Here is a 288,358-nt window from a genome sequence, read left to right on the forward strand (position 1 = left end):
TCACATGAGCACTTTAGATCTGTCTGTGTTGATATATATTAATTATACCTCATGGAGCGTGTGGCTCACACACACACACACACACACACACACACACACACATGCACACACGGTCAGGTGACTCAGCCCCTGCCCACAAAAGGTTTGCAGCTGGTTGAGGACGAAAGGTAAGGTTCCATTGGGTTATCAGAGAAATTAAATTACATGTATAAAGTATCCGTGACATCTAAGTCATTCAAACAGCGCGGGGCCCAGCACACACATGTTCCCGCAGAGCCGTCACCCGTGGGGTGTGAGCGAAGCTTTAACGCAGAAAGAGCCCCTGTGCTTGACTGACAGGAGCGGCATTTGGCTCCTTTGGCGCGAAAGCCCTCGGCTGCGTCCTCCTCTGCTGCTCACCCGCACCGTATTGTTCTGTCCGGCTCAGGTGCGGCTGCGCCCAGGCTGGCCCTGTCCTCTGCGAGCTCCCCGCGGGGTCAGGCCCCGCCCAACGCTGCCCGTCTTCACTGCTGATCTCGAGTGGCCACGGGATGACTGTAAACCAGCACCTCCCCAGCTCACCGCGTCATCCTGGGGCCAGAAAGCGGAAGTCCGGACACTCTGCCCTCGGTTTATTCGTAGGACAGCTCTCTGGGTTCGCTGCCGAGGGCACTCCTGCTTTTCCATTTGTGGTTTCGATTGATAGTGACATTGGCTGGAGCTTAAAAACCACTGACAGAAAGCGTTCCTGGCTGCCTGGGTGGGTGCATGAGGGAGGTGTCCTGACACGGTTGGAAGCAATGCTGGGGTGGAAGAGGGGGGGACCGCAAGAGCAGTCCCATATTTGGGGCATTGTTTCCGGTTCTAACCATTCCAGCCAGCAGCCCCAGAGGGGAGAGGCGAGGGGCGAGGGCGAGCCTGCAGGGAAAGGGGTATACAAATGGCTCACGTATGAGTGTGATGCACGGATGCGAGAGTGGGGAGAAGGTCGGTGCGGGGCTGACCCCCTCATTGGGCTGATTAAACCCACTGAGACGGTGTGCAATGGAAGAGCCAGCACTGGGTCTCCCCAATACCCTCTGCTGTGTGCCCCCCGTTCAGCGAAATCACCTCCTTCGTGGGAGTAAAGGTAGAACACACCTGATTGATAACCCCCCGGAAACACCCTGTTCCGTGATGTCGCCACTCCTCCCCAAATCCTTACAGCCAATGGGGCCTTCCCTCCAGGAGAGCACATTTTCTTCTCGCCTCCTGTGGTCCAGTCTGTTAGGGATGGAATCCTTCAAGCTCTTCCGCCTTCTGACTTCCAAACATCCACATCCGAGCCAGGTTTCAGGATTCCAGACCAAGTACCAGCTAGTTCAAGAATTCCTGGACCAGCCCTTTGTCTCCACTCCTTGTAAGTCCTCCTGATTTCTTCTATCACTGTATCTGTGCTTGACTCTCCTGCGGGAGTCAGAATCATCAACCGTATCCATCTCCTCTCTCCCCCCCCAGCTCTGCTGCTGGACTGGCTCTGAGTGAAGCATTATCTCTCTCCCGGGCAGATAGCCATGACCTGGTCACACATTTATTAGCTCCTCTGTCTCAGGGCTCCAGGAGGAAAGAGATATAGTCTCTGTCCCACGGTCACCCAACACAATCCCTTACACGTCATACACACAGCCACGTGCTCACGGACTGTTTGGAGGCCACTGTGCCTTCAGTTTCGCTGTGCTCTCATTAAAGCAGAGAAGTCACATACAATATAGCAACGAGGATATGAGCAGCAGGTGTAGAGAAAGCAATGGTAAGAGTGGGCAACTCTTTTGAGGAATCCTATATAATAAAGATGTAATATGCAAATGGTCGTTACGCTGTGAAGCATAATGACCAACCACGTAACAAACAGATCACGGATCAGCAGGAGGGTGGGGCAGCGAGCTACAAGCAGTAAGCAGGGAGCTACAGGAGGGGACAGGGCAGCAAGCTATGACGGGGGCGGGGGGAAGGGGTCAGAGGGATTGGGGGCGGGGGAGCTACAGGAGGGCGGCAGCAAGCTACTGGCAAGCTACTGGCACACAGATTTGTGCGTAGGGCTACTAGTTTGATTATAAAAACAGAAGTAGAGATGGAAGAGTAAATGGAGGTGAAATGGAATCATGATACAAGTGAAGGCTTGAGGGGTTTGAGAATAGCGTGTGTGTAGGCAGTAAGGGGACCAGCAGAGAGGGGGAACCTAAAGATAAAAAGAGAGGTCAAAATAAAGAGACCAGGGGCTCGAGGAAAACAGGAGGAGTGGGGTTGAAAGGGCAGATGGAAGGCAGATTTGAGAAAAGAATAAAACGCCGCCTATCCCAAGAGTCTAGGATGAAGGGGAGGATGAAATAGAGAGGAAGAAAGAAGAGAAAACTAATGAAAACAACCAAAAGGAAATAAGGAAGTTAGAGCTTTGTCTTGACACACCTTCTTTTTTCTTTATTTTTTAAAGAGTTTTAATAGTTTATTTTAATTTTTCTTTATTGTTGAAAGTATTACAGATGTTCCCTCCCCGCCCCACTCCACTGACCGCCTCCACCTCGCTCCCACCCCTTCCCCAGGCTGTCCTTGTACTTGGCCTATCCATCAGCTAAGCATATATGCATATAAGTTCATTGATTAATATCTTCCTGCCCCTCCCTCTTCCCGCTGAAATACATCAGTCTGCTGTATGCTTCAATGTCTCTGAAACTATTTTGCTCATCACTTGTCTTTCTCTGGCTTATTTTGCTTAGCATAATACTCTCCAGGTCCTTCCATGTTGTCTCAAAGGGTAAGAGATTCTTCTTTTTTATTACTGCATAGTATTCAATTCTGTAAATGTACCACAGTTTTTTAATCCATTCATCTACAGGTGGGCACTTGGACTGTTTTCAGACCTTAGCTATTGTAAATAAAGCTGCTATGAACATAGGGATGAGTACATTCTTTCTGATTGGTGTTTCTGGCTTCTTATAATATATTAGAGGCCCAGTGCACAAAATTCATGCATGGGTAGAGTTCCTAGGCCTGGCCGGCGATCAGGTACAATTGGGGCCTTCAGGCTGCCTGCCAGGGCATTCCTCTGTTCCGCACTGCCCCCTGGTGGTTAGCACATGTCATAGCGAGTGGTCGAACTCCCGGTCAGTTGAACTCCTGGTCAGTTGAACTCCTGAGGGGACAATTAGCCTTTTATTATATAGGATTCCTAGAAGTGGGTCAAATGGCAGTTCCATTTTTTAATTTTTTAAGGAAACTCTACACTGTTTTTCATAGTGGTAGCACCAGTCCACACTCCTGCCAGCAGAGCCCTAGGGCACTTTTTCTCCACATCCTTGCCAACACTTGTTTGTTGATTTATTGATGGTAGCCATTCTAACAGGTGTGAAGTGATACCTCTGTCATTTTAAGTTGCATCTCTCTGATAATTAGTGACATTGAGCATTTTTTCATACGTCTCTTGTATGTCCTCGTTGGAGAAATGTCTATTCAGGTCCTCTGCCCATATTTTAATTGGGTTGTTTGTCTTCCTTTTGTTGAGTTGTTAGAGTATTTTATATATTTTGGAAATTAACCCCTTATCAGATGTATCATTGCCCAATATGTTCTCCCAAAGAGTGGGTTCCCTTTTCATTTTGATGGTGGTTTCTTTTGCTGTGCAGAAGCTTTTTACTTTGATGTAATCTCATTTGCTTTTTTCCCTTTGTTTCTCTTGCCCTAAGCATTTGTATTAGCGAAAATTTTGCTATGAGACATGTCTGATATATTGCTGCCTATGTTTTCTTCTAGGATTTTTATGCTTTTATGACTTACAGTTAAGCCTTTATCCATTTTGAATTTATTTTTCTGTATGGTATAAGTTAGTGGCCTAATTTCATTTTTTTTTTTTGGCATGTACCTGTCCAATATCCTAACACCATTTATTGAAATGACTGTCTTGACTCATTGTATTTTCTTGCCTCCTTTGTCAAATATTAATCAAGCATAATGGCTTGGGTCAATTCTAGGTTCTCTGTTCTGATCCATTGATCTATATGCCTGTTCTTGTGCCAGTACCAGGCTGTTTTGATTGCAGTAGCTTTGCAGTATAGTTTGATATCCAGTATTGTGGTCTCTCCAACTTTGTTCTTCTTTCTCAAGATTGCTGCAGCTATTCAGGGTCGTTTTTGTTCCAATATGAATTTTTGGAGTATTTGTTTTAGATTTGTGAAATATGCCATTTGTATTTTGATATGGATTGCATTGAATCTATAGATTGCCTTGGGTAATATGGACATTTTAATGATGTTAATTCTACCAACCCATGGGCATGGTATATTCTTCCACTTGTTTATATCTTCCTCTATCTCTTTTTTCAATGTCCTGTAGTTTTCTGAGTACAGGTCTTTTACCTCCTTGGTTAAGTTTATTCCTAATTATCTTAATTTTTTTGTTACAATGGTAAATGGTATTTTTTTTTTTTTTTTTTTTTTTTAGTTTCTCTTTCTGAGAGATCACTTTTGGTGTATAGAAATGCCATTGATTTCTGGGTGTTAATTTTGTATACTGCTACATTGCTGAATTCCTTTATTAAATCTAGAGTTTTGCTGTAACCTTTAGGGTTTTCCATGTACAATATCATGTCGTCTGTGAATAATAACAGTTTTACTTCCTCCTTTGCAATTTGGATGCCTTTTGTGTTTTCTTCCAGTCTGATCGCTGTGGCTAGCACTTCCAGTGCTATGCTGAATACGAGTGGTGAAAGCAGACATCCCTGTCTTGCTCCTGTTCTTAGGGGAAATGGTTTTCGTTTTTGCCCATTGAGTATGGTGCTGGCTGTAGGCTTGTCATATATGGCCTTTATCATGTTGAGGTCTGATCCCTCTAGTCCCATTTTGCTGAGAGTTTGTGTTTTGTTTTTATCAAAAAAGGGTGTTGGATTTTGTCGAATGCTTTTCTGCCATGAGGGACAGACCCCCGGGAGGAGGACCAGCCACTCAGCCAGGGGGGAGAGGCGCGGTGTGAACATCCCCAGCAGCGCCAGGCGCTCACAGCACAGCCGGCTTGGGCCGGTCCGCACTCCACAGCAGCCAAGACCGGCGGCTCTGCTGACACGTGCGCCCTTTGCTGCCGGACAGCGTCTGTCCTTCCTTCCTTCTTCCCTGGCTCATGCTCAGGCTGACAACGGGAACAAACAGAACACTGTGATATGACTTTTAAGACTTTTCCCAGCAGCCCTTTTACATAACCTTCAACAATAACTGGTCTCGGTCCAGCGCCGGCTGTCCCTGGACTCGGAGACGCTTATCTTCCACCCTGAGATGAGGAGATAGTGCCCCTTCCGCCTGCAGACAGGGCACTGGGCACCGCTTCCCCTTCTGCGTTTTCTCCACCACTGACGGTGCCTGACCCGCCTGAGCGTTTTAATCCCGCCTCCCCTGCCTGGGGATGGCTGGACGCCTAACACAGCAGGAGCAGGCCTCGGGCGGCTTCTGTTCTCTTTGCTTTAAAAGGAAAAGGCAGGGACTTGGCATTAAAAGGGATTCTCCCCCGAAGGGGGGCGTCTTCCTGCAGCAGAGTCCGAGCGATGGCAGGACTGGACCGGGAAGAGGGTACAGAAGGCGCGGGGTTGACATTTCGAGTCAAGGTGATCGCAGCCGGAATCTCTGAGAAATGAACAGGTGAGGCAGGAAGGTGCAAGGCTCAGGGTGTCTACACTGGCAAAGGCTGAGGGGGGTGGGAAATCACTCCGGGCAGTGGGACCTGTGAGTGCAAAGGCCCTGAGGGCAGTGGCCTTGGCAAGTGTAAGGGACCACTAGGTCAGTGTGGCAAGGTGGGGCTGATGGAGAAAACAGTGGGAGTGAGAGAGGGGCCCGGGGGGTGCACAGGGCAGCGTGCAGGGCTCATAGGCCTGTCTAGGGGCGTGAGCCTCTACTCTGAACGCGATGGCGCATTTTCAACAGGAACGACAGGATTTGGCTGGTTGTTGATGCTCACTCTGGCTTCTATGACTAGAAATGTCTGTAAAGGGACAGAGGTAGAGGCAGGAAAGCCACGTGGGGATGAATCTACTGCCCTGATTCTAACTCAGGCGGGAGATGCTGGGCCGGGCTGGGAAGCAGAGAGGAGGTGGTGAGAAGGAGTGGATTCTGGAGGTTTGGAAGGTGGAGCCAAGGATTTACTGTGAAATCAGAAATGGGATGTACATGAAAGAGAAGGGTCAAGGGTGACTCTAAGACCTTTGACCTGAGCAAGTAGCCAAATAAATTGGGGACAGAGACTGGGAGACTGGAGGTAAGGGGTAGCAGGAGGTTTTGCAATGCTGACCAGACATCCTGGAATAGAGGTTGAGAAAACGCTGATACATGTCAGCCTGGTGTTCTGGAAGGGTTCAGACCACACATCCAAATGTGGGGTTACAGCCATGAGACCCCATGAGGTCATCTGGGCAGTGAGTGTAGATAAGACAACAGGGGTGAAGACAGAGCCTGGCCCTCGGCTTCAAGATGGGGAGGGGAATAAGTGACAGCAAGCTGTGTGTTTTGAATCTGCTTCTAAAGCATATTCTCCAACTCCGACATTCAGAGACTCCTCTAGAGTAAACCTGGGGCTCCTTCCACACCAGGCCAGCAGCTCCTCAGCTACCACATCCCAGAAAGGCACCTCAGATGTGGCTACCAAAATTCAGCTGCTGGGCTCATGGGCGCCATATTCTGAGCCCACCTTCTCACACTGCCTTTGAAGAGAAACGTGGGGGGAATGGAGAAAGACATAGCTTGATTCCCTTCTGCAGTATTTCTCAGGAGAAGCCATCTGGAATGCTCAACTCCAAGATGCACATGTATTTGAACATGGAGCCATGAAGTTATCCTGTTAATGGAGACACTGTTCACTGCCATTTAGAAAGGTGGAAACAGAGGACACACAGACATACGAAAACATGCTCCACATCACTGATCACCCGAGAGATGCAAATTAAAACTACACCGAGGTGCCACCTCACACCTGTCGGATTGGCTATCATCAACAAATCAACAAATATGTTTAGCGAAGTGGAGAAAAGGGAACCCTAGTCCACTGGTGGGAATGCAGATTGCTGCAGCCACTGTGGAAAACAGTATGGAGTTTCCTCAAAAAATAAAAAATGGAACTGCTTTATGACCCAGTGATTTCACTTCTGGGTAGATATCCAAAGAAACCAGAAACACTCATTCAAAAGAACATATGCACCCTATGTTCACTGCAGCGCTAGTTACAGTCGCCAAGATTTGGAAGCAGCCCAGGAGATGAGTGGATAAAAAGGCCGCGGCACATTTACACATGGAATACTAGTGGGTCATAGAAAAGAAGCAAATCTTACCATTTGTGACAGCCTGGATGGACCCAAAGGGCTTTATGCTAAATGAAGTAAGTCAGTTAGAGAAAGGCAATTACCATATGATTTCACTTATATGTAGAATATAAAAACAATATAAATGAACAAACAAACTAGATGCAGACTCATAAATACAGAGAACAGACTGATGGTTACCGAAGGGGAGGGAGCTGGAGAGCTGGGTGAGAAAGGGGAAGGGACTGGGAAGTGCAGATTGGTCATTACAAACAGGCCCGGATGTAAGTACAGCCTAGTGCAGTGGTCGGCAAACTCATTAGTCAACAGAGCCAAATAGCAACAGTACAACGATTGAAATTTCTTTTGAGAGCCAAATTTTCAAAACTATATAGGTAGGTACATTGTTATTAACTTAATTAGGGTACTCCTAAGGCTTAGGAAGAGCCACACCCAAGGGGCCCAAGAGCCGCATGTGGCTCGCGAGCCGCAGTTTGCCGACCACGGGCCTAGAGGAACGTAGTCAGGACTGCTGTGATGTACGGGGCCAGGTGAGTGATGGAACTATCAGGGGACACTGTGTAAAGTGTATGATTCTCTAACCATTGTGCTGTACACCTGAAACCAGTGAACTAATATTGAATGTAAACTGTAATTGAAAAAATAAACAATTAAAAAGATGGGAACAGGACCAATCCCTGTGGCTAGAGTCTGTGCAGAACTTGGGGACCGTGAGCCTGAATCCAACCCATCCAGAAATTCTCTTGCGTCAAAGGAAGTCTTTTAAAACTGACTTATGTGTGTTTGATGCCTGACTGCTGAGGTTTTAACATTGTGAAAATTTTAAAAATATAAAATAAAACTTTTCGGCAATTTTCTATCCCCCTCTTCTCCCACCACACACTGGAGGTGGTGGGGGGAGAGAATGGTACGCCTGCTTATTTTTGAAGTATGAATAGTTAGAATGTTAGTGCATGGAGGACCACACAGTGTTATCTGGAAAGAAATCATAGGGAAACGTGATGTTTTATTTTGCTTTTTTTAAAAAAGGAAATTTGATGCCATGGGTTAAGTGCTTCCTATTCACAAACCTAAACTTTGTCTTCCTACCTTATTGTACCCCTGAGAATTCCTCAAATGCCTGCACAAAGGTGTCGGAACCACACAAGTACAGAGGCTCCGTTCCTCTCCGTCAGACTCAGGGGAACCGGCCCCTCACGTGGCGGGTCGTCTTCTCTTCCAGGCGCAGAAAGCACCGTCGTGTTCTTCTCTTGCACTTATATTTACCAGCAACTCCAACTGCATTTCAGCACCTTAGCAATAATAAATGCGACGCAGGCGGCCGTGTGGCTCAGTGGTTGAGCGATGACCTGTGAACCAGGAGGTCACGGTTTGATTCCCCATCAGGGCACATGGACAGGTTGCAGACTTGATCCCCAGTGGGGGGCGTGCAGGAGGCAGCCAATCAGTGATTCTCTCTCATCCTTGATGTTCCTGTCTCTGTTAAAAAGGGGAAAGAGAGAACTGCAAGTTTCCAGCACTTCGCTGATACTCAGTCTCAGACGTACCCCACGCATTTATAGGTGCCAGAGACTGTGCGCACCCAGACCTCGGTATGAACAAGCCATGTTCGTTCAGGAAGCAGAGAGAGGGCGCCGGGCTTAGAAAACAGACCCAGCTTTGAAGACTCTCTCCATCGCTTTTGCTACCCATGTGTATGAGGGCAAACGCCTTACCTCTCTAAGCTCTAGCTTCCTCATCTAAAAAGAAGATAATAAATACCTTTCTCAGTGGATTATTGTGAGAACCAACCAAGAAAACTTAGGTGAACACCTATAACGAGGCTGGTGCTCAACGAATGTCATACACACACACACACACACACACACACACACCGCCCCCAGCAATGGAGAGAAATAAACTCACCTGAAGTCACTGGAGAAAGGAAGGTATGGAGTGTGTTTGGGGAATAGACATCCTCTACTAGAGGGAAAGCATTAAATTCTTTTTCAAATATTTATCTATTATGATTTGCATCATCTTTTCTTAAAGCAAAGAAGCCGTGGGTATTACCAAATCCATGAGTGTAGCTTTGTGGTCACTGCTCTGGGGCAAGCATGAGCCTTTCTCCTTTTAAAACTGATGTCAGATGAGACATTTTCCAAATTCAAACATTAGAATCAAGTTTGGAAACCTTGATCCGTTATTCTTGAAACTGATCTAAGCCCGACGAAATCTTAATCTCAGAATTTCATTTCTGAAGCTGTTTCCATTCTCATAAATTCTGTTCCGCTCTGCATGGCTCAAGAACAACCAGGCTCCCAGACCCGGTGTGCTTCTCTGCGTGTTCTCCTGAGAAACTGCGATGTTCTCTTTCCATGTTTGTTGGATCCTGACCACTAGTGATCCACGTGCTCTGGGCCCCTCTGGTGGAACTTTCCATGCAATTCTTGTTTGGGGCCTTAAACACTCCTTCAGGTTTTAGCTGCAGTCAATGGCCATCTTCCCCATCCTAATTGTCCCCTGTGGGCGGGCAATCAAAAGCGAGGGCTGTCAGGACCACGCCTCAGGGGAGAGCAGAGGCCCTGAGTGGAAGTCAGGGAGGTGGGGGGGCGGGAGGGGGACAGATCTCTTAATAATAAGATATACATGGAACCTTCAGTGCTTCGTTCCTGGGGCTTCTTTGAAAGCTTTCTGATTTGCTATTTTGTGTGAGAGTGAGGGCTGGAGGCGGGTATGAATGTACCAGAGCACTTCCTTCTGAAAGAGCAAAGCACAGTCCTCAGCCCCACCCCGGCCTCAGGACAGCTCCTGCTTTCCTGCATTTACTGGCGGGAAGAGAGCTGTGCAGGGACATATGCACACAGCAACACATGCACACAGCGAGGTATGCACACAGCGAGGTATGCACACAGCGAGGTATGCACACAGCGAGGTACGCACACAGTGAGGTACGCACACAGCGAGGTACTCACACAGCGAGGTATGCACACAGCGAGGTACGCACACAGGGAGGTACGCACACAGTGAGGTATGCACACAGCGAGGTATGCACACAGTGAGGTATGCACACAGCGAGGTATGCACACAGCGAGGTATGCACACAGTGACGTATGCACACAGCGAGGTATGCACACAGCGAGGTACGCACACAGCGACATATGCACACAGTGAGGTATGCACACAACGAGGTACGCACACAGTGAGGTATGCACACAGTGAGGTACGCACCCAGTGAGGTACGCACACAGTGAGGTACGCACACAGTGAGGTACGCACACAGTGAGGTACGCACACAGTGAGGTACGCACCCAGTGAGGTATGCACACAGCGAGGCATGCACACAGCGAGGTATGCACACAGCGACATATGCACACAGTGAGGTATGCACACAGCGAGGTATGCACACAGTGACATATGCACACAGTGAGGTACGCACACAGTGAGGTATGCAAGGCCAGCAAAGCAGGGCAGAACCAGAGGCAGAAGCTGTATCCTTGGCCCTTCCTGCTCCACTCTGTGAGCTGGAAATGCATTTTAGTAATTTCTGTAGATCAGATGCTATGGACAGAGTGGCACCTGCTCATGACGATGGTGGTTTTCCTAGAGACTCGGCTCGTGAGCAGGAGGGCTGAGGGAGGCCTTCCCGGGAGAGGAGAGCTTGAGTCCTCGAGTTCATGGATTCGATGCCCAGGGTGCCTGTGTCTGCCCTTGGGACTCAGGGATCTGAACCTGATTTAGACTTTTTTAAAAAAATGAAAGTTACTGCCTATCATGTGGTCCCTCGAGATACCTGTAATAAAAGTAAAAGGGGGCAGGAGCTTCTGGCCGGGCGTCTGTCATTCCACCTGAGAGGCAGAGGGCATCAGTGGCCTCCTTTGATTTTAGGAGGTAAAATCCTGCCCACAAACCCACAGCCCCTCATACCACACAGTCCCTTTTACCAGACGTTAAGCAGTGTGCGCGGCTGACAGACTGGTCAGGCTGCATTAAAAAAAAAAAAAAAAAAAAAAAAAAAAAAAAAAAAAAAAAAGGTGCAAGCGCCAGCCTTCCAGGCACCGCAGGAAAACACTCAGTACATTATCAGCCTGGGCCCCCTTCCCCGGCCTGCGGGGTGCGGGTGCGGGTGCGGGTGCGGGCAGTGGAGGACGCTGAGCGCAGGCCACTGCTGACCGCCCTGCCGACTCCGCAGGCCGCGGTCCCTGCCTGGATAAGAGGGTGTCGGTGTCAGTGTCACCACCCGGCCCTGAACTCGGCCCCGACAGAGCCGGCGAGCTGTGTCCACATCAGCAGCCAGGGCCCCATGGCCAGCCTCGCTCAGTGCGGGACCCGCTTTCACAGAAACCTGCCCGAGTCCCTCCCAGTGTTTGAAACACAAGCCTGTCCTTGTATAAGGCAAGGAAGCAAAAAGGAAAAAAGGAAACGCAAATGTCATTGTGATGCCCTTGACCAGCCAGAGAAGGCTCCTGACACCCAATGCGCGGAGGCCAGGGACGCGGCCCACGTGGGGGCGGGTCTCTGGGAGCCAGGACGCTGCTCTGCCGTGACGCGGTCGCGGTCTGGGGTTGGTCTGGCTTCGGGAGTTTTTTTTGGGGGGGTGGGGGGGGTGGCTTTGATTCTGAGCCCAAGCGCCACCCGGGTCCCCGGACACACATGCGCGCAGACACAGGCGCGCCCGGGTTATGTAATGCAGCCACGGACAGGGAGGCGGAGATGCGGGAGGAGGGCGGCGGGATTAGAACCAGCGGCGCGTGGTGCTGACAGCCCGGCCCCCAGCGCCGGCTCCGCCCGGACGGGATCGCTAATCCCCGTGGCGCTGGGCACGGCCGGGAGGCGGGTCAGTGGGTGACGAGGCTGGAAACCGAGCCCTGGGCCCCGACTCGGGCCACTGCGCGCCGCCCGCCGCGGCGCCTCCCCGCCGGTGTGTAACCGGCTCCGCGGCGGCCGCTCCCGCCCCGGCGCACCGGCAGGTGGAGGGCGGCCCGGCCGGCGGCGGGGGTGCGAGCGCAGCCAGGGGAGGGGTTCCCGCGCCCTCCGCTGGAGACGGCGGCCGTCCGCACACGCTGGGCGCCCGCTGCACCCGGAGATCGCCGCGCGCCCGGGCCCCGCCCCGCCTCTGGGGACACTCGGCGACAAGCACCGGACCCAGCGGCCAGCGAGGGAGGACCCAGGCCGCGGGCTGTCATTATCATTATTATCATTATTATTATTAATTAGTATTTTGTATCTCAAATGCCACTGGCTCACTCCTTTAAAAAGGGAAAGGGAAGGGCCCTGGGAAGTGATCGGCGGCCGACGCGTGTCCTTTAACCCGGGCCTGGGGGGGGGGGGGCGGGGGCGGCCCAGACATCAAGTTGGACAAGCTGAGGGTGCGGCTCAGCTGCGGCTGGTTTCAGAGGAGCCGGCTCCCCACAGCGCCCTGGCTGCCTCCCGCCCCCCGCTCCCCCCCCCCCCCCTGCCACCCAGGGCCCCACTCGGCTGCCACCATGTCCAGCACTGGCTTCTAAATGGATCCCGTCTGGGCGCGGGGGCGCAGGGCGGCTTTCACAGCCCCAGGCCCAAGGGCGCCTGGCGCCTCTATTCCCCCACCACCACCCCCACTGCCCCGATGTGCGCCCAGGGTGCGGGGCGCCCCATTTCCTCGTGTTGCATTCCCCGCCCCCCCCCGCCCCCCCCCTCGCTCCCGCGCCCGTGTTGCATTCCCCAGGCCTGTCCCCTCCTGGCACCCAGAGCCTGCCCACACCAGAGGCCCTTGCAGCCTCATGCCCTGGTGCAACTTGTCTGAAAGCCAGAGGCCACAGTGGGACCCTGGAGAGAGAACTTGCAGGAAAACCCAGACTAGTGGAGCCGCCCAGGCCAGACCTGGAGAGGTAACTGCATTCGTCCCGGCTCCTTACTCGTCTCCCTGTTATGCAAGGGGTCGCAAACGGGGACTTCACCCAATTCAGTTAGACACCGGCCCTTCCTCTGAAGTAATTTCATCTGAACTGGACAGCAGCAGGCTGGTCGGCCTGGCCAGGCCTGGCCTAGACTACTCGGCTCCCAGGTCAGGATCCCCAGTTCCCAAACCCTCCCCACTCATCCCCTCCACATCACCTTTCTTCTGCTTCGGGGTGTGGGAGCTTGAGCTCTTGGGATACCCAGGAGGCTGTGGCCCTCTCAGCATCACATGCTCTGCAGCCTCTGGGGTCACCGCTAGTGGCCGTGTGACATCTGGACTCCCCAACCTGTGTGAGCTCAGGGACAGGCGCAGCTGGGGGCTGAGTGAGGCCCCTGCTCTGCACCAGGTAGCAGGCACGGGGCAACGCCAGCCACTTGGCACCCACCGCGTGCATTTACTGTTCTTTAGTTTACCGTCAGAGCAATCGGTTTCCGATGTAGAACCAGCTTCTGGAGGTTTGGAAAGGGGCCCACGCTGCCCAGTTAGGTGTCGGTCTGTGACTCCGTGCTCAGCGCACACGCTCCACTGTCTGGGAGGGGAAAGAGGAGGCTCGATCGTGTGCGGTGAAGCTGCAGAAAGGACAGCAGCGAAGGGTGAGCTGTCGGTTAATGCACTGATGCGAATGGCAGCGGGGTGGGACGAGAAGGAAAGAACTTAAGTGATGCCTGTTGCTGCCATGGAAGGGTTTAAATCTCAGCATCCCTGACGTGATAGCCATTGTTTTGCAAATTCCATAAAGTGACGCTGACTGCTGTGTGCAGGCTCTGATGCCCTGAGACTGTCTTCAGGATGGAATCCTGTCACACTGCCTCCTGACGCTTCAGAAATCAGACTTCCTTCGGGAGAGTCAAGTGGAGTCCACTGTGTAGAGAGCTGTGTTTAAGGAAGATCCTCTCATGTAAACTGGTGCGGCCTCCATGGAAAACGGTATGGAGGCTCCTCAAAAAGAATAGAACCACCGTTTGACCCAGCAATCCCTCTCTGGGTATCTACCTGAAAACACCCCTATGTTCACTGCAGCATTATTCACAACAGCCAAGAGTGGGAACTACCCAAGTGTCCTTTGACCAATGATTGGATAAGGATATGGTACATATATACAGTGGAATACTATTCAACCATTAAAAAGACGAAATACTGCCATTTGTGACAACATGGATGGATCTGGAGAATATCATGCTAAGTGAAAGAAGTCAGATGAAAAAGGACTAGAACCATATGATTTCACTCATGTGGGATATAAAACAAGTAGCAGCAAACATGCTCATAGATACAGACAATAGTATGATGGTTACCTGAGGGAAAAGGGCGGGGGGAGGATTAAAAGGATAAAGGGGTCAAGTATGTGGTGACAGAAGGAGACTAGACTTTGGGTGGTGGCCATGCAATGCAATATATAGATGATATATCATAGAATTGGACCCTTGGAACATAGTATTATTAACCAATATCACCCCCAATAAGTTTAATTTAAAAAGATTTTTTCATAACTAAAAGAAGCTTATACAAATATTTTTATAAAGCTAGAATCATTTCTTTAATAGAGCAATTTTGGTTCAAGCCAATGAGCCTGTGGAATGCCATTTGGTACAACTTTCATTTATCTGAAAAGCAAGTCCAGGAAAGCCAGAGTGATCCCAAACCTGGTTACATCTGGCCACATGTGAAAAAGAATAATCCTTCTGAGAAGGCTCATCTTGGTCAAGCATATGGACAGCAGACACAATGGTTTCCTGTTCGCTTTTTCATGGCATTTCTGTAGGTTTGGTTGATTGTGGTCAAGAGCTCGGAACTGAGAACTCACAAGTTCTAATAAAATTCCTCTCGGGCCTCAATGCGTAGGAAAGAAAAATGGTGCACTGGCCCCGAGTGGCGAAGCACAACAAGAAATGGCATCTATAGTACTGGCCACAAGAACTGCCTCCTTCTGCCAGGACTCGTTCAGTCATTCACATCTTGGTGTGAATTTGTTTTCCTTATAAGTGATGGATAGAATCAAGACACTTTCCCCATAGTGTAATCTTACACACCACTATAAGTTTTATGGTAGACAGTGTTTCTTTCCATGACCAAAGCCCCTCTAGCATGGGATTACTGGAAGGCTTGATGGCTTAGAGCAGGAGGTGAAGCAGGGATAATTCTGATCGATGGTGCATGGATGGCAAACCTGAAGCTGCAATGGGCAATTGATGGCAAGCGGTTTAGGGCTTCCATACGAAGGCACTCACTGGCCAGTGAGAGGGGACGTAAGTTTTCAGCCGCTGGCTAAGGAGCAGAGAGGGGGAGCTGGGAGCCAGACTGAATTTGCTTGACGGTTTAACTAGGGTAGGTCCTGCGCATGGGCGGCAAGGTGTGCGCAGCCCTGGGACATGGCCCACTCTTCGAGGACGGCCGGGCGGGCATCGCAGCTCTGTTGCCTCAGAGACAGAGGTTACTAACCCGCTCTTCCTGTTTCTGACTGAGACAACCACAGCTCAGGAACAATTAGGACAATTCAACTTGCGTGGCTCCTGGCTCTCTGTACCCTCGGTTTACACATTTATCTTTTCCTCAGGAGATTTACTGGAAAATTTAGGCTCTGTTTCTTGACCAAGAGCTAGAGAGTAATTACTTAAATGTTTCTATTGTGGTGAACTATCCGTAGCATCCTGCTATTGGGCGGCTTACCCATTAGTTGGTGTAAGCTCCGTGCAGGCTCACTCACGTGTGCAGCCACCGCCACCAACCTCCGATGCAGCTCCCAGCGGACGGACGCTGCCCAGTAACCAGCGCGCTGCTCCTCGCGCCTCCTCCTCTGGCGCCGCGGCCTTACTCTCCGTCTCTCTGTTTGACTCTTCTGCTCGCCTCCCGTAAGTGGGAGCGTCAGTATCTGCCTTTGCGCTCAGCTGATTTCACTGAGCACGGCGACCTTGAGGCTCACCCACGCTGCAGCGCGTCAGATTCCATTCCTTGAGAAGGCTGACCACATTCCGTGTAGGAACACACCACGTCTCGTCTATCCATTCACCATCCAGGTGGAAGTCGTCGCCGTGGAACATCGCACCAGTACTTCCCTGTAAAGAGGATGCGGTCCTTCCGATCGAAGCACGCGGAGACTCACACACTTACTCGGCAAGGACAGGCTGTGGGCTCCAGGGTGAGGCCCCGCGTTCATATGCTGAGGCCCCAGGACCTCGGCATGTGACGCATGTGAGGACAGGGGGATTTAGTTAAAAGGAGGCGTGAAGGGTGGTCCCTACCCCACTATGACCAAGGACACTGGTAAAAACAAGAAATGTGGACACACAACGAGAGGGTGCATGTGCCAGAAAAGACTATGTGACACAGCGAGAAGACGGGGCACCCACCCTGCCAGCACCTCCAGCTCGGCCTTCAGCCTCCAGCCTCCAGCACCAGGAGAAGATACATGTCTGTCCCGTGAGCCCCGAGTCTGACAACTTGTTACAAAAGAACCTTGGGGTGCTTCTGTGGCTTTGCCTCCGGATCGGCTTAAGCCCAGCTTTACTCCTCACATTTAAACCCCAAACCAACCACTGTGCTTTCTGGTCACAAACAGTGACACTCAGCGTGATCACTAGATTTCTTCCATCCTATTGGCTTTCAATGGCTTTTGACTTAAACGTGTGTTTTTTCAATTACAGTTTACATCCGATATGAGTTTGTATTAGTCTCAGGTTTGCAGCAGAGAGGTTAGACAACCTCACACTTTACTGAGTGATCCTCCTGAAATTTCTAGTACCCCCCGGCACCATACGTAACTATCGCAATATTACTGACTGTAGGCTTTCGACTCTTTAACGAAAAATTAAATTCTCTCTTGCAGGATAAAATGCCATCTACTGAGGCTATTCAAGAGAATACTGTGCCACGTCGAAGGCAACTCCGAACGGAAACTGCTTTGAGCAAGAGCGATACCCTGGAAATGAGGACTTTGTCTGCCATGGCAACTTGCACCGGAGGCTGGAGCTCGCATTACCGTCTGTGCTGTGATGTTTGCTGAAGAACCCGCTGCTTTTCCTCACACCCCTGCCTCTGCTCTCTAAACACTAGTATAATGCGAGCGCATTCCGGACTTGCCTCGCCCTTTTTCCTCCCAGAGCCCCAGCTCTCCAAACAGCTCCGCGGCCCGACGTAACCCAAAGCTTCCGAGCCTCTGGGGCCCAGTCCGCAGCGGGCGCCTCGACACTTTGGTCAGAGGCTCAGCTCCCCTGGGGCTCGGCTGTCCCTGCCCTCGGGAGGAACAGTCACCGTGGGGTCACGATGGACACACGGAGTGAGCTGGAGGTGGAGCCAGACCTAGGAAACTAGGCTTTTGTGTCTCGAGGGAAACGAACTGAGTTACCTGTGCTTGGCTGGGTGGAGAGAACATTTATTGGGCACTTTCCAAAAGTGTCCAATTGTCTTGCAAAGTTATATATATTTTTTATTGTTGACAGGATTTCAGATGTCTCCCATTTTCTCCCTTTTGCCCTCCTCCACCCAACCTCCACGCCACCCCAGGCCTTCCTCATACTATTGTCTGTGTCCATGGGTTTTACATACTAGTATAGGCATATATGTTCTTTGGTTAATCTCTCCCCCCGCACACACTGCGGTCTGTTATTCTGTTCCATGGATCCATGTCTCTGGTCCTATTTCGTTCATCAGTTTATTTTGTTCATTAGATGCCACATATGAGTGAGATCATGTGATATTTGTCTTTTTCCAACTGGCTTATTTCACTTAGCATAATAGTCTCCAGCTCCCTCCGTGCTGTCTCAAAGGTAAGAGTCTTTTTTTTTTTTTAGCAGCTGCATAGTATTCCCTGGTATAAATGTACCACAGCTTTTTTATCCACTCATCTAATGATGGGCACTTGGGCTGTTTCCAGATCTTAGCTATGGTGAATTGTGCTGCTATGAACATAGGGGTGCATATATCCTTCCTGATTGGTGTTTCTAGTTTCTTGGGATATATTCCCAGAAGTGGGATCACTGGGTCAAATGGCAGTTCCATATTTAATTTTTTGAGGAAACGCCACACTTTTTCCCATAGTGGCTGCACCAGTCTGCATTCCCACCAGCAGTGTACTAGGGTTACCTTTTCTCCACATCCTCCTCAGCACTGTTGTTTGTTGATTTATTGATGGCAGCCATTGGTAGTTATTTCACCAGGAAAGGGGACTTTGGAATAGGAATCACGCACCCATCATCATTATCGCACCATGTCTGGCTTTACTGAGCATCCTTGCCTATAAATATCCCGTTGGAAAGTTTCAAAAATGACACCAACTAAAAATCTCGTTATTTTCCTAAAAAATAAAGTCTATTTCTCACGGGCTGGGCTCCTTGAGGATGGGGTCGGTGCCTTCATCACTTCCCATCTGCAGCCGTGCCGGCACCTGGCGCACCCTCTACATGATGAGCGAATGACCTAAAGCCCTTGGGATCCTCATGTTTAAATCCAAATTTACAGAAAAGTTTTGCCCGTGGACAGAATAGCGTGGAGCATCAACACAGCCCTGAGTTTGCACCTGACAGGCCAGTGGGGGCTATGAAAAGTAAGTGGCTCTGAAGATCCTGGGTCAGTGGGACTTGGGCCTGGACTGACACTAGCACGTAAAGATGGCGGCAGAGCCAAAGGAGAGCAGCCTTGATTTTTGCAGTCAAATGGCTTTAAGGTGCCAGGCCTCCGACGGTGAGTACAATGAGGTGAATTCAAGAGCACTGCCAGGGAAGAGAAAGAAATCCGAGTGCACGAGGGCCATTCTTTTCATCAAAAAAAGACCAAAGGACTAAACGTGTTGAAAGACCAACCTTCGCCTCCCACTGGCTTGGGCTCCACGTCTGGTGTGGAATTGAAAGAACTCGCCCACTGTTACCCTAAACCAGGCCACATCCAAGCTGATGTGAACAGAAACCCAAAAGCGATACCTCCACACCGTGAAAGAAGCTTGAACTCATCCTTAGAAAAACACGTTTGCAACGCGCCTCCTCCCCCAGCGGACCCCGTGCAGGCTGAGGGGAGGGGAGGGGGAGGGCAGAGGGCACCAGTGCCCCGAGGAGCTTCTTCGGAGCCTGAACTTGGCAGTCATGCCTACTGAGACGGAGCTTGCTTTTCTGAGGACCAAGGAATGCAATACGTACATTTACCTTTTCCCTCGGGAGCTATTTTATTCCTCACTAATGCCGAGAGAACGGGTTTATAAAGGTCCTTGGCATGTACATGTCTAATTAGGAGACTTTCCAAGCTGACACCTAAAAACTGCTCACATGTCCTTTTAAAGAGGAGAAAAAAGAAAAGAAAAAGCTTCGCACGGCTAAAGATGCCCTCCAGGAGAAACCAAGATGGCGGCATAGGTTAACGCCGGAGTTTGCTGCCTTGAACTACTTCAAAAGTGAAACTAAAAAACAGAACGGACATCACCCAGAACCACAGGAACACTGGCTGAGTGGAAGTCCTACAAATAGTAGGAAAGAGAAACGCATACGGACACTCAGAGGAGGCGCAGTGCTGAAGTCAAATTCTGAGGTGCGGAGTGCGCAGAGCAGGCTGGTGGCGGAGGGCGCGGTTGGCATTTTCAATTGGGAGGGAGTCGTGGACTCTGAGCTCCAGATACGGGCAAGTCTTTAGGGACCCAGACTCAAACAGGAGAAGCGGGACTGTCTGGCTTTGGTCAGAGCGAGTGCAGCTTTCTCTCCGAGGTTTGCAGCGGGTGCTGGGACTCAGAGAGGCAGAGCCCCTGGGGACAGGACTGAGAGCCGCCATAACTGCTCTCTCCAGCCCACCCTGTTGATCCTGTGCGACCCACCCTGCCCAAGCCCTGCACAGAGGCATTTGCCGGATAGCCTCAGGCAAAGGCTAGATTAGCACCTCCCTAGAGGACAGAAGTTCTCTCACTGCAGACACAGCTGATTCTCATAGCCACTTGGCCTGGAGGTCAAACCCTCCCTGGTATTAGCTACAACAATCAAGGTTTAACTATAAGACTGCGCACAAAGACCACTAGGGGGTGCACCAAGGAAGCATAACAAAATGCGGAGACAAAGAAACAGGACAAAATTGTCAATGGAAGATATAGAGTTCAGAACCACACTTTTAAGGTCTCTCAAGAACTGTTTAGAAGCCGCCAATAAACTTAATGAGATCTACAAGAAAACTAATGAGACCCTCGATGTTATGATGGGGAACCAACTAGAAATTAAGCATACACGAACTGAAATAACGAATATTATACAGACTCCCGACAGCAGACCAGAGGAGCGCAAGAATCAAGTCAATGATTTGAAATGTGAGGAAGCAAAAAACACCCAACCGGAAAAGCAAAATGAAAAAAGAATCCAAAAATGCGAGGATAGTGTAAGGAGCCTTTGGGACAGCTTCAAGCGTACCAACATCAGAATTATAGGGGTGCCAGAAGATGAGAGAGAGCAAGATATTGAAAACCTATTTGAAGAAATAATGACAGAAAACCAAGACACATCATAATTAAAATGCCAAGAGCAAAAGATAAAGAGAGAATCTTAAAAACAGCAAGAGAAAGAAACTCAGTTACCTACAAGGGAATACCCATACGACTGTCAGCTGATTTCTCAACAGAAACTTTGCAGGCCAGAAGGGAGTGGCAAGAAATATTCAAAGTGATGAATACCAAGAACCTACAACCAAGATTACTTTATCCAGCAAAGCTATCATTCAGAATTGAAGGTCAGATAAAGAGCTTCACAGATAAGGAAAAGCTAAAGGAGTTCATCACCACCAAACCAGGATTATATGAAATGCTGAAAGGTATCCTTTAAGAAGAGGAAGAGGAAGAAAAAGGTAAAGATACAAATTATGAACAACAAATATGCATCTATCAACAAGTGAATCTAAGAATCAAGTGAATAAATAACCTGATGAACAGAATGAACTGGTGATTATAATAGAATCAGGGACATAGAAAGGGAATGGACTGACTATTCTTGGGGGGGAAAGGGGTGTGGGAGATGCGGGAAGAGACTGGACAAAAGTCGTGCACCTATGGATGAGGACAGTGGGTGGGGAGTGAGGGCAGAGGGTGGGGCAGGAACTGGGAGGAGGGGAGTTATGGGGGGGGGGCGGGGAAGAGGAACAAATGTAATAATCTGAACAATAAAGATTTAATTAAAAAAAAAAAAAAGATGCCCTCCAATAAAGTGAGCAGGTTGGCGCATTCTCACCCGTGAAGTCAGCCTGCACGTTCTCATTCCGAACAGCCTGGGGCATTGACTTCGCTCGGGACTCCCGGGAGGAGGAGCCTGGCCTCAGCTCCTGTGAAGACAGGTCATCTGGGGCTTGATCTGAGGGCGGAGGAGCGAGAGAGAGGAGGGTCAGACAGCAAAGGAGGGAAACACTGCTCTGGGAGACGAGGCTTGATTCTTCGCAGGGACCACCGGCAAGGCCCCGGCCAGCACTGTCCTCGAAGAAGGGAGGAAGCAGGTCCCTCCGTCCAGCAGGTCCCATCCCATGAGTCAAAGGTCATTCTCAGGGTGTTAACTTCCTGATCTGTCCATGTGCTTGGGCCAAGACAACACACATCAGTATCATGGTGCCCCCGAGTAGAAAGCAAAAATATGTGACATACTATCTGTCGCTGCTTTCTAGTGGCTGAAGTCACAAGTAATGATGACCTCCGTTTCCGTGTCAGGAATACAGAAGCAGCGGGGTAATTCTAGGTCGCGGTCACTCATGGGGTTGCAGTCAAGTTGTCGACTGGGCTTCTGTCATCTGAAGGCTTAACCGAGGCTGGGGTGTCTGTTTCCAAGACGGCTCACTCCCATGGCTGACGACAGATCTCGGCTGCTCGCTGGCTTCGGGCAGTAGGCTTTATCTCCTTGTCACATGGCCTCTCCAGAGGGGCGCTTGAGAGTCCTTCTAGCATGGCAGCCAGCTTCTCCCAGAACAAGTGATCCGAGAGAGAGCAAGGCCGAAGCCACGATATCTCTTACGACTGCTGTGGGCCACACAGGCCAACCCTGACACAGTGTGGGGAGGGACTATACCAGAATGGGAACACGAGAAGGGAGAGATGATTGGGGCCACCATATAGACTGGCAACCACATTGTAGGCATGTGCTTCAGGGGCACTGTCTGCACAAAATGTGCCCATGACTGTCTGTCATGTCTGGAAAAGCACCTGAGGCCATGAGTATGCAAGTTGTGGTCGTCCACGTGGCTTCTCGAGCTGTGCCTCCTTGTGCCTTCCACGGGGCAGACCCATCGTTTCCTTGGCTCCTCAAGGAGAATGTTCGATGAAACAAAGATCTCAGAAAACACTGATGGGCAAAGCTGATCTCGAGTTCTGAAATGCAACAGATGATCTGAAAGGGCATACATCTTGGATCGATTAAATCATTTAGAAAGTCCATTTGTTGGCTTTCTTTCACCCCCAAACTGCAGCAGACAAGCTACAGAAGCCACAGGGGAGCAGGAGAACAGATGCCCTGGTTTTATGGAACAGGACAAGACACGCCCTTGAAGTAAACAAACCTCGGTCAAACACAATGTTCACGCAATGACTCATCGCAAGGAGATTCCTTTGGTTTCATCCTGTTAATATTACAACAGACTCCTCCAGACTTTCAGGGTCATAGAGGATGACGAACATATGCCCCAAAGTCAGGGTTTATTGAAAGCATGTAACAACAGTCACTTGGACAGGTGTAGGAAAAAAGCATTTCCACCTATTGAGGAGGCTGAACAACCCCAGGTTGCCCATTCAACAACCATCCTTCCCTTTTTCCTGGTTAACAGAACCCAATTTTTATGCCCAGTTGAAAAATACTTCCCATCTTGTCTGGCAACTTGGAATGAGCATATGACACTGTTCTGACCAAGAAAATTTACATGAAATCCACTGACAAGTTCCAAGGTTGTGCTTTCCTGATACTCACATTACTCTTGTCCCAACCTGGAAAGTCAAGATAGTGACTGGAGCTGGAGCCCAAGTAGCCGTCTTGTAGGCATGAGGGAGAGGCCAAGAGACCGAAAGCCACCAGCCAGCCAGCCCCTGGCTAGCTCCGTACTAGTGTGAGAATAGGAAACCTCTCCATGGCTTTAGCCACTGTGGTCTATTTTCCTCTTACACTAAGAGGCACTCAATCGCTAATGAATATAGTTCATGTGAACATTTTTAGATCACCCCTAACTGACATTTTAGACCATGGATTGTTCAATTTTTAAACTCTTCATTTTCCTCAACAAAGCAGTTTCAAAGTTGTCAGGTTTGTAAAACTATTGTTGACCCTGAGAAAGAAGACATCGACCAATAAGGTTTTCTGTGGCTAATTGGCCTCAAATTTAAAAGCAGAGCCTAGCAACCATCTCTAAATAGCAGCCTCTCATGCAACTGCACCTGGGGCAGCCGGCACTGAGCTGCACTGCGTCCTGACAGCTGAGCCAGCCCTTACATAGGAGTTCCTGGAGTCCTGTTTCAACCAGCAGGACTGAGACTTTTCCTGTCCAACTGGAGCTGCACAGCTACATCCCTGTGAGATCTTCACTGACCAATCAGAATAGCTCCATCATGACCAATCTGGACAGTGCTTTATGGACCAATCAGACTGCAGGGATTTAGAGTCCTCATTTGCATGAGGACAGACCAGTCAGGAACCAGGGATGGGGACTTCTCTCTATATAAGTCAGCTCCCCTCTGGCTCAGGGAGGATCAATCCCTTGCCATCCTAGACTGAGGGCTGTGTCTCCCCGGCTGGAGCTGAAACCCTGAAAACATCCACCCACTGGACCAGCACAGAGGGGGGCAACTGGGGGCAGGCAGATCAGACCGGAGTGGAGCAGACTACCCTCCCAGGGCACTACCCTCCCAGCCATGGAACAGCTGCTGCTGCTTCCTAATTGAGCTGTAACACTACTGAGCTGTTTTCACTGATTAAAGAAGTTTCCTTCTTCATCGCGCCTTAAATTGGGGGTTTCTATTGGTGTTGAATTAGTTCCAGCGACCATCAGTTGACACCATCATCAATTTTCTTCTGAAATAATATTTTTCCCATGGTGATCCTGACACGTCTGCGTGTTGGTCTTTATTTGTTTGTTTGTTTAGTTTGAGCAACTAAGCTCTCACATACCCTTGGGTCTTCATATCTGCCAGTCATTCTATGTAGATGCGTGCCTCTCTCCCTACCCCACTCCCAACTCCCCCCACCCCCTTTCTTTACAGAGGCATTCCCGTGCAAACGTAACTTATTCATTCTGGAACCTACCAAATTTACACCTTTATATATTTGTTCTTGAGAGGATGTGTGTAGTGGCATTTCCACACTGCGGTGGAAGCTCGGGAGGCCAGGGCTGCACTGCGGTGCTCACGCCTGTACCCCTGGTCCCAGGGCTGCACTGCGGTGCTCACGCCTGTACCCCTGGTCCCAGGGCTGCACTGCAGTGCTCACGCCTGTACCCCTGGTCCCAGGGCTGCACTGCTGTGCTCACGCCTGTACCCCTGGTCCCAGGGCTGCACTGCAGTGCTCACGCCTGTACCCCTGGTCCCAGGGCTGCACTGCGGTGCTCACGCCTGTACCCCTGGTCCCAGGGCTGCACTGCGGTGCTCACGCCTGTACCCCTGGTCCCAGGGCTGCACTGCTGTGCTCACGCCTGTACCTCTGGTCCCAGGGCTGCAGAGGCTGGGCTCACACCTGTACCCTGGTCCCAGGGCTGCAGAGGCTGGGCTCACACCTGTACCCTGGTCCCAGGGCTGCAGAGGCTGTGCTCACACCTGTAGCCTGGTCCCAGGGCTGCAGAGGCTGTGCTCACGCCTGTACCCCTGGTCTCAGGGCTGCACTGCTGTGCTCACGCCTGTACCCCTGGTCCCAGGGCTGCACTGCTGTGCTCACGCCTGTACCCCTGGTCCCAGGGCTGCACTGCTGTGCTCACGCCTGTACCCCTGGTCCCAGGGCTGCACTGCTGTGCTCACGCCTGTACCTCTGGTCCCAGGGCTGCAGAGGCTGTGCTCACACCTGTACCCTGGTCCCAGGGCTGCAGAGGCTGTGCTCACACCTGTACCCTGGTCCCAGGGCTGCACTGCTGTGCTCACACCTGTAGCCTGGTCCCAGGGCTGCAGAGGCTGTGCTCACGCCTGTACCCCTGGTCTCAGGGAAGCACTGCTGTGCTCACGCCTGTACCCCTGGTCCCAGGGCTGCACTGCTGTGCTCACGCCTGTACCCCTGGTCCCAGGGCTGCACTGCTGTGCTCACGCCTGTACCCCTGGTCCCAGGGCTGCACTGCTGTGCTCACGCCTGTACCTCTGGTCCCAGGGCTGCACTGCGGTGCTCACGCCTGTACCCCTGGTCCCAGGGCTGCACTGCTGTGCTCGCCTGCACCCCTGGTCCCAAGGCTGCACTGCGGTGCTCACGCCTGCACCCCTGGTCCCAGGGCTGCAGAGGCGGTGCTCACGCCAGTACCCCTGGTCCCAGGGCTGCACTGCTGTGCTCACGCCTGTACCCCTGGTCCCAGGGCTGCACTGCTGTGCTCACACCTGTACCTCTGGTCGCAGGGCTGCAGAGGCTGTGCTCACACCTGTACCTCTGGTCGCAGGGCTGCACTGCTGTGCTCACGCCTGTACCCCTGGTCGCAGGGCTGCACTGCTGTGCTCACACATGTACCCCTGGTCCCAGGGCTGCACTGCTGTGCTCACACCTGTACCCCTGGTCCCAGGGCTGCACTGCTGTGCTCACGCCTGTACCCCTGGTCCCAGGGCTGCACTGCTGTGCTCACGCCTGTACCCCTGGTCCCAGGGCTGCACTGCTGTGCTCACGCCTGTACCCCTGGTCCCAGGGCTGCACTGCAGTGCTCACGCCTGTATCCCTGGTCCCAGGGCTGCACTGCTGTGCTCACGCCTGTACCCTGGTCGCAGGGCTGCACTGCTGTGCTCACGCCTGTACCCCTGGTCCCAGGGCTGCACTGCTGTGCTCACACCTGTACCCTGGTCCCAGGGCTGCACTGCTGTGCTCACACCTGTACCCCTGGTCGCAGGGCTGCACTGCTGTGCTCACGCCTGTACCCCTGGTCGCAGGGCTGCACTGCTGTGCTCACACCTGTACCCCTGGTCCCAGGGCTGCAGAGGCTGTGCTCACGCCTGTACCCCTTGTCCCAGGGCTGCACTGCTGTGCTCACACCTGTACCTCTGGTCCCAGGGCTGCACTGCTGTGCTCACACCTGTACCCCTGGTCCCAGGGCTGCACTGCTGTGCTCACACCTGTACTCCTGGTCCCAGGGCTGCACTGCTGTGCTCACACCTGTACCCCTGGTCCCAGGGCTGCACTGCTGTGCTCATGCCTGTACCCCTGGTCGCAGGGCTGCACTGCTGTGCTCACACATGTACCCCTGGTCCCAGGGCTGCACTCAGGTGCTCACACCTGTACCCCTGGTCCCAGGGCTGCAGAGGCTGTGCTCACACCTGTACCCTGGTCCCAGGGCTGCAGAGGCTGTGCTCACACCTGTACCCCTGGTCCCAGGGCTGCACTGCTGTGCTCACACCTGTACCCTGGTCCCAGGGCTGCACTGCTGTGCTCACACCTGTACCCCTGGTCCCAGGGCTGCAGTGCTGTGCTCACACCTGTACCCCTGGTCCCAGGGCTGCACTGCTGTGCTCACACCTGTACCCCTGGTCCCAGGGCTGCACTGCTGTGCTCACACCTGTACCCTGGTCCCAGGGCTGCACTGCTGTGCTCACGCCTGTACCCCTGGTCCCAGGGCTGCACTGCGGTGCTCACGCCTGTACCCCTGGTCCCAGGGCTGCAGTGCTGTGCTCACACCTGTATCCCTGGTCTTAGGGCTGCACTGCTGTGCTCACGCCTGTACCCCTGGTCCCAGGGCTGCACTGTGGTGCTCACACCTGTATCCCTGGTCCCAGGGCTGCACTGCTGTGCTCACGCCTGTACCCCTGGTCCCAGGGCTGCACTGCTGTGCTCACACCTGTACCCTGGTCCCAGGGCTGCACTGCTGTGCTCACGCCTGTACCCCTGGTCCCAGGGCTGCACTGCTGTGCTCACGCCTGTACCCCTGGTCCCAGGGCTGCAGTGCTGTGCTCACGCCTGTACCCCGGTCCCAGGGCTGCAGTGGCTGTGCTCACACTCATCCTTCTGGTCCCCAGAAGAGTGTCAGGGCGAACACTTCATGTCCACGCTGCCTTTTGAGGAGCCCTGGGAAGCCAGGTGGGGTGCTCTTGCTCCAAGGACTTAGAGAATTTAAATACCAGACAGGATCCTCAGACTGCATCCCGCTCTCCCAGGTGCTTATGCTTTTCTATTTCCCCTCATTTTTTATTGTTCCTCACTGAGAACCTCCAGGGAGCAGAAAGGCGGCCAGGGGCTGAGGCTGCCCCCTCCAGGCAGTCCCCGGAGCTTTCCTGCTGCTCAAGCCACAGATAGTTTCCCGGGCGACAGCAGGTGCCAATCCCTATATGGAGGTAAAAGGCTACTTGTCCATGGTCAGAGGTGAGACCTCTCCGCGCTTTCCTGCCCTCCTCTCCTTTAAGGCTTTTTAAAGAGGCAAATGCAGGCTGCGAGGCTGTTCCTCTCTGGCAGAGCGGGCACCTGGGCAGCCGGGGCTGTGCCGGGCTGTGCTCCCGAGAGAGGCATGCTTGTTCCACTACAACACAAAGGTATGTGGCGTTCCGCAAGGCGCCATTCTCCAGGGTTCTGTACAGAACCAAAGGCGAGATTGCGAGATAAGCTATTTTGAGAATATCAAGACATGTGCAACCCAAATGAAAAGACCAGGAGAAACCGGAAAGGAATCCAGGTCATGAGAAAACGTGAAAATATAATGCCTGCTGAACATATATTACTGTTGGCTGCTTATTCGGTTTCCTTTAAGCACCGACCACCATGGAAATGCTCATCTGAGCCTCCCTACGCTGGAGGGGGAGCTGAGCCAGGCTGTCTGTGGCCTGAGGTGGGGAGCTGCACACGTGTGTGCTGTGGAGTTAGGGGCCTGAGGTGGGGAGCTGCACACGTGTGTGCTATGGAGTTAGGGGCCTGAGGTGGGGAGCTGCACACGTGTGTGCTGTGGAGTTAGGGGCCTGAGGTGGGGAGCTGCACACGTGTGTGCTGTGGAGTTAGGGGCCTGAGGTGGGGAGCTGCACACGTGTGTACTATGGAGTTAGGGGCCTGAGGTGGGGAGCTGCACACGTGTGTGCTGTGGAGTTAGGGGGCCTGAGGTGGGGAGCTGCACACGTGTGTGCTGTGGAGTTAGGGGGCCTGAGGTGGGGAACTGCACATGTGTGTACCATTCTTCACTCTCACTTTAACAAGGGCCACAGATTTAGATCTAGAAAGATGTTGCTTTTGCCAGATACAGTGTCTTTGAACATGATTCCTTTGGAAAAGAAACATTTAAATACCTGATGTGGCCAGAATACCCATCAGGAAGTGATGAGCTCCTATTTAAGGTAACTCCCAGGCCCCCAAAGGCAGGGGGACGTGGAATCAGAGTGGGAATCAGACTTAGAACCTGAACCCGAGATCAGGAAAACGAGTAGCTCCGACGCAGAGCCGGGATGTGTGCTGATAAAAGTGTGCATGACGCTGCGAAACGGCTGTTCCTTGTGCTGCTGGCTTTTTCGTTTTCACTACAGCCTGGGAGGGCCCGTGCAGAGCCGCTCTGGCATCCGCTCTGAGGGCCTGCGAGGTGACCAGGAGTCGGACCGGTGAGGAGCTGTCCGTCACAGGGTCCATCCGGCAGCTCTGCTGCTGGTGCGGCCCCTCTGGGTGCAGAGACCTGCCTCCCGGCGTGTCACCGTCTCACCTGCGGGGCTGCGGCCCCAGGAAGCAGCGGAGCTGGGGGAGCTCCACACGGCGACATGGGGCCACTTGTGGGATGAACCAGCACCGCTCAGTGTGAGAATGCGGGCATTGAGGGGGCGCCAAGCGGAGCAGAGGGGGTGCCAAGCAGGACAGATGTGGCTGAGGCGCCCTGGTCCACTCTCTGTGCTACTGAATGAGCTGCCAAATGCTGAGCGTCTACGTGGCCTCCTTCCGGCACCTTGGGAAGCGCTGCCTGTCAGCACAGGGGTGATCCGTGACTGGAGGCAGGAACGCGCTGGGACCGGATCCCTGAGATAGTGGGAGAGCCAGCACTCGCCATGGGAGAGCCAGCACACTGACTGCTCACCGTGGGAGAGCCAGCACACTGACTGCTCACCGTGGGAGAGCCAGCACACTGACTGCTCACCGTGGGAGAGCCAGCACTCGCCGTGGGAGAGCCAGCACCCTCACCGTGGGAGAGCCAGCACCCTCACCGTGGGAGAGCCAGCACTCGCTGTGGGAGAGCCAGCACTCGCCGCGGGAGAGCCAGCACCCTCACCGTGGGAGAGCCAGCACCCTCACCGTGGGAGAGCCAGCACTCGCCATGGGAGAGCCAGCACCCTCACTGTGGGAGAGCCAGCACCCTCACCGTGGGAGAACCAGCACCCTCGCCGTGGGAGAGCCAGCACTTGCCGTGGGAGAGCCAGCACTCGCCGCGGGAGAGCCAGCACCCTCACCGTGGGAGAGCCAGCACTCGCCGCGGGAGAGCCAGCACCCTCACCGTGGGAGAGCCAGCACTTGCCGCGGGAGAGCCAGCACCCTCACCGTGGGAGAGCCAGCACTCGCCGCGGGAGAGCCAGCACCCTCACCGTGGGAGAGCCAGCACCCTCACCGTGGGAGAGCCAGCACCCTCACCGTGGGAGAGCCAGCACTCGCCATGGGAGAGCCAGCACCCTCACCGTGGGAGAGCCAGCGCTCGCCGTGGGAGAGCCAGCACCCTCACCGTGGGAGAGCCAGCACCCTCACCGTGGGAGAGCCAGCACTCGCCGTGGGAGAGCCAGCACTCGCCGTGGGAGAGCCAGCACACTGACTGCTCACCGTGGGAGAGCCAGCACTCACCGTGGGAGAGCCAGCGCTCGCCGTGGGAGAGCCAGCACTCGCCGTGGGAGAGCCAGCACCCTCACCGCGGGAGAGCCAGCACTCGCCGTGGGAGAGCCAGCACTCGCCGTGGGAGAGCCAGCGCTCGCCGTGGGAGAGCCGGCACTCGCCGTGGGAGAGCCAGCACCCTCACCGCGGGAGAGCCAGCACTCGCCGTGGGAGAGCCAGCACTCGCCGTGGGAGAGCCAGCACTCGCCGTGGGAGAGCCAGCACTCGCCGTGGGAGAGCCAGCACCCTCACCGCGGGAGAGCCAGCACTCGCCGCGGGAGAGCCAGCGCTCGCCGTGGGAGAGCCAGCACTCGCCGTGGGAGAGCCAGCACTCGCCGTGGGAGAGCCAGCGCTCGCCGTGGGAGAGCCAGCGCTCGCCGTGGGAGAGCCAGCACTCGCCGGGGGAGAGCCAGCGCTCGCCGTGGGAGAGCCAGCGCTCGCCGTGGGAGAGCCAGCACTCGCCGTGGGAGAGCCGGCACACTCACCAAGAGCCAGTGCTGTCCTCCCCTCGCAGCCTCCTCCGCGTCCCACACCCAGCACTCCCGGGAGCCCGCCCTGGCTGCAGTGAATACAGTGACAATCCAACGTCTGTGCCCACAGAGAAGTAAAAGCAGAGTCAACAGGAAGCAGTGGACATCCTCTCATGTCACTCACACAGTCCCCTCCTCCGTCCACCGGGAGGCCAGGACACCGCTACCGGAGAGCCGCCGCCCAGCACCCGCTGCTCGCTGTAGAATCGCCAGCAGATACAAACCAGGCTCGAATGGGACCTGAAATCTGTGCCGAGATTTGTCCACGGCCCATGAACTAATTTCTGCCAAAGCTGTTAGACCAAGGGAAACCGTTGGCTCAGAAAGCAGGGTGACAGTGGGGTGGCGGCGAAGGCTGGGGGCGGTGGGGGGCCCTGGAGAGTGTCCACCCTCTTGTTGCTCAAGTGCCTGCTTCCTTGGGGAGCAGAGTTCGCAGAGCATCTACTCCTTCTCTGTCAGTGGAGACTCTTATACACAAATGGCCACTAAAGTCACTAAATTACAGGCAACAGAGAGAGATCAATCCTTTCTAAGTGCATGACCCTCTGCTGGGCACAGAAGATACAAAAAGGAGAACAGCTCAGTCCCTACCTTGGAGATATTTATAATTTATAACGAAAGTATCAATGCCACTCTAAGACATGAAGCCACTCCAAGTACTAATTGGCTTCAAAGCAGAAATAATTAACCCAACCATTCTTCCTCGGAAATTATATCAGGGCACTCTTAACATTTAATTTTAAAATAATCCGTTATTTTCTTATTTGTTTTCTCCTTTTTCCTAAAACCTTTCATTTGTCAGTGATAGACTGATCACAACTTGTAAAGCCGGAAACAACGCGGTGCTTCTGGGAAGAATGGACACAAAGCTTTGAAACAGCAAAGACATCCGAGGCGGACGCGCCTTTGTACAGTCCACTCTGCCCTCAGCCCTGCCAGCCTGCCGTGCAGCAAGCTTCCGAACCAGAGGGGGACGCTGGCACCAGGGAAAGGGACAGCGGAGAAGGGAGGTGGCGACAATGCTGACAGCAAACAAGCACTGCAGGCCAGTTATGGAGTGGGTGTGGTAAGCAGAGGTCCCCGCAGTGGAAGAGCAGCACTGTGGGCATTGCTGGAAGCAGCAGCGACAACGACGTGAGTCAGCGGAGCAGCTGACAGCGGGCGGCAACGGGCCACACGTTAAATACAACACGTGAGGAGCGCGCGTCCGGGGCAGGACCGCCAGGAGCGAGCAGCTCCCCATCCACCCCTGGGCGATCGCCTCTGTGACGTGTCCCTGACAGTGGGCCCGACACCCCAGCCTGCGCAGTGTTCCCCATTCCCAAAGCAGGAGATGTTTGGGGGCAGGAGACGGACTAACTCACTTGCAAGTGTCAGAGGCAAGATTGGGTCGCGCACACAGGTACATATTCCCTAGCAACTGAATCTGACCAAGCGGGAGTTTACAATGCTTTTCTGATCAATAAAATGTCAAAGAACCGTCTTTATTAGCTAGCAACCGTGTTCACATAGCATTAGAAATGGGTAGAGAAACAGATTGTCCTCCATATGTCCCTGGAATGATTTGTCATGTCACGCCCAGCCCCGAGGGAGATGCAGGCTGAGGGAGAGCCTGAGGGGGTTGGGAGGGGGGGTTTGCGGGCCACGGGCACGCGGAAGGGGCATGAAGGCTCTGCTGGCGCCCACAGGGACTGACTGTGTGAGGCCAGAAGTTTGGAGAGCATGACGAAGGCCTGTACATGCCTGCAATCGAGGCGAAGCGGAGTGTTTTGTCCCAACACGGACATCCTGCCCGGGCCCGGGCAGGGCTCACGCTGTGCCAGGCCCTTCACTGGAGGAAGCCGCATCGGGATAGGAAAGAAACCTGAGGGAGGCCCTGACTCAGGAGGAAACAGCCCCCTCTAGGCTCCCTTCCCGGGCTGCCGCGGAGCTGTCCTCCATGATGGGTGCATGTGAGGGAGCTGTGCTCCATGATGGGTGCATGTGAGGGAGCTGCCCCCCGTGATGGGTGCATGTGAGGGAGCTGTGCTCCGTGATGGGTGCATGTGAGGGAGCTGCCCCCCGTGATGGGTGCATGTGAGGGAGCTGCCCCCCGTGATGGGTGCATGTGAGGGAGCTGTCCCCCGTGATGGGTGCATGTGAGGGAGCTGTCCCCCTTGATGGGTGCATGTGAGGGAGCTGTCCCCCATGATGGGTGCATGTGAGGGAGCTGCCCCCCGTGATGGGTGCATGTGAGGGAGCTGTCCCCCGTGATGGGTGCATGTGAGGGAGCTGCCCCCCGTGATGGGTGCATGTGAGGGAGCTGTCCCCCGTGATGGGTGCATGTGAGGGAGCTGCCCCCCGTGATGGGTGCATGTGAGGGAGCTGTCCCCCGTGATGGGTGCATGTGAGGGAGCTGCCCCCCGTGATGGGTGCATGTGAGGGAGCTGTGCTCCATCATGGGTGCAGGTGGGCACACGGGGAGCCACAGGGCTGGCCTTGGCCTCGGCAGGAAGCCGCTGAGCACAGGGGCCTCTGAGGAGGTGGGGCCTCATCTCATCAGCTCCCGTTCCTCTCTGGAGGGACTTCTGTGCTGCCCCAACTAGCCTGGGAGCTCTGTGGTCCTCCCTGCCCATCACGGCCTTTCTCACGTGAGCAAGCGGTCCACACGGTGAACACTCACCACAGAGGACGGCCTACCACCCCCACCGGCGGGCTTGGAGATTACTGAGAAGATAACCATTGTGAAGTGACCTCATGTGAGTAAGACTTTAAGTTCTGGTTTACCAGGGGGGGCCAACTTTATAATCACTCTTTCTTGTTCTTTGTGGTCTTTTCTGCTTTTTCTAGCTCTTACTCCACACCTACAAGGTAACACTGAAGTTAGATTATAATACCCTCTGGGTAGATTCGCCAGGACTTTTTCTGGTCCGTCAGTCATGTCGCATTTTGTTAACGCCTACAGCAGAGCGTATGTGGGAAAGGGGAAGGTGTTATCAAATGACTAACGCACTGGATTTTTTTTTTTTTTAAATCACAGGCATGGGATTACCTAAATTGTCATCCATTCTGTGGTTCTATTTTGGGAATTTAGTAGTACACTGGGCGTCACTAAAAGATAGCTATGCAGCAACATAACTGAGACATGCCATTATTTCTGACCAATAAGCTTGCAGCATTTACCCACAATCCTTGTCTCAGTTGCCTGCTTGAGCGGAATTCCCACTCCTCTTAGTATGGTTTGGGGAGTTGGGACATCATCTTTCTCTACTGGCTTCTGTGGTATTTACTGCATCTAAAATGAAAGCTGCATTTAAGCGTTGCCTGGAAAAGACACAGGATCTTGCTTGCTTTTATTCATTCATTTGCAATAATTATTGCTATCACAGCCTCATGTGCATTTTTCCCAGACCATAATGAGTTGAGACTACGAGTAGGGCAGAAGCGTGGGGGTTGCTTTTTCAAGTAGGCAATTTTGTGAAGCAAATGGTAGTAATCTGAGCCATTTTTTGGTTTCTAAAGATTTCATCTGTCCACAGGATGACTTCAGGGTCCACATAATTCCTTACCTGGAGGCTAAGATGCTACATTCCAAACGCTGGTTCCATTTCCACATGTAGAAGGCAGGTATGGGAGGTAAAAGATGGCATTTGCTCATTGAGTTTCCTGAATCCTTTGGCTCAGAACATCTGAGTTCTTTGTAATTAGTTTAAGAGAAACATAGGGGAAAGCCTATGGTCTTTTCAAATAAACTACATGTTCCCCTTAGGAATTCATACTAAAATGTGTATTTATTTTTAAAAACCAAATGATATGAATATAGGTAATGCAATACTGGGCCGGCCCCGTGGTCTGACCAGCCTGTGGTGTCAGTCTCGTGGTATTCATTCATGTTGGCCTCAGAAGTTTGGGGATTTGCTTCAAACCCCTGGTCTACTTTTTAAAAAAATATATTTTTATTGATTTTAGAGAGGAAGGGAGAGGGAGAGAGATAGAAACATCAGTGAGAGAGAATCATTGATCGGCTGCCTCCTGCACGCTCCCTACTAGGGACAGAGCTCGCAACACAGGCCTGTGCCCTTGACTGGAATTGAACCTGGGACCCTTCAGTCTGCAGGCCGATGCTCTATCCACTGAGCCAAACCAGCCAGGGCCCCTGTTCTCCTTTAATACCCAAATCTGGATTTACCATTCAGTCAACTAACTCTTTCCTGAACTTATGTCTTTGGCTTAAACCAAATACAGAAACGAGTTCCTCAATGACACGGGTTCCACCCCATCCATCATGAGACCGTAGCACGGGTTCCACCCTTGGGACTGAAGGACTGGGAGGAACATTCACTCTGTCACAGTTGTCCTCTTGGTTACAACTGCCCACATCCCTCCAGAGTGCGTAACTAACTCACCTCCATGGCCCTCGCCCCCAAGCCTCACCCAATCCCAGCCCTGTCCAGAGACCCGATCTCGTGATCTACCAGGTCCAAATGCTGCCACTCCTGACCCAGAGACTATAAACTGGACAGAGAGTTATCTGCCTTCTACATACATCGGCAGGCACCCTACGGGTGACCCGTGTCCCCACCTCTTGGCATTCATAGCCTTGTGTTAATCCTCTCTATTCTTAACTTGTTACCAACAGAATATAGCGGCACTGAGGGAATGCCACTTTTGTGATTAAGTCACGGACAATGGTGACTTCCATCTTGCTAGCAGCCTATCTCTCTTTCAAAAAACCTCCTTAAGTAAAGGGTTGGGGGGAGGAGCAGGAGGAGACACTGGGTGGTGATGGAGATGCCTTTGGCCTTGATGTGGTGATGGCTTCATGGCTGTGCACTTACCTTCAAATTCCTTGAGTTATACACGTTATGTTCAGCATTTTCATGTCAGAGGAGGGAGACAGTGGATTGGCGGAGTTGGCTGGGAGACAGCCTCCGCCACTGTGTGCGGGCCGAGCAGCACTCCCTGGCGTCTCCAGGGACTGAGCTCAGTGGGACCACCAGCAACGGGCTATTCCTCACTAACAGGGGACTCTCCTGGTGGCGACCTTTGCACTGGGCTCCCGGCCTACCTAAGTGGCGCATGATAAAATGTCTGTGGTTTGCAAGGTTCTACCTTCTCTAAAAACCTCTCCCATGAACTCCAGACCCACATGTCCCACTGCCTTCAGAACGCCTCCACTTAGATGGCTAAGAGGCATCTCGGATTAAACACGGCCAAACTGACTCTTCATAGGCCGCCCAGCCCCGCCCTTCCCGATGCCAGTTACGGGCAACTCAACGCTTCCGTTGTGCAGGCCAAACACCTTGCTGTCATCACTCCTCTCTGGATCACATACTCCATATCCAGTGTAGGAAGTGCCCTTGCCTCCACCTTCAAAATACACCCAGAGAGCCTTCCCACTCCCACCGCCACCACTGGTCCCAGCCGCCATCCCCTCACCTGGGTCACTGCAAGTCTCCCGCAGGTCTTGCTGCTGCCCCAGTTCCTGATCAGCCTACTCAGCTGGTCTACTCCAGGGATCCTGCTAACCTGTCCAAGTGCATCCCTCCTCTGCTCAGTTCTGCCAGTGGTCCTCCATCTCAGAGTAAATAAAGGCCCAAGTCCACACTCGGACCTGCAAGGCCTCCCACTCCTCCAGGCTCACGTACTCCTCCTCTTCCGCTCAGATGCTCGGCTTCCTCCGTTCCCTAAACTGGAAAGGCACGGTCCTGCCTCAGGGCCTTTGCACTGGCCGTCCCTCTGTTAGAATACTCCTCCCAGAGGCTCACTCTGTTTCCTCCAGATATTATTCAAAAGTGAATTCCCGGTGACTATGAATGGTGGCAAATGTTAAGTAGGTTTACTGTGATAATTTCACACGATGTACAAATATCAAGTCATTATGGTGTAGACCTGAAACCAGTATAATGTCATAAATCAATTAATTTCAATAACAGGAAAAAGCTCATAGAACAGTGGAAAAATAAAATCTTTTCCATAAAAAAAGTGAATCTGTGAGGCCTTCCATTGACACCACTAAAGTTCAATCTCAGTCTGTCAGTCTAACGACATAACCCCATTCCCTGCGTTATTTATTTATTTATTGTTGTTAATCCTCACCTGAGGGTTTTTTCCACTGATTTTTAGAGAGTGGGAGAGGGGATACAGAGAGAGAAAGACATCGATGTGAGACACATCGATTGGTTCCCCCCACACATGCCCTTCCTGGGGCCTGGGATCGAGCCTGCAACTGAGGTACATGCTCTAGACCAGAATCAAACCCCAGAACCTTCAGTCTGGCTCTATCCACTGAGCCAAACAGGCTAGGGCCCCTCCTTTATTTTTTTCTATAATTGACATATAACACTATATTAGTTTCAGATGTACATGATTCTATATTTTTACATATTTCAAAATGATCACAGTATGTCTAGTTAACATCAATCACCATACATAATCACAAATTTTTCTAGTAAAAGTAATTTTTAAGATCTTCTCTCTTGCCCCCTAGCTGGTTTGGCTCAGTGGATAGAGCATCAGCCTGCGGACTGAAATGTCCCGGGTTTGATTCCAGTCAAGGGCACCTGCCCGAGTTGTGGGCTCAAGGTGTGTAGGAGGCAGCTGATCAATGATTCTCTCTCATCATTGATGCATTTTTCTCTCTCTCTCTTTTCCTCTCTGAAATCAATAACATATATTAAGAAATTTTTTTTAAAAAAAAGATCTACTCTTAGCAACTGGCAAATTACAATACAGTATTAACTGTAGTCACCATGCTGTACATTACATCCTCTGACTTATTTATTTTATAGTTGGAAATTTATACCTTTTAATCCCCTTCACCCATTTCATCCTCCTTCCCCCCCCCCCCCCCCATCAATCTATTCTCTAGTCTATATCCATGGGCTTTTTTCCCTTTTTGTTAAATTCTACATATAAGTGAGATCATACGGTATATAGCTTTCTCTAACTTATTTCACTTAGCATAATGCCCTCAAAGCCCATCCATGTTGTCACAATGGCAAGATTTCCTTCTTTTTATGGCCAAGTAATATTCTAATTTATATATTTAGCATTATCTTCTTTATTCATCCAGCAACCTAGGTTGTTTCCATTACTCGGGTAGTGTAACTAATGCTGCAATGAACATGGGGTGCATACCTCTTATTGAGTTAGTGTTTTAGTTTTATTCTGATAAATACCATGAGGGGAATACTGGTAGCTCTATTTTAACTTTTTGAGCAATCTCCTACTGTTTTCTACAGTGGCTGTACCAGCTGACACCCCACCAACTGTGTACGAAGGTTCCCTTTTCTCCGTGTCCTCACAAACACTGATTTCTTGTCCTTTTGGTAACAGCCGTTCTAGCAGGTGTGAGGTGGTACCTCGCTGGGGTCGGATGTGCATTTCCAGGATGCTGAGCACCTTCCCACGGACCTCCCATCTGTCCTCTTTGGAAACATGTCTGTGCAGATCCTCAGCCCTCCCTTCTTATTTTTGTCCTTAGCACATGTCACTCTCTAACACACTATGTTTCTCACTTACTTGTCGTTACTTCCCCTAGTCGAGGGTAGGCTCCAAGATGCGAGCAACTGTCTAACTTGCTTGCTGCTGCTCTTGGGGTTAGAACAGGGCCGGCACACAGCTCTCACAGGGTGTTTATTCTATCACAGCACTGCCCAGTACAGGTTCCCGCGGTTCTCAACCTGTGGGTCGCGACCCCTTTGGGGGTCGAACAACCCTTTCACAGGGGTCGCCTAAGACCATCAGAAAACATATATATAATTACATATTGTTTTTGTGATAAATCACTATGCTTTAATTATGTTCAATTTGTAACAATGAAATTGGGGATCACCACAACATGAAGAACTGCATTAGGAAGGTTGAGAACCACTGGGTTACACTATCCCAAACAAAGGGGAAAATGGTACAAAAAGGGGAAGGGAGGTACAGCTAAGGAAATTCTAACGAACAAGAGCTACAATTATAGCTTTCACTGTCTTCCTTCAGTCACTTATTCAGTTTTCTAACTGCATCCCCGGTGACCGTCGGCTGTACCAGGAGGGAAGGCACTAAGCGAAGTCCGTTCATTGCTCACGAGGCTCCTCCCTTGCTCTGGGGTCTCTGCTCTCCTGGAGCCCCAGGAGCACCGCATCCGCCTCCAGTAACGTCGTGTCTGTGGTCGCTCCCAGGAACCTGGACGTAAGTTCAAGGTCCAGCAGCCGCAGACGGACTCTGGTTCCTATCTGGTATTTCCTAAATAGAAAAAAAAATCCATTAATTCTGTATAAAATGAGCAACTAGTTTATAATACAATTTCTAATTCTCATTTGTATTGGCTCAAGATAAAAAAATGAACACCAGTATCTAATAATTTTTGACATAAAAGTAATTTAGTTATGTCAGAATTTTCATCTTAAAGCTGCTTTTAAAGATTCTTATAACCAAAATAAAAATGTTTTCCAAACTGAAATTCAAACAAGTTGGTTCTTGAAATTGACATTTCTTTTAATATGTCATCACTCATTTATAAAGTTGGAGAGTATCAAGGGGACAAAAAAGGTTTTCAGATACAATTTTCTTCTAAAATTAAAATCTTCTTCTAAAGAAAATTTTATAAAAGCAAAATTGAAAACAGAATCTAAATGCAAAGTACTTAATACGGGGACTGATTGTAATTAAAGAGTAATCGGTGATAACATGCATGATGGCTCAGTTTGAGCAGTAACATGGCCAAGTAATACAACACCAAATAAAAACTGACACTCATTTACCTTTCTTCCTTGATCAACCATTTTAAGAGTTTAACATCAGCATTACAGAGAGGTATGGGAGAGTGAAAATATCCCTACCGATTAAAAAACACAAATCGTTAAAAATAAAAATATCTACTTCAAATAGTTTAAGTTAATTTTAAAATTAAAATAAGTCCACATATGCAGAACATAAAGAAACAAAGTTCTCCCCAAAGCCACTGGAAAACGATTTTGGCGGAAATATGAACACAATGTCTGGCGAGGTATTCTGAAGGAATTTATGAATGGTCCATGAAATAAACACTTAGGCTATTTGACTTAAGTTATTTTTCTGATTCTAGAAGTTATGTCCATTTGTAAAGTTTGGAGAACAGTAATGTTGGTCGCATTTCCTAGTCCCTCCACAGGGTGTATGTGTGTGCACGCGCACACACACGTCTGACAGCAGAGATCACATTTTCTGTATATTTTTAAAAATGAAAGAGAAGACAGAGATATTGCTCTATTCTTAGAAAATGACAATTACAGGGTGCACTCCATAGGACGCAGCCCCTGGGGAAGTGAGGTGAGTTCCAGCAAGGTGAAGCCGACGCCATTTCCCACATCACTGGCTCACGGGGTGCTTTCGCTTGTCTTCACAGCACAGGGGTTCGGTTAACCAGCGCTCATTCATGTGGACCTGCCTTCCCTCCTCCCTGCAACACCCAACGAGTTAGCTAGTTTTATTCATTTCTGGAGACGGATATTTCTGCAACTTAGCCCCTCAAGTCCCACATGCCTGGCGAAAGCTGAGGTATGACAAGGCCTCCCCAGGCCGCCCTGAATGCTGAGGTGGAAACGGCCGAGCCACGCATCTCCTCCTCTGCCCCTTGGCTCTTGTTGCCGGCACTGCTGGGCCTGCCGTCTCTCTGCGTCCTACTGGCTCTTAAACACCAGGCCCACGGCCTCAGACGCCCTCCCGAGAGCCGTGGCGCCACGACACGCCTTGTCAGTTGAAGGGTCGGCCCCGATGCCCAGGACGACAGAGCTCTGCCGTCCTGGACTTGGACGCCAGCCCGAGCCCCACAGCGAGCGTCCTGGCCGGAACCTCGGTCCGCTGCTTTCTCTAAAGCACAGCTTCCTCAGGCTCCGGGAGGCTCGGGCCTCCGCAGGCTGCGGTGGGACCGAACGGGATAGCAGCCGGGAACGCAGCCCGTCAGCCCAAACGCCAGTGGGGCCTCACTGCCTGGACCGGTGGCCTGTGCGCCTCTGGTCTCCCGTTAGACGGCGCGCCCCACGATCCGGCTGTACTGATCCGTGTCCGAGATGCCGAAGCGGCAGGTACTCAGATGTCAAATGAACAAGACGCTCGCTGATAAGAGCTGGCAGCGGGCGATGGTCTGGAAAGTGTAGTTTCCTGGCTTCGGCAGCTGTGTGGACGGTGTATTCACTCAACCTCTCTGAAACTGCCGGGCAGAGTGACGGTAAATGCTAGTTCTCTTCTCCTTCTATTGTTCGTAACTGGTCTATTTCTTTTTCCTTACTTTCAGGGGCATTACTCACAGATGGATTACAACCAGCCGTGGGGAGGCACAGTGACTGTTAAGCAGAGACGACCGGGTCCCGATCACTGGGAAGACCTCTGCGCACAGGAAGCCCTCCGTGCAGATGGGTCTGTCATACAAACGCTGCAGTCCAGCTCAACAATGACACAGCAACACCACGAGGGCCAGTGTATTGGTAACTACAACAGACAAAACTGTCCCATTTTTTGATGCAGCAGCGATCATAATGCGATAGCTTTACCTTCATCTCTAAAAATTATGGAAATTCCGCGACCTGCTCAGTGAGCCGGTAACGAAGATGAAAAGCCAAGTGCAGGCCTGCACGTGTGCTGAACGAAGGAAGAGTCACCCAATGGACAGGAAGCAAAACGAAAGAGTCTACAAGGTCCTCTGACTTCTGCTACTGGAGTACAGCAGTCCGCCTTTATCTGCAGGGACATGTTCTAAGACCCCCTGGAACCATGGAGGGTGTGAACCTGAAACGTGCTATGTTTCTCTCTAACCCTTACCTACGATGCTGCTGACTTTATACATTAGGCACAGTAAGAGGTGAACAATAACTAATAATAAAGTACAATATAGCAATACACTGCGATGCAGGTTAGCTGAGTAGCGTTGGGCCATTAGGACGTCAATAAGGGCTACTGAACACCAGGACTGCGATCCCTGGGCAGGGATCTGACCCCGGTCTATGCAGCTGGCGGGAGCGTCCACAGTGCGAAGGCGCTGGGCACAGGGACAAGCCATGTGCCAGGCGGGATGGAGGGGCGGCAGGGGATTTCATGATGCTACTCAGAACAGTGAGCGACTAAAAACCTAGGAATTGTTTATTTCTGCAATTTTCAGTTTAATGTTTTTGGACCAAGGTTGAGTGTGGGTACCGGGGTGGGGGGCGGGGGGTGGTTGTTACTGTAGCTGATTTACTGTTATGGTGCCAGATTTTTACCTGTGTCACAGTTACTCCTATGTAAGCATTACCTTCCCTCTCAGCCTGCGAGCCGGTGAGGCAGGGAAGTGGTCACGGCTGTCTCCCACAGGAGGCCATGCACACATTTCACCTCATGGAGCCCTCTGAACAGTGGTGGCCACACTTCCCATCACATCGGAGGCACCTGGGGTGCTTGCTGGGGGGGGGGGGGACGGGGACCTGGGAATCCCAGCCCCCCATGATTCCGATGCCGTCTGCTCTGTCACCCGGAGACGCCGAGAATGACCTTCCCTGTGACAGTCCTGCAGGAGGGCAGACAGCCCACCCAAAGGGCCAGCAAGACGAGGACCGCGGACAGAACTCTGTGGCCCATTAACCACCTTCCAGGTTAACAGATGTTCTCCCTAAGTCAGCGGTTCTCAACCTTCTGGCCCTTTAAATACAGTTCCTCATGTTGTGACCCAACCATAAAATTATTTTTGTTGCTACTTCATAACTGTAATGCTGCTACTGTTATGAATCGTAATGTAAATATCTGATATGCAGGAGGGTCTTAGGCGACCCCTGTGAAAGGGTCGTTTGACCACCAAAGGGGTTGCGACCCACAGGTTGAGAACCGCTGCCCTAAGTGATGACAGAGTCTTGGAGGGTCAGTAATTTAGACAAAAACAGTCAGGCAATGACCACACGAATTGGAGGAGTGCACCTGGAGTCCCTTCCAGAAAGGCCTGGCAGCCTGTCGCTCTGGGAAATGTTCTCCCTCAAAGGAACGGCAGCCATTCAGAGGAATTTACCGTCTTTCACTGCGAAACTCTTTATTAAAGGGAAAGAAGTCATGTATTTCTGAGAACTCCATTTCTGCCCATGTAATTCAAAAATTTTTTTCTGATTGACTTTTAGAGAGAACGAGGAAGGGGGAGAGGGAGAGGGAGGGGGAGGGGGAGGGGGAGGGGGAGGGAGAGAAACATCCATCTGTGGTTCCACTGATTTATGACTCACTGGTTGCTTCTGGCCTGGGATGGAACCCGCACCCTGTGTACTGGGTTGGCGCTCTAACCACTGGCCAGGCCCTGCCATTGCAATCCGAGGTGAGCTTCCAGGACTGCAGTCTGAACCCCGATACTACACAGTCTCCCCAGCTGGGCTTCCACTGTTCCACAGACGAGATTAAAGTGCAGATGCCAGGACACTTCCCAGATTGCTTGCGCAGTCTGTACACGGTCACTTTATTCAAAGATGTTGGCCGGAGTATGAACAGCGGAAGAGGCCGGGCAGAGCTTAAAAACAAGGGCTCTGGACCCAGCGGACGAGGCACGCCCAGGCCTTTCACTTACCAACATGTGGCTCTGGGCTAGTTCCTCTGTCCCTGCTCCGCTCCCCCGTCTGTAACACAGCTACTCATTATGCCTACCCCCCAGCTCCTGTGAGCACGAAATGAGTGACTACATGCGAAACCCTTATACATGCTCAATAAATGTCAGCTATCATCACCAACGCCACCAGCACCATCCTCATCACCGTCCCCACCATGGAAACAAGCACAGGGACCCTGGCACCGAGGCGGAGTGAGGGAGGAAACAGGGCACTCCCAGCTAGAATTCCAATTAAATCAGTAAAGAATCCTAGGAGAGAAATGTAGAGGTGGGTTTCCTTCCAATATCTGCTTGGGTTTAAACCCTACTTTAATTGTATAAGCCTAAACATCTGATTTTTTTTTTAAATCCTCACCCGAGGATATTTTCCCAATGATTTTCAGAGAGAGTGGGAGAGAGGGAAAGACAGAGAGAAATATCGACAGAGAAGAACATCAATTGTTTGTCCCCTGCATGTTCCCCAACCAGGGCCTGGGCCAGGGAGGAGCCTGCAACCAGGGTATGTGCCCTTGACCGTAATTGAACCGGTACCCTGCGGTCCGCAGGCCAACACTCTATCAGCTGAGCCAAATGAATGATGTTCCTACCTTTCAATGGAATGCACTGAAACTTAATTACAATATCAATAAACCAAAACACTGCGACCCTACATAACTTTCTGTGATAATGGAAACACTCTATATATAATGTGATTATCGAGCAGTTGAAATAGGGCTAGTCTGACTGAGGAATTAAACTTTTAAATTACATTTAATTTTATTTTATTTTGATTTAAATAGCCATGTGACTATGCAGCTCTAGACAGTTTCAAAGTGACAATAAAAATAGTAAGATATTTTCCTACAACATATCAATGTGTACTGTGGCAGAAAGGCTAGTTTTACAGGAAAAATAGCACTTTGAAACAGTTTGTTATAGTAAGTAACTACTAATTAGAATCAGCAATAATAAACAACCAGATTCACATTTGCCATTACTACCGCCCCCACCCGCAAACATTTCTTTCCTTTCTGTTGATTTTTGTATTCTTCCTCAGATCTGCATGTGACATTGTACTAGACACACAGCAACAGTACTGTCTTATTAGCTACAGAGGTTAAATGAAATTCTCCAGAAAGACACTTCCCCATGCGGCAGACATAAAGTTAAGCTACATGGATGTCAAGTCCTTGCTTAAGGCCACCAACTGGTCTGAGAGGATCCACAGACTCTTTCCTCTTCCTTTTCTTAAGTTCTCAATTACCTGAGACTCCTTGCAAGAACTGTAAACTTAATCCCTTTGGGGCTGTAAGAATTTACTACTTCATATAGTCTTATAATGTCTTTCCTTTGAAATAAAATGTAAGCAATGTTGCTGCCATCCAACCCATTATTTTAATTGCTCCCCATTAGAAAAATGATTACTTTCTGGGATAGCAAATACCATTGAATTAAAAATTATTGGGAAAAAATCTCCACAGCTTCATGCAATGTTTTCTGTTGTTTGTTTCTTACATCTTTTTTTTTAATTAGGAAAAACACCCAGATATTTATTTTTCAGAAATCTTGTATTTCATATTAACACCACTGAACGCTGATGTCTTGAAAGGCAAATAGATGTGTCCAGTGAGCACATCAAAGTGAAGCGAGCCTTGGTGTGTTCCTTCTTTACCTTCATGTGCTTGCTGTGGCCGATGGCTGTGAACGCCAGCCTGAATGGACTCACGCCGGCCTTCCGGGACTGCCGTCTTCCCGGGCACTTTTCAGACCGTATGCCATGTAAATGAGCTTGCGTATCTGAGCGCGTTTGGAAAGGGGCAATGAAATCTGGTTTTGCGTTTTTGTGTTAGAAACATGGTCTAAGACTTTCCTTTGGAGAGGCTTTTGGCGTCCCTTCCACAGACTCTTCAGCATCTGCCAGTGCCGCTGGGGGGCTCTCATACTAGTTAGTAGATGGAAACGCAGAGAGTCTCTGACTAGTTCTTTCAAACAAATACATCAAATAACACAAAGCTGACAGTTACAAGGCCCGGACTGAACCTCCGTAGCCAAAGAGAATATTGGGAGGAATCCTGACTTTGCTAGTCAATTTAGCTGTCTTGCTGTAATCGTTAACTCTTAGAGGTTGTAAAAAATAGTTCTTTTGAAATTATTAACCATCTATGTTCTCATCCAATTAAGTTAAAATAGTTTAGAACTTTTTCTGATTTCCTTACAATTTCTACTTAAAATTTTAAGACTTAAAAAAATAAAGTTTTTTCTTTTTTGAAGAGAAAAAATGATAATGTTACTAATGGCTTAATTAACACCAGTTTGTTTTTTCTAATTCTGACAAATGTTTACTGTAGTGTTGACCTACATGTGAAGCCAGCAACTGACCTGTGTGTGTGTGTGTGTGTGTGAGTGTGAGAAAGACAGAGAGAGAAAGAGAGAGAGAGAGAGAGAGAGAGAGAGAGAGAGAGAGAGAGAGAGAATATGTGTGTATCTTGTGTGTACTTTGTTTTTTAAATGAACGGTCTAGGCATTTCTCATCATTAAATAGCAGTGTTAGAATAGACCTAAGGGCTTTTGCGGTTCTATGACTTTATTCTACTTTTATCCAATTTAAGTGTTTGAAAACTGATAGAGTGTAGAGTGATATTATGTGTAAAACTGATTAAATATATATACAAAATACAAACATTTAAGACTTTTAATTGGCTACATCAAATATTGTCATAGCCTTAAACACTCAATTAACAATTAACCTTTATATGGGACCACTTGGCGTGTTTGGTTTGGTCTCACTTTTCAGAGCACGAACTGCCGTGTCTCCTTGACCGTCCAACCTGCTGCTTCCTTCTGCGCGATCTGTGGCTGCCTGTCCAGACCCTCTCTCACTGCACGCTCCGCGCTGTACCCGCAAGCGCTGCAGCCACAGTTACCAAAACAAAGACAGAGAGCTCCTAAAGTTCTACAGCTCTTCAGATTTCCACTCATTAAAATTTAAAATACAGCACAAACCTTAAGTCCTCATTTATTATCCCAGTCATTAGAAGACGTAAGTAGGAAACAAAAGTTACTATAATCATAACTTCTGCTACCTGAATTATTACAAAAGCCCCTTGAAAAAACTATTGCTTATCCCTTTAAAAACAATACAGAGGGTGTGACTATCAAGTAGGTGAAAATAAACACACACAGCAACCTGCAGCTAGAAACCTACACGCCCTCAGGTAACAAGCAAGGGATAGTGCTCATCCTTAACTGCAATCACCCTAGATAAGGATTTTAATCTGCAACTCTAATCTAAATGTGTGATTCTGTTTTCTTTTAAACCAAGTTCCTGCTAATCGGTATTTTGTGCCACAACAAACAGGAAAGTTCTGTTTAAGCATTCATTTATTTAATGAAATGTGAAAATGAAACATTTTAACATGTCCAACCATAAGTGCCCTTTCTAATAATGTGGGCTATACAGATAATTACATACGACATCAATGACGACAGTTACACTCTTTTCTCAGAGTTAAAAAATCAGGTGTGCTAAGGAATTTGGGAAAGGACAATCCTATCAGCTAATAACCATATTGCCTATTTTTAGAAAAAAAAGTGTTGCTGATCAGAATATGGATATATATATTTATACTGGAAAACAACTTCGCTTGTCTCATATTTGATATTTAAAACCTGCAATTCTAGCTTTGCCTGTCTATGTAACGTCTAGTCTGTACACTTGTTAGGGAAATTAAAGATATACTAGTATAACAAAACAATCCCCAAAAGTCCAGAGGGAACCAAGGAAGCAATGCTTTCCGACACCTGAGATATGCTGAGAACTAAAACTGAGACTCAAGTTGGAGCTATTATTTTGTCATCTAAGCAAAAGGGCTTGTATTTTGTGGTGTATAATTTTTATTTTATGAGAGAAGAAAATACATACATTTACTGCCAGAGACAAGTTTTGTTGGTACAGAACAGAGGAAGAGTTAGAGAAAGATCAAGTTTTGACTGTGGCTGAGTCTTCCTTTTAATCTGTTTCTTGGCTGTCGGACTTACCAAATAAGTATTGTTGCATTTTCAACAAACACCTCCCAACATCTACACGAGGCAAGGAGAAACCAAAGGAAAGAGAGGCTCTCTCACCCCCCAACCCACAGAGGCAGCCTGAGGGAGAAGCAGGCCACTGGCCATTTCCGGGGGGGACACAGAGTTCTCAGCAGGTGGGTCCCCACACCTGTGCCCTCTCAACCAGAGGGCAGACTTCCTCAGGTGCCTTTGGGAAGCCAAACACTTAAGAGTGCTTGGCTTGTGTGGGCTGCAGGGGTCAGAGCAAAAACTCTTTCCTTCAAGAATCAGACCCAGGCTGCCATCCAGAGGTCTCAACAGCCTGCTTTGCAGGACAAGACCCAAAGTCATGGGGTCGGTGGGGGGTGGGGGACCGCAGAAACTGCCCAGTGCTGACAGGGCTGATGCCAGGTTGGCTGTAGAAGGACCCCTAGGGCTTGAAATACAGGCCCTGGTTAATATCTGCCCTTTGTACCCCAAACTGGGTACATTTATTAAACACTCCAGTTCATGCCCCTTATTGAAAACCAGAGGCCCAGTGCACGAGATTCGTGCACTCAGGGGGGTCGTCAGCCCGGCCTGCACCCTATCGCAGTCCAGGAGCCCTTGGGGGGTGTCCGGAGCGGGCCTAAGCCGTCAGTCGGACATCCTTAGCGCTGTAGAGGAGGCGGGAGAGGCTCCTGCCACCACCGCTGCACCCACCAGCTATGAGCCCGGCTTCTGGCTGAGCGGCACTCCCCCTGTGAGAGCGCACTGACCACCAGGGGGCAGCTCCTGCATTAAGCATCTGTGCTCTGGTAGTCAATGCATGTCATAGCAACCGGTCATTCTACGGTTCAATTTGCATATTAGCCTTTTATTGTATAGGACTGAGGGCACTGAAGCCCTAGAAGTTCTGTGAAATTAACAAGAAAAAAGACAACCGACTACATAGTCTAGGAAGTATGTCATTTAAAGGCACTTAGGTGACACAGTGGTTTTGGATCATTGCAAAGTCAGTAACAGTCAACAATGTGGCTTTGCTCCCTAATCAGTTACCTTGGGATTAGGCGGAATTAGCACCAGTATATATCCTGCATCAAACCCCGTCTCCCTCCTCTGCACTGTGCTGCACGCGGGGCAGCGCGGCCCAGGGCCACGGATGGCGGCCTGTCCTGAGGACAACAGTGAAAGAACTGGTCTTATGCTGCATGAAGAACTTAAGGGAGGAAGGGCATTCAGCACACTGGGGGAGAGGGGAAGGAAAAGAGGTATTTACTGCGTGTGTCTGCCTTGTGTGCCTCAAGAAAGCAGAAATGAAAAATGGGTAGAAGTCCAAGGAGGCCGACTTAGCAGGTTTCGGTCAATCTGAGGAAGAACATCGGCCGGTCTGGCTGAAAGGGAATTGCTTGTTTGTGTGTTAATGGAGGAAATCGCAGGGAATTTCCAGATGGATGATCGCAGTGGCAAAGGAGTTTCAATTTAGTCAGGGCTGATTAGATGCATCAACTCCTTCCATTTCCAGCATTCTGACCGACTCAGAGTGCCAGGTAGGTCTTCCAGCCTCAGAGAGCAGAGAGCTGGACGGCCAATCAGAAAAGAACAGCCAAACAGTCAGAGGGAGGCCGGGTGTGCAGCAAACACTCTCAATCGGGGACACCTTTCCGCACTGTCTTGCAGACCAGAGCAGGCACGCGTTAATGACCCCACATGCAGAGGCCGCCTCAGTTCCAGGGAGCAGCAGCTGCTACACGTGACTAGCTGGTCCATCTGGCTCACACCGAAAGCTAAAGATGACTCTTGTCATGACTGCTGGTGAGGTGGCCTGCTAAATTCCATTCCAGAGAGAACACACACTTCACTGACCAGGAAAAAGAGCTATTGGACCCCTCCCTAGGCAGGCAATTTCTAAATCATCCTCTTAGTATGTAAATGAGAAGAGACTTGAAAAGGCCAAACACAGCTATCTTTTTCTATGACCTGTTACTATCTTTAAGAAATCTGTGTTCATGTGGACTTTTGAATTCCTACTTCCCAGTGTTGCACTACACCATACACAGCAGGCACTGAACAGGCTGTTGGAAAAAACCTGAGTAAATATATATTCTCGATGCTACTGAACTTCTGCAACTGGCTCTGTAAGCTGGGGTCTGCACTGGACGTCTTGCTACCCCACCATCGGTCGTCACACCTGCTCTTGAACTTGGCGTCCCACCTCACAGCAGCACCCACGTACTTTAGTCCTGAGAGCAGCCCCGGCGTTGAGCAGCTGAGTGTGTGACTCAGGCTGTGGGAATTCCCTGTTCTCCGGGTCATTCCCATCAGAACCGGAGCGTGGCTACACAGAGACCCGGGGCTCGTGCTGGCAAGTTGATGGACTCGCTGCTTCCCATCTGAGAAATGGAAGTGTTTCCGAGCAGACTGGCATCTGCAGGGTGAGTTGGTGCTACCTGCTAGTAAAATATTGTGAAGAGGAAAATATCCCTGGAATATAATTCTGCAAAAAAAGTAATATCACACACAGCAGAGGTTTACAGTTGTGAGTACGCAAAAACAGTTTATTCTTGTATTATTACTTATTAACACCTTAAGCGCCATGTCAGTCACCGGTGAAAATCGGATATCGGTGAAATCGGATATTGCGGGCTAAACGGAAAGGAAGACAAAACAGGCTTGGCACTTACTGTGTTAATTATTGGATTATTTTCCACACAAACAATTGTAAACTACTTTTGCCCCATCCTGTATTTGTTACTTAAAAGAGTAAATAAAAGTTGTTTTGTTTGTTTTTGTTTAGGATATGGTTCTGATTACTTGTGATAATTATATTATCTTAAAGCTTTTACTTCCCAAAACAAATATTCAAAAAGTACTAAAATTCCAAAAGAACAGTGTTAGGTTAGCATATGACTAATATAAGTATCTCTGAATAAATTCTTATGCGTTTAAAGTAAGACAGGGTAGAAGAGTGAATTAAAATTTTCCTTCACAACAGAAAGGGATTAGTGGTCCCTAATAGGAAACTTAACTCTGATGAGCGTTCACTCCCCGGCTCCCCGCCCCCAACACTATAGGGTGTCTCTGATTCCAGCTTTCCCAACCCGTAAACGGAGGACGTCCAAAGTCAGTGCCTACAAAATGAGGGGAGGGGTGGGAGGGAGTCTCAAGATCCCAGAGCTGTTTAGTTTGCCAAGAAAAGGTGCATGGCCCCAGCCATTCTGGCTCAGTGGATAGAAAGTCGGCCCGAGGACTGAAGGGCCCCAGGTTTGATTCTGGTCAAAGGCACGTACCTTGGTTGTAGGCTCGATCCCCGCCCAGTCGGGGCACGTACAGGAGGCAATCAGTCGATGTGTGTCTACATCGATGTTTCTCTCTCTGTGTCTCTCTCTCCATTCCACTCTAAAAATCAATGGGGGGGAGAGGGAGGGGATAAAATGAAAGGTGCATGGGAGCAGAGTTCTGTTCCGAGAGCACATATCCTGTCACACTGACAGCTAGACAGAGCCACAGTTGATCGGTTTACTTGTCAGAGAGAACTAAAACGTTGGATAACAAACCAACGGACAGTGTTTAAGAACAAGTCTGTCCCCTAATTCACCTTGGGCAAGGTTGTCCCGCTAGGACTGCGGGGAAACTGTCTGAGAGAAGGCACAGAGAGGCCTTGGTAAATGCTCAGCAGAAGTCTAGCCAGGACCGGCCTGGATTTACACAGAACACCTGAGGTCTATCTAGCCACTTTCTGTCACTAGTAGTGCAGGTCTGGCTGTCAGGCTTTCTGGGCCCAAACTGACGCCACAGGACAGCAGTTGACAGCAGTCTTCAAAGATGTCCCGTTCAAAGAAGCTGAGTTTAACTTTCCATGGCCGTCAACAGCGGGTCTGCCGGGTGAGCAACAGCAGCGGGACTTCTGGGAAGCGTTTCTAGGCCTTTCTGCGGGAAGCAGGGTCCTTAGGACGAGGGACATGGGAACAGACTGGGAGCCCCGAGGGAGAAGGGCTGGCATGAGTGCGTGCCCTGGGCCTGGGCTCCAACCTGCCATTCCTTCAACCAATATTGACGCCCGCCCACGGCAGGTGCTGCTCTAGGTACAGGGCGACCAGTGCAGAGACAGGGCTCAGGACTCAGCACATACGCTGTGGAAGGGAGAAAGGACGACCGACAAACAAAGCAGCCAGTCCCAGAGGAGCAGGTCTGTGCAGAGTGCTAAAGGGAGGCGACAGGGAGGAACCTCTGGAGAACTGGCATTTGAGGGGAGCCCTGAGCAACAGGAAAGAGCCAGCTGGGAAAAGAGGGGCGCACAGTCGTCCAGGTAGGGACAGTCAGTTCAAAGACAGGAGAGAGGGGGAAGATCTAAACAATAAGGAAGGCCGATGTGGATCGAGAGCACGTGACACAGAGACTAGAGGGAGTCGGGGGCGCGAGGAAGGCAGGAGCAGGCCATGGGTGCTCCACACCCCTGTTTACTGCAGGCGCCCATGGGAAGCCAACAGAAGGGAAGGCCGGTCTGGCTGCTCTGTGGAAAGGGAATTGTGGGGCAAGGATGAGAGGACACAGGGAGTGGGGGTACGTGAGGAGGGGGTAACCCAGGAAGGGGAACATAGGGCGAGGAAGATGCGGAGAGGGGGGACACGGGGAGGGGATGAGGCGAGAGGAGAGGGGACGCAGAGAGGTGGGATGCAGGGTGGGGAGGATGCGGGTAGGGGGGACACAGGGAGGGAGGATGCAGGGAGGGGAGGATGCAGGGAGGGGGAAGGCGGGGAGAGGGGACACGGGTAGGGGAGGATGCAGGGAGGACTGAGGTGGAACAGGAAGTGGATGGGTGGGCATGAGCACGGCAGTGAGGGGGGCTGTGCGGGTGAATCCATTCCTGGCCGCAGCCGCCACATGGAGCCTGTGGCCAGCACTCCTGTCTTGGCTCTAACTCACTCAGGAATCAGAGTTGAGCTGATTCCTTTAATACACTCCTTGCACTCTGTTGGTTTAACAAAGAACTTACGCAGGTGTACGTACTTCCACCTACTTCCTGTCCTAACTAGTGCCGACCTGGCTGAGAGGTTCTCTGGGGCGGGCAGGTGACTTGGCAAAGGAGCTGGATCGTTAGATTGAAGTTGACAAAGACGTGGTGGTATCTGGGGAGGCAGAGCTTCCATTGCTAAAGCAATGTCTACTCCTACAGCTGCTTATATGTACACATGTGATTATCGCTTCTCGGCCTTTAGCTAAGAGTGTACATACATGTGCATTACTCTGCTTGGGCTGCTACAGCAAAATACCACCGACTGGGTTCTTAAACATCAGAATTTTACTCCTCACAGTACTGCCGGCTGGAAGTCCCCGATGGCGGTTCCGCCTGACTCAGCTTCTGGTGGGGCCTCTCTGCCTGCTTGCACAGCCAGAGAGTGCTCTCGTGTCTCCTTTTATTAGGACACTAACCCTGGCTTAGGGGCCCCACTTATGACCTCACCTCCCTTATCTCCAATACAATCAATCACATTGGGGGTCAGGGCTTCATTCAACACACAGACTTTGGCGGTACGTAATTCTGTCCATAACAATGCTATCTATATATATAAAAGCCTAAGTCACTGTTACCACCAGACGACTGGCCGGTAGCTATGACAAGCACTGATGCTCAACACATGAGCTGCCCCCTGGTGGTCAGTGTGCTCCCACAGCCAACTTCCCGTGGCCGGCCAACCTCCCACAGCGCCCCCCCCCCACCCCCCCGGCCAGCTGGGTGGTCAGTGCGCTCCCATAGCCAACCTCCCATAGCCAGTCAACCGCCCGCAGTCCCTCCCCCAGCCAGCCCCGATCAGCCCAGATCGGGACTGGGCGAGACGGCCCCGATTGTGCCCGATTGGCCCTGATTGCTGGCCAGGCCGAGGGACCCTATCAGTGCACGAATTTGTGCACCCGGCCTCTAGTTGTCATATAAATTCCTATTTTGTGCAAGTACATGCAAGTGTTCCATTTATTTGAAATGTACTTGTCACCATTATGTACCAAGCAGATACTCAGTATATGAAGATAAGTCTGGGTATTAAAGAGTTCAGAGTCTAGTGGGGGAGATAAACAACTATAATGAAATGTGGAATACTAATACTAGAAGCACAGGTAAATGCAAAGAGCCCTACTAGTAAAGAAAGGTCAGGACCCGTGGGAGAAAAGCTGACTTTTATGTGAATTTTATAAAAGGAGCAGGAAATTCAGCAGTGAGGCCAAGAAAATCCAGCCCTACCTCAAACCAACGTCTGTGTGGAAGGTCTTCCTCTGACCACCCCAGCCTGAAGATGTATATCCTTTTACTGGGTTTCAAGAATAATTGGTTTGCAAGTTCACTTGCCATTAAGGAAGTAGCGCTCTGAGGTCTGGCTCCGACTACTGTCTTGAACTGCTACTTAAATCTCTCATAGCCAACAACTTTTAATGAGAGCCTGGCTTGTTTTCTAACGAGAATATGGGTTTCCTCAAGGTAAGATGCAGATCTGAGGAATCCTTCACTGGAGGAGAAGCTTAGGACATAAATGCTGCTTTAATTGGCTGTCAAGACTAAAGGATGTAGAAGAGGTTAAATATGCGAATTAGGAGCTTTATAATCGGGTTCACACTCCTCTCTAATTTTTCTGGGTCTCACATTTTTCTATCAAAAGACAGAGTTGACTAGATCTCAATGGTTCTTAAAAGCTCTAAACCTCCACGAACATTCAACAACCCATCCAATTAGGGGTGATCTTACAGATTCCAGGTTCTACTAATTTTATAGTCTTCTTTCCCTTCTTGTTCAGATTTTATGTAAGTAATTAAAAGGCCATTGAAATTATTCATTCCAGACCCTTAACTACCGGGAGCCACAAGAACAAAGAAGGCGGCCTGGGCAATCACAGAGGTTTCCAAGATACCTGACGGTGGTGAGGATGTGGAGAAAACAGAACCTCGTACATTGTTGATGACAATGGTCCTGGCACAGCCACTAAGGCATCCATCAGTCGAAGATGGGTAAAGAGCATGTGGTGTCTGCACACACTGAAATGGTATTCAGTCATGAGAAAGGGGACACGCCTCCCATTTGGCACAACATGGGTGGACTTTCAGGGCAGTATCTGGGTGAAGTCGACGTAGGAAGACAAATACTACATGATATCACTTATTTGTGAAATCTGAAAAAAGTCAAACTCATAGAAACAGAGTAGGAAAGTGGTTACTAAGGACTAGGAGTAGGGCGGAGGGGATAGGGAGAGATTGGTAACAGGGTACAAACTTTCAACTGTGAGAAAAATAAGGTCTAAGGATCTAAGGCAGCGGTTCTCAACCTGTGGGTCGCGACCCCTTTGGCGGTCGAACGACCCTTTCACAGGGGTCGCCTAAGACCATCCTGCATCTCAGATATTTACATTATGATTCATAACAGTAGCAACATTACAGTTATGAAGTAGCAACGAAAATAATTTTATGGGGGGGAGGGAGAAAAAAAAAAAGAAAATAATTTTATGGTTGGGTCACAACATGAGGAACTGTATTTAAAGGGCCAGAAGGTTGAGAACCACTGATCTAATGTATCACATGGTGACTATAGCTGATAACACTATATTGTATAACTAAAATTTGCTAAGAGTAGAACTTATACATTCTCATAAAAAAATAAATAAGGTGATGGAAGTGAAAAAATTCATTCTATATTATATTTAACACTAGAGGCCTGGTGCATGATTTCATGCATGGGTGGGGTCCCTTGGTCTGGCCAGCGATTGGGGCTGATGGGGGCCATTCGGGGCTGCCTTGCCCAGTCCCTATTGGGGCCGATTTGGGCTGGTTGGCCGGGGGGAGGAACCGTGAGAGGTTGGCTGGCCACAGAAGGTTGGCTGTGGGAGCACACTGACCACCAGGGGGCAGCTCCTGCATTGAGCATCTGTCCCCTGGTGGTCAGTGCACATCATAGCAACCGGTCGACCAGTCATTTGGTTGCTTAGGCTTTTATATATATATAGATAAAAGGGGGGAAGAGATGGGCAACTAAAAAATTCAATCAATTCTTAAAGTGTAAAATTTAACCTTAATCTCTGTTGACATCTAGCACAGTAGAGCTAACTGTTCTACCTCAAGTCAAGTATACGGAAGACCAAAACAGCTAACATTAGCAAGCAAATGACAGAATACTCACCTTTGCTCTCCAGTGATTACATGTCAACACATGGTTTACACATCAGACAAAAAACATTCAGTATACACAAAGAGATCGCTAAAATGTAAAACATGTATATTTTGCACTTTCTTTTTTGCAACAAAACCTTATCCTAAACAAACACTGTGGGCTGAGAAGAACTCAATTAAAAAGATATTTTCTTTAACAATTCTGAATTAGACTAGTTCAGTGATTACCAAAAAAGAAAGTTCCATTTGAAAAATGGTCACAGTTCTAACTTTACAGTCACAAACTCTTTTGCTGGGTGACAGTACATGAATTGGTTGTTAAAAACCAGTGCTCACAAGTCACTCCGATGCCCAAGTTACAGGACAGGCTCCATGACCCAGAACTCTGCCAGCTCTATCTTTTAAAGGAACTTTGCCGAGAGGAGTGTGTGATTAGCCAGGCCTGGCTGAGACAATCCACTACCCACAAAGCTACTTGAATGTACTGTCTCCACTGAAAATTACAGCAACCCAACAATACATCACTGCTCAATTCCCACCACAGACAGCACTCTGTCCCCAACAAAGAAGGCTCACATTCTACGTCTGCAGAAACCCAGTCCTGCCTAAGACTGCAGAGCTGCCAAGAGGAACATCTGTGTGCTCGGCAGGACACAAAACTGGCTCTCTTCTTGCTCCTTTCTTTCTTGTCCTTTCTGCTTTCTCCTTTTTCATTTCCTAGACAATAAACTGGATGATTGCTTGGTAAGGAAACGGTCTTTCATTCCCCTCCTCTTCCCTTTTGTTTGTTTCACCTGACAGTCATACAACTACATCTGCCATCTACATCAAGTTCAAATCCTGAAAACACAGTAGAGTATATTTTCTGATTTCATCTGAGCTTAGACTTGTGATCACTGGAAGAATGCTGACTTTAAAGGTGAAGACCCCTAGCAGTAAATTAATAAAAAGAAGCTATCCAATTCTGCAAATATTCTAAAACTTCATTTATATTTATAAAGTGATAAAGCCAAATAAAATACTAAAAAATGGTAACATACCATTAAGAATAAAAACTTGTAAACTGCATGTTCCTTGCAGAAAAATTACAACATAAGCTACTATTTCCATAAGAATATTACATTTTGGTACTTTATGCCAAGAAAGACTTCTGCTATGCCTGTCTTCACCTCACATCAATATTTGGGCTTAAAGAAGTTAAAGAAATTAAGGCATACCAAGAGACAAATGGTCAAAGATTATGACTAAGAATTCTCCAGAGAAAAATTACAAATTACAGGCCCACAACTTTTATCTGCTCCCCAAACAAAAGAAAAACAATGTTCAATTTGATTAATGTCAAATAAATTCAAATTAAATCTAGATACTTGTTATCAATATGCTTAATATTTAAAAACAGAGTGCCCACGTGTGCCACGGAGGAGACTAGTTGGGATTTTACATGAGTGCTACCTTTCTAGAGATCAAGTCAGCAGCATGAGTGTTCATGCCAGTGGACCCAGCAATTTTCCTTCCGGGATTTTATCCCATACAAGTGAGGAGAGATTGAGTAGGAGGATGTTTACTGTAGCTTCATTTAAAATACAAACAATTTAGAACTAGCCAAATATTCAACTACAAAGGATGTGTTAAAGAAATGATACATTTCTACAAGGAGTACTATATAACCAAGAAAAGGGACGTTTAAGAGAATAAGTGGTAAAAAGAAAATGTTCACTGTATATATAGTTAACATATAAAAATAGGTTATAAAATACTAGAGACCCGGTGCACGAAATTCATGCACTTGGGGGTCCCTCAACCCGTCCTGTGCCCTCTTGCAGTCCAGGAGCCCTCAGGGCCCCTCCAACTGATAGGCCCGCTCCATCAGTTGGACATCCTTAGTGCTGCCGCGGAAGCAGGAGAGGTTCCCACCACCGCTGCTGCGCTTGACAGCCGTGAGCCTGGCTCAGGGCTTCTGGCTGAGCAGCGCTGTGGGAGCACACTGACCACCAGGGGGCAGCTCCTGCATTGAGCATCTGCCCCCTGGTGGTCAGTGCACGTCATAGCTACCGGTCATTTGGCCATTTGGTTGATTCGAATATTAGCTTTTTATTATATAGGATGATATATGATGGCAACCCACCTATTAAAAAAATGTATGCTTGCTTAGAAGAAATAAAAGTGTTAGTAATAGTATTATTTTATGGTGGTGTGGTAATAAATTATCTCTATATATCTATACATAGAAAAGGCTAAGTGACCGGCTGTCCGTCCGTCCGACCGGAGTAAAGGAGCAACTGGCATAAAGGATGGCATACTTTATGCTACAGATGTGAAAGAGAGGTTACTATAGAAACGTCACCTGTCTGTCAACACATCGGATGTTTTTGTTTACAATTTTCGGCAATCTGATCAAAAAGATAAATACTATTCCATAATAATATGCTCACTAATAGGGCGGGGCAACACTGTCACATTATTAAACATTAAATTGTGATACTTCAAATAAAACAAATTAAAAGTGTACAGAGCTAACGAATGACAAGCATCTTAACAACACAAAACATGGCCAAAAACGTTTATAATTCAATTGAAACAGTCAATGTTAATATTCAATAATATTTCTAAATAAATTATATAACATTTTAATTTTACATTTTATTTTTAAATATTTACAAAAGTTGTTAAATTAAAAAAAATGAACGTTTATTTATGTATGCGTGGTACATATGATGTATACTGGCAACTTAAAAATAAACGTTTACTTGCGCATGCCTGATACATATTAAGCTCTCGCTGGTGCCAATCGCATGCGTGTGTTTCCATCTGTCATTGTCGATCATGAATTTAGTTGTTTTTGTTGACATTCAACATGAACCACATTGCGATTTATTCATCGGTCTTCAATAGCAGACACATTTCTTCATTTAATTTTTTATTGTTCTCTTATTATTTTTTAATATCTATACATATAAAGAGGTAATATGCTAATTGCCATTATGGTGTCCCCATAACGACCAATTTGCATATTGATGTGCACGCAGGAGGGGGCAGGCGGCCAGAGCCAAGTTCCCAGGGTTCTGAGGAAAGCGCCTGACAGGAGTCCGGACTGCAAAGAAGGAAGAGGAAGCGGCCATGGGGAGCTCTTCCAATCCCCCTGCACGGACACCCTACCCCAGCCCCTGCACCCCCAGGGGGACAGACGGATACCTTATCCCAGCCCCAGCAACCCCGGGGGGACAGCTGGACACCCTACCCCAGCCCCTGCACTGCTGGGGGGACGGGGAGGCTGACTGGATGGGGAGAAGACCCAGCCTTGGGGGTAGCCGCAGCCGGCACCTCTGACTGATCTCTTCTACTGCCATCCCTGCCAAGGGCGCCCACAATAGCACGCTGGTGACCACCCGTCAGCGCCCCCGAGGCACCTAGGGCCCACGGCCTGCTGCTGCTGGGCCTCCTCCGCTGGGGCCGGGCATGCCTCTCCCTACAACTCCAGACCCAGGTGGAGGCAGGCCTGAGCGGCCCAGACCCTTCTCCCCCCTCCCCACCCTCCCAACAGCAGCAGCGCCATCTCCGCAGCTGAAGCGTGCAGAACCTTGCTGGGGGCAAGGCTAAACCTGCCCTCCTAGCCTGCCTGGCTCCGCCCTAGCCCAACCCACACCCCGCTCCAGGAGATGGGAGCCCCGCCCTGAGCAGGTACAGCTGCAAAACAGACACACACAATTTAAAGAATGGCGCCAAGCAGGAAGGTTTGACAGTTACTACCCCTTCAGCCTCGCTGCCCCCCTAGCACCCTCCTAACTCCCTGTCCCCCACCAGCACCTCCTGGGATGACCACTGATACAGGGCTGCTGGCCAGAGCCCACCCATCCGAGGCCTGCGGAACCATCTACAAAGCTTCCATAACTACAGTCCCAGGAAACAATCATGCCCTCCTCCCCTAATTAGCACCTGTTACCTGCAAGGGTGCCCGTGGGCAGTTGGGGGCGATCAGGCCAGCCGGGGGGGACAGTTGGGGGTGACCAGGTTGGCAGGGGGGGGTAGTTGGGGGCAAGCAGACTGGCAGGGGGCAGGTGGGGGCGAGCAGGCTGGTGGGGGGACAGTTGGGGGCGAACAGGCTGGCAGGGGGGCAGTTGGGGGTGAGCAGGCCAGTAGTGGGGGCAGTTGGGGGTGAGCAGGCTGGAAGGGGGGGGCAGTTGAGGGCGATCAGGCCAGCAGGCAGAGCGGTTAGGGGCGATCAGGCAGGTGAGCAGTCAGGAGCCAGCGGTCCCCACACGGATCGGGCCTAAACCAGTGGTTGGACATCTCCCGAGGAGTCCCAGACTGGTGAGGGTGCAGGCCAGGCTGAGGGATACCCCCCCATGCATGAATTTTGTGCACCGGGCCACTAATTAATAATAATAGTAGTAGTAGCATTTTATTAAAATTTGATTTGTTTTAAATATATGTATATGATTTAGTAAGGAATAATATTTTGTATTTTAATTTTATAATACTATATTATTTTGACATGTAATTTTTTGCAGCAACGTAATTACCGCATGAATCTTTCTTCTAATTAATTTCCTTTCAATGTGCATGAACCTATGCACCGGGCCACTAGTTCTATAATAGTTTCAGAACTATTAGTTTTAGAACCAGAAAATAGTCTCTGAATTATTGCCTCTTAGAATTGATGCCACATTAACATTCTCCAGGGTTTTCCGAAACTGTTCCACTGAAATCTGTCCAATTCCATGGGAAAGCTGCAGCAAGAGATATAAAGGAAAAGGGAGTCGGTACAATAATTTAAGGGACTGGGAGCAGAATACAGTAGGTCCTCGGGTTACAGTGGAGATTTGTTCCTACGGTGCAATGTAATGTGATTTTCACTGTAAGTTGGAACCCACCTACGTCACTCACATGGAGCACATACACAGCAGTAATTAAGTGAAACAGTGAAAAAATTTTAAAAGAAAAACAACAGTTCCTGACTTTTACTTGTGGTAAATAAATAATAAGAACCATAAAGGACGTATGTACATATGTCAAAATGACGAAATTCTTTTTTTTTAAATAAATAAATGGGAGATGGCAATGTAACCACAAAACAATATACTTCGAGTCCGATGTAACCCGAGGACTGCCCATACTCTGCTAGGTTGCTAGGTTTATCATCTCCTATCTAATAAAAGACAAAAGGGTAATTAACCGTACCTCCGCTACGCTTCCCATGGGCTAATCAGCGAGATATGCAAATTAACTGCCAACAAAGACGGCGGCTGGCAGCCATGCAGCTGAAGCAAGCAGGAGGTTTGCTTGCTCCAGTGATGGAGAAAGCCAAGGTTCCCCGCCTGCCGTGGCCGGCTCTAAGCTACACTCAAAGCAACAACTCCAAAAGCAACAAAGTTTCAATATAGAAGCTAAACAAATCCCAGATACCTACTTTCAGCCATCCGCAGCCTCAGAGCTGGAGTGAGCAGGACAGCAACAAAGTTTCAATTATAGAAGCCAAACAAACCCCAGATACCTGCTTTCAGCCAGCCACGGCCTCAGAGCTGGGAGCGCCAGTGAAGGCAATAGAGTTTCAATTATAGAAGGTAAATAAATCCCAGAATTAAAAAAAAAAAGAAAAAAAGGAGAGGCTGAGCGCTTCAGTACCCTGAAGGGGGTGTGGCCTGCCTGCAAACAGCCATCAGCACCTCACCCAGGCTGGCCAGGCACCCAAGTGGGACCCCCAACCTGATCCAGGACACCCTTCAGGGAAAACCAGCCAGCCCCCACCCGTGCACCAGGCCTCTATCCTATATAATAAAAGGGTAATATGCAAACTGACCCTAACAGCAGAACGACTGGGAATGACTGGTCACTATGACACACACTGATCACCAGGGGGCAGACGCTCAGTGCAGGAGCTGCCCTCTGGTGGTCAGAGCGCTCCCACAGGGGGAGTTCTGCTCAGCCACAAGCCAGGCTGACAGCTGCCAGTACAGCAGTGGTGGTGGGAGCCTCTCCTGCCTCCTCAGCAGCGCTAAGGATGTCCAACTGCAACTTAGGTCTGCTCCCCGCTGGCAAGTGGACATCCCCCGAGGGCTGCTGGGCTGCCAGAGGGATGTCTGACTGCCAGCTTAGGCCCAATCCCCCGGGGAGCAGGCCTAAGCCAGCAGGTGGTCATCTCCCGAGGGGTCCCAGACTGCGAGAGGGCACAGGCCGGGCTGAGGGACGGCCCCCCTGCCCCCCGCCGAATGCACAAATTTTTGTGCACCGGGCCTCTAGTTAAATAATAAGAGGCAATAACAAAATCATCTCAAAAAGTTTAATGAAGACCAAGAGGACAGTGATTTTCATTTCTGAAAGACCTGTCCATGTGAAATGTATCTCTAATGTTTAGTAAACTAAAACAACATAAACAACAAATAACTAAGATGTGTATGTATGATTATTGGTAGGAATAAAATAAATGGAAAATAGTGACGATTTTTATTCTTTAAATAAAAAACAACTCAAAGTATATTTTTATCTCCCATAATTGGCTACAAAACTGGATCACAAAGGAAATCCCCTTTTGACTTTGTTTTAAAAGGACAAAGGTATTCTCTAATGCTTTACATTTACACGTTTGCCTCCTCTGATGGGCACAGAAGCCGAGAAGCCATGAGCAGCAGCTCAGCGAGTGCTGGAATCCTGTGAAGTGTGGGCTCAGGCCTCCAGTTACATCATCGCCTTTCCATGTCACACTTAGTAAACTAGCTTTAAACCGCATAGCTTACTCGTCATTCTGATACACTAATCATTGTATTTTAAAAAATTGAAAATGGAGCTCCCATTTACCCAGTAATCCCACTTCTAAGAATATATCCCAAGAAATCAGAAAAGATATATGCATCCCTATGTTCACAGCAGCACAATTCACCATAGCTAAGATTTGGAAACTGCCTAAGTACCCATCAGCAGATGAGTGGATTAAAAAACTGGTACATCTACACAATGGAATACTACGTTGCTGTAAAAAAAGAAGGAACTCTTACCATTTTCAATAGCTTGGATGGACCTGGAGAGCTTTATGCTAAGCAAAATAGCCAGTCAGAGAAATATAACTACCACATGATCTCACTCATTTGTGGAAAATAATGAATAACATAAACCGATGAACAAAAATAGATCCAGAGACAGAGACACATCGAACAGACTGTCCAAGCTCAGAGGGAAGGCAGGGGAGGGGGTGGGGGTAAGAGATCAACCAAAGGACTTGTATGCACGCATATAAGCATAACCAATGGACATAGACACTAGGGGGGCGAGGGCATATGCTGGGGGGTGGGAGTGGCTGAGGAGAGGTCAATGGGGAAAAAAGGAGACATATGTAATACTTTAAACAATAATTAAAAAATAAAATAAAATAATTTGCTTAAAATGGCCATTAAAAAGAGAGAAAGAAAAGAATGTTTGCACAGCAGCTGTTAAATGAGAGAGACAATCTATTAAGTAACATCAGTTTATTACATGGCATTTAAAACCCATCACTGGAAAAGCGATATAGTTTCCTGGTGTGTGATCTGGATTTCTCTGTACACAAGCAGTTCATGTTATGGTTTGACAGTATTCTTGTCCTAGAAGCTAATGAATTCAACTCTTGTGTTCACTAGTATACGACCAAATCATGTTCATACACAAAAGTAAAGAGCGAATAGCAAACTAGATAAGTGAGTGCCTGCCAACAAGCAGTACACCTTTGCAAGGACGCAGACTCCTTCCGATGGAATGCCTGGGTAAGCGTCCTGCGGGGATGTTTGTCCACCCGGGAAACGTGGGCGCCATGGCAGCAAACACAGGGGGGACGCCGCAGACGCACACATGCCCTCCTGAGCACTGGGCTTGATCGCACTCCTACATCTGCCTCCGGTGGTGCCTTGCACTTTCCTTGTGATTTCTTTGACTCTCACAATAACAACTTCAGAAGTAGATGCTCCTAGCCAAGTTTCCCAGAGCCACACGCTGGTACACAGCAGAGCGGGACCGAGCCCTGCCCTCTCACCCAGGCTGCACTCTTTTCATTGCTGTTGGGTCAGAAGGAGTAAACCGACTGGTGAAATCACAGGGCCCTTGGTTGAATTTTAGCACCGAGCGCCACCAGATCAACATCTCCTTGCTCGCTGCCAGTTTCCTGGGCCTCAGAGACACGGACAGCGTCCACATGTTTACCCGAGTTGGGTCCAGACTAAGTGTGTGACGGGAATTCACAGGTAACTGGACAGTTTTTTGAAAATCTATCAGAATGGTACTCTGACCATCAATAAGGACCTCACAGGTCTTTAGAGATGCTGGACTGTAAGTTCAGTGAAATAAATGGGTATTCTGTTCAGGGAACTCTGATTTGATCCCATAAGCAAGTTTAAAAAAAACACCGCTTTATGCATTTACAAGTATCTATGAAGTAAGTGAAATGGAGCATTTACCACGAAACCTTCTCTGAGTGGAGGAGTCTTTGGATGAGCTGAGCTGGCTGGGGGGGGCGGTGTGTGTGTGTGTGTGTGTGTGTGTGTGTGTGTGTGCTGTGGTGACACCGCTTCCGGTTTCTACCGACAGCACCAGCGACCACAGGTTCAGAGACACTTATTCAAAGACGAGGGCAGAGTTTCTCTATAGGATCCTTGAGACTGGACTCAGTGACCTCACCCAGCTCTCACTCAGGATCGCCATCCTTCCCTTCACTCTAAAAAGCATCCTTGGTGGGGGGCCTCCTTCTCACCCATCAGAGCGCAGGACATCAGTCTCCCGACAAAGTTGCTGCTCAGGGCACAGTGATTCCTTAGGTGTCATCCTGACGCAGCCATGCAATCACACATTTTCTATGTCATCAATCAGCCCATTATATCTCTTTAACACGTCGCCTGCACAGTAGTTTTAAAGCAGAAAGCATTCCTAGACAGAGTGCCTATAATACATGTATTTCCTTAACATTTTAAAGTCACTGTGGACATAACTGCATTTAAAAATGTATTGCACAAGCAATAAATTACTAGGTCTCAGTCATTATTAAGAAAATCTGTACCCTCAGCTAATATTACACCCAATGGTGAAAAACTGAAAGCTTTTCCTCTAAGATCAGAAACAGGACAAGGAAGTCCAATCTACCACTGTTATTCTACATAGTCCCGGAAGTCCTAGCCAGAGAAATCAGGCAAGAGAAAGAAATAAAAGGCATCCAAATAAGGAAGGAAGATGTAAAAGTGTCACCTTTTACAGACGGACATGATTCTATAAATAGAAAACCCTGAAGACTCCACCAAAAAATTATTAGAAACCATAAACAAATACAGTAAAGTAGCCAGGCGCAAAGTCAATTTACAAAAATCCACTGCATCCCTATATACTAACAATGAAATTAAAAAAATACAATTCCTTTTGCAATTGCAACAAATAAAATACCTACAAATAAACTTAACAAAGGAGTGCAGGACCACCTATATATTGAAAATTGCAAAGCACTATTAAAAGAGATTGAAAAAGACACAATGAAGTGGAAAGATATTCCGTGTTCATGGGTTGGAAGAATCAACACAGTTAAAATGTCCATATTACCCAAAGCAATACACAGATTTAATGCAATCCCCATCAAAATCCCAATGTCATTTTTGAAAGAAATAGAACAAAAAATCATCAGATTTGTTTAGAACCACAAAACACCCTGAATACCCAAAGCAATCCTGAGAAAAAAAGAACCAAGCTAGAGGTATCATGCTACCTGACTTCAAATTATACAAAGAGCTACAATAATCAAAACAGCATGGTATTGGCAAAAAAAGAGACATACATACAAATGGAACAGAAATGAGAGCCCAGAAATAAACCCACATGTAGATGGGCAAGTTATTTTTGACAAAGAAGCCAAAACACAAGGGAGAAAAGAAAGCTTCTTCAGTAAATGGTGCTGGGAAAACTGGAAAGCCACATGAAAAAGAATGAAATTAGATACAGTTTGTCCCATGTACAAATGGATCAAAGACCTAAATATAAGATCTAAACCAATAAATTACATAGGAGAAAATTCAGGTTCTAAAACCAAGGTTTTAGAGAAGATTTTATGAAGTTGACCCCAAAGACAAGGGAAGTAAAGACAAAAATAAACTAATGGGACTGTATCAAACTAAAAAGCTTCTGTGCAGCAAAAGAACTTGCCAAAAATAATTTTTTAAAAAGGCAGATGATATTTGCAAACAACAGTTCAAGTAAGGGGTTAATATCCAAAATATATAAAGAAACTCATATAACTCAACACCAAACAAATAATACCATTAAAAAATGGGCAGAGGACTTAAATAGGCACCTCTCTCAAGAAGACATACAAATGGCCAACAGATATATGAAAAGTTGCTGAACTTCACTAGCTACTAGGGAAATGCAAATCAAAACTATAATGAGACACACCTCACACCTGTGAGAATGGCTATTATCAACAAGACAAGTACTTGGAGAGTTGTGGAAAAAGAGAACCCTCATTCACTGCTGGTGGGAATGCAAACTGGTATAGCCACTATGGATAACAGTATGGTGGTTCCTCAAAAAATTAAGACTAGAGTTACCATATGACCCAGCAATCCCTCTCCTAGGTAGCTACCTGAAAAATTTTAAAACATTTATTCACAAAGACATATGCACCCCTATGTTCCCTGCAGCATTACTCATGGTGGCTAAGACAAGGAAACAACCAAAGTGTCCTTCGATAGATGACTGGATAAAGAAGATGTGATACATATAGACAATGGAATACTACTCAGAAAGAAGAAAATATGAAATACTGCCATTTGTGACATCATGGATGGGCCTTGAGAAAACCATGCTAAGTGAAATAAGTCAGACAGAAAAAGCTAAGAACCACATGATTTCACTCACATGTGGGATATAAAACGGAAAGTAATAAATGAACAAACAAGGAAAACAAACAATAATTCATAGACAGACCATAGTATGGTGGTTACCAGAAGGAAGGGGGTGTGGGGTAGCAAAGGGTAAAGGGGGCCAAATATATGTCACAGAAGATGCTCTGACTTTGGGTGGTGGGCACACAATGCAGTATACAGGTCATGCATCAAAGAATCATACACTTGAAACTTATATAATCTCATTAACCAATGTCATGCAATCCTATCTAATAAAAGAGAAACATGGTAATTAGCCGTACCTCCACTATCCTTCCCATTGGCTAATCAGGGTGATATGCAAATTAACTGCCAGCCAAGATGGCGGCCAGCAGCCAGGCAGCTTAAAGCAAGCATGAGGCTTGCTTGCTTCAGTGACGGAGGACTCCAACGTTCCTCGCCTGCCGCTGCTGGCTTCTGAGCTTGCAGTTTGAAACATTGTTACAAATATAGAAGCTAAACAAAACCCCAGACACCTGCTTTCAGCCAGCCAGGATCTCAGAGCTGGAGTTGAAACAGTGTTTCGATTATAGACCCAAACAAACCAGATACCTGCTTTCAACAGCCCTGAAAGCTGAGGCCTAAGAGCGGGAGCCAAGCCTCAGAGCTAAAGCTGGCCCAGAATAAAAAAAAAGAAAAAGAAAAAAAGGAGCAGTTGGGAGCTTCAGTCACCTGCCAGCCTGAAAACAACCCTCAGCCCCTCACCCAGGCTGGCCAGGCACCCCAGTGGGGACCCCCAACCTGATCCAGGACACCCTTTAGGGCAAACCAGCCAGCCCCACCCGTGCACCAGGCCTCTATCCTATATAGTAAAAGGGTAATATGCCTCCCAGCACCGGGATCAGCGTAGCTGAGAGGCCTCCCGGCACCGGGATCAGCGTGACAGGGGGCAGCGCCCAAACCCCCTGATTGCCCTGCGGCTCTGTGTGTGACGGGGGCGGGGCCACAACCTCCCTATCCGCCCTGCTCTGTTTGTGACGGGAAGGCGCCCGAACCCCCTGATCAGCCCTGCTCTGTGCCTGATAAGGGGGAGCTCCCCAACCCCCTGATCGCCCTGGGGCTGTGTGTTACAGGGTGCGATGCCCCAACCCCTCACCCCCACAGGCCCTGCTCTGTGTGTGACGGGGTAGAGCCATAACCTCCCCATCAGCCCTGCCCTGAGTGTGACAGGGTGCGGCACCCCAAGCCCCTGATCCGCCCTGCTCTGTGTGTGACAGCGGGGAGCTCCTCAACCCCCTGATCGGCCCTGCTCTGTATGTGATGGGGGAGCTCCCCAACCCCCTGATGGGCCCTGCTCTGTGTGTGACCGGGTACGGAGCCCCAACCTCCCTGATGGGCCCTGCTCTGTGAGTGACAGGGGGCAGCGCCCAAACCCCCTGATCGCCCTGCGGCTCTGTGTGTGATGGGGGCGGGGCCACAACCTCCCTATCCGCCCTTCTCTGTTCGTGACAGGGAAGGCACCCCAACCCCCTGATCAGCCCTGCTCTGTGCCTGATAGGGGGGAGTTCCCAAACCCCCTGATCGGCCCTGCTCTGTGTGTGACGGGGTAGAGCCATAACCTCCCCATCGGCCCTGCCCTGAGTGTGACAGTGGCGGTGCCCCAACCCCCTGATCGCCCTGCGGCTCTGTGTGTGACAGGGTTGGCGCCCCAACCCTCTGATCCGCCCTGCTCTGTGGGTGACAGGGGGCAGTGCCCCAACTCCCCTATCGGCCCTACTCTGTGAGTGACGGGGGGAGCTCCTCAACCCCCTGATGGGCCCTGCTCTGTGCGTGACAGGGGGAAGCTCCCCAACGCCCTGATGGGCCCTGCTCTGTGCGTGACGGGGGGTAGCTCCCCAACCCCCTGATCGACCCTGCTCTGTGCGTGACAGGGTACGGAGCCCCAACCTCCCTAATGGGCCCTGCTCTGTGAGTGACAGGGACAGCGCCCCAACCCCCTGATTGGCCCTGCTCTGTGCGTGACAGGGGGTGCGCCAACCCCCAATAGGCCCTACCCTGAGTGTGACTGAGGGTGGCATCGCAACCTCCCTATCCACCCTGCTCTGTGCATGACAGGGGGCAGCGCCCCAACTCCCCAATCAGCCCTGCTCTGAGCCCGACCAGGGGCTGCACCTAGGGATTGGGCCTGCCCTCTGCCACCCGGGAGCAGGCCTAAGCCAGCAGGTCGTTATCTCCCGAGGGGTCCCAGACTGCGAGAGGGCACAGGGCAGGCTGAGGGACCCTCCTCCCTGCCGAGAGCACAAATTTTTGTGCACTGGGCCTCTAGTCCTATATAATAAAAGCCTAACCCTAACGGGTTTGGCTTAATGGATAGAGCATTGGCCTGCGGACTCAAGGGTCCCTGGTTCGATTCTGGTCAAGGGCATGTACCATGGTTGCGGGCACATACCCAGTAGGGAGTGTGCTGGAGGCAGCTGATCAATGTTTCTCTCTCATCAATGTTTCTAACTCTCTATCCCTCTCCCTTCCTCTCTGTAAAAAATCAATAAAATATATATTTTAAAACAAAGCCTAATATGTTTAGTGTCCAGTTGTCCAGTTGTCCATTCAACTAATCAAAGCGTAATATGCCGATGATATGCTAAGACTGCTCAACCGCTCGCTATGACGTGCACTGACCACCAGGGGGCAGAGAGTCGAATGGTCGACCAGTCACTATGATGTGCACTGAACACCAGGGGACAGACGCTCCAACTGGTAGGTTAGCTTGCTGCTGGGGTCTGGCTGATTGGGACTGAGCGAGACAGGCTGGACACGCCCTGGAGCCCTCCCACGGTCCCTCCCTAGCTGGCCAACCTCCTGCATCCCTCCCTGGCCCCGATCGTGCACCAGTGGGGTCCCTCGGCCTGGCCTGTGCCCTCTTGCAATCCAGGCTGAGGGAGCTCCTCCTACCCAGTGCATGAATTTCGTGCACCAGGCTTCTAGTAATTTAATAAAAATAAAATAAAGTAAATATTCCACTGTAGAGAATATTTGAAGGAGAATCTCTTGTTTTTCGGGTCTCTGTCCATGATGTTATCATTACCCTCCTGACCCCTGGCCTTGCCTCCATTCCCTAGAGGGTTTTTAAAAGTAAACCATGTCTAATCCAAGAAACCACATCATCTTATTCAGATATACATGTTAGTGAGGGTTGATGAAGCTCTCTTTCTGGGCCAAAAGCACTGCTACTCATTCCAGTAAAACTTGAGATTGCTGGGGCAGGGGAGGCGGGGGGGGGGGGGGTGCCGAAGGTTCTGGGCCTCATCCCCAAGTACTCTGATTTTTTACACGCGGGTGAGATGAATGGGCTACACACACAGCAGAAACGTCTGGTAAGAGGACACCAGCTTTTCACAGAGGGTCTGTGGCCACTGTTTTTAGCACTCCACATTCTTTACCTACAGGTTCTCTGCTCTGTTCGGAGGCTGTCATTACAGCAATCTTACCCGAGACAAATGATGCTGAAAGTTTCTCTTCTAAACTTTGCTGTTGACATCAGTCTTGCAGGGTGGCGTGTATACCACAGATTTGGAAAGAACATCAGACAAATGATGAAGAAGCCCTGCTTTTATTCACAGCAAAAGAAACTATAGAGCAGAATCTTTCTTTTCCACCCTCTCCAAAGGTGGCATGTAGCTTTCCCACAGTATCGGGTTGCTGGTCTAGGTACACACACAACCTAGGTGATAATTCACTTAGGTTTAAACTACTTTTTTCAAAGCCAACTTTTCCAAACAATGAATCATCTACATTTGAAATGCAAGGTGAAATCCTAACCCAACTCTCAAAAAAGGGACAGGGAGGCGTATTGTACTGGACAAAGAGAAGGGAGAAAAGTATTGACAGGACAGCAACCTACAGTACCCCTGGGGTAGAGAGAATTGTTGAGATCTCCTTTCTCACACATAAAAAAGAAGGAAGAGCATAACACTGATTAAATTTCATTATTTTTTGGATGTAGGTATTGGAATACCTAAAAAGAAGCCATCATTTGTAAATATAATAGACAAACCAGTGATATAAACCTATGCTTAAAAAAATAAAATTAAAATTTTAAATCAGGTTAGTGGAAGGCGAGCCTCAATCCTAGAAAAAGATGTGTCTTTAAAAAAAAGTGAGACATACAATCTTTGGTAGCTACTTTATAAATTTAATCATTTGGAGAAATATGGGTGGGGCAAAAGTAGTTTTACAGTTGTGAATATGCAAAACAGAGTGTATCGTGTATTGTTATTTATTGATTATTGTGTTATGTTCCATGTTAAGGTAAACCTACTTTGTCCACCCTGTGTGTTGAAGAGATTAAAAAACAAAGAAGTAAGCACGTCAGACAGACCTGAGATCAACTGAGAGCCCCCAATGCACAGCTTCCTGCTGAGGTGATGAGAGACCCGAGCGTGCACTTAAGGCTGCAGGGGAGCATTTCTGATTTGCTCAGGAGGTTCCGGGCCTGTAGTTAATCCCACAGGAAAGGGATAAATCGATGCCACAGAGACTATACTGAGCCCCGCTGGTCCAGGCTGCACTGAGGAAGTAATGCCTTTGGAAGAAGGGGAAACGAAGTCACAATTTCAAAAGCCTCACACACCGTCATGGCAGGAGCAAGCTTTACAGCTACCTCCGGAGGCTCATCTCAAGGACTGACTCTCCCAGTGAAGGCACAAGACCTCTGGGATTCTGAATGTCTCCAAATCCCCAAATTACCCCCAATTTCTGGCTAAATGACTGTTCCGGGCAATGTTTGCATCCTCTGGTTTCTACAACACTAGTTTCTTTCATGAAATTTCTCAAAACAAAGCCGAGAGGACCAGTACTAGGAGCCTGGAGTCAGTGCTGCTGTGGGGTCAGTCCCTGAGAACTCCAGCGTCCACTCTGGGCCAGCATCTGCAAACTTTCATCGTCTACAGTTAGTTAAACTGTTGTTGAGATTGCTTGTAAAATACTAAAAACTTAACACATATTTAAAAATTTCTAACACGCTATTATAACTATAGTTAACATAAGAAAACGACCTCATATGCTGCCCACAAATGAAGGAATTTTGAATACGTGGCCCACTTCTGAATAAAACCGAAAGCCCACAATAGTGTGTTCCTGTCCTAAGTCATTCAGGAAGGAGAGATTCCGGGAAGGGTGTGCGGGGCTGGCAGGAAACTCAACTGAAACTTCAATATCCTTCTATTAATTACCTGTATTTTGGGAGGAATCAATAGCCCCATTTCATTCAATCTGGGCGAGATCTTAGATTAACAGACCTCCGCTCACCCTCCCACCCCCACCAATGATCTTGTTCACACTTGTGTTAAATTTGGTTGTTAATACCAACTGCTATTTCCCCAGCTGTGAAGTCAGGCTAGCAGCTGCCTGGGCAACCAGGCCCCGCTGCACCAGCAGAGCGACAGTGGCGCAGTCTGCCCAGGAAGGGAGTGTGGAAGGCTGAGGCTCTCTGCTGGCCTGTCACACTGTGTGCAGTATGCTAAGTGACAACAGTGACAGAGGCAAAGGAAAGAAAGAACACAACCAATTTCTACCCATAACACATTCTGCTTCCAAATCGTTTTATTTATGGGATACTATGTTGAGTTTGATCATTTTAATTTTAGATTTTTCAGCATTCTATGCACAGAAGCGAAACCTTATGATTATATAAACATTCCTGATTTCTACTTTAATATGTAAATATTCCTGGTTTCTGCTTTAATTTTAATAAACTTAAAATTTCCGTAATCTCAGAAACAGTGTGCTGTGCTGAAGATGGTAGAACCATAAAATGGAAGGAGTCTGGGTTTTCTTTCCTTTTTAAAATTTTATTAAAGTACTAGAGGCCCAGTGCACAAAAATTTGTGCACTCAGGGGGGTCCCTCAGCCTGGCCTGCACCCTCTCACAGCTTTGGACCCCCTTGGGGGATGTCCACCTGAAAACAAAGCCGAGAGGACCTAAGCTGGGATTGGGCCTAAGCTGGCAGTCAGACATCTCTCTGGCAGCTCAGGAGCCCTTGGGGGATGTCTAACTGTCAGCTTAGGCCCGCTCCCTGGGGGGCTTGGGCCTAAGCTGGCAGTCAGACATCCCTCTGGCAGCTCAGGAGCCCTTGGGGGATGTCCGACAGCAGCTTAGTCCTGCTCCCTGCAGTCGGACATCCTTAGTACTGCTGAGGAGGCGGGAGAGGCTCCCACCACCATCACTGCACTCACAGCCGTCAGCTGGGCTTGTGCCTGAGCGGAGCTCCCACTGTGGGAGTGCACTGACCACCAGAGAGCAGCTCCAGCATTGAGTGTCTGCCCCCTGGAGGTCAGGGCGCATCATAGTGACTGGTCATTCTGGTCATTCTGCTGTTAAGGTCAATTTGCATATTACCCTTTTATTATATAGGATAGTTGACACACAACATTATATTAGTTTCAGGTGTGCAACACAGTGATTCTACATTTATGTACCTTACGACATGAATGCCATGATAAGTCTAATAACCCTGAAGTTTGGGTCTTTATGTCACCACGTGGAATGCCAGCCACCACCCAAAGAAAAGTAGCATGGCAGTGTGACAGGACTAGAACGAGGGCAGCCACTCGAATTCTGCAGTTTCCTCAGCTGTCTTCACCCAAATACACAAAATGGGGCTTCATGTTTTTTTAACGATTGGTTTCTGCTTCTTTGATTAAAAAGGAGTCTTTAGTAAAACCTCTACCACTGTGGCAATGTCAGCGTTTGTTAATTCTAGGTGATGGGCATTCTAGTGGCTGCCATTCTATTTCCTACTAGAAGCCCAGTGCATCAATTCATGCACTGGTTGGGTCTGGCTGGCTGGCCCCGCCCCCTGGTTGAACAGAGTTGGCTATTCCTCTCCTGTTTTACAGGAATGCGATATTCTCACTACAATGCGCATTACCATTGTGGCATGCTCCTGAAGCTACATTCTCCTCCACTGTGCCACCCCCTGTTCCCAGCGCCACTACTGCTTATCGCCTCGGATTTGGCTCAGGCGCATGTGCAGCTCCAGACTCTCCTCCTTGACCTCCACGTGCATCTCAATAAAGTATTAAGTATTATAATAATAATACCTCATGAAGTATTAAAGTCATGACTTCAAATTTTTCAAAACTATAGGGGAAGAGATTATCTAAATGGTCTAAAAAGGTGTGAGAGTAAAGGAAAGAGCGTAATTCTGTGCAAATTAAAATAAAAATAGCTAACACTTTCTGAGCACTCATGTGCCAAGTACTATCATGAGTCAGTATTCCTATTAACTCAGGACGTCCTTGAAACTACCCAATAAGGTACATACTATAAGCCCAACTTTACAACCAAGGTGAGAGAGAGTGCTGAGAAACACTCCTAAAACAAAAGCTAATTTATGTTAGTGACCAATCAAAAAAGGTCTAACACAATTTCAAGACCAAATTTTGCTTATTCAACGTTCTTAAGATGGAAATCTAACACTCTTCTTAATTCTAATGCTCTATTTTACACACCAATTCCATTGCTTACTATTTTCTAAATACTACATGAAGCCATTCTTTGGTTCACATCCCAATGTCACTGCCCAAAGTTACATCATCAAAATGTCACCCCTTGACAATGGCAATCATCTGTGACCTCTCCTCTGGGCACTCCACGCTTCCCTGCACCTGAAGACTGTCAACTCCATGTGCTGCTCGAATTGGCTGTAGAAAACAACCCCCCATGGGATCTAACCAGATCATACCCCGACTTCTCAGGCTTGTTTTGAGGATTAAGTCTACTCCTGCATGTAGCACAGTGCTTGGCACATTGTAGAAACTTAAGAAATTTTAGAAATGCCTCTGAAAAGCAAGATGTATCAACCCCCTTTTACAGAAGAGCTCAGCCATCTCAGAGAAGTGAAATCCTTTAACTGGAGCCCCTCGGTAAGTGGTGGAACCAGGCTGGAACCAGGTTGGTCTGGCTCCAGCCCCAGCAGACCTGACAAGTCTGGTCAGTCCTGGTGGTCTCCGCCTGGCAGTGCTGCTGCAGCTCGGCATGTGATGAATTCTGGCCAATGGCACGTGGAGGAATGTCTGCAGGGGAACTCCAGGGAAAGGTTTCTTACTCAGAAAAGAGACACAAGAGCCCTGGCCAGTGGTTCTCAATGGTTAGAGCATGGGCCCTGTACACTGAAGGGCCCAGGGTTTGATTCCCGGTTCAAAAGCATGTACCTCAGCTGCAGGTTCGATCCCCCACCAAGGTAAGAGCATGTTGGGGAGGCAACAATCAATGTCTCTCTCTCACATTGATGTTTCTCTCTGTCTCTCCCCCGCGCTCTCCTGCTTTTTCTAAAAATCAATGTCCTCAGGTGAGAATTAAAACAACAACAACAAAAACCCCAAAAGAGACACAGGAAAGCCCCTTTCTACACATGTGAACTGTCCAGTCTGGACGCGACACACGCTGTTTCTGTAAAGGATCAGGCCTGAGTGCAAACCCTCATGGAGAGGAGGCCGGTCTGAAGGAGAACTACCAAAAGGAGGGAGTCAGGCTCCTACACAACCGAGTAACTGCCCGACCCTGGGTTCCTGGTTCTGTTTGTTATTGAAACAAAATTCCCTTATCGTTTAGGACCCAAAAGCTGACAGGATCTTGACACATATGATATGCACCGTGGACAGTAACACAGATCTCATGGAACCTATTGTAGCAACTTCGGAAATCAACTGCCCATTCCTTGGAGATGTTCCCAACTCTCCTTTTCTCACATAAATTTTATTTATTCCCAAGCCCATATTTAAGTGAAACCACTTAAAAACACCCTATTCCAAAACTTGTTAGAATATTTTCAATGGTTTCTATGATCACAAATAGATACAAACAATTTTAGTCATATAGATGGAGATGCATAATCATGATGGACTTAACACAGGATATTAGGAAGAAAACTAAGTTTCTAATGAGCCTGCTTCCTTCCTCTCCCCACCCCAGCCTTCCAAACTCAGGCTCCTCATCAGTGAGCTGCATGCCATACTCAGGGAACAGGAACAAACATTTCCCCTGGGAACAGAAATTCCAACACAGTCTACTTGGCGAGAGCAATATGAGGTAGTTTTCATGGACAGGCAGACATACTGTTCCTATGGAACATTCTGGTACCAAGATCCAAATGGGCTGGAACCTCAGCTCAGCATGGCAAAACATGCAGCACAGGAAGTGCAGCAGCAGCCGCGGCCTGGTCTCCGCACTGAGTGCAGCCTCCTCAGCAGGCCCCGGTCCAGGGCAGCCCTGCACCCACAGCAGCGCTCCTCCCTGCCCTGGACAGCTTCTCTGGGCCTCTCTGAGAGCTGCCTAGATCTGCGAAGCAAGTGACCTATTCCTGGGTAGGGAAGGCTGGGTAGTAACATTTACAATCAGATATATTTAATAAATTTGTATTAGGTAAAGCATCCAAAAACAGGCCTGGGCCCCAGCCAGTTCGGCTCAGTGGATAGAGCAGCCGTGGGCAAACTACGGCCCGCGGGCCGAAATGAACAAAACTAAAAAAAAAAAAAAAAAGACTGTACCCTTTTATGTAATGATGTTTACTTTGAATTTATATTAGTTCACACAAACACTCCATCCATGCTTTTGTTCCGGCCCTCCGGTCCAGTTTAAGAACCCATTGTGGCCCTCGAGTCAAAAAGTTTGCCCACCCCTGGGATAGAGCATCGACCTGCGGACTGAAGGGTCCCAGGTTCAATTCCGGCAAGGGCACATTCACTCTCATCATTGATGTTTCAATCTCTCTCTCCCTCTCCCTTCCTCTCTGAAATCTATCTATCTATCTATCTATCTATCTATCTATTTAAAGAAACATTAAAAAACAGGCCCGGGACAACAATTTCATCTGACTTGGGAAACATGATCTCTCACAAAAGTCCAGTTTGAACCCACGCTGAAGCTTTCTCCGAGGTCCCCTCTGGCAGTGCGGACACTAACTGCGCTTGCTTCAGGAGCCCCGGGGCTGAGGTCAGCGCCCTGCCCGCAGAACAGCCCTGCCCAGGAGCAGCCCTGCCCGCAGAGCAGCTGTCAGTGCGGAGCAGCTGTCAGCGTGAGTGGGTTCCTGTCCTAATCCCGCTCTGACCTCAGACTCGAGCCTGAGAACCTGTCAGAAAGGTGCTCTCACAGTGGGAGACATTGAGCAGCAGCTGCTGTGCTCCCCAGGCTGCGGCCGTCATTTGGGCTTTTAAGGACTCCAGTGCCACTCTGGCTGCATGTCATGATGCCCGGGGACAGGGTGCACAGTCTCCTCGCTGCCACAAAGGACAGGGAGCCCCGGTTCCCTCAGCGCACTGCGGTCGAGGGCAGGGGTCTACCAGAGTCTCCTCACCATTTGCAGCTGCATCGTGTGTGTGGTTGACCCAGTGCAGTCGTAGTGCTAGAACTATGCATACTACAGACATAATATAACTGGCCTTCTTCCAGAAAATTAAGAATGAGTCATCATCAATTTCATTCATGAAACAAAAATGATGTAAAACTCCTTCTAGAACAACTGAGAAAATAAATAATTGAAGGATAAAAGAAGGTTGAGGGAGAGAAGGCAAACCCTGCACAAAGAGAAAGCTAGACAGACGGTGGATAGCCACAGAGATAAAGGTAGACACAGGCCATCAGGGCAGAGAAGCAGAGGCCTGCTAACATCCGGCTGCAGAGCTGGCTGCTGGTGGCAGTGCTATCCTGGTGACAGCTCTCGGGGCAACGCTTCTCATGGTTTCTCTCTTCACATTTGAACTTGGGGGGACAGAGATGGGAACGTCATGGTGAAGAATGGAATCAGGGTGCTCGTGAATTCTTCCTGATACAATCTTACAACTCCCAACAATGCTGGGCCTGCAGTGGCTGCTCCAGGGGCCTTGTGCCTGGGTTTGGCTGCTGTGTCCCACAAGCAGTCATTGCACTTATCTCGTAGGCAGCACTGCCAAGAAAAACATCCCTGTGCTTCGCTTCTACACTGATTGATGTTACACATCTGTGATGGTTAGTTTGTGTCAACTTGGCCAGGCTGCAGGACCCAGATATTTTTTTAATCCTCACCCCAAGATATTTTTTCATTTATTTTAACAGAGAGTGGAAGGGAAGGAGAGAAGAAGAGAGAGTAACATCACTATGAGAGAGATACATCGATTAGTTGCCTCCTGTGCATGCTCCAACAGGAGTCGGAGATCAAACCTATAAACCAGGTATGTGCCCTTGACCAGGAATCCACCACCCTTCAGTGCACAGGCCAATGCTCCAACCACTGAGCACACTGGCCAGGGCAAGACCCAGTTATTTAATCAAGCACAAACCTAGGTGATGCTGTGAAAGCAATTTAGAGACTGGATTAGCCTACAATCCGTAGTTGCCCTCCATGTGAGTGGGCCTCATCCAGTCAGTGGAAGATCTTACAAGCAATAACTGAGGTTTCCTGGAGGAGAAAGTCTCCTGAGCCTGCAGCCTGCCCGCCTGCTCTGCATGCTTCAGACTTGCCAGTCCCACATCTGTGTATGCCAATTCCTTAAAGTAAGTCCCTGCTGTATCTGTACTTCCTATTGGCTCCATTTCTCTGAACCAATGGTGACATCGGCCTTTCTATTTTCAACCATCTACACTGAGTATCCCATCAGGTTGAGACTCTGATCCCAGGGGCTACGGTGGGCTCAGGAGCGCTAAGTTTACTCCCTAAACTTGGATCAAGGTTTGATTGGCAGCAGATTTCCCTGTCTGCAGAGCTGCTCCATCACCTTTGCTACATTTGATTCTAATACATAATGCACAAAATAATTATGTATTTAGATCCCTATATTTCTAATGTTATACATTATATGTAAAAACATACATTTAGTTATATATAAAATTATATACAAATACAAGGTGGAGCAAAAGTAAGTTTATACCTATGAGTACATTAAAGTTTATTCTTGCATTATTTATTAATTATTGTATTATTTATTTGTATTACAACTGTAAATCTACTTTTGCCCCACCTTGTATATCCTTACCTAATAATAGACAAACATGCAAATTGACTGTACTTTTGCTACACCTTAAGCCATGCCCACCAGCCAATCAGAGCGAATATATGCAAATTAACCCAACTAAGATGGCGGCCGGCAACCACGGAGCTGGAGCGAGCAGGAGACTTGCTTGCTCTAGTGATGGAGGAAGCCAGCCTGCCGCTGGCTCTGAGCTCCACTCAAAAGCAACAAAGTTTCAATTATAGAAGGTAAACAAACCCCAGATACCTGCTTTCAGCAGGCTGTGGCCACGGAGTTGGAGCAAGCAGGAGGCTTGCTTACTCCAGTGATGGAGGAAGCCAGCCTGCTGCCGGCTCTGAGCTCCACTCAAAAGCAACAAAGTTTTAATTATAAAAGGCAAATAAACCCCAGATACCTGCTTTCAGCCGGCCGTGGCCACGGAGCTGGAGCGAGCAGGAGGCTTGCTTGCCCCTGCGATGGAAAAAGCCAAGCTTCCCGGCAGCTGCTGCCTCCTCTCAAGATAACAAAGTTTCAATTATAGAAAGTAAATAAACACCAGATACCTGCTTCCAGTCGCCATGGCCACAGAGCTGGAGCGAATAAAAAAAACAACAACAAAAGGAAAGGCTGGGAGCTTCAGTCGCCAGGGAGCTTGATCAGTCTGAAAACAGCCATCAGCCCCTCACCTAGGCTGGCCAGGCACCCCAGTGGGGACCCCCACCCTGAAGGGGATGTGGGCAGCCTGAAAATGGCCCTCAGCCCCTCACCCAGGCTGGCCAGGCACCCCACTGGGGACCCCCACCCTGAAGGGGGTTTGGGCAGTCTGAAAACAGCCATCAGCCCCTCACCCAGGCTGGCCAGCCACCCCAGCAAGACCCCCACCCTGAATTGGGTTGGGGCAGCCTGCAAACAGCCATCAGCACCTCACCCATGCTGGCCAGGCACCCCAGCAGGACCCCCACCCTGATCCAGGACACCCTTCAGGGCAAACCAGCCGGCCCCCACCCATGCACCAGGCCTCTATCCTATATAGTAAAAGGGTAATATGCAAATTGACCCTAACATCAGAACGACTGGGAATGACTGGTCACTATGACACACACTGACCACCAGGGGGCAGACGCTCAATGCAGGAGCTGCCCTCTGGTGGCCAGTGTGCTCCCACAGGGGTAGCTCTGCTCAGCCACAAGCCAGGCTGATGGCTGCCAGTACAGCGGTGGTGGTGGGAGCCTCTCCCGCCTCCTCAGCAGCAGTAAGGATGTTCAACTGCAGCTTACGCCTGCTCCCCACTGGCAAGTGGACATCCCCCGAGGGCTGCTGGGCTGCCAGAGGGATGTCTGACTGCCAGCTTAGGCCCAATCCCCCGGAGAGCAGGCCTAAGCCAGCAGGTGGACATCCTCCAAGGGGTCCCAGGCTGCAAGAGAGCATAGGCCAGGCTGAGGGGACCCCCCGAGTGCACAAATTTTTGTGCACCGTGCCTCTAGTACTTATACATAAATATACAATATAATTTATAATTATATACTTTATATTATACTTTAACTTATATTAAAACTTTACAAATTATAAATAAGTTATAAATAAATATAATACACATAAATACAAGTTATAAATAAATAAAAATTTACAGCTCTAATTTATATCATAAATAGAGGCCTGGTGCATGGATTCCTGCACAGGTGGGGTCACTCAGCCTGGCCTGCACCCTCTAGCAATCTGGGACCCCTTGGGGGATGTCGGAGAGCCGGTTTCGGCCCAATCCCCGCAGACCAGGCCGAGAGATCCCACCGGTACATGAATCCGTGCACCAAGCCTCTAGTATGCATAAGATCTTTGGTTAATCTCTTCCCACCCTCCCCCTCCCCCCTTTCCTCTGAGATTCATCAGTCTGTTCCATGTTTCCATGCCTGTGGTTTCTGCTCCTGTGTTGAGGTCTGCCCCTGGTGGTCAGTGCACATCATAGCTACCGGTCGGCCGGTCGCTTAGGCTTTTATATAGACTAGAGGCTCAGTACACAAAATTCATGCATGGAGGGGCGGGTCCCTCAGCCCAGCCTGCACCCACTCCAATCGGGGACCCCTCGGGGGATGTCTGACTGCCGGTTTAGGCCCACAGGGATCGGGCCTAAACCGGCAGTCAGACACCCCTCTCACAATCTGGGACCGCTGGCTCCTAACCACTCACCTGCCTGCCTGATCACCCCTAACCTCTCTGCCTGCCTGCCTGATCACCCCTAACTGCCTCTGCCTGCCTGATCGCCCCTAACTGCCCTCCCCTACAGGCCTGATCTGCCCCCAACTGCCCTACTCTGCCGGCCAATTTGGTTCTGATTGGTCAGTTTCTATGCCAGTCAGCGTCAAAAGCTCCGCCTCCTAGGCAGCCGTTGGTTCCTCACAGTTGACCCAGATTTGGTTCTGATTGGTCAGTTTCTATGCCAATCAGTGTCTCTGGGCCTATCAACAGGGCCTGATCAGAAAGGTGGGGCTGATCAGCAGCCCCACTAAGGCCTAGAGAGAAATGGAGGCATGGCTGTTGGCCAGGCCAGGAGAGGAAGAGATGAAAGTTCTGATCAACGGATGCCACAGATGCTACAGATCAGACCCTGTCTCTCGCTCTGCAGGCCTCTCTCCGGGCCTGATCCACAGCCCCCTAGACAGTCAGTGCTGGGTCCAGGCACCAGCAGCGGCCCCAGTCAGTGCTGGGTCACCACGGCAACCCAGCACTGATTTCGGGTCTGGTCGAACCTTCCCTCGTACAACCCTGGCTCTTTATTATATAGATCAGTGATTCCCAAAGTGGGCTCTACCGCCCCCTGGTGGGCGCTGCAGCGATCCAGGGGGGCGGTGATGGCCACAGGTGCATTTGTTTTAACTTTTTTTGTATTACCTTTCTATTCTGAGTTCAATAAATAGTTTCATAATTTCAAACTTCAATGTTTCTAATTTACACCTTTCTTTACTATATTTTACAAAAAAGGTAGGAACATTAATACATATATCTTTCTGTTTAATTGCTATTAAAATTTTAAAAAAATTAATTTCCAGGGGGCGCTGAGTAATATTTTTTCTGAAAAGGGGGCGGTAGGCCAAATAAGTTTGGGAACCACTGATATAGATTATAATTTTTAAGTATATAATATGTTAATTACATATAGTTATACATAAATATGTTTATACTTTAACTAAATTATATGTGTGTGTATATATATAGTGTGTGAGTGTACGTGTGAAAATACAGTAGAAAGACACATGTAGAAAACACTGATTATATCAAAACCTTGGAGATTGGGTCCTCTGGATAACCGAATTTCTTTGGTTGTTGGAAATTTGTCTCCTTTCTTTGTTGAACACAATTAAAAACAGAAGGGGGGGGGCACAAATAGTAAGGTGTTAATTTAAACAGAAAAATATCAGTAATTACATGAATGTAAAAAGTCTAAATATTCCCATTAAAAGTTAAGGACTGCAGACTGGATAGATAAACAAAACCCAAGTAAATGCTGCTTACAAGAGTCCTACTTTGAACAAATGTAAGACACAGAGAGGCTGGAAGGACCAGGATGGAGAAAGAGACACCACACAAACACTAAACGAGAGCTGGTGCGGCAGTATTTACAGGAGACGAAGCAGACGCCAAGGCACGCAGCTTGGTAGATAAAAAGAAACATTTCATAATGACAAATGGAATTCCACCAGGAAGATAAAATCATTCTCAATCTCTAGGACCCTAATGATGCAGCCTCACAAGACACACACACTGCCTTGGGCACAGACCTGGAGTTACGAGCTGGTCTGGAGGGTTAAGGGCTAACACAGCGTGTCCTCGGTGAGCACAGAGTACATGTGTGGGCACAGACACCAGCACATGCCCTGTCACAGCTGGAGCCACAGACTTTAAAATGAACTTCTTTCCTGTTTTCACATGTGAGCTTATAAAACATTAAAGTGTACAGGAATATGTTACTTTAACTGCAGCAAAGATTACTGAGCTAATGGCATTCTATTGTTAATCTGACTTTAACTGTAGCAGTAAATCAACTCCAAAGTACGGTTATTAATTTTCTCCTGGTATGAAGAGCACGTATTATTAAGTAATGCTTCAAAGAGCAGGCCACAGGCTGTGCTCAGATCTGTTGCACAGAGGCTGTAAAACAGGAAGAAAACAGAGCTGTCATTTCCAGGGCTGCTATTCTCCTATTTGTAAGAGTCACAGGACAAATGGCTTTTCTAAATAAAAGGACACAATGAAGCTTTTCCAAGAACTACCAGATTTTAAGTTATATGTTGTTGCCTACACATCGTGTTTTTTTTTTTTAAGTTGGATTTCATCCTGAAAGATTAAACAGTACAACTCTAAATAAATGGGACAAAAGGAGTTTCCTTCCAAATGAAATGCAAATGTGTCCGCTATGTGAAATACTGTACCTAGAAAGGCTTTCCAGCAGACAGAAACTCACGCACACTCATAATACAGATTTTTTGTATAAAATAAAGATTCCCACAGAAGCTTTAGTCCTAAAACCTTCAGTTATGAACCATCCAAATAGCAAATCAATTCATTTTAGCTAATTAAGGCAAGCAGAAAATATTGAATTAAAATCCTTGGTCTTTTAGATTTGTACACTTCACAAAACTATGTTTGTTTTACAAAATAATCCATTTATAATGTTTTACTTCCAAGGCTCATAGTCTTGTGATCAATACTCATTTTATCAATAAGGACAACACAACTAAAGCACTTTCCTTTCTTGGAAAAGCAGGGAGGCTGAATACTGACTGACAGCCTGCTCAGCACTGCCCAGCCTCCCCACGCTCCTCCCAAACCTCCAGTCCTGACCGCACCCTTTCACAGGGACAGGGATTCCCACACATGCAGGCTGTCCTTCCCTGAATGGACAGAGCGTTGCGGCCACCACCTGCTGAGGACAGGTACTCTGGCCTGCTCTTAAAGAGACAGATACAATAAGAAAGCGATGGGAAAATCCTGGGCAGCCTCTCACTCCCCACAATAGGTGGGCACTGCACAGCCTGCTGCTGAACAGTCCAGACCTGGCCAAGATGCTGAGACCCCATGGTTTCTGTGGTTGTCCCACTTCCTACCGATCCTGGCTCTTCCCTGGCTCTTCGCCAGAGCCTAACGACGCCACTGGAAATGCCGATGTGAAACCCCGCTGCGCTGTACCCACGAGTACTTGCAAAGCACTGGATATGCTTCCACGCTTCCCAACGACACAGACGTGGGCAGACAGCCCACTGCACTGCAGGTGCACGTGCCAGGGACCGACCGCCCAGCACCGGCTGCTGGCACGTATTGCAAGGAAGGAGGGACTCAGCTAAGGCTGGGGGCTCAGGAAACCACTCCCAAATATATGTAGAGTTTGGTTTTATTTGTTAAGGTTTGGAGAAAAGAACGAGAGAATTCCACATTTTAGTCATGTTTAACCACAGGGAAAAAACTTTCCATTAAGAAAGAAGCACTGTTGTGAATCCTTTTAACCGCAGGAATCAAACATTACAGAGCTTTGGAAACTCCCAGAGCTGCTGCTGTTCATTAAAAAAGAAAGTGCCCTTTTCAGAGCTAGCGCTTTCTCTTTCACAAAATTAAAAGGTGAAACACGCAGCCCACCTGTAAGAAAGCAGCAGTGCCTGGGTCTCCCCGAGACCAGCAGGACGAGGTGAGTGAGGGAAGGGCCGCGACGGTGGAGGCTGTGGAGGCAGCCTCCCATGGCCTCTGTGGGCCTGGGTAACTGCTCACGCTGCCTCCTGAACAAAGGTAACTACTGCTCATGAGAGCGAGGCCGCAGGACCAGGAACACCGAGTGCTCTAACGGAGCCCAGACCATCTGATACCGGAGAAGATCTGCATTTAGGTAAGAAGAAAATCTAAACTGGATTCAGGAGAAACGCAGGAAACTGATTACCAGGCTAATTATTTTCTCTCTGACAACAGAGTATCCCACTTTATACACGGAGGAAGTAACTAATCTTTTCTTCTTCCACATTCTCCAGCAACACACACCTGCTGCAATGTTCTCATTACCACGCGGCCATCGCAAACGGACCAAGGGGCCGGGGGTCGCTGTGCGGCTGGCCCGTGCACCACGCCCGCTCTTCTTGCGCTTCGACTTGCACTTACTAGTACAACTCATGTTACTGCGGAGGAGAAGAGCCTCCTGTTGTCTCCCTTCCTCATGACCATGTGGGCCCACAGGGGTACCCTGAGGGGGAAGCCAGAACCTCTCCCAACTGTCCACGCCCTGCGGCCCCAACCCAAAGCTGGCTCAACCACTGCTGGCCATGAGCCATGCTCTTCCCACATCAAGGCTCCAGCCGGCATGTGGTATGTCATTTCTTACAAATATGAAAAGTCTTTCAAAGTGATTCCACTTGGTATCTGTTTAAACCATTCTGTATGTGAAACAGTCACCCGAAAAAAAAGAAAAAAATATTATTTGTAAAAAAATATTTCATTATAACAATTTGAAAATTGTTTCCACTTCTGGGGGTTAAGACGGTGCACAACATGATGTAGTAAATATTTTAATTCTACATGGTGCTCCAAGTAGGAGAGGTCAGCTTTACTGAGGAACATTAATAGGAAATATATTATTTTTGAAGCGGAAGGAATATGTCTTCATTACTGGCCCACATTTTCAAAGGTAGAACATATTTAGTCTTTGGTTTTTCTGTATTATTTATTCTACTTATATTCAATCACTATGCCGTTTTTTTCAAAACTGTGCTTGCGGCGAGGAAGGTTATTAAGAAAAGACGGCATTTTACTCAGTCCCGGAGGGTAAGAGTTACCCTTACTGTCACTGCCTCTCCAGTACCTGCGATGCAGGGCACTGCGCCCAGGCAGCCCAGCACTGACGTGCGCGGCAGGAAGGCAGGAGCTGGCCGGGTGTGCGGGACTCGGCTCCAAAGCTGGCCCACTCCACGCTCAGGCATCCCACCCAGGCCCAATGCGGTCGGCACCTACCCACTTGGAGTGTCTCCTGGAGGTTTTCAGGCAGGGTCCGAGTGTCAAAACCTTAGGGAAAAAACTTAGAAAAACCCTGAAGTTATAGGTCTTAAAAGTGTTCTTGTGCCCTAGCTGGTTTGGCTCAGTGAATAGAGCGTCGGCCTGCGGACTCAAGGGTCCCAGGTTCGATTCCGGTCAAGGGCAGTACCTGGGTTGTGGGCACATCCCCAGTAGGGGGCGTGCAAGAGGCAGCTGAATCGATGTTTCTCTCTCATCGATGTTTCTAACGCGCTATCCCTCTCTCTCTCCCTTCCTCTCTGTAAAAAAATCAATAAAATATATTTTTGTAATAAAGTGTTCTTGTACTTCCTGTGTCATTCCACTCCTGCCACACTTCACGGCGCCACCTGTCACAGCGTGAACCAGAAGCTAACAGACTGTACTTTCAAACTGCACCCCATACCCCGCACTGAGCCCATCACCCCTAGGCTTTTAACCAATATTGTGAAAGAATGAACAGTGGAGGGAGTGAGAATGCGCTCAGTGCTCCGGGGCTAACTGGATTTGCATGGTGATGAGAACACATTCCTAAAGTCCTTTTCTTCTAAGTTAGGAGTGGCTCTTCTGCAGGACAGATGAATTCATACCTTCTGCTCTTTAGCAGAGAAACCAGAAAGGACAGACTTTATTAACATAATTAACAGCCACCAGCCCCGCTCACCCCAGTGTACTTGTCACGGTGGGGAGCGTGGACCTCTTGCAAACACATCATCCGGGAGGAGCAGGGCCAGGAAGCAGCGCACAGAGCCTCGGGCAACAAGCAACAACGCTGCAAGAGGCAGACCTCTCAGAGTGACGATGGCACAGGATGGCAACATGAACACCACCTCTACCTCACACTCCTTGAAAACGAAAACTGAACCAAGGTGACTCCCTCTGAATCATGGGAAAACACTGGATTACCACAGGGCAAGGCATGCCAGCAGCTGTGGCAGAGGCTGTTTTAAAGAATGCACCTTGTTGGTCTTCTAGTCCTCCTGACCCATTGTCATTTTAGTTACAAATCATTCATGTGCAGCACATGAGGCTCCAGACACAGGACAAAAACACATTTTCCCCCGGGGGGGTGGGGGGCGGTAACTGATGTCAATAGCTGCAGCTGTGACTGTGTAATTACCTGTTTGCACTGACGTGGCCCACAGTTTAGATTTAATAGGTCAGATGACAATGCACAAAATGCACTTAGCCTATGATTACCCCTTTTCAAACATTCTCTCACTCACAACTTCGACCCTGGGAACATAGCAGGCACAGACTTAGGTCAATAAGAAACACTGGCCAACACAATAGGCCTTGCCTCAAACAGCGCTGTTGACAGACACCAGCACAAAGGAGATGAATGGAGGCCCCCTCAGTCTCACCCAGGGGGAAGAATGAGTCAGTGTACTGCCGCTTTGGGGCTGTTTGTACAGTGGATGCCGCTTTTGTCCTCGGCCACTGTTCACAGCTCAATGGGGCGACACAGCCGAGGAAGTGCGGGCGGAAGGACCTCCACCTCTTCCCTGCGGCCAGCAGTGGGGCCACATGCACGTGACAGGCCAAGCGAGAGCGGGGAAGTCTACAGCTACAGCTCCTCTCACCCCACCTCACCGGAGGAGAGTGATTTTGAGTTAAAGTACAAAGAATGTATTACTTAGGGTGCCTAGAAAAGTCACTATTAGCGTGATATTAATACAGTTGTTGACTGAATTATTGTTCACTTGGCTTCTGTCATATATCTCCTACTTCTTTTTCAAATGCTTGTGTTACATGCAAAGAGAAATCAGGACTGACTCAAAGTAGGAACCAAAGGGATGCAGCCAGGACTCAGCAGACACGGCTGGATCCGGGCCAGCAAGCAGGTGAGGAGGCAGGATCTGGGCAGGGCCGCAGCCGCCGGGCTCGCAGTGGCATTTCACCCGCGTGTGTCACTGCTGCACTGTCCCAAGTATATGCACACCTCTCTTCGTGCCTCCTTCCCACAGTAAAGGGGTGCAACAATAAGGAGCCCCACCCAGGGGTAAATGGAATCCAAGATAACTCAGGGAGGGTGGACAGACAGCTCAAAGCGGAAGACGGTGTGCTTCACACTGGCCAAGGAAACAGCGAGAGCGAGGGACGCACGCCAGTGCTGAACGAAATGTCACTGCCCAAAGCCACAGACATCTCGCAGGACTGCATCTGCATTTAACGTGCATATGCTTTGGAATTAGACTGTGTGCAAGTTCTGGTTCTACTAACTACTAGCTGTGTATCGGTCCTCCAGATCTTAATTTCGGCATCTGTAAAATGGAACGTCTATCCATTCCTTTATTCAAAAAATAACTGGCGCGGTTGGTTGGAGCATCATCCCATACACCAAAAGGCTGCAGGCTTGAGTCCCCGTCAGAGCACACACCTAGGCTGCGGGTTCGATCCAAGACAGGGAGTGTACAAAAGGCGACCTATTGCTGTTTCTCACCTTGATATTTCTCTGACTGTCTGGCTCTCTCTAAAATCAGTGAAAACATCCTCGAGTGAGTATCAATCAATCAATCAATCAATAAACATTGAGGCAATACTAGTACCTACTTCATTGGTTGCCGTGACAATAAAATAAATTAATACATGTGAGGTGCCAAGAGGAGGACCTGGCACTGTAAGGTGCCTATACTGAGCGCCAGCACTCTGAGTCCATGAGGACTTCTCTCTGACCAGAGGCTGTTTTTGTTTTTTTTAAAATATATTTTATTGATTTTTTACAGAGAGGAAGGGAGAGAGACAGAGAGCCAGAAACATCGATGAGAGAGAAACATCGATCAGCTGCCTCCTGCACACCTCCTCCTGGGGATGTGCCCGCAACCAAGTTACATGACCTTGACCGGAATCGAACCCGGGACCCCTCAGTCCGCAGGCCGCTCTATCCACTGAGCCAAACCGGTTACAGCGAAGCTGTTTTTAATGGTCTCTCGTAAATAGATGAAGTCAAGCTTTGTGGGTGCCACACATGTGACACAGCTACATATAGAATACACATGTCTATTAATATTAAAACTTTAAAAAAAGTATATGATTTGAATTTTCTCCTAAATCTACATCAATGTACACCTAACAATTCCCCCTAAGGAAGAAAACAAAAATGAATATTAATTAAGCGCTTGCTATTCTAGGGGCCAGATAGTCTTCTAAGTGAGTTATCTAAAATACTATTATTTTTGCAGTGAAGAAAATGAAAAATCGAGCATTAAGTAACTTGCTTATGATTACACTGTTAAGTAAGCAAACCCAGGCAATCTGACTTCTGACCGATACACTGCTCAAAGCACGACATGATACTGTCTCATTAATATTCCTGTGAGAGCATCTATACCGACTGGCTAAGTTGTACTATCCTTATTCTTGGACTTAGCAAAGACAAGAAGTCACTTTCTTAGAAGCTTCTGATGTAGAATAAAACCATAGATCCACAGCAGCCTCAGAAACGATGATTTACTATGAAATAAAATACGCGTAAGGTATGTCCTTTTATCCTTTTGAAGAACAGGCAGTTGCTGACCACATCTCACCTAGCAGGAGTTCAAAAAGTAAAATTTTTTTAAATGCCTTCATAAAGCCTCATCACCACACAACCTTAATTAGTTTCATGCATATGAATTCAATCTTTCTTACATGTTAATATATCTGTAATGATTCTGACAATGCAAAAAAGTTAATTAGTGAAAAATAACTGCTTTGAGAATAGATACTTTAACCATATAAGTGATTACTTAAAAGTAAAAAAGTCCCCCATTTCAGCAACCATCAGAGTGCCTCTGCATGTTTAAATCTCTCTGTGGTGCTTATTCTCAGCTGGTCTGCCCAAGGCCCCTGAGCATCAGCCCTGGTCCCCCTCTCGGCCCCATTTTCTCTCCAACAAGACGGAAGAAACTATCTGAGCCAAGAGAAACTTGCCAAACTGCAGGCACAAGTGCGCATGGGTGGGGAAGGAACTGTTTGTAGAAAGAAGGAGGTAGTTCACAGACCAGCCAAAGCAGGTGATAAAAAACTTCAGTTCCCCCTGAAGAAGTCAGGGAGACAATATCCCTGGTGCTGAAGGGGTATTATGTTCACAAACCATGACAGGCCATGCTGAGACAGAGCAGCCCACAGAAGTGCTACCTCGCATCTTAAACCGGCCCAGCAGGCAATCTGACTGGTGTATGGAGACTGGCTGAAGCTCTGCCCAATCTGTGGGTGGGAAAGCACCGCTCCCTACTGGAGAGGATGATGATGACGACGTTCCAGATCATGTGAGGATTTTGATGAGGCTTCCAAGAATGAAGCAAACTGAACTGAGTCAACTCTGAAGAAGATAAACTTGAAGAAGTTTCTGAGAGCTGCTATTTTACATTATGACTGCTTTTTCAAATTTTGTTTATGGATCTGATAAAATCTAGAGCTCTGATATTTTTTGGCCCAACGCCCCTGGAAACTGCAGCTCTTTTCAGTTTTTGCTCGTATATAAACTAGAGGCCCGGTGCACAACATTCGTGCACTGGGGGGTGTAGGGGTCCCTCAGCCCGACTTGCACCCTCTCCAATCTGGGAGCCCTCAGGGGAGCCCTCTCCAATCTGGGAGTTTCTGTCTGTCTTTGCAATCATATGAGTGAATCGCCTGAGACCCCAACCCAGTTTGGTTTGTTGCTCACAGAATAATAGAGGCTTTTTTTTTTCTTTGCTTCATTGGTGGAGATTTCCTGGAAGTTTTAGGATATCTTCCCTTTAATTTTTCCTACACACTCACTCTGATTTTACTTATGTCTCTCACCTTTGCTTTCCCTCCATCCCCACCGCAACAGTAACTTGCTCCAGGCTCACTTTGCTCTAGTGTCTAGGACAGTGGTCAGCAAACTGCGGCCCCCTGAGTATGGCTCTTCCACAAAATACCACATGAGGGCGCACACGTACAGTGCGATTGAAAACTTCGTGGCCACACTCAAGGGGCCAAAGAGCCGCATGTGGCTCGTGAGCCGCAGTTTGCCGACCACTGGTCTAGGAGATCCGTCTGCCACCAGAACTACGATTCCCAGCATTCCTGGTGCTCCCTGCACTCTGGGCTTCCGCTTCCAGTCCTGGGGCTGCCACCAGAACTACTATTCCCAGAATTCCTGGGCTCCCCGCGCTCCTGGTTTTCCCTTCCTGCTCTGCCTTCGTCCCACGGCCTCCCACTCAGCCAAGTCCTCCAAGCCGCCAGCTCTCCCTCTCTGCTCTCTGTCTGGCGGCTTGGGGAGCCAAGTTCCCCAAGCCGCTCCACTCTCTGCCGGCTCTCCCGCTCTGCTCTCCACACGGCGCCTGTGTATGCAAATTAACCCATCATCTTTGTTGGGTTAATTTGAATACTCACTCCTGATTGGCTGGTGAGGGTAGCAGAGGGATGGTCAATTTACATGTTTCTCTTTTATTATATAGGATCATTCTTTGCACCTAAGTGAGCTGAACAGGCTTGGGAATAAGGTTTGAAACAAGTTGATAAAGTTCTTTGCCTAGGAGTAAATAAGTAAATAAGTCTATCTATCTCTCTGGTACATGTATTTGTTGGTCAACAGAACAGCAATACCAACCAAGAACCATGTGAGAAGTTAAGTAAAAATCTGCACTAATTTAAAAGTTAATTCCATATGACTGATTTCAGTTATTCGTCAAAATCTTAACTTGTAAATTATATACAAATAGAGCATAAAAATCACATGAAAATTGGCAAAGTTGTTCAAGGGCACTATCCCATCTAATAAAGAGGGAATATGCAAATTGACCATCCCACCATCACAAAGATGGCGGCACCCAGGCCCCTCAGCCCCGCCAGAGTCCCCAAGGGGGCTGCAGGAGCATGATATGGCCAGATCCACCCTCAGCCCCCCATCCGCCCAGAGCCAGCCCAAAGCACAGGCAAGCCTTGGATGTCGGCTGCCCAGCCGCCCAGGGCCGGCCAAGGTCTCTAGTATAACATCCTATCTAATAAAAGAGAAACATGGTAATTAGCTGTACCCCCGCTACCCTTCCCATTGGCTAATCAGGGCGATATGCAAATTAACTGCCAGCCAAGATGGCAGCCGGCAGCCAGGCTTGCTTGCTTCAGTGACAGAGGATTTCAACGTTCCCCGCCTGCTGCTGCCAGCCTCTGAGCTTGCAGTTTGAAACATTGTTACAAATATAGAAGCTAAACAAAACCCCAGAAACCTGATTTCAGCCAGCCGGGATCTCAGAGCTGGAGTTGAAACAGTGTTTCGATTATAGAACCCAAACAAACCAGGTACCTGCTTTCAGCAGCCGAGGCCTAAGAGCTGGAGCCAAGCCTCAGAACTAAAGCTGTCCCAGAATAAAAAAAGAAAAAGAAAAACAGGAGTGGTTGGGAGCTTCAGTTACCCGCCAGCCTGAAAACAGCCCTCAGCCCCTCACCCAGACTGGCCAGTGGGGAACCCCACCCTGAAGGGTGTGTGACCAGCTGCAAATAGCCATCATCCCCTCATCCAGGCTGGCCAGGCACCCCAGTGGGGACCCCAACCCTGATCCAGGACACCCTTCAGGGCAAACCAGCTGGCACCCACCCATGCACCAGGCCTCTATCCTATATAGTAAAAGGGTAATATGGCTCCCAGCACCGGGATCAGCGTAGCTGAGAGGCCTCACGGCACCAGGATCAGCGTGACAGGGGGCAGCGCCCAAACCCCCTGATCGCCCTGCGGCTCTGTGTGTGACAGGGGGCAGGGCCACAACCTCCCTATGCGCCCTGCACTGTTCGTGACAGGGGAAGGTGCCCCAACCCCCTGATCAGCCCTGCTCTGTGCCTGATAGGGGGGAGCTCCCCAACCCCCTGATCGCCCTGCAGCTCTGTGTGTGACAGGGTGCGGCGCCCCAATCCCCTGATCGGCCCTGCTCTGTGTGTGACAGGGTGTGGCGCCCCAACTCCTCCCCCCTCCATGGGCCCTGCTCTCTGTGTGATGGGGTAGAGCCATAACCTCCCCATTGGCCTTGCCCTGAGTGACAGTGGCGGCGCCCCAACCCCCTGATCGGCCCTGCTCTGTGGGTGATAGAGGGCGGCGCCCCAACCGCCCCCCACGGGCCCTGCTCTGTGTGTGACAGGGTAGAGCCATAACCTCCCCATTGGCCCTGCCCTGAGTGTGACAGGGTGCGGCACCCCAACTCCCCTATCGGCCCTACTCTGTGAGTGACAGGGGGGAGCTCCTCAACCCCCTGATGGGCCCTGCTCTGTGCGTGACAGGGGGAAGCTCCCCAACGCCCTGATGGGCCCTGCTCTGTGAGTGACAGGGGGCAGAGCCCCAACCCCCTGATTGTCCCTGCTCTGTGCGTGATAGGGGGTGGCGCCGCAATCTCCCCATCGACCCTGCCTTGAGTGTGACAGGGGGCGGTGCCCCAACCCCCCTATCGGCCCTATCCTGAGCGTGACTGAGGGTGGCATCGCAACCTCCCAATCCGCCCTGCTCTGTGCATGACAGTGGGCGGTGCCCCAACTCCCTAATCGGCCCTGCTCTGAGCCCGACCAGGGGCTGCACCTAGGGACTGGGCCTGCCCTCTGCCACCCGGGAGCAGGCCTAAGCCAGCAGGTCGTTATCTCCCGAGGAGTCCCAGACTGCGAGAGTGCACAAGCCGGGCTGAGGGACCCCCTCTCCCCACTTTTTGCACAAATTTTTGTGCACCGGGCCTCTAGTAATATATATTAGTATATCACTTTACCTCTTAAAACTAATTTTTTTAATAGCCTGCAGTTTTCCTGGCTTTAGTTCTTTCATCATTCATAAAAAGAATATTTGATTAGCACAGTATAATCTGTATACTATGTAAAAATGTGACTAATATTTCATTACTAGAGGCCCAGTGCACCAGTGGGGTCCCTCGGCCTGGCCTGCAGGATCAGGCTGAAACTGGCTCTCTGACATCCCCCAAGAGGTCCTGGATTGCGAGAGGGTGCAGGCCAGGTCAAGAGACCCCACCAGTGCACAATCAGGGCTGGGGAGGGATGTTGGAGGTTGGCCAGCCGGGAAGGGACCACGGGAGGGCTCCAGAGCATGTCCAGCCCATCTAGCTCAGTCCTGATCGGCCGGATCCTAGCAGCAAGCTAATCTACTAGTCGGAGCGTCTGCCCCCCGGTGGTCAGTGCAGGTCGTAGTGAGCAGTTGAGCGGCCTTAGCATATCATTAGCATATTATGCTTTGATTGGTTGGACAACCAGATGACCACACACTTAGCATACTAGGCTTTTATTATATAGGACTAGAAGCCCAGTGCACAAAATTCGTGCGGGGGAGGGGGGCCCCTCAGCCCGGCCTGCACCCTCTCCAATCTGTGATCCCTTTCACAATCCAGGACCACTGGCTCCTAACCATTCACCTGCCTGCCTGCCTGACTGCCTTATTGTCCCTAACCGCCTCTGCCTGCTGGCCTGATGCCCCTAACTGCTCCCCTGCCAGCCTGATCGCCCCTATCCACCTCTGCCTGCCAGCCTGATTGCTCCTAACTGCCCTCCCCTGCGAGCTGGATCGCCCCTAACTGCCTCTGCCTTGGCCCCCGCCACTGTGGCTTTGTCCGGAAGGACGTCCGGAAGACGTCCGGTCTAATTAGCATATTACCCTTTTATTAGCATAGATAATAAACTTTCTATCTTACTTTGTATTGATTAGGACCCTTCTTTAACTAGGCTATCCCAAGGTATAGTTTTTCATCTTGGAAGGTATTCATTTTGATTCTTTGACTCCAATGTACACATCCTTTTCTAAAAATTGCTGAGCAATTGCATATATGCATTTAAGAGCAATCTTGATTCCCAAATGCTATGGACTGAACTTTTCTTCTCCCTCTCCCTCCAAATTCATATAGTAAATCCTAACACCCAAAGTGCTAGTATTAGGAGGTGGGCCTTTGGGGTGATTATATTACAAGGGAGGAGCCCTTATACATGGGATTAGTGACCTTATAAAAGAGGACCCAGAGAGCTCCCTCCTCCCTTCTGCCTCGTGAGAACATGGTGTGAAATCAGCAGACCATGAACCAGGAAATGGGTCCTTACCAGACATGGAATTGGCTAGTGCCTAGATGGTGGGGCTTCCTTGCCAGCAGAACTGTGAAATAAATGCTTGGTGTTTAAGGCATCTCATTTTAAGGTATTCTAAGAGCCCAAACAGGGCAAGACACTGAATAAGTTCCATTTTCTCTATATTCATAAACTGGCTACAAAACTTGGCAAGAATCAAAGAATCATTTGAAAAGGAAGGAAAAGAACATAAAAACCAGAGCCCTAAATTAAATGCATAGAGATATACTGGATATGTACTTGTACATGTAGTGGATATGTACTACTGTGTTTCCCACCCGGAAGTGCTCATTCTGGTAACGCTCAATCCAAATGCCTACACTGGAAGAAAAAGGCAAAGGCCCAGCCTGTAATCCTACTACGCTGTCTGAGGCCAAGTCCTTTTCAATACTGGTAGGCCTGGGGAGCCTGATAGCGGCTCCTGGAACGTATCTGCTGACCACAGCCAAGAAAGAATGAGAGCAGGAAGCACCAGTGTGCGGATACAGGCTGTTGGCTCCCAGAACCAGAGATTAACTTAAACTAGCTTAGGAAGAAAGAGAGGAAACACGGATTTATTACAGGATACATGGGGGCCTTAGGAAACCCCAGAGCAGATTCTAGAAGGGCTGCGCCCAGACACTGAGAGCCATGAGACGCGGGCAGTGATGTGTATCTTCCCTTCCCCGTCCCCTCTTCACTCTCATGTCTGCATAATCCTCCCGCTTCCTCTGAACCAGCTTTCTCTGTTCTCCAGTCAGCATAGTATATAAGGCTGCTCAAGGCCTTTGACTTTACAAGTTAAAGCCCCAGACATGTGAATAGACTAATAGTTTCTCTTTCTTTTGTTCCCATTCCCAAATCAAAGGGGCAGAACTTGAATTGGTCCCAGCTCATTTCAAGTACCTGCTCTGGTCTATCAGGTGGAAAGGGCCTCCCGGTTTGGACACGGCCGCGCACAGACCACAGTTGGGGTGGTCAGGGCAGCTGGAGGTGTTGTGTGTGCTGGAAACTGGGAAAGGCCCTCAGCATAAAGAGGAAACAAGTGCGACGCTTGGACTGCCTTCTGAAGGGACGCTCACAGCGGCCTGTGCACTGCAGCAGGGGTCAAGTTGCATCATGGAGGTTGAAGGCACTGACCGAGGCCTTGGTCTGGGGATGGGATGCCATTGGGCCTCAGTCAAGGACACGGAGTTGCAGGAGAGTGTGCAGCAGAGAGCAGAGTGCCAGCACGGCCATAGGAAGCTGGCAGGTCACAGCTGACAGGTGTCCACTCTCTCTGCACGTGGCCAGCAAGGAGACTCCTCTGACAGACTGCTCAGCCCTTTCTCCCTGGAGCCCACCCTAAAAATCTTGAGTTTTTGTTTCCTATAGTAAACCCTCGGCCTGACCTCAAGTCAGCTATCTGAGATAACGTACAGTGGGGCCTTGACTTACGAGTGTCCCAACTAACAAGTTTTTCGAGATACAAGCCGTCTCTCGGCCGATTTTTTGCTTTGAGTTGTGAGCTAAAATTCGGGTTACGAGCCAGCTTCAGATACCCCACCGCTAGTTGGCACAGCAAACGTCACAGTGAACGCCACAACATCAGCCCAGCATCACATGTCTCACTCGTTCACTGTTGATTTGACATACGAGTAATTTGAGTTACGAGCTCTGTCACAGAACAAATTAAACTCGTAAGTCAAGGCCCCACTGTATTAGTATTATCCTGACTGCACAGACTTAAGTATGGTAGTATGGCCATTACTTAGGTAAAGCATGACTATCCACCTGTTTGCTCAGCCAATATTCCTAACACATCCTTTATCTTGATCTCCTTCCTACTTATTTATCTATTAGAGGCCCAATGCATGAAGATTCGTGCAAGAATGGGCCTTCCTTCCCCTGGCTGCCGGCACTGCCTTCGCTCTGGCTTAGAGCCGCCTTTCTGCCTTCGTTCTGGCCCGGAGCCACCTTTCTACCTTCCCACGTTGCCCAGAGGCCTGTCCCGCCCGCTCAGTGCCTGTGTATGCAAATTAACCCGCCATTTTGTTGGGTTAATGTGCATAGCCACTCCTGATTGGCTGGTGGGCGTCATGAACGTATGGTCAATTTGCATCTTTCTCTTTTATTAGTGTAGATTAGTCTTACTCTAAAATATATTTTTAATCAGTCCCCCACCCCATTCCAGCAACAAAGCCATGGTATTCATTCAAGATCGTATCTCTTCTGAATTTTTAGAATAGCTTCCTAATTGATCTTCCTGCCTCCAAATCTCCAATATTTTTTGTACTAGCTTCAATAATTTCCATTTTAAAGAAAAGTACTGTCCTTGTCATACCCCATGCTTAAAATTCTCTCCTAGCTCCTCACAGCAGAGGGCCCCACTGTGCCTTCCTATCCACCAGAAACACCTAGACTCCTGGCCTTCACCTTGACTTTCAGAATCAGAATCTCCTAGAGCAGGGCTTAGGAATGTAGCTTTTTAATGAGCTCCCCGCTTGATTCTGAGGGAACCAGTCCTGCATCCGTCTTTGGATCTGTGTCTTGGGACTGCTCTATAACAAAAAGTCAGCCCCGACTCAATTCACAATCTGATTCCAACCTACTGCCCAGTCTCATTCCCTCCTACTCTCCCTGCCCAGCTCTTCCTTTCATACTGCTGGGCATCCAAGCATCTGCCGTCAGCTCCTCTCTACTTAGGAAGATTCTTCTCATTTTTTAGGAGTCAGCTCAGATGTTACTTCCTCTGAGAAGCCTTCCTTGACTGCCTTTAGCATTTATTCATGACTTAGAATTTAAGAAGCAGTCTGTGTGGTGGTTAACAATACCAACCCTGCAAGGTTGGAAACTAATGAGTGAGGAACACATGGCCTTGAACAAGTCACTTAGCCTCTCTGTGGCCTTAGTTGCCTGCACTGTAAAACAGGAATATTAACAGTGTGTGCCCAATATAATTGTGCACTAGTGAGCTAATGCATGCAAAATATTTGCCTGGATTATAGCAATTTGTCATTATGTTAGCTTCCGATCAATTTAAAAATTCCCTTTCTTACTTGTGGTACTAAACTTTAAAAAAAGTAATTTAACAATATAACTTACTGTCATTTACTTCTCAAAAGGTGACTGAGGATGATCTACTAAATCTATTTAAGGAAAAAAGTCATTTCTATGGAAAAGATTTAGATTGTCTTTTGAAGTCATTCACTAGACAGGCAGAAACAATTTGGAAATCTGAGCTATCAATTTGATTTTCAAAGAAGTAGGAAATATTGGTTCTAGCTTTGGGTCATTATTTTCTAAATAAATAAAGAAAGAATGAAAAAATCTGGAATGAAATCTCAGAGCAAAATTTTCATCACTTATAACACCAAAATTTTAGCCAAATATATATTTCAAAAAATCTTATAGGTTTTCAAAATAACTAGAAAAATACAAAACCTTTTTATGAACCTGCCCTTTCTCTAATTTCTAAAGTAATACCTGAAATGGACAAGGCAGAGCAATAGGTAAACCTGGCCATCTGAAACAAGAGGAAAGCATGATTGTGCAAGGAGAGAAGTAAACAGGAAAACTCAGTTGGTGCTCGGATCTAAAGCGAACAGCTGGGATATCACTAGGTGGAATCTTATTTTTTCTTATTTTGCTTCTCAAATATCAGCTATTCAGGCGGAAAGGATAGAAACAAGATACAGCAAGATGTGGAAACAAGAGTCAGCTCTTCCAAAGACCACCCTCTCCTTGGATCTCCTCATTTACTCGGCAAATACTGACAGAGCACCTACTACTGTACATTCTTGGACACAGCAGTAAAAATTAAAAAAATTTAAAAAAAGAGCCAGGCACCTTATCATGGGGACAACCTCTATCTTCCACCAAGGTCAGCATCCTTACGCAATGTCATCAGGACCACATGGCTCCAACTCCAAATTGCCACTAGAAGATTCCAATAGATAAAACCTATCTTGTTCCCATTTCTCTAGATCAGCGGTTCTCAACCTGTGGGTCACAACCCCTTTGGGGGTCGAACGACCCTTTCACAGGGGTCGCCTAAGACCATCGGAAAACACATATATAATTACATATTGTTTTCGTGATTAATCACTATGCTTTAATTATGTTCAATTTGTAACGATGAAATTGGGGGTCACCACAACATGAGGAACTGTATTAAAGGGTCACAGCAACAGGAAGGTTGAGAACCACTGCTCTAGATCATGGTTTCTTAGGTCCAGGGGTGTGTTAGGAGAGTCTGTGAACCCCCTAATATTGCATGCAAATGTGTGCATAAATATACATGCATAAGTTTGCCTACGTAGACAAGGTGCTTTCACTTATTCTCAAGTGGGCCATGACCCCAAAAATCTAAATAGTCCCTGCTCTAGGGGTAGGGAAATTCCTACAACTCTGTCCTATTAAAAGGACGGCTGCCATATTCCAACCAGAGAACATTTGGTAAATTCCTTATCTGCCATTTTATAGCAAGATGATCAACAATTTTATGACCAACAAATTATGTTCTGTGCATCTAAATTCTGTCCTCTAATGTTTTCAGCACCTACAATCTAGTTGGTCTGCTATACAAAGACTTCTTCCAAAAAAAACTGTTTATAGAACCTGGGCTCTGTCAACTCTTGCAATAAAATCCTTGTGTATGACTGAACCACAGAAAAATAACTCCTTAATTTGTGGTTAGAAAGAGCACTGCACAACAGCCTACAGTGGGTGGCATGAAACTATCACAATTATAAAGCAACCAAGCAAATAACACACTATGTCTACAATAGATAAAATGTTGTAAATCCAAAACACACATGCTATAAATAAAGTCAGCGGTTACTTGCTGAGGCCCTCTGACTAGCATCGCAGTGACCAGGGCTGCTCTTAGCATGCTTCGTAACGGAGTAACTGACGCTATGTGACAGCAGAGTAGACTCTGTGGCACCACATGCATTGTTTGGGCTAAGAAATGAGGTGAACTGCACTGTACAGTAACTTTGGGAAAATGCTCTTTAATACAAACAAACAATGAACTTCCCTTTAGAAGCCACCAGAGGGGAGAAGAGGGCCACAGGCTGAAGCAGCAGGCCTGCAACGTGGGAACCGTTGAATAAGAGCAATCAGTGTGCCTAAATGCATATTTGTTGACAGCTATAATCAGATCATTCCCCAAAATTAAAATCATAGATTTCAGAACTGGGAAGGCTCTAAAAAAATCAACAAGACAATGGTACTGAGGATCTAAGAGGATGTGTGAATTGCTCAAGTTGACAAAACTAGAACAGAAAAAAAATTGAGTCTCTTGACACACTTATGTTGCCATTCTTACACAGAAAAGTTTTTTTTATTAATATATAACTCATATATCATACAATTCACCCATTTAAAGTTTCACCTATTACCACAATCAATTTTTTAAGACGTTTATTACTCCAAAAAGAAACTCTGTACTCTTTAACCATCACCCCTCAAGGCCCTAACCCAGCTGTGGGCAAACCACGGCCCTCAGGCCAGATCCGGCCCATTTGAAATGAATAAAACTAAAAAAAAAAAAAAAAAAAAAGACCGTACCCTTTTATGTAATGATGTTTACTTTGAATTTATATTAGTTCACACAAACACTCCATCCATGCTTTTGTTCCGGCCCTGCGGTCCAGTTTAAGAACCCATTGTGGACCTCGAGTCAAAAAGTTTGCCCACCCCTGCCCTAACCCTTCATTCCTGGCAACCACTAATCCACTTTCTACTTCTAAATATCGGCCTATTCTGGACACTTCTCAGACATGAAATCATACAGCATGCAGCCCTTTGTGACTGGCTCCTCTCACTGGCATGCATGATGCTTTCAAGGTGGTCATGCTGTGTCATGTATCAGTACTTCACTCCCTTTTAGGACTGAATACTATTCCATTGTATGGACTACATACACAAACACACATGTTTTGTTTACCAATTCATCAGTTGGTGGATATTTGAGTGTTTCCACCTTTTGGTCATTATGAATAATACAGATATGAACACTGGTGAACAAGTTTGTTTTTTTATTTTTAAAATTGATTTTAAAGAGGACGAAAGAGACAGAGAAAAACATCGAAGTGAAAGGGAAACAGATTGGTTGCTCCAACTGGGGATCGAACCTACAACCTGTTATGTGCCCTGACTGGGAAATGAACCCAGAACCTTCTGGTTCACTCAACCAACTGAGCCACACTGGCCAGGGCTGTGTACAAGTTTTTGAATGAACATGTTTTCATTTCTTTTGGGCACATACCTAGGAGTGGAATTGCTGGGTCATACAGTAACTCTGTTTAAGTATTTAAGGAACTGCCAAAGTATTTTTCAAAACGGCTGCACCATTTTACATCCCCACCCATCAGCAAGTTCTTGATTTTAAAATCACAACTAATCAGATCATGAATACAAACTCCTTATTTTCTGCTAATAGATAACTGAAGAAAACAACCTAAGTATTGATAAATATATTTTTTTTAAACCACACATTATTTTTACATGAAATTCAGATGCAGAGTTTAGAACACAGAGAGCTTTAAAATGCTATTTTAAAAAGGGTTGCCATGTAGTAAATATCCTCTTCATTACTTAAACCATATGAAAGTATTATACATGGGCTACAGATACATGTCAAACATTCTACAATACTGGGAAATCTTAAACATAAATAAAAAAAGGACAAATCAAATATTCTCAAAAACTAAATTAGAATTTATCTAGTCAGGTGATATCTACATACTTTCACTCATTAGAAAAAAATCTTTAAGATAAAAAGCTGATGAGTAGGGTATTCAACGGCTACATAAATGCAGTATGCTGATTTGGAAAATAAAATAAAAGCTAGCATCTACAACAATATAAAAACATTAAAGAGCTATTGTCTAATGTTTTGGTAAGCAATTTGGGGACAACAACTTTATAAACTATGCAGAAAACTATATTCTGAACAAGGGTCTTTGCTTTCTTTTATCAGGCGTGCTTCCTGGGTAGCAAAGAAATCAACTAAACCATAAACAAACACAAATTTGAGTCTAGATGAAAAAACTAGAAAGACATTCACCAAAATGATTGGTAGATGTTTGAAGGTTGTGGGTTTTTTCGGTGTGTGTGTGTTTTTTTAGTTTTAGCAGTATATTTTTAAATTGAGATATAACTGACATAGAACATTAATTTCAGGTGTACTATATAATGACCTGAGATATGTATATACTGTGAAATGACTACCACAATTAGTCTAGCTCACATTCATCACTAACAGAGCACATGCATTTGATGATATTTACAATGACAGATGTATATATACTTTTTCTACTTTCTTTTCTATTATAAAAATGCAACTAGAGCCCGGCTGATGTGACTCAGTTCTTGAGCACAGACCTATGAACCAGGAGGTCACGGTTCGATTCCTAGTCAGGGCACATGCCCAGGGTTGCAGGCTTGATCCCCAGTGTAGGGTATGCAGGAGGCAGCTGATCAATTATTCTCTCTCATCATAGATATTTCTCTCTCACTCCCTTTCTTTTCCTTTCTGAAATCAATATATATTTTAAATGCAACTAGAAATATTTTGCTTGGTTAATTATCTAATTCAAAAAAATGAACCTGAAAATAGAGCTGTCCTATATAATAAAAGCTTAATGTGCAAATTGTCCCCTCGACTGGGAATTCGACCACGAGTTCGACCAGGGGGAGGGCTGGCAGCGGCAGTAATTAAAATTACTTGATAATATCTCTGATAAGTGATTTGGTAAAACAGAAATCAGAGTGTGGCCTAAGATCAACTATGGCTTATACTTAACTAGGGGCCCAATGCACAATATTCGTGCAAGGGGCTCAGCCCTTGCAGCAGCGGCAGCTACCTTGGCCCTTGCAGCCCCAGCTTCATCCAGAAGGTTGTCCGGAAGGTTGTTCAGCTGTCTGGTCTAATTAGGATATTACACCTTTATCATTATAGACTAGAGGCCCGGTGCACAAAATTGTGCACTCGGGGGAGGGGGGGGTTTCCCCTCAGCCGGGCCTGCGCCCTCTCACAGTCTGAGAGCCCTCAGGGGATGTCTGACTGACGGCTTAGGCCTGCTCCCCGTGGGAAGTGGGCCTAAAACGTCAGTCAGACATCCTTAGTGCTTTTGCGGAGGCAGGAGAAACTCCTGCCACTGCTGCTACGCTTGCCAGTTTTGAGCCCAGCTTCTGACTGAGCGGTGCTCCCCCTGTGGGAGCGCACTGACCACCAGGGGGCAGCTCCTGCGTTGAGCGTCTGCCCCCTGGTGGTCAGTGCGTGTCATAGCAACCAGTCATTTGCTATTTGGTCTATTTGCATATTAGCCTTTTATTATATAGGACTAGAGGCCTGTTGCATGAAGAGATTCGTGCAATAGGCCTTCCCTTCCCTTGGCTGCTGGCACCGGTTTGCCTCTGGCACCCAGGACCCAGGCCTTCGCTCTGGCCAGGCTCCGGCCAGAGCTCGCCCTGGAGCCATCAGGCTTCACTCCACGGCTTGGAGCCTATGTATGCAAATTAACTGCCATCTTTGTTGGGTTAATTTGCATACTCTCCTGATTGGCTGGTTAGCATAGCGAAGATACAGTCAATTTACATGTTTGTCTATTATTAGGTAAGATAATATTTCTTTATTATTTTACAGACGGTTAGTACAACAAAAAGTTGTTGAAATGTAAAAAGAGATAGTAGAGATGTGTTTGATTTGGTAAACATGTCATTTGTATTTTAAAAGAAAGAGAAAGCTGTCCTCAGTGGACAGAGTGCTCGGGACTGCATCCCCACAGTACACTGTGGGGCAAGCTGGCTCCAACCCCCGCTCCACGGTACGCTGGGTTACTGAGTCTGCACGGCTTTCCTAACTCCTCCAGCCTCTATCTCCGTGCCTACAAGAGTAAATAATGTTCCTGGCTCACAAGCCTATTGGAGCTTACCCTTTCTCGATAAAAGTCAATGTAATTTACATCAACTATAGAAAGGACAGAATAAAAGAATAAGCTAGGGTTACGTGTTTGAGAACTGAATAGAGAATTTGGATTATGACCTAATTTCACCCATTCTTCACCCTACCCCCATCTCCAGAAAAAAAACTACGAATAAATAAAACCGCCAAAACAATAAATAAATAAATAAATAAATAAGCAAGCAGCTTCCAAGAATTGTGACATAATCTTCCAGAAAACAAAATCAGTGGATAGCCACCCTTAGGAAATGAGCAAAGAACAAACTCATGTACTCATGAGTTAAATCATAATAATTAGAACAGAAAGAGGAAAAACTCATTACTTTAATTATGTATTATGTTTTCTTTACTATAGAAAGTTGAAAAACGTTATCAGAAATTATCTAAAACAAACATATCTTAGTCATTTCTAATATGAAAAGCATTCAGTTACTAATTTTTGCTTTGTTTTATATTTTTATTTGACTATAGGGTGGAACACACAACTTTACCTTTCAAATTCAGCCACCCTAAAAAGGTAAGTAATTTTTATTCTGAAAAATGCAAAATACTGTTTATTCCTAACATCTGCAGCGCCTTCCCCGGAGCCTGGGAGGGGCGTCTTGCACAGGGCTAATCAAGGACAGGGAGGCTGAAATCTGGAAGAGGTTTCTAGAGTCTGTTTTCCAGATGAAGAGACAGAAGCTAACTGTCCCTCCCACTGTCTTCCTGCGGGGAATGCAGACATGCTGCCCCAGAGACTCCGACACCTTGCTGCACCCAGAGCACAAGGTGCAGGGAGCCAGCCGGGTGCTGCCAAGTTGCTGAAGAGACCCCAGAAGCCACCAACGTCCAGAATTTGTATGCCAGGAAAATAAGTCTCCACATGTTGAAGCCACAGTCATCAAGCTTTCTGCCATGTGCAGGGAAACGAGGCTAAGTCATCTGGAAAGCCTCAGGTCCTCTGAAGCTCTCTCCTCACCTGTGAAGTAGGCATGTCAATGAGGCACGGTGTACAGTGTCTGCCTGACATGTAGAAAAGGGTAAAAATGTCAGCCCTTCACGGTAACGAAGACCATGGTGACCTCATTTAATTCCCACACCAATCATATAAAGTAAGTACTATTATTTCATTCATCCATTTTATTTTGTTTTCATTCATCCATTTTAAAGACAAGGTAAGTGAGGCTCCCATGAAGTTAAGCAACTTGCCCAAGATCACACAATTAATATGTAGTAGAACCAGGATTCAAATTCAGAAATTCTCACTTCAGGGCCAATGATGCTTAGAAAAGCAACTCAAAATAGTAAGAGCTACCAGAAATGTGGGGTGTTCAAGCTGGTGGGGAAGGCATGCGCTGTGGGGACAGAATATGGAGACAGAAGAGTTTCCTGTAGGCCGTGTCAGACAAGGGTGCATTTGTCCCCTTATTTGTTCAATCTCTGGCAGAACATATACAAAAAACTGGGCTGAACTCAGAGAAAGGAGTGGAAATTGGTAGAACTATCAATAGCTTAAGAGATGCAGATGACCCCATCTTACTTGCAGAAAGTGCAGTGATTTGAAATAACTTCTGATGAAAGTAAAAGAAAAAAGTGCCAAAGCAGGACTGCATTTGAACACCAAGAAGACAAAAATCTACCCTGGCTGTGCATAGAAGGGCTGCGGTTCAATTCCCGGTCAGGGCACATTCCCAGATTCTGGGTTCAGTCCAGGCTCGTGCAGGAGGCAATTGGATGTTTCTCTCTCATCTCTCTCTCTCTCTCTCTCTCTCTCTCTCTCTCTCTCTCTCTCTCTCTCTCTCTCTCTTCCTCCCTCCCTCCCTCCCCTCTTCCTCCCTCCCTCCCTCCCTCTTCCTCTCTCCCCTTTCTACAATCAATGAAAATCATACCCTCAGGTGAGGATTAAAAAAAGATGACAAAATGTGACTACAGAAGAAATACACAACTTTAACATGGACAGTGAACACATTGAAATTATTAAAGATTGCTTACCTTGGTTCACTCATGAATTCAAATGGAGATAGCAGCCAAGAAATCACAAGAAGGCTGAGAATCGGAAAGGCAGTAATGGAAGAATTAGAAAAGAAAACCTAATGTATCATGAGAGACCAAGCCAAAACCATCTACACCCTCATATTCCCAATTACTATGTATGGATGTGAAAGTTGGACAGTAAAGACTGATAAGAAAAAAATTCATTCATCTGAAATATGACATTGGAGGAGGGCTCTATGGATACACAGGACTGCTAGAAAGATGAAGAAAAGGGTCTTAGAGCAAATTAAGCCTGAAACATTACTGAAGGCAAAAATGAAAAATGAAGTTGTCTTACTTCGGGCACATCATGAGAAGGCAGGGTTCTTTGGAAAAGACAACAATGCTGGGGAAAAGAGAAGGCAGCAGGAAAAGGTGACCAAATATGAGATGGATTGACCCCTAAAAGAAGCCGTAGGCATGAGTCTACAGGAGCTGAGCAGAGCTTTGAGGTCAGGACATTGTGGATGTCACTTACTCATTGGGTCACCAGAAGTCTGAGCCAAGTCAACAGCACATACCACACATAATGATTATGATACTACTAGAGGCCCGGTGCACGAATTCGTACATGGGTGGGGTACCTTGGCCTGGCAGGCGATCGGGGCCAATAGGGGCCGTCTCAACCAGTCCCGATTGGGCCGATCAGGGCTGGCCGGCCAGGGGGAGGGACTGCAGGAGGTTGGCTGGCCACAGGAGGTTGGCTGTGGGAGCACACTGACCACCAGGGGGCAGCTCCTGCATTGAGCATCTTCCCCCTGGTGGTCAGTGCGTGTCATAGTGACCGATCAACTGGTCATCCGGTCAACTGGTCGTAACAGTCACTTAGGCTTTTATATATATACTAGAGGTCCGGTGCACAAAAATTTGTGCACTCGGCGGGGAGGGGGGGTCCCTCAGCCCAGTCTGTGCCCTCTCGCAGTCTGGGACCCCTCGGGAGATAACGACCTGCTGGCTTAGGCCTGCTCCAAGGTGGCAGAGGGCAGGCCCAACCCCTAGGTGCAGCCCCTGGTCGGGCTCAAAGCAGGGCCGATTGGGGAGTTGGGGCACCACCCCCTGTCATGCACAGAGCAGGGCGGATTAGGAGGTTGCGATGCCACCCTCAGTCACGCTCAGGGTAGGGCCAATTGGGGGGTTGGGGCACCGCCCCGTTACACTCAAGGCAGGGTCGATGGGGAGGTTGGGGCTCTACCCGTCATGCACACAGCAGGGCCAATCAGGGGGTTGAGGAGCTCCCCCCTGTCACTCACAGAGCAGGGCCCATCAGGGGGGTTGGGGCTCCATACCCTGTCAACCACAGAGCAGGGTGGATCAGGGGTTGGGGCACCGCACCCTGTCACACTCAGGGCAGGGCCAATGGGGAGGTTATGGCTCTACCCCGTCACACACAGAGCAGGGCCAGTGGCGGGGGGGTGGGGGGGGGGACGGAGTTGGGGCGCCGCACCCTGTCACAAACAGAGCCGCAGGGCGATCAGGGGGTTGGGGAGCTCCCCCTATCAGGCACAGAGCAGGGCTGATCAGGGGGTTGGGGCGCCTTCCCGTCACAAACAGAGCAGGGCGGATAGGGAGGTTGTGGCCCCGCCCCCGTCACACACAGAGCCGCAGGGCAATCAGGGGGTTTGGGCGCTGCCTCCTGTCACGCTGATCCCGGTGCCGGGAGGCATATTACCCTTTTACTATATAGGATAGAGGCCTGGTGCACGGGTGGGGCTGGCTGGTTTGCCCTGAAGGGTGTCCTCGATCAGGGTGGGGGTCCCCACTGGGGTGCCTGGCCAGTCTCGGTGAGGGGCTGAGGGCTGTTTTCAGGCTGGGACTGAAGCTCCCAACTGCTCCTTTTTTTCTTTCTTTTTTTTTTTATTCTGGGCCAGCTTTACCTCTGAGGCTTGGCTCCAGCTCTGAGGCCTCCGCTGCTGAAAGAAGGTATCTGGTTTGTTTCAGTTCTATTATCGAAACTCTGTATCAACTCCAGCTCTGAGATCCCAGGCTTTCTGAAAGCTGGTTTCTGGGGTTTTGTTTAGCTTCTATATTTGTTACAATGTTTCTTAAACTGCAGGCTCAGAGGCCGGCAAGGCAGGCGGGGAATGTTGGTTTCCTCTGTCACTGAAGCAAGCAAGCTTCATGTTAGTTTCAAGCTGCCTGGCTGCCGGCCGCCATCTTGGCTGGCAGTTAATTTGCATATCTCGCTGATTAGCCAATGGGAAGGGTAGCGGTAGTACGCCATTTACCATGTTTCTCTTTTATTAGATAGGACTAGAGGCCCAGTGCACAAAAATTTGTGCACTCGGGTGTAGGGGGTCCCTCAGCCCAGCCTGTGCCCTCTCACAGTCTGGGACCCCTCGGGGGTGACCATTTGCTGGCTTAGGCCTGCTCCCCGGGGGATTGGGCCTAAGATGGCAATCAGACATCCCTCTGGCAGCCCAGCAGCCCTTGGGGGATGCCCACTTGCCAGCAGGGAGCAGACCTAAGTTGCAGTCAAACATCCTTAGCGCTGCTGAGGAGGCAAGAGAGGTTCCCACCACCGCCGCTGTGCTGGCAGCCATCAGCCTGGCTTGTGGCTGAGGAGGGCTCCCCATGTGGGAGTGCCCTGACCACCAGAGGGCAGCTCCTGCATTGAGCGTCTGCCCCCTGGTGGTCAGTGTGTGTCATAGTGACCAGTCATTCCCAGTCTTTCTGCTGTTAGGGTCAGTTTGCATATTACCCTTTTACTATATAGGATAGAGGCCTGGTGCATGGGTGGGGGCCGGCTGGTTTGCCCTGAAGGGTGTCCCGGATCAGGGTGGGAGTCCCGCTTGGGTGCCTAGCCAGCCTCGGTGAGGGGCTGATGGCTGTTTGCAGCTGGTCATACCCCCTTCAGAGTGGGGGTCCCCACTGGGGTGCCTGGCCAGTCTGGGTGAGGAGCTGAGGGCCGTTTTCAGGCTGGCAGGCGATTGAAGCTCCCAACATCTCCTCTTTTTCTTTTTTCTTTTATTCTGGGATTTATTTACCTTCTATGGCTGTCAGTGGAGCTGAGAGCCGGCTTTAGCTCTGAGGCCAGCTCCAGCTTAAGGCCTTGGCTGCTGAAAGCAGGAATCTAGGGTTTGTTTGGCTTCTATAATTGCAACATTGTTTCGGTCCTGCTCGCTCCAGCTCTGATGGCTGAAAGCAGGTATCTGGGTTTTGTTTAGCTTCTATAATTGCAACATTGTTTCTTAGAGTGCAGCTCAGAGGCGGGCAAGGCAGGCGGGGAACCTTGGCTTCCTCCATCACTGGAGCAAGCAAGCCTCCTGTTCGCTTCAGCTGCCTGGCTGCCGGCCGCCATCTTGGTTGGCAGTTAATTTGCATATCGCCCTGATTAGCCTATGGGAAGCGTGTTGGAGGTATGGTTAATTACCATGTTTATCTATCATTAGATAGGATATATAGACTAGAGGTCCAGTGCATAAAATTCATGCACGGGGAGGGGATCCCCTCAGCCCAGCCAGCACCCTCTCCAAACTGGACCCCTTGGGGGATGTCCCTGGGGATCGGGCAATTGGCCATCCCTCTCACAATCCTGGACCGCTGGCTCCTAATCGCTGATCTGCCTGCCTGCCTGGTCACTCCTAACTGCCCCCCCGTCCCCCACCAGCCTGATTGCCCCTCACTGCCTCTTCATGCCAGCCACATCATCCCTAACTGCCCCCCCCTGCCAGCCTAATCACTCCCAACTGTGCCCCCTGCCTGCCTGTTCGCCCCCATCTGCCCCCCCTCTGCCAACCTGGTCACCCCTAACTGCCCTCCCCTGCCAGCCTGGTCACCCCAACTCCCCCCCTGTGACCGGCCTAGTCACCCCTCACTGCCCCCCCTGCCAGACTAATCACCCCCAACTGTGGCCCCTGCCAGACTGGTCACCCCCAACTGCACCCCCTCCACTGGTCTGGTCACCCCTAACTGCCCCCCCCTCTGTCGGACAGGTTGCCCCCAACTGCCCCCCCTGCTGACCTGGCCGCCCCCAATTGCCTCCCCTGCCAGCCTGGCCACCCCTCATGGCCCCTCCACTGGCCTGGTCGCCCCACACAGCTGCTGTTCAGTCGTTTGGTCATCACTCACTAACCTCCCTGCTGGCCTCGTCACCCCATGCAGCCTGCTTGTTCAGTCGTTTGGTCGTCCCTCACTAACCCCCCTGCTGGCCTGGTCGTAGGCAGCCATCTTGTGAGGGTGTGAGGGTTAATTTGCATATTACCTCATTATATAGGATTAGATAACTATGAAGATAAGAACATGTATGCAGGGAGCCGGTCCATCCTTGCTGTTTCAAAGGACCTGGCATATATGGCATACTGTTCTTAATATGTTTGCTCACCTTCTTGGCACTATGTGTTTTAACCAAGGTCTCTGAGAAAGGTTGTTTCCCCAGGTAGGGATTTTCCCCTGAAGTTAGGGAGGGAATAAAATCTCTTAACTAAGTGCCAGGTGGGAAATTAATCACTTTAACTACGAACAATCATGCTTAAGCTACATAATCTTTACTCCCTGGAATGGAGATAAGAAATGCCCTAACCTTTGGAATAGAGATTGATAGGATTGGAATCAACTGGTTTAAATACAGATGTAACGACACAGAACTAAGAGAGACAGAACCAAGGCACAGAACCTACACAGAACGTTCTCTAGAGACAGAAGAACTTCGCTGGAGAGAACATGGCAAAAGATCCTGGACAGAAACTGACCTCAGAACCTAGAGACAGAACCTAGCGAGAGAACATGGCAAAAGATCCTGGACTGAACCTGACTACAGAAATTGGCAAGAGAACCTGACTAGAACCTGGTGACTGAACCTGGCTGGAGAACCTGGACAGAACCTGGCTGGAGAACCTAGCGAGGGAACATGGCTACAGAACCTGGCTGGAGAACCTGGAGAACCTAGCAAGAGAACATGGACACAGAACCTGGCTGGAGATCCGAACCAGAACTTCGCTGGAGATCCAGACCAGAACTTGGCTGGAGATCCTGGCTAGGCTGCTGATCAACTGAACGCTGTCTCCGTGTCATTCCTTCTTCGCCAACTATGTCTACGCCTTTGGGAAACCCTGGACCCGCTGGGGTTGGACCCCAGCACATGTAGCTCCTAATTTTCAATTCTAGAAAATAATAAATTTTCACTGAAGTCAACATTAATTTTATTTTTCTTCTTAAAACTGAGATGGCTCTCAATTCTTGACTGAAACAGGAAAACTCAATCCTCTTTAACAAAGGTGATTTTATTCCTTTATAACACCAATAAAAAACTAAGACAGTATATCTCAAACAATAATTGCAACACCCTACAGTTGTTAGCTAAATGCTTTTGTGATTCCTGTCTATCAAAAAAGTAAGCAATGAATATTTATGGGGAACTTATAATCTGCAAGGCACTATGCCACACATTAAAGTTATTTTTGAAAAAAAGACATAGCATATGTTTATTTTCTTAAAGTGATTTCAGATTATCTTAAAGGGAGAATTTCATAACAGTCCTAAAATTTAGGAAGTGGCTGCTGCTACTATCAGTCATGAACATCATCACCATCGTGACCATTACTAACACAGAGATCTTATATCACAAACTAGCATATGCTCTGAGCTTTACTTTTGGAACAAGTTCCTTCAAACTTCATGTTTCCTTCAGTGAAATAAATGAAATAAAGAATTTAAAAAATTCATGGTGAAGGCATTATATTTGAAAGACAGGCTAAATTCAGAATTAAAGTTTCTAAATGAATTACATCCAGGAAACAGGCAGGCTAAAATATTTACAATGGCAATTAGAAAAAAGATATTTCATTTCTGGAATAGAGTTTCAGACTTAAAGAGTTTATGTTTAGCTATTAACTTTCAAAAATAGTTTGGCATGTATCTTTATAATAAATACAAAATAAATTAATATAACCAAAAAAAAATGGATGGTGAGTAAAATAGAACTTTTGAAGTAAGGTTAACTCTAATAAAAATACTAAGTCTCAAAATATGTGCATTCATAGCAATAGAGTTTAGAAGCCAAATAATTTCAAATCATATATTCCACACTAAAAGAAGTATGGCTCTCTCCATTATATATCACAGCAAATAGTTGCTAACCTCATTTTGAAAAAGAACTGTATATAAAAGAAAATGCTTTCAAGAAAAACACATCAAGAAAAGATTTGCTTAAAAAATTAAAGAAATGACATGGGCAACAGCATAAAATCCATATGAACAGTTATAATATGTTCAATCAGTACTAATTAAGGACCCAATTATACCTATTTAACAGCTAATTTGCATTTTAAAAAGGAACACAAAGTATTTTATTTTAGGTCCAAATTAAGGTTCTGAATTCAAACTTTAAAAGAAACCTAGCTGTAATATACTTATGGAAAAATCTTTCCTTAAAAATTAAAACAAGCTAAAAACAGAGTCACATTTTTAAGTATAGGGCTACATTGATTCCTAACTTACCAAATAAAAGAAAAAGGGATACATATGAATGACATTTATAAGTGTCATTTATCGGCATACAAAGTGTTTTTCAATTATGATAATGCTGTGGCTTTTAAAATAGAGGCACTCCAAAACACTGCTTTCTAAAAAAAATAAATTTTTACTGATTTCAGGGAGGAAGGGAGAGAGGATAGAAACATCAATGATGAGAGAGAATCATTGATTGGCTGCCTTTTGCATGCCCCACACTGGGAATGGAGCCCACAACCCGAGCATGTGCCCGGATGGAGAATCGAACCGTGACCTCCTGGTTCATAGGCTGACTCTCAACCACTGAACCATGCTGGCCAGGCCAAAACACAGCTCTTTGAACAATTCTCTTGGCTCAATTAGCCCAGGGTTAGAACCCAGCCTCTTGTCATCCACTCCCATTTCTTCCTGGTACTTCCCTTCCTGGCACATGCAAAAACTACTGTATCTCCTCCCTACCATTTTTATCCTCTAAATTCTGTAAAGCACTTTTAGAGGGATGTTAAAAAGAACAGGGAAGTAGAAGGAGAACCGAGATAATGACATTTTATGACAATTTCAGAAAAGAGAACAGGCAAGGCACAGTGTTGCCTACTACAGAGCGTGAGGTGGCTGTGGGAAGGAAGGGGGCCAGAAGGTTCCTGGCAATTGCACAATGGCAAGATAGGGCCAGGCGGGCTGAACTGAGGAACAAATGGAAATTTAGAAACCTGGGCAATCTGGGGGACAGAGGAATAGAACAATAGTTTGAAGGAGAAACAGGTAAAATGTTTCCCAATTTTATCAAACTCTTTAGAAAAGGTGATCAAAGAAAATTAAGGTAGAGAATAGGAAATCTAGGGAGTATCAGGTTGAATCTGATAAAATTTCAGTTATTCAACTACGTTTTTTTTAACCAGCAATTTCATGCAGATGAAATGTAATGGAGGAACTTGATGAACCTGCTAAGGAGGTGGAAAAGAGGAGCAAGAGGCCTGGGAGTAAAAAAGGCAAAGAGAAGTCAGGAAATGAGTGAAAGCCTTGAGAGCTCTGGCTGAGGCTGGACACTGAGAACACACCCTGACCGCACCGGGCAAGGCCCCTGGACCCCCATGTGCTATTTTCATACCTGACTTCACTTTGCGAAATAAAGCTGCTCAGCTCTGACAGGCTGCTTCGACCTGAACATGGCAAGATTTCTTCCAACCAGTCCCTCCCGCTCCACGTGGCCCAAACCCACAGCTGCACTAATGCTGCTGCCCTTGGTCTTTGGTTGTTTTGTTTTGTTGCTGATGAAGGCAGAAGATAAAGAAAGAGCAATATGAAGTTGCTGATTCCAGGCCTGCTATTCTACAGCCAAACTCTACCCCTCTTCCCCACTGCTGGGACTTCTATTTCTCAGTCTCTGGGGCTAGAAACCTGTCATTTCTCTGAGTAGCCTCTCCTAGCTTCCTTTCCCACCTCTCACTCTAGCCCAGCCCCGAACTGGACCTTGAACTGGCCCTCCCAAGTTGTACGGCAGCCTCAGAGCGGGGCTTGTTGTGCCCATGCCTCTCACACAACACTGCTAGGTCATCGTCCAAAAGACCAGTTCCAATGCCACTCCTCTGACTCTCCACTGCCATGACTTTTTAGGCGAAATTCAGAATTGCCCTTTAAGGATCCTTGCCCGTCTAGCAAAGCAAATATTTCATCACTCCCTAAAACTTCGGCCAAGCCGCGAGCTCTTGACCAGTGTGTGGTTTTAAAATATGTGCACACATTCTGTACCCATCTCCCTCTAAAAGGTGCAGACTAACACCCTCCCCTGAGTGTGGGTTGGGCTTAGTGACTTGCTCCTGATGAATACAATATGGGAAAGGTGACAATGTGTGACCAGGTCATAAAAGACATCGCACTGCCCCAAGCTTGCTCTCTCAGATGGTTCAGTCTGGGGAAGCTGACTGCTATGTGCGAGGACACTCAAGCAGCTACTGGAGAGGCCCACGTGATGAGGAACTGAGGCTCCTGCCCACAGCCAGCATGTTGGGAGCCACCTTGGAAACAAATCCTGCAACCGGCCAACCTGCAGATGCCTGCAGCCCTGGCCATGATCTTGCCTGAAGCTCAGGAGAAACCCTGGAGCAGAACTGTCCAGCTCAGACACTCCTGGAGTCCTGACCCACAGCCTTTGTGCGAGAGGATGTTTACTGTTGTAAGCCTCTAAATTTTGGAGAATATGCTACACGGCTGTAGATAATTCATAGAACCCAGCCCAGCTCTCTCTCAAATCTGTGCCTTGCTAACTCCGTCCTTGCTCAGTCTCCCAACACCTTTCCTAAGCTTTCAGAATCCAGCTCAAGTTCTATCGCTTTGAGAAGGCCCTGTTTTGGTTGGTTTATAAAACCATTTCAACTATCATTTCTCTAATTTCTTTCCCCTTTGAGCACTTGTGTGCCGAACCCTATCGCTCATCTAGCATTTATTCATGCATTCCTGTGCTCCATGTCTCTCCTCCTAAAAATGGCATGCGATCCTTCCCAACTGCAGTCAGCACCCTGTAATTAACATGCTCAATAAATATTGCTGAGAAAATGAGCAAACCACATACACACCTGGGAGTGTACGTGGTTTGCATAAAGTAGTAAACAGCACGGACTTAGAGCCACACTGTCTCAGGTCTGATGACTTACTAGCTCTTGTCCTGGGGTACTTTTCTTAAAAGCCCTGTAAACTATTCTTTCCTTAGTGTTTTTAAATAAGGATTCTATCAGTATGGACCTTAGAGTAGTAAAGATTAAAGAAAATGATGCTTGCAAATCTATTAGCAAAGTGCCTAGCATAGAGAGTGCTCAACAAATGTTAGCTATCGTTATTCTTATTAATCACAAATTACAAAATACTTGCTGAAATTCTGGGACTCTGAAAGTCTCTAGATGTTATCAAGTGGCAATCTAAATTAATACAAAATTCTACAAACTAAAATAGAACTCACGCTTCCTATTAAGACAGTTTTTAATTTTTTTAAACCTACTCTTAAGTCAATAGAACTACAGCCTGAACCAATTGTGGGAGTGCAGCTTTGACTTTTTTTCCTCTTTGTCCTATTAAGATATTAACTTCAAAGCTTTTGTGGGAACACTTAATTGCTTGCATTCCTTAACAAGCAGCCACCATCATAGTTTCCAGATTCACTTTTAACCTTTTACAGTCCTGGGAAGGCATATAAGACAACCTTACTAGACATATAAACTTACACAATCTCTGGGATAATACAGCTATACATATGTGAACATGCTACATGAAAGCAAATCAAGTTTGCACATCAATCAAATAGAATCCAATAGAATAAATCAATCCAATAAAACATTGCTATGCCATATATCCTGGGGGCAAGAAGGTGACCACTAATGCTATTAATTTTTTAAACTTGTTTATAGAGGTATAATTGACATATAACATTATATTAGTCTCAGGTGTACAACGTAATGATTCAATATTTGTACATATCGTAAAATGATCACCACAGTAAATCTAGTTACCATGTGTCACCACACACAGTTACACAAGAAATTTTCTCTTGTGATGAGAACTTTTAAGATCTACTCTCTCAGCAACTTTCAATATGCAACATGACTATTACTAACTAAAATCACCATGACTTCTTTATTGTATAACTGGAAATCTGTACCTTTTGACTACCTTCACTCATTTCGCCCACAAGCCTCTCCCTCTGGCAACCACCAATCTGTTCCCTGTCTCTGTGAGCTTAGGGTTTTTTAATTTATTTGTCTTTTCAATCTTAATACTACTCAAAGACTGAATTACAAGTGTTTCATGAACTCAGAAAATTTCTGAGATCATGTTTTATAATTTATACATATTCTTAAGGTGTCTTACCAAAAAGGTTAAATATAACATATGTTCTTTTATCCTAAAAAAACTAGAGGCCCGGTGCACAAAAATCTGTGCACTGGTTGGGGGGGCAGGGGGGAGTGTCCCTCAGCCCGGCCTGTGCCCTCTTGTAATCTGGGACCCCTCGGGGGATAACCACCTGCTGGCTTAGGCCCACTCCCCGGGGGATTGGGCCTAAGCTGGCTGTCAGACATCCCTCTGGCAGCCCGGGAGCCCTCAGGGGATGCCCACTTGCCAGCGGGAAGCAGGCCTAAGCTGCAGTCGGACATCCTTAGCGCTGCTGAGGAAGCAAGAGAGGCTCCCACCACCACCGCTGTACTGGCAACCGTCAGCTTGGCTTGTGATGGAGCAGAGCTCCCCCTGTGGGAGCGCACTGACCACCAGGGGGCAGCTCTTGCATTGAGCGTCTGCCCCCTGGTGGTCAGTGTGTGTCATAGTGACCAGTCATTCCCAGTCGTTCTGCTGTTAGGGTCAATTTGCATGTTATCCTTTTATTATATAGGAGGATAGAGGCCTGGTGCATGGGTGGGGGCCGGCACCAGGTTTGCCCTGAGGGGTGTCCCGGATCAGAGGGGGTCCCGCTGGGGTGCCTGGCCAGCCTGGGTGAGGGGCTGAGAGCCGTTTTCAGACTGGCCACACCCCCTTCAGGGTGGGGGTCCCTGCTGGAGTGCCTGGCCAGCCTGGGTGAGGGGCTGAGGACTGTTTGCAGGCTGGCCACAGACCCTTCAGTGTGGGGGTCCCCACTGGAGTGCCTGGCCAGCCTGGGTGAGGGGCTGAGGGCCGTTTTCAGGCTGGCCACAGCTCCTTCAGGGTGGGGATTCCCGCTGGGGTGCCTGGCCAGTCTGGGTGAGGGGCTGGGGCTGATGGCTGTTTGCAGGCTGGCCAAGCCCCCCAGCAGGGACCCTCACCCCATGAGGGTGTGGCCAGCCTGGGTGAGGGGATGATGGCTGTTTGCAGGCTGGCCACAGCTCCTTCAGGGTGGGGCTCTGGCCTCCACTGAAGGCAACAAAGTTTCAATTATAGAAGATAAATAAACCCCATATACCTGCTTCCAGCCAGCCTCCACAGGGAGCTTGGGTGGCTGGGGGCCATGGCCGGCCTGCAAACAGCCCTCAGCCCCTCACCCAGGCTGGCCACATCCTCATGGGGTGAAAGTCCCCGCTGGGGTGCCTGGCCAGCCTGGGTGAGGGGCTGATGGCTGTTTGCAGGCTGGCTACAGCCCCCAGACACCCAAGCTCCCAGTGGAGGCTGGCTGGAAGCAGGTATCTGGGGTTTATTTATCTTCTATAATTGAAACTTTGTTGCCTTCAGCGGAGGCCAGAGCTGGCCAGGGCAGGGAAGCTTGGCTTCCTCCATGGCCAGGGCAACAAAGCCTCCTGCTTGCTCCAGCTCCATGGCTGCCGGCCGCCATCTTAGTTGGGTTAATTTGCATATAGTTGCTCTGATTGGCAGGTGGGTGTGGCTTGGGGCATAGTGAAGGTATGGTCAATTTGCATGTTTCTCTTTTATTAGATTAGATAACCAGAGATCTTTTAATAAAAATCTAATATAATGATTTTCAATCATCAATTTATTGAAAAACAAACACATATTTTAATTGTGTACAACATCCGCTGGAATAAAAAGAATCGCTTCATTCAAATTCTTATTTTCTCTATTCCCCCACAAATACACCCTGAAAACTTTAGTTTTTGAAACATTCAACATCCATCCATTCACTCCTCATTTGATCTGATACATCACACAACCTGAAATAGAAACAAAGACTGGGAAATCATCTTGTTTATTCCACCTTGTTGTCAAACAAAAGTACAAATAATATTCAGTGCATGTGCTAGTTACCTTAGAACTGCCAATCATGCTTGTTTTGAAACTGCGATTTCTGAGCTGTCAATCATGTGTGTTGTGACAGAGATGCCAGCGTAGAAATAATGCTTTAAGAGACGTAATCTTCATGAACACATTAAAAAATAAATGGACTTCACTTATAAAACTGGACTTCAGCCCAGCTGGCATGGCTCGGTGGTTGAGCGTTGACCTCTGAACCTCAGAAATCAGGGTTTAATTCCCGGCCAGGGCACATGCATGGATTGTGGGCTCGATCCTCAGTAGGGGCCATGCAGGAGGCAGACAATCAATGATTCTCTCTCATTGCTGTTTCTACCTCTCCCTCTCTGAAATCAACAAAAATATATTTAAAAAATAAAACTGGATTTCAGGATTTTACAGAAATGTATACCATTCATGAAAAATCAAAATTAAAATACAACTTAATGAAAAGATTTAGAGAATTTGGCTCTTTAGCCAAAAGATAATCATGATTTAACCACAAGGATTTTATATTTCAGTAAAAAGAGGAATGTTCCTAACTGACAGTAATCAAAAGTATTATGCCCATGAGTGGGAATGAGAGAAACTGATCTAAATCTGGCATTTTAATTTTAATTTTTGAAGCTGGCAAAAATATCAATATAATACACCCCCTCCTCCACCTACCCAACCAATAAAACCCAATTTACTATCCACGTAGTCATTTAGGTCTGAAACCAAACATCATTCCTTCCACCTCACGACCCACAATTGCTCAGTCACCTAAACCTGGTCTTTCTGTCCCCTAAACTGCTAATGAAAAACTCCTCTCTTGATCCTCAGGCGTAATTCACGTAATTCTCATCACGTAATTAAGCTAAGGAAGCCACCTGAGTTCCCAGCAGAGCCAGGCTCTCTCGCTAAGAATTCTGCAAGTGCGGCTCCCTTCCACCGCCCCCACTTGTATCTCCTACCATCACCCACCCTTTACAACTCAATTCCATGTTAGTTTCTCTGGGAAACCTGCTGGCACAAGCTGACAGGTTCAGTGATCCCCTCTTCTCCAAATCCCCACAGAAGCCAGGAAACCTGTTATATATGTCCACTCTCTATCCCCACAACTGAACCATCACCCACTGAGAGCAAGGGTTGCCTTTAATCTGTACACCGCTAGCATTAGACACACAGGTGGCTCATTAAATATTTGCTGACTCCATGAAAAACTGTACATGACCCACTTTATTTAAAAATAAAGTAAACAGCTTAATTCTTAAGACTCATAAAATGTATTATAGGTATATGCCAAGCCAACCAAACTAATCAACGCCATAAAGCAATATTTTTAACTTAAGAAATTTACTGATTTACTTAAAAATTCACTGTAGGAATTGGTACCACTTCAAATACTACTTGCGATCCAATAACCCATGTTATTTTCACTACTGGTCCTGCTGGAGGTGTTAAGGTCTCAACCACAATATCTGCTCATGTCCAAGACACTCAGCACCTGACTAGTTCAGCACACACTGTTCTGATATGTGACATACCCTATTGAGAGCTCAGTGAACAGCCGTCAACACAGGCAGGACTGCAACCTGGTCACACCTCACTCTTCAGGAAGTCAGTTATCTGGTGGCATCAAGTCTCCACAGAACCCATGAAGAGTTAAGCCGAGGACTGCCAGAGCTATCAAAATGCACCTTGAAGTCCAAGTACACACACTTACCTACAGAAGAGGCTGCAAGGTTCTTACTCAAGCACTAGTTGTTCTTATTTTTTCAGCATAACAAATTTGGTAACCAGTTTCCCAGGCATCAGAATATTAGAACAAATTAAGAGGTCTAAGCTAAAAATGTAAACACAGGAGCAGTAACAAAAAAAGAAAGATGACACCCATAAGTGAAACACAAAAACTACGTAACTGGGGGTTATGTGGTTAAGGAGCAATAATTCTACATATTTGAATTACGATACAACACAGAAATTAATGTTTATTACTTTGACCTTGGTCATCAAAAACAAAGACCAAAAAAGTGCAGATTAAACGACTTTAGGTCTAACAATGTTCAAAGAAAGTAGATGACATTTTATAAAAAGAATCAATCTAATTAAAAATTAAGTATTACATTTATCAAAAGTCAACTTTCTACTCTTTGTAGAATAAACTTATCATTCCCAAGAAACTACAGGGATACTGACTCTAAGCTACTAATAATTGCCAGACATTAAGTTCTTGTAACCACAGGTATCACTATAATTATGATAAAGCATTCATTCTGAAACAAAACCTGGACCCACTGTTCATCAGCTAATTGCTGGTAACACTATCCAAGCACACTATGGACACCACACCGAGGGCCCCGGTGTACCATAACCATGGACACCATAGCTAAGGACATTGTAACAGGCGACCTACCGTTCTTTAACAGACCTTCTTTGAGCTTCATTACCACATGCCTTCAGGGTCCCTGGTATAAAACGGGTTCCTATGTGAGACTGTTATGGGAGGTTTTTATGAGATATTAAGAGCTCTATATTGTAGGGTTTAGAGAACAGCACTTGAGAGTGAAGAGAACATTCCTGGCACTGGTCGCCCACAGCTCTAGGTCTGAGCCCCTGCCTTGGTGATAAGCAGTTGTCCGACTGGAATGCTTCACTCTCAGAGACTCATTTTCTTCATTTGGGAAATGGGGGAACAGCTCCCACTTTCTATGCTTCTTAAGGAGGAATAAATCAGATGACATACATAAAGTCCAATGTAGGTTTTAAAAAACCTCGCTATCATGATTATCACATGGGAGATGGAAAGGGATCTTAACCACACTAGGACAAGGTAGGAAATTGTGTGCTGTATTATTGACACAGGAAAACTGTCTAAAGAAAAGGGCAGCGTGTTTTATATTTTTAAGTAGCAGAAGCTCTCTGACTCACAGGATTGGCTCATGGAAAAGTAGACTGAAGTGAGGACTCATAAAAAAGTATACACATCTACTGCAAAGACATTAACTTAGCGATTAACTCACATGTAGAGGCTCACTCCCTGGGGCCCGGTGCTGCTCTCCTGGCACAAACAATCCCCTACTGCAGTGTCTGCAATGGCCAGAGGCAGCCATTTCAGCGTAAAACAGGGACAGAAGGACATTTGGAAAGCAATTCCTTCCAGACTTTTTATGATCTGACCTCTCCAATCTTTATGGTTTACTCGTTCAAATTCAATAACAATTTTGTTTAAAAACAAAACCTCTCCTTTATGAGGAGTCTTTCCAAAATTATATTTCATAAGAACAAAAACCATTTCTGTGCTCATGTTTTATTAGTTTAGGCAATAACCAAATATATTATTTAACAAGAATATAAACAGGTTTTGGAACAAACACAACTAGCTTTTGCTAAACATGTACCTCAACTGGAAGAAGCAAAAGTGCCCAGGTTAGTAGAGGACATCTACTTTCTAATTGTCCATGTAGCACTGGAATCTGAAGTGCGTTTTACAGAAGAGAAGAGAATGTTCATTAATTCAGCAAGTCAGTTACTTCAATTAATTACCAGAAGTTAGTGCCAGAGTCCTTCTGATTTGTTACAATATAATTTCTGATTTCAAGACAGAAGCTGATATGAAAGAAAAACAATGTAAGAGATATAACTTTTGAGGCCCCATCCACACCTCTAAAATCTCGAAATTTACTTATAATATTTCTATTTTGCAATTAGAATTTCACTCTAACTAGATCACACTACTGAACATGCTTAAATACTAGTTTATATTCTGAATGTTACTATTAATGCAGTGTATTTCTAGAACTAATTTTTCCTTTAAAAAAGTTTCTCAAACATTTTACTTTTTTGTAGTAGAAATACCACCACCACTCCCCACTTTAAACACTGAATGCAGAGCTGCTCCGCCCCACAGCCATCGCGGCAGCCTTTCTGCACAACTCTAGCGCTTCCTGGGACAAAGGCCGAAACCGTTTCTTTAAGCCATAATCAAAAACTAATGTAAAATTTAAAAAGTTACAGAACTTATTAAAAGGCTTGTGCCTCACTAAGATACTCAGTTAACCCAAATGATTTCTGATCTTATCCATTACTCTAAGTTTGAAAGGCCACTGGACTTATTGAAAGCAATAATAAAAAAAAAGTAAACCATTTTGCTAAGCTGGGTATTTTATTAAATTTGAGTTTTCATGTATCTAATTACTCTGTAATATTTAAATTATCCTACAGTAGAACAGATTCAACTACACACAACTCTAAATAAAGAGAAAAATGGTTCTCAAAAGGGATAAAAAAAGATCAGGCTGATGAATAATAAACAAATTAGATAAATACTTACATCTTATTTTTAAGTCATTTAAATAAACGTATCAGAGCAGGAATCTGCCAGAATATGTGCAGTCAGCGGCCTGACATGAAGGCAGAGAGCAAACATATGTCCAGCTGCTGCATCCAGTCATGTCCTCTAAACCTGCTGGCATGCAACCGGGAGACCAGAGACCCACTGGGTCTCATCGCCTTCCCATTTGGGGTTGTCATCTTTCCACCAATGATAAAGGCTACAGTTAAGATTTGAATAAAATATCTCCCACCCTCAAATTTTGGTGTGGATTCAAGTGGAAAGGCAACATAACTGAAACAGTACTTTAAAATATTGTAGCCCGGCTGGCGTGACCCAATGGTTGAGTGTCGACCTATGAACCAGGAGGTCCGTGTCCGATTCCTGGTCAGGGTATATACCCAGGTTGCGGGCTCGATCCCCAGTAGGGGCATGCAGGAAGCAGCCAATCAATGATTCTCTCTCATCATTGATGTTTCTGTCTCTCCCTCTCCCTTCCTCTCTGAAATAAAAATAAAATATTGTAGACAGTAAGATCAGGATACTTTCAAAGCTAAGTGACAGGCAGCTGTAAGAGACCCAGAGAAGGGTTTCAAAAGAACCGAAGTATCTCTACTTGTAGAAATCAAGAGACTGGATAACTATTTTGTGAAGAGTATAACCCTCCTTTCCCGGATAAATTGGAAACTGGACAACAAAGAATTGGCTAAGTTAGAAAGTTTTTCTCAGAAAAAGCTGTCCGTAGACACAGAGCTGTAGCTGTGCTCCCAGCATCAGAGCATGTGTCACAGAGGGAGGGGGAAGGAAGCAGGAGCCAGGCAGGCGCAGTCCGGCTGCAGTGAGCCACCCTGAGCACACTGCCAGAAAGAACTAGACTGTGGAACCAGAGAGCAACAGGGCTTACGCCGTGACTGCTGTTTATCATCTGGGAAAACAAAGGATGAATGGTCAACTCTTCCCCAAAACTATTCTCACTGCTTTGAGAAGACATGGATCTGGCCCCAACTTGATGCGCTGGCATTAGGAAGAGAAAAATAGTGTATTTTCTATCTTTTTTAAAACCACCAACTAAAGTCCAATAATATATACTTTTGAAGTATCTCAACTTTATGGAGACACTATTAAAGCACTTGGAAATGACTGTACTTACTCTCCATCCACTTCTGGTCTTGTACACACACAATGAAACTTGCCGCCAAAATCTATGTAAAGATCCTTTTCCACAATATGAAAGATTCGCCCAATGACGATCTTATCCTTGGCAGGTCCCATCTGAGTGAGGGGAGAATGTCTCAGCATCGACGCGAAGGACTCCGCACCTTTCACAGAGCCCTAAACATGAAAAGAGGTATTTATGTGCATATAGTTCAATATAAAGATATAATATGGTGGGGATAATAAAATCTTACTGGGGATTTAGAAGTCAGTTTGCTGTATATTTACATTTTGTAGCAATCGTAAAAGAGATATACGTAGGATTTTGCTTTAAAAAGCCAGGTATACTCTTCAACTTCATTTTCTCCCTTTACTTCGTGAAGAGGAGCCAGCGTGGCCGGGTGGCTGGAGTGGAACCAGGACTGTGAGCAGGGTTCGGAGTGGCCTGAGACAAAGCCTCCTGCCTGGGGAGGAGGGGAGTCTGAGCCTGTGAGGAGGGCACCCCAGGAGGTGCTGGACTTATTGCTAGTACTGACCACCTGCAAAAACATGCCTTCCAAGTCAGGTTTAGGGAGAGTGACTGTTCTTTTAATACAATTTTCACACATTAAGATAAAAATGATTAAGGGTCCTTTAATTAGCACGCTGACCATGAGTTCATAATGCAGTATTTTTAATGGCTTGACCTTGTTATAACTGTATTCAAAGGAAAATAGCTTCTTTAACTGTTTTGTGCTGCTCACTTTCTAGAAGTTGTTTTACCTACTGAAGTTACTGAGGGATGAGTGAACGAATACTGCAGGCTGATTACTTTTTTAAAACTTACATTTTTTCCAAACCTATGCTCACCAGGGCCTAAATTTTGGAGGCAACAGACACCTTATTTGAACCTGCCTCTCCAACCTTTACACCAAGTGACCCAAAAAGCTGCCAATTCTGACTGGGCCCCAGAGCAAGACAAGACCCTGCAACAGGTCCAGGCCACAGGCAGGCTATTCTACTGCTCGGCCTTTACAACCCACACGTGGGGGTTGGACGTATCGTGCCTCGTGCTGACGCAGAATGGAGGCTCCGACGACAAGCCCCTCCAGGTGACGCGCAGGTGACTGAAGGACAGTGGTGAAGGCACAGCCTCCCCGTGGGCACACACTGAGCCGTTCACCTGAAGGATCACTGGCCTGGACAAAGACAGGGCCAAGGGATGCCTCTATGTTGGTTTGTGAGAAGTGACTCAGGATTTTGCTGGGTGGCCAGGGACTTAGAAGTGACGTAACTGACAAGTGGCCTGGGAAAGACATTAGCTACCACAGATCTCTCTGACTGGACACAGAGTGGAAAAGCGAGTGAGTCGCATGGGAGTGATTCCTTCAGCGGGGAGGAAGCTGATTAATCAGAGGACAAGATAACCAGTCCTGGGGACATCAGTCAAGCTCTTTCCCCTCACAAATGGGTTCAAGAACACAGTGGCCATGGCATGGGATGTGCTCCTGTTGTAGAGGCCGGAGGGGTATCTCAACATGTCCCAGACCATCAGACAACTAGAAATTCCGCCAAGGCTGCAGGACCCTGAATTTCTGTGGGATGGAAGTTATGAATGGATTCAGAAACACTGCCTTATACTCACCCAACACTGCTAACGACCAACCGCCAAGAGCAGGGACCAGCACTAAGCTTCCGATAACAGCAGCCCTCCCTGGGATCAGCCGGCCCCCTGGTGGCAGGGTGGTCACGCAGGACCACTCTCAATGAATATATTATCACTGGAATGGACACTCTGAATACGGATTTGCCTTCCCTGCCCACAAAGCTTCTATCAAAACCACCATCCATCAACTAAGAGAATTTCACAGTCATTGTCATGACATGCCACACAGCCCTGCTTCTAACCAAAGAAATCATTTTACAGGCGACGATGTGGGACAATGGGGTTGTGCTTATGGAATTCACGGGTCTTTCCAGTGCTGGGCCTGACAGACTAGTAAAATGATTTTTTAGATTAAACTTCCTATTTTGAGACCATTGTAAATACACATGCAATGGTAAGAAGTAATACATGGAGAGCCCCGCACCTTTGTCCCAGTTCTCCCAATAGTAACATCTTGTAAGACACACTATAATATTACACCCATAGTATTCGGATTTTATACAATTTTATCACATGGGAAGGCGCATGTATTTGCCACCACAGTCCAGCTACAGGACAGTTCCAGCGCTACATTTTGCCCTCCATCTCCTTTCTGCCCACCCCATCCCTAAATTTCAGTAACTACTAATCTGTTCCCCATCTCTATAATTTTGTCATTTCAAGAATGTCACTCAAATGGAATCACCGGGTCTGTAACCCTTTGGGACTGGCTTTTTTCAGGCAGCATGATTCCCTTGAGATTCATTCAAGCTGATGTGTGAATCAACTGCTTGTTCCTTTGTATCGCTAAGCAGTATTCCATGGCACAGATGGACCAGTTTATCTAATCACTGATCAGCTGAAAGATAGCTGGGCTATTTCAAGTTGGGCTATTACAAGTAAAGCTGCTATGAACATTTGTGTGCAGGTTTTTATATGAATATAAGTTTACATTTCTCTGGTATCAATATTCTCTGCCTCAGTTTTTGCACTTACTTCCTATGGGAGAACCCAATGTCTCAACTAGGCCAAGGGACTTGTTGAGCAGCCTACTCCTAGATGGGGCATCTACCATTCATGCATCCTCTGCCAACTGCCAACACAGAGTACTCACAGCTTTAAACTACATCAACATTGTTGAATTTTATTCCCAAATCCCTACAAACCAGGCTCCATTCAAATGTGAGTTTCCTTTATTTCCCATTATTTAATGCTAATCAAAACAAGCCCAAGAGTTGTAATCATGTTACAAAATTTAATGTTAAGTAAAAGAAAAATTTAATATGACATTTAAAAGAAAAATCAAAATAAAACAAAACCTACACACATTAAAAGGGAGCAAGATTTTCGAGTAAAAATGAGACTCAAGAAAGATATAAAGATAGTAAAAACTAATGCTAACTTGAGAAGTCATAAAAGAGTCTGACTGCTTAGAAATATTTCATATGATCACCCACAAAACAAATACATGCAGAATATATTCATTTTTTCTTTTAGAAAATGTATAGTATTATTTATAAACATTTTATTGCGGTTGACAAAAACTTCCTTTCCGTCTTTTAGTTGTAATTTTGATGTTGAGGGAGGCAGCGAGTGCTGTGTTTACTTACTTCGCCATCTTCCTGACTATGTCGATATATTTTGTCATGTTAAGTTGACAAAAACTTAATATGACAACTTATTTGCGAGAGGGATGTCCAACTGCCGTATAGACAATCTAAGCTGTCCATATATTCTGTCAATATAAGTTGACAAAAACTTACTTTTCATGTCTTACTAGAGATTCATATCTACTTCAACACACTCTTTCATTATTTTTATATTAACTTGTCATTTCTTCTAAACATGCTTTGAAAATGTTAGATTCCACTTTGAAACTAAAGATTTCAGAAGATTTTTATTACAAACTCAGAAATAATGCTCCTAGAATTCGCTAATGTAAAACAAGGAGCACTAATGTTACACACAAATATTTTTCAACATTCCTTTACATATTAGTTTTTAAAATATTGGTATAATTTTTAAAGTTGTCAATATAAAACTGGTGAGAAAACAAGATTAAATGAAATTAATATGATATTGCTACTACATGGATTTAACAGACTTAAAACATGTTAAAAATATGAGCATTTCCCCTCTTATATAGAAACAAATCCTTTAAATAAGCTATATTTTGGACTTTCCCAGTAAATTAGATATATATATCCTGATTTAAATATTCTGTGGTCAGAGATAACCCAGCATTTTGAAATAAAAAATGCCAATAAAAATGTTCATGAAAAAGTGAAAAGTAGCCCAGCCGAAATGGCTCAATGATTGAGCATCGACCTATGAACCAGGAGGTCAGAGTTCGATTCCAAGTCAGGCCATATGCCCAGGTTGTGGGCTCGATCCCCAGTGTGGAGTGTGCAGGAGACAGTCAATCAAAGATTCTCTCTCGTCATTGATGTTTCTATCTCTTTCTCCCTTCCCTTCCTCTGAAATCAATTTCCAAAATAAAGAAAAAAAAAGTAAAAAGTAACATTTAAAAAATATTTGCATAAAATCTATCACTAAAATGAAACTATAAACTGTCTTGTAACGTCAGTATTCCACATAAATAAGCTAAAATAGTAAAATGTTATTCTCCATCTTAAAATAATAAAATGTTCTATTGTGTGGTCTTAAAAACTCTTGCAAACCATTTTTTCAATGTGCTAAAGAGTAAAAAACAGTAATACTCATAAAGCATAAAACCAATTCTCTGCTCAACTACTGCCACCTTGTGGCTAGAAAATGGGTGTTGCATTCCCAACTGGCTGAACAGGTTCTATAAATCTCTACCAACAAGAGGGGTAAAGGTTTTAAAAAAAATTTTTTAATAAAAGAAATAAGAAAAAGGTGTCAGACTTAAAAAATAGCCCTAGCTGATTTGGCTCAGTAGATAGTCAGCCTGTGGACCAAAAGGGACCGGGTTTGATTCAGGTCAAGGGCATGTACCTTGGTTGCAGGCTCCTCCTCCTCCTCGGTCCAGGCCCTGGTAAGGGAGCCTGCAGAAGGCAACCAATCGATGTATTTCTCTCACACAGATATTTTTCCCTGTCTTTCCCCCTCTCTTCCACTCTCCCTAAAAATCAATGGAAAAAAACATCCTTACTCCTCGGGTGAGGATTGAAATTCTTTTTTTCTTCTTTTTTTAAAGGGTGAATATCCTCGGGTGAGGATTTTTTTAAAAAAGTATACACACACACACACACACACACACACATAAAGATATATATATATATATTACTAGGTCACAAAAATGAAAAGAACTTGGTCCCTACCCTGAAAACAACAATTTGAAGAGACAGATGCATAAACCAACCTTAAAGGTAACGAGGCAAGGGAAAGAGAAGTGGGTAAATGGGAAAGGGCACCTACAAACCTCCACACAAAACGAAGGCATTTCATGTCATTTAAACTTGAGGATAAGGAATTCATGATTAAATTCCTACCTGCAGGGGAAAGTTCCTTTTAAGGATAACTTGCTTGGCTCTTACTGAATAACACTGTTTTAAAAAAATATATATTGATTTCAGAGAGGGAGAGAGAGAAAGAGAAACATCAAGGATGAGAATCATTGATTGGCTGCCATGTGACTGAGCCCGTAATCCAGGCATGTGCCCTGACTGGGATTGGACCCTGACCTCCTGGTTAATAGGTCGACGCTCAACCACTGAGCCATGCCAGCTGGGCTGAATATCACTTATTTCTGAGGTGTACATACAGACACATAAGTCTGCACTTTTAGGATAAGAATTAAATCAATGGGTATAATTTCAACCACTGAACCATATAAATTTAATTCCAATTCAAATCAACAAATATATATTCAACCCCTACTTATGTGTAAGGCATTATGCAAGGAATGAAAAGGGTGAATAATGAATGAGTCCTGGCCAGAGTGGCCCAGTGGTTGGAGCATGGACCTGCTCACCAGGGCATGTACCTGGGTTGCAATTTCAATACCCCACCCTGATCAGGGTGAGTTCAGGAAGCAAGCTGAGTGCAGGATGTGTCTCTCTCACATAGATGTTTCTCTCTCTCCCCCCCCCTCTCCCTTCCGCTCGCTAAAAAAAATTAATGGGAAAAAAAACATCCTTACTCCTCGAGTGAGGATTGAAATTTTTTTTTAATTTTTTTTAAAAGGGTGAATAAAAATTACCCCTAATGTAATACAGAAAAGAGGATAAAACAAATTCACAATGACTTCAATATAACTTAAGAGTTGTGTGTACCATAAAGATAGTATAAAACAATGCCCTGGACATTCAAAAGGAGTTTCATCTGGTTGGGGAGATGACAAAGGCCTAATTGAAGAGGCAGTGTTTCCAATGGAATCTGCAGGCAGGGACACTAATTCCAGGGGAAAGAGAAAAGGTAAAGAAATACAGATTTGTGTAAAGAACAGCAAACTGTTTATCTTCCAAAAAAAATTTTTAAGCAGAAGCCATGTTACAAATGGAATCTTAATCTTACTAGTACATAGAGCCCTAATATATATATAATATACATGTAGTAGTCTGTTGATATAGTAGTATTTTATGAGTTCAACTGATACCATTTGCCCAGCCAGTATGGCTCAGTGGTTGAGCATCAACCCATGAACCAGGAGGTCAAGGTACGAGTCCTGGTCAGGGCACATGACTGGATTACGGGCTCAATCCCCAGTGCGGGGTAGGCAGGAGGCAGCCAATCAATGATTCTCTCTCATCATTGATGTTTCTATCTCTCTCTCTCCCTTGCCCTTCCCCTCTCTGAAATAAAAACATTTTTAAAATTTATTAAGTAAAAAACATAAACATGCCATTATTTTGATAAAAATTTCAAATTGATATCAAAAAGTCCACTTACAATACCCCACATGGATAGGGGGTGAGGCAACAGGCACTGTCACACACTGTAAGCGGGAATGTAGCACAAACAGGCTCTATCAAAATGCAAATTGTGTGTATACTTTGACCCAGCATATATTCCATAAATATGCAAAAATGTAAATGTTCACTGTAGCATTGTCTGTATTAAGGGAGAAATAAAACAGAAAAACACCTAGAAGCTCATTAATGAAAGCTTGGTTAAATAAATTATGCCATGAAATACCAAGCAAATATTTTTTTCAAAGAGGTATATACACTCAACACATATGTAATGAGAAGGAAAAGTATTTGAAGTTATACATACTTAAGTAAAAATAGCAATTTTCTGTAACAACTAAAATATACTGCTTACTAAGTCTCAGGCACTTGTGCTGTGTTTACATAATGAATTCATTTAATCTCAATAATCCCATGACATAGGTTTTTATTTTATAAAAAAGGGAATGAGCCCTAACTGGTTTGGCTCAGTGGATAGAGCATTGGCCTGCAGACTGAAGGGTCCCAGGTTTGATTCCACTCAAGGGCACATGCCTGAGTTGCAGGCTTGATCCCCCGTGGGGGGCATTCAGGAGGCAGCCGATCAATGACTCTATCATTGATGTTTCTATCTATCTCTCTCCCTTCCTCTCTGAAATCAATTAAAAATGTATTTTTAAAAAAGGGAATGATACACATATATTAAGTAGTTTTCCAAGGAAACACAGCTAGTGAATAATAGGACCATAATTCAAACCAACACTTTATGAATCCAGAGTTTAGACTCTGAAACAGTAATAATGTACTTCAAAACTGTACCAGCCAATTTGTGTGTTTTTAAGGATAATTACACTTATACTTAATGAGCTTATCTATAATAATAAAAACATAATATGCTAATTAGTCAGACGTCCTTCCAGACGACCTTCCGGATAAAGCCAGGGCCGGGAGGGCCGAGCCCTTTGCATGAATTTCGTGCATCAGGCCTCTAGTCTACACTAATAAAAGAGAAAGATGCAAATTGACCATACCCCCAAACACTTCCCATTGGCTAATCAGCAGGATATGCAAATTAACTGCCAACCAAGATGGCGGCCAGCAGCCAGGCAGCTGAAGCTCCAGTGACAGAGGAAGCCAACATTTCCGGCCTGCAGCAGCCCAGCTCTGAGCTCCGGATGCAACAATGTTACAATTATAGAAGCTAAACAAAGCCCAGATAGCTGCTTTCAGCCGTCAGCGGGCTCAGAGCTTAGAGCGCCAGTGATGGCAACAGAGTTTCAATTATAGAAGCTAAACAAAGCCCAGATACCTGTTTTCAGCAGCCGAGACCTCAAGCTGGAGCCGGCCTCAGAGCTAAAGCCAACTCTCAGCTCCAGTGACAGCCATAGAAGGTAAATAAATCCCAGAATAAAAAAAAAAGAAAAAAGAAAAAAAGGAGAGGCTGGGAGCTTCAGTCACCCGCCAGCCTGAAAACGGCCCTCAGCCCCTCATCCAAACTGGCCAAGCACCCCAGTGGTGACCCCCACCCTAAAGGGAGTGCGGGAAGCCTAAAAACAGCCCTCAGCCCCTCACCCAGACTGGCCAGGCACCCCAGTGGGGACCGCCCCCAGAAGACTCAGCAGCCGGTCTTGCCTTGGGGCCTGGGAACCGCCCATCAGCGGGGTCGGCTCTGCAAGGCAAGGCCCGCTCCCAGCAGCCGGTCTTGCCTTGCGCCCTGGGGACCGCAAATCAGCAGGTCCGGGCTGCAAGGCAAGGCCCGCCCCCAGAAGGCCCAGCTACTTTAAAAATAGAAGGATCTCCTTTTGAACCAATCTGTTTAGATTCATGATTAGTAAAACAGTATGGAACTAATGAAATACAGTGATAGGAATTAGGAAGTGTGGCACTGATGGTTCTGGGCATGTGAAGGGTGAGGGACAGAAGGGTATACACGGTCTTCCCTTCAGTTCTGCTGGAGAGATGAGCTCTGAGGGCCGGAGCTGCTCCATGCCCAGAGGAGGTGGGTGTGGTCAGTGGTTCTGTTACAGAACTTCTTGCCAAGCAGAGACCTTACCCGACCCACAGGAACCTTTTTACTCCAGAAAACAGAAACAGCAAGTTCCCAATGTGCATGGGAAAACCAGTGTCCCCTCCTGTGCAGTGTCCTGATGGGGTGACGGGGGAGGTGGGCGAGGGGAGCAGTGCAGAGTTGTTAGGCAGCTGGAGTGGGAGTGGAAATGCCATGAAATGTCCACAGTCCTGGCTGTGCCCACGGCCTGGGCGGCTCCTCCAGGCCCTGGCTGAGGGATTAGGGCTGATTCTCTCGGAAAGGGAATAGTCCATGGGTGAAAGATTTACAGGCTCAGGGTGGGCCGTGTGTTAGTTTGGGGCAAATCCCTCAGCATTCCTGCTGCCAAGCCCTCAAAGGAATGAGGCAGAGGCACCCCTCACCCCCAAGACCCCTCCGTGGACATTTTAGCATCTACGTGATTTTTAATCCCTTCAGGGAGACTTTCTATCCTGCAGTCCCATCCCACCCCACTGTTGCTGTTTGTCTGCCAGCTGGGTCGAGCATCAAGGGGAAGGGGGGTTAATATTCACTGAAAGACTACTGATCCTACTGGGAAACCAACCTATTTACTGTACTGTTGTAAATATCATACCCTTTATATCCTGTATATTGGCTTCTTTTAAATAAATTGAAATGTCTTAGAAAAAAAAGAAGAAAAAAGGCAAGGCAGGGCGGGACCCAGAAGACCCTGAAGCTGCCTGATATGGTAGTAACTCTATCAGTAAGCACTGTGAAAGTCAGTGGCATAAATGCACCAATTAAAGGACAGATTAAGAGGGTGAATCAAAAACAAAAACCACTTTAAATATAAAGACACACATAGATTAAAAGTAAATGAATTAAGCTGCAGCCTGTTTTGCTCAGTGGATAGAGCATTAGCCCGTGGACTGAAGGGTCCCAGGTTCGATTCCAGTCAAGGGCATGTACCTCAGTTGCTGGCTTGATCCCCAGTCCCTATCAAAGCATGTGCAGGAGGCAACCAATCAATGTGTCTCTCCCTTTCCCTTCACTCTCTCTAACATTCAATGGAAAAATATCCTTGGGTGAAGATTAACAAAAACAAAGTAAATGGATTAAGTAACATTAAAGAGATTATAAGAAAATTATATTACAAATTCTGTTAGTTGTATAATGGTTATGTTTAAATTATTAACACCTAAGAAATTGGGTGAAGGGTACATATAATATGCTGTAATATTTTATAGTTTTTTTAGATGTATGAGATTATTTCAAATTAAAATATTAAAAAATTTAAAAATTAATAAAATATTAATTGAAATGTATCTGCATTACATTAAAAATCTCCTAATTGCTTCTAGCATAATTTATTAAATTGTGCTAAAATTTACAAGGGTTCAATTAAAAAATATCTTAATTCTAAATGACATAATAGAAAATATATAATAGTGCAGTTATAAGCACTTATCTGAAAATACAAACTTAAAGAAGTGAATTTAAAGAAGGGATTAGCCAAAGAAAATATATGCACAACCCATGTACACAGACAACAGTATGGTGGTGGCCAGAGAGAAGTGGGGGGCAAGAGCTGGGTAGAGGGGGCAAAAGGGGGGAAATAGGGACATCCTATATAATAATAATAAAAGGCTAATATCCACATTGACTGGACAGGAGAATGACCGGTTGCTATGATGTGCACGGGCCACAAGGGGGCAGATGCTCAATGCAGGAGCTGTCCCCCGGTGGTCAGTGCACTTCCATATGGGGAGTGCCACTCAGCCAGAAGCTGGCTCATGGCTGGCCAGCGCAGTGGTGGTGCCAGGAGCCTCTCCCACCTCCGTGGCAGCACTAAGAATGTCCAACTAACGGTTTAGACCTGATCCCTTGAGGGCCTAAGCCTTTAGTCGGACATCCCCAAGGGCTCCCTGGCTGCTAGAAGGATGTCTGACTGCAAGCTTAGGCCTGATCCCCTAGGGAGTGGGCCTAAGTCAACAAGTGGACATCCCCCAAGGGGTCCTGGACTGTGAATGGGCGCAGGCTGGGCTGAGGGACACCCGCGCCCCGAGTGCACAAATTTTTGTGCACCAGGCCTCTAGTCTATATAATAAAAGCCTAAGCAACTGTTATGGTGGAACAAGAACCGATTGCTATAATGCGCACTGACCACCAGGGGGCAGACGCTCAACGCAGGAGCTGCCCCTTGGTGGTCAGTGCACTCCCACAGGGGGAGCGTCATTCAGCCAGAAGCTGGGCTCATGGCAGGCGAGCACAGCAGTGGTGGCGGGAGCCTCTCCCACCTCCGCTGCAGGAGAGCGGTAAACAACAAGGGATCCCAGATTGTGAGAGGGATGTCCAACTGCCAGCTTAGCCAACAGGCAGACATTCCCCGAGGAGTCCCGGACTGGGAGAAGATGGAGGCTGGGCTGAGAGAGCCCCCAAGTGCATGAATTTCGTGCACCAGGCCTCTAGTCTACTTATATAAAAGCCCTGGGTGTAACATCACGCCAGACCCACGACCAAGCGGAAGGAAGTCAGTCCTGCAGGGGTTGTCTTGGCCACGGCTGCGCCCTCCCCCGAGCTGTTTCCTGGAGCTGTTCCTGCCTCAAACCCAAATTCCAGGGTTTGAGGCAGGAACCCGCCCTCAGAGTGTGGAGGCATATCTTCATAAAGTGTGCCGCGCCAGCACGGCCAAGGGTGAACCTGAGTGGGGACGGCTGAAAGGCTTAGAAAAGACAGACAAGAGAATGAAATCTGGGTCTCGGTGGGACGCTGCTTCTCTGAGAGACAGCGACCACACCCACAGCCGTGTCTTTATTTTATAGTAGATGCCATGAGGTAAAATAAGGGCGTGACCAAGATGTTTACAACATTCTTCTGGGTTTCAATCCTACTCAACTACACGCACCTGAACTCTATCAAGCCCATATCACTCAGGTACATGGGGCCACGTGTTTGAACCATAGGTTCAAGCTTACAACTATAGCTGTTGGCTATAATTGTGCTGGGAGGGCCCTGCCCTCCAAGCTGGGACTTGCACGTGGCAATGAGAGAACTGTGCCCTCTCATCAGTCCAAGGCTTGACCCTGTCCAAACATTGTAGCGGCTCCCCACAATAAAGTTTTAATACATTATATTAGAGGTTGTGGTGGTACTGTTTTACCCACAGCATCTACAGGAATTGCTGCAAATTTACTTCTCGATGGAAGAACCTTTCACTCCCAATATAAATGACCAATTCCATTAAATGAAACTTCAATTTCTAGACTCGATATAAACAGTGAAGTTGCTAAAACTATTAAAAAGGCCCAACTTCTCATTATTGATGAATGCATCATGGCATCCAGTCATGCTATAAACGCCATAGACAGATTACTAAGAGAAATTATGAATTTGAATGTTGTATTTGGTGGGAAAGTTCTCCTTCTCGGAGGGGATTTTCGACAATGTCTCAGTATTGTACCGCATGCTATGGGATCGGCCATAGTATAAACAAGTTTAAAATACTGCAATGTTTGGGGATGTTTCAATAAATTGTCTCTTAAAACAAATATGAGATCAGAGGATTCTGCTTATAGTGAATAGTTAGTAAAACTTGGAGATGGCAAACTTGATAGCAGTTTTCATTTAGAAATGGATATTGAAATCCCCTGTGAAATGATTTGTAATGGATCTATTATTGCAGCTACCTTTGGAAATAGTATATCTACAGATAATATTAAAAATATATCTAAACATGAAATTCTTTGTCCAAAAAAATGAGCACGTTCAAAAATTAAATGAAGAAATTTTGGACATACTCAGAGATTTTCACACATATTTGAGTGATGATTCCATTGATTCAAGAGATGATGCTAAAAAAGGAAAATTTTGCCATCGAATTTCTTAACAGTATTACTCCTTCGGGAATGCTGTGTCATAAATTAAAATTGAACGTGTTGCAATCATCATGCTATTGAGAAATCTTAATAGTAAGTGGGGTCTTTGTAATGGTACCAGATTTATCATCAAAAGATTACAATCTAACATTATCGAAGGTGAAGTATTAACAGGATCTGCAGAGGGAGAGGTTGTTCTGATTCCAAGAATTGATTTGTCCCTGTCTGACACTGGCCTCCCATTTAAATTAATTTGAAGACGGTTTCCCATGATGCCAACATTTGCGATGATTATTAATAAATCAGAAGGACAAATTCTAGACAGAGTAGGAATATTCCGACCTGAACCCGTTTTCGCACATGGTCAGTTATATGTTGCTTTCTCTCAAGTTTGAAGAGCATGTGACGTTACAGTTAAAGTTCTAAATACTTCATCACAAGAGAAATTAGTCAAGCACTCTGAAAGTATTTTCACTTTTAATGTGGTGTACAGGGAGATATTAGAATAAGTTTAATCATTTTATCAGTCATTGTTTGCATCACTGTTGTTTTTATATCATGTTTTTGTTGTTTTCATATCATGTTTTTGTCATTTTTATATCATGCCTCTGTTGTTGTTATATCCTTTTGTTACTGTTTATTTATTAATAAACTAGAGGCCCGGTGCACAAAAATTTGTGCACTGGGGGGGGGGGGTACCTCAGCCTGGTCTGTGCCCTCTCGCAGACTGGGACCCCTCGGGAGATAATGACATGCTGGCTTAGGCCTGCTCCCGGGTGGCAGAGGGCAGGCCCAATCCCTAGGTGCAGCCCCTGTTTGGGCTCGGAGCAGGGCCAATTGGGGAGTTGGGTCGCCGCCCCCTGTCATGCACAGAGCAGGGCAGATTGGGAGGTTGCGATACCATCCTCAGTCACGCTCAGGGTAGGGCCGATTGGGGGGTTGGGGCACCGCCCCCTGTCACATTCAAGGCAGGGTCGATGGGGAGGTTGCGGCGCCACCCCCTGTAATGCACAGAGCAGGGCCAATCAGGGGGTTGGGGCGCTGCCCCCAGTCATGCACAGAGCAGGGCCGATCAGGGGGTTGGGGAGCTCCCCCCTGTCACGCACAGAGCAGGGCCCATCAGGGGGTTGAGGAGCTCCCCCGTCACTCACAGAGTAGGGCCGATAGGGGAGTTGGCGCACCGCCCCCTGTCACACACAGAGCAGGGCGGATCAGGGGGTTGGAGTGCCACCCTCTATCACCCACAGAGCAGGGCCGATCAGGGGGTTGGGGCACCGCCACTGTCACACTCAGGGCAGGGCCGATGGGGAGGTTATGGCTCTACCCTGTCACACACAGAGCAGGGCCCATGGGGTGAGGGGGTTGGGGCGCCGCCCTCTATCACCCACAGAGCATGGCCAAACAGGGGGTTGGGGTGCCGCACCCTGTCACACACAGAGCCGCAGGGTGATCAGGGGTTTGGGGAGCTCCCCCCTATCAAGCACAGAGCAGGGCCGATCAGGGGGTTGGGGCGCCTTCACCCGTCATGAACAGACCAGGGCCGATAGGGAGGTTGTGGCCCCGCCCCCTGTCACACACAGAGCCGCAGGGCGATCAGGGGGATTGGGCGCTGCCCCCTGTCACACTGATCCTGGTGCCGGGAGGCCTCTCAGCTCTGCTGATCCCGGTGCTGGGAGGCATATTACCCTTTTACTATATAGGACAGAGGCCTGGTGCATGGGTGGGGGCTGGCTGGTTTGCCCTGAAGGGTGTCCTGGATCAGGGTGGGGGTCCCCACTGGGGTGCCTGGCCAGCCTGGATGAGGGGATGATGGCTGTTTGCAGCTGGTCACACACCCTTCAGGGTGGGGGTCCCCACTGGGGTGCCTGGCCAGTCTGGGTGAGGGGCTGAGGGCCGATTTCAGGCTGGGACTGAAGCTCCCAACTGCTCCTTTTTTTCTTTTTCTTTTTTTTATTCTGGGCCAGCTTTAGCTCTGAGGCTCCAGCTCTTAGGCCTCCGCTCCTGAGAGCAGGTATCTGGTTTGTTTCAGTTCTATTATCGAAACTCTGTATCAACTCCAGCTCTGAGATCCCAGCCAGCTGAAAGCTGGTTTCTGGGGTTTTGTTTAGCTTCTATATTTGTTACAATGTTTCTTAAACTGCAGGCTCAGAGGCCTGCAGAGGCAGAGGGGAAAGTTGGTTTCCTCCGTCACTGAAGCAAGCAAGCCTCATGTTAGTTTCAAGCTGCCTGGCTGCCAGCCACCATCTTGGCTGGCAGTTAATTTGCATATCTCACTGATTAGCCAATGGGAAGGGTAGTGGTTGTACGCCAATTACCATGTTTCTCTTTTATTAGATAGGATTTATATATTATTTTCATATACATTTTACTAATTTCCTTTCATCTTTCACACTTCTTATTATAGAGAAAGGGAAAATAGCAATATTAAAATATCTCCGCTAATTAATTCCCTTTTTTAAAAAAAATACATTTTATTGATTTTTTACAGAGAGGAAGGGAGAGGGATAGAGAGTTACAAACATCAATGAGAGAAAAACACTGATCAGCTGCCTCCTGCATACTCCCCACTGGGGATGTGCCCACAACCAAAGTACCTGCCCTTGACCAGAATTGAACCTGAGTCCACAGGCCGATGCTCTATCCACTGAGCCAAACCGGATAGGGCAGTGGTTGGCAAACTGTGGCTCAGCAAACTGCAGCTCACGAGCCACATGCGGCTCTTTGGCCCCTGGAGTGTGGCTCTTCCACAAAATACTGACTTCTGCGCATGGGCCACGAAGTTTCAATAACACTGTATGTATTTTGTGGTATTTTGTGGAAGAGCCACACTCAAGGGGCCAAAGAGCAGCATGTGGCTCACGAGCCGCAGTTTTCCAACCACGGGGTTAGGGCAATTAATTCCCTTTTAATGTGCACGAATTTCGTGCACCGGGCTACTAGTTTATATATAAAATCTCTGGAAATTGCCATTTTAAAAATTCAGGAGGAATTCAGGAAGATGGCGAAGTAAGTAAACGCAGCACTCACTGCCTCCCTCAACTTCAAAATTACAACTAAAATACAGAACAACAATCATTTAGAACCGCCTGAAATTTGGCTGAATGGAAGTCCTACAATTGGAGAAGTAAAGAAGAAAGCACACTGAGACCGGTAGGAAGCATGGAACTGGCTGGCCCAACACCCACATGTGGTGTTTTTTAATGGGGAGGGATAGCTCAGTTGCAGAGGCCTCCAGTGAGGAGCAAGAGTTCCCAGCCCCAGACCAGATCCCTCAGCCATTTCCAGTGCTGGGAAGAGAAGTCCCCATAACTTCAGTCTGTAAAATCCAGTGAGGATTGTGGCTGAGTGACAGGGAGGCTGCTGGAGATCCAGGAAGTTCCTCTTAAAGGGCCGGCACATGGACTTACTCAGACTTGATCCCTCTGGGCTCCAGTACTGAGGCAGTAGTTTGAAAGGAACCTGGGGCATTCAGGGAGGAACTGGATTGTCCAGCATCAGGGCAAGTACTTAAGCTGCTTTCTCCCAGACAGGGGTGCTCCCAGGTTTCATTGTTCCTATAATGAGGTCTTCCCCATCACAGAGCTGACTTGCAGGCTCCATATCTGAGGCTCCATCAACCTGGATCATACTGTTCCCACCACCCTGATGATTCCTTGAGACCCCACCCACCCAATTTGCTGTCTACCCAAGCTGTTTACAGCAGCTTTTCCATATGACCTGGCTCAGGCTTCAGGCTTTCCTAAAATCTCGCAAACAAGCAGCAGCTGGAGTCAGTGTGCCTATCAGAAAGAGGCCCAAGGCCCAGTACTAGCAGCAAGCTGCCTTGCTTCACAGCTTGGCCTCATCTGGACACTTCCAAGCCCAACACAAGGAGCAGCCATCTGCAGACTGCTCTGTAGCTCCTGCTGGGTGGCCCCAGGCAGTGGCTGACTGCATCTCCCAGGAGGCACCAGAGCCACTGCACCCAGTGGACAGCTTCAGACCATACCAGATTACAACTCTACACATCCACAATGACACATTCAAGGCACAGACTCAGTGGGCACCAAAGCCCCACTAAAGCAAATCCTGCTCCATAGGGGTGTCTCCTGCACAGCAGCTCTTCTGCTGTAGTCGCAGCTGGTCCTCACAGCCAACTGTCCTGGAGGTCAAATCCTCCCAGTGATGCCAATAGCAATCAAGTTCAACTACACCAAGATTGTGCACACAGCCCACAGGGGTGTACCTAGTTTGCCCAGCTCAGGTGACTGGGAAGGCTGAACCATTGGGTCCTACAGGACACCTACTACACAAACCCACTCTACCAATTCCAGGAAACATAGCAGCTCTACCTACTACATAGAAACAAACACAGGGAAGAAATCAAAATGTGGAGACAAAGAAACAGGTCACAAATAAAAGAACAGGAGAAATTTCCAGAAAAAGAACTAAATGAATGGAGCAAACAAACTCCTAGATACAGAGTTCAAAACAATGGTTATAAGCATACTCAAAGATCTTAATGAGAGCTGACTTGTCAGTGCCAGCAGGACCACTGCTCAGCATTGCTGCTCTGAGTTGTTCTGAGCTCATATATTCTTCTAAACTCTTCCCGACTACAGCAGGGCTGGTTCCTTCTCGAATCCTGCCCACTGTACTAATGGTTGGGAACTTAGTCCAAGTTCCTCCTTTATCCTCTGCTCACTGAGACACAGGTCAGTTCTCGGTGGCGGGGGAGATAGAGAAGCCATGAGAGGTTGTGGGTATATAAGAATGAGTCTTTATTGCAGAAGCCAATGGCCATATAGCCGTTAGACAAAACAGTTCTCCACAGCAAAGTCCATACAACAGGCAGGCAGCTATACACCGGCTAGTGAACAGGTACATCTTTCCCACAAAGCAGCATTAGTCTCTGTACCTACAGCTATTATATGAGCAGCCGCATGCTGCCTCTAGACACCTAGCTTTACATAGCAATAGTACCTGAGCTTTCCCCTGGAGCTTCAGCATCAGCAGCTTCTCCTATCTCCCCTGCCCAGCACACTGGCTGGTTAACATGGCAGCTATATCTGATAGCTCAGTTGCCGGCTTAGTTCACACTCTGTGAGCTCTTAGCCTTACATTGTAGCAGTACTGGCTCTCAGCTCTGTCTGAGCTCTCCAGCCTCTCCTGCACACACAGGAGCTACATTTTCTGTGTCTGCTGCCTCTGCCCAGCTGCTCTCTCTAGCAGACTCCTATCAGTAACCTGTATATTATTCCAGAGACAAAGAAGCCTAGCTGCCAACAGTGACATCAATCATTTGGGTTACAGAAGGGCACGGTGTGCCGTGTGTCCTTGCACACGCTGGGTATCTTAGCCTGCTATGATTCCCAGGCTCAGAGGCCTTGGCCATCCCATTTGGACTCATGACAGAACAGCCCTGAGCATCCTGGTGTACGAATAGCAAGGCCTCTGTGCTCTCATCGGCATGGCTCCCACAGAGCTTCAAGGGGCTTAGTAAGAACACCAAAGACATGAAAAAGGACTAGTCGGAAACTAAGCATACACTAGCTGAAATAAAGAATAATTTACAGGGATTCAACAGTAGAGTAGAGGATTCTGAGAATCAAATCAACGATTTGGAATATGAGGAAGCAAAAAACACCTAACCAGAAGACCAAAAAGAAAAAAGAATCCAAAAATATGAAGATAGTGTAAGGAGCCTCTGGGACAACTTCAAGCGTACCAACATTTGCATAATGGGGGTTCCAGAAGGAGAAGAGAGAGAGCAAGATATTGAAAACCTATTTGAAGAAATAATGACAGAAAACTTCCCCTACCTGGTGAAAGAAATGGACTTAAAAGTTCAGGAAGTGCAGAGAACCCCAAACAAAAGGAACCCAAAGAGGCCCACACTAAGACAGAGCATAATTAAAATGACAAAAGTTAAAGACAAAGAGAGAATCTTAGAGGCAGCAAGAAAAAAGCAGTTACCTACCTACAAGGGAGATTTCTGATTTCTCAACAGAAACTTTGCAGGCCAGAGGGAGTGGCAAAATACATTCAAAGTGATGAATAGCAAGGACCTACAACCAAGATTACTCTATACCCAGCAAAGCAATCATTCAGAATTGAAGGTCAGGTAAAGAGCTTCCACAGATAAGAAAAAGCTAAAGGTGCTCATCACCACCAAACCTGTATTACATGAAATACTGAAGGATATTCTTTAAGAAGAGGAAGGAGAAGAAAAAAGATAAAAAATATGAATAATAAAATGGCAATCCTATATAATAAAACCCTAATATGCAAATCCACCAAATGGCAGAACGACCAGTGGAACGATCGATCGCTATGACGTGCACTGACCACCAGGGAGCAGATGATCAACATAGGAGCTGCCCCCTGGTGGTCAGTGTGCTCCCACAGGGGGAGCGCTACTCAGCCAGAAGCTGGGCTCAGGGCAGGTGAGTGCATTGGTGGTAGCGGGAGCCTCTCCTGCCTCTGTTGCAGGAGAGCAGTAAGGAGCGAGGGGTCCTAGACTGCAACAGCCCTGGACTGCAAGAGGGATGTCTGATTGCCGGCTTAAGCCCAATCCTTACCGGGGATTGGGCTTAAGCCGGCAGGCGGACATCCCTGAGAGGTCCCGGACTGCGAGAGGGCGCAGGCAGGGTTGAGGGTCTAACCCCCCCACCAGTGCACTAATTTCATGCACCAGGCCTCTAGTAAATGCATATCTATCAACAATTGAATCTCAAAATCAAAATAAACAAACAAGGAATCTAATGAACAAAATAAACTGATAAATAAAATAGAACCAAAGGCATGAAAACATGGATCAGACTGAGGAATCTCAGAGGGAAGGGGAGAGATGAAGGTGGGAAGAGATTAACCAAAGAACTTATATGCATATATGCATTACCTATGGACATAGACAATATGGTGGTGAAGGCCTGGGGTGGGGCAGGAACCAGGTGGAGGGAGGTAATAGGGATGGGGGGGGGGGGGAGTGGGATATGTGTAATACTCTCTACAATAAAGATTTTTAAAAGACAATAAAAATTTTAAAAATTTAAACAATACACCCTCCAGCCTTGAGAAAATGAGTAAAAGAGAAAAGGGAGCTTTTACATATCCCACAATAATCTTCAGTGCTATTTAAATTCTTTTTAAAGTAGGCAAATATTACTTTGTAAAATTAATTTTTTTCCCCCAAAAAATCTTGACCATACAACCCGCCAGCTGGAGCCAGCTGCTCTCAGTAGCTTCTAGTTGGAGGTGATCTGCAAGGGCGGGAAAAGAAAGTGGTTGGCGGGCCCATCCCTGACTCCCCCACTGGATGGGCACCCAGAGTCTCAGGCTACCTGTGGCCTTAGGGAGCATGCCCTCAGCCCCACCCTACAGGATGGTGCTAATGGGGCGGTTAGGGTGGGGGGAGGGGGGAGGAGGCGGGGGGGGGGGGGAGGGACCAGGTGGAGGGGGTCTCTGGGGGAAAAAGGGGGACACCTGTAATACTTTCAACAATAAAGAATTATTTTCTTTTAATCCTGACCACACAATAAAGAGGAATTTTATTCATCTTGTAATCTCAGGACACTCTTCAATTAAAAAGGTCTAGAAATTTCAAAAAGTAAAGTGAAAGCCCTTTCACAAAGTTGACTCTCAACACCTAAGATCTGCTCATATTCCTCATCATAAACATGTCAGGAAAGCACTTCCAATTAACGTTAAAATTCAAACAAGTGTATGTTCAGTTATTACTCTTACAATTGTTTTTGATCAAGTATTGTTTTGGATGAGCTCATAACTGTACTATTCGCACTTGTAGAACTGTTTTTGAGCAGTCACACACATATCTCAGTTGGAGTTTAAATATGCACTGTGCGTACTATTCATTCATTCATCCCTTCAGCAAACACTGAGAGCCCACAGACTCGGAGTCAGCCCTGTACTGGATGCCAGTCAGGTCTTCCTATAATCAGGACACCACCAGTCTGTGAGCTGTTTGCTACTGGACCCCAACGAGATAATAAGTAGGGAAGCTGAGTTTTTTAAAAAATATAACTTAACCTTGCCACACATCCAATTTCACGTCTGCTTAATCTAATAATTTTTTAAAATCTGGCTTGCATTTATGTTTACTTCTTCCATTTCATTTCTCTAGTAATTCTATCGTATTTACAAAAGTATTGCCTAAGTCAGATGGGAATTTTTTTCTTGTCATTTACAGAAAAGGGAGGCCCTAACAGCTTAGATTGCTTTGCCCAAGCACCGCACTGGAGCTACAAGACAAGCAGAGAGCTCAGCTCGCCGGTGCGAGTCCGATTCGCCTCCAGTCCAGGGGTCGCCCCAGCTCGCATCAGAAGACACGCGCGAAGGTCCAGCATGTAAATACCGCACAAAAGCGCCACAAAAGGAGGAGAAACTACAACAGCGCGCGCTCTGTTCAAAGTGTCCAGTGGGCCAAGAAGCAAGCCAGCCCCGCCCCCAGGCCCCGCCCAGGACCTCAGCCCCGCCCCCATTCCGGGCTCCGCCCCGGCTCCGCGTTCCACTCCCCGCGCCAGGCCCCGCCCCCGCCAAGGCCCCGCCTCCCACGTCACTGGCACAGCTCCCGCGACTCACCCGGGACTGCCCGAGCTCCGCCCTCCGCTGCAACTCCGAGTGCCGCTCCAGAGCGCTCGCGAAGCCGCCGGGGCGCGCTCTATCCTCCGTGGACTCGGAACTCTGGCTCCCGGAGCCACTCTCAGCGCCCGAGCCTCCATAGGGCCGAGAGAAGAGGAACATGCGCAGGAAACGACTCTCGGCAGTCACGGCACGGGGCCGACACAGCGCCGCCATGACGGCTCCAGACTGAACCTCTGACCTTCAACCTCTCCGCCAGCGCGCAGGTCACGGGCGGGGCTTCCGTCGCCCCGCCCACTTCCGCACAGCACTACCTGCGGGCGGGGCGCGGTGTAGCCAGCGCATGCGCGGAGTTGGAGGCGAGCCGGGAACCTGGCGGGGCAAGTCCGTGGCTGGAGGTCCCGTGCTGGCCGCGGTCCGCTTCGTTTAGCGGGGACAGCGTTTTCGCCCCGGGAGTTTCGCCCTCCCAGGCATCGCGTGGGCCTGGTCCCGCTGCACATGCTGTCCCGCCGCCTGCGCGTGTGCCCAGGTGGCCGCACGGCTCGGCCCCCACCGCTCTTCGGGTCTTTGTCGGACCCCAAATACGCACGGTCGGGCTCCCGGGTATTTGCTATGCCACTGGGCACTTCTTAATACGCCATGGATTGACTTACAGTAGTTTTGTTCAGCGTCTGCGCCCCCATTTTGCTGTTGGACGGCCGACACCGGCCTCGGACATCTGTGAAATCCTGCTCCCAGTTGGTCTCTGCCTGTCCTGCGGCCGGTCCACCCACCTTCACCAACACGAGGCTTCCCGAGACCCGCTTGTCATCCCCACATCTCAGAGCCCTCCTAGGGATTGAGAGGCTCCGGATGGGCTTAAATATGCGCCACCGGAGGCCCCACCCTCACTCGTGATTTTTCTCCGAGTTTTTCCCCCATGTTAATTCACAGGTTTTGTCCACGCTCTTCAAAGCCGAGCCCAATCCCATATTGAACAAATGTTTACGAATTAAGCTGCCCAACCATCTTCTGCCCAACAATCTTATATTAGTTCTGTAATTACTTATCTGTAATTAGTGATTTTTAAGATAAATTCCACTCCAAGTGAGTTCTTCCTTCAGGGCACTTTAACCATGTATTTCCCTTGGCCATTACTTGCATCTTGCACAAGACGTTTTTGCATTATTCTGTATGGCTGTTGCTCTTTCCTTCTACTTTCGGGACAAGTGTGGTAACTTACAATGAACATTGGCCTGTGACCTTAAGACCCCTTAATTCACCCTAGCCAATTTGGCTCAGTGGATAGAGCATCAGCCTGCGGACTGAAAGGTCCTGGGTTCGATTCCTGTCAAGGGCACATGCTCCGGTTGCGGGCTTCATCCCCAGTGGGGGGCGTGTAGGCGGCAGCCAGTCAATGATTCTCTCCCTTCCTCTCTGAAATCAATAAAAATTAAAAAGAACCCTTAAATCTAGTCTGGACTAATCTTGGCCGCAGGCAACCCAATTTAATGTTAATTTGATTCCCTCACCGGTAAAACCAAATTATTAGACCCTGTGTTCAATTTAAGGAAGTGCGTGTAAACCTACATCAGTATCTACAGGACAAATGGATTAGTAACATCCCAGCTCTTAAATAACAGATGTATTGTGTTCCTGTCCTGCCTCAGCCAGATGATAAATTCCTTGAGGATTCTAACAACAGGTATTGGGACAAATCTTCAAGTTTTTAATATATGAGTGAGTTTGTATCAGCTGATTTCAAGTTGTGCTAAGTTCTCTGCCTTTAGCATAGCATCAGAGCATCAAATGGGAGGATGGGCATATCAGCAAGGAGGTATCCGCACAGGGTCCCGGAGCCACTCTCAGCGCCCGAGCCTCCATAGGGCCGAGAGAAGCACCAACCTATTCAAGCACCAACCATAGCATCAGCGCTGGTGCAGTGTCTTCATCAGATTCTGACCCTGCTCTACCCCTGGAGCCCCACCTTCTTTATTATATAGGCCGTTCCCCCTATCGCTTGCAAGTAGTTGGTAAGCTTTGTAAAAACATTAGAGATGGCCAATGGTAAGGAAAGTGAATAGGAAGTAGTTCAAGTCCTGGCTCCACATCCCCTGGCTGTGATCTCATCTATGAAAAGGTGATGCTGCCACATCCTTGGGTAAAATATTAAAGGAAATGAGCATACAATGCTAGCACTTAATGAAAGCTCAATAAAGAGTGACTACTAGTGGTGATATGGAGGTGATTAGAAATGCAAGCCTCTTAAGCTTGCATGAAAACCTGGGGGGGAAGGATAGGGCTAGCCATACAATGGGGAGATGTTAGTATCTCAAGTCTTTTCAGCCATAGAGAAGAAGACGATCATTAGGGAGGGAGTTCATGTAGAAGGTGAGTGGGGACAGGCATAACATTTAAGGCGTTGAAATAAGAGAATGCCAGGAAATAGGCAAACTGAAAAACAAGAACAGAGATTCAAGCCTAGAAACCAAGGGGGAGACTTTAAAGCCCGTTGAAATGGGAGTGTTAAAATGAAAGATATTACCCACTTAAAAATATTCAAACAACGAAATTGGTTTTTGCTGTATTCTAGGAAAACCACATTAAAATAACCACTACCAGCCAATCTCACTAAGTAACATCAAAATTACATAGAGAGTTGGCAAGGATTTTAGTTGCCTTATAGCTTTTCTCTAAATATGAAATCCTGGCAGGTGACAGGCACATGCAGACCCCACCCTCAGGTGGCTTACCTTAGTTTGGTTCATTTGTATTTCAGAATGAGGACAATATGAAAATTGTGAAATCTAAGGTTCCAAGTTTACTTGAAAGTTGATACTGCTTGCCCTCGTTGGCTTGCCTCAGTGGATAGAGCATCAGCCTGTGGATTGAAGGGTCCTGGGTTCGATTCCGGTCAAGGGCATGACCCCCAATAGGGGGCGTGCAGGAGGCAGCCAATCGATGATGCTCTCTCATCATTGATGTTTCTCTCTCTCCCTTCCTCTCTGAAATCAATAAAAAAAATATTTTAAAAAGTGATACTGCTTTATAGTAACTGTAATCTCACATAGTCCCTATAATTAATCAAATCACAATGGGACATTCACTAGTTAGTAGACAAATGTCTCCTCAGGGCAAAAATATGATTTTTCATCTGGGTTTTCAGAGCTATAAAGAAATGGGTACAGTATGATCCAATTTATAAAGGATTCTAGAAAACGCAAACAAGTGACCAAAAGCAGACCAAGGAGAAGAGGGGCCTGGGGAGAGGTAACAAAAGGGCACAGGAAACTGGTGAGGGGGGCACCGGGCAGTGTTCATTGTGTCGACTGTGGTGGTGATCTGGTGAATGTGTACATATGTTGAAACATTAAACTGTACCCTTAAATTTGAGTCATTTTGGTATGTCAGTTATACCTCAATAAAATTATTTTTAAAAAGAAACGAGAAATCGATGTGATCCTGACAGGGCCTTCCCCAGCACCCACTCTGGCACATTCACACACATCCACCTGCAAAGGCTCTGGGTGGACAGCACGCAGCCTCCCGTTGGAGTCACTGATTCAGTTTTGTTTGGTAGCTGCTTGTGTTTCTCCATGTCCAGGACGTGGAGGGTCTGGAGAGAAGCTGTCCCACCTCAGGTGACACATACAAGACGACCCAAACCCAAAGTATAGAATTTTTATTGTTTTCAAATGCTATACAAAAGAAAAATAGACAGTGTGCATTTCTTGATTAACAGATCCAGAAATAGTGACCCCAAATTAAACGTGCTTTTTTCTCTATTTCAGTAGTTTGAGTTACCAAGATGATAATCCAGTGAGTTCTCTCCCAGTGATTACTTTGGCCTCATAAGCAAAAGAATTCTTTGTTTATTCCCACAAACTCCATACACCAAAGACAGTTCCTTTGTAAGAAGGGGGCATTTCAGAGGTGATCGCCTCTGAAGCTTCTTGAATCCTTGAATATCTGAGAGTTTGCTCTCAAGTTGCCGTTTTCTTAGTGTCAAACATAAAACACAACAGAGGGAACTGGGAGTTCATAACGTGGAATCCTCACAAAGGCCACTCTGAATATTTCCAAACCCATGTCTATTTTTCTAAATTCACCCTCCCCCTACTTTGACTACTTTAAGAGGCAACTTACTATGCAATAGATTAAATCATTTTTAGATTAAGTGTAGTGATTCTCTGATTTCTCCTTTCACAGCCATCGCCTATACCCCCGCACACCCACCCCATTTCTACCCCATTTCTATCACTTCTCTGCATAAGCTAAAGAGACTTGAGGATATTTCACTTAACTAAAAAGTTGCCGTCTTACTCCATTTTGCCTTGTTGAAAAGATAGTAACAGCAGGATGCTCAAGAAACAACATGATGAAAAGGTATTGTGATAAAAAACTTAAAGATGACATAGTTGGTAGAAAAATATAACTTAACAGTTATGCTGAGTAACCACAATATTTCTATTTAAAAAAGAAACATTTCTACAGATCTCCTCGGGGACAATGCTGCAATGACCTTCGCCTTAAATCCTCTATAAGGAAATAATTTATAATATGTTAGCCTAATCCCATTAAGTGATGATTTTAAAGGGGATGGTAAAACACAACATCCCCCTTTTTTAGCATAGACACCCACTGATTATTTAATACAACAAGCTGTTTGCAGACCACTGGTTTCACAGTAATATCGAGATCTATACTATTGGCATACAGAATTTATTAAGCTTTTTACACATAATAGAGCAGAGTTCCTATTGCATCTAAAGTGCTAACAAGCTCTAATAATCAAGACGGGCAGCATGTTACTTGAGAACAGTCAACACTTGTGCATTTTCAAATGTGGTTTCTTAAGATAATTTCTGTCCAAGTGAATCTAGCCATGCTTTTTAAAAACGCTTTAGGTCACTCCAAGCTTGGCAATTAACATCTGGCATAAACAATAATAAAACTATCACAACTTGATAAATAACAAATACAACATTATAGGCCATAACCATACACAGCAGAAGGAACAGGTAGTGGTGACGAATCAGTAGCTGCTACAATTAACAGAGCACATGCCTCCATGCAGTTGCTTCCAGAGTATCTGGTGCACTCAGTCCTGACACGCAGTGTTTGAAGCAGGGCACAATGTCTGCAGAATCATGTAATAATTTCTAACACACTGAAAACATGTCAGTAGAAAATGGTGAGTTGATTTTTATTAATGCATTAAATCCTGTGGAGTTATCACCAACCCCTTAGTATAAAATCTGTTCAAATTATATTAGATAACTCTGTGTGCTTCTTATTTTTAAATGGTGGGAAATGAATTAAATGAAGACAGGAATGATTTCCCTAATATGACTGATTTTAGCATTTTTACCTCTAACTAGGTCTAAAAAACTTCTGGCTTTTGAATTGATTATTTGAAGACAGTGTTCCTATATCAACCTATTGATAATACAACATGCTTGATTCAGAATGTTATCCTGCATACTCTGAAATACAACTTTAATCCAGTGAAAAACAGAGTGATGTAAGTGGCATAAGAACCAGTGCACTGAAATGATTACTGTCACAAATGGTGACAAGGATGTGGAGTCCCTCTCCAGTCACTAAGGAGTTTGAATTACTGTACATATTGTCACTTATAAAACTACTAGAGGCCCAGTGCACGAATTCATGCATGGGTGGGGTCCCTAGGCCTGGCCGGCGATCATGGCCGTTCGGGGCCATCTCACCCAGTCCCAATCTGGGCCAAGCCAATCGGGGCCTGCTGGCCAGGGGGAAAAACAGTGGGAGGGACCACAGGAGGTTGGCTGTGAGAGTGCACTGACTACCAGGGGGCAGCTCCTGCGTTGAGCATCTGCCCCCTGGTGGCCAGTGCACATCATAGTGACTGGTCGACCGGTAGTTCCAGTCATTCGGTCATAAGGGTTGCTTAGGCTTTTATATATAGATAACTAGTGGGATGTAGAACTGATGTACTTAGTTTTCTGTCTTCAGGCACCCAAGATATAAGATAACCTCACACCCAAACAATGTCTATTCCACAATGTCTGCAGCTGGTAGTTCTTCCCTTGGAGGTGAAGGAAATTATGCCAAGACTTTTAATAACCAGGATTCAGAAAACTTAAAGAGGTTTGAAAAAGGAGGAAAAGAAAATGACATAGAAGACAAAGACCAAACGGGCATCCCAGATCCAGAGCGATTTGGGGAAGCGGGGAATCCATGCTGACAGCCTGCCACTTCTCCAATCATCCTAGCGAGGGTCCCCGGGTACCACCGTGTTTGTGTAATGGTGCTTCCTACGTCAAGGGCCTGAAAGGCACATTGAAGGGTGTTTCCCAGGGACAGAGGTGAAGATATTTTTATTTTGTTTAACCCACAGACTATTTAGTCAAAGGAATACATAAGGCGAAATGAAAGCACGTGGGGTGGGATTCACGGCGATGAACGCTGACAAGATGTGCTTGGGTCCCGCTGGCAGCATCTGGCAGTGGTGCAGGACAGCGGCAGGACCTCACGGGCCCGCCTGGGTCTGCTCTGGAAGAGGCTCCGTGGCCGTGGCACTAGCACTGGCAGTCGAATTCAAGACGTCTCCGAAATCACCGCCGGCAGGCTTGGTCCCCCCTACTTTAGACTTTTTAAGAAGTTCAAAAAGGAAGAGACATCATGAAACACACTTAGCTGTCTCTAAGAAATTACACATTTCTTTTCTTTTCAGCATTTAGGATGCTACCATGCTACAACGTACACTCAAAACACTGATTAAAACTGATCACCTTAAATGTATTAATCATGTAAATAATAAAGTTATTAAAGTTCTTTAAAATAGTAATCTACCCACACCAAAGAGAGTTCAGGCAGCAAACAAGATAATAAAAAAACCATGTTCACCTCTCTACTTGCCTTTAAGTTTTCAACCTTCTCTTCAAATGATTTGAAAGTTGGGGAGTTTCTATGGAGAGAAAAAAAATATATATATATATACATATATATATAGTAAAAAAAAGAAAGCCACAAATGTTGAAGCCATCATTAGTTGACTGTATTCCTCTTAGCCATTACTCTCAGCAAAAGAACAGGTATCTCTGTCGACCCCACAGGTGTGCAGGCGTACACACAGGTGTATTGTGGAAAACTGTCCACTTCTATTCTAAGATTTCTACAGCGATGCTTTTGGCCCAGAAACAAAGCCAGTCTAAGACATATAAACGGAGATACAGTCAAGTGCATGTGTGGTAACACACCAACTGGTCAGGTAACACACCAACTCTTGTCACTTCCCCAACCAACGTGTGACCGCAGGTCAGTTTAGCCTGGCTAAGGCACCACGCTCTAGAACTCGCGTTTAAGTCCACATGTTGCCTGGCACGACTCCTGCGTGAATCCACATCAAGCAGGACACGCCAGCGGAGGCGGTCCTGTAACAGGGATCAGCCCCCAGGGGGCTTCATAACAGAGGAGGAAGGAGCCCAGACACCTGGCTCCGCCGCTTCACAAAGCTGCCCCGGGCAGAAGCTCTGGCCACGGAGAGCCCCTCCCACGCCTTCAGGCCCATCCACATTCATCCAGGGGGACCTAGTGCCTTGGTCACTCCCATGGGGTGGCTGCGTGTTACTATCCACCCAACCTCGAATACCCTTCCTGCCACCAAGACGAAGGTGAGGGAGGGGACAGGGCCTTCCTCCTTGCACAGTGCCCATGGGCAGCCAGTCCCAACCTGTGGTCCCGGACTAGCTGCATCAGTAGCTCTAGGCAACCTGTTCACAGTGCGGATTCTCAGGTCCCACCCTAGGCGGACAAAATCAGAAACTCTAGAGGGGGGTGGGGGGCGGAGGGGTGGCAAGCAGGGGGCCCTTAACAAACCCTCCAGGTGGTTCTGCTGCCCACTGACAGTGAAGCCAAACAGGTTGTTGGTGACCCTCCACCTGCCTCTCTGGGGAGGTAGGTGAGGTCCTGACATGTAGGATTTGCAAGGGCATCCTGATGAAAAAGGACAGAATGAAATCACGGGTGGTTCCAAACGTCCCTGGGGGATGAGGGACCTGGAAATGGAGGGTGGAGAAAGGGCAGTGTGACTAAGCTACGGTGGACGGAGGTCCGGGCACCGGCATTTGTGAGAAGAAAGGGTTTATTTGATGAGTCGTGGTCATATTTTCAACGAAACAGATTTCAGGTATAAAACAATAGATTTACAAAATAAAATAAATAATTTTTTTTTTTAAAGAAATCACAGCATTTAATGGAGCTCTCACACCCATCCTATCGTGCTAGGAGGAGCAGCCGAAAACTGATCCAGAGCCTAAAGCAGCGGCTTGTTTAGGGAGAACTCTGGCTTCCACTTCAGAAAGTTCCTGGTGATCATCTCAACAGAGACAAAGAAAGCAGAAGACCAACAACACTGTAAAAACATACTTTACCTCATGGCGGGCATGCTAATTGAATGCTGAATGGAGCGTATACTAAGGCAGCATTAAAAAGAGAAAAATGAAGTTAGTACACGGGTGATGAGACAAGATAAAACAAACAGAAGTCGGCTTTTAGAAGCATGTTCCTGTGGCACTGTGAAGAATTATCTACTTTTTGAGGTGGAGGGGGTCAAAGTTACTCTAATATGTACTTCTACTCCTGAGCCAGTAGCTAACAGCCAACAATTCAACCTTGCATGTTTACAGCATTGGTGGAAATTGTATCTGTTGGGCATCAAGCACCCGGCTCAGAAGTACAAGGTTACGGCGGAATCAAGAATGAAACCCAGATCACCCAGTCGGTTTGGCTCAGTGGTTGAGCGCTGACCTCTGAACAAGGAGGTCATAGTTGGATTCCCGGTCAGGGCACATGCCCAATTGCAGGAGCAATCCCCAGTAGAGAGCGTGCAGAAGGCAGCTGATCAATGATTCTCTCTCATCACTGATGTTTCTATTTCTCTCTCCCTTCCTCTCTGAAATCAATAAAAAAAAATATTTAAAAAATGGAACCCAGGTCTTTGGGACTCCCAATTTAATGTCTGCCACCTCCCCTCAAAAATCAGTGCACACACATACAGGTACACACACACACAAGCCAGGCCAGGGGAGGGCTCCTCGGCCATCTTTCTCCCACGTATTATTTGTCACCAGAACAGGAAAGTTCAAAACAAATCGCCTATTTGGTGATGTTAAGTGATTTACATATGCCTCCTTGGTAGTAGTCACACCAGTTTTCTAAGTAAGAGACATTTGTATTTCACATCAATTAAATGAAGTGTTCTTAATGGTCATTCACATAACATTCGGCCCATTTGACTAGGACCAACTTCTTACTCAAGGGCAATGCGTTCACTGACCGCTCAGGGTCAAGGTCGCCGCCTCTCAGCCGCCTCCCACAGAGGCCACCTCACAAGAAGGCCTTTCCTGGGTTCACAGTCAGGGAATCCCGCTGATGCTGTTATTGGGTTTAGAACACTCTGACAGCATTTTTGGTAAATAATTTCCTTTGGGTAAATTGGACAATTTAAGGTATTAATTCTCTATTCCTTTTTAAAAATCGTGTGTGTGTGTGCGCGCGCGCGCGTGTGTGTGAGATTTAATTTTCTCAAAGACTCAGCTGTTACAAGTAACAATGTGTTTCCAGGGTAGCTCCCCAAAACTAGCTTTGCATTAATATGTAATAATATGAAATATGATCTTGATATAAATCAAGATATGCTGGCAGCTGGTGTAGTCAAGATAATGAGTAAACCAACCACTTGGACATCTTCAGACTTTGCTGGGGTCCAACCCCAGCAGGTCCAGGGGTCCCCAAAGGTGTGGACGGAGTCGGCGAAGAAGGAATGACACGGAGAGAGCGTTCAGTTGATCAGCAGCCTTGCCAGGATCTGTAGCCACAATCTCCAGCCAAGTTCTGGTCTGGATCTCCAGCCAAGTTCTGTTCAGGATCTCTAGCGAAGTTCTGGTTAGGATCTCCAGCCAGGTTCTGTGTCCATGTTCTCTTGCTAGGTTCTCCAGCCAGGTTCTCCAGGTTCTCCAGCCAGGTTCTGTAGCCATGTTCCCTCGCTAGGTTCTCCAGCCAGGTTCAGTCACCATGTTCTAGTCAGGTTCTCTTGCCATGTTCTATCCAGGTTCTGTAGCCAGGTTCTGTCTCTAGGTTCTTCAGCCAGGTTCTCTCGCTAGGTTCTGTCTCTAGGTTCTGTGGCCAGTTTCTGTCCAGGATCTTTTGCCATGTTCTCTCCAGCGAAGTTCTTCCGTCTCTAGGTTCTGTGTAGGTTCTGTGTCTAGGTTCTGTGTCCTGTTGTCTTGTTACATCTGTATTTATACCAGTTGATTCCAATCCTATCAATCTCTATTCCAAAGGTTAGGGCGTTTCTTATCTCCATTCCAAGGAGTAAAGATTATGTAGCTTAAGCATGATTGTTCGTAGTTAAAGTGATTAATTACCCGCCTGGCACTTAGTTAAGGGGTTTTATTCCCTCCCTAACTTCAGGGGAAAATCCCTACCTGGGGAAACAACCTTTCTCAGAGAGGTGACCTTGGTTAAAACACATAGTGCCAAGAAGGTGAGCAAACATATTAAGAACAGTATGCCATATATGCCAGGTCCCTTGAAACAGCAAGGATGGACCGGCTCCCGGCAAGACTTAATGTCTTCATAACACAGGAAAAGACCCACACACATTCTCTCTGTCCTAGAACGGTGGGCATCGATTCTGAGAGAAATCTGCTAATTCTTTGCCTGCTTGATGTTGGATCCATATTTGAAGGATAGAAATTAATCAAAATCAATAGGACTCCAGATGTTACTGGCCCCTCCTGGGGACCCTAAAAAAAGCTGCCTACAGCCAAACAGCCACACTGCCACTTCGGCCAGCGTCACATGACACCTGGACCATAGCTACCCTCCTGGTGATGTACAAACTGTTTGGACTGAATGGAAAAAAAAGAGCTCAGACGATTGGGATTCTCGCTAGAGAGGCTGTGATCAGGACACTCAGCCGCTGTCCGTCAGTGGTAGATCCTTGAGCTCAAATGTCCAGGAAGACATTTTGGGGCCCAGGTGCCGGCTGCAAGAACGCAGAGGAGCCCAAAACAAGTAAAAAAGAGCTATAGGTTTATATAAAGAAACACGTGTTTTTTTTAAAAAAAGGAAATCTCCTTTGGAAATAAAGACAAATTAGCACTTCCTCTTATGTATACCAAAAATACTTGCTAATGAGGCTACTGAATTATTATATACGCTATTAAACACTCTAACATCGATGTTCCTCATCAGAACCAAGAGGTGGTTTAATGTATTTTTCTCAAAACATTAAAGCAAGAGTCAGTGCTAAGCACATGTATGTAGAAGGTAAGCAAAGGAGAGGCTGAATCTGAGCTCGCCAACAGGAAAGCTGGCCGTCTCCAGAGGGCCTCCAGGCTAACACTCCTCCCCGCCTCCCTCCCTCACTGCACCTGCCTCTCGGGTGTCAAAAACAGATCTCTCCTCGCCCTCCCCTCCCCCACCACCGCACACCCGCTCGAGGCTTAAGACAGATATCCAAATCCCAAGTGCTAATTTATTGATTGACCACATAAAATAAAAACTGCAGCTGAGCTTAACAATTCCATTCAGCAGAATTCCCACAATTCCTGTAGACTGAGATGCCTGCCCCTGTCCTCTGGGTGAGCGAGGAGCCAGAACAAAGGGGACTTAACAGGATAAACCGGCCACTCCAGGGGCGCCTATGTCCAGAATACGCCTGCTGCTGCGAGAGAAACTATCCCAGCTCCCTCTCCCTGCAGGGTCCTCAGGGGCGCATGGCTTGTATTTGCCTCTGCAACTCACTGATTTAAAAGATGTGGTTTTGCCCTAGCTGGTTTGGCTCAATGGGTAGAGCACTGGCCTGCAGACCAAAGGGTTCTGGGTTCGATTCCCGTCAAGGGCACATGGCTGGGTTGCAGGCTCAATCCATAGTAGGGGGTGTGCAGGAGGCAGCCAATCAATGATTCCCTCTCATTGTTGAAGTTTCTATCTTTCTTCCTCTCCCTTCCTCTATGAAATCAATAAAAATATATTTTTTAAAAAATAAATAAAAGATGTGTTTTTCTTTACATATGTTTCCTGTTAGGTATGTTTTCATATGTTTCCTATTCTAGATGAACACATTAAGTCAGGTTACAATCGGGACTTCTTGACCTAGAAATTATTTTTTAAATGACTTTCCCCAAGTTTTAATCTGTAAGAATTAATTATCAAATTTAGCTTTCAAAAGACAATCTTATTTCTCTCATTTCCAAGTTTTAATCAAAAGCCTTACTTTAACTTCCACATACTGGCATGCAATAGATCATTAAAGACAGACTGGCAGAGGAGGAGCACATCCGCTCCGTAATGTTCTTTTAAAGAGGAGAGAAGGGATTGCGGGTGGCGCTGGAGAGGAGCAGCGACACTCAGTGCCTCTCCGGTGAAGCGCTGAGGCGGCGTGGGGCTCCCCCTCACGCATTCGCTGGCTCTTTCCAAAGTAGAACGAGAGCAGTGCTCAGACGGACGCACCGTCATTTCTCCAGAGCACCACACGCTTTCAGGTCTGTGTTCAGATCACATCTAACGCTGTTTGTAACCAGGTAGGAACACAGCTCTCCATTCCCAGCTCCTGGCCAGGCTCCACTCTCCTCCCGCTCCACCCACCCAAGATGTTCAGGTCCTTCCCAAAGGGACCAGACGGGTGAGTGGCTGTGCTCTGGCCCTGCCCCCAGCAGCCACCTGGATGTCTGCAGGATGGAGGATGGGACTGAATACGTACTAGGACTCACACAGCTTTAGAGAAAACTGGTGAAACCACTACCTGGAGCACTAGACCATTTTTTAAAAATCTTTATTGTTGAAAGTATTACACATGTCCTCCCCCACTGACACCCTCCAGCCCCCGCACCCGCACCCCCCAGGCCTTCACCTCTGTATTGTCTGTGTCCATGGGTTATGCATATATGCACACAAGGTCTTTGGTTGATTACTAGCACCCACCCGCCCACCCTCCCTGCCTTCCCTCCGAGATTCCGCACTCTACTCCATGCTTCCATGTCCCTGGCTCCACTCCGTCACCGGTTTATTTTGATACTTAGATTCCACATTGAGTGAGATCATGTGATACTTGTCTTTCTCTGTCTGACTTATTTCACTAGCACAATACTCTCCAGGTCCCTCCATGCTGTCTCAGAGGGTAAGAGGTTCTTTTTTACTATTGCATACATCAGTGACTTTGAGCATTTTTCATATGTCTCTTGGCCATCTGTATGTCCACTTGGGAGAAGAGTCTCTTTAGGTCCTTTGCCCATTTTTTGATTGGACTGTTTGTCTTCCCTGAGCACTCTAAAATCTTTATTGTTGAAAGTATTACATAGGTCTCTTTTATCCCCCATTGGCCTCTCCCAGCCTGCTCCCACACCCCAGCATAGGCCCTCACCCCCTACTGTGTCCATTGGTTATGTTTACATGCATGCATACAAGTCCTTTGGTTGATCTCTTACCCCCACAACAACCCCCTGCCTTCCCTCTGAGGTTGGACAGTCTTCTGTGTCTCTGGATCTATTTTTGTTCATTAGTTTATGTTGTTTATTATATTCTACAAATGAGTGAGACCACGTGATATTTATCTTTCTCCAGCTGGCTTATTTCACTTAGCATGATGCTCTCCAGGTCCATCCATGCTGTTACAAATGGTAAGAGTTTCTTTTTCATAGCTGTGTAGTATTCCATTGTGTAGATCAGATCAGGGGTCCTCAAACTTTTTAAACAGGGTACCAGTTCACTGTCCCTCAGACCGTTGGAGGGCCGGACTATAGTTTAAAAAAAAACTATGAACAAATTCCTATGCACACTGCACATATCTTATTTTGAAGTAAAAAAAAAAAACGGGAACAAATACAATATTTGTATTTGCATGTGGCCCGTGGGCCATAGTTTGAGGACCCCTGGTGTAGATGTACCACAGTTTTTTAATCCACTCATCTGCTGATGGGCACTTAGACTGTTTCCAAATCTTAGCTATTGTAAATTGTGCTGCTATAAACACAGGGGTGCATATATTCTTTCTGATTGGTGTTTCTGATTTCTTGGGATATATTCCTAAAAGTGGAATTACTGGGTCAAATGGGAGTTCCATTTTTAATTTTTGAGGAAACTCCATACTGTTTTCCCCAATGGCTGCACCAGTCTGCATTCCCACCAGCAGTGCACAGGGATCCTTTTTCTCCACAACCTCACCAGCACTTGTCGTTTGTTGATGTGTTGATGATAGCCATTCTGACAGGTATGAGATGGTACCTCATTGTCATTTTGATTTGCATCTCTCTGATAGATCAGTGACTTTGAGCGTGTTTTCATATGTCTCTTGACCTTCTGTCTGTCCACTTTGGAGAAGTGTCTATTCAGGTCCTTTGCCCATTTTTTTTATTGGATGGTTTGTCTTACTTGTTAAGTTGTATGAGTTCCCTATAAGTTTTGGAGATTAAACCCTTATCGGATTAACATTGGCAAATATGTTCTCCCATGCAGTGGGCTTTCTTGTTTTGTTGATGGTTTCTTTTGCTGTGCAGCTTTTTATTTTAACGTAGTCCATTTATTTATTTTCTCCTTAGTTTCCATTGTCCTAGGAGCTGTATCAGTAAATATATTGCTATGAGATATTTCTGGTATCTAAGATTTTTATGGCTTCCCATCTTATGTTTAAGTATTTTACCCATTTTGAGTTTATTCTTGTGTATGGTATAAGTTGGTGGTCTAGTTTTATTTTTTACAAGTATCTGTACAATTTTCCCAACACCATTTACTGAAGAGACTGTCTTGACTCCATTGTATGCTCTTGCCTCCTTTGTCAGATATTGAGTGTAATGGCTTGGGTAGATTTCTGGGGTCTTCTCTGCTCTGTTCCATTGATCTATCTTCCTGTTCTTGTGCCAGTACCAGGCTGTTCTGATTACGGTGGCTTTGCAGTATAACTTGATATATGGTCTTGTGATTCCTCCAACTTTTTTCTTCTTTCTCAAGATTGCTGCAGCTATTCAGGGTCTTTTTTGGTTCCATATAAATTTTTGGACTATTTGTTCTCGATCTGTGAAATACGCTGTTGGTATTTTAATGGGGATTGCATTGAATCTACAGATTGCTTTGCATAGTATGGACATTTTAATGATGTTAATTCAACCAACCCATGAACACAGTATACTCTTCTACTTGTTTATAACTCCCTCTATCTCTTTTTTCAATGTCTTATAGTTTTCCAAGTACACGTCTTTTACCTCCTTGGTTAAGTTTATTCCTAAGTATCTTAATTGTTTTGTTGCAATGGTAAAGGGATTGTTTGTTTAGTTTCTCTTTGAGAATTCATTATTCTAAAAAAGCCATCGATTTTGGGGTGTTGATTTTGTATCCTGCTACACTGCCAAATTCTTTATTAAGTCCAGTAGTTCTTTGGTGGAGTCTTTAGAGTTTTCTACTTTACAATATCATGTCATCTGAGAATAATGAGTTTTACTTCCTCCCTTCCAATTTGGATGCCTTTTATTTCTTCTTCTTGTCTGATCGCTGTGGCTAGCACTTCCAGTGCTATGTTGAATAGGAGTGGTGAAAGTGGACATCACTGTCTTGCTCCTGTTCTTAGGGAAAATAACTTTAGTTTTTGCCCATTCAGTCTGATGTTGGCTGTAGGTTTGTCATATATGGCCTTTATCATGTTGAGATATACTCCCTCTATTCCCACTTTGCTGAGAGTTTTTATCAAATATGGGTATTGGATTTTTTCAAATGCTTTTTCTGCATCTTTTGATATGATCATGTGATTTTTGTCTTTCCATTTGTTTATGTGATGTGTCATGTTTATTGATTTGTGGATATTGTACCAGCCTTGCATCTCTGGAATAAATCCCATTGGTCATGGTGTAGGATCTTTCTAATGTAATGCTGGATCTGATTTGCTAATATTTTGTTGAGGATTTTAGCATCTATGTTCATCAGGGATATTGGCCTGTATTCTCTTTCTATGTAGTGTCTTTATCTGGTTTTACAATTAGGATAATGCTGGGTTTATAAAAAGAGCTTGGAAGTGTTCCTTCCTTTTGGATTTTTTGGAATAGTTTAAGAAGTATAGGTGTTAGTTCTTCTTTGAATGTCTGGTAAAACTCCCCTGTGAAGCCATCCAGACCCAGGCTTTCGTCCGTTGAGAGTTTTTTTGATTGCTGCTTCTATTTCATCAGTTATTACTGGACTATTCAGGTTTTCTGATTCTTCCTGATTGAGCTTTGGAAAATTGTATTTTTCTAGGCATTTTTCCATTTCATCCACACTGTCCAGTTTGTTGGCACATAGTGGTTCATAGTATTTTCTTACACTCCTTTGTATTTCTGTGGTGTCAGTGGTTACTTCTCCACTTTCGTTTCTGATTTTGTTTATTTGGGTCCTCTCTCTTTGTTTCTTGGTGAGTCTGGCTAATAGTTCATCAATCTTGTTTATCCTTTCAAAAAACCAGTTCTTGTTTTCATTGACTTTTTGTATTTTTTTCTTTAGTCTCTATCACTTAGACCAGTGGTCGGCAAACTGCGGCCCCTTGAGTGTGGCTCTTCCACAAAACACCACGTGCGGGCGCGCAGTACAGTACGATTGAAACTTCGTGGCCACACTCAATGGGCCAAAGAGCCGCATGTGGCTTGTGAGCCGCAGTTTGCCGACCACTGCCTTACACCATTTTTAATTGAACACTGAAGATACAGAATCCCGTATCACTGACTTCTTGCTTTTTTAAAGCACAATTTTAGCTCTATATGGTTCAATATTTAGACTTCATTTATCCCTGTCGTTTACTCTGACCTGCAGGGCTGTGTCCCCAGGACAGAAGGGCCTCGGCCATAAGTCCCGTTTGCTTAAGAAGACAAACAGCTGGATAGCGAGTGACCAAGAAGACCGTTCGCATGAGCAGGACAGAGATGGCGACCACTCAGCCTTCTGCCTGCCCTCAGAGGACCCCTCCACCCTGGCCTCCTGACTAATGCGCAGCCATCTGTACGGGCAGGCGAGCGGTGCCCTCAGCATCGCGGTGGCTCCTTCTGGAAGGCACCGTCTGGCCTGACATCTTTTTGATGGGCCTTCCCTTTTGGCCCAATAGACTTTAGTTTCCCTTTAACGCCCGGGAAACGTCCCTGTGTGCACAGCTAAAGAATGTAACGACAGAAAAGAAATAATAGTAAAAATTTTAAGCTAGTAAAATAGGTACTAAAAAGTGCAGAGTAATAGCATATTTTATCTTATGTGTGTTTTACCATACACACATTTTATCGTATGTATAGTCTGCCACATACATAAAGAACACTCGGAGTGTGCTGTAGGAGACGGAAACTGCCAGTGCGAGCCAGGCCGGCACGCGTGCACGTGGGAGCAGGCAGACACATCCTTACGAGGGTACCAAAGAAATGAAAGCACCAAACAAAGTCAGATGTTAGAAGGGAGGGATTCTGCACACCATGGCAGAGAGGTTTCTTTAAAAAAATGAAAGTAAAAAAGAAATGTCAATCATATGCACAGCCCTTGAACCACAATGTCCAACACTTCTTTCAATTCATTACCCATGGTCTACAAGAAACCCTCCCTTAAAACACAGGAACAGCACCAGAGAGGAAAGTATTCCAAATGCAAGAAAGTCAGGCAGCGGACGAACACGACCATCCAACTCCGCACCACAACCTAAGGAAGCACACGCGTCAGACGACAGCTGAGCCGCCTGACGGCGCGGACGCTCCTTACCTAAAGGAGTGGGAAAAGGCTTGCAATCTGCAAGAAGCCAGAGCCAGCATTAAAAAAGAAAGGAAGTTCGGGTAAATCTAAAACAATTCAATCGCCCCCTTTTCCAAAGTCAGGTTTGAGCTGGATTCTGAAATGCCACACAGCTGAACCAGCACAACAGGAGCTGAGAGCATGACAGGGGTCTGTCATCGTGAGCAGGTTCAAGGACGCTGCACTCATCACCTTATGCTCAAGACAACGGCAGAACAAATGCAAAGAGCAAGTTCTTTGGCATTCTTCGTACAAAGGCTACTAATACCCGGATTGCCAAAGCTGTCCAGCCAACAAAATTCTGGTTGTAAAATCTGTCCCCACAAATGAAGAGCACAGAGCCATGCAATCTAAGGGTTTTGTTTTTAAAACAAGTCATTCATGCCAACAGAAGCACAGCCAATTAAAGCCACATCCGCCCTTTCCAGTGTTACTCTAATCCAGGCGGTGCGGGCACACACGGGAAGCGGGTTTATCAACATGGCCAGGAAAATTCTGCAGACTCAACAGAAATGCAAAATAAAAAGCAACAGTGCAAAATCAAGATTTGGGCATAAGCAGGAACACAGATACGGCTTATAAATTAGTGCATAGCCGTGCACAGGTGAATGTGCTACAGTGTTACTGCTGTGTGAAAACGCACCACAGAGACGGCAAGGCAGGTCTCAGGCCACACATGCACTTTGGTGCTCCTGGACTCACCCCCAGGGAGACACCACGCTCGGCCAACGACTACAACTTGCGACCACAGGGACATACTAACTCCATATGATCAGGAAGGACTCAAAGGACAAAAGTTCACAACCAGAATTGTTCAAGAACTTTAAATGAATTCATAAGGCGATTACTGTGAACATTATACCTAAAGGTTAGAGGGCCAGGCCTGGGGGACCGGCAGGGCCTGGTTTGGAGGCGTGCTGCTGCCCGGGCACGGAATCCAGGGTTACCAGGAATCAGAGCCGGGGCACTGAGGCACCCACAGCACATTGCCATCTGCCTCAGCCATAGAACGAGCCAGAAAAAACAGGACGTACTTTACGTCTTCCAGCTTCTTGGTGATGACCGAGCCCACCGATGCAAAAGCAGCTGATGCCTTCTGTCCGGCTTGAGATAAGGTTTCAGACGTCTTTTTGTATCTGCATGGAAGTAGAACAGAACAGATCAAAGAAAAGTAAGTGAACCTTTATTTCTAGAACATCTAAAATCCTTCCCCACCACCGGTCGGCCTCATCATGGCATCCAAATCCTTAACAATCACTGTGGACACAACCTTCTGCGTTGCTCGGACAGCCAGAAGGACAAAGGCCTGGGAAAGGCCAAGGTTAAGGTGAGGGCTAAAAGTAATCCCGGAGCAACAGTGACAATGAGCCAGAGGCTGAAAGAAAGGACACCTCTTACCCTTGCCTTTGCCAGGTAAGCCAAACGAAACAAAAATGAAATCAAATTCCTCACACACCTTCTACCAGTTTCTCCCCTAAAAAGGGGCCAGAAGCAAGGTCGGCCCACGTGCACTTTATTATCCAAATGAACCAAATGAGCATAAAGAATAGCTGAATGCTGCACGTCTGCAGAGCCACCAGATAAGGGCTGTTGGACTCTCACCAGAGAACCTCAAGGTCTGATATTTAGAATAACCGTGACACCCGACTGTGATGTTGGCTGGGACACGCAGGGATGACTCACCGCCTCCCTCTCTCATCTCCCCAGGGATCAACAAAGGGGAAAACAGCAAGAGAACAAAAGGATACGGTACCCACAGCAAAGGGGTCCAGAATCCACATTGTAGGAAAGAACTACCCTTTTGCGATCAACATGAAAAACAAACACAGTTTAACGGTTTCCTGCGTGTCTCCCCACTGCCTCCATGTCTGGGCAGAAAGGGGGCCCGGGGGGTGGGCACCCTGGCGCAGTCATGACAGATCAGTGGGCCTCGCTGCTGCGGGTCCCAGCTCAGCAGGTGGGACTGAATGCAGGTGACAGAGAGCACAGCTCGGAACCTAAGGCTAGACTTGTGCTCCTCCTCGTGTCGGAAACAAAATGCATCCCGTGAACCAAATGACTAAAAGATGAAGGGGCGGGCCTCTGTCGCCAGCACGTGTCAGAGGTGCTGACCCGCAAGTCTGCTGGGAAGAGGAGAGCAGGGCAGAAGGACCCTGCCTCCCCCTTTCTGACAGGTATGTGACTGGCGACTTCCCTGGTCCCATCTCCTGGTCCAGGGTTCTCTCATCACCCATTCTATACTGTTACTCCGAGAACTAAATGCCATGTGAGGATCTGGCAAATCAACACCTAACGCTTTTGGAACTTAAACGATATTTCCTTGACTCATGTTGAGGCTGGTTTTCTTTCTAGTCCCTGCAACAGTCTGAAAGGCTGAAGTCACAGGACTGAGTCAGGTACACTTGAGAACTAGGGGAAAGGACTCGGCTTAGTACAAAGACAAGCTGCAGAACCGTCCTCGCTGCCTTTCTAGTCCCTCCCCAGACAAAAGGGGCAAAGGCGCCCTTTAATTCTCCAGACCAGCGTGTGGTCGGGGACGTACGCAGGCGTCGCGGTCACGTCCTGCCACCCTTTGGCAATGTTCTGCCGGAGCTCCTGGAGGGAGCTGATCCCCAGCTTCCGCTTGATCTCCGCCAGGTGCTTCTCCTTCGCAGCCAGCACCTGAGACAGAGTCTGGATCTCCTCTTCCACCTGCAGGAAGAGGTTGGGGTGAGAACACAGCAAGGTCATTCGACGAGGTAAGGTTGTTAGTGCAAAACTGTACTCCAAATCCTCACGTCATTTCGAAACGCTGTTTGACCACTGTATCTGTCTCTTGCTATATAACATAGGCTACGCTGTTAAATAAATGGTGATGTGCTCCTCTCTCCTGTGAGGCTTCTCTTTCCTCTCCGGCTATTTCCATGTGGCGGTGCCCTCAGCGGTCCTGCACCCTCTCCCCTGTCCCTGTACATCCTCACTCAGTTGTCTCCCAGGCTTAGGACTCAAACCTTCACAGGTAATATTCACATCATCCTAACATCCCTCGCCTGACCTCTGGCCCACATGTCTTGCTGGACATTGCTCCTCGAATGCCCGTAAAACCCGGTATTTGCAAACTCAACCCAAGCTAATCTCCATCTCCCACCAAAACATGCACAACACCCAGCCTCTCTGCATGTACCATCTGCGTCTGTATGGGAAACGCCACCCAGTGCCTGCCAAAGCCACAGCCACAAGGAAATCACACTGTCTCCCTGAGCGGCCGGGCCCCCTGGACGTCCCCGTGGGCCTGGTGCTGACTGAGCAGCCTCAGGGAGGTGGTGGGAAGTGGGCCCGGCTCCAAGGACAGCGGCCCCCCATGTGGCCAACAACAGTGAGGTGCCTGGTGTGAGGAGGTGCCCGGCTCATCGAGGCCTCTCTCGAGTCTCTGGCTGAGACGCTGAGGCACCCCGGGAGCAGAGCGGGAAAGACCTCGGTGAGGAAGCCCGAGCACAGGCAGGACACGGCGAGGCTGACATGGGTCTCATTTTTGGATCAGGCTAGTCCCGGCCTTTTAGAATGTGTGGGGAAGGTTTCACCTCTTCTCTTTTGTGGGAGAATTCACTGGCATTCATTCTTCCAATGTTTGGTAAAATCCGCCAGTAAAACCATCTGGTCTTGTACTTTTTTGGGAGGTTTGTTTGATTACTGATATAATCTCTTTACATGTTGTGGGTCTGTTCAGGTTTTCTGTGTTTTTGGAGCATCAGTTATGACCATTTATGTGTTTTTAGGAACTTGTCCATCTTATCTAGGTCAAGATGGACAAAACCACAACACAAGACTCGGGGCGCAGGGAAGGGGGGCGCCAAAGGAACCTGACAGCTCTAAAGGCCTACACGTAGGAAACAGCAAGACTCAAGTCAATGTGATGGTATAGCTTACAGGACTAGAAAAAAGAAAAGACAACCAAACCCAGAGCTAACAGAAGGAAGGGAATAAGAACAGTAAGAGTGAAGGTAAACGAAACAGAGAACAGAGAAGATCAAGGAACCCACTGGTTCTTTAAAGAAATCAACAAAATTGACAAGCCTTTAGCTGGAATGACAAAAAATGAAAGTGAAGTCACAGATAACTAAAATCAGAAATAAAAGTGGCAACTTCACTACTGACCTTACAGGTTAAAAGAGAATAGTACTAGGAACAATTGTACGACAACAAACCATATACAGAAATTAACTCAAAATAGATCAAAGGCTTAAATATACGCTCTAAGAGTCTTAGAAGAAAACACGGATAAATCTTCATGATCTGAGTTTTGGAAATAAGTTCTTAGATATAACACCAGTAATTAAAGAGAAACTACACTGGACTTCATCACATGTGAAACTTCTGTGCAGTAAGACACTATGGAGAAAAAGAAAGGCACCATACAGGAGGGAGAAAACACACTTCCTTGCAAATCTCAGAAAGAGCTCTTATCTCAACAACAGAAAGACCAAAAAAGTTTTTGAAAAACTGGGCAAAGGATCAGAATATACATCTCTCTAAAGAATATATGCAAATGGCTAATCAGCACGAGAAAAGATGCGCAATAGCACTGGTCACTAGTGAAACAGCATCAAAACCACAAGACATCACTTAATACTCACTAGGATGGTTATAATAAAAAAGACAGAGAATGGCAAACGCTGGCCACAAGGACGTACTGATGGGCATGTGAAATGGTGTCCCTGCTGCGGAAAACAGTTTTGATGGCTCCCCAAAGAGTCCTGTGGAATAACCATATGAAACAGCATCTCCAAGTTTATAGCTAAAAGCATTGAAATTAGGTACGCAAACAAGTCCTTTTACACAAATATGCCTCAGTACGTATCTGTGAGTCAATGGTGGAAACACCCAAATGTCCACGGATGAATGAATGGATAAACAAAATACGGCAGATTCAGACGATGGGATCTCATCCAGTCATGAAAAGCAGTGAAGAACCAACACATGGGACAGGAGGAGGACGCCCACGAGCATGCTGAACGGAAACCAGGGACAAGGTCACATGTCGAAAAATTCTATTTCTACGAAATACCCAGAACAGGTTAATCCAAAGAAACAGATCAGCAGGGGCTGAGGGGTACCCGCTTAATGAATGTGGGTCTCCTCTGGGGGTGCTGGAAATGCTTGGAACTAGACAGAACTAGACAGAAGTGGCAGTTGCACAACACTGTGACTGTGCTAAACACCACTGAACTGTACACTATAAATGGTTAATTCTGAGAGAGAGAGAGAGAGAGAGAGAGAGAGAGAGAGAGAGAGAGAGAGAGAGAGAGAAAGAAAAGGTTCAAAGGTGCCTACATCCAAACCACAACCCAGGGTAGAACAAAGTCATGGATGCAGACAAAAAGCCAAGGGTATCAAACCAGGAAGACACGTCTCATCCATTTCTCATCACCCTCCTTCCAGACCCACGTTACCCATATATACCTTCCCTCGTGCAAAAACAAAGTGATTCTCTCTCTTCCACCTGCTCTTCCCGCTCTAGGACAAGTGAACACACGCTGCTTTCTCTCCCTCGGAACTGACTGTAAGATGTTACCAAGGGCTTCAGAAAACCAAACGGCGCTTTGCTTTAAGTGCAAGTTCCGGAGGGAATGCTCCCCTACCTTTGCAAGCTCGCTCCTCAGCTCTTCTTGCTCCTCCTCAGACAGGGTCTCCGTGACACTGATCGTGGCAGCAGCATCCTCTCCAGCCTCGGGGACTGGGTCTGTTCTCAGCAGACCTGTCGGGGTTACAAAGAAAGGCTGTAAGACATGCAAGCTGAGCGCAGTCTTCCTTTACGCCCGCCCCCGACCCAGCCAGAGTCACGCAGTGAGGGTGGACCACGCATCATCTGTCTGCCCCTTGAACCAACCCAGGCTGCCCAGAAAGGGCCACAGGAGGCTCGGCGCTAACCACGAAAAACCACCAGCTTCGACTCTGCCAAAGCTGGAATTTAGAAAACACAGCATTTGCTCAGTTTCTGTTCATGTCCTCAGTCATGATATAGTCACTGCGAAGCAGAGGAGTGACAAGGCCAGGAATGAAATCTTGGCGAGGCTTGCCATCCTAAACCAGTGACTCGGCACCACTAGTAATTCTCAGGAAGCGGGGGTGGGTGGGGGCGCTCCAGGAGGCTCTAGCTTCCTCTGGCTGTGAACCCACACTGCACCCCGCGGCGAGGGGGAACCGCTGAGCACTCGGCCTGTTTCCTTCCACTAGGGAGTGGGTGTAGGAAACACCTTCTCGTAGCGTGTGTGTGTGTGTGTGTGTGTGTGATGCACTCATATACAGGGTGGGGCAAAAGTTGGTTTATAGTTGTTTGTATGGAAAACAATACAATAATCCTATATAATAAAACCCTAATATGCAACCCAAACAATGGAACACCGGTCGCTATGATATGCACTGACCACCAGGGGGGCAGACACTCAATGCAGAAGCTGCCGCCAGCCCACAAGCCCCGACCGTGGCAGCAAGGAGTGGGGCCAGCGAGCAGCCGGCGCCAGGTTGCCAGCCAAGGTGGGTGCCAATGCCCCCCCCCCCATCGCCCCATTGGTTGTCCCACAGAGGGAGGTGACCGGCAGCAGTGGGGGGCAGGGGCGACAAGCGGGCAGTGCCAGGCCAGCCAAGGTGGGTGCAAGCAGGGGCCCCGATCACCCCGCCAATCACCCCACAGATTGGTCCTGATCGCCAGCCAGGCCTAGGGACCCTACCATGCATGAATTTCATGCACCAGGCCTCTAGTTAAATAATATAAGAATAAACTGTGCTTTGCATACTCACAACTGTAAACCTACTTTTGCCCCACCCTGTACATGTGTGTGTGTGTGTGTGTGTGTGTGTATCCAGGTCCCCTTAGCAACCCCTAAAGTGTATATTCAGAGAAAAGACCAGCACCCATGTGAACTCTCCACATTCTTTTTTTTTATATATATATATTTTTATTGATTAAGATATTACATATGTGTACCCTCTACCCACCCCCCACCCCCCCCCCCCGCTCATCCCCTCACCCCCCCGTTGTCCGTGTCCATTGGTTAGGCCTATATGCTTGCATATAAGTCCTTTGGTTGATCCTTCCCCCTTGCCCCCACCCTCCCCTACCTTCCCTCCAAGGCCCGACAGTCCAATCAATGCCTCTCCGTCTCTGGATCAGTCCTTGTTCATCAGTTTATGTTGTTCATTGTATTCCACAAATGAGTGAGATCCTGTGGTATTTATCCGCTCTCCGGTTCCATCCATGCTGTGGCAAATGGTAAGAGTTCCTTTTTCTTCTTCCTCTTCTTAAAGAATACCTTTCAGCATTTCATATAATGCTGGTTTGGTGGTGATGAACTCCTTTAGCGTTTTCTTATCTGTGAGGCTCTTTATCTGACCTTCCATTCTGAATGATAGCTTTGCTGGATAAGGTAATCTTGGTTGCAGGTTCTTGCTATTCATCTCTTTGAATATTTCTTGCCACTCTCTTCTGGCCTGCATGGTTTCTGTTGAGAAATCAGCTGGCATTCGGATGGGTAACTCCCTTGTAGGTAACTGACTGTCTTTCTCTTGCTGCTTTTAAGATTCTCTCTTTATCTTTTGCTCTTGGCATTTTAATTATGATGTGTCTTGGTGTGGTCCTCTTTGGATTCCTTTTGTTTGGGGTTCTCTGCGCTTCCTGGACTTGTAAGTCCATTTCTTTTACCAGGTGGGGGAAGTTTTCTGTCATTATTTCTTCAAAAAGGTTTTCAATATCTTGCCCTCTCTCTCCTTCTGGTACCCCTATAATTCTGATGTTGGTACGCTTGAAGTTGTCCCAGAGGTTCCTTACACTATCTTCATATTTTTTGAATCTCTTTTCTTTTTTCTTTTTCGGTTGGGTATTTTTTGTTTCTTTGTATTTCAAATCTTTGACTTGATTCTTGGGATCCTCTTGTCTGCTGTTGGATCTCTGTAAATTATTCTTTATTTCAGTCAGTGTATGCTTAATTTCTAGTTGGTCCTTTTTCATGTCCTCCATGGTCTCACTATACTCCTTGAGGGATTCATTAAATTTATCGGCGGTTCTCCACATTCTTTAAGACCAGTCTCAGCGGGGGCTGCTGCCCTGGGACAGAGCGGGCCTGCTCCTCCTGCAGGAAGAGCCCACAGTCCCAGCATTCCTGCACAAGACCAGGGAGGCAGCAGCTCTGTGCTCGCTCCGCCCACCACCAGGGAGCCCCCACACCATGGGTGCAAAATTTAAGGGGCACCAAAAAACTCACTATGAGCAATTTTAATTTTTAATGCAATCATTTGTAAAAATCAAAGTTAATTCAAAGAATCTACAATGAACCAAATACCCAAATTGTGCCACAGGCTCCAAAACAGCTTTGCACAGCACTGATCCTCCTCTTGTCTTTGTTTAAAACGTTAGTATTCTGCTCATTATGAGCTACTTTAAGTTTTTTAAAGTACCACGTTTACATATTATTTATCTTGCTCACCAAGCTCCTCGTGGCCCTTATATCCTACTCCTGTGTCACAGTCTGCCCGTCCGTCCCTGTCACAGTGCCCCCATGTCACAGTGCCCCCCTGTCACAGTGCCCCCATGTCACAGTGCCCCCATGTCACAGTGCCCCCATGTCAAAGTGCCCCCATGTCACAGTGCCCCCATGTCAAAGTGCCCCCATGTCACAGGTGCCCCCCGTCACAGTGCTCCCCTGTCACAGGTGCCCCCATGTCACAGGTCCCATGTCACAGGTGCCCCCATGTCACAGGTGCCCCCATGTCACAGGTGCCCCCATGTCATGGTGCCATGTCACGGTGCCCCCCTGTCACAGTGCCCCCCTGTCACAGTGGCCCCCCGTCACAAGTCCCATGTCACAGGTGCCCCCCATGTCACAGTGCCCCCTGTCACAGGTGCCCCCATGTCACAAGTCCCATGTCACAGGTGCCCCCCATGTCAAAGTGCCCCCCTGTCACAGGTGCCCCCATGTCAAAATGCCCCCCATCACAGGTGCCCCCCTGTCACAGGTGCCCCCATGTTACAGGTGCCCCCCTGTCACAGTGCCCCCGTCACAGGTGCCATGTCACAGTGCCCCCCTGTCACAGTGCCCCCCTGTCACAGGTGCCCCCCTGTCACAGTGCCCCCATGTCACAGGTGCCCCCATGTCACAGTGCCCCCCTGTCACAGTGCCCCCATGTCACAGGTGCCCCCCTGTCACAGTGCCCCCCTGTCACAGTGCCCCCATGTCACAGGTGCCATGTCACAGTGCCCCCCTGTCACAGTGCCCCCATGTCACAGGTGTTCCCCTGTCACAGTGCCCCCATGTCACAGTGCCCCCCTGTCACAGTGCCCCCATGTCACAGGTGCCCCCATGTCACAGGTGTTCCCCTGTCACAGTGCCCCCATGTCACAGTGCCCCCCTGTCACAGGTGCCCCCGTCACAGTGCCCCCCTGTCACAGTGCCCCCCTGTCACAGTGCCCCCATGTCACAGGTGTTCCCCTGTCACAGTGCCCCCATGTCACAGTGCCCCCCTGTCACAGTGCCCCCATGTCACAGGTGCCCCCATGTCACAGTGCCCCCGTCACAGGTGCCATGTCACAGTGCCCCCATGTCACAGTGCCCCCGTCACAGGTGCCCCCCTGTCACAGTGCCCCCCTGTCACAGTGCCCCCGTCACAGGTGCCCCCGTCACAGTGCCCCCCTGTCACAGTGCCCCCATGTCACAGGTGTCCCCCCTGTCACAGTGCCCCCATGTCACAGGTGTTCCCATGTCACAGGTGCCCCCATGTCAAAGTGCCCCCATGTCAAAGGTGCCCCCATGTCACAGGTGCCCCATGTCACAGGTGCCTCCCTGTCACAAGTGCCCCCCTGTCACAGGTGCGTGTGCTCAGTCTCCCACGGCAGCCAGCAGGTGCTTTTACGTGGGGGACTGTTGAGCATCACGGACACCATGGCTTTTCCCCACCCCACCCCCCACATCATCCCTTGGAAATGCCAGCTCAGCCATGGCAGCCATGTGGCACCAACCAGAGCAAGGTGCCCGCAGGCGATGACAGACTAGCCACCAACCAGACGGACAGGAAGAAGGAAGAATACCACGCCGTTCAACAGGCGCCAGCGAGCAGCCAGGCTACGAGGAGGGTGAGTCAATGACACACATGTGTGTACATCTGGTAAAAGGTACAAGGACACTTGCTACACAGCCTACTGTATGTTAACTGCACAATGGTAGTTAGTAATTACAATAACATCAATCACTAGTATAACAATATCAAAACAGTGCCTACTGAAAGGTGCTCACAGAATTGCCAAAGGCATCACAGTAACACACGTGAAACTATTTAGGCCACAAACTGGAGTGGCCAACAGACCAGGGTGAGCCCTCTCCTGCAGACAACACCAGGGAGGGAGGGACAGTGAGGGGTGGTGAGGCTCCAAGTATAACAGGATCCCCCCGAAGCAGCTGGGAACAGGGTGCCTGGGTACTGTTTCTAGGACAGAAATGTGATCATGTCACTCCCCAGGTAAAATCCTTCAGGCGACCCCGATGGTTTTCAGGACAAATTCAACCTGCAGTTCAGCACCAAGGCCTCACTGGCCTGGCCCCTGCTATTCGCAGTGACACCGCGGATCCAAGTGCGGACGATTCAGACTGCGGGCGGCGCTGCGAGGTGCTGTGAGAAACCATCCCGGGTCCACGTGCTTGCAAATAAATCCCGACACCAGGTTATATTACAAAGGAGTATGAGGTTGAAAATGGAAGACAAGCATACAGGTAGCAATCATACAAGCATCACAGAAAAAACCATAAGAGAGTTCCTTATAAACATGATTTTTTTAAAGATTTTTTTTATTGATTTTTAGAGAGAGAGAAAGAGAGAGAAAGAGAAAAAGAGAAAACATTGCTTGAGAGCAAAACATTGATTGGCTGCCTACTGCACGCCCCCTACCGGGGACCAAGCCCCAACCCGGGGTATATTCCCTGACCAGGAACCAAACCAGCAACCCTTTGGTGCAGGGGACAACACCCAATGAACCGAGCCACACCAGCCAGGGCAACATTATTTATTTTTAATGTTTTCCTCAGACCTTTCAACTTCTCCAACTAGAACAAGACACCCCCCAAGACCCCAGAACTCAGATGCTAAACCATGGCTTAAATAACAAGGACTCTTCCATACTTTTTCATAAACAGCCTTTTGCAAATCTACTTAATCAGGAAACTTCAGTATCTGATTACTAACAATGCTTTATGCATAGCTGCCCAATTCCAGAAAGAATCTAAAGGGATTCGAATATCATCCACGTATTCAGTTAGAGTAGCAGGGAAAGAGAATAGCTCAGAAAATGGGGGCATGAGGTTGCCCCAGTTGGCCTTGGGACCTCCAAGATGACCTTGAGATTTTATATTTAGAATCCAAGAAAGTTAGCACATTACATGTCCTACTTTCTCCATATTAGCCTGCAGGTGGCAGCAAATGATCAGCATTATACTTCAAAGGTGTGGTTTCAACGGGAGGGAAATAATAGGAAACAGAGGACGCAAAGGAGAACAGGATGGTGGATGCTGAGATCACCAGCACCACAGCCAGGTGTGACTTGGGAAAACTATTCGCCACCACAGCCACCACAGAGCGCAGGCTGCCCCCTCCGAGCGGGGCGGTCTGAGTGTTCCATCACTCCCAGGCAGCATGTCTGTGAGGCGGGTCACCTGCCACTTGTGGGCGAGGCACCTGAAGCTCACAGAAGTTAACCTGCCCAGGGTCACATCTGAAAACACGGTGCAGTTAGGATGTGGGACCTCAATGGTTTGATTTTAAAGCACACGCTTCAAATCACTGATTTCCAAAATACATACAAATAAAGAGTCGGGGCTAAGAGGTCAGACTTGGGAAGCCACTAGAAGCAACAATAAAAAAGACCCTGCACACAGTACAAGCAGCTGGCACACAAGATCAAAAGCAACTGCTCCATCAGGTCCAAAAAGGCCGTTCCCCACACCTGCAGATCCCAATGGGGCCTTAGAGCCGCGGTCGCCAAGGGCAGCCCATTGACCTCTGGTGGTCCACGAGGTCCGAAAGGTTGGCAACCGCTGCCTTAGTGGATTTTCTAGCTAATATTGCCCCATTTCCCTATGCTCAGTGGGAGAGCAGTATTTACTGTAGAGATGAAATCTGGCTTTGGGGAGAAAAGATATTAATTTCTCACTTGCAACATGTGAAAGGGCAAGGGCTGCGCCCTCCATCTTGCCCCAATCCTCCACGTTGGGGCAGCAGCCATGTGCTCAGTGGGCACCTTCTTCCCGGAAGCCCAGGCCTCTGCTGGCCACGCCCGGAATCTTTTTAAACTAACCAATGACAATCAGGGGACGTGCGCGCCATGGAGATGACCACATCCTGTGTAACGAGACATCGACTTGCGCCTGGCCAATCGGCAGGACCCACAATCACCTCTCCACCCCCCTATAAAACTCCTCTTCCCATCGGGCTAGGTCTCTCTCTGCCACCTGCTGCTGTGTCAGTAAGGAGGGTAGGGGAGCCAGACCCGGGTTTGAATAAAAGACTCTTTGCTTTTGCTTCGGACTCGCTGGCTCCCTGGTGGGGTCTTGGGAATCTTGAAATCTGGGTATAACACATGAAAGTTGGGAAAGGGAAACATTTTACTGTATATACCCATTACTCAAAACTATAATCAAAAAAATTCTTACTTGGTTATTAACTTTAATGTTCCCCCTCAAAATCTGAAAGCTGTTTTTAAAACTTGGAGAAGGACAAAATATGATGGATATTTATTAAGGTCTCACACGCCACGAGGGAGATTTCCATGTGATCTCATAAAAAATCCATAAAAACAAAAGACCTACCACCAGCACCGGAGTGGGTATTTATTTCCATCAGGAAATGGAGGCCCTCCGAGATCAGCAAACTGCGCACAGAGGTGACATTCAAACGCAGGTCGCTCTGACTAACCTCTTCCTTTTATTCTTAGAGAGATGCCAATGAGCAGGGAGGTCAAAGGCCAAGTCCAGAGGGAAGGTGGACACAGAGGGCCAGGTGTTCCCCACAGGGTGTGGGGACTCGGGGATCCCTGGCTTGAAAGTCACAGGTACCACGATCGAACCCAAGTGACTGAATATTGGCAATAATTTGTTCCACCAGGTTATTAACATCTTAGCCACTTCCTCGATTCTTCTTCTAGTTGTGCAAACAGACGGTCTGCCTGTCTTCAGTCTCACCCATGAGGTCCCCTTGGGGAGGTTGGGGCGGGGGCGCCTGGAGCCCACAGACAGGCCAGGCCGCTGGGGCCAGGTGAGCCCACCGCCGGGGGCGATGGAGAAGGTGCACAGAGCCTGGAGTTTCTTCCCATTCAAACCTAAGGCACAGTTCTGCCTGTTACATCTGTGAACTGGAGGTGCACTGTACAGCCTGCCAGGTAAGCAGTCCTAGGGGCGGAGTTGTTTAAGCACCTGCAACCCGGCCTCAAAATTGACAAAACAGATGTGAGTGGCTCAGACAATGGAGACCGCTCTCTTAAGAAAGGCTGCATCACAGGCGTGTTGCCATTCATTCAATAAACAAAACAAACATGGATTACTCCTAGTTGACAAGCAATACAGGTAAGTTAGGGCACGTGGATATGTTTCTGGAAAACTTCCACTTATTTTTCTTTAAAAAGGATGCACAGGAGGGGTATGACCAATGTACGTGTCTCAACAAATCTGAAAGCATGACCATGAGCAATAAAATTAAAATCTTAAGTGAAAATAAACATTTTTTTAACTTAAAGCAATTTTCCCCCCTTAATGGAACATAAAATAATGGTTCCTCTTGACATCTGTGGTGTCTTCCAGACTACCCACTCATGGGAACTGTAAGACAGTAAACTTTTAAGATTTAAAAAGAAGGTCAAAAAATTCCTGGTGCCTTAGCTGTGCTGAAATACGATGCTTCCGACTTCGAGGAACTCCTTAGTCATTTGAGGAGAATGAAGTTCTTCAGGCTTCAGCCCGAGGAAAGCTGGGAAGAATGAGGAAGGGAAGATTCCCGTCTGAGCACGTCTGGACGACCATCCTGCCGCCGCACCTTACCTTCCTCCTCAGTCAGGGCTGGGTCAGAGCCAATGCTAACAGATGTTCGATGTGAACCGGTTTATGGGGTAAGGGTTTATTCCAATGAAGTTTCTCTGTACGTTCCCACGGACAGCCCCGTCCTCCCCACAGGCTCCCAAAAACATCAGCCAGGGAAGGAAGCAACGCCTTTGCATACAAATTTCGAACCTACAATTACCATGAAGCCGTGATGGGGAGTCTAGTGAGCACCTCCTGCTCAGGTGCTGTGGGTGCAGCCCAGGCCCCCCATGTGGGAGCAGCCACCCCAACAGTCCTTGACTCTTCACCCAATGAAGCCAACTGCTTCCTTCAAGACTTTCTGTGACCATCAATTAAACCCGTTCCAGCTATGCCCGGATGGCATGGCTCAGTGGTTGAGCATTGAACCAGGAGGTCATGGTTCGATTCCCAGTGAGGGCACATGCTGGGTTGCCGGCTCAATCCCCAGTGTGGGGTGTGTAGGAGGCAGCTGGTCGAGGATTCTCCCTCTCCCTTCCTCTCTCTGAAGTCAATAAAAAAACATTTTAGAAAAAACCTTTTCAGTCATGTCAGACAATTTTAGATCTGAATAGAATCTTGCATCACTGAGTTCAAACTATATAGAGAAAAAGAAAGTGGGGACAGAGATATTTTTTTAAAGAATAGAAAGAGACAACCATGAACTTTGAAATTAAATGGTGTTGGGTTGCGTTGTGTCCTCCAAAAAGGTTGACTAGACTGCCTAAGCCCAGTACCTGCAAACAGGGTCTCTGCAGATGTAATTGAGTGAAGATAACATCATATTAGACTGGGGTGGGCCCTCATCAAAGACTGGTGTCCTTACGTGAAGAAGGACATTTGGACACAGAGACCAAGAGAGGAGAACATCACATAAAGATATAGAAACACGGAGAACACTGTGTGGTGATGGAGCGGAGACTGGGGAGCACCGCGTGGTGATGGAGCGGAGGCTGGGGAGCACCGCGTGGTGATGGAGCGGAGGCTGGGGAGCACTGCGTGGGTGATGGAGCGGAGACTGGGGAGCACTGCGTGGGTGATGGAGCGGAGACTGGGGAGCAGTGCGTGCTGATGGAGCGGAGACTGGGGAGCAGTGCATGCTGATGGAGCGGAGACTGGGGAGCACTGCGTGGTGATGGAGTAGAGACTGGAGTGATGCAGCCACAGCCAGGAATGCCCAGGACTGCGGCGACCACAGGAGCTGGAATGAGTCCAGGGAAGCTTCAGGTGCTGCAGAGTGTAGCCCTGCCGACACCTTGATTTTGGATTTCCAGCCTCCAGACGTGAGATATAAGAAATTTCTGTTGTTTATGCTAAACTGAAAAGACATATGTGCCCATATGTTCATGGCAGCACTGTTTACAACAGGAAGCAACCCAGTGCCCATCAACAGACAAATGGCTGAAGTGGGGCAGATCCAATGGACTGTGACTCAGCCGTAAAGGAGAATGAAACCTTGCACCTGCAGGAACAGGGGGGACCTGGAGGATAGTATGCACAGTGAGATGTCAGAGGAAGACAAACAGTGTACGATTTCATTTACGCGTGAAATCTAAAATAACAACTAAATGAATAGGCAGAACAGAAACAGCCTGAGACACAGAGCAGACTGCTGGCTGCCAGGTGGGCGGGAGATGCGTGAGAGAGGTGAAGGATTAGGGGATTAAGTACAAATCGGTAATTACAAAGTAGTCGGGATGTAAAGCACAGCATAGGGCCAATAGTCACTAACATTGCAATAACTATGCATGGTGTCAGATGGGCACTAGACTGGGGGATTATTTCATAAGTTATATAAATGTCTAATCACTGGGTTGTATACTTGAAACTAATATCATACATAAACTATAACTGAAAAATTATTTTTGAAAATATAAGACTTTTCTGTTACTTTAAGCCACTCAGTTTGCTGCAACAGCCCTAAGAAACTGAGCCCTAACCCCATTACCTGTTAAAGAAAAACGAAAGGGCAATGCCAGCTCGCTCTCTGGGTCTGTATGAGAATATTCTAAAGGGTGATGAACAGGAAGAGCAGGCACGTGCTAATGCTGCCCAAGGATTTGTGGTCCCCACCGCTACACGTCCGCGAGTCATCCCAGACTTCCTGCCTCCCTCCTCGGCTCTGCTGTGAAGCTGGGCTTACAGCTCACCTCCTCGCTTCCCATCTCTTCTCCTCCCCTGCAACCTGGCATGTGCCCTTCCTCTGCCCCTTCACCCAGGAACAGTTCTCAGGCATGGTCATATGGGACGTCTCCGAGGCATCCAGCTCTGAGCCTCCGTCTGCCCTCTCCGCTCCTCTGGTACCCACCTGCCTCCCCGGGATACGGTTCATCTCCAACCCCACCGTCTGCCGCAGCTCAGGCTCTCACTGCTTCTTGCTCAGACTCTTGCCCCCAAAGCTCCCTGATGCTCTCTGTCCCCTCCAGTCCACTGACCACCTGCCCCCAAGTGAGTCTGACTTTGACCTGGCTCTCCCTCCCCTTAACTCCTCTCACAGCCCCATTTGCTCACGGAGACGTGGCTCTGACATGGGGAGCCCAGCCACTCCCACTCCGCCTCATGCTACGCCCGCAGCCATGCTTTGGTTTTTATAAGGAATGATTAACTCAAAAGGTAAAATAACATAAACTACCTCCCATACTTTTTGCCCATTTAATGTTTTTAAATTGGCCATTTTCACCATTTTTAAGCATACAATTCAGGGGGGGTGGGGAGCGAAGGGGCATTGGTTACATTCAGTGTGTTGTACAACCAACTCCACCATCTCTTGCCAAAGCATGCTCTCTTTTTTATGTCTTTGCACGTGTTTTCCATTCCCAATACCCCTCCTCATCTCATTTAATTAGTCCATATGAGGTGTCCCCTTCCCTTACAGGATTTCCCGGCCCCTGTGACCCAGGCCCTGCTCTGGGTATAACTCCCTATGAGTAACAGCTACTGCTCTTAGGACCAGCCCATGAGGCTTGGAACACAGGCCCCAGCACTGAGTCCCCACCCCGCCTCCTCACCCGCGTGGCACCTCCTGCCAGGGCCTGGCACACTGCCACCAGCGACACTCCCTGAACATGAACTACAGGAAGGGCCAAGTTGAGTGAGGGCCAAGATAAGAACTCAGTCTTCCTCATTCTCTACCTTACATCTCGAGCTTCTTATTTTATACATTTCATCCTCACTTAGTGGTGGAAACTACCAAGGTTTTTCTATTTAAAATATTAAAAATGTCACTTTTCTAAGAAAAAAAATACAACTTCAGTCTCATAACCTATCAAAGGACTGTTACATTTGGAGCAGGCCCCTACCTTCACGTCACAGAGCCACGCGTGCAGGGCGCCCATGACATCACAGAAGGGACAACATGAATGCAGCCGCCTCGACAGGGACATCTCTAACTGGCTAGAGTTATAATCAAGCCCCAGAAATTTCTGTCAACAAAACCGTATCCACCTCTTAGTCTTAAAGAGGCAACAATGTTTTAAGACCAGAGTAGGAATAAGAAACGTCAGTGTCTAAAGATTGTTTTATTTAAGCACAAACAAGAGGAAAATAGGCACCCCCTTTTTCAAACCAAGAGACACATAAGGAGCCGAAACCGGTTTGGCTCAGTGGATAGAGCGTCGGCCTGTGGACTGAAAGGTCCCACGTTCGATTCCGGTCAAGGGCATGTGCCTGGGTTGCGGGCATATCCCCAGTAGGAGATGTGCAGGAGGCAGCTGATCAATGTTTCTCTCTCATCGATGTTTCTGGCTCTCTATCTCTCTCCCTTCCTCTCTGTAAAAAATTAATAAAATATATTTAAAAAAAAAAAAAAGAGACACATAAGGAGGTAAAACTTGTGGTCCAGAATGTCTCTGGTGTAATATCCAAAAAGCTCACAAGGTAAAGGCATTTCCCCTTGTAAGTCCGTGCTCGGGGCCCCCACTCCTGTGCCCGGGTCTCTTGTTTCCAGACGTAACGACTCCCAGGAGGCGCAGGCGACAGTCAGAGGGCCCCCCACAGCAGTCTTCTCCGGAGGCCCCACACACTAAGGACCACTTAACACAGGGCTTCTCAGCCACAGCCTGACGGACATCCTGAGCCAGGTGACCCCGTGTGGGGGTGTCCGTGCCTCATCTGTGTGGCATCTGCTCTCTGCCCACGCCCAGCTGTGACAAAGGCAGCTCAGCATCAGCTCCTCAAGTGGCCAAATGCCCAAAGGGAGGTGGCGACCAAGCTGCCCGGGGGGAAACCCAGGGACTTACGGCAAAGGGGCATCTGATACCTCCTGTTCGACGTCGATTCTCTGTGGAAGAGATTCGGCAGCACAAGCCATGGAAACTTTCAGTTCCTGAGGCTGTAATTTCCCACGGTTGCCCGTAGTGAGGTCAGTAAAACCGCAGAGGGGGAAATGGGCCACCACAGAGCAGGCAGCAGGAACAGGGAAGCCAGGAAGCCTGTGCCACCCCCTCTGAGAGAGACCTAAGGACCCAGGAGATGCCCTGACGGGATCAGGGCTGAGGAGGGCACAGGGCACTAAAGCACAGAGGGAACGGGAGCTGGAGGCCAGCCCTGCTCCCAAGACCGGCTCCCCCCGAAAAGGTCACCCTCCAAATCCTCACCTCACAAACCCCCGCAGCAGCAGTGGGGGAGGAAGGAGAGCTGGCCCAGGCAGAACACGTTAGTATTTCCAAATGCCTGACTTGCCCCCTCCAGGTATTCCTGTTTTTAATTACACTCCTTAAATGATTTTTGTTGTTACTATCCTTATCCAATGATAGTTTTTCCACTGATTTTTAAGACGTGAAAGGGAGGGAGGGAGGAACGGAGGGAGGGAAACACCAATGTGAGACACATGGACTGGTTCCCTCTGGCAGGTACCCTGGCAGGAGGGGATTGAACCTGCAACCCAGGGATATGCCCTTGATCAGGATTCGAACCCGCCCCCTTGGGTGCTCGGGCCGACTCTCTAATCACTGAGCCACACCAGCCAGGGCTCCTCCAGGTATTCTTAAATGGACCTTTAAATCTCCTTCATCTTAAAAAAATAAATGAAAATCTTCAGGCAATGCTTTCGGAGCCATCATCCCCCACAACCCTAACCAAATGCGAGACTCATAATGGGGCACCCCACAGAAAAGAGGAGGAAGGTCAGTGACGGAGAGATTGGGGGTTCCCAGAGAGGAAGTCACTTCCACCCTTAAATTTCCTCTCTAGGAAAAAGGAGGGTCTCCGTTTCTTTAATCCTGCACTGATTTTTATTCGGTGTACCCTCGGTAAGTGTGCTAAGACCTTTGCAATCATGAAAACTTTCAAGATGTGATTCACCGCTTCCTAAAGGGAAGAGCATGACCCAGAGCAGAAATGACAAGGGAAGTGAAACCGCGACAAGGAGGCCCCTGAGCTAAGGGGTTTCCGCTGCGTGTGTTCTTTCCAGTGCTTTCAGGTTTAATATGACTGCATTAAGTATGACAGGCTTTTAATGCCTCCTACTCCTGAAATCACTAGAGACAAACCAAGTTTGCTTTTTAACAAACCGGACTGCAACCTCCTGGACACTGGAGGCCCCTGAAGAGGAAGAGACCTGATGTAGCTATCACTGGGAAAGGATCCTTGTAGGTGGTCACAGAAGGAAAGGGAAAACGGCCCAAAGCGCCCAGCCACCACCCGTGGACCTGCCCGTGATCGGCCACTGCAGACGACACAGTGTCCAGGTCACACGGCACAAGAATCCACTAGCCCAGTAACCCTCACCAAAGGGAAGTTACCCCTTGAGTGAGTAACCTGCTCTATATCCTCACCACGGAGGCCAAACTAGTGGGAACTAAAGAAAAAAAACAACAAATCAAACACTGGCTTAAGAATTGAGCTCTGTGATGTGGGGAGTTCACAACACCTCTCTTGGCCTCAATGTTCACATCTGTAAAATGGACCAGAGTGTGAACTAGCCCTGGCCAGTTTCATCCATTCGCTCATCCATCCATCCATCCAGTCAGTCATTCATTCAGCAAATATGTGTTGAGCCGCAGATGTCCAGGACTATTCCAGGTGCTGGGGAAGACTAGCATCTCTAATGGAGCTTATATTCCAGATTTTGAAACTTCCTAGAAATCAATGTTTTTCAGACTATGGGTTGTGAAACCCATTTACAAAAGAATCGATGAAACCGTTTAAAATCTCAGAGTTCATCACACATGGGAAGAGTAAGTTCTGCTCCAGCCGCTGACAGGAGCATTGATGAGGACTGGGGGTCAAGAAGTCGAAGGCACTTCTGAACAGGGGCCAGACGGACCGGCCCGATTACAACCTCTCTGCTCCCACTGCCAGCCCTCCTCCTCCCCTGAACGCAGACTGCTTCTCAGGAACACTCTGCCCATAGATTAAATCTCATCATTTCCTCATTGGCCCGGTGATGGCATTTTGGATAAATATCAAAGAATATGTGTTTCAGATCGCTGTTCCCAACCTTTTTGCGTAGGATTCCTTTGAATGTCAGTCCTTCTGTGAGCACGCCTTGTCTGCTGATTAAGAAAACGGATAGTGGCCAAAAGCTTGTAAATGGATGGATGGTCCGTTGGCCTGAGAGTCCTACACAGAAGCCATGAGAACCAGCACAGTGAAGGCCCAGGAGCCATTCCACCCAGGCCCCTGCATCAACCGATGCTCAAACAGATGGCTGCCTGTGCCCTGAGGGGCCGGGACAGACTGGGAGGCCCAAGCCAGGCCCCTCCGTTTGCGTATTTGAGAAGCAAGCTGTTCTTACTAGAAGGTGGCTACGGTGACTTTTGTTTGAATGCTCTCTCCCCTCCTTTTTCCAACTGAAGCAAACCTCTGTATCTGAGCCCTAGAGGGCACCTGAGTTTGGTGTCTGCTGGTCACTTTGCTGTCTCGTAACTTTGTGTTTAGCCCTGTGAGCCCACACCCCTACAGGCTGCTCCTGGGGACTGAAATACTAATCGTTGGCAAGGTGCCCAGGGACATGCCCAACCCTACCAACTGCTTTTGTTCTAACAGAAAACATCCGAGGGCAGCAACTATGGCAACGGGAAGTGAAAGGAGCCGAGACAGATCCCCTGAGAACTAAGACCAGCACCATGAATCCTCCTGGGGCCACGTGGACCCCAGCTCACCCTGAAGTCAGGCACTGCGCCCGGTTTCACTCTGTCCCCCTCCCTCCGCGTGCTGCTCTGGGACAGCCCCTGCACACAGGGTTAGAGGTCAGATGGCCCAGCCTTAGGCGCCAGGCGTAGGGAGGCACCCCTAGGCGACAGGTCCGAGGTGGCCCAGCGGCACCAGGCTGCTGCCTGCCAGCTCCCAACTCCAGAGACCAGCTCTAGCTGCACCCTCCCCATTTCCCTTCCTGCACATCCCGACCACACCCCACGGGGCTGCAGGTGCCACCAATCCCTCAGCGAAAGTGCAAACTGCGACCGGAACGCTGACAACTAGGTTTCACGCTGCACACTGGGTCCGTTTCTTCCTAAATTACCCACTTTTTAAGCTTACAAAGAGCAAATTAAGGAGAAAATGAACTTCTAGGAAAATCTGCTTACTTCTCTGGTAAGTTACAGATGAGGTCATTTCCCCGCGGCCGACCATCAGCTGTGACTCGAGCAAACTGCCGTGTGATGCTCAGGCTGCCCTCGCTCAGTGCAGCCCAGCGCTCGTGCGCCCGGAGCCCTGACCGCAGCCTGGCCCTCAGGACACTCAAACCCTGACCCCGACGGCAGCCCAGCCCTCAGGACACTCAAACCCTGACCCCGACAGCAGCCCTGGCCTCAGAATACTCTGGAGCAAGCACATGCAGGAATGGCCAAAAGAACAGCCGCTTTGAGTTTCCTACTTAAAAAGACCTCTTGCCTGGGTGTTTCCAAATGTTGCTCTTCATGTTCCAGAACAAAATCCAGGACCACCTCTGACATAAGTAGGACCCGGAATGCTGTCATCTTAGCGAAGACAAAACCCAGGGCAGATGTCTTCAGAAACTGTAGAGGCGACTGGGAACAAACGCCTGACCCCCGCTTTTAGACTGCTTATCAGCTTATGAATTCCGAGTGAGCAGAAGCGCTCTCACACACATGTAAGCAGTGACTCTAAAGCCCACACACACATCTGCATTTACATACACTCACACGCGCATTAACAGCCTGTCTCTGCCTGGAATCTGCAGCAGCTCTGTCCACTGGCTTCTACAGAGCACACCCGGCCCTCCTTACACGGATCATTTCAAAGCCCGGCCAACCCCCGTGGGCTGAGGTTTCCTTACAGACAAGTGAACTCGGGACATTCGTGGTTACCGAGTCTCGGCGGCACCGGCGACCCGGGCGGCGACAGGTGCCCCCTGGGAGACAGGTACAGGTACTCCTTGTTCACTCCGGCGGCAAAGTCAAAGGGGGACTGGTAGTCCTCGTCGGGCTCCACCGCCCCAGGTCCATTCCAGAACGCGGGGCGCATGGCTTGGCCACCACCAGTGTCCTTCAGCTGCGGCCACACCCCCACCTGCCGAAGAGTCCACGGGGTTTAGAGACGGGCCTCCTTCCCGAAGCCTCACAGCCGCAGTCGCACAGGCGTTTGATAAAGGACTTCACCCAGCAACCCAGGAGGCACTGCCCCCAGCTGCTGCTCCCCAGCTGCTGCTCCGGGGAGGGGGGGGGGCAGGCAACAGAACCAGGAACAAGCGAGGGAACAGCTCTCTTGGGTCAACAAAGGAGGTCCCACAGGTGCCAACAGTTCCAGCAACGCCACACGGGCACTGGCAGGTTTGTTTTGTGTGTTTTTAATGGTCAGCTGACCAAAATGGCCCCGGCAGCCTAATCCTCCAGGACAAGGAAGGATTACCAGGCAGTAATCCCGCCAGTCCATCTGCGCCAGCATCTCTCCACGGATCAGAGCGCACCTCTGAGGCCTCGTTTCCTGCGATCTCGATCAGCTTTCTCAGTACAACCTGGTGCAGAATTAAAGCTGTATTTCCACTATCATTTTATCTAAACTAAGTCTGACCTGCCTGCCCTCCCAGCCCTCCCTCGGCCCCTCCTCTTCTTCAAAGACCCTGTTTTGGTCACATGTTCTGCAGAGAAGAAACAACTCCGAAGGCTGAGCGCCCAGTGTGCCTGCAGCTCCTTGTTGAACTCAGGCCACGCCTCTGCAGGTGCGACAAACCCGATAAACCCGTGGGCAAAGGTGCAGGAAAAGTGGGTCTGCCTTTGTTCCATGCCCCAGGGGGGACTGGGCCCCGGTCCACCCATCAGACAAAAGGTCTACGTCACCGGATTCATTTCCTTTACACCAGTTTCTTTTCTTTACACCCCAGGGACTGGGGCCTTCGGCGCAGGAACCCACCGCATGCTTCTGCCCGCATGGCTCACCTGCTATAGAGGAGTAAAGAGAAGGGCCGCCCCTTAGGTGGGCCTGGTCAGTCACTGCAGAACAACAAGAAAGCCATCCTACCTTTTCAAATCTTTCTGACAAAAAGGGAATGCAATATATTCTCCCTCGACTGGAAGCAAACAGAAAACCTAAAATATCTGAAGCATTAAAAAGAAAAAACCACCATACACTATATATGCACCAAGACAATCTATATTTGTCCCAACTCATAATTCATATTCTATTTTTTTAAAATATGTTTTTATTGATTTTTTAGAGAGAAAGGAAGGGAGAGGGATGGAGAGATAGAAACATCGATGAGACATAAATTGGCTGCCTCCTGCACGCCCCCTACTGGGGATCAAGCACACAACTGGGGCATGTGACCTGACTGGGAATTTAACCAGTGACCTCTTGGTTCATGGATGGGTGCTTAACCACTGAGCCACACTGGCTGGCCCATATTCTATTTTTTTGTTAATCTCATGTTGTACACTATTTGGGGCAAGTCTTTATCTTACTTAAGTTTTTAAAAAGTTGAATTTTACCAACAACAAGCAATCTGTATTTTTCTCCTAAAAGACACCCAAATGTGGACAACTATAGAGGCTGTTCATTCCACATTTAGACATAGAATAATTTTTATTACTGTTTGAAAGAATGAACTGTCTGGTTTCTTGAGATCCACAGGACCTCCTATGCGACAGGGCAGGCACCACAGGACTGTCCCTGGACCAGAGTGTGGTTAGTGGGTTCCCCGTCCTCTGAGCACCCCACGCACTGGTCTCTAACTGGTAGAAAAAGCATTTCTCCATACCTGCTCTCCCTCCTAGAGCCACAGTGTTGCAAGTCTCTCTCAACCATGAAGGACACAAAAGACAATAGCCATCTGCCAACCAGGACAAGGGCTCCCACCAGGAATCATATCCACCCTGACCTTGGACTTGCCTACCCCAGAACTGTGAGAAACGGGTGTCACTGTTATCAGCCATCCAGTCCATGGTCACTTATAGAGCAGCCGGAGCTAAGACAGAGGCAGCAATACTGACCGACGGCGTAAGCATAGCCACCTCCACACGTGTCCCCATCCCTCCAAACCCCCGGCCCTTGATCTGCAGTCGTGAAGGCCACATGACACCCTCCACCTGAAGTGCCACCTTTTTTTCTCCTTCTAAAGTCATTCATCTTTCAAGATCCAGGCAGAAGCATGGCCACCTCTTCCTGGAAGCCCTCCCGCTCCCAGCTCCCTCGTCCACAGCAGCAACACACAGAAAGGGACATGCTCCAGCCCCATGGGCCCTCGTCCTCCTTGCAAGGGGCACTGATTCTCCATGGTGGTACCTGCCCTGAAGGTCCGGCTGATGGATGTGGAATGAAGGTCTTGTGTATAAATATGAGGATTTAGAATTTAAGTGATACCTGAAATTACTACTCCACCTGCTTAGGTACAATTTCAGGACGGATATATCACACCCTGCCTCTTGGCTATGGGTCTCCAGTCAGGTCCGCACCGTCATTCCCGCAGGTGAGGAGAGTGGACAGAGGCCGGAGGCGGGACAGCATGGGGCATGCCAATGGACTGGCGGGAACCCAGCTGATGCAAAGTCCCACACCAAGGAGAAGGGAGTTGTAAAATTCAGAACATGGGAACGTAGCTTGGGGACAGACCACTAAAGACCTTGAGTGACAAACTTTTATACTTCACACAAGGTGCAAAAAAGCCACTGGAGGTGTCTGAGCCAGGCAGAGGCGGGTGGAGAGTTTTATGAAGGTCAGTCTGGAGATGGTGCGTAGGATGCACCGTAGGTAGAAACAGGCTAAGGGGGGACTCGGGGATGCCTACCGTTACAGTCGGGCTCCAGGGAGAAGCCTCTGGTTTGGTGGCAGCCCTTTCCATGTCTGCTGTGGGCCGGACGGAGGAAACACCAAGAGAGATTTAGTCCTGTCCTGCTGGACTTTGTCATGTGGGCCTTCCAAAGGTACTTCACTATCAACAGGGACCAGTGCCAGAAACCAATTCCAGCATGACAGCAGGGCGAATCTGGGAATGGCTGAGGGCATTTCCCCAAACCTGAATAGGATGCATTAAATTGATTGTTTGCTGCCAGACAGCTCAGGGCATCTTAATCTACTGGCCAAACACCTGAACAGCCAGTAGGCTAATTCCCCCACTCTGACAATGCTTGTGTGTACCCTTTGAAGTGAATATCTCTGCCTCGCCTCAGGACAAGTTGTGTTAATAAAAAGCAAGGGGTCCTGAGACAGGAGACCTGAGAACTTAGAACTTAGATCTTACCTCTTTCAGCTAGGCTCCTCTGACCCCCAATGCCTTTCAAAAGTATCTTTCGTCTCCGGACTCCTATTTAATCTACGCACAACCTTCTCCAGATTGCTGAACCCTTCTTAATGCTGGAACAAGAACCCCAGCAGACCAGACTGCGTTTACCGGGTTCCCTCGCAACGTTCCTACGACCTGGTCCCCAAGTCTTCCCGCGCTCTATGGGGCGCCACCAGACCTGCTACCCAACCTGCACTCCATGTCCTTCGTGCCGTTGCTCTCTGTGGGTCACTGGCCACACCCTGTTCAGCCGACCTGGAGTGTTTAGGTGGAGACCCCCCCACCTCTGTGGTGGGACAGATGCCTGCTGTGTCCACCCAACACCCTTCTTTCCTCGAGGAATTCCACCTCACCTGCTCCACGCGAGAGAGCACCCCACAGTCCCCACCTGGGCCCTGGCTCCAGGCAGGGGCTGTACTTCAGATTCGGCCCCTGCAGGCTCCCCACCCCCTGCTCACGGGGACTGCCCTAGGGCAGACATCTGACCCAAACAGCACCACCTCCAGGCGTCCCCTGATGTTCCTGGGAGGAGTAATGAGAGAAAGGGAATCCCTTTGGAGAGGTCAGGAGGTGCTTGCTCTGCCAGGTGAACAAACCCCGGCTGAGACTGGGGAGGGGCAGAGGAAGACACAGAGGCAGGTCATGGATGGCAGAGCAGCATCGGGGCCACTCCAGCCAGCTGTCCTGGCTTCCCAGCTAGAAACAAACTAGTGGCCTGGTGCACGAAATTCATGGGGGGGTGGGGGGGGGAGTGAGGGCGGGGTGTCCCTCAGCCCGGCCGCCACCCTCTCCAATCTGGGAGCCCTCGGGGGATGTCCAACTGCTGGTTTAGGCCCAATCACCGCCAAATGCCCCTCACTGGGGCCTGCTCGCTCCCAACTGCCCCCCCCTGCTGGCCTGTTTGCCCCCAAATGCCCCCCTGCTAACCTGATCACCCCCAACTGCCCTCCCCTCCTGGCCTGATCACCCCTAACCAGCTCTGCCTTGGCCCACCACCATGGCTTTGTCTGGAAGGTCTCCCGGTCTAATTAGCATATTACCCTTTTATTGGTATAGATACATTTCTATGTGACTCCACTTATGGTTCAGGTTGAAGTCTATCATTTCAGTAGAAAAAGTTCTACCTTCCAACCACTTCCCACTATTACCGCAGTCACGTTTTAGCCAAACTTGATATTCCTGTTTCTCAGACACATCTGAACTCGGGCAAGACAATGTCTCAAACTGGGGCCTCTTTTCCCTGTATTTCTACCTGTCAAATTCCTACCCACTCATCCAGCTCAACTTAATAAGTCGCCTATGAATGGTAGGCGCACAAGGGATGGTCATTCTACTGCTACCTGAAGTGGAGGAAAATCAGCACATGTGCCTAAAAGTGATAGCTTAAATGATGAATAGAACATCCACATAACAGAAAATTACACCAACATTAACATGATGGTGAGGACATGTATATGTTTTACAGGGAAAGATATTCTTGAGACAATCCGTAAACAAAGAAGGTTCCAAAACTCTTTGTATTGTATGATCCATAAATGTGTAATCACTGGAGAGAAAGAGACCAACTAGCCAAAAGAAAGAGTCAGGAGAAATCCACGTCACACAACCCCAGGAAAGCACCTATGCTTGGCAGTGTCAGCAGAGGGCGCCCCTGGGCAGCTCAGCCCTCAGTCTGGCCAGCAAAGTGCACACTACAGAGCAACAACCCATTAGCTGACTCACGCTGCTGCAGATGGAAATGTAGGCAGCACAAAGGACGATAAAGAATATTAAGTTTCCACCTGCCCATTATCACATCACTCAAGTAGGTCTGGATGTGTTCTCCCTAATTTTGAAAGGTACTTAAGGGATGGTCTGATGTAAAAGCTATGACAGGTACAAAAATTCTCTTGGGGGGCCTCAAAGTGCACACAGACGGACAATGTCATTACCCAACTGGAGAGGCAGGCACTGGTATCAGACACGGGGACAAGTTACCTCAGCAGCCAGCGGGAAGGTGTTCCAGCTGGACAAATACGGGACAATCTAACCACCAACCTAGTTAAGGACAGCAAAGTTATACATCACTGAAAACAGGAACCAAAGGGCCCATATGGAATGGTTGGTTTTTGTGTCCATTTGACTGCCCAATTATAAGGCTAAACATTGCTTGACCGACTGACTTGCAAGGAAATTCTCACCTGGTGCTCCAACCTCCTAACGGGATGCTTTTCTGTCCTCCCAAAATAACTGAAATCGAGTCTGTGCCCCACAGACAGGCCAGGGGCATTTTTCCCCTTTAACATGATTTTTGAAATATTGAAGAGCAGGAGTTATAATGAGAACGAGACTTTATTCCCCCCCTCAACCTATTTTCAAACATATTTTCCAGCTGAGCCTCTAACAGGGAAAACCAGGACCTGCTGACAAATATCAAAAAATGCCCGAATTCTCCATCACGAGGGAGTTGGAGGCTGGATCCCAAAAGTACAAAGAGGCCTCCCACGAGGTCGCCCTCCTGCACAGGCGGCGTTCCTGCTCTAACTGGAGAGTTTAGTTAGCACAACAGGAAATCATAGCGAGATAGCTCGCTCTTCCCTCAGTACCAGGTCACTAACTGCAACATCCACATCTTTCATTTTTAAACAGGGCTGTTTCAGTGTTCGGGTCCCTCCTCACCTGGTGGTTTCCATGACGACGGGCTCAGAGCCAAGTTCTCCCACTTTCACATGTTCACAGACCACCTGGGGACCGTGCTCAAGGACGGGTTCCTCCCCACTGCACAGGGGGGGGCGGGCGGGGGGGGCTGAGGCCTGCTTTAGACAGCAGCACGGTGTCTGCCTTAGGATACAGCCTGAGCAAGCTCTCAGACCTGTCACTCCACGTGGTCTTAGCACTTCCTAAATAGGTATCTCTTTAAAACCAAGACTCAGATTTTGTGGCCAAAGAGTTTTTGCATCTGGGGCGTTCGATGCTTTTTTCCTGCCGTCCTAATGGGCCACAAAGCGGGGAAGTTTAGACCAAGAGACAGAACAGGCTATGTCACTGTCGTGGCCTTTTCGGCAGGGATTACTTAGGGTCTGGACGGACAGCCATACACACAGTCTGGAAGACGGCCCAGGAGTAAGCGGTGAGAGCAGGCTGCTCCGTCTACGAGTGATAATCTATTTAAGACAGAGCACAGGGGCTCTGCGGTGAGCTTATGGGAAGGTCAAGGGGTTTCTTCCAAGCCAACTGTTTCCACTTTGCTGACAGGCTGTACGGGAGGGGAAGAGGGGGGCATTAACACACCCAGTGCAGAGCCTAAAGGGGATAAATGAACTGGGGAGCAGACTTTAATTTGGAAAAGCTCCCACGCGCACACAGCGACTCCCAGCAGCTAGAGGCTCGGGGGAGTGCAGGAGCTGCTCCGACCAGCAGGCTCTTATTTAAAGTTCACATCTGGCCATGAGCTTCCATCATCTGCAAGCTGAGGCATAACAAACACTCCAAACACTCCACCAGCAAGTTAGACATGCAGGCGCTGGGCTTGCTCTAAACTCCAATAACTTCATTAGGCCTCTCCCACGGCAGCCACTCAACAAATACACAGCGCAAATATTGCCCATTTTATCCTAAATGTTATTAAGAAATAGTGTCATATAAAATGTAGAGCATTTCTATCTGAACCTGTGACTTTGGTTAAGAAATGCCATTTCCAATGACACATTTCCCATATTTCCCCTTTTTAACACAATCTCCCATCTTTCCTTTTAAAGGTCAAGCGCCAACACCACACATCGCCTCGAAACCAAAACCACGGCTGGGAGGCTGCAGGCAGCCTGGCTCCCGGCCTGAGGCTGAGAACCCGACACTACACATCTGACTAATGACACCTGGATTTATGGTTGTGAGCGCTCCGTACCGACGTTTCTCAGTTTTATCAAACATCACTGCCAAACAGGTATTTATCGAAAGAGCATATAATGACATTTATCCCAGGAAGCTCCCTCCACGGGGAAGAACAGGATAACGGAAGAGGCAGCGTGGGAGGGGCAGGGGGTGGAGAAATGCATTCCTGGAAAGTACCCAGAACCCCCAAGTCACACAATTCCGGTCACGCAGTCCAGGAAAGATGAAAGAACTAGGTATACAGGTTCATCACTTTACATCAGATGGCTAAGAATACTAACCAATCACCAAACTGATTTATTACTCTTCCTACATTTTTTCCAGTTATAGTTGACATTTAATATTATATTAGTTTTAGGTGTACAGCATAGTGGTTAGACATTTCTATGTAAATTATGCACCTTAGTTTAATAATAATGTATCAATATTGGTTAATCAATTATAACAAATGTACTACACTAATAGGGCAAACTGGGTAGAGGGGTGGATATGGGAATTCTCAATTCTCTATTCAATTTCTGTAAACCTACAACTGCTCTAAAAAGTTAATTAAAAAAAAAAAATGTCACCCAGTCTGGACTCTACCTGGGAAAATCCCCAGGCGCGGAGACGCACCTGCTGGGCTATTACCAGCCAGGAGTGCCTGGGCGGTCACAGAGAGCATCGTCATGTGCAGCTTCCAGGGCAGGTCTGAGCTCATGTTAAAGAGAGGATGACTAAATCATCAAACTCCATTGTTAATGCCAAGGAGACACCCACCCGGGCAGATCTGGTTAAATTCCTCCAGTGCATTTTAAGAAATAACGTAGTGGTTCGAATGTCTGCTTCCGCCCTGGCCGGTTTGGCTCAGTGGATAGAGCATCGGCCTATAGACCGAAGGGTCCCAGGTTTGATACTGGTCAAGGGCATGCAGACTCCTCCCCAGCCAAGGCCCTGGTCGGGGTGTGTGCAGGAGGCAACCAATCAATGTGTTTCTCTCACATGGATGTTTCTCTCTGTCTTTCCCTCTCTAAAAAAAAATTTATCTCTCTTTCCCTCTTCCTTCCTCTCTGAAATCAATAAAAATATATTTTTTAAAAATCAAGCGAATGTCTGCTTCCTAGCTAAATGAAGAGTATCATTAGATTTATGGAGAAGTATTATCATCTTCAAAGAATGTTCCCCCACAGGCGAGGGGTCTAACATCTAAAACTAAACAGAAACAGACATCTATTCAATACAGAAGTAGGACACCATGTTCAAGGCCTATACTTGATCCTTCAAGTCTTTTCAAATACAGTGAAAACAGCCAAGCAAGACGGCAAACCAAACGCTGTCTGACACAACCACCACGGCGGCACTCGTTCCTCCCACGGATTTCTAAGGGAAATGTGGCCCAGCATCGCCGTAAAGCAGCCTTCTCAACGTGTAACCAGCAGGATGATCAAAACAGAGAAATTCCACATTCCATCTCTACCAGAGGATGTTATTTAGATAGATAATCCCCTGGGAAAATCTACCTCCAAATTTTGAGATGTGAAAACCAGAGGACAATAACTGCAGAGGGCGGACGACAGGGACGCCAGCTCCGAAGGTGCCAGAGACCCCGGTGATCATGACAAGCTGAATAGGAAGACAAATGCTTTAAACTGGTCCCTCTTAACTTTTAAACAAAAACAGAAACTGCCCTCTTATGGCATTTGCTCTGTAAATTAAGATGAAACAGAGGAAGAGAAGCATGAAGATGGTGGATGCCTTTGACACTTCCATTTAAAATCAATAGTTTGGTGTGCTTTGTTTGTTTTTATTTTATTTTATTTTATCGGAGTGACATTAGTGAACATGAACACATAGGTTTCAGGTGTGGGTTTCTATGTTACAAGATCTGTGTGCTGCACTTGTGCCCACCACCCGAAGTTAAATCTTCTCCTGTCACCATATGTTAGGACCCCCTCGCCCCCAGACCCCCTTCCGTGTGGCAACCACCACACTGCTGTTTGTGTTCATGAGTTTCAGTTTCATATGCCACATATGAGTGAAATCATATGGTTCTTAGCTTTTTCTGATTGACTTATTTCACTTAGCACAATGTTCTCAAGGTCCATCCATGTTGTTGCAAATGGCGCTATTTCATCCTTTCTTATGGCTGAGTAGTGTTCCATTGTGTGTATGTACCACATCTTCTTTATCCAGTCCTCTATCATGGGACACTTTGGTTGTTTCCATGTCTTGGTCACTGTGAGTAACACTGCAATGAACATAGGGGTGGGTGCATATATCTTTGCAAATACATGATTTTGAGGTTTCCATAGTGGCTGTACTAGTCTACATTCCCACCAGCAGTGGATGAGGGTTCCCTTTTTCCCACAACCTCTTCAACACCTATCATTGCTTGTCTTGTTGATAACGGTCACTCTAACAGTTGTGAGGAGGTATCTCATTGTAGTTGGGTGAGTTGAATGGTATGAGAATTTTACCCCAATAAAACTGTTTTTAAAGCAAGGTAAAGACTAATGCTGTATATAGATCATGGTCCCATTTTAATACAATTTTGCCCATGGGTAAGTGTGTGTCCGGGAACACAGATAAAAATTTTCTGGGGGGAAAAAAATCAAGAAATTTAACAATAACTAAAACTGGGAAGGGAGAGACTATGAAGAATGGATGAAAGAAAGAGGAATTTCAGCCCTAGCCAGTTTGGCTCAGTGGATAGAGTGTCTGCCTGCAGACTGAAGGGTCCCAGGTTTGATTCTGGTCAAGGATACATGCCAAGGTTGTGGGCTCGATGCCCAGTGGGGGCATGCAGGAGGCAGCCAATCAATGATTCTCTCATCATTGATATTTCTATCTCTCTCTCCCTCTCTGAAATCAATAAAAATATATTTTAAAAAAGAGAGAGGAATTTCAATTTTCATTTTATTCCTTGGTGTTCACTTAAAATTTGTTTTACACCATGTAAAATAAAATAAACTTTTTTAAAAAAATTAAAAGAGTAAGAGCTCTGTGTGGTAATTAAAACCACACAGTACAGGCATAAGAAGAGACACACAGATCTGGCCATGGCTCAGTGGGTGGGAGCATCATCCTGTGCACTAAAAGGCCACAGGTGTGGGCTCGATTCCTGGTCAGGACATATATCCAGGTTGCGGGTTCAATCCCTGATCGGGGTGCCTATGGGAGGCAACAGATGGATGTTTCTCTCTCTCTCCATTCCTCTCTCTAAAAATCAATTTAAAAAAAATTTTTAAAACATATCCTCCAGTGAGGATAAAAAAAAGTTTTAAAAAAAGAAGATACACAGATCAATAAAACCTACTGAAGTCCAGAAACAGATCCCTGTACACAAAGAAATTTATATATGACAAGTGTTAATATCAGCAGAGGAAAGATAAACCCGTCCTTAACTCGGGACAGAAATTCCAGAAGGAATAAAAAGCTATAGATAAACATTAGTAAATATACCCAATAAAAATGTCAGAAAACCTACAGGAGGTTATTTTCATAATTTAAGTGATGACTGCTCTAAGATACAAAACCAAGAAGTTGCCCGGCCACAGTGGCTCAGTGCTTGAGTGTTGACCCATGAACCAAGGTCACTGGTTAGATTTCTGGTCAGGGCACATGCCTGGGTTGCGGGCTCAACCCCCAGTGTGGGGCGTGCAGAAGGTAGCTAATCAATGATTCTCTCTCATCATTGATGTTTCTATCTCTCTCCCTCTCTCCCTTCCTCTCTGAAATCAATAAAATATTTTAAAAAATAAAAAACAGCATTTCTTATTATTTCAGCCAAATAAAAACACAACAAAAATAAATATTTCTCAGTAAGCAGGGTTTATTTAATGACCATATGTCTTATGTTCTAGAAATAGTAGCCATGTGGTACTTAATGCCAAAAAGTCTGCACTAAAGTAAACATTCAAATTTATTTATGTTAGGTTTCTCTTCCTCTACCCCCACAAAATCTGTGACTATATCCACCTAGGTACAAGATCGTTACCAAGACGACTAAAAGTCAACACTACCATTTCCCAACAAGAACAAATAATCAAATTAAAACTAGGAGTTATTTAAGGTGAACACAGCACAACTCCACCCTTCACAGCCCCAGAAAAGGCAAGATGTGACAGGAACCCCAAACACAGACGAGGTGAGGTGATGGGACCCTTCTCTCCGTGCAAGGTAAGAGGCCACCTTATTCAATTCAACTAAGAAACAATGGTTACACATTTTGACTAAATGCTTTTCAAATGAGCTCTGAGTCCTTGTTCCTTCTCAATGCCGCCATTCATGAATCCTCCTGACACCAAGTTACAAAACTAACAAAAGCACTGTATAAAAGTAGACCACCCCAGCCCGCACAGTGTTGCTCAGCGGTTGAGCGTCAACATATGAACCAGGAGGTCACAGTTAGATTCCTGGTCAGGGAACATGCCTGGGTTCCTCTCAGAAATAAATAAGAATATATTAAAAAACAAAAAAGTACACCACCCCAACAGACCAGCCGAACTCAGCCTCGGAGGCCTCGGGGCCACTTGGAACACGTACTATCACTACCTGCCCCTGAACACACGCATCTGTACAGGGACTTCCTACTGGGGTTATATTCTCAGTACAAACACCTGAAATTAGTTCCAAAGCACGCCAAGCCCAGACCTAGCCGGTTGCCTGCAAGACACAGAACCTGCACGGGTCGATCACCTTATTCACCTTTCAAGCAGGCAGCCTGGGCCACAGACAGGCCTCCGGTCTGCGTTTATTTATCCTTCTCTTTATTCACTTGGAATATTTCCACTGATTTCCAGCTGAGCTCCTAGAGCTATGGGTACTAAGACACAGTCATTATATAATTTAGATGAAAGGAATTATGTTTATCATTATTATTTCTACCCTACATATTCCCCTGCGCTTTGAATATACTATGGCATTTAGGCCTGTAGAAAAAACATCACGAAGGGAGACGAGGTTTTATCATTACCGTTTTATAGCTGAGAAAACTGAAAACCAAGCAAATTATTTAATGTGGCTAAAACCGCATCACAGCTCTCTGGTGAGAACTAGCGGTCAGGCCTTCACAGTGGGTCTAGGGCAGTGATGGCAAACCTATGACACGCGTGTCAGAGGTGACACGCGAACTCATTTTTTTGGTTGATTTTTCTTTGTTAAATGGCATTTAAGTATCTACACTAATAAAAGACAACGATGCTAATTTACCATGCCTTCACTATGCCCATCAGCCAAACAGAAGAGTATGCAAATTAACCCAACAAAGATGGCCGTTTATTTGTGTGCAACCCGGGGTGGCCAGGTGGGATACCACTGATTCACTGCCCTACCGGCTGCCATCCGGCCCTCCCGTGTGCGACCCAGGGCAGCCCTCCCATGTGCGACCCGGGGCGGCTGGACAGACAGCAGCGATCCACCGCCCGCCCAGCCGCCATCCGGCCCTCCCGTGTGCGACCCGGGGCAGCCGGGCGGGACAGCAGCAGAGACAGAAGGAAGCCAGGCGGCGGAGATGGGAGGGAGCAAGGCGGCGGAGAAGGGAGCAAGGCCCGCCACTGCTTCACTCCGGCCTCAGGAAGCCCTATTCTTGCAGGAATCTTCCTGCAACGGGCCTCTAGTATAAAATAAATATCAAAAATATAAGTCTTTGTTTTACTATGGTTGCAAATATCAAAAAAATTCTATATGTTACACGACACCAGAGTTAAGTTAGGGTTTTTCAAAATGCTGACACGCCGAGCTCAAAAGGTTCGCCATCACTGGTCTAGGGCTTTCTTTATTGCAAGCCAGGTGCAAATGGGTCCCTGTCACTCTCGGGCCCGGCCCATGGAAACCTCCCTTGGGACTTCTAATGTTCTCTTTCTCACATTTCCACAGGCGGGAACACAGCCAGCGGATAGCAGGAGCCTGTGTCACGGTTTCTCCTTCACACAAAGCTGCCCATGAGCGACACCGTTAGCAGCACCACACACTGGTCCACTGTGTGAGCGGGAACCAAACTTTCATTATGTGGAGCCACTAAAATGCTGAGGTTGTTACAGGAGTAGTCCTGTGACCTGTAACCTGACAAATACAGGCCCATTTGTAATTTCTACACACACACACACACACACACACACACATATGTTGATATATCATAAAGCAATATGAAGGTAAATATGAAGCCATTAATAGCTGTTCTCTCTCAGAAATGGGAGTAGGTGATCAGGGAAGTAGATAAGGATGCTTTTGTTTTTCAGTTAATACTTCCCTGTGCTGTTTAATTTTTTAAAATATATTTACTAAAAAGGAATTCATAAAAAATCAGAGAGCTGCTGAAAAATGTCAAAGGTTATCTTACACAAATTGCCCACTGTCCATTGTACTATAGAAGATCTTACCCCCTTACTGAATAAAAGAAGTAACTATCTCATTTATAATGTCCTACAATGTGTCAGCCTTTATTCTTTCACCTGGAATTTGTCTATTTTGTACATATTAGATTAAGAATTTATAAAATTTTCACCTGTAGCATTTATTCTAATTTATACTTACCTTTATGCACAGAAGGAAAAGATATATCATGCCTTATGTATTCTATTTTCAAGAAGTAAAATATTTGACTGTGGATTTCAGGTACACATCCTTTCATCTACCTATCTTACAGGAAGTATTAATAATTTATCAAGAAAAGTTTTACCATTTCCATCAAAATTTGCAATAATTTTTAAAACATTCACTTCTTCACTTTTTTCATGTTTTCCAAATTTCTCCAGATCATTTTCCATCTGGATTCTTTGGAGGGTGAGGGAGGATGGAATATACCAGAATGACTGCATCCTGGGGAGTGTGACAGTCTGTGGGAGCGGGGTCCTTCTCTGCCAGGGGCTGTGGACGCGGGGTAGTGGACGGAGAAGACCTGAGAAGTCATCGGCATGTAAGAGAGGCAAGTAGCCATTGCTAACAAGGAGCCATTAGACAAAACAGTTCTTCACAGTAGCCTCATAAGGCAGCTGCTAACAAAGCCGTCACATAGAACAGTCCAGCAAACACAGGAGCTAGTAAAACAGCCGTGCACCAGCTGGTCAGTAACACATCTTTATACCAACTTAGACAAAGAGGCTTCTTGCCAAAGACTGACATCAATATTTGGGTTACAGGAAGGTACGCCTGTGCAGTGCATACAGTACAACTGCTGTGTGCTTGCTCAGACAGGCCTTGAACACCCGTGTACTCTGGACAGGGTACCCACATAGAACAACCATAAAAATATAAATTATAGGATCATTTAAAACTTTAAACTATGAGGTTGGCTTGAATGTCTTGTAACTTGAAGGTAAATTTGGGTTGATATGTCCCCTCACTTATTTTCAAGATTTTAAATGTATAAGCAAGCTCATTCTCATCATCTCCTCGTTTACATTAAATGTCCATGGGTTTATTAACAATGAAAAGCTCTTGGTTGTTCCTAGGACTCACATCAGCTTGTCTCAGAACAAAAACTCTTTAAAAAAAAATTCAAGCCCAGCTGATGTTGCTCAGTGGTTGAGCATTAACCTATGAGCCAGGAGGTCACAGTGCCGTTCCTGGTACTTCCAACTACAAGATATGATGAAATTAAATGTTCTGAAGACCTCCCTAGCCTAGATGTATATCTTGTTATAGTAAAAAAAAAAAAATCCAGAATTGAATAGTTGATACACTAACATCCATACAAAGGTAAGGTTCCTCTTTAGAACTTTGGAACTAACATCATTTTGATAGAGAAATGGGCTCACACAGGAGTTTTGCCTGAGCGTTTTCTTTTCCAGCACCCACTCTCCCAGACAAGTCGGCTCACTTTCCCAGCTGATCTCCGAGCCAATGGACGCCCCGTCCTGTCTTCTCGCTTGGGAGGGTTCTAAACAGCTCAGATACAGGAAGCCTGAATGTAACATTTGTTCCCTTGACTGAAATTGAGAAACTTTAACCACGAAGGCGCCCACTTTTCAACACTGCAGATGCTTACATCACACACACACACACACACACCGTCCCATTGGATGCTCAGCGATCCAGTGACAGCTGACATCAGTGGAGCCATCCCCAAGGAGCTGCCTTCCCCGCTCGCTCCTTGCAGCTTTGCACTGAGCCAAGCCAACAGGGCCTGCCAACAGCTGTTCGTAGAGCGGCAGGACCGCCGCCTCCTGCCTCGAGGACTGCTGCTGATGGCTTCATCAGAGGACAGCATGAGTAACCCGCCAGGCCCGGCCAGGGGTGGCTCAGCTTGTTAGCACCAACAGGAATCCCTTTCTTCTGCTCGTGTAATAGTCCCTTACCCTTTCTCATAAAAACCCTGTCCTCGGTATTTGGGTTTCTGCTTGAATTTGTGCTCCCCAAATTGCAATTCTGTGATCCCAAATAAACGCTTATTGCCTCTCATTTTTGCCTTTTTAACTTTAGGTTAATGACAACAGGTAAGACATTTACTATTCTTCTGTTCCACCTCATTAAAAAAAAAAACAGCGGGTCAGAATCCACAAGCCAACATGCAGTTTGAAAAATAAACCCCAAGACACACTCCAGAACACGCAGCAATCCTGAAGTCCTCCTCCTTAGAGACCAAGGGGAGAAAGGAAAAGCCGGCATCAGGCTCTCCCCTCGGCCAAGCATGTCAATACTTAGTTCCACTTCGAACATCCATGAAACACGTTAATGCCTGGGCTTCCACCCATCACGGAGGACCTCGGGCACTTTCTATTCAAATGAAGGTAACTGGTTACCCAGGCCCCACAATTCTTCTAGTCCTACAGCTAGGGACTGGAAAATCCACCAACAGCCCACAGCCCGTATCAAATTCCCTTATCACTTTTACCAACTCTCGCTCAGAGGCAAATTTTCAACCTTGTCAATTTTTTAAAAAGGAAGTAGAAAGACAGCCAAGTAAAACATCAGCAAAACACTAAGTTTGCTTGAATAGAGACCAGTGAAACACATCTTTGTACTTCCACAAAATGAGCCACTGGTGCAGTAAAAAGAGTAAAATCAATTCACAGAGACAGAAAGGAGAGTAGTGGCTGCCCAGGACAGAAAATAGACACAGTGCTAATGGAAACGGCCTAAAACTGGGCCTTGGGGGTGGTGGCCGGGCTCCGCAGGTTTACTAACAGCCACTCAGTCGTACACTTACAAGTGAATTTTGAGGTAAAGTGTATGGTAATTATTGATTGCAAATTATATCTCAATAAAGCTGTTTTTCTAAAAAGATCCATCCACATGTGTAAGAGAAGGAAAACATCCAAGGAGGTACATGTTAGCTAAAACAATCAGTGTGCAGAACAGTGTGTATGATATGTTCCCATCTGGATTTTAAAATAGCTATACACATGACCTGCATGGATGTTTCTAGAACAGGGGTGGGGAACATCCAGCCCTTGGGTCATATAGAGCCCTTGAAATCATTTGGTCTGGCCCTGCCAAGGCACTAGGGGCGAGTTAATTAAATGTTTGACCAAATACAGCAGGCTAATTTGTAAGTTGATAATTTTGTATGGCCCGAGAATGATGTTATAAATATCCAAATGGCCCTTGGCAGAAAAAAGGTTCCCCATCCCTTCCAGTGGACACCCGGGGCTTGATCAGGGCAGCTGTGCCTGGGAAATGGGTTGAGGGTGAGCGTTTGGTTGTACCTGTACACTCCTCTGTACTGCTTGAACTCCTTTGCCTCGACATGCATTATTTTTCAAAAGTACGAACATTGGCTGGTAGGAGCCCTCAACAGCAATCCCCTCCCAGTTTGGGTTAACGTTGTCTTTGGGTGGGGGAGGCCTCGCTCGGGAGAAGACTATGTTAAAAAGGTGACTTTCTTTGGCAACAAGATACCAACAGTGACAGAATCCTCAGTCTGAAACCTCATTGCATAAAAACCTGCAGAAGAGAACTTGCACGCCCTTGGGGAGAAAAGCGTGGTTTCTTAAGGTTCAGACTTCTGCTTCTGCAGGTGCGGCTCCAGCTGGCGCAGGAACCAAACTCAGAGTGGCCTATGCTCTGGACTGCAGGTATGGGGCGACATTCAACACGGACGGTGTGCATCTCGGGAAATGAAAGTATACTCCACATCGACACTGACCAAAAACAAAAGAAGTATCTAACCACAATGCTGTTCACCTGGAACCCATACAAAGTAACCTGAACATACACTGTAATTGAAAAAGAAAAAGGAAAAGGAGAAAAACACACGAAAAGGATACACAAATGAAAAAACTGAAAATGAACCCCAAAAAGTCACTCAACACCCCACCCCAAAGCTTGTAACCAGATCTTCGGTAGCTGCTGGGATCTGGCCCGGGCTCTGCCTTCGTGCCACATCACACCTCTTGGCCTTCGTCAGTCTGGGTACCTGATCGGGCTCTTCGCCTGGCTACCCAAGGACACGGACACTCCACAAATGAAGATCTTGTGGCTCCGCCCCCTCCTAGAATTCCCGCCAAAGCACCCACGGTTGGGCCTCCAGCCCACTCTGTCATCACATGGCTTCGAGATCCAGAAGGCCAAAACACTAGCATTCCCAACTTTCAAACGCAAGACTCACGTCTGACCTGCACCCAGCCCCTCCCACACAGGTCTGCACTGCCAGTGGCACCTTGACAATATCCACCATCTCCGTCCCCTCTTGCCAGAAGACCCCTCCTGGCCCAGCCTGCCCACCCTGCTGCTGCACTGCCCCCTGGAGCTTACTGCACCACACTGCACCCTTGCCGCCCCCTCACCTACCTGTGCTACTTGGATCATTTCAACTCCATTATTCAGTGTCCTGTCGCCTGTGTGTACTGAACACTGCCATGTCCAAGAGACTGGCGGGGAGGAGGGAAGGACAGTGTTTTGTTTTTTAATACAGTAGCAGCTTCACTGAGCCATCATTCACATACTGGGCACAATTCAGTAGTTATTAGTATATTCACAGAGTTGGGAAACCATCCCCAAGACCTAATTTTAGAACATTTCATCACCCCAAAAAGAAACCCCATGCCCATCAGCATCTAGGATAGTGTTTTTATGAAAAAAAAAAAACTATTTTTTTCAGAGATTCAGTCTTGTGAACTTTTAGAACATCTAAAATTATAAAACACACGTACAGTATGATCTAGTACTGGAAGGGCATAGCTAAGCCCTCCCTCAAGGGAAAGCAATACCCTGTTACACAACAAGGCAGGAGCGTAGATCTGGACAGCGCCTCGGCCGACAAAATGCGCTCAAACAGAACAAAACAAACTGACAACAGAACCAGAGACATGGAGACATGGCACAGACTGGTGGACGTCAGAGGGGAGGTGGGTGCGCAGACGGATGAAAGAAGGTGCAAAGGGCCGAAGGACATGCATGATAGCCCTTGGACACACACAACGCTGTGGTGAGGCCAGAGGGAGAGGAGAGCAGACACTGGGTGGAGGAGGTAAAGAGGGGAACAGGAGACATCTGTACTAATGTCAACAATTAAACACGTTTTTTAATTTAAAAAAGCAGAATGGTTTTCTCCTCTCCTCCCAAGCATCCCCGACAGTCCCCAGGCCGGCCCCCAGCCCAGCTCGGCCTCTGGTCTTGTTCCTGAACCCACACTCTCTGCCAGCTCAGCTCCGAGAGCAGGTTCTGTGTTACCATCAGCAATGCCAACGTCATATCGAACTGGAAACAAGAGAAAAAAAGAAGCCTATTTATGCTCCCAACGCAACAAAACGTGCCTTTGTTGTAAGCCAAGGCCCTGTAGATGTCCCAGCCCTGGTCCCGCTGTGACACACACACTGGCTCCACGGCCGACGTCAATGCCTTCTCTCTCTCAGGGAGAGAACTGAGCCCGAACTGGGTTCTTCCGAGGTCACCCCGAAAGGGCAGAGGGACCTGGCCGGCCAGCAGAAGTGCCTGTGCCTTGCCCACATGGCTGGGACGACAGGTGAGAGAGAGGCTTTAATTAAAACGAGATCGAATTCTAATTATTTTACAGTTGCTTCCAGAATAACATCAGTTCTTACTCATCGGTGCTTAACTGAGCCTGGCCCGCTGGGAACACACTCGGCACCTGTAACTGGTGGAAACCACTGCTTCCCAGGAACACTGACTCTCAGACACAGGGTGCTGACTGGCCCGCTCATTAGCTCTGAGCCTTTAACAGCCTGAAAGAGATTAACGAGTTTCTGAAAAGTAGGCATTATGAGTAACAACGGCTAAGGTTTCCCAGTGGCAAAAAGCACCCACAGTGATGCCCACCTGAATGCACACCACACACACACACCAGCACACACTCTACGTATGAACTGGTTACCTACGGCTTTTCTTTTATGAAAATGCTTTGGATGCTCCATCCCCAGGATTACTGCCTCCTGTCTCTGAAGTCAAGTTCGAGGGTCACTCTTTAATCAGCAGATGTCATTTATCCCGCGCTGTGAATGCCCAGAGGCCTGATCCCACACTGGCCAGGTCGGCTCTCCAACTTCTCACTGAGGGCAGCGGGCCTGGTCTGCTCAGGGACCACACCTGAGGGCAGCGGGCCTGGGCTGCTCAGGGACCACACCTGAGGGCAGCGGGCCTGGTCTGCTCAGCCCCACACCTGAGGGCAGCGGGCCTGGTCTGCTCAGCCCCACACCTGAGGGCAGCGGGCCTGGTCTCTCAGGGACCACACCTGAGGGCAGCGGGCCTGGTCTCTCAGGGACCACACTGTGTACAGAAAACTAGGGAGTGAAACCACCAGACTTTAGGGTTTGGGCTGGTCCCCAGCAGTAAAGACGGGTTAACTGCGGAGAGGCACACTTGCATTTAGCTCCACCTTCAGAAAATGGGGGCAGCCAGAGACCCAATCAGTTTGGTCACAGGCAGCACTGACCCTGCCCTCCCTCCACCTCCCTGTGACCCCCAGGAGAGGGTGGGGTGCCACGGAGCGTGACCGTGGGAGTGAGGCCCGGCTGGGGTGCGCCCTGCCTCCACTCAGAGGAACCACAGGACCGAGAAGAAAGCCCCAGCCCCTGGACTCGGATCTCCCACCTGCGAACCGTACGGCTCTCTAGGCAGCTGCTGAAGAGGCTCCTGAGCCCCACCACAGGCTTCCGAGACACCCAGCAGTGCTCCTCATCGTCCCCCTCCTGCCCCGTCCCCTTCTGCCCCGTCCCCTTCCTGCCCCGTCCCTCTCCTGCCCCACGAGCCACTTCCAGAGGCAGAGACCTGCGCCCGGGCAGGCCGTGCCCTAACAGGAGGACTCCATTAGCGCATCTCTCTTTGTTGCTACAAATCCCAAAAGGGGCTCCGGGGTTGGGAAGAAAGCCCTCCAATTCGCTTCTGCACTTACATCCAGCCTCAATGAAAGAGTCTGGATCTTTTGGAACAAACATTTGCTCTCGGACCAAAACTCATTACAACTTAGCAAGAGGCCACCCACCTCACGCTCCAGACTGATTGCGTGTCTCACCCCACCTAACTTAAGTGGCTAACGCATATGCCCCCCCCCACACCCCCACTGCACCTTCCTGGGGGGTCAGAGTCACCCACTCATTTCTTGTTTTGTTTGCTTAAGCTTCAGTGTTAGCACAATGTCCACCACTTTAAAAGCAACCAACTGATCAATTAACTAGAAATGACCATTTCTATAACTTATAGGTATCCCGTAACCCAACATTAAAACACCTACTAGGGGTTGAACAGAGCCATGTCAACATGAAGCACATGTGCTAAGTGGTTAAGGTTCTAATATATTCCCCTCTCTTAGGCACCAAAGCAGATAGAAAGCAGAAAAACACTTTTTTTGAATGTTATTTATTCTCTCTCATCACATTCATGCAATACAGAGATCAAATTTTTAAGCAATAACAAACACCATATTAGTTCATTTTGGGGTTAACCTATAGGATGAAATCCATGTAAGAGATTCCAAAACTTAATAGGTAACAAATTCTGTAATAAGCTTTTTTTTTAAGTTCAAAATATAGTCCAACTCAACCTGGGTATTCATAGTTCTCAAATGAAAGTAATCCTTGTCCAGCAAACGGGTATTGCAATATTTTGTTCTTTCATCTACCATGAAGAATCTCATGATAATACTAGAGGCCCGATGCATGAAATTCGTGCAAGGGGCTTGGCCCCTGCCACGGCAGCTTCGTCAGGAAGGTCATCTGGAAGAACATCTGGTCTAATTAGCATAATATGCTTTTATTATTATAGATTATGAGCACGTAGTAAACAAACTACATGTTGATTTTCCCAACCTATGAGGCAAGGGTTTTGCAATAGGAAGCCACTTCTGACTAAACTACTGCAGAACTTAAAAACATTGAGGTTCCTCTGGGGTTTGCCCCCTGAGCAGTGGGCATATCTCCTCATGGGGGACCATGGGAAAGGGTCAGTTCTCATCACAGCCAGGGGCTCTGCAAGCTGGCTGAGGCCTAATGGCCTTTCCCCTTCCTGAGGCCCAGGCGTCCTCACACAGCTGGGGCCGGCTCGCCTCTCCATAGCAACCGCAGCATGCCCTCCAGCCCAGGAAGACCAGCTACTCCCCGACATTAAGTATTTTAGGTCTAGAACAGTCTCCTTCGGGGGAGTTCACTAGAAGCGCACACAACTCAGAGGCCTCTGCTCTCCCTGCAAAAGCCCCTTTTCAATCAGATTCCCGAATTAACCCAGAAAAGGAGTGCCCACGAGGGTCCCCTGGGACTGGCAGGTAACTGTCCCTTTCACAAGGCCTTCCCTGTCCGCTTCTTTACCTGCCATTCAGGGGCCATTTTAACCAAACCCCAGGCTCTTCCAATTTTTTAGGTCATTCCAATCCCCTCAGCACCACATCCATGCAATTGTAACAAAAAAACAAACATCTAATAAAGCACTTTATCTCTGTAAAACCTAGTAAGCCCCTTAGACCTTGGTCGTTTGGAAAGAACTCACATTGTAATGAGTTACTCTGTGGGTTATTTTGTAATTTGTTTCCACACACCACATGGGGCTCAAAATGCACGACTGTCTCAGGCTGCAGTATTCCTAGAGGGGCTCGTTCTAAATCTGGGAAGCCCTGCTGTTAAAACGAGCACAGATCGTTATCATTTATTGGGGCATTTTCACATCCCAAAGCAGAAGGAGGTAACAGTAGACTGTACTCAGGTTTCCTGACGATGGAAAGGGCATCTTTGCTTTAAAAGCAGGTGCTCCCAAGAAGCTCAAAGGGACAGCGGAGACCTTGTTTAAGCCGGGCTCGTGGCCAGAGTGACGGCCACGGGTAAAGGTCTTTGAAGGCAGGTGATCTCTGAGCAGTGATACCAAAGTCTGGACAGTTTTCAGACGATCAGGGAGAGCTGAGCTGCAAGGACCCTTTCTGCTTCTCACCCAGGACCAGGTTCAGGGCCTGGCACGTGGCAGATGCTCAAAGGGGGGGGGGGGGGGGGGGGGGAATGAGTGGCTGGAGGGGTCCTGAGATTCTTCCTCCTCCTTCAAGGGGAACACGTTAAGCCCCATCCCCACCCCAGCGTGTCACTCTTAGGAGCACCTCGAAGGGTATGACAAGCCAGGAAAGACCAATCCAGACATCAACGTTTCTATTCAAGAAATCACTAGGACAACTCCAGACTAAATCAGTGTCTGAGGCTAAAGGAGAAAAATAATTTTTCCCCCAAAACTGAACTTAGAAACAGTGCCCATTATTCTGAGATAATATTCTTCCTGACTCTAGAGGGGATAAAGAGGTGTTAAAAATCTCATATTTATGTTTTTAAATGTTGGCTTTTTGTTTTTAATGACTTAGGAAAACAAGGAAGTGACAACATGTAATCTTATTTTTTTTAAATATATTCTTATTGATTTCAGAGAGGAAAGGGAAGAGAGAGGGAGAGAGAAACATCAATGATGAGAGCGAATCAGTGAATGGCTGCCTCCTGCACACCCCCAACTGGGTATTGAGCCCGAAACCCGGAACTGAGTTGGCTGAGTGTGGGAGCCAAGGATGGGGAGCCCGGATATGTGCCCTGACCAGAAATGGAACCACGACCTCCTGGTTTGTAGGTCGATGCTCAACCACTGAGCCACACGGGCTGGGCCAACTCCGTAATTTTAATGCTGCCAATCTGTGAGATCCAAAATAATAGGCATGGTGGTGCTAGGATGTCGGTACGCACTTACTTGTGCGTACAACTCACCTGGGACTACCTAAGACCTGTGGACTCACCTAACCTGATCACTGCGGGGACAGAACGGAAAAAGGAATAACGGTTTAGGAGGCGGAGGGCACGGGAAGGCTGCATTTGGTTATAAATATTGAGTCTGACTTGAGGAACAATGTCCAGACTGGAGAACTCTAATAATGACTTCCCACAAAGAGTGAACTTTGGACCCATGGCCTCCATTGCTAATGAGAGCCGTTCTTATCAATCAAGTGTCCAAGAGGGGAGGAGAGCTGAACAGCACTGTTAGGACGGGTACAAGAGTGAAGACTGGCCAGCAGCCCAGGGCCCGTGTCAGGTGGAACTTGTGAGGGGCCCGCAGGCACCTTTCACAACATGCCTAGCAGCTCCGGCTTAGCCCCAGGTTAGACCAGTGGCTCCCAATGCGGGCACACGCCCCTTGGGGGGCAATGTGACTTTTAAGGAGGGCAATTCAAGAATGAGTTATTAACAGTGAACTTTTTGCATTTCTTATAGTTCTAGGGACCTCATGTACAGTATATGAATATATATTTTGACATATTTATGCATTTCAGTTCTCTATTATGTTTTGAAACTTCATTTGCTATTTCTTCATATCACTTCATATTAATAGTATTTTTTTAACAATTTCTTAGTGATTTCTTCCTCAGTACTTCACTGTCCTTTCGTTCTTTTATTTTTCTCTTTTCATGGATGCCCTGTTCTTCGGAAGCTGGTTTGGACCAAGTTAATGGCCTTTGAGGCTTCCTCCACGTGAAGAGGAGTTTACTTTTTAAATAACAGAAATTCTGTCCCGGGGGGGGGGGGGGGGCATTAGGATCTTAGAGATGCTTGGGTGGGGCGTGGCCAAGGAAAGGTTGGGAACCACTGGCCGAGGTATTCTCATCTCAACTCTGTGATTAACAATCAAGTAGAAGTTTCGCTCTTTATAAAAAGAACTCTTCAGATTTCACTGAAGACAAAAGGCTGACTACAAGGACACTCTGGGGCTGGGTGCGGGGACATCGCTACTCCAGTGTCAGGCTTTCTTGTCCTGGATATTTCGAGGTCATCACAGCCCGCTTGTCTGATACGAGCGGAACCCACGCTGAAGTGACTGGGGAAAGACAAGGAAGCCGCTGTGTGCAACCGCGGGGCCGAGAAAAAGCACCCCTGCTCTTAACCTGAACGCCTCCCCACCCTCGGCTCCCACACCCAGCCACCTGGCTTCTTCCTTTAAGAAGACCAAATGTCTAGCTGTTTAAGAAGCTTGGGTCCTGCACTCAGAGAAGATGAAGCAAGAGCGTTATTCTAGCCTCACTGAGCAGAAATATCCAATTAAAAGAAAAAAAGATTTGCCCCGACACCGAGAGTATAACAAAGGTATGGAGATGAATAGACTAGCTCTTATTGCCGAGTCTCAGCTGAACATTAGGTACAGCTGCTAATCCCATTATTAGGTATAGAGCAGTGGTTCTCAACCTTGGCTGCACATTAATTAGAATCACCTGGGAATCTTTTTAAAATCCTGATTTCTGGGCCTCATCCTCCGGAAATTGTTTCTTTGTTATGGGGTGGGGCCACAACATTAGTAACAGAAACAGGTGATTCTAACGTGCAGCCAAGGTTGAGAACCACTGGTAGAGAGGGTGTATCCCTCACCTCTGAAGGAACAGACTTAACACCTGGGCACTGAGCACGTGCGGAGGTTGCGATCGCTACGAGGCCATCCCGTACGCCACCCCCGGTACTGCATCTATTCCGAAGAGAGCTAGAAAGCCAGTTAGGTTACAGCAGACGCTGGACGGGACTGGTTTCATGTGCGCATTCGCCAGGGAGGTCTGAGCAGTTCCTGAGAAGCAGGTTTCCACATAAACAAGAGCCACCCCTGGACTGAGCCGCCCTGGGAAGCCACCCTCCTGGGGGGCCTGGGAGACACCTTCGGGAGCTGACTGTTGTCGATGTCCAGGGAAGGGTGCAGAGTGAACCTGCCTCTACCTCCCCACGGCCCCCACCTCAGGAGCAGGTCAACCCGGAACCTCCGGTTCCGCCCCCCACTCTGATCCCCACCCACAGGCAGAGGGCTGAGCTGGAGAGGAGGGCCGCCACGCCCTCCGGGAGCCTGCAGGAGCCAGCCAGCCTCCCTAGGTCACTGACAGTCACCAAGACCAAGTCTGAGATGCGGCGGGGCCCACACGCCCCACCACGCAACGCTCAACCCAGCGCCCCCCACTCATGTGCACAGCTGTGCTGGCACCAGCTTTCCCGAGACCTGCTCCCTCCGGGACAGCCTCAGGCAGGTCTCAGTTCCCTCTGCACAGGGAGACCTGATCCCGGAGGCCTGCGTCTGAGCTGTGACTAAGAGCCTGTACACTGACTAACTGGGGGGGGGGGGGGGGGGTGCACGGGGAGACGGAGAGGGCGGGGCAAGTACTAGTGAACAAACACAGCGAGCCTGCCTAGGTTTTCACTTTCATTAGAACGAGGTTATATTTCCATAGTGTGTTTGCCCCTTAATGAACATGCACGTTCAAGAAGAGACGGATGCTTACACACCCAGGGGGAGATGGGGGAAGGGTGCTTACAGTTCCGAGGTCACCAGGCTCTTATTAAAGAGAACTGTTTATAACCGTTTCTCCACTCAGATTACCTTTAGCTTGTGCAAAAAAAAGATAAGGATTACTGCCAATCACAGGAAAACACTAAATAAAATGAGTACAGCTGCTGTACACGGGCCAGAAACTGGAGGGGCTCAATGACCGGCATAGTTGCTTCCCCAAAAAACAAACACCGAAGTGTGGTGGCCGCTCGGGCTGCTGCAGAGCGCAGGGACCAAATAAGGGGTTCACCGCCCATAACCACGTGGCTAGAGCCAGGACCCAGGAGGCCCCGGTAAGGGCGGCGTCACCGGCAGATTCCTCCTTTTCCACACGCGCTGGTGGGAAGACCGAGGGACCTCTCACTCCGCAAAGCTGAAAGGCCACCCTGCCGCACCGCCCCCGCCGCCGCCCGCCGTCACCCCTCCAGCCGCTGCAGAAAGGCGAGCAGGACTGTCCTGCGAAGGACACAATGACATTTTCCTTCTGTTCGGCTCAGAGAACATGACTGTGAGGTGTGGTGTTAATGGGAAAAGCCCACGTGAGAAATTCCCCAAAGGCAAGGAGGACTGGGTCAGAAGGCGGGGGGGGGGGGGGGGGGGGGGCTGGGTCCCTGCTCTTCCTGTGGGCAAGTGTCCTGAGAGTCGGGGCGAGGGAAGGGCGGCAGCAGCCTTGCCCTTGGTCGGGGAGGGCCAGCACCTGGAGCCGGTGTCAGCCGCAGGGACAGTGCGACAGTCACGGCCGGGCACGGCACCGGATTCGAAAGAAATATCAAGTTTCCCCTTCATCTCCTAACACTTCTAAAAATCCTATGGCCTCCAAGTATTTCTACTCTGCCCAGAATTATACAGAAACCCAAAGAGTTAAACTAATAAAATATGGTGTTGGGGAATTTCCAATTAATAATTTGAAATATTTTTCTAAACTTTGAGTCACTGCGTGTGGGCGTGCACGTGCGCACATACATACATACATACACACACACACACACACACACACACCCCACAAGACCTAAATTAGCTTTGCAATAGCAATGTAATCCTATCTAATAAATAGGGAATATGCTAAAAATCGCAAAGATGGCAGCACCCACAGCCAATAAGGAGGGAATATGCTAATTGACTGCCCCACCCTCAAAGATGGCAGCGCCCACAGCCAATAAGGAGGGAATATGCTAATTGACTGCCACGCCCTCAAAGATGGCAGGGCCCAGTCTCCTCAGCACCCCAGCTGCCCGAGGCTCAGGTAACCAGGGCCGGCAAGGCTTGCACTGCCGGCAGTGGCAGCAGCAGAGGTGTAATGGGGCATCGCCTTCCCCTGATCGCAGGGTCGCCTCCCGCCCCTAAGGGCACTCGGACTGTGAGAGGGGGCAGCTGAACTGAGGGACGCCCCCTCCAGTGAATGAATTTCCATGCACCAGGCCTCTAGTTAATTAATAATAAATGGAAAAAGAACTAGGAAATCCATTTTCAGAGGATTTTTTTAAATTCTTACTGGAAAATTTTTAATACTAATAAGGAACATATATTACAGTATATTGAATGAGTCCATGAAATCCCTTCAGTAAAAGCAAAGCAAAAGCAACTTTCTGGCCCAAGTGGAGAAGATAAAAAGAGAAAGAAGAAAATGGAACTCTGTGCAGCAAAAAGACAGGAAAAGAGAGAGAGGCTGCCTGCGGGAGGAAAGAGGAGCTTGGCCAATGACAGAGCCCACGGGAGAGCCGCCAGGAGCAGCGGCTGGTGGGCCGTGGCAGGTGGGCCGTGGCAGGTCTAAGGCTCAGATGCCGGGATCACCCGTTGTCTAGCACCCTCGGCAAAGCTGGTTGTCTCACCAGCGCTCACTGCCTTCAGATGTAACATCCACAGCCGTGTGACACACGGGATGAGCCAGGGAACGCCACCAGCACTCCTGCAGGGAGCCCAGCGCCCAGAGGCCGCCAGCAGGCAGGGACCCGGGCCTGAGCCCCTGCCAGGGCTGACAGAGGAAGTGAGCTGGGAAGGGGCTGTCACCTGGGAAAACAGGCCCCCAAACCCAGAGGAACCTGCCACGTCACCCTCCTCCAGCCCAGAAGCACGGAGCAGTCGCAACCACTTCTCAATCAGCAGAACAGGCCTCGGGAGGTCTGCCTCTCTCTCAGCCACGACCGAGGAAACAGCCGACTGCCTCTCCAGTCTGGGGCTGCCACTGGGAATGAAAACTATCTCCCAAGTGCGAGAAGCCAGGGCAGTAATCACCGCACAAGTCAGTCCCACGGCCAGGGGAGCCCACGACCTCTGAGAAACCACCGCAGGGGAAACATCGCAGCGTTCCCAGGATTTGGCTCAAATGTCACCTCTCGGCTCACCTGCGTCTCACCCAGGGACAGGACACTACTTTCACCCGCTCACATTTAACAAGCTCTTACTGTCCGCAAGGCTCTGGCACATCAAAGTGAATTGTTGCTTAGAGACTTGAGCTGCTTGAAGGTCAAAGCCTAGATAGGACTATTCAAATACGTTTTGCGTTAAACACATCTTTGCTAAAATCAGTGGCATATACTGTAGGAACAGTAAGACCCATTACTCCCCCTCGCCTCCACTTTCTTCGCTAATTTCACAAACACACACAAATGTCAAGGACAGGCAAGCAAATCACCATCACTTACCCCAAACGTCCCTTCCGAACACCACTGGGCTTCTGGAAAGAGCAGTCTGGCCTTTGCACTGCCTCCCTTTACCACTCCACAGGCCCCGAGTGCACCAGGCCTGCCCTCCTTCCCCGCACCCCCACCCGATCTATGGGGCTTGAATCTCAGCATTATCACGACTGTCCTCATCACCAAGGCCAACAGCTACATTCCCCCTCAATCTGCTTGGACTCTCCTCTCCCCTCCCTGAAATGTCCTCTGTTTGCTCCACTTTTTCCTCGAAATCACCTCAGCAACTTAATAGCTTCAACCATCACCTGTGCTAAGGTCCCCAAACCATGACCTTCTGCCCACTCCTCTCTCAGACCCAGATTTCACTCCCAAGCACATGCGCCGCAAGGACCTGGGGTGGCTTTAAAACGTGCACACACTCGACACTCCTCCCACCAAAGTGGGGTCTAATCCCCCTCCCTGAATCTGGCCGTCCTTTGTGACCCATTTCTAATAAACAGAATGAGAGAAAATTGACGCCACGTGACTTCCAGACAGGTCACAAAGAGCCACACTGCTGCCCCTGCCTCTCTCCTGGGACTCCCCCCAGGGGAGCCCTGAGCTAGCTTCCTGAGCGGCCTGCTGTTGGGCCAACAGCATGGTCTCCAGAGAAAACACTCAACGCAGGCAAGCAAACAGCCCTCAGCAAACAGGCTGTGTGGACCGGAGACCACGGCGCGAGCAGGTGCCTGACCTCCAGCCGTCCGTGCCTTCCCAGAACTGGCCCTCGCGTGGCTGGTTGGATGATCCCCGTCGCAGGCTGCAAGGGGCCCCAACTGAGGCGGAGTGGCCTGGACGAGCTGTCCCTGCTGAGCCCAGCCACCTTACAGACCTGCGCCCACGGTCCATGCTGCCGTTTTAAATCACGAGACGTCGGGGTGGTTTGTCATGCAGCTCTGGGTGACCAGGGCTCCAATGTGACAGACTCCACCCAAGTGCAGACCCTCCCTCCCGCATCCGCTCTTCTTTTCCTGGATTCTATCCCAGCTCCAACCCGAAAACCCTTCTTTACTGGCCTCTGTCCTCAGACCCGCACCCCAGATCTCACCCCCAATTCCCTTCCATGCCCCTCTTTCTCTTATCAGATTTCCTACTTAGCCTTCAAGTCCAAATTCAAAGGTCACCCACTTTCTTTACAGAGGACCCGGCCTAGCTGTCCACTGCCTCGCGGCCACGGTCACACAGCCATACACACCCACTTCACCGTACTGGCCTCGCTATACGCTTGCACTTGCTGCTAAAGAAACGAAGTGTTTAATTTGAAATGGGAACCACTGGGTTAGCATTTTACAGAAACAGCTTGTCTTCAGTTTCACAGTTAGTATGTACTGACTTGAAGTTATGTGTGGGTAGAAAATTCAGCGTCATCATTTTCTGGTTATAAGATATTGAGATATTCTGGCTATAGTACCAGTGCTAGTCACAGATTTTTCCTTAATTTCCACAAGTATGTGAGTGTGGATGAAAAGGGGCCACATGCTAACCTGACCAGCTCAGGGCAGGCCTGAATGGCGGCCTTGCAAACTCAGAGACCTAAAGGAACCACAAAGGATGGTCTGAAATTAAAACGTTTTAACTAAAAGCAATTTATGGTGGGTAGTCATGTCCTAGGCCAGTATCTTCCCTGACAAAGGTCAAGCTCTACCCTAACTGAGTCTTTTTGCATCTGCAACTACATATCATTGGAATGTCAAAATAATTTTCCGGACCCCTCAAAGCACAGGCGCCACTCTGTGGAGACCACAAATCCCCTCACTGTTACTGAGCTACTTGGTGACTGTTAACTATCCTACACCCACATAAGCAAAAGAAGTGTGTTCTATCGTTTTACTTTATGTCCAATCCCAGAGGGTTCCCCGCTTGCTTTCTCCCACCTCCCTAATCTATCACCAATGCATTTCATGTAACCCACTTCCGTCTCCTCCTTTGACTTTAATGTATAAAACAAGGTGCAAAACTGCCATTCTCCAGAGCATTATCTCAATCCCTTGAGGTTCTCAATCCCTTCCCAGCATTTGTCAACAGTTTGGCTCAAATCAACTCACAAAAATTCTTCCCAGGTTTGAATGTTTCTTACGTCATCATGAGGTATTGTCAGCCCCAGAGGGGTTTAGTGACTTATCCAGTGAAGCTGAATTTTCCACCCAGAGATAACTTCAAGTCTAGCATTCTCTGCCCTAAACATGTATAACTAGTTCTGACCTGCGAGGACAGACACACGGCCACATTCTGGTGGACACACTCCCTACCGCTCCCTTCCCATGGCGCTACCACAGCCTGCCGCTTTTCTGAATAATACCTTTCAAAGGAAAAGGGAGAACGTATATAACTCTTCCAGACACATCACACTTTTTATCTAAATAAACTCCAGCCAGGCTGGTGTGGCTCAGTAGATTGAGCATAATTCCATGCATGAAGAGGTCACTGGTTCGATTCCCGGAGGGGGCACATGCCCGGGCTGCGGGCTTGATCTTCATTAAGGGACCTGCAGGAGGCAGCCGATCATGTTCCCCTCTCATCGATGTTTTTCTCTCTCTCTCTAAAATCAATAAAAACATATTTTTTAAAAGTTGACTCTAGATGGATGACAGATTTAAATGTAAAAACGAAAACCATGAAAACATACACACCAAGTGAGGATGGCATTTCTGGGAATGAGTCAAAAGCTAGAAGCTAAAGATAAAAACCCATCAATTAGTATTTCTGCTTGGGGAAAAAACAACAACACTATAAGGCCAAAAAAGGAACAACAAACTAGGAAAAAATATATTAGTAATTAATATCATGGAAAGCAGCCACATTTACAAATCAAGAAGAAAAAGACCAATAACACAATAGTAAAATTGGCCAAGTATATGAACAGACATTTCATAAAAAATGAAACACAGGTCTTAAGCCTATCAAATGAAATACAACCACCTTCACTTTAAGGAAAAGACATAATTAAACATATAGCTGCTCCCCTACGAGATAAGCAAAGACGACAAAGTGTGACAACACCCTGCCCGGGGGCGGGGGAAGCCTCGGTTGGCATCTTGCTGGGGTGTATGATTGGCACCGCTTCTTCGGAGCAGGATTCCGCACTGTCAAACTGAACAGTCTCATTCCTCCAAGAACTCTTCCCACAGGCACGCCGCACATTTACGGGATGGCTTGGAGACACGTTTATTTGCTGCAGCTTTGTTTTAAGACCAGGGGAAACTTAAATATCCATCAGTAGGGAACAAGTTAAATCTCACCCTTGCGGTACATAATGTGGAGACACAAAAAATCACCTTGCTTCCACCTCCCAAGTTCTAGCCGTGCTGATCATCAAATGTATGAGCGACAGATCAGCAGGAGAACGTGTCCAAGGTTCACGGCGGATGTACATGTGGGGTGCCATCAGAATAGGGGACCCAAAGACGCTGCATGGGGCAGCTGCAGCTTGCACACCACTTTGGACAAGAGAGAAGGGGGCAGGGGCCTGGGATTTCAAACGGAAAGCAGGTAAGTACAGGTAGACGAGAAAGAGCAAACATGCAGTAGGTACCCTTTCTCTGGGCCACCCAGAAACAATGGAAGGAAGTTGAACCAACAGGCTGGGCTAGGTCTCCTCCCACCGCCACAAGTTGTGAAGGGGACGCTCCCTCCTTTAAGCAGGTTTTTCCACATGAATGTCCTTAGGCAGGTGGGGGAGGGTCGGAGCTCTTTCAGAGTCTTCTTCTTCTTCTTCTTTTTTTCGGCATACTGTTTTTATTGTAAAATTTTAATGTTGACATTACTGCAGACTTCCCCCATCTCCTCCCCTTTGCCCACATCCATCCCTACCCGCCCCCCCACCACACTATTGTCGGTGTGCATAGGTTATCCATATGTTTACTGGCTAATCCCTTCACCTTCTTTATGCAACCCTCCTTCCTCTCCTCCCTCTGACATCTGTCAGTCTATTCCCTGTATCTCCATATGCTTCTGGTTCTGTTTTGTTCATTCCATATATTAGCGAGATCATATGCTATCTGTCTTTCTCTGACTGGCTTATTTCGCTTAGCATAATGCTCTCCAGGTCCCTCCATGCTGTCTCCAGCTGCATAGTATTCCGTTGTATAAATGTACCAGAGGTGTGGGGTTTTTTTTATCCACTCATCTCGGGCTGTGTGAGTCTTTTGTTTCTTAATAACCAGATTAAAATCAATAAACCAAAAAGCATATCTGGGATGGCAAAACTTTGGTTCCCCTCAATAACATGACACATCTAAAAATACACATCTAGAAACAGTCATTAAAAGGAAGCCACTCTACATGTCAAATGACCTCTAATACACACAGTATTAGCCCTGGGCAGTTTGGCTCAGTGGATAGATCATCGGCCTATGGACCAAAGGGTCCTGGGTTTGATTCCGGTCAAGGGCATGTACCTCAGTTGCAGGCTCCTCCCCAGCCCTAGCCCTGGGCAGGGCATATGCAGGAGGCAACCAATCAGTGTTTCTCTCACATGGATGTTCCTCTCTGTCTTTCCCTCTCTCTTCCACTCTCTCTGAAAATCAATGGAAAAATATCCTCAGGTGAGGATTAAAAAATTTAAAAAAATAAAACACACTGTATTTAAGTGAAGGTAGGCACTAAACAATTTGTGTATGTCATATAGCCACACAAGTGCATACAGAATTATGTATCTAAATAAAAATGTATGTGAAACTACATACACAGACTCTCTGGGTGGGTAGAGATGACACTGGTAACGGTGGTGGCATTGCCATCCAAGGGGCACAGCCCAGGGACAGGACTGGCAGGGAGGTTTACCTTTTGCAACCTTTTAGTCATTTTAAATTTTGTGTCATGTGCATTAATTACCTGGCCATGCTAATCAAAATGATGCTGGAGAAGCGTTTTAAAATATAGTCAGTTATTTTTTAAGGCAAGGAATAAAATGAAATATTCAAAGGATATTACTTAGGAAGTTGTTGAGAAATTTAGATAGGTGGATGGCTATAAACCAATATGCTCTCAGTGGCTTTTCTTTTCTTTTTCTCCATCTGTATTTACTGATTTCTCTAAAATGAACAACTATTCTCAACCACCAAAAAAGTACTTTTAACTCAAACGTTTTTTAACTTCCACTAAACATTAAATCCCTCATTACTAATAAAAATACATCGCTAAGATTATGGTTTCTGTACAGCTAGTCCCCACCCAGTTAAAGTAAAGTTTGGCAGAGTCTCGGTTAAATGCAGCCAACAATCTATACTAATAAAAGAATAATATGCTAATTAGACCAGAAGACCTTCTGGACATCCTTCCAGGCAAAGCCATGGTGGTGGGGCCGAGGCAAAGGCGGTTAGGAGCAATCAGGCCGGCAGGAGAGGGCAGTTGGGGGGCCATGAGGGGGGGGGGGGGCGAGCAAGTTGGCAGGGAGGGGCAGTTGGGGGCGATCAGGCCAGCAAGGGGGGGCAGTTGGGGGCGATCAGGCCGGGGGGTGCGGGGGGGGGGGGGTTGGGGGCAAGCAGGCCAGCGGGCAGAGTGGTTAGGGGAGACCAGGCAGGCAGGCAGGTGAGCAGTTAGGAGCCAGAGGTCCCGGATTGTAAGAGGGACAGGGATCGGGCCTAAACCAGCAATCGGACATCCCCCAAGGGGTCCCAGATTAGAGAAGGTGCAGGCTGGGCTGAGGGACACCCCCCTGCCCCTGTGCACGAATTTTATGCAACGGGTCACTAGTTAAAACATAAATAATGAACCCCAAAAGAAAAATAAAACGATCTGAACCACAACAAAAGAATCAGTAGCACAGTAGGTCAGGGGATTGGGTATTCATTTTTGCTCAGAACTGGGAGCTATCTGTTTAGGTTGTGTGCATGAATTATTCTGCTTTGAGATCTTGCTAACCACTCATAACCCCTCCTCCTACCACTTAAGCTTTTCCCTGGGGACCAGGCAGGCTTCCGCACAAAAATAAGTGCAGGAAGTGAGTGTGAGCTAACAAAGACATCAGCACCATATGGAACGCGCGACTTGACCAAAGAAACCAAGAACCTGCATGGCTCACACCTAAAGAAGATCTGTGAGCAGACCTTCACTGTTATCCAGTGTGTCCGTATTTGTTTTACTTTTAAATAAGCGACATCTCACATTTTTGTTCTCTCTCGGGCATGCTTACAATGCTGAAGTCACAGAGACATATTACTGTGTCACCCTTTTCTTTCAGCCTTCCCTCCTCCCCATTTTCTTTGGCCTTCCTTCCCCCCTTAAAATAAAGTGTGTGTGTGTGTATAATTCAAACACAAAAATGCTTAGTGACTACTTGACTATCACTTCCATATAATGGTGTAAACTAGAGGTTATTACTGAGTAGTGAGCATAAGTATTTATTCAGCCCCATAAAAGGTAGCAGGGAGGGTTTTTACAGTGTTTGCACTAGTTAGCACAGAGCAGGAAATACCACACACATTAGACGTGCCGCGCGGGGCTTAACACGTTGAAATTCTCGACAGGCATCAGCAAGTTCGGGTATATTTTAAATCACTTGACACTGACTGAGCTCTCAATTTAAGCAGAGCATTTTATACAAAGTCTTGGTACAGAGGACGGTGAGAACTATTAGAATCTGGGCCTGACACTGAAGAGTATTAGAATGTGCCACTGAAGACACAAAGAAAACTGTTCATTTCCAAACTCTACAGCTCTGCTGAATAACACAAAGGATACATTTTGATAGCTTTATATAGGAAAGAAGGTAAAGGAGACACTTTCAACAGAGAAAGGCATTTAAGACAAGAGGTAGGGCATTTAATTTTGCATCTAGAGGTGTGTTTTTAAAGGGACAGATAAACGCAAGGAAGTCCACACATAGTCAATAAAAATGTTCTCATTTGGTTTTAAAAACTATGCAAAATAATCGCAATTCAAGAGCCAAGCACAGGGAGTGATAAGCCTTGCTTCAGCCAACATTACTTGCTAGTGAGCAGGAGGGTTTACAATCCTAGGCTCCTCCTCCACGCTAAGCCAGGCATCTCACTGAGTCACTGAAGATTGAGCCATCCACTCCACCAGCTCAAAAGCTCACATTAACTTGCCCCTCCCCCAAAGCCCTGCACAGCCTCATCAGCAACTTTCTCCACCTAACCACAGAGCTCCACTTCCTTTAAAATTACAGAGGAAAAAAGAGCAGGAGACAGGAGGAAGTAGGAAGCGAGAGTCCAACTTGGAAGGTCACCAGTGGTTCTGACAGCTGGAAGGGGCTCCTGTATTTTCCTTTCCATCGCAGGTAACCCGCAGACATTTCTGAGCACCTACTGTGCGCTGTGGGAACATAAAGATAAAAAGGCAAAAGAGACAGGCAGATGGAACCAGCAGTGTAAGGCAAGGCTATGTGGTTCTCACCCAGCACAGGGAGCCCGCTGACCTTCCCAAGGAGGTGACTCACCTGTTATTCTGAGACCAGTCTCCATACCCTCCACTTGAAGAGGAGGAATAACGATTAAAAACAAGGATTAACAGTGTCGCTCAGTGGTTAAGGGTCGACCTATGAACCAGGAGGTCACAGTTGGACTACTGGTCAGGGCACATGCCCCGGTTGCGGGCTCAACCCCCAGCATGTAGGAGGCAGCTGCTCAATTATTTTTCTCTCATCATTGATGTTTCTCTCTCTCCCTCTCCCTTCCTCTCTGAGATCAATAAAAATATATTTTTTTAAAAACACCCAAAAAACAAGGACTAACATGACTATGTCTTATACACACACACACACACACACACACACACACACACACACACACACGTCCTACAAAAGCCAAGCAGATTGTGGCAGCCAGTTGGAATACTGCAGCGGCACCAATGGCTGCTTCTTACCAGAAGAGCTAGAACGCAAAATCCAATCAAATTAGTCCCTCCACTCACCTAAGTCAGACAGTTACTGACAAGTACCAAGCATGGTCGTTCTAAAAACATCGTGTTGACCATGGCAATGGAAGACGCGAACAAATGTGCACGCTGAGGTCTGACACCCCAATTGTCCCCAACTGAAAATTCGGACAGTGCTGGCTTACAAGGTGGCCCTGCCTCCTCCTCACAACACACATCAGACTTGTGATCAGTTTTCTGACTCTACCATTTGAATGGCTGCTACTATGTGCAAATCGCCATGTTACCCAACGCTGGACAAAGATAAAGGACATGCCTCTCCCCTCAAGAAATTAAAAACATAGACAATATGTGTGCGTGTGTGTGTGTGTGTGTACATATGTCTTTTGCATATTACATACTGTAAGTGCTCAGTGTGACAGTAATTTGAGGGATGGGTGAGAAAGAAAGGGCTGGAAGGCCCCAAAGAATCTTACAACTTCTCAAAAGTTAACATACAAAGTTGTATCAATGAAATAGGGTTTTACATAAAACACATCAGCATGAAGGAAAACACTGGAGGGTAATGAGCAAAAAATGAAAACTGTGAGCTGAGACTCAAAACAACAGTCATTCCTACCCCAACTTTCCAAACGGGCCCGGTTGTTCTCGGTCGTGTTTTTCAGCATTTCTGCATTTTTTTAGAGCGTGTGGCGCGTCTGTTCCAGTTCCCCGGTTATGACCGGCGAGGAGCTCCAGGAGGTAGCAGCCCTGAAAGCTGGACGCCCAGCCCGGCAAGGCCACACACCGCACACAGGGACCCCCGCAAGGCGCCCGCACCGCGCCCGGCACCGCACCCGCTTTCGGAGCCCTGTGCGCCCGGAGCGGCGCTAACAGACCGGGGCTTTGTGTCCATGGGTAAGAGAAGACCCTTCCGATGAAAAGCTGCCCTCTCCCCACCCCCAGACACCCCCACGGACACCACCCCGCGGGGGGACCCCTGGCGTGTGAAATATCTGCGTCCCCACCACCGCCATGAGCCCCGACGCCAACAAAATCCCACGTTCCCCAGGGGAGGACCGAGCGGGTCCTGCGGCCACGCCGGGAGGCGCCAGGACGAGGTCCCCGGAGCCTCCGTTTCCACCAGCGACAGGAGCAGCTGCGCGGCACTCGCTCCGCGCCGCCTCCCACCCAGAACGCAGCTCGGCCGGTCGCCGCCTCCCAGAACCTTCTCGGCGCCGGTCCCTCCGGCCGCCAACGCCCTCCTCCAGCCCGGTCACCGTAGGAAGCGCGGTCGGACCCGGAGCTGCCGACGGCGGGGCGGGCGGCGCCGAGGACGCCGTGCACCTGCTGGGCCCGCGCCCCCATCCGGCCCCGCGCCCCGCGCCCTCACCTGGCTCGCCGCGCTCCATCGCTGCCACCTCGCGTCCCCGCCGCCGGCCCCGCTCCGAACACGCCGCCGGCTCCTCCTCGCTCCGCCGCTGTGGCGCCGAGTCCCCGCCCCCGAGGCGTCCGGCGCCTCCCAACCACCTGACCGCCGCCCGGTGCGCCGCCACGTAGCGGGGCGGGAGGGCGGGGCCGCGGGAGGCGGTGGGAGGCGGAGGGCGGGGCCTAGGGAGGCGGAGGGCGGGGTCTCGGGAGGCGGAGGGAGGCCGAGGGCGGGGCCGCGGGAGGCGGCGGGAGGCAGAGGGCGGGGCCTCGGGAGGCGGGAGGCGTGGCGTCCCGCCAGGAGTTAGTTCCCCTTGTTCCCTCCGAGGCGAGGCGGTGCGTTGCCTCCCCTGCCGCCCAGCACCTGCTCAGGTGGAGTCGGACGCACGGAAGGGCCCTGAGCAGTGCCTTTGCCCTGCCGTCTCCACAGTCCCCTCCAACGGAGGTCATCCCCAGGCCCACTCCAGCAGGTCCCAAAGGCGAGCAGGACACCGAATCCCCAAATGTTACGTCCTCCCATCTTTAGGGTAAGGGTTGGGGTTAGGGTTGGGGTTGGGGTTAGGGTTAGGGTTGGGGTTAGGGTTGGGGTTGGGGTTAGGGTTGGGGTTGGGGATGGGGTTAGGGTTGGGGTTGGGGTTGGGGTTGTTAGGGTTAGGGGTTAGGGTTGGGGTTGGGGTTGGGGTTGGGGTTGGGGTTGGGGTTAGGGTTGTTAGGGTTAGGGTTAGGGTCAGAAAGGTTTTCCTGTAGTAAGAGCTGTGCTGAGTGCGGGGTTGAGTGAATTAAATTAGCCAGCCGGCAGCACTGTGGGCAGGGGTCTGTTGGAAATGCACTCTAAGGTTTGGTGTCCACTGACCGAGTGGACAGTTCGAAGGGCCTGGAACAGGACTGTGCTTACTGCCGTTAGCACTGCGGTTCCTCATCTTCCAGGAAGGCCTTGGGTTCTGTACTCAAGGTGGCACCTCAGTTTCATAAGCCGCTGAGCCTGCCGGTGATGCACCTTCCTCCGGTGTTGCCTGGAGACTCGCCTTGGCCTTGGCCTTCAGTGGCCTAGCTCTCCAGGTGTAGAGGCTCTTCCCGTGTTTTTAGTTGTCAGCTGACAACCATGCGGCTGCCCTCTGCAAACGCAGGAACCTCCCTCTACTCCTGCTCCCACTGCACCCGCCTCCTGCCGGGCGCCACTCACGCCTGGCGCCGCTCACGCCTGGCACCCTCAGGCCACTGCTGCAGCCAGGCAGCCTAGGTTATAGCCTCATAGCTGGTGAGCTGCAGCGGGTCGAGGGCCGTGTTGGCCTGGTTTTCATGCCTTTTATTAGAGCAGGCATTGAAAATACTGTAAGTTTAGCTTTCATGTTTGCATTTTAAAATGCTTGTGTCTAACAATCCAGTGTTTGTAACAAAGATGCGCGATGCTCTGCCTTTTTAAACTTATTTTTGAAGTGTAATGGTACAGTACATTTTGGCATTGGCAGGAATTCCAGTATGTAAAGAATTTTTGACTTGCTGCTGCTCAGATCTACCGTATAGAGGTAACACCCGGGGAGACGAGCTCCCAACCTATGTGCTAACTTGTGGACAAATCAATAGCACTAATGTTGGTTAGAAATATTATTATTTTAAAGATATTTTTATTGATAGCAGAGAGGAGGAGACAGAGATAGAGAGATAGAAACATCCATGATGAGAGAGAATCACTGATCGGCTGCCTCCTGTATGCCCCACATTGGGGATTGAGCCCACAACCCAGGCACATGCCCCAAATGGGAATCTAACGGTGATCTCCTGGTTCATAAGTCGACACTCAATCACTGAGCCACGTCAGCTGGGCTAGAAATATTATTTATTCTACTCATATCTATTTAATGTGCTGTGTGGTAATGGGCTTGCCTGTTACGTGTGTTGGAAGGAAAAATGCCTGGCTTTTTAAAGAACGCATTTGCTGTCCGCCAGTGGCAGAGGAGGCTAACGGCCTACCCAGTATCTTGCTTCCCATTGTCCTTTCTAAGAGATCCCAGACACTGTTAGGGCGAGCAGTGCCCAGCAGAATCACTGGCCACTCAGCCGCCCTTGCAGCTGGGGTTGGCTCTCTCACACGTTAGAGGCCAGTGTGATATGAGCAAAGTTAGCTGGTCACACCTCCAAGAAATCATTTACGAAGAAGACAGAGTTGGCAACATTATTTTACCCTTCACCTTTCCCCTTCCTGTCCCGAAGGCGGGGCCGCTTGCTAGCAGAGGATGAAAGCGAAGCCCCCTCAGAGGAGACACGCAGAAAGAAGCGGGGTCCTCAGGGGCATCAGGAGGAAATAAACAGCTGGCATTTGGGTTTTTTTTTTAAATTGATTTGAGGGGGGTAGGGAGGAGAGAGAGAGAGAGAGAGAGAGAGAGAGAGAGAGAGAGAGAGAGAGATAGATTTGTTATTCTACTTATTTAGGCATTCAGTGGTTGATTCTCCTATGTGCCCTGACCAGGGACTGAATCCACCATCTTGGTGTATCGGGGCAACACTCCAACCAACCCAGCCCCGGGCCAGGGCAACGCCTGACGTTTTGAAGCCGCTCTAGTTGGCTTCCGGTTACATGGAGCCAAATGCAATCCTAACAAGCAACATGCCATTTTTTAAAAGTCCCTTCCTGTTATGTACCTACACAGGTGTGCTCATGCAATCCCGAGCCACAGGTAAATATTAACTTACTCATTCTATGAGGTTAAGTAAGCACTGTCCACACCGTAAACAGCCCAGTGCAGGGGATTTCCACAAAAGCCTGCTTTTCTCTTGTGTCTTCCCTCTACTTAATTTGTTTTCTCCTGGCAAACCAGAAACTGCACGTACAACTGGGGCTGTGTTCCTTCTGAAACCAACAGAGCGGGGGCCGCGCACTCGGGGCCTGGAGGACGGCCAGCACTGCGCCCATCCCCGGGCAGAGCCGAGCCAAGCCGCCCCCTCACAGGCTCGGGACACGACGCAGACACTAGATTCACTTTGCAGTGTCCTTGCTGTTCATGGCGACATGGATTCTTTTTTCGGTTTCTTTTTACAAACACCCATTTGTTGGTAAAATGTCTACATGGAAATTCCCCCCGAGCAGATGAATTGAAACAAATGGAAATGTTCAAGTGGCCAGAAGGACATGGAAGCGATGCGTTGTAAGTGGAAACTTGTCTCCGCCCTCACTGGCCCCACCCCCTGGTAGCCAGCAGAGAACACACAGCCTGTGCCGGGCTGCCCGGGTGGCTCAGTTGGTTGAGGGTTGTCCTGTGCACCGAAAGGTTGCCGGTTCCATTCCTGGTCCAGGCACACACCTGGGTTGTGGGTTTGATCCCCACTCAGGACACTTCCAGCCTCTCTCTTTCTCTCTCTTCCTATCTCTAAACATGTCTCCCTACCTCTAAACATCTCCTGAGTGAGGATAAGAATAAAAAGAACTCCCTTCATTTAGAACACACACACACACAGCCCTGGTTGGCATGGCTCAGTGGTTAGAGCGGCAGCCTCACACCGAAGGGTCATGGGTTCGATCCTGGGTCAAGGGAATGGACCTGGATTGATGTGTCTCTCTCACATCGATGTTTCACTCTTCCTAAAAAAAATCAATGAAAAAAAGTATCTTTGGGTGAGAATTAACAAAAAGCAAACAAACAAACAAAAAAAACTCTGCCGGGGGGGTTGGGGGTGGGGGTGGGGAGCCAAAACGAATGTCCAGAAAACACATCCAGGGCAGGTTAGGAGGGAGATTTGGGAGTTAGTTGCAGGTTCCCAGTGCAGGGTGTAAGGAGGGGGGTAGGAGTGGGTGGGCGTGTCCATTTGGCCCCAAGGACTGCTCACCCAGATGAGAGGCGCAGGTGGGCAGACTCTAAAGCAGTGGTTCTCAACCTTCCTAATGCCGCAGCCCTTTAATACAGTTCCTCATGTTGTGGTGACCCCCAACCATAAAGTTATTTTCGTTGCTACTTCATAACTGTAATTTTGATACTGTTATGAATTGTCATGTAAATATCTGATATGCAGGATGTCTTTTCATTGTTACAAATTGAACATAATTAAAGCATAGTGATTAATCACAAAAACAATAAGTAATTATATATGTGTTTTCCGATGGTCTTAGGCGACCCTGTGAAAGGGTCGTTCGACCCCCAAAGTGATCTCGACCCACAGGTTGAGAACCGCTGCTCTAAAGCCTGGGCCCAGCCCAGGGGTGCCCAGGAGCCTGAGTCTGGGATTGCCAGAGAACATCTAGGACACCCAGTTCAATTTGAATTTTAGATGAACAATAATTTTTTAGTGTAAGTATAGCCCCTGCAATTTTTGCAACATACAAATTCTTAATGGGTCCCTGTGTTTTCACTTGCTGACTGGCCACCCTATCAGGCAGTTCTGGCTGTCTAGTCAAACAACTAAGAGCACATGATATCACAATTTTGAAAAAGTTATCACCCAGAGTTAGGAGGTTCAAGAAACCAAAAGCCAGTTTTGGAGAAGTACTGATTTAATGTCAGGTAATTAGCACTTAATTGCTAAAGAAAACATTACAGCCTTGCATTCTCTCAGCTTTGAAGGTTGTGAATGTGAAATAAACAACCTGCAAAGTGTGTAAAGATGGGCATGGCAGGGAAGCGCACTTCGCGCTAATGCAGGTCAGACGTGGAGATCCCTCAGCCATCACAGGAAGCAGGCCCACGGCATTGATTTTGTTAAGAAAGCCATAAACCACTTCATCTTCCTTGTATGTGTTTAAGCCGCTCTGAATTCTGTGTCCATTAGATTACATCATGGGAGCTGAACAAGTTTGAGGAAGATGCTAAATGCTTAAAATCTCTTAACAAGCCATGTTCTGAAGGCAGCTCTTGATGGGGCATAACTTCAAAGTTTCTTTAATGAAATAAGTGTTTTCGTGTAACAATGAGGACATGATTTTAAGAAATGTTGAGCCCTGGCTAGGTGGCTCCATTCGTTGGAGTGTCGTCCTGTGCACTGAACGGTCGCAGGTTCTATTCTTAGGTAGGGCACATGCCCAGGTTATGGGTTCCATCTCCTGTCATGGCACTTATGGGAGGCAACCAGTCCATGTTTCTCTCTTCTCTCTCTCTCCCTCTCTCTCCCCTCCCTTCCTTTCTCTCTAAAATAAAAAATTTAAAAAATGATAAATAAATAAAACATCCTCTGGTGAGGATTAAAAAGAAAAGTAATGTTTAATTATGAAAAAGGCCATGAGAAAAGTAGAATAATATGGTTCCCCTATGCAAATATTTTGGTCATTGTCACAGTTAGATTCCCTGTGAGCTGGAGGGAGGTGTGTATGCTGGAAGCGTTCTGGGGCTAAACCTGTGGGGAGAGAAGCAAGCGAGATTAAGCTGGGCGTGGCCTTCCGCGCATTCACACAGAGGCTCCCCCACCCCTCCAGCAGCTATGGGGCTGGGTGTCCCCCCAGAGTTGTACCAGATTGAAGCAAGGGCCCTGCCTTTATACCTTACGCTGACCCACCCTAAGAAGGAGGCTGCCCTCAGGAAATAATTTGGGGCAAGTCTCCAAGGGAACACAGCGGACAGCCATTGACTGCCAACAGCCCAGGCCTGCAGGGCTCAGTGGGTGGGACCGCTTGGCATCCTCTCAGCCACATTCTGTAAACTTCTTGGGCTTTTCTACCTATATTATAAATCATTACTGTGAATCAGAGCAGAACTAAGACGTGTCAAGCAAGGAAATAAAAACTAAACCTGCCTTCCAATGAAAATGGAGTTTCAGAAAAATGTTTCCCTGTCCAGGTGGCAGGCCCTTGGCCCAGAACCTTCCTCAAAGGGGCGAAAACTCCCGATGACATTGGAATGACATGCTATGACGTTACCACTGAATCTTTCCAAAGAAAATGTCACTCATGCTATTTTTAAGCCTAGTTCTGAGAGAGAGAGAGAGAGAGAGAGAGAGAGAGAGAGAGAGAGAAGAAGAAGAAGAAGAAGAAGAAGAAGAAGGAGGAGGAGGAGGAGGAGGAGGAGGAGGAGGAGGAAGGAAGGAGAAGGAGGGAGGGAGGGAGGGGCCAGCTCATGGATCTGTCTTAAAGCCCAAGATGCACAGCAGGGTCCATGCCCTTCCTCCACAAATGTACCGAAACGAAAATGATGGGTCATTGAAGAGCATCTCCTCCCCTCACTTATCTTCTCTGGCTTCCTCCCCAGGGAAAATTCAAGAAGTGGAGGCTCCTGAAGTAAACCATTAGTGAGGATGCGAAACCACCCACCAGAGCAACTATGTCTGACGCAGGAGAGAAACACATTCTCTTCGGTCGCCACTAATAAGCCTGAGTGTCCCCTCGTCAACGGACTCACGCGCCCACTTGCTGGCCCGTGAGTGAACGGCCTGAAAAAATACCTCCTATGCCAGCCGTGGGCAAACTACGGCCTGCGGGCCGGATCCGGCCCGTTTGAAATGAATAAAACAAAAAAAAAAAAAGACCGTACCCTTTTATGTAATGATGTTTACTTTGAATTTATATTAGTTCACACAAACACTCCATCCATGCTTTTGTTCCGGCCCTCCGGTCCAGTTTAAGAACCCATTGTGGCCCTCGAGTCAAAAAGTTTGCCCACCCCTGTCCTATGCTCTCGACATTTTCTAAGTTTTAAATGCCGCACTGGAAAACAAATCCTGCTGTTTCCTCTGATTCACACTTCATTACAGTCAATGCTGGACTTTTAATAAGATAAAATCAATGTAAGGGTACATTAATACTCTGACTTCCCCTACAACCTCAGGCGATGGAATGGCATCCTGCCAATGAGGACGTTGAGACACAGAGATAGTAAGAAACATACTCAGAATCACATACCTCTTAAGGGTCGGAGCTGTAAGAGATCTGTATGCCACGCCCTGACAGCAAAGCAGCGCCAAGGATGAATTGGCACAGTGCCCCCTTCACTGAGGAAGAACCCGCCAGTGAGCATTTCCTACTTGCCCCCACCAGTGCCCTCCCGATGGCCAGGCTTAGGATCAAACACTAGCCTCGTGGAAGCTCAGCAGCACGTCACCCACTCGAGACTTGTCTGGAGCAGAGACCCTCCTAAGCCCATAAAGCAGAAGGCTGGGAGCGTGGACTCGTCCGGTGGTCCAGTCTCTCTCTCTCGGGGAATGACCGCCTCCTCCTCAGAGGGACAGCCGAGCAATGTTTTCAACGTGGAAATCCACACAAATGAAACGACTGTGACACATTTCACCAGCTCTGGTGGACGTTACAGCAGCACCGCTCTGCCCGCGATGGGACACAGATCAGCACAGCCCTTGGGCACGAGTAGGAAGAGACAGCAGCGTGGCTGCGGAGTCCCTGCTCGCGGGTCCTGAGCATTTCGATCACTGCTAATACTCGCTGAACTCGGATCAAGACAGCAGGCTAGGCGATCAATGCTTCTCTCCCATCACTGATGGATGTTTCTCTCTCTCTCTCTCTCTCTCTCTCTCTCTCTCTCTCTCTCTCTCTCTCTCCCTGTCTGAAACCAATAAAAATACATTCAAGAAAGAAAGAAAGAAAGAAAGAAAGAAAGAAAGAAAGAAAGAAAGAAAGAAAGAAAGAAAGAAAGATGAGGAGACCATGCCCGCCTGAAGGAACGGAGCTAGTTGGCTGGCTTACTTGGGCCTCCAGGCCCGTGGGATTTATTTTCTTGTCCTGGGTTGGGCCGTGGGGTTCCTGGTTTTGAAGCACCTGTCAGGTGATGGAGTTGTTCTGGTTTTTGTCGTAGTGGCCATGAGGCGGTGCGCTGTATTCTCTCCAGTTTAAAACCATCTGCTCAGTCACGCTCTGGCTGGGTGATCATCATGATGACATGGAAAAAGCCAAGGAGATCTCTCCACACTTGGCGATGGAGACAGCTGGACACCCCTAAGAATCAAAGATCTGGATCTCTAGCATCCCCTGAGTTGGTCAACTTCTCAAGTCAGAGAATGACCAAAAGGGGGTCCCGAAAGACTAAATGTAGAAATGGGTGATGGCCAGGCCCACTGCGGACAAGACACCCTGAGCCACCGCCAGTCCAAGAGGCCACCCACAGCCACTGCACAGACAGCCCAGGACAGCCGGGACTTGGGCAGCGGTGACTGCTTCCTTATTCTCCATCCTGCTTCCAGCTCAGGGCAGCCAGAGACAGTCAGACATGCTGACCGTATCATTCATGGGATTAAATTCTTTTGCTTGTGACTACACTGGACTTTCAAGGTTTAAACAGTAATTCTTAGCACATCTTATAAGTCTCTGCTGTATTCATCAGTACTCTTTAAAATATATATATATATATATATATATATATATATATATGTTTTTTTAATTGATTTTAGAGAGGGAGGGAGAGAGAGAGAGAGAGAGAGAGAGAGAGAGACATCGGCCATCTGCAACTTGGGCATGTCCTCTGATGGGGAATCAATCGGCAACCCTCCGGTGCACGGGACAATGCCCACACTGGCCAGGGCTTCAATACCCTTGATTTTAAGTGATAGAAACTCAATTTGAACTGAAGAAAAAAAGGGGATTGCTGGTTAGGTAACTGGAAATTGTAAGTGTGAGGTAGGATTCAGGGTTAACTGGATCTAGATTAAGCTAATGGGGCTTGGGCATGGTTTGAGGCAGGGAAAAGCAGTTAACGGGGCTTCTGAGGGGGACCTATGCCATGTATGTCCCTGGGTGACTTCTAACTGGTGATGTGTTTCACGTGGTGGCGCCTCTCTTCCCGAATCTATGTTCAGTGACTTCACATTGGTGCCTTGCTGCTGGCCACACTGAGAGTCTTGATACCAGGGAAGTCACAGATCGAAGCCCCGCTCCCTCACTGGCTGGTGGCCATCAGCCTGCCACAGCCCGTGGTGGTGCCGATAGGCACAGGACAGCTTCCTCCATCGAGGCCCTTGCTCTGTGAAAGGCGGAGAATAATCGTGCCTACGTCATGGGATTGCTCGGAGGATTACACGAGGTCGTCTGCCCAACATGTGGAACAGTCCTCATATCTATTGTATTGACTCGAGCCTAAGATGCTGCCATGTTAACGGCGCAGCATCAGTGTCTATCAGACTCCAAGAAAGAAAAACACTGGGAGTCAGCGCTTCTGACCACACTGGCTGTCAGGCCTTTCTCAGCCTCAGAAATGGTAAAATGTGAAAAACCGTCTCTCAGAACCAAGTACAGTCGCTTGCTTGTAAATACTCCACTAACAGTGTGTTCTCACTGTGGTGGCTAAATGTGTGTGTGGGTGCAGTAGACAATCGTTAGTCTCATTCTACCATTTTAAGCATCAATTCATTCAAAATTTCAAGCAATGAAAGTGCTCAGAAATCAGATCCTTTATATTCGTGAATGCACAGCGGTAAGTAGAAGGGGAGGGGGAGACTAGAAATGAGGTTTTTGTGTGTGTGTTTTTTTTTTTTTAAATAAAACCAAGCACAAAATTCAATGAGTTTTGCATTTCAAAATAGTGGGTTAAATATAAACAAACATGGCCCTGGCTGGTTTGGCTCAGTGGATAGAGCATCGGCCTGTGGACTGAAGGGTCCTGAGTTCAATTCCAGTCAAGGGCACCTGCCTGGGTTTCTGGCTCGATCCCCAGTAGGGGGCGTGCAGGAGGCAGCCTATCAGTGATTCTCATCATTGATGTTTCTACCTCTTTCTCTTCCTCTCCCTTCCTCTCTGAAACCAATAAAGATATATTTAAAAACAAACAAACATGAAGATGTAAATATACAAGGAACATCGATGGGACCTTAAAGTAACACTTGAAATCATAAACAAGTAAATGCAAAATTCGGGGTTCCATGAACAATTTGTGCACGTTTTAGAAAAGCATGTAAACTTACGTGAACAGTGAGGGGGTGCTCAGGGGTTTATTTGACTGATTATGGGTGTCCTTGGCCGGGGAGGGGGGGTAGGGGGCTGGTACGTAATTCCAAAGGAAGGGTGCTGGCAGCCTTGGACTTAATCTCCCGGCTGCGGGAATGAGCTTATATTGTGCAAAGAAAAATTCCTGGAAATGAATGAACACTGGCTACCCAGCCTGGAGGGAGAAGAGAAACTACTGTGTTTATACAAAAGAACTTCAAAAAGAAAGGTGGTTATTTTATATTTTTTACACCATTACAACTAAAAATAAAATGTCAGAGCCTTCCATGAGCCTGTGTGTTTGCTAGGACGCAGGATGCAGTAGTAAGCAGGTCACAGAACACAACGGCCTTCAGCAGACTGCTCCGGACCCGCGGAGGCGACCCCTAAGCCTTCCTCGAGGCCTCCTGCAGCTTCAGAAGGTCTGGCTTTTGACCTCAAAATAACTCCCAAGCTCAGCACATGGTTTCCGGCTCATTTGTCTAAATGCCTACTTGTCAGCTGACCACAGCCCAGTCCCTGCACTGGAAGATGTTTGCAAATCACATTTCTGGCCGTGATGGGAAGGACACTCCCAGACACCAGTGTCACGGGCCTGGAGTCAAATGCGGGGCCAGGAGCCGCTTTCTGCTGTCATTAGACATGGGGCGCAGCCTGGGAGCTCAGAGCTCTTGTCAGCGGAAGGGAGGAGGAGGAGCAACCTGGGCCTTCAGGACCCTCCTGGGAGGGTCACCATACAGTTTTTAAAAGAGCTTTTACAAATGTAATAAATAAACCAGGACCGGCAGAGTGGCAGCCAGCGGGTCACTGTACTGTGAGCTATGGACAGCATTTCACACAGGAAGGTTACTTGATAATAAAGATATGTAAGATGTCTTCTTAAGCCAAACAAGTGTTTCAAGATAGAAATTTCACTCCACTTTCTATGATAACGTCTAAAGGAATGCTGGAAAAATCATGGGCTTTTAAGTCAGACAAGCAGGGATTTAAATCTGGACTTTATCTAGCTGTGTGATGGCGGGCAGGTTACTTAACCTCTCTGAGTGGAGGGAGCCCACTCCCAAGCTTGTCGTGGGCACACCATTATGTAAACTATCCAGCTCCATAACTTATGTCTTTCTCCCTATGTTCTCTATCCCTCTCTCTCTCTCTAAAGTAATTTGAGAGAGAGAGAGGAAGGAGAAGAGAGAGAGCGCAACATCAATTTGTCATTGCACTTATTTATGCACTCATTGGTTGATTCTTTTTTTTTTTTTTTTTGCTTTAATTTTTTATTGATTCCAGAGAGCAAGGGAGAGGGAGAGAGAGTAACATCAATGATGAGAGAGAATCATTGATTGGCCGCCTCCTGTACACCCCCTTCCCCCGACTGGGGATCAAGCCAGCAACCCAGGCATGTGCCCTCACCATGAATCGAACCATGACCTACTGGCTCATAGGTTGATGCTCAACCACTGAGCCACACCGGCCGGATGCATTGGCTGATTCTTGTATGTGCCCTGGCCAGGGATTGAACCCACAACCTTGGCACATCTGGACCACGCTCTAGCCAACTGAGCTCCCTGGCCAGGCCCTCTCCCTAGGCGCTTAAATCCTTATCTTTCCCTTATACATGCACAGGTGTCGGTTAGGACGTGGACATCTGTGTGGAATCATTGTTCCATCCACCCCACGTGCCTGTTTAATCAATGAGGGGACTTAGTGCGACAGTAACCCCCTCGGCTGTGTGCCCAGAAGCAATTCTGCCCCCAAGAGGAACAGATGTGTTAAAGTTAGGGCGTGCTGACATCTGATAAACAGGGAGTGGGCGTGACTTCATTCCGTGCACTGATCCCAGCAGCCATGTTCATTCTATCACCCACTGATCACCTCTGAGAAACATGTAGTACCTGTCATTACAGAGAATTAAACAAAGACCCGTTCATAGTCCCTGAGGGAATTCCCGAGACAAACAGCGCGAACGTACAACAGTCTCTGTGAGAGACCGGCCGTGGGGCGGCTGTGCCCGCAATCAGGCCCTCGCCCATCGGGATGTTGGGGTCCTCTGTACTGGAGTGGACTCGCTCCGTTACCGCTATTAGAGTGACGACTGTGCCAGATTTGCTGTTGCTCAGTGAGAGTCCTGGACGTGCGGAAGCCTTGCTTTAGATTTTGGAGGTGAAGCCTCCTCGTAGGAATTCAGGCAGCGATGACCGACGGGCTGTGGCTGTGCCCAAGCAAACGGGCTTCACTGGGTCGGAGGTTAGGGGGCACAGACACGAGCACCCCTGATGCGCTTGCTGTGCCTTTAAACACGCCCTCTGCTTATGGCTCACTTTGGCCCGATCTTAAAGCAGCTTTCTTCCTGGCGAAACTGTTAATGCTGTTTATTTACATGGGGGAGGGCGAGGGTGGGGGGGGTGGGGGGGGAGGAAACTTGGAGGGAACACAGGGGTTTGAGGTTCCAGCATCTGTAAACCTCAGGAGAAAGAAAGGGAAGGAGAGAGAAAAGGCAGAGGCCTCAGAGAGTGAGGACCTACACAGGGAGGGGGGACCTACACAGGGAGGGGGAACCTACACAGGGAGGGGGAACCTACACAGGGAGGGGGGACTACACAGGGAGGGGGGACTACGCATGGAGGGGGGACCTACACAGGGAGGGGGGACCTACACAGGGAGGGGGGACCTACACAGGGAGGGGGAACCTACACAGGGAGGGGGGACTACACAGGGAGGGGGGACTACGCATGGAGGGGGGACCTACACAGGGAGGGGGGACCTACACAGGGAGGGGGGACCTACACAGGGAGGGGGGACCTACGCATGGAGAGGGGACTATGCATGGAGGGGGGACCTACCCAGGGAGTGGGGACTACGCATGGAGGGGGAGACCTACACAGGGAGGGGGGACCTACACAGGGAGGGGAACAGGAGACAGCAAAACCCCCAGTTTCCATTAATGAGAAACAAGGGATCACAATTTCCATCCCCTTCCGAGCACTTTGGATTTGTTTTAATTCAGGAGGAGCTAGAATGAGACGCTTAGGTGGCCAGGTACTCACGCTGGACAGCAGTGTCGCACCAACACCAAGGTGCCCGCCTCCTCACGCTGGACAGCTGTGTCACACCAACACCAAGGTGCCCGCCTCCTCACGCTGGACAGCTGTGTCACACCAACACCAAGGTGCCCGCCTCCTCACGCTGGACAGCTGTGTCACACCAACACCAAGGTGCCCGCCTCCTCGGGCTGGACAGCTGTGTCACACGGGGGCCAGGTGCCCGCCTTCTCGGGCTGGACAGCTGTGTCACACCAAGACCAAGGTGCCCGCCTCCTCACGCTGGACAGCTGTGTCACACCAAGACCAAGGTGCCCGCCTCCTCGGGCTGGACAGCTGTGTCACACCAAGACCAAGGTGCCCGCCTCCTCGGGCTGGACAGCTGTGTCACACGGGGGCCAGGTGCCCGCCTTCTCGGGCTGGACAGCTGTGTCACACCAAGACCAAGGTGCCCGCCTCCTCACGCTGGACAGCTATGTCACACCAAGACCAAGGTGCCCGCCTCCTCGGGCTGGACAGCTGTGTCACACCAAGACCAAGGTGCCCGCCTCCTCGGGCTGGACAGCTGTGTCACACCAAGACCAAGGTGCCCGCCTTCTCAGGCTGGACAGCTGTGTCACACTGGGGCAAGGTGCCCGCCTCCTCAGGCTGGGCTCTGGCTCCTGAAGCTGGGGTGAAAACATATTTGGAAGGAGGGAGGGATAGGGAGGAGGGAAAGGATGAAGGGAGGGAGTGGGGGAGATGGGAGAGGGGAAGAAGGGAGGGGGGAGAAGGGAGAGGACTGCCTTGCTGGAGCTGCTGGTCGGGTGCTGAGCTGGCTAAGTGGCCTTTGACCTTTGGCCTTGGGAGGACCTGAATCATTGCTGCCATGGCCGATTCTGGAATGTTCAGGTGGCACATACAGATGCTAAAGTGCACGGAGTGTGTGCAGATGTGGAAGGAAATGTGCCTTTGACCTGGAGCTCTGAAACCACGTGTCACTCAAGGACACAGGGAAGTAAACCTCAGACCAGGGAGAGAAACTGAGTCCCAGAGCCTGTGGGCTCCTGCCACTGTCCGGGGGCTGCCCCGTCTTTGCTGGGGGATCTGGGAGGTGAGAGGCCTGGAAAGCGTGTGAGAAGGGAAGCCCTCCTGCAGCGGCTGCCCACGATGCGGGGGCCACCGTGCGCCGATCCTGGCTCCTCTGTCCGGCTTCCCCTCTCTGGTTCGTCCTCGCTTATGGCTTTGAAGATGAGTGGTCATGCCCGTTTTCTACACACCCCACGCTGGAGGCTATATTCATAACTCGATCAAGTAGCATTTTGCGTCTCTTCACATAATTCAATAGTCATAGATTATCTGCTGAGCAATCAGGACATAATATCACACACAGCTCTCCCGAGTGTCTCCCGCACGCATCGCGCCAGATCTCGCGTCCCGCGCTGTCCCTGGCAGGACTGGGATAAACCGCTCGGGGCCATTGGCGGTGGCCACAGCCCAGGCACAGAGGTGAAGACAGTGTGACTTTCACACCCACGTCACCGCCCACCGTGAAACACGTGTCGGCTATTTCGTGAAGATGGTGACGAACATCCCAAGCTGTGGGATGCAATGAGCAACACACGTCTTGCAGGAGAGACTCTCTTTGTACACATCGTTGCATCCGTTGGCGTTGGTCAGGAATAGGTCTTCGAGGTCTCAGTGTCCTCACAGCCACCCCCAACCCTGCCATCATCCCCATTTCTCGGGTGCGGAAGGACAAGGGCCTCTGGGGTCTGAGGCACATGCTGGACTGGCAGGGGGCAGTCACACATACAGGGTGTCCCCTCTGATGATGGTGGCTACAGTGCCGGAGTGAATACGACGACATTGCCGACAGGTGACAGGCATGGATTTATTGCCGAATACGCGCTCATGAAGATGTGTGCTGTTTACTTCTGCCACAGATGGTGGAAGCCGGGCAACCCTGGTAGCAGGATGGCCTCAGTCTGCCACAGCTGTGTGAGGAAGTGCCGCGCCGAGTGGCTGAAATGGCAGGCACCTCCTCTCACAGCCCTGGAGGCTGGGAGGTCTAGGATCGGGGTGGGCCCATGTGGTTCCTGGTGAGGGCCCGGGTCCTGGTTCACAGATGCCCACTTGTCAGTGAGACCTCATGGCAGCAGGGCAGGGGGGATGAGGGAGAGAGTGACGAGAGAGAGAGAGACAGAGACAGAGAGACAGAGATAGAGACAGACAGACATATATATCCACACACATATTACTGTCATTCAACCATGAGAAAAGAGGAAGTCCTGCCGTTTGTGACTAGTGAAACTTGAGGGCATTATGCTAAGTGAGGTGTATGATCTCACTTACGTGTGGAGTCTAAAAAGCTGAGTGCGTAGACACAGACAGTGGAATGGTGGTCACCAGGGGCTGGGGATGAGGACATGGGGAGATATTGGTTGAAGGGCACAAACTTGCACTGAGTAAGAAGAGTAAGTCTGGGAGCTAATGCCCAGCCTAGCGATGCGTCAACAATACTGTATTGTATCCCTCAAAGTTGCTAAGGGACTAGACCTTAAATATTCTCACCACAAAAAAGAAATCATTATGTGACTCCATTTGGGTCTGTTGTTTCTTTTAATACCACTGTGACCCCACAGGCCTGGCACAGCCCCGTTCTACAATGACCATATGAAACCCCACACCATGTGACACTCTATCACTCCACAACGACCCCAACAACCTCACGTGACCCCATACAAGCCCACAACCAGTCCTGTGCCCCACACAACCCCACAAGGCCCCATGCAACCCACATGATCCCACAACAACCCCACAAAGACCTCAGACAATAGCACAATGACCCTGTGTGGCTCCATGTCACTTCACTCTGTAAAAATCAACAAAATCAAAATAAATGAGGTTGCGTTGGTGGTATAGTGGTGAGCATAGCTGCCTTCCAAAATAAATGGAGCCACGTTACTGTCAAGGGAGCTGGAGCTGTCATCCCAGAGGAGCTGTTAAAAAATTAATAAGACTAATAATTATGTGATGTGACAGAGGTGTTGGCCAACACTATGTGGTAATCATGTTGCAATATATAAATATCAAATCAACAAACTTATACAAGAATATATGTCAATTATATCTCAGTCGAAAAATGTATCTTGAAGATTTCCCCATACATTCATTCAAATAGTGCATATAACACAAATATAAATACATACTAAGGTATTTACTAGTATGAGTATTAATGGGACTTGACTGTATGTATCATTTTTCAGTTACATATGCCTTGGCAGTGTTTCCGGTCTTCATGCGTTTGTTCAGAAACGGCTGGCACCTGTTCGCAGCAGGCTTTGCTCGGGGCGCCGGAGAGGCAGCAGGGAAAGATGACATCCCCAGCGTCCTGCTCACAAGCAGAAGGGCATCAAGCAAGCAAGCGGGTAAATGAGCAGCAAGTGCCACAGAGAAGACAGACCCAGCAGGCGGCAGGGCTGGGAGAAGTTTTATTCTTGGTTGTCCAGGAGCGGATCTCCTCAAGAGAATGAATCGGGCGAGTAAGTAAACTCTCAGAAGCTTGGATGAGGGGTGCCCTGGAGGGCATTCGGGGGGGAAGAGCTGGCGCTCAGGGGCAGGGAGGGGACGCGAGCTTGGACCTGTGGGCTTGGGAAGGAGCTGGTACGAAGGGTGGTGGTCGGTGTGAGAAGTCTCTAGGCGCCTTGTAAGAGGTCTGCGACGTATTCTCGGGACAGCGGAAAGTCCCGAAAGGTATTAATTTATTTATTTACTTATTTATTTTTATTTTTTTAATCCCGAAAGGTTTTTAGTAGGGATGAGAGGAGACGTGGGGGAAAGGAGCCCAGTGTGGCAAGGTTGGGTGACCTATTAGACTGCAAAGTGGACACGTTGAGGTGGTGGAGTTCTCCCAGGAGGATGAGAGGTTGGACATACGATTTAGAAGTCTTCCACACGTGGATGTATTTACAGCCGTGGGAGGGTGACACTTGGACGAGGATACAAGTTCCGAGGAGGAGAGGGCCTTGTCCCCAGGGCTTTCCACACTCATCAGTGGGGAAGGGCAGAGCAGTGTGAAGAAGGAGCCGGCGTTAGGAATAACGGGAATGGGCCTCTGAAAGGTCTACCCAGCCCAACACTTCGACACAGAAAGTGAGATGAGGACCAAAAACTGCTCTAGGAGGTGAAGGTCAATGGTCCTCTTGCCAAGGCAGCCCTCGAGAATGGTGGGGACAGAAATGGAGTCAGGTGTTAAAGAGAGGATGGGAGGCGAGGGAATAGAAACATCTGGAAGAGAAAATTGATGGAGGGGTTTCCTCGAAGCTGAGCAAACGATAGAGCAATTGGACAAAGTCAAGGAAGAGCCTTGCTCGGTTTTTTGGTGTTTTTTTTTTAATGACAATGACATCATGTTTCATACTAATGCGAATTGGTCCAGTTGAGAGAAAAAAAACGGTGATTTATGATGAGGTAGGTGACTGTAGGAGCAAAGTCCTTGACGACGTGACAGCACGGGCTCTGGGGCAGAGGTGAAAAGCCGAGGCTGAGCCAGGCCCTTAATAGGTTGGAGGAGTTCAGGTTGTGTCTACTTTTTCATTTTTAAATATAATTCTGCTTTGGATGCCTGTGAACACACATCTTTACGCACTTATGTGACTCTACCTGAAGGGCAAAGTCTAAGCAGTGTGTTTCTCAGTCAAAAGGTGTGAACTGTTTAAATATTCTTAGATATTGGAAAATGACCTTCCAAAACACCTTACATTTTTATCCTTCACGTTGACTTTGGAAATATGAGCTCTGACATCTCATCTACTGTCCTTTCAGCCTCTCACGGGTCTCATTTGAGATGTTGGTGGTTTCGTCTCTTTAATTTCTCTCCCTCCCTCTGTATTCCTTGCTCTCCTCTCTGTTTTTCCTCTTTGACATTCATCTTTGTACTATTTGCCCAGAATCAGGGCTTGGAGGAGTGGGAGCCCCGGAGGGTTTACATGGTAAACAAGAGGCCTCCTCCCAGGGCTTGGCACCTGCGCCTCGGCCTCCTGTGGAAACAGGCTCACCTGGCCCTTCTCCCAAGAACTTCCTTTGGGGAAACTTGGCACACTCCAGGGGTCAGTCTCCTCAGGGCCATGCATCCCACAGTGAGGACAGCATATTTCTTTGGCTGGAAAAGTCTTACTCATTGAACGTTCACTATTGGGCGTTTCTATCAAATGGCTTGTCCTGACCCCAGGTCTACAGCTGTTCAGGCTAATGGCCAAGACTCCGCCTGAGACAGGGGTGGTGACGGGCGGGTGGGGCTGCTCCCTGGTGGCCTGGACCTTGACCCTGGTCAGAAGGCAGGGCTGGGAACAGAGACGCTGAAAGGAGGTGTCGCAGAAGCTTAGCAGCCAAAGTATCGGCACCCCTTCTAAGCCCACTGTCTTACCCGCTTGCCACCTCAGTGACTCTCCTCCTTACAAGTCCCAGGAGGAGTTGCCAGCCCTCTTTGCCTCATCGTGGGGACCAAAGAGAAGCTGGCCAGCGTGAAGGTTCTCGCTCAAAGACACTTCACGGATCCGTCGCTCTGATGGTGGGGGCTCTTTCCATCGGGGAGATTCTGTATGTGGCTGTTAAGAATGGCCTAGAGGGCGAGTACTAAGGGGGAGAGACCGTCACCCCCCCCCCCCCACTTTCTAAACATTAGCGATGGTTGCACTCTGGAACCAGAGGGACACGGCTGAGGCTGGGCTGTGAACATTGCTTGACCGTCCTTTAAGGAAATGTGATGATCTCCAGGGTAAATGATGTTTCTGAAAATAGGTTTAAACAAATTTTAAAATCTAGGCCTCAGTGAATGTCCCTGATATTTTGTAGTCGTCCCTTCACAAATAATTCCCTGGGCTCATTAAGCCCTGAACGGGTTAACTTCAGGATGGAACTCCTCCGCCCTGGGGTAGCCGAGCGGTTGGGACCAGCCGGAGCTCCCGAGACGGCTCTCTGGCAGCGAGCAGCATCGTGTTTATCTGCACATGCTATTACACGCGTGCCAACATGTGGAAAAGCTTAGCATGTTTTGCCTTTAAGTGTTCAGCTTTCCTCCAGGTTGCTGCCCTTGGTGCCTATGGAAATACCCAGCAGAGTCACTCTGGCTTGTCCCACCAGTGCCCTGAGCCAGCGCCTTCTCAGTGAGCAGGAACTCGGGCCCGTGCCCTGGAACTGGGCCACATCACAGGGCTGCCCCCGAGCGCCCGCGCTTGAACCACTGCTGCCCCTACATCGCCAGAGGCTCCGTGTCGCTGCCTGCCCGCTGGACCCCAGGCAGCCTCACGGACACTCTGCTGGTGCTGCTTAAGTTCACTCTTTAGCTCACAGAGGCGCCCCTCCCCTCCACGTCGACCTCTGTTAAAGATTGTCCACACTGAAGCCAGCTCTCGGGTGCTCTGGCGGAGCCTTTTCCCTGGGGCTCAAGTTTGCCGCCAGCTTGTTCCCAACCAAGTTCGTTCCAAGCATAACCCCTCTCAGGCCCCGACCCGTAATGACCCCCTTTGCCCTCCAGCCCACCTGTCCTGGGTCCGCCTGTGCTTGGGCTGAGTTGTCTCTCCAGATCTTACCTCTCGCCCCTTCCAGCTCTCGCCTCGCCCAGTTCACCAGGCTTGTTCAGAGAGAGAACTTCCTCAGCTGTGGACCTTCTATCACGGCCTGGGATGCAGTGACCACTGCTGGAGGACAGCTGTGGTTGGATTATTTGAGGTTGGAGTTCTCTGGGCCTGAGCTTTTGACTTTGGGTTTGGAAACATGTTTAGCTAAGTGGCAGGTTCTCCAGTCAGAGAACCAGTAGCTGGTGCCTGTATGAACCTGAAACTGCTATGAGATTTGGGGTCAAAGAGGAGAGCGTCTTGAGCAGGTCCTAAGACTTTCCGTGAGTTATGGAAGACATGTGTGCTCTCCCGCCTTCCTGTTCTCCTTCCTTTTTTAAAAAAAATATGTTTTTATTTATTTTAGAGAGAGAAGAAGGGAAAGGGAGAGACAGAGAGAGAAACATCGATGGGAGAGAGAAACATCAACCCGTTGCCTCCTGCACGCACCCTGACCAGGGACCAAACCCCAAACCCGGGCATGTGCCCTGACCAGGAAACGAACCAGTGACCTTTTGGTGCCACACCGGCCAGGGCCTGCTTCCTTGTTTTCAGAGCCAGTTGTATGTTGACCGATGGGGGTCTGGGATGAGCCGGTGCATGCCTGTCCTCCAAAGGGACCAGAAAGACCAGTTGCTTTCATCACAAAGCCCCGCTCTGAAGTGGCCCGCAAGGAGCGTGAGAGTCCAGCTGCTCCCAGCTGTCTCCATTTTTATTGCTTTTGATAAGCCGTTGCTTCGCTTTTAACTGGTTTATAAATAACAATTTCCTAAAACAGGTTCCCCCTTTTATCTGTCTTGTGGTCTGTTCCGCAGGGAGTCTATGGCAGCCATGGGCAAACTACGGCCCGCTGGCCGGATCCGGCCCGTTTGAAATGAATAAAACTATTCAAAAAAAAGACCGTACCCTTTTATGTCATGATGTTTACTTTGAATTTATATTAGTTCACACAAACACTCCATCCATGCTTTTGTTCCGGCCTCCGGTCCAGTTTAAGAACCCATTGTGGCCCTCGAGTCAAAAAGTTGGCCCACCCCTGGTCTAGGGTGAAGACATGCGATGCACCACAGGTAACGGGCCCTTCTCACCGCTGAGCGGGCTTCCTCATGAGCTGTGCTGCAGGTGCCGGTGTTGGCCTGGTCTTCTCTCAACACAGAGAAAAGGACGCTGTGACCGAACCCTCTGTAAGGGTGCTCTCGAGACAGCAGCTCCGTTTCAGTACGCACGTATTTTACTAATCGCACTGCTAGAATTTTGAGATATAAAACTGAATAAAATATGGCCCAACATCTACAGAAGTTTGCAGTCATGTAGCAACCATTCACTTGTTTACTCATTCATTCCACAAACATTAAAACATCAAAGCACCTGTGTTGTGCCAGGTGCCCGTCTGAGAGCTGGGGTTGGGGAGGGGTGCACAGTGAACAGAAGAACCAACAGACACCCTATCCTTCATGGGAAATTATGTTCCAATGGAAAAACAAGCAAGTAAAGAAATAACATACATTTACCAGGTTGTAAAAAGTGCTACTGAGAGAACCAAGATGGTGGCATAGGTAACTGCCTATGCGCGCTGCCTCCCACAACCACATCAGAATTACAAGTAAAATACAGAGCAACCATCACTCAGACCTGCCTGAAAGCTGGCTGAATGGAAGTCTTACGACTAGAGAAGTAAAGAAGAAAGCACGTCGATACTGGTGGGGGGGGGGGGCGGGGGGGCGGGGAGAGGCACGGAATGGGCTGGACTCGCACCCACATGAGCTGTTTTTTTAATCAGGAGGGAGGTTGTCTATGATGAAACCATCTCTGAGGAGTGAGGGTCCTAGCCCCACACCAGACCTCCCACCCCAGGTATGGAAACATGGAAAGACTGACGAATCTCAGAGGGAAAGGGGCTGGGGGGTGGGAAGAGATTAACCAAGGAAAGACCTTACCTATGGAGACAGACAGTAGGGTGGTGAAGGCCTGGGGTGGGGTTGGAACCAGGTGGAGGGGGACAATGGAAGGGAAAAGGGGGGACATCTCTAATACTCTCAACAATAAAGATTTTTTTAAAGTGCTATTGAGTAAAATAAAGCAGAGGAGAGAAATAAGGTAGGGGTGTGTGTGTGTGTGTGTGTGTGTGTGTGGCTGAGTGTGTGTGTGGCTGAGTGTGTGTGTGTGTGTGTGTGTGCATGCGGGGCACAGTTACAATCCTTTTCCTTGGGTCACAGAAAACCTCCATATTTAAAATTAGTGAGCTAGACTCTCCATCAGGCCATCGCAGCTTTGTCGCAGCATTCAGAGCATCGTGTAGTCCGGCATCCGGGACGGCTGCTGCTGTCCTCGGGGGTTGACCTTGGCCACTTCAGGGTTGACCTTGGCCACTTCAGGGTTTGACCTTGGCCACTTCAGGGTTTGCAGAGCTTCTTCACAGCTCACCCTGCCCTTGACAGCCACACGGAGCACGTGTGTTGCTGCTTTCCATTTGTTCATGGCCCACCTGGAAGTCGTGGGAAACCTGAGGGCAGCACAGAGGTCAGACTTAGTCCTCCTGGGATCATGCTTCTGAAGGGACATGGCCTGCCCTCAGAGTTTTGGTGTCCTGGCCACCGGAAGGGGAGAGAGGGGTGGACCTTTTTCTCCTTTTAGCTGTCGACTTCTTTCTGCATGGCCTTCTCAGCTTATAATAAAGCCTCCTCTTTTCTGCAGTTTTGGGAATCTTTCTTCCCTTTTTATTTTATTATTTCCTTTTTATTTTATTTTATTATTTATATTAATTTCCTAAAGTGTTTTCTTAGAAAAGGGCCATTGCAATTTCAGATAAGGTAGTCAAGGAAGGCTTGTAGAGAATGTACTATTTAAGCACAGACTTGAAGGAAGTGAGAGAGCTAGGCTTGAAGATCGGTGGGGCAAGTGCAAAGGCCCTGGGGTAGGAGTCTGCCTGGTGTGTTAAAGGCAGGTGAGACAAACATAAAAACACACTTGTGATAAATAGTACTTGTGGTAAAGAAAATACTCTCATGAAAGGAACGCTTAGACTTGACTTCGTGTGAATGACCTATTAGATGCACTTTTACTTTCAGGATCTCAACTACATTTACATTCAGTGACTAGCCAATATGATAGCAAGGCAGACATGCACATTATGTCCATCTTATGCATCTAAAAACAAAAGAAGCTAAAGGAGAGGTGCACTTAGGCAATATGAGCAAGGCTGTGGGCATGGAAGCAACTTTGCACTGGGCAAGTTACCCAATTTCACCTTGCCTCAGTTTACCACTTTAAAATTGAGATAATAATAATATCTTGGTTTGGGGATGATTATGGGGATTTAATAAGATCATACATAGCAGAAAAGTACCTCTGAAACATGAATGTGCATCCAAATCTCTCTAAAATGTAGATTCTGAGTCCGTGGGCCTGGGGTGCCCCTAAGATCCTGCATTTAACAGAAGTTCCGGGGAGCAGATGCTGTCCCATCAAAGCTGGAAAGTATTTAGCACAGTGCCTGGAACGCGCATGCGCCGAATACATCCAGCTGTTTTATGCTCTCACGCAGCCGAGTTGGCAGGAAAACTAGATTAAAAAGCCAACAACATCCCCCCCTCCCTGCCCTTCTCTGTCAGATAGTCCCTGACCGTACTGCGTCCGGAGTCCCATTCCCGGCACACTGCATTCAAGCGATGGGTGTGCGTGCGGGTGACGCGGCTTTCATTTTTAAGATCCATCAACAGCAGCACGCGCGTTGGAGGGGCGGTTTTAAGCTGTTCCAGAATATGTACCTACTCAATGCCTGTGCAGAAGACATTCCATCCCTCAAATACACATCCGATGAAAGGAACGTCCGGACTGTCTACAGAGCACCCCTCTAGGAACGAACTGTTGGAGTTTGCTTCTATTTTCATACAGTGGAACGTGTGCCAAGTCATTATTTCAAGATGTGCCAAATTTCAAGATGTGCCGATTGCGTTCCAAATTTAAAGCCTGTTATTCTTGGCTGATTGCTTAGAATAGATGCAATCGCGCAACGCCCACACATCCAACCACTTCCTCCCGGGCTCCCCGCCCTCCCCCCCCCCGCCCCCCGGACTTCACATGCTAACAGCGCCCTCTGCTGCTCGCCGCCGAGGCCGCTCGCAAGTCCCGCAGCCGCCAAGGGGAATCACACAGGGTCATCGACTCAGGAGGGAGGGCCTGGCTCCAGGTCAGCCGCTGGCTGCTCCCGCGTGAAGCGAACCGGGATCCCCGGAGAGGAGACCAAAGCACTGACTTTCTCTGCTGACCTCCTCCTTTCCACTCTACCCTGATCTCACTCCTCATCCTCCTACTCCTCAAGGTTAGTTAGCTCAGCTCTTCCCACCCACCCTTATTCCTCCTTTGGGGAAACCCAGGAAAGCAAGCCACCCCCCACCCCCACCCCTTTAAAGCCCCCTGCCCACTAAGCATGAGTTTAGGTCCACGTGATTAGGCTCCTAACTTTTCCCCGTGCTTTTCAGCCTATGCACAGGCCTGTGCAACCATCACCATAATCTAATTTTCGGACATTTTCATCATCTCAAAAAGAAATGTCTTCCCCATCAGCATTCACTCCCGATTTCCCTACCCCCACAGCCCCAGGCAGCCATTAATCCATTAACTGTCTATAAATCTCTTCTAGACATTTCATAGAAATGGAATCATCCAATATGGGGCCTCTTGTGAATGACGGGCTTTGCAAACATGTTTTCAACTTGTTTCCTATATCAGTACTTTGTTCCTTTTTATGCTGGACAATATTTCATTGTACAGATATGCTACATTTATTTACCAAGTTGCCAGTTTGTGGATATTCGGGTTGGTTCCACTTTTTGGCTCTCATAAAAAAATGCTACTTATCAGAGAAAAACAAGTATCACATGATCTCACTCATATGTAGAATCTAATGGACAAAATAAACTGATGAACAAAATAGATCCAGAAACATAGAAGCATGGAACAGACTGTGGAATTTCAAAGGGAAGGTGGGAGTGGGTGGGTGGGAAGAGATCAACCAAAGAACTTGTATGCATATATGCATAACCCATGGACACAGACAATAATGTGGTGAAAGCCTGGGGTGGGGGGCAGGTGCAAGCTAGAAGGGGTCAATGGGGAAATAGGGGGACATCAGTAATATTTTCAATAATTAAGGTTATATAAATATTTATGGACAGGCCCTGGCTGGTGTGGCTCTGTTGGTGAGCACCCTCCAGTACACCTAAGGGTTTCCAGTTTGATTCCTGGTCAGGGCACAGGCCTCGGGGTGCAAGCTTGATCCCCAATAGGGGGTGCACAGGAGGCAGCTATAGATTTTCACTTTCTCTGATGTTTCTCTCTCTCTCTCTCTCTCTCTCTCTCTCTCTCTCTCTCTCCCTCTCCCTCTCCCTTCCTCTCTCTCTAAAAATCAATATAAAAAATCTTTTTAAAAAATAAATATGTATAGACAAGTTTTTATGTAGATGTGTGGTTTCATCTCACTTGGTGGATTCCTAGGAATGGGATTCTGATCATGCACCAACTTCAGGCTGCGCGGGTCCCGCGCCTTTAAGGGGAACTTCAGCACCACCCCCACCCGAGAATGGAGCGAGAGCAGTAAGGGGCAAGTGCTGCTCTCTGGATGACTGAGTAGAATGCTCCCAGAATGATGACTGGCAGGTTTCTAACACACAAATGAGTCAGCCTTGACTTCTCAAGAGCAGAGCGCAGGTCTGGACCCAGCGGAGCTGTTCCTGTGTGTTATTCACCTCTTCAGATCTCGGTCTTCCCTTTCTTGTCAGCTCCGTACATGGCCAGCAGCTCCGTACATTGTCCCGTTTTTTAAGCGCCTAGTTTTCTGACCCCCTAGTTTGCCAGCTTCACTCATGTCTGAATTTCCACCCACTGCTGGTTATTATGCGATGCTGCCATTGAAGAAAAGGAAGGTGCGTGATATAAATTATTTTCACTGATGTGTTTCTTTCTGAGCTCCTTACTCTCACAGACAGAAACCAAGATGCCCAGCTTAGTTTTGATGCCATTTAAAAGCCACCCGGTCCTCCCCCTGGCTGTCTTGCGTCATGCAGATGTGACATCACCCTTGCCCATGTCGCCTCATAATTTATGATAAAAGAAAAAGGGAAGTGTCTCCATTCCTAAGGGCCTGGAGTCAACTGTGTGCCTGAGCTGAAGTTAACATCACTTCAGTAGAAAACCCCAGAGAAATGCAAGAGGGAAGACAGGATTTAACAACATGGCTTCTCCATACACATGCAGACAGGTCGGCAGCGGCCTCGCTGCCCTCACCCATGCCCACGTGCTCAGCTGGCCGCTTAGCCGGGCCTGTGACCCCTGCCCGGCTCTCCACAGCCTGCCGACTGGACAGCGAAATGTCCAGGAGGAATGTCATTGTCATAGTCAACACGCAGCTCTAGACAGAGATAACAGGCCGCTCACGCAGGTCCGCATGAAAAGACCCATGATAATGAAGAGAACAGAAGCTAGGGTCACACGGGAACAGGCCGAGTGTCCGGACAGGTGGGGGGCTTCCAGGAAGGGGACTTGCCACCCCATCAAGGCTCCCTCCAGGGTATCCGGGCTGCTTACTGTACCTCCTGCGAACCCCGAGAGGACGGAGTGACCGGCGTGGCGGGACCTCTGCTTGGGCTTGAGGTCGCAGGAGGTGAGAGGGGAGGAGTGGGAAGCGGGCCCCCCAAGCTCTGCCGGGAAGGGTCCCCTCAGGGGCCCGCCTTGGGGAACATTCATGGACGATTCGCCAAGGATGCGAGCAGGACACAGCCGGCCCCAATCGTCCAGGAGGCCACGGGGAAGTGTTGGCGCCATCGGCCCAGCCATTGTTTTTTAAAAGCTCTTGAGCGCCTGCCCTGGCTGCGTGATGCTTCCTGATGGGTTATGTCTTCAGATTGCTCGCGGCCCGTTTCAAGTTCAGTGAGCGCTCAGGCCACGGAGCCTGGCGTTTGGAAGGAGTGCAGGCTCTGGGTGGCACGGGCGGGTCTGCGCCGGTCACTCTGGCGTCCACAGTGCCCGCGGATGCTCAGGCCTGTGTGGGTGAGGACAGCGGGCTTTGGGCCTTGGCTGGCGGACTCCGCAGACTCGGCCTCCTGTCTGGCCGAGCGCGGCTGCAGGACACACTCGCCCTGCGCTTGGAAACCACCCCGAATTCTCAGGCCTCCGTCGGACTGGAGGGTCTCAGCGCCCTGCTCACCGCATCCGTGACCCGGCCTGGCCTGGAGCAGGAGAGGAGACACATGTCCCTTCGGCTTCCGCAGCCCGAGGGCCTGGACAACGTGGAGACCCTGCCTGGGATGCGAGAGGCGCTGGGACATCCTTGCAGCTCGCACACAACAGGAGCCCTTCCTCGGGGCTCCCCACATGCCCGTCCCCCGGGCCACTGGGCAGACGCCACGCGGCCCAACACCCCAGAGCGTCTCCGGGAAACGGCAGGTAGGGGACAGCCCAAGGGAGCCCAGGTGTCCTCCAACTCGGGGCTCATGTCATGAAGAGTCACACCAGCTTCGGGACGTAACGATGGTGCGAGCCTCCTTGGCAAACCCACTGCCCATTTGTGTTCACCTCGCCTCCTTCCCGGGCCCCCCCTGGCCGGCAGCTCGCTGTGGCCTCGGAGGCACGGAATGAAACCCCGCCAGCCCCAGGCCTCACTCGCTCGCTCTCCACGGCCTTCACCTGACCGCCGGGGCCTGAAGAATGCGAGTAACATCATCTCACGGGACCATCGGTAGTTCCTAACAACCCACCACTCCAACCCTGTTCTCCGGTTTTATTGTCATTCGGTCTGAAATTACTGGGGTGCTTGCTCCTTTTCCATCAGGGCCCCCCTCCCCCACGTGAGCTCCTGGCAGCAGGCACCCAGACGCCGCCTTTGGGGGGTGAGGGGCTGCTCTCCCACTGTCTGGGGCGGGCTTGGCAGCCAGTAACGGCTCAGTCATGGACGCAATGAATGGAGATGCAATGAGGCCTCTGTAAAGCACCTGTAGAAACTCAGTCCCTGTGGGGTTCTTCCTCCCCGGAGCTCCGCGTCCTCTGCTGCGTGGAGTGTGACCATGCCTGATGGAAGCCCTGCCCAGGGCAGGCAGAGTCCCCCTGGCTGGGCACAGCAGGGCTTGACTGGACCTTCATCCTCCTCCGAAGACGGCTCCCTAGCTACGCGCTTCTGCGTGGCCTGGATGCGCGTGGAGCCTTCAGCCCAGGACCCCGGGCTGGTGGATGGGCCTCCTCGCCTTCCTCAGGCCCCTTTCCGCAGCCCATCCTCTCTCCGCCCTCCCCGGGGCTGCCCGTCCTGGTGAACGTCTCCCGCGTTGCGATGGCCACGCAGTAGGTGGCGCTCTCTCCCACAACACGGTTCTTCCTCGGGCCAGGAGGTGTTTTGATTAATCCTGACTACAGTTACATGAGCAGCGGAGTCACAACTACCAGATAGTCATGCTGACTCTTTTGCAATGTTTCTTCCCTCCCATACGCCACACCCCACTCCCTGCTCTGCCTTCTCAGTTCCCGGAGAATGTAGCAGTGCCCCACAACCTTGACCTACGAAGACACGCTGTCCCTTTTCCTAAGGGGAGCAGGGACGGCCGAGACACGCAGGCTAAGTTCTATGCCGGAAGCCTGGCTTTGGTTATTTTTTCCATTCGTTCACTCACTCATTTGTTCATTCATCAAACGTTGACTGTGGGCCAGCACACACCCTGGTGCTGAGAAGAGCAGACTCGGGGGTAGACGGCCCGGTTGGCAGCCTGCAGCTCCACTGGTTAGCGTTGGGGAAGTTCCTTAACTTCTCAGTGCCTCCGTTTCTTGGTCTGTAAAATGGGTGACTACAGTACTGATCTCACAGGGTTGTTTCAAGGATTAAATAAATTATTATTTACGAAGTACCAGGAGCACTAGACAAGGGCTTGTTAAATAAACACGAGCCACCTGATACTTGGCTGGTGATGGCTAAACTTTCACGTGGACCCAGTAGTGCCTGTTTCTGTTGAGGATGCTGCATTTCTGCCCCGGTGTCCACATCTGGGAAATCAGAACGAGACGTGGTAATGTGGCAACCGTTTTTCTCCAGAGTGATATACAAAATAGTTATTCATCCTAAAATTGCTGGCAGGTTGTGTTTGGCAAAATATGGCAGTTACCAGTCGCCTCTCTCCCTTTCTGCTGGTCCTTTCCACCAGGGTTGTATGTGTGCTCCAGTTTTCCATCTGAAAAAGAGAGGCAGAGAGGGCCCCTGACCCGCCCCTCTTCACACAGCACCCTTGGCGTCCGCAGAGCACAGCCCGCAGGGGCTTAAGGGAGAGGGCCCCTTCGCTTGGCGGCTGTACGTGGAGGTAGAGGCTCAAGGGACAAGTCAGGATGCCCTGATGATCCCTTTGGCCTCTAGCCCGCCCGGGACGCCCCACATGACTGATCCTGCCGATACCCTCCCTCAGCTCATTGACGCACCTCCTCCTCTTGTCACCTCTTCTTATCCTGAAATGCTCTCCCAACTTCCTGCCCACGGAGAGGCTGCTAAGCCCTTCCCCTCCGGCTGTTCCTCCTGGGACTGCTCCCTGTGCCCTCCCAGCCATGCGGGCACCTACGCAAGCGTGCCCACCTCCACCCCGGCGTGTTCAGGTGCGGTCTCCCGTTCACAGCTGACTTCACACACGTGGCCTGACCTAAGACCACCCAGCCATGGACATGGGCATCTGCTGTTCATGTTTTACAGACTAGAAACAGGGAGGAGGGATTAAATGACGTCCTCAAGGCCAGGGCACAGCCAGGACAGTTCTCGGAGAAGTAAACTAGATCCAGCGCCTGCTCTCGGGGACCCTGTCCTCAGCTCCTCCACCGCCTCCCTCCCACCCTGCCCTCCCTCTCGGAACTCGGAATTCGTCTCCATGGCCATGGCCTCGGTCCACCCTCCACTACAGCAGCCTTGGCTAAATTTAAAGGCCTCAGGAGCACACACCTGCCAGCACCCCAGCCCCACCCCCACTCAGCAGACTGGGGGTTTGCTTCCTCTCCTGACGCTTTGTCGCCTCAGGTGTGGGCTGGAGGGGCAGCCACCACTCAATAAATATTGCTGAGCAGCAAACACCCATTAGGCTCTGGGAACGCACCCTGAGTTCACCTTGCGGCAGAGGGGGGAGGGTGTTAATACCAACAATTCTCTGAGCAAGAAATTATCATAGCGACTCTATAACGTGCTCATGTGTTTGAAAGACAGGCAGTCATATGTCTATTTGGTTTTCTATTTGTCATTGTTACCTTTTCATATGAGGCCTGTCCAAGCCTGAGGTCTGGGCGGAAGTCCCTCTGGAACCAGGAAAAGGTACGAGGCCAAACATCAAGGCCTCGTCCACTGTGGGGCGGAGGGGAGTCAGGGCTTCAAACAAAGCCCAGCCCCACTGTGTGCTCCACACCCCCAGGTGCCTGCTGAGTCATGGCCCACCTCAGGGCCCCACTGTGTGCCCTCCGCACCCCCAGGCACCTTAGTCATGACCCACCCCACAACCCCACTGTGTGCCTTCCACACCCCCAGGTGCCTGCTGAGTCATGGCCCATCTCAGGGCCCCACTGTGTGCCCTCCGCACCCCCAGGCACCTTAGTCATGACCCACCCCACAACCCCACTGTGTGCCTTCCACACCCCCAGGCGCCTGCTGAGTCATGGCCCACCTCAGGGCCCCACTGTGTGCCTTCCACCCCCCCAGGTGCCTGCTGAGTCATGGCCCACCCCATAACCCCACTGTGCGCCTTCCACACCCCCAGGCGCCTGCTGAGTCATGGCCCACCCCACAACCCCATGGCCATGGAGAGGAAGGTGCTCCTTAAAGTGACTGCTTGTTGCACTCGTGTTCCTTACGAAGTTGGTTCTGGAGGAAGAAGGGGACGGGGTGGGGGCGGGGGAGGGAGGCGGGTCATGATCTGAAAATCTGTTATCCTTACTTGGTTTGGAAATCTTGAGTAGGAGATGGCGTGTTTTCAGTGGGGTGGGGGCCTTCTCCTTCCGGCGGGTGGGTGAGTGGTGCCCTGCTGCTCGCGTCTGTAATAAGCACACGCGTCCTCCTGGGTCCGTGGCTGAGCCCCGCCGGCCCTGCTTGCTTCCTAACAGCGGTTCTCAACCTGTGGGTCGCGACCCCTGAAAATACATCCTGCATATCAGATATTTACATGACGACTCAAACAGTGGCAAAATTACAGTTATGAAGTAGCAACGAAAATAATTTTATGTTTGGGGGTCACCACAACATGAGGAACTGTATTAAAGGGTCGCGGCATTAGGAAGGTTGAGAACCGCTGGAGACACCTGGCCGGTGCGCAGTGAGGTGACATGCCTCTTAGTGAACGGCAAGGTTCTAACAAAGGCTAACGTTCTGACTCCGTATTCATTCTGTGTCGTTACAGGCATCTGCTTCACCTCTCCGTCCCGCACTGGGTGTGAGATGGCGCAGGGCGGCCTCGCAGGGCCTGACAAACGCAGGCCGGGGCCCCAGCCTGACGCTGCCACACGTTCCACCCAGCGAAGGCCGCTGCGCGGTGCGGAGAATGCCCCCTGCGGAGGGGGAAGGGCGCTTTCCCACCGCCCCACCCTGCCTGAGGGCTCCCTCGTCCTCAGCCTCGCTCAGAGCTCCCTCGCTGGCCTGACTCCAGTCCCATCGCCAACCTTCAGCTCTGGAGATAAACCTGCCGGGAAGCAGGCCGAGATGGAAACGGCTGATAAGCAGCACAGCCTCAGCCCGGGAGAGGTCACCTGGTGACTGTCCCTCCGAGGCCCGCGGCCACGCTCCCTCCTCGGTGGCTTCCCCAGGAGCAGAGGCCGGGCTGGTGCCTGGGCGGACCGTGGGCGGCTGGGTGGGCGGCTCTGCCCCAGGAGGAGGTCTCACCCCGGCCTCTGTGGAGATGAAGCCGTGCTCAGGGCTCTGCCTCCGTCCCTCCATCCATCCCCCTTAAACAACAAGCAAGTGCTTTCGAGTTTGCACAATAAAATAATTCAGTTCCAAGAATTCTCCTCCTCCCCACTCCCAACCTCCCCCAAAGAAAAACAGCTAAACAAATTGCTGAGACTTTGCTCACTGTGATTCACCCCGAGCCTCCCCTCCCCATCTGCGGCTGCGCGGCCGCCCTGGCACCTGTCCTGGCTCCCACACAGCTTCCACCTCCCCGTCCGCCTCCCTCTGGACCAGAGCCTCTCTGAAGATGGGCCGCGGCTTCGGGTCCCCAGGCCCAGGGCACATCCCGGCACATCCTGGGTGCTGAATGCTGTGCGAGGGAGGAAGATGGGGTGGCAACAAGTAGCAACCCCTAGTCTAATGCTGAGATAGTCTGCCCGGCCCGTGTGGCTCAGTGGTTGAGCGTCAACCCATGAAGCAGAAGGTCACAGTTCAATCCCAGGTCAGGGCACATGCCTGGGTTGGGGGTTCGATCCTCAGTAGAGTGCACGCAGGGGGCACCAATCGATGTTTCTTTCTCATCACTGATGTTTCTATATCTCTCCCCCCCTCCCTTCCTCTCTGAAATCAATGAAAACACATTTAAAACATCCTGAGGTGGCCTGTGCAGAAAGCCCTTTAGAAACTAAAATATGCTGCGTGAATATGTCCTCCCCCAGCTTGGAAGGAAAACACCATCTCGAACTTCGAGAAGCCACAGCGTTTCCCTCCCACAGACCCAGCGGACCCACCCAGGCATGTCCCAGGGCTGCCTCCGGGTTCAGGGGCACACCCTCCAGCAGGCAGTGGACCCCTCCCAACCGCCTGCCCATCTCAGCCCCCCGCCTCGCCCTCCCCCTTCTCCCATTGGACTCTGAGCGCAGCACCTCCTTTGCTACCTCGGGGCCCAGCCCGTGGAGAACTACACCCGGCTCCTCAGAGAGACGGGGACCTGGTGGCCGGGGTCTGTGTGTCTGTCTGTGTGTCTGAGGGGAACAGACGAGGAGACGCAGAGGAGAGGATGGCTAAGACCAGGCTGGGGCTCCTGCCTCTGCCTCCCGCCCCCTGTCATTCCATGGCTGCCCCGTGTCTCCCCTAAGGTTGAAAGCATCGTGGTTACAAGTGCCCGCAGTGGGGAGCTGGCAGAATGCCCACAGCCCGCCCTTGTGCCGGGTCCGGTGAGGTGGAGCAGGTGGTGGCGAAAGGCCCAGCTCGCCAACAATTCCACCCCCACCCCCACCCCCGCCTCCCCCCTCCCCAGCCTCCCGCCTCGGGCTGGGCTAATTCATCCCTCCCTTCACTCAACAAGGATGTGTCTCCTGCTCCCCAGACGGACCCTCCCCCTCACACAGAAATGGGGTCTGTCCTCAGGCCCATCATGAAGTAGCCAAACAGTGTGCCCTGAACCCAGTTCACCCTGGCAAAGTGAGGCCCCTCCGACGGGGGCGGAGCCGGGACGGACCGGGTTGCTGACCTGGCCGCCTGGCCGCCCTGTCCTGCCGGCCCCGCGGGAAGGCCGGCCGCAGTGACTCATCCCGCTGGAACCTGCTCCCCCCTGTGACCGCGATGACGAGGGCGCCAGCTCACCCCGCTGTGGGCGCTCTCAGGACACGTGGGCCGCCCGAGGAGGACCCGCTCCCGGCCAGGCCAGACGTGGACGGTGTCATGCGCGGGCAGAGGCAGCAGCGTCACTTCCCAGAGGCCGAGGACGGTCTCCAGGGGAAGGCGGGTCTGATGCGGGTCTGAAGGACGAGGAGGCGTGGGCCGGGCGGAGAAGGCAGGCGGCAGACCCCGGCCACGGGAACAGAGTCTGGGAGCCATGGAGGCCAGACCTGGCCTTCTGCCTTGGAACTTGAGAGGCCGGTCTTGGCCGACAGGGAATGTCGGAGTGGGGTGGGGGGTATGGGGGCCCTGCTGCTGCTCCCTTTCCCACACGGCCTCCTGCTCACCCCTCACTCCCCACAGTCCTTGCTCAAAGGGCACCCTGACCTTCCTGTACCAAGGGCTCCGAGTACCTGTGGTCAGAGACGTACAAGGGTGGTACTTGTTCTTACGGTCCGTCCCTCCCCCGCCAGAACAGGTCCCCACGCCTGGCGCAGGACAAGGTGGACAGGAAGCCGTGTTGTCCACTCCACGCATGTCTGCTTGCTGCCTGCACAGCGTGGCTGGGGCTTGCTGCTGGCCTGTGGGGGACCTTCCGCGGAACGTGGTCCCCGCGGCCTTTCTCTGCACACTCCCTGCCGACTTTCCGAAGGCAAACGCTTCTGGGGTTGCGTCCACGCTCTCACATTTGCGTGCAGGGCGTGTGTCTGGTGCTGGGAGAGGTGACTTAGGGAATCCAAGGAGAATGCCAGGTGCCTGGGGGAGGAGATGTTGAAAGGCCAGGGTGGGGGTTCAGGAATGGAGGCGCCCAGAGACACGTAGCCTCTTTCACAATCCTGCCCGGGGCTGTCCCTGGGATTGGGTGTCTGGGCCAAGAATGTCCCCAGAATTCCAGGTCATTCCGAGAGGCGGCCTTCTTGTCCTGTGTCCAGAGCCCTCCATAAAGCCAGTTCCAGACCGGGAAAGAGCGTCTGTGGCGCTGGCTCTCCCAGGCTGGAGGGTCACACTTTTCCTTGGTGTTCTTCGTGGTTGTTTTAGAAAACAGCACAAAACACAGGAAAGAATAACTGGAACTAAAAGTCTAACAAACACTCCATTTACCGGTCAGATGCCCGTTTGCCTCATCTGCTTTTTTTCTTAAGGCTATCAGTGGGCTTCAGTTGCCTTTTTAAAAAACGTTTAAAGCCAGAAGTAATTATACAACCAAACAACAAATAACACCAGAAAAAAATTAGAAGGCAGTCCACAAACTGTAAAGAAGTATTTGCGGCCTTGTAGCTACCCACGATACGCAAACAGCTCCACAAACGGTGCCAAGAGGACCCTTCTGGTTACCATGGCAACTTCAAACCTCCCTCTCTCCCCCTCTCCTGCCACTGGTTCCTCCGCTTCTCACAGGCTCAGGGCAGGGGGTCTTGAAGAGAAACCCCCCTGGCCCCGCACCCGCTCCCGGTGGCAGGACCCAAACAAGACAAGTTGCTATGGAGATCTTAAGTGCCTTTTCTCGTTCCTTTTCTACCTTTTCCTCACAGGGAAAAAGAAGGCTGGCTCAATGCCAACTGTCATTGAGAAATAAGAATTATTCTTTAAAATAAAAAATTAAAAAAGCATGTTGGTTTGTTCCTTATGTGACCATGTGAAGTATGTATTGCAGGAATCTTTGGTAACTTCGCAATCACTGCAAGGCAGGTGTTGTATTTCCATTGTACCAGTGAAAACCCGAGCCCAGAGGGTCGAACCCTTTCCCATCTCACACAGGGAGGACTGGAACCCAGGACTTGTGACTCCACAGCGCAAGCCCCTCCCTCTACACGAGGACGCTTCTAAGAGCATCACAATCGCGTCTTTACTTCAAGAAGTGAATGTGCCTGACCTGGCTGGTGTGGCTCAGTGGTTGAGCGTCGACCTATGAGCCAGGAGGTCATGGTTTGATCCTGGTCAGGGCCCATGCCGGGGCTGCGGGCTCCATGCCCAGTGTGGGGTGTGCAGGAGGCTGCCAATCAGTGATTGTCTCATCATGGATGTTTGTCTCTCTCCCTCGCCCTTCCTCTCTGAAATCAATTTTTAAAAGAGGAGTGAGTGTGTCTGGCAGATCCACATCACTGTGACAGCGAGACAAGGTCGTGGGGCAAGTGGTGGGAGCGAGGACAAGGCTGGACCCAGGAGGGCAGACCAGTGGCTTCTCCCGCGAGCCAGCTGCGGGCAACGGGCACTGGAAGTGACGGGCCCTAACTGCTTTCCCCGACACATCACTCCCCCAGGGAGCGGCGCCGGAGACAGGTGTGACTGGGGTGGGGGCAGACTGGGATTCGATCCCTGCTCTGCTTCTTGGCAGCTGTGTGACCTCTCTAAGCCTCTAAGTCTCATGTTTTTATGTGCAAGGTGGGACTAATAGCTCCGTGCGGGGGTGGTTGAAACAGGGAAGGAAGTGAGCCTGGGCCGGTGTGGCTCAGCGTTGCAAGCCCTCAGGAAAGAGCAGCCATGTCTGCTCTATCGTCAGGGTCATCTCCCCGCCGACCGGGCTCAGGAGAGGCGGGAATTCATTCCTTTATGCCGCAGCCAGTGTCTGAACACCGCGGCAGCGTGGGCACCCTTGGGTGAGCACCAGCGGCCAGAGCAGCCTGAGCTCCTGCTTGCCCGAGCCGCAGGCTGGGGGGGGACACGGACAATGAACAAGACCAGTGAGTGAGCGATATGCTGCACTGAGGGTGCTGTGCTGGGGGAATACAACCCGAGGTGAGGTGACTCTCCCATGCGGACACTCATCGGATCTGACTGTCGTCAGCGAGGGCTGACATTGGCCAAGGACGTGCCTGGAGAGCATGCTGGTCTCGGAGTCTGACGTTTTTTATGGTACATTGTACATTGTGTTCTTCCTAGTCATCCCAGTGTCCCAGATACGCAACTTCCTCACAAGCTGACATGAAAAGCTCCCTTGAAAATTCTAGATGCTGCTTCCAGATAAATGGTTTCTTTCCAACGGTTGTTTTGTTGGCAACAAGAGTAGCATCCGGTGGCCAAGTCCCTGGCTGCATTATTAAAGAACGAAAGCAAAAATCCAAAGCTACAGGTATCACTGGGGTATTGGTTGTGTGGATGGTTAAGGAGAAGAGCATCTCATGACTTGAAAAAAATCCTCTGAAAAGAGAATGAACCTTCCAAACTCCAGTTGGAAGGGACCTCTGAGGTTCGGCTCTAGTTCCAGAGAGGGACATGGTTCAGTTGTGACTGGTTGGACTCGACCGTGGTGGACGGAGCTCCGGTCCTGGGAATCACAGGTTGGTAGACATTGGTCATCAGAAAAGGGAAGATATGATCACCAATAGATTTTCTTGAGAACAGTCGCCGTGAGGGAAAGGAGATGTTCAAGATACTACTAAGAAGATGCTTGGTGAGACATGGCTTTTATTTTCTTCTGCTAAATACCCCAAGGCCAGCAGAGCTGGGAGAGGTGCTACGAGGACCAGGGCTGGCCAGCCCGGAAGGGCGGACCTCAGTCTCAATAATTAGATTGTGGTTGACTATAAAAAGTTTCAAACACACAGAGAAGTCCAGAGACTACTGTTACAGAATAGCCACCCCAACGCCAACTTCACACATTTCATCTACTTCCCTTACCTGTTTCAGGCCTCTATTTAATATGGATGGGTAGTCAATAGACTCAGGCCATTAATGTCCCCTCCCTATAGTCCTCAGCCCCACCCCCGAGGTTAGTGCATATACTTCCTGACCATGCATCTATACGTTTATTAATATACTAGAGGCCTGGTGCATGGATTTGTGCACCAGTGGGGTCCCTCCGTCTGGCCTGTGCCTCTCACAATCCCGGACCCCTTGGGGGATGTCAGACTGCCGGTTTCAGCCTGATCCCCACAGGCCAGGCCTAGGGACCCCACCACTGCATAAATCCATGCACTGGGCCTCTAGTATGCACATAAGATCTTCGGTTAATCTCTTCTCCCCTCCCCCCTCCTCCCTTCCTTCTGAGATTCATCAGTCTGTTCCATGTTTCCATGCCTGTGTGTTGAGTGTCTGCCTCTGGTGGTCAGTGTGTGTCATAGCTACCAGTCAAATGGTTGAATGGTTGAATGGCTTTTATATATATAGATATGATTCTGCCATCGAAATACAGTATCATATGCATGCTTTTAAATTTTGCAGAAATGGTCTAATGCGGCCTGTGTTCTACCTTTCAGGATCTCTCTGAGATCTGTCCATGTTATTAGTTACACATCTAGGAGTCTTCCTGGAAAAAGGACTGATGGGATTCTGACCCCTGGGGCACATTTGGAAGGGTAGCAACATGTATTATTCCAGAGTGTCTCTCTGACGGATTCTGCAGCTCATTCATCCAACGGTCACTTTCCTGAGACCAACATGCCAGGACAAGAGGTACAAACTGCTACTTGAATAAACGGCTAAACAGCAAACTAAGCCACGTTCTGTGCTCTGCGCCAGCATCCTGCTTCTGAGACACACCTATAGCTCATCACTGTACATTAGTCTGTTTTATGAATATACCACAGTTTGGGTCTTTTTATGTACTGTCTTATTCATGGGCACTGGGTGATGTCTAGTTTTGGGCCATTATGAATAGTTCATGCTCATGTTTTTATGTGGACGTGTGTGTTGGTGGGGGCTTACCCAAATCATTTTCCTCCCACCTTGCAAGTCCTTCTAGATGGGCTCATAACCAAATTAACAGAGACAGATCAGCAGGAGAAAAAGCCCAAGACGGATGGTTCTGTGTGGGCACAGGAGGGTGGGAGTGTCATAAAACCGAGACCCGAAACGCGTTGGGCAGTTGGACTTATGTGCCACTATGGACACAGAAGGTGGACAGGGGTCTGGAATTTCAAGGGGGAAATAGGCCATCCACAGGTAGCTGAGCCGGAGCAGAACACACTTGGCCATCAGGTTCCTCTGGACAACCCAGAAACAATGGGCGCAGTGGGGAACCGGCTAATAGTCCCGGCTTGGGCGCTCCCCGTCTGCCGTACCGAATTCACATCGGAGAAGGCAAACTCCTACATGAATAAGCGAAGAGTCCCTTCCTGAAGCAGGCCTTTCCTTCCCAAGGACCTGGGGAGGAAAGGGAGGGGGGGGGGGTGGGGAGGGGGGAGGGGTGTCAAAGTTTTCTGAGTCTTCTGTTTTTTTGTTTTTAATTTATTTTATGGATTTCAGAGAGGAAGGGAGAGGGAGAGAGAGAAACATCAATGATGAGAGAGAATCATTGATCGGCTGCCTCCTGCACACCCCACCTGGGGATCAAGCTCGCAACCCGGGCACGTGCCCTTGACTGGAATCGAACCTGGGACCCTTCAGTCTGCAGGCCAACGCTCTATCCACTGAGCCAAACCAGCTAGGGCTGAGTCTTCTGTTCTTAATATCCAGGTTATAATTAATATCCCGAAGGCATATTTGGGGATGGTAAAACTTTAGTCTCCTTCGTTTTCATTTCACTTGGGTAATGAGTTACCTAGAAGCAGGGTTGCCGGGTCATATGCTAACCACATCTTTAACTTTATCGGCCACTGCTATGCCATTTTCCAAACTGCTGTGCCCTTCAGTGTTTCCGCCGGCAATGTATGAGTCCCAAGGGCTCCATATGCTTGCCAACATTTGCTACTGTCAGTCTTTTTAACTTTTAGCCATACTTGTGGATATGTATTGATTTTTTTTACTAAACATTTCTTTCAGTTAAAACTAATTTTAAAATCATAAACAAGAATATATATAGCAAATACAATCTACATATATTTGTATATACTTAAAGATATTTTAAAATCTAATAAATATTATTCTGAGAACATATTTGCAACATTGTATACAATTATTCAAAATTAAAGAATGATGCCATTACATATAACAATTCTAAGCTTTTATGTATCTAATAATATAGCTTCAAAATAGCTCATTGTGGTTTGAATTTGCTTTTTTCTGATGACTAGTGCTGTTGAACGTCTTTTCTTGTTTTTATTTGTTATTCACATATTTTTCTTACATGAAGTATTTGTTCTAATATTTTGCCCCCCCCCTTTTTAGTCCATTGCCTACTTTTTATTGGATTTTTTCATATTATTACTGAGTTGTAAGTGTTCTTTATAAATTGAGTCAGATATATATTTTGCAAAAATATATCTAGTTTTGTGGCTTACCTTTAAGAACACTAATTTTTAACCTTGATGAAGTCAATTTATAATTTTTTATTCATAGTTTGTGTTCTTGTGTCCTGCTTATGTTGTCTTTTCCCAGTCTGGTATTACAACAAATTTCTTCTAAAAGTTCAGTGAGTTTTAGCTCTTATATTTAGGTCTATGAATCCATTTTGAGTTCATCTTTGAAAGGTGTGAAGTGAGGGTCAAGGTTAATTTTTTCCATATAGAATATCCAGTGGTTCCAGTATCTATTGTTGAAAAGACTATTTTTTCTCCATTGAATTATCTAACTTGGCACCTTTGTCAAAAATTAAGTGACCATGTAAGTGTGGGTCTATTTTTAGAAACTGTATTCTGTTCCAATTAAAAGTCATTTTTTTTCCTCTTCTTGCCAGCATTTTGAAATTACACTATTTAACGGGCTTTGTGTTCATATTTATTCTTGCATCTCCGATAAGCATCCCCTCACCCTGTCACCATCTATGGCAGTGGGAAGGGTTGGGCATTTGGTCTTCCCAGCTGGGCATCTGCCTCTCTCCTGCCCTCTACCCACACCCGGCAGGGACATCAGCTGCCAAGGCTTTAAACTAATTAAAAATGGACCGACCTGCCCTAGCTGGTGTGGCTCAGTGGATAGAGCACCGGCCTGCGGACTGAAGGGTCCGGGGTTTGATTCCGGTCAAGGGCACATGCCTGGTTGCTGGTTCAATCCCCAGTAGGGGGCGTGCAGGAGGCAGCCAACCAATGATTCTCTCTCATCATTGATGTTTCTATCTCTCTCTCCCTCTTCCTTCCTCTCTGAAATCAATAAAAAATATTTTAGAAAAAAGGACAGACCCGAGGTTCTCATCTTCAGTGGATAATGAAGAATGAAGGCATAAGCCCAGACACTGGCGCTGGTAAGCATAGCTAACCCTGCCAGCGTGTGCTGAGGAGCTGGGAAAGCCACCAGGAGCCAAGGGCCTGACCCTCATTCATGTTCTTTCTCAGCAAGATCACCAGTTTTCACAAATCGTAGCCCTTCTTGAATAATCACTCAAAATGGTCAGTGAGCAGATTTCATAGGTTCACACAGAAGAGCTTTCGTTGACAGGGAGAGAGCCTTAGAGATAGATATAATACACCCGTTGTCTCAGTCACGCATCCCTCACCAGCTGTCACTGGCTGTCTGCCGTGTTCTCGGCTGGGCCGCATTTTAGACTCTGAGATATGAACATGAAGGTTACTGGTGATTCTAAAACTCTTGGATGGGCCCTGGCTAAGAAGCTCAGTTGGTTAGAATGTCGTCCCCATACACCAAGGTTTTGGGGTTTGATCCCTGGTCAAAGCACATACAAGCACCAACCAATAAATGCATAAATAAGTGGGACAACAAATGATTCTCTCTCTCTCTCTCTCTCTCTCTCTCTCTCTCTCTCTCTCTCTCTCGTCAATAAATAAAATTTAAAAAAAAAAAAAAACACCTCTTGGAGGGCCCTAGCCAGTTTGGCTCAATGGATAGAGCATTGACCTACGGACTGAAGGGTCCCGAGTTCAATTCCAGTCAAGGGCATGTACCTCGGTTGCAGGCTCCTCCCAGCCTGGGCCCTGGTCAGGGCACGTGCAGGAGGCAACCAATCGATGCGTTTCTCTCACATCGATGTTTCTCTCTGTCTTTTCCTCTCTCTTCCACTCTCTCTAAAAATCAATGGAAAAATAGCCATAGGTGAGGATTAAAAACAAAACAAACAAAAATTACATTAACACTGAGTATTCAAAAAACACCTCTTGGAGGGGCTGGAGGAGGTAGGTAGTCTGGCTGGTGAAGCCTACCAGAGGGGGTGGAGGAAGCCCGTCTTGGGGGGCTGTGGACAGCAGGGATAACGTGTCCCCCAAGCCTCCTGCTGAAAGACTCAGTTCTAATCATTAAAGAATTTACTAATTGGGGGGTGGGGGTGGGGGGGGGGAGAAATGGAAACCAAGGATGACAGGAAAACGCGACAGCTGTGTGAAGGAGACATGCAAGAGTGATATTGTTGGGGTCCAGCCCCAGCAAGACCAGGGGTTCCCAAAGTTGTGGACGGAGTCGGCGAAGAATGAAGGAATGACATGGAGACAGCGCTCAGTTGATCAGCAGCCTAGCCAGGTTCTCTAGCCAGGTTCTGTGTCTATTGTCCTATTACATCTGTATTTATACCAGTTGATTTTAATCCTATCCATTCTATTCCAAAGGTTGGGGCGTTTGTTAATCTAGTTCTGTTGAGTTTAATGCTGTCTAGGTTAATCTCTGTGTTCCATTATAAGGGCTATTCCAAGGTCACTGCTCTACTGATAAGCTACAAGGAAGTGACTGAAGGAGATTATCCTACCCAGTTAAGGTTATGTCCTCCCAGCCTCGCTGCTTGCCTTCCCTGGGACTGCCCTGTGTTGGTGAGTCTCCAGGGGTATAGGCTTTGGTGCTTTCCCTGGTGGGCAGACCCCTGGGGATGTGGGCCCAACAAGTCCCAAATTTATTGCCAACAGTCTTAGTCCAAGTACTTCATAAGTAGTACATGGTATTTCTGTAACACTAGGGGATCTTACTGATTTGTTCCCTTCCTTAGTCCTATTAATTCCTAACTCCAGGAAAAAATCCCTACCTGGGGAAACAACCTTTCTCGGGGAGGTGGTCCTGGTTAAAACACATAGTGCTAAGAGGGGGAGCAAACATATGCCATATACGCCAGGTCCCTTGAAACATAAGCTGTGCAGATGTTTCTTCCCTGCAGCGACTGTGTCAAGCAGCAAGGTGGACCGGCTTCCGGCATGATATGAACACACACAAAATATGGATGCCAATTGAGACAGTACCAGGCAGGGAAGAGACGAGGAGCTGCACATATTGTCAGACTAGCAGACTGTGCAGTTAGTGCTTCTCCGGGTCTCTCTCTCTCTCTCTCTCTCTCTCTCTCTCTCTCTCTCTCCTCACTTCCCATGACACTTCATAGTTAAAAAGTACTTCCACTTAGGACAAAGACGCTGTGGCACATACATCAATGGAATCTTGTCCTTTGTGACAACACGGATGGACCTGGAGAAGTTGCTGAGGAAATAAGTCAGAGGACAAACGTCGTATGACCCCACTTAGGTGTGGCTTCTAAGCAACAAAATAAATGAACAGACAAAGAGACCCGTGGACACGGAGCATAAGCTGATGGGAGGAGAGGACGATGGGGAAAGTGAAGAGGTGCTCAATAAAATATTGCTGTTCTTAGAATTTTTTTAAAAAGTACTTTCCTATTCTGTTTCATTTGATTTAATAAAAATAAGAATGGAAAATGAAATAATTCTCATTTTACAAATGAGAAAATCAGCAGAGAGAAGTTACCAAAGTCACATGCCATGGGAATTAAACAGTGGGAATTAAAATGCAATTTTCTGGCTTGTAGTTAAAGGTACTTTTCCAGTACAAACTTTTTTATCGATCTGATACGAACATTACCTGACGGTTCTGAACCTTCCATCATCTCATGTCACTCTTTCCTGCGGCCTGTTTGTCCATCTAGAGCACAGAGAGGGTTCAGAGTCCATGCCACTGGGATGCGAACAAGTAAGAGCATGAATTATATTCTGGGACCCAAAGGCCTCATAGTTTCAGTGGCTGTAATTACAGTCCAGCAGCATTCTTAGGACAGAATCTTGCAGTTCCTGCAACTGTCCAATGAAGGGCTTAGACTACAGGGTGCTAACGTTCTAGGATTAGTTTTTCTATCAAATGGATATTAATTTATTTTAAATTTATTTTTGACAGTATTGCTAATGCCCCCTGTTTCTCCCCCATTGAGCCCCTCCGCCCCGCAAAATGAATATGATTTTAAAGTACAGGTACCCTCCCAGGTGTCTAAGGCAATCCCTTCTCTGCTTCATGCCAGTAGGAAAGGTTTTACAGTAGCTCAAATAGCAGGGGAAACTTGTGTTCATTAAGAGGACACACACACACACACACACACACACACACACACACACACACAAAGTATAGACAATTACAAATAATCGCTCTCATTGGGTAGTTGGATGGTATTTTATTTTTTCCCCTTCTTCTTGCTTACGCATGCACCTTTTTATCCCCAGTAAGCATGGAGCACTTATATAGGTAGTAGATGCGGAATTCTACTTAGTACTAAACAGCCAGCAACGTTGTCAGCAGTTGGCAAAAGGCAGCAGACTTACAGAACCGTTTCAACAAGTGCTCGCTCGAGATTTCAAGCTCATCACTGAGACTAAATAGCACCAGTTTTTGACAAACGTATGTTCGCTCAATACATGTGACATGTAGCCGAAGAGAATGCCTTAAAAGAGTGCTGGCTGGTGATACTGGCCTGTGAGTCACTCCCTGTCCCTATGACACAGGACCACACCAAGGTGTTAAAAGACTCGGATTTTGCCTCAAAGTGTCCATAATGCAGTGGAGTTTAATTTTATGGGGATGGTATTTAGGATTTGAAAGTGAAAATTGTACTAAGTCACAATATTTAAAAATCACCTTCAAAATACAGGATTCACAGATATGCCATACGATTGCATTTATGCAGAGTGAGAGCCTGCTAACTCTGAACTGGTTTTCTGAAGTTTTCAATTAATTCTTCAGTTTCTTGGCGATGCCACCACTACCCGCCCTCCTGGCTCTCGGATCCTCCAGGTCGCTCCTCCCCATTCAGGTCGTCCTTGCTGTGACTGGCTCGCTTCATGCTCTGGCACCGCTCACTAGCTCGGTCCCTTTCCACTCTCTTTCTCCTTATTTAACTCCGAAGCCCACATGCAGGCACACTGTGCGCCCAGTGCCAGGAGAGGTGCCATTTATTCACAAATAACCACTGAACAAGACCGATCGAGTTGTGTTCAGAGACCAGCAGCCGAGGTCTGTTGAGAAAATGGACAAGGTGGCCAGGCACTGGGCTTGCGTTCTCTGCAATGTATTCTTTAATCGCCCATCACGCGTGTAAGGCCCACGCTGGAGGCCTTACAACAGCGCCCCCAAGGGACGGTGCCGGCTGCCCTCATGGGACGTGGGAGACCGCCGTCCATCTGACAATCATCCCAACACCCAGAAAAGGGTCAGCGGGGGAAGGACATGCAGGAGGAGGTGGGGGGGGGGGGGGGCGCGGGGGGCAGTGCTGAGCACAGCTATGGACTTCAGCCGCTGGGCCAACGCAGGAAAGTGCTGGTAAATTTAGGAATAAGTCATTCAGCCTATAGATCCAATACAGGCCCGCTGGGCCGACACAGAACTCGCATTTCCTGAGTTCGCCGGAGCTGGGCTGTCTGAGCGAGTCCTCACTCCATCACAGGACCTTCGGGAGCACTCGCCACGGTGTTCAATGCAGAAGGGGCTCAGAGAGGTGATGGGAATGAACCTGGAAAGGGGGCGGGGGCCAGGACAGACCCTCAGGCCCAGGCGGCAGGATTTGGGTTGGTGAGGTGAGAGTTGGGGAGTTGCGTGGCCTGACGGAGAGGGCGCGGGCAGGGAGACTGAGGCGGGAAAGGGGGGCCTGGCTGACGCATTAGGAAGCCGCCTCTTCGCCAGCGTGGGCCAGAGGTGCGGGCCGCCCAGCCTCCGAGCAGGAGCGTGGGGTGGGGCGGTCACAAGAACATTGCAAAACTCCCCGCGCGCAGAGTAATGTAACATAGTAGCATATGTCCGCCCCCAGGCTTCATCTTGCTGCTGCCTTTTGTAGCTTGTAAAGTGAAAATGTTTAAAATTCTACTGCCGAAGACAGAATTCAAGTCAAATATGGATAAAACATAGAAAAGGCATGAAACAGGTCACTATCATTGTGTATTTACTTGTAGGACATGGTTAATCCGACTATTTCAAATCAATTCCTCCACCTTCTGCAGGACAGCCTTTGCTCTCAAGCCGGCCTTTATTGCACCGCCCACGCTGGGCTGCCCTACACCGGCCTTTCCTCCCCAGCCGTGGTGACCCGAGGGTACCCAGGGGAAAGAGGGGGGGGGGAGCGGGCGCTGACCCCTTAACCCCCCTTCCCCAGCCTGCCCCCTGCTGCACCCCTACCCCCAGGGGGCTCCGGCAGCGCAGTCCTGGCGTGGGCCCTAGGGCGCAGGGGCAGGAATCTGGGTTGTAGGCCCAGCCCTGCACAGGCCTGAGGGCTGCAGGCTGGAGCCGGTCCCCAGGCCCCGGTCTGGTCCCGCCTCCCAAGTGTGTGCAGTTTATGGTGAAACTGTTCAATGTCCCGTCCAGGCCCCCAGCCCAAAGCCCCCTGCCTCGGCCTGCACCTGCTCTGGTTTGCTGGACACCACCTCCCAGGGTTTGCCCTTCCTGGGGCTCCTCCACCAGCCGCCCTGGTCCCCCTCCCCCAGTCAGCAGCCAGGCCCCACCCTGAGCCTCCCACTCAGAATCTGCATTGGCATCCAGGCCCCAGGGGATCCCTGCCCCAGGGAGGGGCGTGAAGGTGGGGAAGAAGCCAGAACCCCCCTAAAAAGCGCATCAGAATGTCAAAGGGTGGATTCTGGCCACAGGTTACATTTCTGAAAACGGCCAGGTGAACAAAGGAGGGTGTATCTCTTAAAAGCAAGTAATCCTGGGCATTTACAACAAAACAAGACTCAAGGTGCAGGTGACACCCCCACCCCTGCTCTGCCTGCAGGGAGATTTGACCTGGACACTTCTCTGCCCCTGGGGAAGCCCAGGGACAGAATGTGGGAGTGACTGAGGTTCCGGGACTTTGGGACAAAAAGTGCTTTCTGAGAATCTGATAGAACTCTTGTTGGAGACCAAAGGGGAGTCCATGTGGGGCAACGAGGACTGGGTGCGGGTGAGGATGGGCAGAGTGCCAGGCCCTGGCGCCCAGCCTCTCCTGCCCACAGGGCTGTTGGTGTCACAGGCGTGACCGTGCGCAGCCCTCTGCCCGGCAAGTTTGGCAAAGCCGTGCCACATCCCGGCCCGGCCCGGACGCTGCTCAGGTGGCTGGACAGGAGTCACTCCTGTCTCGGAGGCCCTGGCTTCCAGGCGAGGAGCCCTGGGCCTGCGTTTCCCCTCAGCACCCACACCCCCTCTTGCTGCCCGCTGGGTTACACATTCGCCCTCTGAGCCCCCGCCCTGACAGTGTTGGCACAGGAGGGCTCACTCTCCCGCATCTTCCCCGGGGCCTAGAGCAGACCCTCCACACGGGCCTGGCCGCCTGGCCCTGCTCAAAAGGCATTTGTGAAATGGATGAGCCGGCGAATGAACGAATCAAGGACTAAGAAATGTCCCAGGAAGAAACACGTGAAGCTCGACGCCCAGGGAGATGGCGGTTTGTGGCCTCTGTTTTGGGTGAAGGGGGATGTGTGGAGAGGAACCTGATGAGGCCCTTCCTCAGCTCCCCCACCCCCTGTGCCTCTCACATGTACTGGGGGTCCTTCCTCAGCTCCCCCACCCCCTGTGCCTCTCACATGTACTGGGGGTCCTTCCTCAGCTCCCCCACCCCCTGTGCCTCTCACATGTACTGGGGGTCCTTCCTCAGCTCCCCCACCCCCTGTGCCTCTCACATGTACTGGGGGTCCTTCCTCAGCTCCCCCACCCCCTGTGCCTCTCACATGTACTGGGGGTCCTTCCTCAGCTCCCCCACCCCCTGTGCCTCTCACATGTACTGGGGGTCCTTCCTCAGCTCCCCCACCCCCTGTGCCTCTCACATGCCCTGGGGGGTCCCTTCATGGGCTCCCCTCGCCCCCTGGTGCCTCTAACATGTACTGGGGGGTCCCCTTCCTCAGCTCCCCCACCCCCTGGGCCTCTCACATGTACTGGGGGTCCTTCCTCAGCTCCCCCACCCCCTGTGCCTCTCACATGTACTGGGGGTCCTTCCTCAGCTCCCCCACCCCCTGTGCCTCTCACATGTACTGGGGGTCCTTCCTCAGCTCCCCCACCCCCTGTGCCTCTCACATGTACTGGGGGTCCTTCCTCAGCTCCCCCACCCCCTGGGCCTCTCACATGTACTGGGGGTCCTTCCTCAGCTCCCCCACCCCCTGTGCCTCTCACATGTACTGGGGGTCCTTCCTCAGCTCCCCCACCCCCTGTGCCTCTCACATGTACTGGGGGTCCTTCCTCAGCTCCCCCACCCCCTGTGCCTCTCACATGTACTGGGGGTCCTTCCTCAGCTCCCCCACCCCCTGGGCCTCTCACATGTACTGGGGGTCCTTCCTCAGCTCCCCCACCCCCTGTGCCTCTCGCATGTACTGGGGGTCCTTCCTCAGCTCCCCCACCCTCTGTGCCTCTCACATGCCCTGGGGGGTCCCTTCATGGGCTTCCCTCGCCCCCTGGTGCCTCTAACATGTACTGGAGGGTCCCCTTCCTCAGCTCCCCTCACCCCCTGGTGCCTCTCACGTGCCCTGGGGGTCTCATGTGGGTGCTTGTCCCCCAGAGGCCCTCCTGCTCCAGAGGAAAAAGCCTGTTCCTTTGTGACTCCTCAGTGCCCAATACCACACCCGGCAGCATGTAATAGATGCTCAGTGCAAACCTCAGGCGGATGAGCAGCTGTGAACATGTTTCCATCATGTTTCTAGGTAATACTAATAAAGTTATTGGGGCTTGTCTTCGGGAAACACTGGAGTTTTAGGAAAGGAAAGCTGTTTCCACGCTGTGTTCTGGAGTCTCTAGCGCAGGGTCTGGAGGCGGAATGTAAGGTACTTGGGGACTGTGGCCCTGGGTGGGAAGCATTCAGGGGCAGGAGGGATGGGACAGGACCCCGGGGAGCAAAGGCCACGGTGTGCTTGCTGCTTACGGGAGAGGCCTGGAGAGAGAGCAGGTCTGCGAGAGGGACACCCCAGCGTCCGGGAGGGAGCCCAGCGCCCGCCCTGCCCGTCTGGGTCCTGGAGTTTGGGTAATAAGCCCGCTGGGTGGGGACTGCCAGAGGCCTGGGATGAGCTCTTGGGGAGTCGGCCAGGAGTCTGAAGTGCAGAGATAGGGGAGGGTGGGGAGAGAAACCCCCAGGGAGAACAGGGAGGTTCTGGGAATGAAGAAAGCAGCCGCTCAGGTGACCCTAAGAATGCACCAGCCTTTCAGGAAGCCCCACCTGCAGGCCAATTGTTCTGCAATCTCCCAGGTGGTTTGGCTCCAGGCTTATCTAAATCCAGGCCTGGGGGTGGGGGTGCAGGGAAGTGGGAGGACAAAGCCACAGCTCACATAACAAAGGCTTTTTTTTTTTATGACTGAAATGTAAATGCTTCAAAAAATTAACTGCCCAAGGAAGAGAGAAGTTTGACTTTGCTTTGAGACAGTTCCCCTACCCCAACGGTTCCCAACCTGTGGGTCGAGACCCCTTTGGGGGTCGAACGACCCTCTCACAGGCGTCGCCTAAGACCATCGGAAAACACATATATCATTACATATTGTTTTTGTGATTAATCCCTATGCTTTAATTATGTTCAATTTGTAACAATGAAAATCCATCCTGCATATCAGATATTTATATTACGATTCATAACAGTAGCAAAATTGCAGTCATGAAGTAGCAACGAGAATAATTTTGTGGTTGGGGGTCACCACAACATGAGCGACTGTATTAAAGGATCGTGGCATGAGGAAGGTTGAGAACCACTGCCCTACCCCATCCCCAGCAGGTACAGGATGGGGCTCCTTTAAAGCCCATGAGAGCGTAAAAGAGAATTATGCTCTTCTGTTCCTGACCTGTTGTGGGGAGGCGTTTTCCAACATGCAGACTGTGTGCCAGACACAGCAGCGACTGGACAGTTTAATGGATGGAGGGAGTGGGGTTCTGGCTAGAGGGAGACAGAAAGGAACATGTTTTCCACGTCGAGTGCCTGAGGACACGGCCTCTGACGCTCTGCTCGCTTCCTCTTTTGGAAAAGGAGCGTCCTAGCTCCTAACTCTGCTCCTCTGGGAGGATGAAGGGAGATGCGGAGGGGGTGCATCACGGAGGACGTGGGCAGTGGGGGCTGGAGTCCTGCAAAGCTCCCCGTCACGCCTGTTCCCCAGGCAGCACGTTGGGCCGTGGGCTCCAGCGGGGAGAACTGCCAGCCTTGAGGAGCTGGGCCTTGAGGTGAAGACAGACGTGTGGACAGACCGTGACCATCCTGTGCTTTGCGCGGTGGGTCCTGGCGGGCAGCGGCTGGCGTTCCTGGGGTCCCCTTGGACTTGGCAGTGAAAGGGGCCGCCCTGGGGCTGCTTGTCCCCCACCTAGCACGGCGCCGGCCCTGTAGGAGCTGAAAGGCTGTTGGATGTGGGGAACTAATGTAGACGCTTCTCTATTAGTTTCAAGAAAAAAGCCTGAGCTAGAACGATGGTGTAACAAAGCTGAGCAGAGGCGGAAAGCGAGGCGGGAGGGAGAGCAGGCCCAAACCGGCCGTCAGGAGACACGCTGTCTTGGTGGTGCCATCCTGTCCTTGAGCGGGCGAGGCAGTGGGCGGGAGAGGAAAGGGGTCTCAGAGCCCAGGGGAGGCCACACCCTGTCGGGGAGGTTGTGAACTGGGGGGGGGAAGGGGGGGGGAGATGAGGGCCTCTGGGGAGCTGGAGGGAGAGCTGGAAAAGGTGGGCTGGGCCCCTGAGGAGCTAGATTCTTCAGGTGTGTGTTTGGGGGGGTGGGGGGGGGAGCGGGGGGATGAGGGCAGCAGCAGCTGTCACAGCAGGGTCATCTCAAGCTGGATTGGGTTTTATTTCATTTCCTCCCAAACCTCTTGGGCCTGCTTTACTCCCGCTCCTCACCAGCTTAGAGCGGAGGTTAGGGGCACACCCCCTGGAGTCATGGTGCCCACCCCAGGCCCAGGAACTGTGTCCTTTGAAAGTTACTAACCTTCCCGTGCCTCAGTTTCCCCAGCGGTGCCAGGGATGATGACTGGGAGAGCTGAGTTAATTCACGTGAAGGGAGCAAAGCCCAGCGCAGTAAGTACTGTCACACTCCAGCTGCTCACCTGCCACCTGCACGGCGTGTCCTCGCCCTGGAAGTGAGGTGCCCCGGCTGCCACCACACTCCTGGGCTGCAGGAAGCGCGCCTGTGTGAGGCCGACCTGTGGTCACGTTTGCATTTTAGAGAGAGGAGGGCTGAAAGGGGGGACACGCCTTGAGGAGGTCGGAGCCAGGGGGAGGAGGCTGTGGCAGAGTCTTCGTGAGTGACAGGAGGCCCTGAACCCGAGAGCTGAGAGTGAGGAGTAGAAAGAAGTGGCAAGGGTTCTGGGTGGTGCAAGTGGGCAGTGAAGGGGGGGGGGGCCAGTTTCCAGCCTAGGGCCTGGGAGGGTTGGGGGGCCAGAGCCGAGATGGAGAATGTAGGAGAGGCTGGCTTGGGGTGGGGCCACAATGGCGACTCCATGTTTCAAGGGGGGCCATCTGCTCAGACGGATTTCCTGCTGAAAACTCTCCATGGAGCCACTTAGGGTTCGATAAATGGAGTCGAGTGGTGCTCACCTCCTAGGAGTGTCATGATTTGTTCATGCAAATCACACGCTGAAGACCTGGTCAGGGCACACTGTAAGTGCCCTGTGAATGCTGCTGTCCTGGGTAATTATGACCCTGTGAGTAACTCGCCTTCCAGATCCCCGCCTGGCCGCCGTCCGTGTCCACACTCACCTGGCCCCCCTCTAGCTTCCAGTCCATGGAGAACACCGCCTCCCTCCCTCCCGACTTCAGAGCGCTCCTCCCTCCCCCTGTTCCTACCCTGCATCCCTCCTTCCTGTCTCAGCTAAGCTGTCACTCCCCCCAGAAGTGTTCCTGACCTCCTGATGCTAGGGTTGGGGGCAGGGAAGAGAGGGCCCTCCTGTGTGTTGTGTCTTTATGATCCTGTCTGTAAAAGCTCGGGGTGTTGGGAGCTCCTAGGGGGCAAGCCCCCGGGGTCTGGTGGGACAAGCACATGTCAGCCCAGAGGCGAGTCTACGCGTTTTGTTTGGACGGATGGGCGAAGGGGATGGACTTTGGAGGAGAGGTCTGCATGGGAGATACCGAATAGGGTCACCAGCATGTGGGTGACTTTCAGGTCACGGGAGAGATGAAATTATAGACAGGAGCATTCTTCATGCTTGATCTCTCACCTCTGACCTCCTGTATTTTTCTGGAAACCGAGGGCTCCATGACTTCATTCTGCTCTGTTTGTGCCGCTGCTTGCCTGATGGACCCCCTCTGATCTCTCTCATTACTTCCTTTCACCCCAGCCACCCCTCGGTCATGTGTTTCCCCATAATTAATCTCCACATCTAGCTTCATCTTTGCTTCTGAACTCCTGGCCTTTACTTCAGCGGCTCGTAAATACTCCAACGGCGTCTTTCTTCCACAGCGAGCCGAACGGAGCAGGCGGCCTCAAAGCCAGCACCCCTCCCGCACCCAAACCGAGTTCCAGTCTCCGAACTCAGCCTTAGCGTTTCAGTTCCTCCTCTCCCCCCACATCCTTCCTCTTCTCTCTTGCCACTTCTGAGTCTGGAACTCTGGAATTTGACTTCTCATTTCATTTTCACTGTCACCATTCTAGCTCTGGCTTTCATGATCAGTTTCCTAGGTTATCGGGTGTCCCCCAAAATGTAGACACACACTTTGAATAATTATAAAGGCAGTGTTTATTAAAATACATTTCATTTTCAAAATTGAGCTATCAGCTGGTACAGTATGTATACATTGGGGGGGGGGGGGACACCCTACATTATAATAGCTTCTTGATGGGCCTGCTTGTCCCCAGGTAACCTTCTAAAATACACGTTTGATCAGGCCACTCAAGGACCTTCAAAGGCTGCACAGCCGTGAAGTGAAGTCCAAGCCCCTGACTATGGCGTTCAATGTCCCCACAGTCCAGCCCCAGCGTTTTCCCAGGCTCCTCTCTCGCCCGCCCTGCTCCTGAGCTCTCCAACTCTCCACATTGTACTGGAGTCGCTGTTGAACTCCTTGTAGTCTCACTCCACGTGTCAGGACCAGCCCTGTGAGCTTGGTGCCTAAAGCACCTAGACCAGTGATTCTCAACCTTCCTAATGCCGCGACCCTTTAATACAGTTCCTCATGTTGTGGTGACACCCAACCATAAAATTATTTTTGTTGCTACTTCATAACTGTAATGTTGCTCCTGTTATGAATCGTCATGTAAATATCTGATATGCAGGATGTATTTTCATTGTTCCAAATTGAACATAATTAAAGCACAGTGATTAATCACAAAAGCAATATGTAATGATATATGTGTTTTCCGATGGTCTTAGGCGACCCCTGTGAAAGGGTCGTTCAACCCCCAAAGGGGTTGCAACCCACAAGTTGAGAACCGCTGACCTAGATGAATGCTTGAGGAATGAGCATTTTTTGAATAATGGGCATCACCACTTCTGGAGAGGGCATCTCACCTAATCCTCCTTACCCAACGTCTGGCTCAGTGTCCAACACACAGAATGTATTCAATAAAGATTGGGGGAATTGCTGACTTATTATGGAATGTAAATCCCATGAGGACAGGAACTTTATTTTTTTAAATGAAATATGTTTGACATACCACATTGTATAAATTTAAGGAGGACATATTAACCTGGTATTTTTATATATTGTTATGTGATTACCATTGTAGCAATAATCAGCAATAGGAACTTTATTCACTTTAGTATCTTGTGTCTAACAGTATCTGCCGTAATAGGTATTGAATAAAAACTTGTTGAACGAAGGCATGAATAGACCCGCCTTTCCTATGGCATTGCCATCTCTGGCTTTGTTTCCAGGAGTGTGAAGGTAGTTGCATTACAAATGTGTCACACTGCTGCTCTTGTTTGCTGAATGTCTGAATCTTGTTGTTAACATAAAAAAACATTCAAACATGTAAAGAATTTTTGTGAGTTTATTTGAGCCAAACTATCGCTAATTACCGGGAAGCAAAAATCTCAATGTATTGAGATAATGCTCCAGAGAATGGTGAATTTTTACCTTGTTTTTATAAATTAAGGAGAACACATAAGTGTATTACATGAAATCCATTGGTGAGAGGATTTGAAGATGGCAGTATAGGTAAATGCCTGTATTCACCGCCTCCCACAACCACACCAAAATTAGAGAACAACCATCTAAAATACAGAACAATGATCATCCAGAACCACTGGAAAGCAGGCTGAATGGAAGCCCTACAACTATAGAAGTAAAGAAGAAAGCACACTGAGACTGGTAGGAGGTGTGGGGGCGTGGGACCCATGTGGATTGCTTTTTTAATCGGGAGGGAGGTCATCTCTGCAGAGGCTGCCTGGAGGAGAAAGGGGTCCCAGCCCCACACCAGACCCCCTGCCCAGGGCTCCAGAACTGGGAAGAGAAGTCCCTACAGCAGTAAGAACTACAGGCTGTAAAAACCAGTGCAGATTGGGGCTCAGACACACAGAGGCTGCTGGAGACCCAGCTGTTCCTCTTAAAAGGCCGGCACCACGAACTGAACTTACAAGGTCTTGCTTTCTCTGAGCTCCAGCACCAGGGCAAGGCTCTGGGGAAAACAGACACATACAAGGAGGAACTGGATTGTCTGGCATCTGGGCAGGAACTTGTGGGCAGCTTCCTCCCAGATGGAGGTGCTTGCAGGGATCATTGTTTCTATTCTGGGACCTCCTCAGTTGCAGGGCTGACTGGCAGCCATTTCTATTTGCTTCACTCTGGTGATTCCCTAAAACCCCACTTCATCCAATTTACAACCCCACCCAAGCTGCCTGCAGCAGCTTTAGCATATGAAAGGCCTGCCCTTGCTCAGGCTAAAATCTCTCAAACAAACTACAGCTGGATCAGGGAGCCCCCAAACCGATCAATAAAAGGCCCAAGACCTAGCATCAGCACCAGCCTGCCTTGCTTCATAGCTGGGCCTCGTCTGGGCACTTCTAAACCCATTACAAAGAGGAGGAATCTGCAGATCTCTCTGTAGGTCCTGCTGGGTGGCCCCAGGCAGTGGCTGACTTTGCACTTCCCTGGAGACCCAAGAGCCAGTGTACCCAGTGGTCAGTGTCAAACCATACCAGATTACAACTCTTCACATCCATAAGTGACACACTCAAGTGGCAGACTCAGTGAGCACCAAAGCCCCACTGAAGCAAGTCCTGCTCCATAGCTGTGTCTCCTACACAGCAGCTCTCCCACTATAGTTGTAGCTGGTCCTCAGAGCCAATTGGCCTGGAGGGCAATTCCTGTCAGTGACACTAATAGCAACCAAGTCTCAACTACAACAAGACTGTGCACACAGCCCACAAAGGGGTGCACCTAGAGCTCCCAGCTCAAGTGACTGGGGAAGTTTAGCCACTGGGCCCTATAGGATACCTACTACACAAGGCTACTCTACCAACTCAAGGAGACATAGCAGCTCTACCCAACACATAGAAACAAACACAGGGAAGCAGCCAAAATGCAGAGACAAAGAAACATGTCACAAATGAAAGCGATAGAAGAAAGCAAACTACTGGATACAGAGTTCAAAACCACGGTTATAAAGTTACTCAAGAATCTTCTAGAAACCTCCAAAAAAATGGAAAAGGACCAGTCACAAATTAAGCATACACCAACTGAAATAAAGAATAATACACAGGGATTCAACAGTAGAGTAGAGGAGTCCAAGAATCAAATGATTTAAAATATGAGGAAACAAAAAACACCCAACCAGAAGAGCAAAAAGAAAAAAGAATCCAAAAATATGAAGATAGTGTAAGGAGCCTCTGGGACAACTTCAAGCGTACCAACATTCGCATTATAGGGGTGCCCAAAGAAGAGTGAGAGCAAGATACTGAAAAACTATTTGAAGAAATAGTGACAGAAAACTTCCCCTACCTGGTGAAAGAAATAGACTTACAAGTCCAGGAAGCACAGAGAACCCCAAACAAGGGGAACCCAAAGAGGAATACACCAAGACACATCATAATTAAAATGCCAAGAGCAAAAGATAAAGAGCAAATCTTAAAAAGCAGTAAGAGAAAAGCAGTTAGTTATCTACAAGGGAATGCCTGTATGACTCTCAGCTGATTCCTCAACAGAAACTATGCAGGCCAGAAGGGAGTGGCAAGAAATATTCAAAGTGATGAATAGCAAGGTCCTACAACCAAGATTAATCTACCTAGCAAAGCTATCACTTAGAATTGAAGGTCAGATAAAGAGCTTCACAGACAAGAAAAAGCTAGTCATTCATCACAACTAAACCAGTATTATATGAAAAGTTGAAGGGTATTCTTTAAGAAAAGGAAAAAGAAGAAAAAGAAAAAGATAAAAAATATGAACAACAAAATGGCAACAAATACATACCTATCAACAATTGAATCTAAAACTCAAAATAAACGAATAAGAAATCTAATGAACAGAATAAACTGGTGAATAAAATAGAATCAGATGCATGGAAATGAAACAGACTGATGATTCTCCGAAGGAATTAAACAAAAATCTTATATGCATATAAGCACTACCTATGGACACAGACAATAGGGTGGCGAAGATCTGGGATAGGGCGGGAACCAGGTGGAGGAGGGCAATGAGGAGAAAAAGAGGGGCATCTGTAATCATCTCAACAATAAAGATTAAAAAAAATAAACCCATTGGTGCTAGATTAGGGAGGTGGGAGAAAGGAAAGTGGTGAAACCTCTGGGATTGGATAAAAAGTAAAATGATGGACACATGCTTCTTTTACATAGATGGATACAGGATAGTTAACAGTCAACAATTAACACCATAACAATAACAAGGAGGGAATTTGGGGTTTGCCCTGGTGCCATCTGTTGGGCCCTGAGGGATCCTGAAAAAGGGAAGTTACAAGTTACCCAGACATTTCACAGGTGTTATCTTAGATGCAAAAGACAATAGGCTCGGGAAAGATCAGAAGTTGATCTTTGTCAGGGAAGATGCTGGCCTAGGAAATGACTACCTACTATAAACTGCTTTTAGTTAAAGTTTTAATTTCAGACCATCCTTTGTGGTGACTTTAGGTCTTTGTTTGCAAAATCGCGCAGGCCTCCCCTGAGCCTGTCAGGTCAGCATATGGCCTTTTTCCGTCCACACAGTACTCAAACAAGATTATTCTTCCACACGCCCCTGCAGCAGACAGAACCCATTGCGCACCGATGTGGCTCAGCTTGAATTGAATTTTATTAATTTAATTAGTTCCTTCTAGCTCAGCCTTTGGGCAATAAAAGATAATTTCCTGTCTCCCAGGTGATAAGGTCAAGAGTAAAAATATAAAGAAGAAATTGGTTGTCAAATGAACTTACATGAAGCCTTTAGTTTCGGGTGGGGGGCTACGTACTTATAAAACGAGAGTCATCGGTCCTTCTCCGAGTGGATCCACCTTAAATTCAGGCACCCTGACGAGTGGATTCCGGCCCCACCTGATTCCTTGGGGCGGGCCCGGGCATCTGCATTTTCGGCAGGATGCACTCCTCAGTGGTCAGCCTCCAGGCCTCCAGGACAGCGCTGTGTATTTCTTCCAGTGCGTGGGTGGTAGAGCCTTTCTCTTCTCTTCTCTTCTCTTCTCTTCTCTTCTCTTCTCTTCTCTTCTCTTCTCTTCTCTTCTCTCTCTCTCTCTCTCTCTCTCTCTCTCTCTTTTCTTTCTTACTTTTTAAATTTATTTTTTATTTTCCATTCTCTCTCTTCTATCGGCTGCTTTTTTCTTAATGGCTTTGGAGCCTCCATCTCCCCTCCATAAAGCCAACTATCACATAAACTGACTGCTCTCCCAACTCCAGTGTCTCATGTCCACTGGGGGTCCTGGGGTGCCAGCAAAGGCCCCAGTGGCTCATCTGTGCTCTGAACTTCAAGAGCAGCAGCTTAACAGATACTTTTTTCTTTTTTTGGTTGTACTCCTTTCCTTCTTTTCACCCAAATCCCAACTGATTCAAAAGCGAAACTGAGTGAGTACAGACCAAGGAACACACATATCAGTTTATGTTATCCATCCTGATCAGTTTAGTGGCCGCTGTTACTTCAACGGCTGCAAAACAACGGCTGTGAAGTCTGATCATTAAAACACGTTAATCAATACGAAACACGGCGCGTATTCAATGATAGGTACTCCTTTCTCACACATGTTTCCCATTGATAGGGTATCTCCCAGAGCACAGACCCAGCAGAGGCTCAGGTCGGCCTGGGTAGTGGCTGGAGGGTGAGGCTGTAGTGAGGTCAACAGGTAAAAAGGAACAGAATGGAAACAAGCCAAAGCCAGGCCGATATTGGCAAGTCACGGGGTGAGGCGCTGGCCATGATGCCCTTGTTAGCTACATGGGAGAATTCCGCGGGCGACTTCCCGTGGTCTCACCCCGCGGGCACCAGAAACTCTGAGTTTGAAAACCACTAAGGGCGGTGGAATGAGGGCCCCGGGAACACGGGTGTGCGGACGGTGAGCCTCGGCCTACGGAGCAGGAGGAGCTCTCAGAGCGACCAGCCCAGGTCAGACGCCCACCGAAGTCCACGGCCACCATGCAGCCGGCCGCCAACTATTCCCACCCTTACAGAGAGGCAGAGATGGAGACACTGATGGGTACAGAGAAGAAAAGCGGCAAAAAACAAGTAAATGCTTTCAGAGGAATCGATCCTGGGTGTTTACCGTTAAATCATTCAATCCCACTGAGGCCCCCTTCTGAGGGTGGGAAAACAGCCCCGAGCAGTGCGGCCACTCCTCTAGGTAGCGCAGCTGGTCTGTGAGGAGCTGTGAAGATTCTGAGCCCCATACCCTTCCACTCTAGTTTGTTGTCCATCATATGGACAGAGGAAGAAATAAACCCATGTTGCCTGCCTTCTTGGAGTTTTCCGTCCGTGTAGGGAGGGAAAGTGTGGCTATGGAGACGCAGGATCAGGTGAGTGTCTAAGAGGGTGAGCGCGTTGCTAAAGAAAGAGGGAGGTGCGAAACCATTGCCTGTCGAAGGAGGCTCTGCCAGAAGCTTCCAGGGAGGGCGGGAAGGGCGCCAGAGCAAGTGAAAGCCGGCGGAGGGGAAGCTTGGCTTCTGCCTAGTCAGGCGGGGAAGGCAGGCTTGGAGAGGAGGGAGGGAGTGGGCCTGGAGACGTCAGATTTGGGAAGGACCCCCAGACAGAGCAGCTGTGTTTACCTCGGGCAGGAAGCAGAGGAGTGGCTTTGGGTGTGTGAAGCTCAAGGTGAGGGGAGGAGGTGAGGAGGCATGTGAGGCAGATGACAACTCAGAAAGTGTCAGCTCAGAGGGGATCCAAGCAGGTCCTGGCCCCGGGTCAGGGGTCAGATTCAGCAGCGTCTCCCTGGGCGCAAGGGCTGGGGCCTGAGCTGTCCCGCTTGGGTGGATCCCTATTAAATGTTAACTGCACAACACCACGAGGTTGGTGGTGTGTGTGTGTGTGTGTGTGTGTGTGTGTGTTTTCAAAAAGTGGTATCAGAAAACATTGAGTAAAAAGAGTCTTGGAGTCACATCCGGTTAAATAAAGAACCAAGATTCCTAGTTGGTTAAGTAACTGAAAAGCTATTACACATTACTAAAAAGTTACTTAAAAGTCAGTTTCGAAGTGCCGGCTTTGAGATTTTTCCTATAGACCGGAGGGATCGTAATTACACTCAACTGCAGCCTCGCAAGGCCTCCTTCCGGGCGTGCGTTTTCTCCTGGTTGCATTTCACACAATTAATAGGCCTAGTCACTCCGGGTCTGAGTAATGACCACCCATGGCTGGCACCTCCCTCTTACGGAATGTTCGTTCCACACAGGCCCCTGGAAGGGAAGGAAATCTACGATTATTCATGAAAGTCGCTCTAGAGGCTGTAAAAAAATCATCAGGCTTTAAGATAAATTTACTATTCATTTGTGTCGCTATTTGTAGCTGGAAAAAAATGATACGAATAATGTAGTACCTCTAAAAAGTTCCAATAGTTCCCGTCTCACAAAGAGCTGTGCTTCCCTCCAATTTGAGAATGTTTGAGAGAAATGAAAATTAACACCGGAGATGGTGTGTTTCTTTCTAATTCCTTGAAATGCTGGGTGTCTAGGCCTCCTTTTCTCCCCACTAGGTGTGAAAGTACTTTAGTGAAAGTTTCATCCAACTTGGTCAATTATTAATCCTGTTTCTTTGAAAGGTCTGACAATGTTAGAGTAACAATAACAGGCTGTAAACCACTCCCCCTAATTGTGCAAGGGCTACCCCCCCCCCCCCCCCCACACACACACCCAGTCAGGGTGAGCTGGAATGAAGTCACATTCCAGCACTTTCCACTGGCCCAGAGAACACCCCCCCCACACCCCCCCCGCCTCCCCTCCGCCTCTCACCCCCCCCCCCCCCGCCTCCCACCCAGGACCCCAGAGGGAGTGGAGGCGAAGGCTGCAGCAGAAGGGAAGACAGAAGAGGCTGGAGGGACAGCAGAGAAGGAGGTGGGGCAGGAAAGCTAAGGGCAAACCCAACCAAGAAAGTAAACCAAGGGAGGGGCCAGTTCCAGGGAGGGAGGGAGGGAGGAGGGCAGAGCCGGCCCGTCCCTAAGGCCAGAGGTTGCGACTCCGGTAGAAGGAGAGGAGCGCTTCAGAAGCCCAGCTCCTTCCTTCACCAGGGCTCTCCTCTCTTTCCACCAAGAAAATAGAGCTGCAAATAGAGCTCTTCATTTATCTAGTGAGTGACTGGGCGAAACTTCAAGATGAAATTTTTACTGAGATCTACTTAGTAAACTCTTTAAAGCGAAGACAGGATTTTATAATGGCTTGAAAAGACTTTTTTCTAATAACTTTTTACTTTGAAATTTTTTATGTTTTAATTTGCTCTTGAGCGATGGGGTTTGTTCTGAGAGAGTGAACTCGCTGTGATATCTCACTCCAAAGCCCATGCATCTTTTTTCTTAATAACTTCACTGAGGTACAGTAACAGACCATGACATTCACCACTTTTAAATATACGATTCACAAATTGTCCTTGGTTAATTGGTACAACCATCGCCATAATCTGGCTTTAGAATTTTGCCATCACCCGGTTAAGACCTCACTGCCCATCTGCTGTTAATTTTCATTCCTACCTCAAGCTCCAGGTAACCACAGGTCTACTTCCTGTTTCCAAAAATGTGACTATTCAAAAGGACATTTCATATAAGTGGAATTATACAATCCTTGGTCCTTTGTGACTGGCTTCTTTCACTTTGCAATGTTTTTGAGGTTCATCCCTGTTGTACAATCATTATTTCCTTCTTGTACTGCTGAGCAGTATTCATTATGCGGCTGCACCACACTTTGTTCACCTAATCACCAGCTGACAGGCATTTGGCACTGTTCCTACTTTTTGGTTATTATGAATGATGCTGCTGAGAACATTCCAAGTGCGAGTCTTCCTGTGGTCATGTGCTTTCATTTCTCTGGCTTACATGCCTAGGAATAGAATTGCTGGATCCTATGGTAATGTTTCACATTTTAAGAAACTGCCATGATTTTCGAAATGGTTGCACCATTTTACATTCTCACCAACAAGATATGAAGGCACAAGAATATATATGTGCCTATCTTTATATTCTGGCCAACTTATGTCATTGTCTGTCTTTTTGTGGTAGATTGTGTGTGTGTGTGTGTGTGTGTGTGTGTGATATCACATTTTCTTTATCCATCCATCTGTTGACAAACACATAGGCTGCTTCCATATCTTGGCTATTGTAAGTAATGCTGCAATGAACAGAGGGCTGTGTCTATCTTTTTGAATTAGTGTTTTGGGTTTCTTTGAATAAATACCCAGACATGGAATTGCTGGGTCAAAAGTCCTCTTTTTAATTTTTAAAGGAAACTGCATACTGTTTTTCCACAGTGGCTGCACCAGTCTGCATTACCACCAGCAGTGCTCAAGGCTCCCTCTTCTCCACATCCTCACCAGCACTTGTTGTTTGTTGATTTACTGACGATAGCCATCCTGACAGGTGTGAGGGGTTATCTCATCGTGGTTTTAATTTGAGCACCTTTCCATATGTCTATTGGCCATCTGTATGTCTTCTTCTGAGAAATGTCTATTCTGAGCCTCTGCCCAGTTTTTTAAAATTCGCATTTCTCTGATGATTACTGATATTGAACAGTTTAAAATAACAATGTCTTCTCTGCAAAACTGTCTATTCTGGTCCTCTGTCCATTTTTAAAATTGGATTATTTGGGGGAGGGTTGTTTTTTTTGTTTGTTTCTTTGTTTTGTTTTTTTGAGAGAGTGGAAGAGAGAGGAAAAGGCAGAGAGAAACATTGATGTGAGAGAAACACATCGATTGGTTGCTTCCTGCATGTGCCCTGACCAGGGTCCGGGCCGGGGAGAAGCCTGCAACCGAGGTACGTGACCTTGACCACAATCGAACCCAGGACCTTCCGGTCTGCAGGCCAACACTCTATCTACTGAGCCACACCGGCTAGGGCGGGGGTTGTTTGTGTTTTGTTTTTCTGTTTTATTGCTTTCAAGCTCTTCATGTCCTTTGGATACTAGCCCCCCGTCAGAGGTATGATTTGCTAACATTTTCTCCCATTCCGTAGGTTGCTTTTTCATTTTGCTCATAGTTTCCTTTTCTGCCTTAAACTAGAGCCGTTTTAGTTTAATGTAGTCTCACTTGTCTGTTTTAATTCTGTTGCTTTTGCTCTTTGTCTCAAACCCATAAAAGTCGCCGCAAGACTGATATCAAGCAGCTGGCTGCCTATGTTTCCTTCCTGCTGGGAGTTTTGTGGCTTTAGGTCTTGCATTCAAGTCTTGAACCCATTTTGAGTTAGTTTTTGTTTACGGTGTAAGATAATAGTCCAGCTTCATTCTTTGCACGTGGCTGTCCAATTTTCCAAACACCATTATTGAAGAGACTGCCCTTTTCCTATTCCATATTCCACATTCCTGGTTCCTTTTTTATAAATTAACTGGCTATATATGTGCCATTGCTCTATGCCAATACCATACTGTTTTGGTTACTATATTCTTGCAGTATAGTTTGAAATCAGGGGGAGTGATGCCTCAGATTGCTTTGGCTATTCAGGGGATGAGTAATTTTTTTAAAGGGAGATTAAAAATCAAGTAGAAATAGGATGCTATTGCTTTTTTGCCCTATTGTTTTTGCCTATACTTTGTTACTTTTTACAATGAAACCAATGTGTTTTTTCAGTGAGTGAGATGACCCTCTGATTAACAACTGAATTTCTTCGTACTTTCTGGAAACTATATTAAATAATCAGACAAAATCCTCCTTCAAAAGTCATGGTGTAGCCCAGCTGGCATGGCTCAGTGGTTGAGTGTTGACCTCTGAACCAGGAGGTCATGGTTTGATTCCTGGTCAGGGCACATGCCCGTGTTGTGGGCCCCATCCCAGTGTGGGTGTGTGGGAGACAGCCAATCAATGATTCTTTCCATCATTTTTATTTTTATGTCTCTCTCTCTCTCTCCCTTCCTTTCTGAAATCAATAAAAATATATTTAAAAAATCACGACGTAGAACCATTCCTGAATTCTTCATTTACTTGTCAAAATAGTTCTAAAAAGAATAAATGTAGTTGATCATTATGGTCAGAAAAGATATGATTTAAAGATTCTTTGATTTATTAAGAATTGTTTTGTGGCTGACATAGGATGGGCCCTGGAGAATGTTCCGTGTGCACTTGAGAAGAATGTGTGTTCTGCTGCAGTTGGGTGGAATGGTCTGTAAATGTCTGTTAGGTCTACCTGACCTAGCACGTAGTTTAAGTCCAAAGTTTCCTTATTAATTTTGTCTGAATGATCTTTTCATGGTTAAAAGCGGGGTATGAAAGTTCCCTACTATTATTTTGTGGCTATTTTTCCCTTTAGGTTTGTTAATATTTGCCTTGATACAGTTCGGTGCTCCTATGTTGGGTGCATAAATATTTACAAATGTTATACCCTCTTGTTGGACTGACCCCTTTATCATTATATAATGACCTCCTTTCGTTTTCAGTCTGTGTGTGTCCTTGAAGCTGATAGGAGTCTCTCGTAGGCAGCATATACTTGGGTCTTGCTTATTTATTTATGTATTCATTATCCATTCAGCCACTCTATGTCTTTTGATTGGAGAATTTAGTCCACTTACACTTAAAGTAATAATTGATAGGGATGGACTTACTGTTGTGATTGCATTCATTGTTTTCTGGCTGTTTTATAGTTCCTTTGTTTCTGTCTTGCTCAAATACTAGGTTATTTAATAGTTTTCTGTAGTGGAATGCATAGATCCCTTTATCTTTTGTGTACCTACTATAGATTTTTGCTTTGTGGTTAACGTGAGGGTTACATGAAGCATCTTATATTTGTAACAGTCTATTTTAAACTTATAGCTCTGACCACATATAAAGCTCTACATGTTTACTGTCCTCCCATTTTATGATTTTCATGTCCCAATTTATCTCGTTTTACTTTGTGTATCCATTAATAAATCAATGTAGTTACAGTTATTTTTAATGCTTTGTTATTTAACCTCCATACTAAATATGTAAGTGATTTACCCACCACCACTACAACATCAGAGTATTCCAAATTTAATAAATATTTACCTTTACCAGTGAGATTTGTAATTTCATATGTTTTCCTTATTAATTAGCATCCTTTTGTTTCAGCTGGAGAAGGTCCTTTAATATTTCTTTTAAGGAAAATCTAGTGATCCTGAATTCCTTCAACTTTTGCTTGTCTGAAAAACTTATCATCTCTCCATTTCTGAAGGACAATCTTGCTGGGTAGAGTATTCTTAGTTGGCAGTTTTTTTTCTTTCAGCACTTTGAGTATATCATGCCACTCCCTCCTGGCCTGCAAAGTTTCTGCTGAAAATCTGCTGATGGCCCTTACTGGTGTTGCTGAGTGGTTTGAGCATTGGCCTGCATACCAAAGGGTCACAGGCTCGATTACCGGTCAAGGGCACATACCTGGGTTGCAGGTTGGCTCCCTATTCCTCATCAGAGCATGTGCAGGAGGCAACCAAGCAATGTCTCTCTCACACATTGATGTTTCCCTCTCTCTCTCTCTCTGCCCCCCACTCCTTTCCACTCTCTCTAAAAAGCAATGGGAAAAAATATCCTCAGATGAGGACTAACAACAACAGAAATCTGCTGATAGTCTTAAAGGGGTTCTCTTGTACATAACATGTTATTTTTCACTTGCTGCTTTTAAGATTCTCTCCTTGCCTTTAACTTTGACAATTTCTGTGTCTCTGTATGGGTATCTGTCTTTTAAATTATAGCCTTTGTAGCGGTATTACAAGTGATTTGCATTTCCCTAATGACTAAAGATGATAAGCATCTTTTCATGAACTTAGTAGCTATTCATATATCTTCTTTAGTGAAACATACATTCAAATCTTTTGCCCATTTAAAAATTGGATTTTTCCCCTTACTATTGAACTGTAAGAGTTTCTTATATGTTGTGGATAAAAATATTGTTTTGAAATATATGATTTGCAAATATTTTCTCACAGTCTTCAACTTATCTTCCTATTTTCTTAATGGTGTATTTTAAAACACAAAAATTTTATCAATTTTTCTTTAATGTATTTGCATTTGGTGTTATATTTAAGAGACCTTTGCCTAAGTCAAATTGACAAAGATTGTTTTCTCCGATGTTGTCCACTAAAAGTTTTATAGGTTTCACCTTTACATTTTGGTCTCTGATCCACTTTATGTTAATTTTTTATGGAGTGAGGCAAGAGTCTAAATACATCTTTGCATCCAATAACTTTAAAAAAGAATTTAGAAAAATAAATATTACGTTTTTCATAATAATAATAATCAGGATTTGTGGCACCATGTTTTTCTTTAAAATAAACTACCTGATCTTTTCTCATTTATTAATTTTTATTCCTCATTTGTCTGTTGCCTCCTTTAGGACAGATACTAAAGGTAGGAAGTGGCCATACCTATGTTTTCCATTGCTAAGTCTTCGATGCCTTGGAGCTGGTAGGTGCTCAGTAAGTACTTAATGAGTGAACGGCTGAATGGACTGCGAGGGTCCTAAGTCAGTCAGGAAAAACAAAAATGTCCTTTATGGCCCAGGAGGTGAAGGGTGAGGATGGAGTGCGGTCCGAGCAGGAACCAGCGGCAGTAAGTACAGTGCTCAGAGGGGAGGGCTCACCTTAGGTTTTGGGGCTCTTCCCATGCCTCTTGGATCCAGGACCTGACCTGCCCCTGCCAGGGTGTGACACAGTGCCTTTGTCTACCCTCCGAGGGAAGTCCATGTAGTGGTTAAGGGCAGAGGGCTTACATTAGACATCACTTGTGTATTCCATAAACATGTCTGTGTCCTCCATCGCACCAGGGACTTGGCTAGGATTTGGGGATTCGGTGGTAGCGAGGCGGACGCGTACCCTGCCCCTCGAAGGGGTTGGCTCCCGTGCACTTGCTAACTGTGAGCTGGTGAATGCCATGTAACCTCTCTAAGCCTGTTCCTCATTCAGAAACTAGGGGTTGCAAAGTAGCTACCTCCCTTGATGATGATAAGTATTACGTAGCATCTAAAGCAAAGACAACTGTCATGGCGTTTGATGTTCAAAATGGTATTGTTGTAAGTTGCTCAACCGATCAGTTAAGACAGAATTTTCTGTATTATTCAGCTTCAATTTCCATTTAGAGCGTACTGATGGTTCCTGGGAAATCACCGAGGGACGGAAAATTATTTCTCTTTAAAAAGTTATAAAACTCTTACATTATCACGCTCTTACTGTTATGGCAATACATGCACTAGAGTAAAAAATTTAAACAGTACAGAAATGTACAAAAAGTTTGCCGAAGCCGGTTTGGCTCAGTGGATGGAGCGTCGGCCTGCGGACTGAGGGGTCCCGGGTTCGATTCCAGTCAAGGGCATGTACCTGGGTTGCGGGCACATCCCCGGTGGAGGATGTGCAGGAGGCGGCTGATTGATGTTTCTCTCTCATCGATGTTTCTGAGTCTCTATCTCTCTCCCTTCCTCTCTGTAAAAAAATCAATAAAATATATTTAAAAAACAAACAAACAAACAAAAACCAAAAAGCTGCCCCTCCCACACCCTTTCCTCAGAGGTAATCACACAATTCTTGTTTCCCTCCCAGAAAACCCTCACGCACAGCGAAGTACAAGAAATGTGCACACCTTAGAAAACAGAGCGAGTGGAACCAGACACTCCTAGCTGGGCATCACCAGCATGTTCCTTGGCGGGTTTCCCAGAGCGTCACACACTGCTCTTACTCAGAACGAGTATTTCTTAGTATTCTCAGCATCACTTTTTTTAAAGCTTCTGCAGCCTTTTGAGGAGGTCTGTGGGCCACACCCTCCTTCCCTGTCCGCCCCCGGAACTCCCCAGGCTCAGCCCCCACGGCGCCAGCAGAGACTGCCCCTGCCCACCCATGTTTTCCTGGCCTGTGGCGATGGTCAGACCAGCAGCAGATTCAGGATGGGGGTGGGGCTGGGGCAGGGTAGCAAAGGAGGAAGAGAAAACCAATTTTCCATGAGACGTCAAGAAAGAGCAGCAGGAGTGAAATCAAACTGACATAAGGCACCAGCGCCCAAAAATGTTTTATTACATGGATTTAAAGAAAAGGTGTCAGGCAGCAGCTCTCTCTATGGGCGTAAAGGTGCCTGTGAAAGCGTGACCTGTGGGTGAGGCATGAGAGGGTGCGAAGGCCAGGGGGCGGGTGGGAGGGGTGGGAGGGGCAGAGCCCCTCC

At 48.5% G+C, this 288,358-nt stretch overlaps 2 protein-coding genes across 8 annotated transcripts; both read right to left on the minus strand.

Moving 5' to 3' along the window:
* Positions 1 to 36,962: 36,962 nt before the first annotated feature.
* MRPS28 (mitochondrial ribosomal protein S28) lies at positions 36,963 to 144,019 on the minus strand. Of its 2 annotated transcripts, XM_081111343.1 has the most exons (4): positions 143,769 to 144,007; positions 122,803 to 122,984; positions 105,149 to 105,202; positions 37,546 to 38,874 (listed from the first exon to the last, which is right to left on the minus strand). In XM_081111343.1, exons 1-4 carry the CDS (start codon positions 143,982 to 143,984, stop codon positions 38,706 to 38,708), a joined length of 621 nt encoding a protein of 206 aa, XP_080967469.1. In that variant the 5' UTR covers positions 143,985 to 144,007; the 3' UTR covers positions 37,546 to 38,705. The 2 variants fall into 2 exon arrangements, with proteins under 2 accessions (XP_080967470.1, XP_080967469.1); XM_081111344.1 differs by lacking the exon at positions 105,149 to 105,202 and having other exon boundaries at positions 36,963 to 38,874; positions 143,769 to 144,019.
* A 3,395-nt stretch (positions 144,020 to 147,414) lies between these two features.
* Positions 147,415 to 221,845, minus strand: TPD52 (tumor protein D52; the record flags this gene model as incomplete). 6 transcript variants are annotated; one of them, XM_081111337.1, is made up of 8 exons in its annotated part: positions 147,415 to 150,378; positions 150,648 to 150,696; positions 152,162 to 152,203; positions 161,487 to 161,513; positions 162,551 to 162,652; positions 164,059 to 164,207; positions 167,135 to 167,250; positions 221,694 to 221,786. In XM_081111337.1, the coding sequence occupies 8 exons, from the start codon at positions 221,710 to 221,712 to the stop codon at positions 150,259 to 150,261; spliced, it is 624 nt and encodes a 207-aa protein (XP_080967463.1). In that variant the 3' UTR covers positions 147,415 to 150,258. The 6 variants fall into 6 exon arrangements, with proteins under 6 accessions (XP_080967463.1, XP_080967465.1, XP_080967464.1 ...); XM_081111340.1 differs by lacking the exon at positions 221,694 to 221,786 and adding an exon at positions 183,853 to 184,009 and having other exon boundaries at positions 147,600 to 150,378; XM_081111341.1 differs by lacking the exons at positions 161,487 to 161,513; positions 221,694 to 221,786 and adding an exon at positions 183,853 to 184,009 and having other exon boundaries at positions 150,090 to 150,378.
* Between the last annotated feature and the right edge of the window lie 66,513 nt (positions 221,846 to 288,358).

Source organism: Myotis nattereri (assembly GCF_964212035.1).
Source record: "Myotis nattereri genome assembly, chromosome: 17".
NCBI classification, from domain to species: domain Eukaryota; kingdom Metazoa; phylum Chordata; class Mammalia; order Chiroptera; family Vespertilionidae; genus Myotis; species Myotis nattereri.

Bases quoted from the DNA above. Each gene is read 5' to 3' on its own strand.
- MRPS28 (XM_081111343.1), bottom strand. From the start codon at position 143,984: ATGGCGGCGCTGTGTCGGCCCCGTGCCGTGACTGCCGAGAGTCGTTTC. The intron at 122,985-143,768 runs GTGAGTCGCGGG...TTTCATGTTTAG, and splicing joins CGGAGCTCGGGCAGTCCCGG to GGCTCTGTGAAAGGTGCGGA. The intron at 105,203-122,802 runs GTAAGTACAGTC...TCCGATTCTCAG, and splicing joins AGACCAGAAGTGGATGGAGA to CCTTCTTGTGATTTCTTGGC.